The sequence below is a fragment of the Hemitrygon akajei genome, chromosome 9 (genome assembly GCF_048418815.1).
Source record: "Hemitrygon akajei chromosome 9, sHemAka1.3, whole genome shotgun sequence".
In the NCBI taxonomy this organism is placed as follows: Eukaryota; Metazoa; Chordata; class Chondrichthyes; order Myliobatiformes; family Dasyatidae; genus Hemitrygon; species Hemitrygon akajei.
Genome location: NC_133132.1, coordinates 21,548,164 through 21,796,838, shown reverse-complemented (window position 1 = coordinate 21,796,838; position 248,675 = coordinate 21,548,164). Strand labels below are relative to the sequence as shown.

The 248,675-nt window shown below is 43.6% G+C and overlaps 2 protein-coding genes across 9 annotated transcripts; one reads left to right on the top strand and one right to left on the bottom strand.

Moving 5' to 3' along the window:
- The first annotated feature begins 27,926 nt into the window (after positions 1 to 27,926).
- Positions 27,927 to 103,940, top strand: crkl (v-crk avian sarcoma virus CT10 oncogene homolog-like). The gene is made up of 2 exons (XM_073055604.1): positions 27,927 to 28,980; positions 100,938 to 103,940. Exons 1-2 carry the CDS (start codon positions 28,189 to 28,191, stop codon positions 101,070 to 101,072), a joined length of 927 nt encoding a protein of 308 aa, XP_072911705.1. The 5' UTR covers positions 27,927 to 28,188; the 3' UTR covers positions 101,073 to 103,940.
- Positions 103,941 to 121,139: 17,199 nt separating this feature from the next.
- Positions 121,140 to 242,190, bottom strand: klhl22 (kelch-like family member 22). 8 transcript variants are annotated; one of them, XM_073055596.1, is made up of 10 exons: positions 242,064 to 242,189; positions 240,756 to 240,848; positions 238,783 to 238,957; positions 224,263 to 224,453; positions 216,346 to 216,618; positions 208,058 to 208,223; positions 190,180 to 190,898; positions 183,128 to 183,320; positions 126,204 to 126,437; positions 121,140 to 124,789 (listed from the first exon to the last, which is right to left on the bottom strand). In XM_073055596.1, exons 5-10 carry the CDS (start codon positions 216,546 to 216,548, stop codon positions 124,412 to 124,414), a joined length of 1,893 nt encoding a protein of 630 aa, XP_072911697.1. In that variant the 5' UTR covers positions 216,549 to 216,618; positions 224,263 to 224,453; positions 238,783 to 238,957; positions 240,756 to 240,848; positions 242,064 to 242,189; the 3' UTR covers positions 121,140 to 124,411. The 8 variants fall into 8 exon arrangements, with proteins under 8 accessions (XP_072911697.1, XP_072911701.1, XP_072911699.1 ...); XM_073055600.1 differs by lacking the exon at positions 224,263 to 224,453; XM_073055598.1 differs by lacking the exon at positions 238,783 to 238,957.
- Positions 242,191 to 248,675: the final 6,485 nt, after the last annotated feature.

The window sequence follows — 248,675 nt, the reverse complement described above, 5'->3', positions numbered from 1 at the left end:
TTGCCCCAATATCCCTGAGAGACAAGTCAATGTGTTCTGACCCTCCAGCTTACTCAGAGATAGAACCAAGATGTACATTCCAAACTCAAACAACCAGGGCATCAAAGGGTATGGGGAGAAGGCAGGAGAGTTGGGTTGACTGGAAGAATTGGATCAGCCATGATTGAATGGTGGAGCAGACACAATGGGCTGAATGGCCTACTTCTGCTCCTATATCTAATGGTCTAACTTTGAAGAACCTTGATCCATGCCCCAGAGACAGAGAATTTTGTTGTCCTAGGCATTTTTGGGGTCAGAAAAGTCCCAATCCTTAGGCAAAGTAATGACTGTCTTTAATGTGCACATCCTTGACCCCATTCCACATCAAGCCTTCTGACCTGGGTTCACTACCATCCTGACAAATCAACAAGGCTTCATAACAAACAAAAAAATAAACAATTCCTATTATCCCTTGATGAAGTTCAGAAACTCATTTGGCAACTACTTCAGTCTTGAATTTACAACTACCTCCCACGCCTGGAATGAAGAAGTTCTGCCAGGAGATCTCAGAGAGGTCATAATTTTACCTTTCTTGAAGAAAGGACAAAAATTGAATGACTAACTGGCGTAGTCTTTGTGTTGTCTCAAACAGGTAAAGTCCATGTCAAGGTTGTCCTCATCTGCTGATTGGATGACTCCATAAATTTCTTTCTGTAAGTACAGTAGACATGATCTTCACAGCAGGATAAATGTATGGAGTGGCACTAACTGTATGATATTTTCTGATCTCATTTTAACCCTTGCTTTTATCAATCAAAAGGGATTGCAGAGAACCATTCTCAAACGTGACTGCCACAGGATCTTGTATTACTGCAAAATGCCGGGACGGAGAGTCCTTTGGTTGAGGGAAACCCATGTAATACAATTGTTTATTACCCAACTAGAATTATACAAAGCTAGGTGGCAGTGTAGGCTTAAAGTCTCAATCCTTCTTCCCATTTAGATAATAGTCCACACTATTGTTCCTTTCACCAAAATGCTTTATCGTACATTTCCCAGCACTGTAATCCATCGGCCACTTTTTTGTCCATTCTTTCAATTTGTCTGAATCCTGTTGTAATCACATTGCTTCCTCAGCACTACTGATTCTTCCACGTCTTTGTATTATCGGCAGACTTTGCCGCAAGGCCATCAATTCCATTATCTAAATCATTGACAATGAGAAAAGCAGCGGTCCCAATACTGACCCCTGAGGAACACCACTAGTCACTGGCAGCCAACCAGAAAAGGCCCCTTTATTCCCTCTCACTGCCTCCTGCCTGTCAGCCATTCCACTATCCACGCCAGTATCTTTCCTGCAACGCCATCAGATTTTATCTTGTTAAGCAGCCTCATGTGTGGCACATTATCAAGTAAATGACATCTGCTGCCTCTCCTTTGTTACCCTGCTTGTTACTTCCTCGAAGAACTCTTAACAGATCTGTCAGGCAAGATTTCCCTTTACAGAAACCATGCTGGCTTTGACTTATTTTATCATTAGTCTCTAAGTACCCCCAAAACCTCATCCTTAATAATAGACTCCAACACTTTCCCAACCAGTGAGGTTAGGCTACCTGGCCTACAATTTCCTCTTTTTTGCCTTCCTCCCTTCTTGAAGAGTGGAATGACATTTGCAACCTTCCAGTCCTCTGGGACCACGCCAGGATCAAGTGATTCTTGAAAGATCATGACCAATGCGTCCGTTATCTCTTCAGCAACCTCTCCCAGGACTCTGGGATGTCGTCCGTCCGGCCCAGGTGACTTATCCACCTTAAGATCTGTAACCTACCACTTTTTCCTTTGTAATAGCAACGTCACTCCCTGACACTCACAGACCTCTGGCACACTGCTAGTGTCTTCCACAGTGAAGGCTGTGTACCCATTAAATTCATCTGCCATTTCTTTGTCCCCCATTACTACTTCACCAGCATCATTCTCTAGTGATATCAACTCTTAACTCCCTTTTACTCTTTATATAACTTTAAAAAAACTTATGGTATCCTGCTTTATATCATTGACTAGTATGGCCCTTATAGCTTATTTAGTAGCCTTTTGTTGGATTTTAAAAGCTTCTCAATGATCATACAGGTATCCCCCGCTTTTCGAAAGTTTGCTTTACACCACTTCACTTTTACAAAAGACCTACATTAGTACCTGTTTTCGCTAACTGAAAGAAATCCGGAGGATTTTCACTTTTACAGAAAAAGGTGAAATGCGAAAAGTCTTTGTTTTGCAGCGAGCCCTCATAGAGGCAGCACGCACCCTGAGCGGCGAAGGTGGCGCCACCAAGCACCTTCCCCGGGAACTACAGTCAGCATCAAGCCGCCATAGCTTTGAACTGTGTCTGTGAGCATCTGTGCTTTATCTCGATTTATTTTGTGCATCCATTAGCAAGATGTGTCCTAAGGTATCAGAAAAGCCAAAGAGAGCTCGTAAGGGTGTTACACTTAGTGTAAAACTGGACGTAATTAAGCGTTTCGATTGTGGTGAACGAAATAAAGACATTGTGCGTGCAATGAACTTGCCTGCGTCCACCATCGTACTATTTACATGCAGAGAGAAAGAATCTTGAAAGCTGCCAATGTTACTATTGGTTCTGCTAGGAGCAAAGTGGTCACTTTTAATCGGCATCCAGTAATGGATAAAATGGAAAGTCTAATGCTTGATTGGTGTACAAAGCGTGGTGTTACTATATGTTAGTGTTATTTTAGGTCTTATGTGTTATTTGGTAGGTTATTTTTTGGGTCTGGGAAGACCTAAACATTTTTCCCATATAAATTAATGGTAATTGCTTCTTCGCTTTACGACATTTCGGATTACAAACGGTTTCATAGGAACGCTCTACCTTCGGATAGTGGGGGAAACCTGTACTTCCCAGTTACTTTTGCTTCCTTACATGCCCTTTCCTTGGCTTTTATGCAATCCTTATTTCCCTTGTGCCTACTTCTGCTATTTGAGATCAAATACTTCTGTGAGACAAATCTATCCTGCGCCTTGTGAACTATTCCCAGAAACTCTGCTGCCATCCCTGCCAATATCCTCCTCCAGTCCCACCTGGGCAAGCTCCTCTCTCATGCCTCTGTAATTCCATTGTGATACTGATATACATGAGTTAATGCTTCTCCCTCTGAAATTGCAGTATGAATTCAATCATATTATGATCACTATCTCCTAAGGTCTCCTTTCCATTAATCCCCCCAATAAGATCTGGGTTATTACACAACATGCAATCTAAGAGTCTTTCCCCGAGTAGGCTCAAGCACAAGCTGCTCCAAAAAGCCATCTCGTAGGCATTCAACAAATTCACCCTCTTGTGATCCAACACCAACCTGATTTTCCCAATCCCCTTGCATACTGAAGTCCCCCATCACAATTGTGTCATTACCCTTATTACATGCCGTTTCCAGCTCCCTTTGCAATCTCAACCCCATATCTTGGCTGCTATTTGGAGGCCTATATGTCGCAGTAGTTATGGGGGATTTCAACATGCAGGTGAACTGGGAGAATCAGGTTGGTGTTGGACCCCAGGATAGGGAGTTTGTAGAGTGCCTACGGGATGCATTCTTGGAACAGCTTGTACGAGAGCCGACCAGGGACAAGACTATTCTGGATTTAATGTTATGTAATGAACAGGATTTGATAAGCGATCTTGCAGTAAAGGAGCCATTAGGAGGTAGTGATCACAATATGATAAGCTTTTATCTGCAATTTGAGAAGGATAAGGGCAGCTCGGAGGTGTCAGTGTTGCAGTTGAACAGGGGAAACTATGGAGCCATGAGGGAGGAGCTGGCCAAAGTTGACTGGACAGATAGCCTAGCAGAAAAGACAGTGGAACAGCAATGGCAGGTATTCTTGGGAATAATGCACAAGGTGCAAAATCAGTTCATCCCCCAGAGAAGGAAGGATTCAAAGGGGGGAAAGGGGCCACAGTGGTTGACAAAGGAAGTCAGAGATTGCATAGCATTAAAAAAAAGGAAATATGACAGAGCTAAGATGAGTGGGAGGACAGATGATTGGGAAGTGTTTAAGGAACAACAGAACTTAACTAAAAAGACAATACGGGGAGAAAAAATTAGGTACAAACGCAAGCTAGCCAGGAATATAAAGGAAGATAGCAAAAGCTTTTTTAGGTATGTGAAGAGAAAGAAGTTAGTTAAGAACAACGTTGGGCCCTTGAAGAATGAATTGGGTGAAATTGTTATGGGAAACAGAGAAATGGCAGAAAAATTTAATGAATACTTTAGATCTGTTTTCACTAAGGAAGACACAAGCAATCTCCCAGATGTATGGATGGGCCAAGGACATAGGGTAACAGAGGAAATGAAACAGATTGACATTCGGAAGGAAACGGTGATGAAAAGACTGATGGCTGACAAATCCCCAGGTCCAGATGGTCTGCACCCTAGGGTACTAAAGGAGGTGGCCCTGGAAATTGCAGATGCATTGGTAATCATTTTCCAATGTTCCTTAGATTCAGGATCAGTCCCTGAGGATTGGAGAATGGCTAATGTTATCCCACTTTTTAAGAAAGGAGGGAGGGAGAAAACAGAGAACTATCGACCTGTCAGCCTGACATCGGTGGTGGGAAAGATGCTAGAGTCCATTATTAAGGATGAAATAGTGGCATATCTAGATAGCAGTGATAGGATTGGGCCGAGCCAGCATGGATTTACCAAGGGTAAATCATGCTTGACTAATCTGTTGGAGTTTTTCGAGGATGTAACCAGGAAGTTAGACGGGGGAGATCCAGTGGATGTAGTGTACCTCGATTTTCAGAAGGCATTTGATAAGGTCCCACATAGAAGATTGGTGGGTAAAATCAAAGCTCAGGGCATCGGGGGGAAGGCATTGACATGGATAGAAAACTGGTTGGCAGATAGAAAGCAAAGGGTAGCGGTGAATGGGTGTTTCTCAGAATGGCAGGTGGTGACTAGTGGGGTGCCACAGGGCTCGGTATTGGGACCACAGCTGTTTACCATTTACATTAACGATTTGGATGAAGGCATAGAAAATAACATCAGCAAATTTGCTGATGATACTAAGCTGGGTGGCAGTGTGACATGTGATGAGGATGTTAGGAGAATTCAGGGTGACTTGGATAGGCTGGGTGAGTGGGCAGATACTTGGCAGATGGCGTTTAATGTGAATAAGTGTGAGGTTATCCACTTTGGGAGTAAGAACAGGAAGGCAGATTATTATCTGAACGGTGTAGAGTTAGGTAAGGGAGAAATGCAAAGAGATCTCGGAGTCCTTGTTCATCAGTCACTGAAGATGAATGAGCAAGTGCAGCAGACAGTGAAGAAGGCTAATGGAATGTTGGCCTTTATTACAAAGGGAATTGAGTACAAGAGCAAGGAAATCCTCTTGCATTTGTACAGAGCCCTGGTGAGACCACACCTGGAATATTGTGTACAGTTTTGGTCTCCAGGGTTAAGGAAGGACATCCTGGCTGTAGAGGAAATGCAGCGTAGATTCACGAGGTTAATTCCTGGGATGTCTGGACTGTCTTACGCAGAGAGGTTAGAGAGACTGGGCTTGTACACGCTGGAATTAAGGAGATTGAGAGGGGATCTGATTGAAACATATAAGATTATTAAGGGATTGGACAAGATAGAGGCAGGAAATATGTTCCAGATGCTAGGAGAGTCCAGTACCAGAGGGCATGGTTTGAGAATAAGGGGTAGGTCATTTAGGACAGAGTTAAGGAAAAACTTCTTCTCCCAGAGAGTTGTGGGGGTCTGGAATGCACTGCCTCGGAAGGTAGTGGAGGCCAATTCTCTGGATGCTTTCAAGAAGGAGCTAGATAGGTATCTTATGGATAGGGGAATCAAGGGATATGGGGACAAGGCAGGAACTGGGTATTGATAGTAGATGATCAGCCATGATCTCAAAATGGCGGTGCAGGCTCAAAAGGCCGAATGGTCTACTTCTGCACCTATTGTCTATTGTCTATATATGAATCCCATAATGTTTTTTTTCATCCTTGTAGTTTCTTAACCTCACCTACAAAGATTCAATATTCTCTCACTCTATGCCACCTCGTTCGAAAGGTGTAATTCCATCTCTTACCAATAGAGCCATACCTCTGCCTGTCCTTTCGATACAAAATATGTCCTTTGATGTTAAGCTCCCACTATGACCTTCTTTCAGCCACAACTCAGCGATGCCCACAACATCATACCAACTGATCTCTAATTGTACCACGAGTTCGTCCACCTTATTCTAAACACTACGCACGTTTAAACACAGCACCTTCAGTCCAGCATTCTTCGCCCTTTTGAACTTTGCCCATCATCTACTTGTAAACCTGTTGGCTCATCTTCAGCTCCCATCCTCTAGTAAACCTGCCTGCAAGAATTTTGGCACTCCACAGATTCAAGTGCAACCTGACCCTTTTGTACAGGTCCCTGCTCCAATTCTTCACCCATGCATCTACCTGCCTTCTCATTCTATTCCTATCCTCATTGTTGCGTGGCACAGGCAACAATCCCGAGTTCACTACCCTTCAGGTCCTGCTTCTCAGCTGCCTTCCTAACTCCCTGTATTGTTTTCAGGACCTCCTCCCTTTTTCTACCTATGTCGTTGGTACCAAGATGTACCACAAATTATGGCTGCTCACCCTCCCTTTTCAGGATATCGTGGACGCATTCAGAAACATCGCAGACCCTGCACCTATTATAGAAAGGGTGTGAAAGCTTTAAAGAGGGTGCAGAGGAGATTTGCCAGGGAAGTGCCAGGATTAGAGAGGTTGTCTTATGAAGAAAGATTGAGCATGCTAGGGCATTTCTCTGGAGTGAAGGAGGTTGGGTTGGTGGTGAGGAAGGCAAATGCAAAGATAGAGGTGCAATCCTTTCAGAGTTACATGTTCACTTTTCCTGCTGAGCTCTGGGAAGAAAAAACTTAAATGTAGGCAAGATCTCTTTGAACAAAAAGCATTGGAGTATACACCGGAAATTACATCTGACTAATTTCATGGAAGCATGTTAAACGCTTACACATAATACATATTGAACCATAAACATTCAGTTACCCTATAGAAGTTAAAATAACAACATTACACAGCATTTCAGTTCAAATCCATGCACCATTGAACCGTATATCTGCAGCTTCTGTTGTGTCAAACTGTTGGTTAAGTCAGTCTCCGCTGCAAAAATAGTTTCTGAAGCCACGTTTCAGTCGGGCTGCTAAAAGGTCCACTAAGAATGTAATTTTTGCAGTAAGGCATCTTCCTTTAATTGGAACAGTGCCAAAATCACCAATTGGTCAAAAACTACAGATGATAAACTCCAAACCATGCTTGTTACATAAATTCTGTTCAAATCCAGGTATCTACAATAGACAGAGTGCAATGCATTAATCAAACACCTGCATTCTGGGTTGAATTTCATAATTCCTCAGTCAAACCTTCCTCTTGTGCATTAACAATTTCCAAACGTTGATTTACAGACAGAACAAGCAAGAGAATGTTAGAAGTTCAATTAAATCATTGGTCAATTTCATTTTTGGAGTATGTGCAGGGAAAATTAAATCAACTCTATATTTCTCTTCTGACATTACAAAAAGATAGAATTCCATACGGTTGTTGTAAAAATGATCTATAGAATTGGCTGGTTGCTTTTCCTACAAGTTGTCATTTTGCAGATTCAGCTCAGTTGACTGATATTCCACTTTTACAAAGTACTCAGAAAACTTATCAAGCGTCCTCGTGTTGTACAGAACTCTCCACTGCAGTTTCTACACAGGGAGAAATGGGTGTTTTCCACACTGATAACATGCCAGAAGAGTGCAGAAAATAGCTCAAAGACCTTGAAGCATAACAAAGTGCAGGTTGTGACTTCAAAATCCACTGTCGCATAAGCCCTTTACTTCTTCTGATTCCTGCCTTGGTGGTATTCAGCTGAATAAGGACCAAATAATAGAGAAGTATGGCTGTGTGGGAACCAGGACTCTTCGAACAGGGCCTGAAGACCTCTCTGCCAACCTGTTCATTCATTCTCACTGATGTCTAACACTTGATGTTTGTGACACAATGTCCTTTTTTAAGGGACAATGCTATGGTTACCGTTGCTGTTAGCAAATGTGTATAGAGTATGAACACATCTGAAAAGCCCTTTGAAAAATTGCAAAGTCCTTTAAAGTGTCTGCAATGTGTGCAAACAGTACTGAGCTCTTCTATCTGAACTATAAACCAGATATCTGACTGGATTGCGCTACAAAGAGGCAACTAGTCTCAAAGAACTTCCTTCTGCGTCGAATGACTCCTAATGGTTTGAAATGTTTGACCTGCTGCATATTTCGGGTACTCTCAGGAATTTCACAGTCCCATTGCTTCTAACTTGTTGTTTCCTCACAGGAAGATCATAGGGCAGGGTGATGGAGGAGGCTCAAGGGTTATCACATAATATCTGCAACGGTAATTCAACCTGATCTTCCTTACTTTAACAGTGGCTAAACCAGATAATTTTGGCAGTTTCCCCAAACCATTCAGAATTAAGGGAGGATTGGTGGGGTTGTTGGTGTGAGGAAGCAGGTGCAAGAGTGAGAAAACTGACAACAAATATTGTTCTGTGGTTTAGTGATGAGTGCCTACAGTAAGAATTGAATAAGGAAATATGTAACTCTACGTTTAACAAGAGAGCAATCATTCTTTATGCAACTAAATGTGGAAGTGTAAAGGAGGTGAAGCAACCAGACCCATTGTGAAACGATAACGGCATCTGAATAGAGCTGGGTTCGTAATTGAGGGGTAGGTAGAGGGGAGGAACGAATGATGAAAGGCAAGTGGAAAAGATGACAGAGAAAGGAAAGGAGGAGTTAAGTAGGGGATGAAGAAGATAAAAGTAACGAAGGTAGGAGAGGGTTGGAAAGAGTGGAAATAGGAGAGTAGTTACATGAAATGGAGAGCAAGTGGAAGAGTAAGGTATTGAGTAGGGAGGAGGAAGTCAGCATGGGAGAACAAAGTGCAACAAAAGAGTTGCATTGCAAGTTGATAGGGCTGTTAGAAGGTGTACGGTGAGTTGGATTTTATTGGTCAGGAGATTGAGTTGAAGAGCCGTGAGGTAATGTTGCAGCTCTATAAAGCCCTGATTAGACTATATTTGGATTATTGCCTTCAATTCTGTTTGCCACATTATAGGAGGAGGTGGAAGAGAAGGTGCAAAGGAAACTTACGAGGATATTGCCTGGATTAGAGAGCACATCTTATATAGATAGGCTGAGTGAACTAAGACTTTTCTCTTTGGAGTGAGAAGGATGGGGGTAACTTGATAGAGGTGTACAAGATAAGAGGCATAGGTAGAGTAGACAGCCAGTGAGTTTTTCCCAGGGTGGAACTGGCTAATACAACAGGGCATAATTTTAAGGTTGGAGGAAAGTAGAGGGGATTGTCCGAGGTAAGTGTTTTACACAGAGTTGTGGGTGTGTGTGAAACGCCCTGCCAGGGGTGGTGGTAGAGGCAGATACCTTAGGAGCACAAGGATGATAGTAAAATGGAGGACTGTGTAGGATGGAAGGGTTAGTCTGATCTTAGAGTAAATAGGTTAAAGATCATCACAACCATATGGCCTAAGGGGTTGCACAGTGCTGTCATGTCCTAATTTCTAAGGAAGCTGAAGCAGAGTGGAGGATGGAGCTTTGGGTGGGAGAAAGTGACCTGAGAAAGACATTAAGTTGCAATCGTCTGCAGCCATTTCCTTAACAGCCACACACATCCAGCAGCTCAGTAACATGAATATTTCAGCTACTCTCAATGGAGGTTCAGTAAGTTGTTTTTTGTGAGTTCAGAGTATCTCAATAACAAAAGAAAAGCATGGGGTTGTCTATGAGGGTGACTTGCTATTTCAGAACATGTTTCATCAAAACTTGTGATATTTAGGACACTAAGCTCACTTGTCTTCAATTTAGGTGCTTTTTTGTTAAACTCTCTTCCTTTGTAGCATATTGTTATTGTATGCTTAATCTTGCACTGTATTAATGCTCCTCATTGGGATTTGGGGTTTTTAATTTTGTAAAATGTTTTGAAAAACTAATAAATTTTTTTTTAAAAAAACAAAAAAAAACTTGTGTTATTTTATGATCCTCATGAAATTGGAACTTTGCCCAAGTTCCTAACAGAAGCTGTCACTCAGTCAATGGGATGTAGCCTTTCTGGCCCAGCAACCAGCAGTCCTCTAATACAGGACTGGCCCCACATGCAACTAAGTGAGAAAACTTAAAGCCTTGTCTGCTGAAAGACAATACTGAATCATGTTGGAAACGGGTTGGACTAAGTGCTTTCTTAGTACTTCGCCCTACCTGTTCATGGTCCTTTGCAGCTTCAGAATCCATCATACAATTTACAGAGTCAGAGTACTACAGTGTGGAAATAGGCCCTTTGGCCCATCTAGTCTATGCCTGGTCCCATCAACCTGCCCCTCAACCACAGCTCTCCATACCCCTCCCATCCATGTACTTATCCAAACTTCTCTTAAATATTGCAATAGAATCCAATTCCACTGGCAGCTCGTTCCAGACTCTCTCAACATTCTGTGTGAAGAAGTTCCCTCTCAGATACCCCTAACCCATGACTTTTATTTCTAGTCTCGCCTAACCTCAATAGGAAAAGCCTGCTTGCTTATCTATACCCCTCATAATTTTGTATACCTCTTTCAAATCTCTCCTCATTCTCCTACACTCCAGAGAATAAAGTCCAAACCTATTCAACCTTCCGCTACAGATCAGGTCCACAAGTTGCATGCTTGTAATTTTTCTCTGTACTCTATTAATCTTATCAGTATCTTAGCTGAACATAGATGACCAGATCTGCATACAGTACACTATTTGGGTAGGTGGTAGCCGAGCTTTCAGCTTCTCACTATACCCTCTGTGCTTCAGCAGGACATTGGAACCATTCCAGAGGAAACATTGTACAGCCTCTGCCTCTTACTTGCCACCTTCTCTCACTATATTCTATAACTCTGATGACATCATAAAAAGAGCAGTGTTACATACCAGCAGCAATAGATATGAAAATTGAGTCAGGTTTTTATAAATAAACAACGAAATTTATTAAGCTCTACTCAGAAACATAGAAAAGTAAACGACTAACTTAAACGCAAGTAAACAGTGTTATGCGTCTATAGTTATCAAACAGTTGAACTTAGAGACGATTCTTAACAGATCTTACCGAAGCACAGTCTTAAAGTGGTAGTTGAAGAAGTCCATATGATTCATAAAGTAATGGGAGAGGAGAGACTTCCTGAACCAGCGATGAGTGATTCTTGAAGAAAAGACGAAACTGTTGACGCAGATCCCAGCCGAGAAATGCCTTTTCCAAAGAGATCATGAAGAATAAGATTTCTCAGAGTAACTGACCTTTCACCCAATTCTTCGGGTTCGTACAAAGCTGGTAATTCTTCTCTCTCTCTCGACTCCCTCTCTCTCCTTCTATGAGTTTTTTCCAAAAATATACTTTATTCAGAAATATTATAAAATAAAATGATTTACAAAAACCATCCGTTGACTCTGAGTCCTTATTCACTAAAGTCATTTACAATAAATCATGCATTGACTCTCATTCTTTACACATCTCCAGCCACCCCTGTGGCACTACGTTTATTCATCTATCCACACTGCTGATGAAGGGTATACTCCACCCCACCCGACCCCTCCCACTCCCGTCGGTGACGGACCCTAAACTGTTGTCCTTCCCCAAAGGGCCTTCGCGGTGTCTGCACCAAGTTTGAGTGCATGTAACCACCGACTATGACTCCCCAAAAAAACAACTATGCAACAAACTACAGTTTCCACTTTTATACCGGCTGGAACATGCCATCACAACACCCTCTATCATGAGACAATTACATCATGCTCTTCAGAAACTCATGGGACAGGTAACAGCCGAGATGGTAATGAAACAACAAACTAACCCACCCACTGACTGGCTCACATGGGTACTGCCTACTCAAGCTTACTTGGGTGCTGCCTACTCAAGCACACTTGGGTACTGCCTACTCAAGCTCACTTGGGTATTGCCTACTCAAGCTCACTTGGGTACTGCCTACTCAAGCTCACTTGGGTACCGCCTACTCAAGCTCACTTGGGTACCGCCTACTCAAGCCTACTTGGGTACCGCCTACTCAAGCCTAATTGGGTACCGCCTACTCAAGCTCACTTGGGTACCGCCTACTCAAGCTCACTTGGGTACCGCCTACTCAAGCTCACTTGGGTACCGCCTACTCAAGCTCACTTGGGTACTGCCTACTCAAGCTCACTTGGGTATTGCCTACTCAAGCTCACTTGGGTACTGCCTACTCAAGCTCACTTGGGTACTGCCTACTCAAGGACACTTGGGTACTGCCTACTCAAGCTCACTTGGGTGCCGCCTACTCAAGCTCACTTGGGTACCGCCTACTCAAGCCTAATTGGGTACTGCCTACTCAAGCTCACTTGGTTACTGCCTACTCAAGCTCACTTGGGTACCGCCTACCAAGCTCACTTGGGTACTGCCTACTCAAGCTCACTTGGGTACTGCCTACTCAAGCACACTTGGGTGCTGCCTACTCAAGCTCACTTGGGTGCTGCCTACTCAAGCTCACTTGGGTACTGTCTACTCAAGCTCACTTGGGTGCTGCCTACTCAAGCTCACATGGGTACTGCCTACTCAAGCTCACTTGGGTGCTGCCTACTCAAGCTCACATGGGTACTGCCTACTCAAGCTCACTTGGGTACTGCCTACTCAAGGACACTTGGGTACTGCCTACTCAAGCTCACTTGGGTACTGCCTACTCAAGGATACTTGGGTACTGCCTACTCAAGCTCACTTGGGTACTGCCTACTCAAGGACACTTGGGTACTGCCTACTCAAGGACACTTGGGTACTGCCTACTCAAGCTCACTTGGGTGCTGCCTACTCAAGGACACTTGGGTACTGCCTACTCAAGGACACTTGGGTACTGCCTACTCAAGCTCACTTGGGTACTGCCTACTCAAGGATACTTGGGTACTGCCTACTCAAGCTCACTTGGGTACTGCCTACTCAAGCTCACTTGGGTACTGCCTACTCAAGGATACTTGGGTACTGCCTACTCAAGGACACTTGGGTACTGCCTACTCAAGGACACTTGGGTACTGCCTACTCAAGCTCACTTGGGTGCTGCCTACTCAAGCTCACTTGGGTACCGCCTACTCAAGGACACTTGGGTACTGCCCACTCAAGCTCACTTGGGTACTGCCTACTCAAGCTCACTTGGGTACTGCCTACTCAAGCTCACTTGGGTGCCGCCTACTCAAGCTCACTTGGGTACCGCCTACTCAAGCTCACTTGGGTACCGCCTACTCAAGGACACTTGGGTACCGCCTACTCAAGCACACTTGGGTACTGCCTACTCAATCACACGGGAGCTGCCTACTCAAGCTCACTTAGGTGCTGCCTACTCAAGCTCACTTGGGTACCGCCTACTCAAGCTCACTTGGGTACTGCCTACTCAAGCTCACTTGGGTACTGCCTACTTAAGCACACTTGGGTACTGCCTACTCAAGCTCACTTGGGTACTGCCTACTCAAGGACACGGTGCTGCCTACTCAAGCTCACTTGGGTGCTGCCTACTCAAGCTCACTTGGGTACTGCCTACTCAAGGACACTTGGGTACTGCCTACTCAAGCTCACTTGGGTACTGCCTACTCAAGGATACTTGGGTACTGCCTACTCAAGCTCACTTGGGTACTGCCTACTCAAGCTCACTTGGGTACTGCCTACTCAAGCTCACTTGGGTACTGCCTACTCAAGGACACTTGGGTACTGCCTACTCAAGGACACTTGGGTACTGCCTACTCAAGCTCACTTGGGTACTGCCTACTCAAGGACACTTGGGTACTGCCTACTCAAGCTCACTTAGGTGCTGCCTACTCAAGCTCACTTGGGTACCGCCTACTCAAGGACACTTGGGTACTGCCTACTCAAGCTCACTTGGGTACTGCCTACTCAAGGACACTTGGGTACCGCCTACTCAAGCTCACTGGGGTGCTGCCTACTCAAGCTCACTTGGGTACTGCCTACTCAAGGATACTTGGGTACTGCCTACTCAAGCTCACTTGGGTGCTGCCTACTCAAGCTCACTTGGGTACTGCCTACTCAACCTCACTTGGGTACTGCCTACTCAAGCTCACTTGGGTGCAGCCTACTCAACCTCACTTGGGTACTGCCTACTCAAGCTCACTTGGGTGCTGCCTACTCAAGCTCACTTGGGTACTGCCTACTCAAGCTCACTGGGGTGCTGCCTACTCAAGCTCACTTGGGTACTGCCTACTCAACCTCACTTGGGTGCTGCCTACTCAAGCTCACTGGGGTGCTGCCTACTCAAGCTCACTTGGGTGCTGCCTACTCAAGCTCACTTGGGTACTGCCTACTCAAGCTCACTTGGGTACTGCCTACTCAAGGACACTTGGGTACTGCCTACTCAAGCTCACTGGGGTGCTGCCTACTCAAGCTCACTTGGGTACTGCCTACTCAAGCTCACTTGGGTGCTGCCTACTCAAGCTCACTTGGGTACCGCCTACTCAAGCTCACTTGGGTACTGCCTACTCAAGCTCACTTGGGTACTGCCTACTCAAGGACACTTGGGTGCTGCCTACTCAAGCTCACTTGGGTACTGCCGACTCAAGCACACTTGTGTACTGCCTACTCAAGCACATTTTGGGCCATGCAGATAGTAACTTACCATTCACTCTGTTCAAACAATATTCCTCAGACGACACAAGGCCAACTTCTTTCTACTTCAAAAATGTATCAAATTTGTACAATGTTTGATATGGGATATCTTTGTGCTTTCAAAACAGTCATGAGGAACTCGGCTCGTAATACTAAGTGGGGTCAGAATCTAGAGTTTAAAGGAGATAAGGAGAATTTGGTAGTCTAAAGACTCATTCATTCTGCTTGTCCATTGTGGTAACAGATTCCTTCAACTCAGCGCTACTGAAGTAACCCATACCCATTCTGCTCCCAGCTTCACAATTAACATTTTTGACATGTTAGTTGTGAAAATACAGCACAACTACAATAATAATTAGGGTCATGGGTGGAGATACACAATGTCTCTACCAAAGGAGGTGTAAAGTGCTCCTCCCCTCCCCGCGCAGGTCCCCTTTCAGCAAGGTGTAGTACCTGCTTAGCCCCCCAGTCAGGGTCACATGAAGCCATGGGAGCAGCTGGTGGATGGTTGTATGAGCAGCTGATGCATAACACAAGGTGTAGTACCTGCTTAGCCCCCCAGTCAGGGTCACATGAAGCCATGGGAGCAGCTGGTGGATGGTTGTATGAGCAGCTGATGCATAACACAAGGTGTAGTACCTGCTTAGCCCCCGAATCAGGGTCACATGAAGCCATGGGAGCAGCTGGTGGATGGTTGTATGAGCAGCTGATGCATAACACAAGTCCTGGTTTGGCAACCACCGACGCAGACAATCTCTGAGGAGTATTCATAATGGCAGGGCTCACCCATCTCGTCAAGACACTGCCCAGAAGGCGGCAATGGCAAATTAGTTCTGTAGAAAAAATTGCTAAGCACTATCATGATCATGGAAAGACACGGCACATAATGACGAACAAACTATTAGGGTCAAATGCCCAGGTGAACATCAGGCTGAACTTCAAGAAACAATTTTGGTTATAAATTGAAGCCAAACAGGATTATCATCACTAGAGAAAGCCTCAGGGGAAGCACTAGTTAAAAGATAGCATTCTAAAACTGTTGTTGGAACAGCCCAATTGCTTGGTTAGACTTGGGGATTCAAACTATGAGAGGGTGTTCTTCAAATAACATATAAATGGAAGTTTATAATCACTGTGCATTTATTAAAGCATAAGGTTATTCCATTTCTCTCAATAGCCAAAATATTTAAACATTCATTTTGTAGTGCAAAGGGTTCTGTTAATGATCCATTCATCGCTCTTCCAGCAGTCCGTATAGTAATGTGTTCCCACATTGCTGTCGCTGATTCTAAGTCATTAAAGGAAAATGATATATTGACACTACTGGAGGCTCTGCTACTGCCCAGTTCAGTACAGGTCCACCTTGCTCACTCTCATTATATAGCACCCAAGCCTTTTCCATTGACCTTTATTCTCATAATCTTTTTCTTTGCTACTGAGATTCAGGTTTTCAACATCTTTGTTCTTCATGAATTTATCAACAATGACTCAAGTCCAAATATGTCATTCCTACTTATTCAGGTTGCACCACAAGAGGACTATTTTTGTCTACCTAATAAATCACTTCATCATCTCAATTACATCCTCAATTTCCAATACATAAGCCATTACTAATTTAATCCTTTAGGAACCCAACAACATTGCATGAATATATGCCACCCTTCCTACCCTACTTAAATAGAATGCCCGGATATTAGCACTTTACTCTGAGTAGGATTCAACCGGAAGCTTGGTTGAACTGGGTTTGGTCTCAACACAGACTTGTATCTGGGAGCTGAGGGCTCCTTTTCATATCTGCTGTATCATGGGGTCAAAGTGACACTACGATTATAACCATTCCTTCAAATTGTCCAAATGGCTCTGTTATTTAAACTTAGTAATGAATTTCAGCAAGCTATCTGACTTCAGGGACATCCATTGAGACATAATAGTAGCTGGCCAGAAAAATTGAAGCCCAATTTTAGCATGATTCCAATACAACTGTGTCAGAAATGGCAAACAAGAGAACATCTGCAGATGCTGGAAATTCGAGCAATACACACAAGATGCTGGAGGAGCTCAGCAGGTCAGGCAGCCAGAAACAATTTTGGTTATAAATTGGAATTGGGCCAAAACAACAATTGTGCTTTCTTGCCATAGATGTTGCCTGGCCTGCTAAGTTCATCCAGCATTTTGTGTGTGTTCTGTCAGTAATTGACTTTTTCCCACGTTAGGGAATCAAGGCACAAAGTGAGAGGGGAAAGATTTAAATAGGAATTTAAAAGACAACTTTTTCACCCAGATGATAGTACATACACTTAGTAGCCACTTTATTAGGTACACCTGTACATCTGCTCTTTAACGCAAGTCTCTAATCAACCAATCATGTGGCAGTAACTCAATATGTAAACGTATGCAGAGATGGTCAAGAGGCTCCGTTGTTCTTCAGAGCAAACATCAGAATGGGGAATTTGACCCTAGTGACTTTGACCATGGAATCATTGCTTGTGCCTGATGGGATGGTTTGATTACCTCGGAAACTGCTGATCTCCATGAACAACAGTCTCTAGATCGCACAGAAAATAGTGCAAGAAACAAACAACATCCGGTGAGCAGCGATGCCTTGTTAATGAAAGAGGCCGGGGAGAATAACAAGCTGACAGGAAGGCAATTTTATTTCAAATAACCATGCATCATAACTGTGGTGTGCAGAAGAGCATCTCTGAAAATACAACTTTGAAGTGGATAGGCTACAGCAGCAGAAGACCACGAACCTACAGTGGCCACTTGATTAGATACACAAGATTTATGGAACCGAGTGTATATAGAAGCAGCTGCCACAGGAAGCAAATGTGCATTCACAGCAACAACACTGAGAAGACATTTGGACAGATCTATGGGTAGGAGAGGTTTAGAAAGATATGTTGACAAGCTTATATGGACGAGAGGGCCATAGGGCTTCTTTCAATGCTGTATGGCTCTATGACTAATGCATTATTAACCAGGAATTAAACTTCTGACTTTATGTGGTGATATATCTGTTCTATACCTGTTGAGGCTGGAAATTAAAGTACAATTTATGTATCAGGACTCAAAAAGAAGTTCTGATGAACAATCCCAAACCCAAAGTATTAACTGTTCCTCCTTCCATAGCTGTTGACTAAACTGCTATTTCCAGCATTTCATTTTTGCCTTAGAATACCAGCATCAAATTTTCATTTCCTCTTAAATTCATTGCACTGCTCTTCTGGAGAAGCTAACATAGAAAATACCTTGAAGAAGTTCTCCTCTAGTGGAACTTCCATCTGTCTTTTTGCTCAGTTCATTCTCACTGATGTCCTTTCTTTCTCATCTTCAATAAGATGCCCCAGTTCTAATAAAGGGTTGCAGGCCTAGAACATTAACCATTTCACTTTCTACCAATGCTGACCTGCAGGGTATTTCCAGCACTTTTTGTTCAAAAGAAGTGAGCTTAGTGACATCTGGGGACTCTAGATCCTTCCAATCCCAACCAAAACTCTCAAAACTATGAGCGCTGCTCATAGGGGTTTCCCTTCTTGGCCTTTAACTAGAGCTAACAACCTTTCCCGTTCCTATGTAAGTATAATGCATGGGAACATACCATCTAGGCTGAATAAGGAAGGAACTCCCTCCATTTTAAAATACCACAGGGTTTCAGTTGTTGAATTTTCAAAGTGCAAAACAAACAAAGGTGACTGTGAGATAATATACAATTTGTATTTTTTTTCTTGAGTGAGAATAAACTATTCTAATTGGAGAGCCGGTAACTTCAGTCTTTAACAAACATTAGTGCTGTAGTTCCTATTCCTCGCCAGGAACTCCTAGACTTACTGATCACAAGAAGAATAATGGTATGTTGTCATATTATATTGTACCCTTTGTCAGTTGAAATAAATTACTTCAGAAAATATTTGATAATTGAAGAAATATTTTCTTCAAAAAATTCATCTGAAAACATAAGTGCTAAATAAAGAACTGGAGGGAGGGGTTGTTATTGAGTCGTTATCTTAGAGGAAGAAACCAAATGAAGTGTGAATAGGGGAGAAAAAGAGGTAGTTTGAAAGCTGAGGGTTGTAGCCAAATCAGTCTAATCATTACTTTGCTTGTAACTGGGTTCCATCTATCATATGAAGCAACCTCAGTGTTCCAGGTTGAGAAGTTGAAAGTAATGGAGGATGAATTATACCAATCAGTATGAATTACACTATCAAAAAGCCTGTGAAAGCTGCCAGATTATTAAAAGCCCACCTGATTCACGTAAGGAGACCTGAACATAATATTTTGTAGCATTCAAAAATGCACACATTTGTACAAAAGCATAAGACATGGGAGCAGAATTACACACACAAAATGCTGCTGGAACACAGCAGGCCAGGCAGCATCTATAAGGAGAAGTACTGTCGACGTTTCGGGCCGAGACAGTTAGTCCTGACGAAGGGTCTCGGCCCGAAACGTCGACAGTGCTTCTCCTTATAGATGCTGCCTGGCCTGCTGTGTTCCACCAGCATTTTGTGTGTGTTGTTTGAATTTCCAGCATCTGCAGATTTCCTCGTGTTTGCTCCTGGGAGCAGAATTAGCCCAGTTAGCCCACTAAACAAAAAAAAAACCATCCAGAACAAGATCAGGGCCTAGAAACATAGAAAATAGGTGCAGGAGTAAGCCATTCGGCCCTTCAAGCCTGCACCGCCATTCAGTATGATCATGCCTGATCATCCAACTCAGAACCCTGTACCTGCTTTCTCTCCATACCCCCTGATCCTTTTAGCCACAAGGGCCATATCTAATTCCCTCTTAAATATAGCCAATATGGCCTCAACTGTTTCCTGTGGCAGAGAATTCCACAGATTCACCACTCTGTGTGAAGAAGTTTTTCCTCATCTCGGTCCTAAAAGCTTCCCCTTTATCCTTAAGCTGTGACCCCTCATTCTGGACTTCCCCAACATTGGGAACAATCTTCCTGCAACTAGCCTGTCCAATCCCTTTAGAATTTTATACGTTTCAATAAGACCCCCCCTCAATCTTCTAAATTCCAGCGAGTATAAGCCTAGTCGATCCAGTCTTTCTTCATATGAAAGTCCTGCCATCCCAGGAATCAATCTGGTGAACCTTCTTTGTACTCCCTCTATGGCAAAAATGTCTTTCCTCAGATTAGGGGACCAAAACTGCACACAATACTCCAGGTGTGGTCTCACCAAGGCCTTGTACAACTGTAGTAGAACCTCCCTGCTCCTGTACTCAAATCCTTTTGCTATGAATGCCAACATACCATTTGCCTTTTTCACCGCCTGCTGTACCTGCATGCCCACCTTCAATGACTGGTGTACAATGACACCCAGGTCTGGTTGCACCTCCCCTTTTCCTAATCGGCCACCATTTAGATAATCTGTTTTCCTGTTCTTGCCACCAAAGTGGATAACCTCACATTTATCCACATTAAATTGCATCTGCCATGAATTTGCCCACTCACCTAACCTATCCAAGTAACCCTGCATCCTCTTAGCATCCTCCTCACAGCTAAAACTGCCGCCCAGCTTCGTGTCATATGCAAACTTGGAGATGCTGCATTCAATTCCCTCGTCTAAATCATTAATATATATTGTAAACAACTGGGGTCCCAGCACTGAGCCTTGCAGTACTAGTCACTGCCTGTCATTCTGAAAAGGTCCCGTTTATTCCCACTCTTTCCTTCCTGTCTGCCAACCAATTCTCTACCCACATCAATACCATACCCCCAATACTGTGTGCTTTAAGTTTGCACACTAATCTCCTGTGTGGGACCTTGTCAAAAGCCTTTTGAAAATCCAAATATACCACATCCACTGGTTCTCCCCTATCCACTCTACTAGTTACATCCTCAAAAAATACTATAAGATTCGTCAGACATGATTTTCCTTTCACAAATCCATGCTGATTTTGTCTGATGAATTCACCGCTTTCCAAATGTGCTGTTATCACATCTTTGATAACTGACTCTAGCATTTTTCCCACCACCGATGTTAGGCTAACAGGTCTATAATTCCCCGGTTTCTCTCTCCCTCCTTTTTTAAAAAGTGGGGTTACATTAGCCACCCTCCAATCCTTGGAACTAATCCAGAATCCAAAGAGTTTTGAAAAATTTATCACTAATGCATCCACTATTTCTTGGACTACTTCCTTAAGCACTCTGGGATGCAGACCATCTGGCCCTGGGGATTTATCTGCCTTTAATCCCTTCAATTTACCTAACACCACTTCCCTACTAACATGTATTTCCCTCAGTTCCTCCATCTCACTAGACCCTCGGTCCCCTACTATTTCCCGAAGATTATTTACGTTCTCCTTAGTGAAGACAGAACCAAAGTTGTTATTCAATTAGTCTGCCATGTCCTTGTTCCCCATGATCAATTCACCTGTTTCTGACTGTAAGGGACCTACATTTGTCTTAACCAATCTTTTTCTTTTCACATATCTATAAGAGCTCTTACAGTCAATTTTTATGTTCCCTGCCAGCTTTCTCTCATAATCTTTTTTCCCTTTCCTAATTAAGCCCTTTGTTCTCCTCTGTTGGACTCTGAATTTCTCCCAGACCTCAGGTATGCCGCTTTTTCTAGCTAATTTGTATGTTTCTTCTTTGGACTTGATACTATCCCTAATTTCCCTTGTCAGCCACGGGTGCACTACCTTCCCTGGTTTATTCTTTTGCCAAACTGGGATGAACAATTATTGTAGTTCATCCATGCGATCTTTAAATGCTTGTCATTGTATATCTACTGTCAACCCTTTAAGTATCATTTGCCAGTCTATCTTAGCTAATTCATGTCTCATACCTTCAAAGTTACCCTTCTTTAAGTTCAGAACCTTTGTTTCTGAATTAACTATGTCACTCTCCATCTCAATGAAGAATTCCACCATATTATGATCACTCTTACTCAAGGGGCCTCGCACAACAAGATTGCTAATTAACCCTTCCTTGTTGTTCAATATCCAGTCTAGAATGGCCTGCTCTCTAGTTGGTTCCTCGACATGTTGGTTCAGAAAATCATCCCGCATACATTCCATGAAATCCTCTTCCTCAGCACCCTTACCAATTTGGTTCACCCAATCTATATGTAGATTGAAGTCACCCATTATAACTGTTGTTCCTTTATTGCACGCATTTCTAATTTCCTGTTTAATGCCATCCCCAACCTCACTACTACTGTTAGGTGGCCTGTACACAACTCCCACCAGCGTTTTCTGCCCCTTAGTGTTATGCAGCTCTACCCATATCGATTCCACATCCTCCAGGCTAATGTCCTTCCTTTCTATTGCGTCAATCTCTTCTCTAACCAGCAACGCTATCCCACCTTTTCTTTCCTGTCTATCTCTCCTGAATATTGAATATCCCTGGATTTGAGCTCCCATCCTTGGTCACCCTGGATCCATGTCTCTGTGATCCCAACTTATCATATTCATTAATAACCATCTGCACATTCAATTCATCCACCTTGTTACGAATGCTCTTTGCATTGACAAACAAAGCCTTCAGGCTTGTTTTTACAACACTCTTAACCCTTATACAATTATGTTGAAAAGTGGCCCTTTTTGATTTTTGCCCTGGATTTGCCTGCCTGCCACTTTTACTTTTCACCTTACTACTTTTTGCTTCTACCCTCATTTTACACCCCTCTGTCTCTCTGCACTTGTTCCCATCCCCCTGCCACATTAGTTTAAATCCTCCTGAACAGCAGTAGCAAACGCTCCCCCAGGACATTGGTTCCAGTCCAGCCCAGGTGCAGACCGTCCTGTTTATACCGGTCCCACCTCCCCCAGAACTGGTTCCAATGCCCCAGAAATTTGAATCCCTCCCCCTTGCACCATTTTTCAAGCCACGTATTCATCTGAAATATCCTCCTATTTCTACTCTGACTAGCACTAGATTATTACCTTTGTGGTCCTACTTTTTAGTTTATCTCCTAACTCCCTAAATTCACCTTGTAGGACCGCATCCCGTTTTTTTACTATATCGTTGCACCTATGTGCACCACGACCACTGGCTGTTCACCCTCCCACTCCAGAATGTCCTACAGCCGCTCAGACATCCTTGACCCTTGCACCAGGGAGGCAACATACCCACCTGGAGTCTCGTTTGCGGCCGCAGAAACGCCTATCTATTCCCCTTACAATTGAATCCCCAATCACTATAGCTCTCCCACTCCTTTTCCTTCCCTCCTGTGCCGCAGAGCCACCCATGGTACCATGAACTCGGCTGCTGCTGCCTTCCCCTGATGGGACATCTCCCCCAACAGTATCCAAAACAGTATATCTGTTTAGGAGGGAGATGACCTCAGGGGACTCCTGCACTGTTTGCTACGCTGTCTAGTGGCCACCCATTCCCTTTCTGCCTGTGTAGACTTTACCTGCGGTGTGGCCAACTCACTGAACGTGCTATTCACGACTTTCTCAGCATCGCGGATGCTCCAGTATGAATCCAATCGCAGCTCCAGACGCTCAATGCTGTCTGCCAGAAGCTGCAGCTGGACACACTTCCTGCACACATAGTCGTCAGGGACACTGGAAGTATCCCTGATTTCCCACATACTGCAGGATGAGGACGTCAAAGCCAGGATCACAAGGCCAGAGTAGCTTTCAATGTCTTGAACACAGTATGGTCATCCAGAGGCATAGCAAGGAAAACCAAAATCAGAGCCTTCAACTTGTACGTTAAGCAGTGCTGCTATCTGGCTCTGAAACTTGGAGACAACAAAGAAGACACTACAAAAGCCGCAGGCTTTCATCAGCCAGGGCCTGAGAAACATCAGATGGACTGACAAAGTAAACAACCAGGTACCTGGATGAGAGGGGTATGGAGGGATATGGTCCAGGTGCAGGTCAGTGGGACCAGGCAGAAAAATGGTTCGGTAGAGCCAAGAAGGGCCAAAGGGCCTGTTTCTGTGCTGTAATGTTCTGTGGTTCTAACCAGACACTATGGGAAAACCACCAGCCAGGAATCCATAGAGATACAAATGAGAAATTAGAAAAGGAGGTGGAATAGCCACACCTTGAGGAAGCCAATCAGCAACACCACCAGGCAGGCATTAAAATCTTTCCCCAAGGAAAGATGAAAAGAGGACATCCAATAAACACATGGAGGAGAGACGTTGAGGCCAAAATTAGATGATGAAGACAAGTCAGGTAGGGCAAGGGGGGTGGGGTAGCTCTGTTAGTGAAAACTTAAATCAAATCCATAGAAAGAAGTGACATAGGATCAGAAGATGTAGAATCCTTGTGGGTAGCATTAAGAATTGCAAGGGTAATAAGACCCCAATGGAGTAGCCAGGATGTGGGATACAAGTTACAAGATACAATAGGAAAGTCACGTCAGAAGGGCAATGTTACGATAGTCATGCGGTAGTTCGAATTGTAGATAGAGAGTGAAAATCAGGTTGGTGCTGGATCCCAAGGTAAGGAATTTGTAGAATGCCTGTGAGATGGCTTTATAAAACAGCATGCAGTTGAGCCCACCTCGGAAAAAGCAAGACTGATGGGGTGTTGTGTAATGACCCAGATTTGATTAGGGAGCTTAAGATAAAGGAACCCTTAGGAAGCAATTATCATATGATAGAATTCACCCTGCAATTTGAAAGGAAGAAGCTAAAATCACATGTATCAGGAAAGGGAACTACACAGGCACGAGAGAGGAGTTGGTCAAAGTTGATTGGAAGGAGACACTAGCAGGGACGACGGCTTTACTTGGATTTCCAGAAGGCTTTTGACAAGGTGCCATGCTGCTAAACAAGATAAGACTTCGTGATGTTATAGGAAAGATACTAGCATAGATAAAAGATTAGTTGATTGGCAGGAAGGAAAAGATGGGAATAAAGGGGATCTTTTTTTGTTGGCTGCCATTGACTTGTTTCGTCCTACAGACACTGGTGGTAGGAACACTTCTTTTCATGTTATATTTCAATGATTTGGATGATGGCCATTATTTGCAGACGATACAAAGGAAGGTGGAGGGGCACATACTGTTGAAGAAACCGGAAGGCTGTAGGAGGACTTAGACAGATTAGGAGAATATGTGCAGGGAAGGGTATGATCATGCATTTTTGTACATAGACTATTTTCTAAATGGGGAGAAAATACAAAAATCAGAGGTGCAAAGGAACTTGGGAGTCCTTATGTAAGATTCCCTAAACATTAACTTACAGGCTGATTCAGAGGTGAGGAAGGCAAATGCAATGTCATCATTCACTTCAAGATGACGAGAACATAAAAGCAAGAATGTAATGCTGAGGCTTTATAATTCACTGGCCAGAATACATTTGGAGTATTGTGAATAGTTTTGAGACCCTTATCTAAGAAAGGATGTGCTGGCATTGATCAGGTTCATGAGAATGATCCAGCGAATGAAAGGGTTAACATGAGAGGAGTGTTTGATGGCTCTGGACCTGTATTTGTTGATCTCACTGAAACCTGTCTAATATTGGAAGGCCTAGATTGAGTGAATGTGGAGAGCATGATCCCTATAGTTGTTTATAGGACCGGAAGGCACAGCCTCAGAACAGAAGGACGTCCATTTAGAACAGAGGTGAGGAGTAATTTCTTTAGCTAGAGGGTAGTGAATGTGCGGAATTCATTGTCACAGACAGTTGTGGAGGCCATTGAATATATTTAAAGTGGAGGCTGATAGTTTCTTACTTAGTAAGGGCACCAAAGATTACAGTAAAAGGCAGGAGAATGCGGTTGAGAGGGACAACAAATCAGCCAGGATGGAATATCAGAGCATACTCAATTGGCTGAATGGCCTAATTCAGCTCCTATGTTTTATGGTCCTTTAGTCTTATTTAAGGGGAATATGAGGGGGACCATTTCAGAGAGTGGTTAAGAACGTGGAACAAAATGCCAACAGAAGTGATGAATGCTGGTTCAATTCCAACAAGTTTGGATAGCTACATGAAGGTATATGGGCTGCTTTTCAGCTGCAGGTCAGTGGGACTAGGAAGTATCGTTTGGCAGGGACTAGATGAGCCAAAGGGCCTGCAGTGCTCTATGACTCTGTGCTGGTGACTACAGACATACTTTGATGTCTTTGGTGTGAAATGGAGACTTAAAGCATGTGGTAAAGGCAAGCTCAGGGTCAGAAATATTTCGTAACCATCATTCAATCTGTGTTTCATTTCTGTCATTAGCGGGGACATTACAAAGGTAGGGCAGAAGCAGTGCAAGCTGGGCGATGCATCTTTCACAATGCATAGCTCCAAGCAATAGTTAACTCTTAAATATGTAATACATTGTTTACTGCAAATAAATATTGCATCAACGATAAATCTCATGAAAAAGGTAGAATAGGTGTGAAAAATATTGAATTAAAAGAAATGGTGCGTCTTACTATAAATGCCATAAAGCAGCAAACCCCATGACTTGTGAATTTATCAGAGCACCAATTAATTGACAGAGAAAAAGAACAAGGGTATTCAAGAGATAAATAGACTATAATGTCCTGCTGGTACGTAAAATGGAAAAGATTAAAAGCAAAAGTTAATATTTTCCTTTACAGACTAAAGTAGCAGATAACGTTGCATTTAATAAAATACTGGTAGAAAAATTAAATAAGTATCCTGTCTATCTCACAGAAGACAGAGAAAATTTGGAGAACTACAGTAGTGAGAGGAAAGAAAGTAGCATTTGTGAAACAAATTAAAGCAGTATTCGACATTAAAGGAACTGAAAGTACATAAATCCCTGAGAACTGAATCCTCAAGTATCAAAGATGATACTGGATGTAGTAAAAGGAATGTCAGTGGTACTTATGAAGAAAGTGTCTTCATTAGATCATATATATAATTAAGAATGAAAAGAGGCAGGGGGTGAGGAAGAATAGTTAAGATACAACTTTTAATCTGTGGACAATAAGTCGGTTTATTATTGTTGCATGTGCCAATGTACAATAAACACCCTTGTTTTGCATGCCGTCCGTTCAGATCATTTCATTACATCAGTGCAATGGAAAACAACAACAGAACGCAGAATAAAGTTGTACCATTAGAGGAAGTGCAGGGTAGCAAAGAGGTGCAAAGCCATACGAAGTAGATTTGAGGTGGAGACCAAATTATGACACAAGGGGACCATTCAATAATATCATATTTGTCACAAGCTTAATCCTTTAAAAGGAGACAGGGAGATCTGGAATGGCAAGGAAAGAGTCAGAGATGGCCATGTTAGTGTGGGAGCATGGTGAAATTTGACCACAGAAGTATTAACATTTTCAAGTTCTACATAAATGCAGAAACTAGCAACAATTGTCAATGCACCAGGAAAAGTAGAGGGTATCAGCCTGAGAAAGACTGAAACAAAAACAAATCCCACAAAAAAGTCATACCCTGCACTCATTCAAGTTCCTCTGAACCTTTAATCTGGAGAAAGCGAGTGAATTTGAGGCAAATGGCTTTATTCACATTGCTGTAAATGAGAACACGCAGACAAAAGAGGGTCATTCCTCTGAAAGAAATAGACCCATACACTACAGATGGGTCAAGGTCAGACAGGGTCAACAAGGCCAACTACATAGTGTGGTAAGGTGCATCAACTATTAACAACAGCTTTATGACTGCACTGACATGTGTGAAGATGCTCTCCTGGGATATATCCCGAAAGGCTTAGCCCTGACTTGATGATTAACAAGTCAGTGAGAAAAAGAGCTTTTCAGTAAAAAGACTGCTAATTTTGTCCACCAATGCCATTCATGGTGATATTGACTGGCCATTGTAAATTGACCTGTGGTTAGGCTCGGATTACATAGGTGGGTTACTGGGCAGTGCAGCCCATTGGGCCAGTCTGCACTCTCTCTCTCTCTCTCTCTCTCTAATTAACCTGTAATATATATACACACACCACCACCCATAATGATGCAGGATGTCAACACCATTAATCTTCAAATCACTTTCCCCAGCGGATGTTGCTTGAACGGCTGCGCTCCCCCAGACCTTCAGTCTCTTGTGTCTTCTGCTGCGGTGTAACCAACTCCCCCGTTCCGAAACCCTTGGTCTGAGGAAGGGCTCCAATGGGTGAACCAAAACCACCCGGCTCGTTCCTACAGCACAACATTCTCCGTTTCCTAACGAGGGTGGAGGGTGGAGGATGGACACGGCCGCTCTCGGAGTCCCAACACCATCGACGGACGGTCAATCTTCCCGCCGGAAAGCGGGCGAGGTGACGTGCATTGACGTCACGGCGTCGGCTCGCCCCCCCCCCCCCCGGACGAAGCGCCGCGCAGCCGCCATTTTAGGCAGCGGGCGGGGAGTAAGCGGGAGCCGGGAGGCCGCGCCGGACGGACGGACGGACGGAGGGAGCGAGCGCCGCGGATGCCGGCCTGGCGAGGGGCGAGTGAGGAACGGGGCAGCGAGCGGGGAGCAGCGGCGGCGGCAGCAGCAGCAGGAGGTGGTGCGAGCGAAGCGCGGCCCTCCCTCGCCGCCGTGTGCTTGTGAAGCGAGGAGTCGGGGGGAGGGGAGGGGAGCCTGGTCGCCATGGCGGCCGCCAAGTTCGAATCGCAGGACCGGGCGAGCTGGTACTTCGGGCCGCTGAGCCGGCAGGAGGCGCAGGCCAAGCTGCAGGGCCAGCGGCACGGGACCTTCCTGGTGCGGGACAGCACCACCTGTCCGGGCGACTACGTGCTGTCGGTGTCGGAGAACTCCAAGGTGTCGCACTACATCATCAACAGCCTGCCCGGCAAGTTCAAGATCGGCGACCAGGAGTTCGAGCATCTGCCCGGGCTGCTCGAGTTCTACAAGATCCACTACCTGGACACCACCACCCTCATCGAGCCGGCCGCACGGGTGGCGGGCAAGGCCGCGGGCCCGGCTCAGGGCCACGTCCTGCTCGGGCCCGGCCCGGCCTCGGGCGGCGGCGAGGATAGCGCCGAGTACGTGCGGACGCTGTACGACTTCCCTGGCAACGATGTGGAGGACCTGCCCTTCAAGAAGGGCGAGTTGCTGGTGATCGTGGAAAAGCCCGAGGAGCAGTGGTGGAGCGCCCGCAACAAGGACGGCCGCCTCGGCATGATCCCGGTGCCGTACGTCGAGGTGGTGGTCAAGTCGGCGCCGCAGCAGCAGCAGCAGCAGCAGCAGGCGCCGGGCTACCGCAACTCCAGCAGCTACGGCATCCCGGAGCCCGCACACGCCTACGCCCAGCCCCAGACCAGCAGCCCCCTGCCCGCCGGCGCCAACCCGCTGCCCACCACGCAGAACGGGCCCGTCTACGCCAGGGCCATCCAGAAGAGAGTGCCCTGCGCCTACGACAAAACTGCCTTGGCGTTGGAGGTAGGTGCTGTGTCGGTAGGCCCTCTCGGGCACTCTTCTTTCACTTGGGTTGCATACCCGGGAAGAGGAACTGCGATTGCTCACTGCGACAGCCTGAATGGGAAGTAATGGAGGGCTCTTGCAGTTGGGGCGGAATTCATTTCCAATGTGCGGCTGCTTGATCGTCAATGTCTTCAGAACAGGCTGCGGTAGATGTTTTTCTCTATAGTGAGGAGTTTTGAAAACCTCTCTGAGTAGGAAGTTCTGAAAAGCAATTTAGGATGGTGGATTGACGTCTGTTGTAAAGCCAGGTTTTCTAATGGATAACCTCTGCTTGCGATCATTAAGATCGTGTTTCAGTTCTAAATATGAAACTGGGAGAAGTCATTAAGGGGATCTCTTCAAATTCAAAAGGTACAGAAAGAGATGGAGAGCAGACCCCAATTATTAATCAGGCAGGGAAGGAGAGAGCAAGTCTAGAACTCATTTTCAAGATGCCATTTCAGTGGAGCGAGGTATTCATTTAGAATTTCATTTTTTCCTATTCTGGGACAGTTTGAGATTGGGAGTGTTGCTTTTGATTTCATGAAAAATGTTCAAAGGTAGATATCTGAATGAGGAATTAAGCAATACTACATTGATGAAGGAAAGGTTTTGAAGGGCAAAGCATACTATTTATGTTTGTGTTGAATTGGATCAAATTATATAAGGGACTTGAGAACTATCTTCATGTTAGTAGAAAGGGGTCAATAAATGTAAGAAAATCTGGCATGGACTTGGTGAGGGGCGTTGTAAGAATCATTGAACCAAGTTGTTTTTTTTTGTTATTTATGGTTCTGTTTGGGGTTATTTTCATTTTAATTCTATTAATTTCATGAAGTATTGTGAAGCACTTTAAAAATTATTCAGTTGACGAATAAATCCAACATTTTCTGTGTTTTCCCATCCATATGGTGATTGTCCATCTGCATATTGAAATCAAATACAGGTTTTCAGAGGATAATCCTCTGGAGATTGGTATAATTCTGTGTCTTGGAAGTTCAGTTGTTTAGTTAACTCATTGTGTTTATTACAGTTCAGTGGGTGGGGGATTCATTGTAGTAGCAATGTTTTTCTGCTACAAGTGCCTAAAGAGTATTAGAGTATTATTTTACAACCACACAGCTAGAGTCCTGTAGTAAGTACATACTGGCCATGGTCAGTCATTCCATTTTCCTCTCACAACCCAAACATAGATGGGTTGATAGGTCATTTGGCCACTGTAAAATTGCCCTTTGTGAGTGGTATAATCTGGCAGGGGTCAATGGGTATGAGTGCTTGATAGTTGGCATTTACCTGGTGGTCCATAGGGTCTGTGTCCTCTGTACAGTGTGTCTCCGACTACTTTTTGTGGCTTGGCTTTTTCAGTCAAATTTATTTGGAGTCAGGAACTCTTTTCAGATTTTGTAATGTTTTGGCAGACAAGATGTGGGAGCAAAGTTTTTGTTCCACTTACAGAATCAGTGATGTGACAGCCCTTACAAATCATTCTCTGGCCTCTGATAGAAGTAAAAATGTGTTCCAAACTAAATGTGTGAAGTGGTTATTAGAATTATGAGGGCAGTGTAGAATCTGATTTGAAGATTTCGTGAACAAGGAGCTGGCTACCCAGCTATCGGCAGACTTTAACTCGATAATGAAGACTTTCCACTGGAAATTGCATCGACATAAATTGCCATACGTGTTTACCTTGCAGGAGGAACAGGAGTTACCCTGAATGTAATTAATAATATATAATGAAATGTAAAGCTATGATCTTTATACCCACAATGCTGTCCATGCTGTATCATTGCCAGCTAAATTTCATTCGCAGTGTTCTTTGCCTGATAGTTATCAAGTTATCTCACAGCTTTCTATAATTCTTCACTGCTGATTTGCTCATTGTTAAACTATGGATCTGATGTGTGAAAGGGAGAGGACCTAGAAGTCAGCCAATGATTATTAGGAAATTCTGATTTTGTGTGCATTGATTGGTTGGAAGGCAAAGTAATAGACTGAAGTTGAACTAAATATTCTGGCTTGTCTGCTCAATTTTTATTAGGAAATAGGAATTGTAGATTTGGAAAATGCTCTTCTAAATTGCTATTTTTGGCAATTATTGACACAGGTTGGTGACTTTTACATAGGAGCTGAATCATTAACAGGAATTTCTTGTTTTGATTCCTATGTGCTCAGATCAGCTTTCAGCCCCTTGCTCAACCAAAAGTAGAAATAAGTTAAGGCTAATCTGATTTGTTGATTAGCTTGCTTACTTGTTTTGAGATTGAGTCTTGTGAGTTCTTCAAAGCTATGGGAAGTTGAGTTTAGTTGTCATGAAATCATTTGAATTGGTTTTGTTCCATTGATGCAAGCTATCCAAATTGTACCTTTTGGTTGTTGCCAGTTTCTGTGCATCTCCATCTGTGTATTCAGTGTTTGGACAGTTCAGTTTAATGTTTTCAAAGTTTACTTATGTCACCATTTGTGCCACAGATTTATTTTCATGTGGGCCTACAGTAAATACAAATTACACAATAGCCCCAACAGGACAGACAATCAGCTGCTAAAATTAAGAATAATTAATAAATATTGAGAACATGAGTTGAAGAGTCCTTGGGTTGTGCAGTTATCCTCTCTGGTTCATGAGCCTAATGGTTGAAGGGTGCTGTGGTCTATAGGGTCTCTTTCCTGTGTACAGTGTGACTCGGACTATTTGTGGCTGGCTTTTTTCTCCTTTTGGGTGGCAGCAGTGAAAAGAAAGCATTGCCAGGATGGTGGGGGTCCCTGATGATGGAGACTGCTTTCCTGTGACAGTGCTCCATGTAGATGGGCTGGGCCATACCTACTGCTTTTTGTAGGCTTTTCTGATAAGTTTTATTTATCACACATACACCAAAATATCATTTGCATCAAATCAGTGAGGGTTGTGCTGACACGAGGAAATCTGTAGATGCTGGAAATTCAAACAACACACACAAAATGCTGGTGGAATACAGCAGGCGAGGCAGCATCTATAAGGAGAAGCACTGTCAACGTTTCGGGCCGAGACCCTTCGTCAGGACTAACTAAAAGGAAAGATAGTAAGAGATTTGAAAGTAGTGGGGGGACGGGGAAATGTGAAATGATAGAAGACCGGAGGGGGTGGGATGAAGCTAAGAGCTGGAAAGGTGATTGGCGAAAGTGATACAGAGCTGGAGAAGGGAAAGGATCATGGGACAGGAGGCCTCAGGAGAAAGAAAGGGGGAGGGGAGCACCAGAGGGAGATAGGCAGAGAGAGGAAAAAAAACAAATGTGTCAGGCATGGGGTAAGAAGGGGAGGAGGGGCATTAACGGAAGTTAAAGAAGTCAATGTTCATGCCATCAGGTTGGAGGCTACCCAGACAGTATATAAGGTGTTGTTCCTCCAACCTGAGTGTGGATTCATTTTGACAATAGCGGAGGCCATGGATAGACATATCAGAATGGGAATGGGACGTGGAATTAAAATGTGTGGCCACTGGGAGATCCTGCTTTCTCTGGCGGACCGAGCGTAGGTGTTCAGCGAAACGGTCTCTCAGTCTGTGTCGGGTCTCACCAATATATAAAAGGCCACATCAGGAGCACTGGACACAGTATACCACACCAGCTGACTCACAGGTGAAGTGTCGCCTCACCTGGAAGGACTGTCTGGGGCCCTGAATGGTGGTGAGGGAGGAAGTGTAAGGGCAGGTGTAGCACTTGTTCCGCTTACAAGGATAAGTGCCAGGAGGGAGATCGGTGGGAAGGGATTGGGGGGACGGGACGAGTGGACAAGGAAGTCGCGTAGGGAGCGATCCCTGCGGAAAGCTGAAAGGGGAGGAGGGAAAGATGTGCTTGGTAGTGGGATCCCATTGGAGGTGGCAGAAGTTATGGAGAATTATACGTTGGACCCTGAGGCTGGTGGGGTGGTAGGTGAGGACAAGGGGAACCCTATCCTGAGTGGGGTGATGGCAGATAAGTAAGAAATGGGAGAGATGCGTTTGTGAGCAGAGTTGATGGTGGAAGAAGGGAAGCCCTTTTCTTTAAAAAAGGAAGACATCTCCTTCATCCTGGAATGAAAAGCCTCATCCTGAGAGCAGATGCGGTGGAGACGGAGGAATTGTGAGAAGGGGATAACATTTTTGCAAGAGACGGTGGGAGGAGGAATAGTCCAGGTAGCTGTGAGAGTCTGTAGGCTTATGGTAGATATCAGTAGATAGGCCGTCTCCAGAGATGGAGACAGAAAGATCAAGAAAGGGGAGGGAGGTGTCGGAAATGGACCAGGTAAATTTGAGGGCAGGGTGAAAGTTGGAGGCAAAGTTAATGAAGTCGACGAGCTCAGCATGCGTGCAGGAGGCAGCGCCAATGCAGTCGTCGATGTAGCGAAGGAAAAGAGGGGGATGGATACCCGTATAGAGTTGGAACATAGACTGTTCCACAAAGCCAACAAAAAGGAGGTATATAGGGACTGGACGTCCATGGTGAAAATAAGGCGGTGGGGGCCAGGGAACTTAAAATCATTGAAAAAATTCAAAGCGTGAGAAGTGTCACGAACATAGGTGGGAAGAGATTGAACAAGTGGGGGGGGGATAAGAGTGTCAAGGTATGCAGAAATGAGTTCAGTGGGACAGGAGCAAGCTGAGACAATAGGTCTATCTGGACAGGCAGGTTTGTGGATCTTGGGTAGGAGGTAGAAACGGGAAGTGCGGGGTGTGGGAACTGAGGTTGGTGGCAGTGGATGGGAGATTCCCAGAGCTAATAAGCTTGATAAATAAGGTGTGTGTTGGGCAGCCTACAAGTGTCACTGCACCAACTCTAAACCATAAATGTCATTTAAGGCCCCTATGGGACAACCAGTATTCAGTAAGAAAGGTTGCTATGAAGTGATAATTCTGTGCTGCTGGCGGAGAGAGTGTGATTGCAATTTGGGGGCTAGGCAAACGGGTCCATTAAATTATGGTTGAAAGGGTTGGTATCAGGCTGTTGGTTGTAGCATTGAAACAGACAGTGTTTTGTTTTGGCACATTGTCCATTGGTGGGACAGCAGCCTTGTTTCCTTGTTGACTTGGAGATTTGTTGGTCATCGTTCAACACAGAAGTGGGCTCTTTGGCGCTTGACCCTGTACAATCATTGGGAATCTATTTTACATTCCTGCACCATTCCACTTTATTCTTCTTGCATTGACAGCAATTCTCCCCTACACACTAATGACAATTATAGTGGTCAATTAATGCCCTAACCATCTTTGAAGAAGCTGACGGAAACCTATACGATCACTGGGACAACATGCAAAGTCCACACAGACAATACCAAGATGGTGTACTTTTAAAGGAGTTCCTTGCACATGTGCTTAATTTGAAGGGCAGCATGAATACCACCTCAAGACATTCATGGTTTTGCTGAAGTACAGAGCCTAGACTTGTTATTGAATCAACTCTTTTCACCATTTCAATACAGCTACACAAAATGCACAGCTGCTTGGCCTAGCAGCAGTGACAAAATGATAAATAATGTCCTGTGGACAGCATACACCAGAGCTCTTAGTGACATGTTGGGAGTGAATCGCTGTGGCAAGAATATCTTCCCATGAAAATTACATCACTCCAAATGAAGGGTTTGTCATTGGAAGTGCATCCTTAACTGTTTGAGGTAGGCAGTGAAGCAATTCCAACTCATTGCTCGGGTTACTGTTCTGTTTGAACATGAATTTTGGCGTTTAATTTAATGGATGGTATAGGATGGTATTTAGTTTAATGGATGTTACTAAGGTTGGAGTCGGTGTGTATGTGGACATATACCAATAAGGAGACTTTGAAGCAGGTGGGAGATGAGCACAGTGAGTGTAGAGCATGAAGATCTGAGTGAATGATGGAAAGGATCCTGGTTCAGTCACAGTAGATAAGAGTTCTACCAAATCAACAGGTAGTTAGATGTGTCTTTAAAAAGAGGCGGGCTGATGGTCTTGGTGGCGGAGACTGTTGGAGCAAAATCTACAATACTTAAAAAGAAACTTGGAAGCAGAGCAGGGAAGATAATTTGGTAAAAACACAAAAATACAACTGCAGATGCTGTGGATCAAAGAATACGTACACAACGCTGAAAGAACTCAGCAGGTCAGGCAGCATCCGTGAAAAAAGAGTAGCCAGCGTTTCATGCCGAGACGTTGGCTACTCTTTTCTCACGGATGCTGCCTGACCTGCTGAGTTCTTCCAGTGTTGTGTACGTATAATTTGGTAAACTTGCCTCATTTGCTCATGGAAGGAGCAAATACAAAGTGCTGGAGAAACTCAGCAGGTCAGACATTGACTCGGGGGAAATGACAGTCAATGTTTTAGGTTGAGACCCTTCATGTGGACTGAAAGATGTTGGGGGCACGGGATAACAGTTATAAAAAGTGGATGCTATCACAGATTTGCTGCACAAATCACTCTCTCACCTAGAGGGGGTCAGTTGTGCTGTGAGGATTACATTCCTTGACTTCTCTAGTGCCTTTAACACCATCCAGCCCAAGATCTTAAGGCACAAACTAACGGAGATGGGAGTAGACTCTCACATGGTGGATTGGATAGTGGACTACTTGACAGATAGACCTCAGTATGTGCGGTTGGGAGACTGTAGGTCTGACACGGTGGTCAGCAGCACAGGGGCGCCGCAGGGAACCGTACTCTCTCCGGTCCTGTTCACCCTGTACACATCAGACTTCCAATATAACTCGGAGTCCTGCCATGTGCAGAAGTTCGCTGATGACACGGCCATAGTGGGGTGTGTCAGGAATGGACAGGAGGAGGAGTATAGGAAACTGATACAGGACTTTGTGATATGGTGCAACTCAAACTACCTGCGTCTCAATATCACCAAGACCAAGGAGATGGTGGTGGACTTTAGGAGATCTAGGCCTCATATGGAGCCAGTGATCATTAATGGAGAATGTGTGGAGCAGGTTAAGACCTACAAGTATCTGGGAGTACAGTTAGACGAGAAGCTAGACTGGACTGCCAACACAGATGCCTTGTGCAGGAAGGCACAGAGTCGACTGTACTTCCTAAGAAGGTTGGCGTCATTCAATGTCTGTAGTGAGATGCTGAAGATGTTCTATAGGTCAGTTGTGGAGAGCACCCTCTTCTTTGTGGTGGCGTGTTGGGGAGGAAGCATTAAGAAGAGGGACGCCTCACGTCTTAATAAGCTGGTAAGGAAGGCGGGCTCTGTCGTGGGCAAAGTACTGGAGAGTTTAACATAGGTAGCTGAGCGAAGGGCGCTGAGTAGGCTACGGTCAATTATGGATAACTCTGAACATCCTCTACATAGCACCATCCAGAGACAGAGAAGCAGTTTCAGCGACAGGTTACTATCGATGCAATGCTCCTCAGACAGGATGAAGAGGTCAATACTCCCCAATGCCATTAGGCTTTACAATTCAACCGCCAGGACTTAAGAACTTTTTAAAAGCTATTAGTAATGCTTTTTGAGATAGTGATTTAGATGCATATCATATTTTTTACTGAGTTAAGTATTGTATGTAATTAGTTTTGCTACAACAAGTGTATGGGACATTGGAAAAAAAGTTGAATTTCCCCATGGGGATGAATAAAGTATCTATCTATCTATCTATGTAAGTGCAGAGTAAGAGCTGTGGAGAGAAAGGTGGATTCCATCCTTATACCTAGTTAAGGAAAGGACAGCATGCAAACACAAGCAAAGTGTAGATGCTTTCAGACGCAATGAAAGGAAGAGATTTTAAATACCAAAATTGCTATAAAGAACAAGACAAGTAAACAGCGACAAGATTGTATCAATGTGTTGTGACCACCTTGTGACGACTTAGGTCCTCTGTCATGCAGTTTTGAGAAAATTGGTTGGTGGGTTGTTCTAAGCATCTTGGGGAACTTGCTGCAGTTATTTTGCAAACTTTGGCTGTCTTGCTTGCTTCTGCCTCTTCACGTAATCCTAGTCAGCCTCAATGATGTTGAGATCAGGTCTCTGTGGAGGCCATACTGTCTGTTGCAGAACTCCTTGCTCCTTTTACTGAAGACAGTTATTTATGATCTTGGCCATTTGTTTGAATCTTTGTTCTGCTGCTGAATGACTTTGGATCGAGCAGAATGGTATTGCATGATGGATGAGAATCTACTTAGCACTGAGGATTTCATGAATTCTGACCAAATCACCAACTCCATTTGCAGAAGTGCAGACCCAAACAATCTTCACTGTTGGCTACTGATTCTCATCCTTGCAGTACTGCCTCCTGTTTGAGATGAAATTTTCAAATTTTGACTCATCAGTCCAGAGCTCTTGCTGCCATTGTTTGACACCCCAACCCTTGTGTTTTTGTGCTCAGGTGAGTCTCTTGGCTTTGTTTCTACTTCATAGGAATTGCTTTTGCCAGCAATTCTTTCATGAAGACCACTTCTGACAAGACTTCTGTAGAGGGGTGTACTTAGGTTCCAGTAATTTCTGTGAGTTCAGAGCCAAGAACAGTGCTGGACTTCTTCCAAGTTAGGAGGGATATCAGCTTAATGTATCTCTCATCTGCTGCACTGTTTCTGTGGCTGACCACTGCATTTCTGGACCTCAGCCTTGCCCGTTTCTTTGTACAGAAGAAATTGGGCAGTACATCTTGAAAATGGTCTGTTGCATATATTTTGTTTCAGAGAGATCTTGCCTATGCAGTACAACCACTCTGTGTCTTGTTGCTTAGCTCACTCTTGCCATGGTGTAAGAATTAATGGAGGTTAAACAATCACATCTGCCACACACTCACCTTTTAGTTTGGTGATCCTTCACCCAGTTTGATTCCTTCTAGGCCTATTTCTGTTTCAGTCAGTTTAGTTCATTCAACTAATCATATCATCATTAAAATCCAGTTACCTTTGTTAATCATGCACTGGGTTGCATTCATACAAAGTAATTATTTGAAAAGTGATCTATTTTACTTTTTTAACAAAATACTAGTTTTTCTCTAACATTTAATTTTTTGGAGAATTAATGTTTGGAAATCAAAAACTTGCTCTTCTGCTGACATACTAATGCAGAAAGCAAAAAATAAACATCTAAAAGAAAACTTATATTTATTTAAAAAAACCACACAAAGACATGGGGAAGTGTACTGTTCCAATAATTTAGCCGTAAATTGTCCTAAGCTGGTTTGGAGGATGAATTCCTGGACTGTGAAGTGTTTTAGACCAGAGACTTGAGGAACCAACTGGTCACCAGCTTCACTAGATTGGAAACTGCAACATGATTATCATCATTGTGATGGTACTCCTTTATGATGGAAAGTGAAATGAGTCAATCCAAGCAAAATTACAGAGACATGAAGTTAGTGTGCCAATGAGAGCTTTCTGTAAAGCCATGACAATGAGTAGATGGTGGTTAAGAAGGATTCAGAAATGCAGCAGTTGCCCCATTCTTGGGCAAAAGCACAACAGGAAAAGTAACCCAACAATGGCTTTCAAAAGAAGCTAAGGTAGAAGAAATGTGAAGTTCCTGGAAGTACAGCAAAGCTATAATACAGTGTAACCAAGTAAGTTTATATTGAGTTGGGCTCAAAAGATGGAGCAAGAATTGCCCATTGAGTCAGGATTAGGAGAATGGATATAGCGTCCCCGCTGTCTGTACGGAGCTTTTGTGATATCTCCTTGACTCTGGATGCTCTGGAGTTCAAAGGTGTACCAGTTGGTAGGTTGGTCGTTGTTTGATCACAATTATCCTGTGATTAATCTGGGCGTTGCGGTGCGAAAGGGCCAATTCCAGACTGCATCAGTGTCCAGCTGGTGTTTGATTAAGTCCCATGTAAGGGATTAGTTTCTAAAGTTACATGGCTTGGTACATAAAATACAGGTGACCCCTGCTTTAAGACAGGTTAGGTAATGAAAGATCACCCTTCCCAGAAATACAACTCGCTGCATAAAATTCTGATAGTGGAATAAATATTCTCTCCAAATTTGTGTAGCATGCAGATGGCTCAACTTCAGGATGTGGAAAAGTGATTCTTCCCACCCCCACCCCCCCAGAATGCAGTACCCTACTCCTGCACCCAAAATTTGGGTCATGAATTATAGATTGAAAGCTTGGCATTGTAGGAGGCAGAATGGGAATAAATGGAAATCCCTAAGAGCACCAGTCCTTGGGGTGGTACTCAGTGATTGGGGCCCTAACTATTCACAGGAAATAATCAGTGGTTTGGGGTGAGGAAACAGTGTAAAATTAAGATTGCCATAGTGTGGTTAGAAAGTGGAGGCTAACAGTGCAATCAGACAGCTGTATGAGTATATACATGGCTCATGGAATTCCCTTTAGTATGAAAGAAAGGGCATTTTAAATGTTGATCATTTGGACTGGAGAAAAAAAGATGGAGTAAGAAAGTGGGGGCAGGGGAGGAAGAAACAAGGTGGTGAGGGGAAGGGGTGAAGTAAAGAGCTGGGAAGTTGACTGGTGAAAGAGATACAGGGCTGGAGAAGGGGAAATCTGATTGGAGAAGACAGAAGGCCACGGAAGAAAGAAAAGAGGGAGGAACATAAGTTGATAAATTGAAAGAGGGGAATGGTGAAGGGGGTGGCGGGCATTACAGTAAGTTAGAGAAACCAATGTTCATGCTATCAGGTTGGAGGCTACCCAGGTGGTATAAACCAACCTGCGTGTGGCCTCATTGTGTCAGTAGAGGAGGCCATTGACTGACATGCTGGAATGGAATGGGAAGTGGAATTAACATGGGTAGCCACTGGGAGATCCTGCTTAATGTGGGTGGAGTGTAGGTGCTCGGTGAATTGGTCTCCCAATTTATGTCAGGTCTCACCAATATGCTGGGAGCATCGGATAGAGTAGATGACTCCAACAGACTCGCATGTGAAGTGTCGCCTGAGAGTAGATGTATCACTCCCAACTTTTCTTACACTACATTGACAACTGATTTGGAGCTGCTTCCTGCACTCATGCAGGGCAACTTTGCCTCCAACTTCCACCCTGCCCTCAAATTTACATGGTTCATTTCTGACACCTCCCTCCCCTTTCTCTCTCTCTATCTGCAGAGACAGCTTATCTACTGATGTCTATTATAAACTCACTGACTCTCATGGTTACTGGACTATATTTCATCCCACCCTGTTACTTGTAAATATGCCATCCCCTTCTTTCAATTCCTCAGTCTCTGCTGCATCTGCTCTTAGGGTGAGGTGTTTCATTCAAGATCTAAGGAAATGGTCTCTTCAAAGAAAGGGCTTCTCTTCCTTCACCATCAGTGCTGCCATCAACTGCATCAATTCCATTTTGCACACGCCTGCCCTCACCCTATCCTCATGCCAATCTCTATGTCTGGCATATAATTCTCCATAACTTCCACCACCCCCAGCGGGATCCCAGCACAGAGTTTCCTTCTTGGTGGGGTGATTCACCTGTGAGTCTGTTGGGGTTCATCTCAATCTTCTGGTAATGTTCCCCTCCCCCCACCCGCTCTTTTCCATAGATGCCTGGCCTTCTGATTTCCTCCAGCATTCTGTGTGGATTCCAATTATCTTGGTCACATCAGGGCCAGTATATTTGGCTGTCCTAATTTGCTGAAGTTTCATGAAAACGTGTAAGAAGATAGCCTACTGCTTAACTGAGTAACAAGTTATGTATTGAAATGAAATGAATGACATTCCTACCAGTGGTTGTCGTCTTGGAAGTGAGTAGTCATCACAACTGGGGTCTTCCTTGGTTGCAATGATAGGGACTTTTGTGCCTCATTGTGCCCTTCGCTCTCCAAGGACAGTTACAGAGCCACCTTCCTGGCCATTGGATCTCACTATAAATTTAATCCAGCAGGATTGACTGCATGCTATCTCATGCTATCAGCAGGTATGAGACCTGCTGGCTACCCTCACCTGGTTTAGTCTGCCTGTCGAAGCGGTGTATTGGGGTTTAGCTCCTGTTGCAAGCAAACTGGTACTTGGAGCGACAGGTGAGAACTGTGTGTGGAGGGTCAAAGGTAAAATTCAAGATGATTCATATTTTTTTGTCCTTGTTGAAGTAGTCACTCCTGGCGGTTTCTGGCCTTGAATGCTTGAAACCACAGTGAGCAAACCACCTCTGAATTGTCTACTACTTATTTCTCATAAACTATCACTGACAAAAATCTACACAACTACACGTGACTGTTGCAATTTAAAACTGTTTGGTCTTAGCACAATGTAGTGTTTAATGTCCACACAAGTGCATGTGACTGACGCTAGTTAGAAGCAATATAGGATGAGATATTTAGGACTGAGAGGAATTCCTCTGTTCAAAGTGCTGGAGGGGCTGGGGAAGTGAGGCTCTTTTTGCTAACTATAGGGAGTGAATCTTTATAGGCAGAGACTTTCAGGCACAAGTAGCAAGAGTTGTGGGAACGTGGTATTGAAATAAAGGATTGTCCTTTTCACATTGACCATCAATGCAACCTTGGTACTCCTAAATACTTTCTGATCTTTGACGAGCATTGTATTTATTAAATTTCCATGCAAGCTTACTGCCCCTTTGAAAACCCCGGTCAACCCTGTTCTTTTTAATTTATTTTATTTGCTGATACTGATTTGTTTATGGGCAGCTTCATGACCCTGCTGATCCTTTCTGTCCTCAAAGTTTTGGGCTGAAGGTCTATGCATGTACATTGCTGGCCCAAAAGTGTTAAAATCAGTTATTAACTCTATCCCAATTTAAAAAAAAATTGAAGTAACAATTCTACAGTCCTCATGGCCAATATCATTTTATAAAAGCTTTTTTTTACCTGCTGTCTCCCCTAGGGCTCCTTTCTCTTTGACCAATACACACTTAGAAAGTAATTGGTATATTAAAAAGTAATGTTTGTATATTCTTCCTGTGACCAATTGGAATTCCCCAAGTTTTCCAAATTATCTCCCAGGTTAACTGTATGCTGAAAATTGCTTTTTGTATGTAGGTCACTGAAAGTAGGAGGAATTGGTGAATATGGGAAGAACAAAATGGGTGAGGCAGGGATTAGTGGAAATATGGGTGCATAATCTAGTAATCTGAAAGTATGATTGTGGGCTGTGGATTTTGGTGATGGGTTTGTTATTAATATGTGCAGAGATAGATTTTTCCATATACAAGTGCATTGAGATAATACAAAGGAGAATGTTGCAGTTACAGAGAAAGTGCAGTGCAAGTGAGTGGAAAAAATCAAGGTTCTCCAGAGAACAGGATGCCTGTTCAAGTGTCTTGTAACAGCAGGGTAGAAAGTATCTCCTCAACAGGAGGGCAATGTCCAGACGGGAGGGATGTTGCTTTCATCCGATGGACCGAGCTGTATTCTCAGCTGTTTGCTGTTCGTTGTGGTCTTGTGCAGAGCAGTTATAATGCATCTAGATAAGATGCTTTCTGTGGTGCATCTGCACAAAGTAGGTGAGAGCCATTTTGTGTGTGTGTGTGTGGAATAGATGGACATTAAGCTGTTCCTTGGTGTCCAGCTTTTCTTCAAAAAATATGCATGTTGAGTAAGGACAAAGTCAGTTTTGGCTGTGGAGCTTCCTTAATTTGTAAAGAATAAGGCCCATTGGGCTAATTATGTCTCTGAGTAATGAGAAAAATTCAATGTGTTTTAAAGGTATCCTTTTCCCTGTGTTTACTTTGGTTTTGTCTACTTTTAAGTGAAAGATCTGTTATTGATTATTTCTGTCTAGGTAGCAAATAAATAGTATTCAGTAATAAATCAGGGGCCCCCTGAGCTGGAAAAGGATCATTCTTTAATTGATATTTGGCCTGTAATCAAGACCTATTTGAACCCTTGTTCTAGTTTAAATGTTTCAGCATGTACTAGATGGGCCAAATAGCCAGTTCTCTGCTATATTTTTCCATGACTGATTATTTTTTTTTAACTAAATGGGTAGGAGAACTAACAAATTTGTTCTTAAACTGGTCAATTTTCAATTCATGGTGTATAGCAAAATAAATGTAATTATTTTGTGCTTGGCATCCAGGCTTGCAGTGAACCACAAATATATGAAGACTAATCGTTGGCAACTAAGCCTGTATCTGCTTGTTTTGTGGCATCCTTTGTTTCCAGGAGGTTGCACTGCACAACCAAGCACTGTGCTCAATAAGTTTCTTATTTGGGGTGCATGTACTGATTAGCAAGCTTGTTCAAAATTCAGCCAAGCAGACCTCCCTTTTGTTGCTAGTTCCTCTTTGGTTAGAGTGCTGATTGAGAAATCACTCAACTTGTGTGGATGAATGAATTTGAAAATTTTCTAGAGGTGTAAAGTTAACCCACCATTTTCACTGCCTTCCAAGTTAGTCTGGATGCTTTGTCCCAGATTTAGCCAACTCTTAAGTATGAGTAGAGCACAGATATGTGACATTGCAGACTGATTCCCTTTGGTAACCTATTGGTTATTTGAATTCATTCATTTAGTTTAGCCAGGGTGAAACATCTCTATACTAATGCATTTTGGGAGTTCCCAAGTTTGTTTTTTGCACGTAAATGATACGAGGCTGCAGCTTGAACCAGGAAAGTGTAAATGTAATACAAACCCTATTTAATGGTTGATTCCAGAATGGACAGATTATGCAGACTGCACCTGTTCTAGAACTTGGAATGAGAGGTGATCTTGAAGCATATACAACTTTCTTGTGGAGTTTGACGCAGTAGGTTTCGGGCTGATGTTTCCTCTGAAAATATTTGGATCAAGGGGTTAGCTATTCAAGATAACTAAAAAGGGATTCCTTTTTGCAGTAGGCAGTAAGGCATTACGAGAGGTTTGTTACCAAGTATTTTGAGACATAGTTGTTGCATATCCTTAACACATTAATCATTCTGGTCCACCAAATATTTGCTAGCTGTGAGGGTGTAGCAAAAATTTTTAAAAATCTATTCCTTGTTCGTTCTTGATTCAGCAATGAACATTATTCTCAAAGGAGGCACTGTTATTGCAATAGAATCAGGTTTAGTATCACTAGTATATGTTGTGAAATTAGTTTTCCAGCTGCAGTGCATAAAACAAAAGCATAAATTACAAGAGATATTAGTGGTACAGAAAGAGCAGGAAAAAAAATTCAGAAATTGCTTACATTTTGGTAAGTGCAATTCCACTGGCTTCTTGAACCTTGGATTGTTTCTGTTAAAAGTTATACTAGAGTGTAAGAACAAGTCCTGGAGCTCTCCATAAAGATGCTGGGAAAGATAAATTGTGATAGAAAGGAAAGAATTCTACAGATTTGTGCCATTAGAATAGCTTTTTAATAGAGCGTGGAACTGGGCCCTTCAGCTCAACACAGTGTCCTCCTCGCCAGTCCCAGTTGCACATGCCTGCCTCACTAATTCCTCTGTCCTCTTAATCCAGCTCATTCCCCCTCTAAAGAAGTTGGCACTCAAGTTTCTTGAGTCTCTCCTCTCTTCTTGCATTAGTGCTTCTAGTTTTGGACTCTCCAACCCTAGAATAGACAATGACATCCACCTTATCCATACTGCTCCTGATTTTGAGGCTTCTCCTCATTCTTCTGAATTTGAAGGAATAAAGGTCCAACAAGGTCAGCAATTCCCTACATCTCATACCCTCTAGAGCAGGCTGCAACTTCATCTTGTCCAAAAATACACAAAATACTCCAAATGTTGTTGCTTCAGTGACTTGTAGTGTAATGTTCCTATGTGCTAAATGCCTTCATCAACTTGTGTATTTGTGTGGCTGCTTTCAGTTAAATCCCATCCCTCTTCCCAAACACTTGTCCATGCCCTGCCATTCACTCTATAGCTCCTACACTGGATGTGCAAATGCATCAAATCAATTTGCCATTCCTCAGCCCACCTCTGTAACTGGTCAAGACCGGTAATTCATTGTAACCTGCTTCACCATCAGCAAGATCCTCTAGTTTAATATTGTCACCAAGCTTGCTGTTGTGTCATTTACACTCATATTCAAATCATAACAGGTCTGGCAGTGAGTGGGGTGCCTCACTAGTTACAGGCCTGCAGTCCTTCAGCCTTCCTATCATGATCTGATTCTGATTCCACCTGTTAACTCCCCCGAATCTGATTTGGCCAAACCTTCCAGAACAGTCTGCCGTTCAGGCCTTCTTGATTCTGTGTAGATAGCTTTCACTGGCTAGCATCAACTATCCCTTTAGTTTCCTCTTTGGAAAAGATTTGTAGGACTCAAAAACCATTCTGCCCATTCCTGATCAGGCCTTTGCTATCCAAGTGATGGCAGATGTTACTCCTCAGAACTCCCCCCAGAAACTTCCCTACAACTGGAGTCAGGCTTACCAGCCTGTAGTTCTTTAGCTTGGCCTATCCTTGCAACCCTTTTGAACAATGGAACATCAGCCACTGTCCAAACTTTACTGCCAAAGAAGCTAGGAGTCAAGCTGGGAGTCAGCAAGCTAGGAACTACATAGAATTTGATGGTATCAACAAATATCTTGAATGTTAACATGCAAATGAGTCAGAGGATGCGATTGTTGATAGCTTTCGAAGTTGACAGTCCATTTTCTGCACTAGGTGTCTAATAATTTTGTTCTGTGTGTATCCTGGATGAATTCATCTGTCAATTAACTATCAGGAACTAAAACAGTTTTGTAATACTGTAGTACCCTTTTTATACCTTTTAACTATTTTCATGGAAGTTAATGGGGAGTGGTGCTCTGCAACTTTAAATTCCTCAGTGTTATTTCAGAAGACCTATACTGGGCCCAACGTGTAAGTGCAATTACAAAGAAATCACATCAGCTTCTCTACTTCCGCAGGCAAAGACGACTTGCTAAATCTAAAGTTGTTACAAACTTTTGTAGATGTATGGTGGAGAGTATATTAACTAGCTGCGTCAAGGCTTGGTATGGAAACACCAATGCAGTGGAGGCTACCTCAGTAAATGTATTTAAGACAACATTGGATAGATTTTTGCATAGTAGGGGAATTGAGGGTTATGGGAAAAACCATGATCTTATTGAATGGTGGAGCAGGTTCGACTAGATGGCCTACTCCTATTTCTAATATTCATATTCCCTTGAACATAAAAGTAGTGATTATGGCCCAGTCCATCACTGGTAAACCCTTCTCCACCGTTGAGCACATCTAGATGAAGCATTGTTGCATCCATCATCAGGGTACCCCACCACCCAGGTCATGATCACTTGCTGTTGCCATCAGGAAGAAGGTACAAGAACTCAGGACTCACCAGCAGGTTCAGGAACAGTTGTTACTTCTGAACCATTAGGTTCTTGAACCAGAGTGTATAACTTCATTTGCCCAACACTGAAATGTTCCCACAATTTATGGACTCACTTTTAAGGATTCTTCATCTCATTCTCCATTTCTTATTTCTTTGTTGTTATTATGACTTCAATTTTTTTCTTAACTCTGGCTAGTAAAACCTGGAGTATGGGTGTTGTCAAGGACTTGCATTCCTCAATTGCCAGAAAGGTTTGGATGACTCTAGTGGTGTTTTCATAAAATATGATTTCATAAATATTGCTGTGTAGTCCTAATTGCTTAACGCTGTTGTGTAGTGTCTTTAATTATTATTTCATTTTTCTTTCTAGTTTCTTTTGCACACTGTTGATAGGATCTTTCATTGATTCTTATGGTTATTGGATTTGTCTGCAAGAGAATGAATCTTGGGGTTGTATATGGTGCCACATACTTCAGCTTCAGCTAATTGGGACAGCCTCTTAACTGGGCATAATGTATTGGTCCTGATGTGAGCCAATGAACTGGTTCTTGCATTTGACTGCTCTTTTACCTCCAGTTAAATCTCGTCTCCCTATATACTTTAAGTGAACCCAGATTATTTATCTTTAATCAAAAATAGTTCCTCAGTGTTTTCATGCAGCATACTACTTCTGAACAGACTGGGAATCTGTTCTCCCCTTAAAAAGAAACTTAAGAGCAGTAAATAAATCAAAAGAACCAGACTAAGCATTCCACTCCCTGGACCTGTAAATGGCTATTTTTGCTTGAAGACAGAACACCCTAACAAATGGCATAATTGGCCACTTCTATCCCATACCAGATTTTGTAGGATTGGAACATGGTGAACTAGAATGCAGGGTTCTGCAACTGCTCATCCAAGCCACAGGTACTACAGGCCTGGTCTGGTCACTGAACCTGCCTTTATAAAGTGCACACTTTCATAAGACTTCTAAGTATGAAATTTCAAAGTATAAATCCTCAGATTTGTCCTCCCATCAGGCAGCTATGAAACAAAGAAACACCATGGAACACATTTAAAGAAAACCTAAAACAACCAACATGTGAATAAAAGAACAAATCGCACAAACAGCAAAAGTGAGCAAATAACATATAGGATATTAAGCATCAAACCTCAGTGTCCCCGAAACTTTTCAATAGCCACATCCACAAAGTTACCGTAGATTCCGGATTTTAAGCCGCTACTTTTTTCCCACATTTTGAACAGCTTTGAACTTTGCGGCCTATAATCCAGAGCGGCTAATACATGGTTTTTTTTCATGCCGCCTCGTAAACATTTTGCCTCATAACAGTAGACCAATAAAATTGATGAGTAGTTCACAGAGGTCCAATGAAATTGTACGATAAATCAAGCGCACTTTCACAATTAAATTATTGTAAATCAGTCATTTGTACTCACCCTCATCAACATGGAAAACACTCGAAGCATTGTGCTGCCTTATGGCAGTTACTTAGTTTATAATATTTTCGCTTAGTAATTCATTTTCTAGTTAAAGTTAGAAGAGTTTTAACTATATTTGTTTTCTGTACTACATCACGGGATGCTATGACGTCACACCCGGTTTCGCGGTGTCTTGTGGGAAAATGCCGGTTTGCGATGAAACGGGACGGAGGGAGGGAGCGCATTACGCGAGCGGCTTTGGATCTGAGCGAACGCTGCTTTTAAGTGAAAGGTGATCAATAACTTTTCCTGGTAGGGTGCAGTATATATATTTTTTACCAGTCGTTAGGAGATATTGGAATGTTGTTCAGTAAAGAAGTATACGCAACGTATATTTAAAAGTAGCCGCGTTACGGGCACGGTTCGAAAAAAAGCATTTGCAATATGTATTTGTTTTTGTTACCATATGGATTTAATTAAAAGTTTAAAAAAAATCCTCACGTGTAATATCTTTCTGTGTAAATATCTCATATTACAACGTGGGACACCTGCGGCCGAAAATCCGGTGCGGCCTTTACAATTAAAAAATTGATTTTATTTCTAAAATTAGAGCCAGCGGCTTTTAATCAGGTGCGCTCTGTAGTCCGGAATCTACGGTAGTTCAGTTTACTATCACTGTGCCGCAGAGCCAGTACTGTGCTGAGGCGCCTTGATCAAATCACACACAGCAAAAAAAAAGAGTAACCAGAACACCTGGAACATAAACTAGAGAGTTCCACAGCCACGTGCTGTGTTGAGGCAATCAAACCTGTAACAACTTCTGTGAGCAGCAAGAGGGAAGCAGGTCAAATGCAATTGGATGGTACCGAGCACCCACTCGTCTTCTGCTCTCGTCCTCATCGATTTCAGTCAGCGAGGAGTAATGGGTTTGCATTCTGCCATTAGGAAATGATGGTTGGACACTCCACTCTCGATCTTGCCAGCTTCCCCAGGGGATAGCAGTCGACCCAAAACTCCAAATATAGTTTGCCTTCTGGTCACTGGCGCTACCTTGTTCCATCAACACTGCATCCCAGCTCCTTGTAGTGAAAGGGCGAAGGCTTTTGTACCCAAGGACCTCAGTGCAGAATTCCCTCAATGGGGGCTTCTCTCACTGCTAGATTTTAATCGTACAATGATGTATGGGTGAGGAAGTAGAGTCTGAAGGACAATCTTTTACGGGACACCTACTGTACTAAACCAGTCTTGGGCACTCTGTATTTTTATATACTTTTTGTTTTAGATTTTTTTTATCTTTTGCATTAGTATGTCAGAAGAAAAGAACAAAGTTTTCCAAAGTTAAATATTACATTAATCTTTTTTATATTTTCTATAAAGGTAGTAAAATTAAGTAATAGACCACTTTATAAATAAAAAGTTGATTACTTTGTAAGTATATAGTCCAGTGCATGATTGAACAAAGGTACTATTGATCAGTGATATAATGAGTTGAATGTGCTAGACTGACTGAAACAGAAATGGATGTAGAAGGAATCAAACTGGGTGACGAGTGGGCATAACAAGACATAAAGTGGTCATCCTGTATCAGCAAAGTCTCTCCCAAGCAGAAGTTTTGTGGTAGAGTGGAGTTTCAAGATGTGCTGTTCCAGCTTTACTGAAGAAGCACAAAAAAAACTGGCAAGACTGCGGTCCAGAAATGCAGTCAGCCATGGAGTAGACAAAAGATACATTAAACTGATGTCCCTTCTAACTCAGAAGTCCAGCACTGCTTTAGAGTCTGAACTCTCAGAAATTACTGGAACCCAGGTACCCCTCTATAGTCCAGAGAAGTCTTGTCAGAAGTGGTCTTCATGGAAGAGTTGCTGCCAGAACTAATGAAGTGGATACAAAGCCAGGAGATACACTCCGGCATAAAACTGCAAGGCATAGGCTGCTGAACAAAGGCAGTAAGTGCGCTGGACTGACGAGGCAGTTTGTCTGTAGGTGAGCTGGAGTGTGTCTGTAGCCATCAGTGATGTATGGTGGAGGTTCCCTGCAGGTTTGGGGCTGCACTTCTACAAATAGATTTGGCGATCTGGTCAGAGTTCATGAAGTGCTCAGTGCTGATGAGTACAAGCAGATTCTCATCTATCATGCAATATATCAGGAAGGTGTCTGACCGCTCCCAACTTCATATGCCATCTTTATTGGAGACTTTTTATTACATTACTTTTAAACTACCTTGATTTTACAGAATTTTTTGTGCCTGACTTTTGCACAGTACTGTATGTGTAAAGTAAAATGACAGGAAAGAATGACAAAGTTGCTCAGTAAATACTCAAAACTTTATTTTTATTTTTGATAACTGCTCAAAAATATCCTAGGGTAAATGAGCACTATTTGACTCATAACTGAATTGCCTGTAACATTCCAGTGATGACATTAATGCTTTTAATCACCTGTGGATGCTTATTCCATATTTCTTTATTGGCATTTAGTTATCCAGATGCTCCTGCCATTCTGGATCTTTACCTTGATCCCCCTTGTCTGTCTCTCTCCCCACCCTCCCAGTACATTTAAACTTGTATTGCTTCATAATCTTTGCCAGGATCTATCAAGCTGGTTGTTCTGATTTATTACAGTCGGTGTTTTGTTAATTTCTGATCATTTTAATGCTTTCCTGAGCCATATCCTTGGGCACCTGTCCTATTTAATTCGAATGTGTTACTCATTCAGTTAGACTGTAGGCCTTTTTACTTTGTTTTTCGTTGAATATTAATTCTAAATCTGCATACTATTATGAATTACAATGTTATTTTGCATTTGTAATCCTTTATAAGTGTCTTTAATGCCTCCATTCCCCCCCGCCAAGTAGGAAGCTTCATTTCAATAAGTGTGTTGCTCTTTCCTTGAACAGATGGTTCTGCCTTCTATCCTGGTAGGCCATATCTTTCAGTTCTGTCAGTCATGCAGTAGCCTGGTGGTACTTGGTTGCTCAGGGTTCTAGGGTGGAACATGATTTGTCATTACAACCAGACTTGCATGTTCTTGGTTTAGCTACCTCGTTTGTGCAGATGGTAGTGTTGTTTTATTCATTGCTTTTACTTTTGCCTTCACTGAGTGTCATTTGGTTTTGCTTACTGCGTATGACAAGATGTGCTAGAAATCAGCCTAGGCTGGATCCAGTGAAGTTTGTTTACTCTTGGATGATGAGTATTTTTTTGATCTTGAAAGGCATTCAATTCACAAACATTTCAGAATGGCTAAAAATGCTCACTTTGTGAGTAATGTTCATATCCTGAAAAATAATTATTAAAACTAATGATTAAATAGCCAATTTTGCTATAATAATAAATTATAATTTGTGCCCGAAGATGAAAAATATAATTTGACAAATAAGCAATTTTATGTTGGAGCTCGTACTACAGTTAAGAATAAAGTACTTTTTCAACATATCAATTTCCCATAGTTCTATGTGTGCATTTTGGTGAAAGTGAGGGTCCTCGAGCTCCTTTTGTTGTGGCTAATTTGATATTGGTCTTCTGACTCAGATTGCCAGTTGACCACCCACTCTGGAAACCATCAGAATTGTGTTAAATTTTTAAACTGTACTGTGTAAACTTAGATATAAACACATTTTCTATATTAAACACGGTTGAACTTCAGAATTTTGAAGTTCCTGTGATAATCAAAAGGCAATATAGATGGAGATTTGTCTTGTAAGCAGCATTCAAATGCTACCCTTAGCTTAAAATAACAGGGCAGATATAATGCAAATATGTAAATTAGTGTTAAAATCACTATCACAAATTAATAAGTTTCCCTTCTGGGTGAGGGTAGGGCAGTTTTGTAATGAGCCTGGTTCATTTCTTCGCACCCAGTGTTTTAGGCTAAAGCATATTTCATTGATATTGGCCATGATGCCAATATAATCCTTTAGTTTTATGATTGAGTTCCTCATTTCTTCTTTTGTCATGTGGAAGTACTAAGTAGAGGTTAGATATGACTAACAAAGGAACATTTGTGTTAGTTTCGCACATACCCTATCCTTGATAACGAAAAGTTTTTAATTGTTTTTTCATGGACATCCAAGAGCCAGCTTTTTACGCGTCAGAAAATACATTAAAGTTATGATATGGTGGCTGTATTTCCACAGTATCGTAATGAATGGCACAGATTTATTTGGAAGAAAATTGCTAAAAGAGAGGAGGAATGATTTTGTTGTCGGGGGGGGGGAAGTTCTGCCGTTTGAATTTAATATCATGGGAACTCATTCATATGTAAAGGTGTCCATAGTCAGGCCTTCATAATTCATGGGTAGCCTGTCCAATGATCTCCAATTAGCTAAAAGACATTAGCAAGGCTCTGAGAGTATAAAGCGTGTTTATAAATTCTTTGAAACTTTCAAACCTCAGAATCATATTGCTACAAAGAAATCATCAAGAAGGAAACTAAATCTGGCCATTATGGTTTAATAAAGGTATTGACTATTATCAATTTAACACATTGGAGAGTAGATATTTTAAGTAACCCCAGTCCACTTACTCTAATTCAAAGTATTAGCATCCAATTTATATTAAATAGATTCAACTAATTTTGGAAAGAAATTACAATAATTCTAACAATTAGAGCTAAGCTATTAATCTCTTTTGCTCCATATAAAATACTGAACTGACCTTTCCTACCATACGAACATTTTTAGTCCATGTGGTAGTTCAAATCCCCACGCACTCTTTTATAATTGTTTTTAAAAAGCCATAATTTCATGGTATTCTGACTGAGAAATAGGATACCAGTATTCATTCTTGATTGCTTGGGGAATTATATCTTTTGACTTGATTGCCTTTAAGACCTTGTTATTGGAAGATATAAGATTAAACCAAATTGTACTATTTTGTGTCAGGTACGCAAATTTTTCTTTCCATTCTTTGGAATCATCAGTGGTCATTGTGGGCTGGGCACAATTTGCATGCCATTTTGCCCTTTGAATAAAGATGGGGTTCATTTAAGTTTTTTTTCTGTGAAATTTCCTTGATTAGTGTCTAATTTTTCTGCTGCTGCATTCCCCCTAAACCTTATCGGCACAGTTCCTGTGTCCATGAGTAAGTCAGTATTATTGGTTAAGATAGTAGACTTTAGCTAGTCCCGTTGCTACCTTATTTGACGTGAAGTTGAAGAAGAGTGGCTACACCATATTTCTTGCTTTCCATTTCCTCTTCCCTTCCAAATATCCTAGGTTCTGAGTCCAATTCAGTGAAAATGGAGAGGGCAGTCACTGCTGTAGAATCCTCTGCCTTGTAAATTAGCGGTCCAGTCAGTGGTAAGTTTCAGTCAGTTGTACTGAATCAATCTGGGGATAGGTGACATTATGTTAAAATACCTTGACTGTCTGAGCATGAGTACATCTGGACACAAGCCATACAAGAGGTTTCAAAAAAAAATCAAGAAAATATTGTAGGAGGTTCTTCACTGATTCCCTAAAGTGACTGAGCAAAGTTCTAGGAAACTCTTCTCCACAAATTTTCTGCAGGTTATTAGGGTTATATAAATCTACAGTGCTTCAAAAATCTACAGTGGGTGGTTGTGAGGGATCAGTTTAATAACACAAAAATCCAGCATTTCCAAAATTTCTTCCCCAGTGTAGTTCTCCCTTCTCTATGCTTCCTTTGCTGTGACATCAATTGAATGTGTATCACAGTCTAGTGCACCAATTTCTTGCTCTTAAATTGCCCTTTGGAAAAACTATTACAATATGCAAGATGAAGTGCTGCTACTGTACTGTTAGGGAATTGCAGGGCGATCAAAGAGCAGTAATGGGTTTCCTAGTCAGAATGAAGTGCAACTTGTAGGGGAATCTGTGTGTGGTAACATAGATTGGGAGACCGCTTCACCAAGCATCCACCAAAACAAGCAGGATCTCCCAGTGGCCATCCATTTTAATTCCACTTCCTAGTCCCATTCCGATATGTCCATCCATCGACATCTCCACTGTCAGGATGTCAGGATAAGACCACACTTGGGTTGGAGGAACACCTTGTATTCCATTTGGGTAGCCTCCAACCCTTGATGGCATGAACGTCGATTTCTCAAATTTCCAGTAGTGCCTACCCCACCCCTTACCATTTCCCATCCCCAGTCCCCCTCTCATGTTATTTCCTTGTCTACCCATCACCTCCCTCTGGTGCTTCTCCTCCCCCTTACCCTTTTTTTCTTCCATGGCCTTCTGTGTCGTTTACCAACTTCCTAGCTCTCTGCTTGTCCCTCCCCCTCCTAGTTTTTGCCTAACGCCAGGTGTTTCTCCATCTCCCCCCTCCCCCATGGTTCAAATTTACTTCTCAGCCTTGTTGTCCAGCCCTGCTAAGGGTTTCAGGCGGAAACATCAACTGTAATTTTTTTTCATAGATGCTGTTTGGCCTGCTGAGTTCCTCAAGCATTTTGTGTGTGTGAAAGTGCCTTTGACCTATTTTATCAAAGATATGCAATTGAGTTGACTTTATTTCTTACATCCTTCTCATACATGAGGACTAAAAATCTTTGCATTACATCTTCATCTAAATGTGCAATTTATAGAAATTTCTCAAATAATATGTACAACAGCACAGTCAATATAGCATAGAAATATAATTGTATCAGCGTGAATTAATCAGTCTGATGTCCTGGTGGTAGAAGCTGTCTTGGAGCCTGTTGGTCCTGGCTTTAATGCTGCAGTATGGTTTCCCAGATGGTAGCAGCTGGAACAGTTTGTGGTTGGGGTGACTCGTGTCCCCAATGATCCTTTGGGCTCTTTTTACATATCTGCCTCTGTAAATGTCTTGATTAGTGAGAAGTTCACATCCACAGATGCGCTGGGCTGTCCACACCACTCTCTGCAGAGTCCTGTGATTGAGGGAAGTACAGTTCCCGTACCAGGCAGTGATACAGCCAGTCAGGATGCTCTCAATTGTGCCCCTGTAGAAATAGTCTTTCGGATTTGGGGGCCAATACCAAACTTCCTCAACCGAGTGAGGTGAAAGAGACGCTTTTGTGCTTTTCTCACCACACAGCCGGTACGTACAGACCACGTGAGATCCTCGGTGATGTGTATGCCAAGGAACTTAAAGCTGTTCACCCTCTCAACCCCAGATCCATTGATGTCAATAGGGGTTAGCCTGTCTCCATTCCTCCTGTAGTCCACAACCAGCTCCTTCAGAGTTGTTAAGGTTCTGATCAGTGTAAATAGTTGGAAATATTATTTGGAGCTGCACAAAGCAAGGAACTTGATACCACATTTTACATCTGGCCTCTGTTGGTAATCTTTGAGGACGTTAATACGATTAGCACAGGTGAACTAAAGTAGCATCTGCTTTAAGCAAAAATATGTCTTGCATGGACATTGTAGTCTTCTGATTGGCCATTTTGGGGGATAAAATGAATGAATACAATTTCCCTGGCTTAGCCAATGGAGATAAGTTCTACTGGTTATCAGTCAGTTTCTTCATGTATAAACTTCACTCAGTAATGTATCTGCCACAGTGGTATGCAAAAATCAAAATTTCTGTTACTGTGAATAGCTAAGTGAGTAGAAAACGACCTGTTTTCCATAAAGTTAAAGATGACATATTTCCTTAATATTTTAAGCAAGATTACTTTTTTATTTCCATCTTTTACAGTTTCAAAATAACAAAAAAGGAAAAGGGCCCGAAGCAAAAGTTTGGGCACCCTGCATGGTCAGTACTTAGTAACACCCCCTTTGGCAAGTATCACAGCTTGTAAACGCTTTCTGTAGCCAGCTAAGAGTCTTTCAATTCTTGGGGGATTTTCACCCATTCTTCCTTGCAAAAGGCTTCTAGTTCTGTAAGATTCTTGGGCCATCTTGCATATACTGCTCTTTTGAGGTCTATCCACAGATTTTTGATGATGTTGGGGACTGTGAGGGCCACAGCAAAACCTTCAGCTTGTGCCTCTTGAGGTAGTCCATTGTGGATTTTGAGGTGTGTTAGGACCAATATCCTGTTGTAGAAGCCATCCTCTTTTCATCTTCAGCTTTTTTACAGATGGTGTGATGTTTGCTTCCAGAATTTACCGAATTTACTAATTGAATTCATTCTTCCCTCCACCAGTGAAATGTTCCCTGTGCCACTGGCTGCAATACCAGCCCAAAGCATGATCGATCCACCCCCGTGCTTAACAGTTGGAGAGGTGTTCTTTTCATCAAATTCTGCACCCTTTTTTCTCCAAACATACCTTTGCTCATTGGAGCCAAAAAGTTCTATTTTAACTTCATCATTCCACAGGACTTGTTTCCAAAATGCATCAGGCTTGTTTAGATGTTCCTTTGCAAACTTCTGTCGCTGAATTTTGTGGTGAGGATGCAGGACAGGTTTTCTTCTGATGACTCTTCCATGAAGGTAATATTTGTGCAGGTGTCACTGCACGGTAAAACAGTGCACCACCACTTCAGAGTCTGCTAAATCATCCTGAAGGTCTTTTGCAGTGAAACGGGGGTTTTGATTTCCCTTTCTAGCAATCCTACGAGCAGTTCTCTCGGAAAGTTTTCTTGGTCTTCCAGACCTTAACTTGGCCTCCACTGTTCCTGTTAACTGCCATTTCTTAAATACATTACGAACTGAGGAAACGGCTACCTGAAAACGCTTTGCTATCTTCTTATAGCTTTCTCCTGCTTTGTGGGCATCATTTATTTTAATTTTCAGAGTGCTAGGCAGCTGCTTAGCAGAGCCCATGGCTGCTGATTGTTGGGACGTGGTTTGAGGAGTCAGGGTATTTATAAAGCTTTGAAATTTGTATCACCTGGCCTTTCCTAACGATTACTGTGAACAAACCATAGACCTAACAAGCTAATTAAGGTCTGAGACCTTGGTAAAAGTTATCTGAGAGCTCAAATCTCTTGGGGTGCCCAAACTTTTGTATGGTGCTCCTTTCCTTTTTTTCACTTTAAAATTGTACAAAACAAAAATAATACAAGTGTTGAAAAGAATATTTAATCTTTGACTTTTGGAGATCAGTTCATCTTCTACTCAACTATTCACAGTAACAGAAATTTTGATCAGGGGTGTCCAAACTTTTGCATGCCACTGTATGTCAAAGATTGAATTGTCAAAGTCATGTAGTTGCAGTAATGGGAGGTTCTGCATTCAGAGATGTGTATTTCCAATAAGACATTAAATGGACACACTTACAGGCCTTGGCTTTGTGAAGTTCCTGTTGCTTTATTGCTAGAGTTAGTGTGTCGTAACCTGGTTGGTGGATCAGCTTTTAAAGCCAATTAGTTTGAGTCTTTTCTGCATACAAATTGACACATTTTGCAAATTTTTTTGTAATAATTGAAGAAAGCAATTTATTGGTTGTCATATGACTATCTTTGAATTTTGTAAATGAGAGAATCTGCAGATGCTGGAAATCCGAGCAAAATCCAAAAAGTAATAGAGGAGCTCAGCAGGAAAAGGGAAAAGGGCACAATTGATGTTTTGGCACAATTGATGTTTTGGCACAATTGATGTTTTGGCCCAAAACACTGACTCTGCTCTTTTCCATAGATGCTGCCTAGCCTGCTGAGTTTCTCCACTATTCTGTTTGAATTTTGTACTTGTTCTCCTTATTCTGTCCCTGCCCCACAATATAATCAGATGGTTGGTGTATTATATGGAAATTAAATGGCATAGGATCATCAGTGATGCGAATTAGTGTCAGTTCACCCTTTCAAATTCTTGTCATTGCCATTAGCTCCTATTCCCATGATATATTTTATTCCAGTGGGGAGGCAGCTAAAGCTGTTGGCTAACAGGACCCATTGCTCTTGTAAGAATTGCTGCGGAACTCTTGGTAAGACTTTTACTTCTGGTCCATGTTATCCCCCCCCCCCCCCCAGATACATGTGGTCTCCACAGCTGGCTGTGGCAATGAATTCCACAAATTCACCAGTTTATTTTGGCTAAAGAAGTTCCTCATCACTGTTCTAAATGTACATCCCTCTGGTCTTAGACCCCCCCCCCCCTTACCATAGAAAACATCCTCCCCACATCCACTCTATATAGGCCTTTCAATATTTGATGGGTTTCAATGAGATTCCCCCTCTTCCCCCCCCCTTCTAAATTCCAGCAAGTAAAGGCCTAGAGCCTTCAATCGCTTCTCACACAATATGCCTTTCATTCTCAGAATCATTCTAGTGAACCTTCTGTGAACCCTCTCAAATGGCAGTTCATCCTTTCTTAGATTAGAGGGGCAAAACTGTTCATAGTACTGAGTGAAGCCTCACCAATGAAGGGTGAATTCTATCATGATCGCCACATCTTGAGAGTTTTTTTACCTTAAACTCCCTAATCAAATCCAGTTCATTACACAACACCCAATCCATTCAACCCTCTGCCTATCTTCCTGTCCTTTCAATACAATGTGTATCCTCGTTTCAGCCGACTCAGTGATGTCCATGTCATAATCTGTGAATCTACAAGATCTACCTTATTCCATATACTGCATGCATTCAAATTAACATCTTCAGTCCTGTATCTGTCACCCTTTCTGATTTTTGCCCTCTCCCTTTACATTGCAAACTCATCCCACTGACTGCAATTTTGCCTTATCTGCTTGTTATCCATCAGCCCTATCACCCTCATTCCTATCTCCCTGCCAGATTTGTTTAAACCCTCCCCAACAGCTCTATCAAGCCTGCCTGCAAGGATATTGTTTTCCCCCCTCAGGTTTGGGTACCTTCATCAGAAGAGACCCCAATGATCCAGAAATCTTAAACCTTGCCCCCAGCAGCAGCTTCTCAGCCATGCATTCATCTGCCAAATTATCCTGTTCTTGCCCTCACTGGCACATGACAGAGGCAGAAAACCAGAGATTGCTACCCTGGAAAGCTTGTCCACTTTCTCCCTCGGTCCCTAAATTCTCTCTTCAGGGTGACCTCACTTTCCCTACCTATGTTATTAATGCCGATATGTGCCATGTCTGGCTATTCATCCTCTCTTCTCCCCCCCATTAGAATGTCATGGACAAATCCGATGTGTCCCTGATCTTGGCACTGGGAAGCAACATATCATCCAGGTGTCTATCACATCCACAGAATCTCGTGTCTATGAAATTCCCTTCATACTGCAGTCCTCTTCTACCCCCTTCCCTTGTGAGCCACAGCACCAGACTCAGTGCTGGTTGCTGCAGCAAAATAGGAAAAGTAATTCTGTTATACCTGTGGACACCTTGAGAGCTATTCTAAAGTGACAATTTGCACACAGATCAGTTAGCAGTGTACATAAGCCTTTTTGTTCGCAAATGTATAAATTAGAAGTTGGCCATTTAGCTTATGTTTACTTCACTGTTTAATGAGATCATGGCTCTTTTGGTTGTAATTTTAATTTAAGATAACTTTTGCTGTGTTCCTTCTCTCCCTCCCCCCCCCCCCTCGCACCCCCAATCTGCCACTGCTTTCAACACATGAAGTATCTAACATTTGCTGAAAAAGGCTATGTTTCCATGCCTTTTGAGGATGAGAGATTGAAAGACGACATGTTGCAGAGAAAACATTGCCTCATCTGTCTTGGGTGGCTAAGTCTTAAATATTTTGATTTTGTTTTAAAGTTATGGTGCCATGGATTAAAATTCCACTAAGGAAATGTCTTATGAATATCCATTCTGTGAAACCTCTCAGAATCTTGCATGTTTCAATCAGGTATTCATCACAAAGTGATTCTCTGAACTGTTAACACTTGCATCAATATTTTAGAAAATATAACATTACAGCATGAAGGATATTGTTCTCATAGATTCCTATGTATAATATCCTGAAAACAGGATCCCTCAGTTAATGGTAAGACTCCATGGTTGCGAACCCCCGCCTTAAAGTTGAAGGTTAGCTACTCCACTGCACTCCCAGCCTAGGGCAGCTAGCAGTGCTATCCTTTAAGTTCTTGTGATCACATTGGTTTCTTGTGGGTGCTCTGCTTTTCCCCCATGTTCCAAAATCATGTGGGTTTGTAGGTTAATTGGCCCTAGTGTTTGGTAAAATCTAGATTAATGTGTGGAGAGAATAAAATGGGTTACAGTAGGATAACTGTAAAGATGGAATCTTGATGGCTGTCTTTGTGTGCCAGAGCATGTGTTTTCTTGCTGTATTTCTCTATAACTGGCTCATTATACCTGCATACTAGACTTCAGTAAATCATGCACCTGGACAATCAATATTCTGCATATCAGAAATCTGTAATCTCTCATCCCCTAGGTGTTTTTGCCAAAGTGGACAGTTGACCATTTTCCCATATTGTACTCCTGTTGCTGGAAATCCAAACAACAGACCGAAAATGGTCAGGCAGCATCCATGGAAAAGAGTACAGTTGATGTTTCTGGCCGAGACCCTTCAGAGGGATTTCAACAGTACATCATCCTGACCTGAAATGTTGAACCTGCTGAGTTCCTCCAGCATTTTGTGTGAATCAATATAGACTGAATAAATAGTCCATGCTGACTCACTTGTACGAGGCTCACCTTCCCTTATGGAAACTGCTCGTAGCATATTGTCATCTTCTTAAAAGGCTGTTAACAACCATATTTTTGTTTTCTCACCCAACACAAACTGCAGGTTCCTAGTGGCAATGTAGTCAGTTCCAAGTGGTCCCGAGCTCTCATCCTGCAACCAGAAGAAAATGCTGGAGAGGGATGCCAACCTGTATAGTAGGATCTCCTTCATATCCAAAGCCAGAACTGAAAGGTTTTCATGCACATAGGTTTTAAATATAGGACAAAAGGACCTGCTGATAACCTAAGATTTACTTTAAGTACTGACAACCAAGGCAGACTTATTTCAAAGCCACAAATAAGGTTTTGGTTTTGGTTACTGGGGTTTCTATTGGCAGCTTAGGTGTTGGAGTAATGACATCTTTCAGAATCAAATCAGAAATGGATAGCATATGTAATATTCCTGAGGAAAAGAACTAACACTCCAAAGATATTACCACATAAATGTACATTTAATTTATCAACAAGCTTGAGTGCATTGCCTACAAATCAATCAATAAGTTAGATATTTATTGTTAGAGGTTATTAGTAGGTGAGTTGGAGAATTAAATTTCAGGTCAACATAAAATCAAAAAGAGAAACCACAAGATTTTCCTGAACATGCAACTTTAGAACAAAAAGTTAATGCTTAAATCACTCAGCAGATCAGACAGCATCTGTGGAAAGACAACCGGGTGATGTCTTGAGGCCCAAATCTCTTCATTGGATCTAGAGAAACCTTAGTTTCAGTTAGAAAGAATGTTTTCCAGTGATGGAGTGAGTGGCTAGAAGAAAGGGAATATCACTGGTACTGTGAGGTGAAATTAAGAAAAGTGGCAAAAACAGACTCTTTGCAGTTCCAAGTGTACTGTCTTCCATAGTTGCTGCCTGATCTGCTGAGTTTCTCCAGCATTTTGTGTGTGTTGCTTGGATTTCCAGCATATGCAGATTTTCTGTTGTTTGTGATTGGCTTATATTTCTTACTGTTTTAGATGTTGCTTATAGGACATACAACATGGCCAGCAGTTCAGGTGTACTAGAAGGTAGGAAAAACTAAGTTAAAGTCACAAATAGTAAGATAGAAATGGAAGTTCGGATGAAGGCAAGTTACCTGAAGTAGGAAGATTCTCTGTCAAGTTCAGAAAACTCCAATTTCCCAGGAGGAAAATGAGCTTTTACTAAGGCTTGCATTAGGACCAAGTTGCAACAGTTTAGGAGGTTACTGAAAGACACACCAGGGTCATTCACCCTGCAAAATGCTCACCCTGCATTTTGTTTCTCCACTGCTGAGAAGATCACTTTGGATGGAGAGAAGGGAGGAAGTGAAAGGTAATGTGCTGCACCTCTTGTGACTGTATGGGGGTGCAGTGTAAGGCAGAGTGGTTTGCAAGGATGGAACAACAGACTGTAGAGACAACAGAGCAATCTATTTGAAACACTTAAAAAAGGAAAGGATGTGGGAGTGGATCTTACACTTGACAGAAGTGACAAAGCATAATGTGGCAATTGGGGTGGAAGGCAAGGACTGTGTGAAATGCAGCCCACTGCTGTATGTAATGACCTGGGAAAGGTTTCAAAGAAAACTTGCAGCACAATACAGGCTCTTCGGCCCACAAAGTTGTGCCGAACATGTCCCTACTGTAGAAATTACTAGGCTTGCCCATAACTCTCTATTTTACGAAGCACCATGTACCTATCCAAAAATCTCTTAAAAGATGCTATTGTATCTGCCACCACCACCGTTGCCGGCAGCCCATTCCACACACTCACCATTCTGAGTTTTAAAAAAAACTTGCCCCTGATATCTCCTCTGTACCTACTCCCCAGCACATTAAACCTATGTCCTCTTGTGGCAACCATTTCAGCCTGGGAAAAAGCCTCTGACTATCCACACGATCAATGCCTCTCATCATCTTAGGCACCTCCATCAGGTCACCTCTCATCCTCCGTCACTCCAAGGAGAAAGGACAGTGTTCACTCAACCTATTCTCGTAAGGCGTGCTCCCCAATCCAGGCAACATCCTTCTAAAGCTCCTCTGCACCATTTCTATGGCTTCCACATCCTTCCTGTAGTGAGGCGACCAGAAATGAGCACAGTACTCCAAGTAGGGTCTGACCAGGGTCCTATATAGCCTCAACATTACCTGTCGGCTCCTAAATTCAGTTTCACGATTGATGAAGGCCAATATACCGTACACCTTCTTAACCACAGAGTCAACTTGCGCAGCTGCTTTGAGTGTCCTGTGGACTCAGACCCCAAGATCCCTCTGATCCTCCACTCTGCCAGTGGGCACCACATTATATCTCCAAGTACTGATCCACACTCTAAGCTCATCCGCTTTGTTCACAACACTCCTTGTGTTAAAATAGACACATCTCAAGCCAAAGAACCATAGAACATTACAGCACAGAAACAGGCCTTTTGGCCCTTTTTGGTTGTGCCGAACCATTTTTCTGCCTAGTTCCACTGACCTGCACCTGGACCATATCCCTCCATACACCTCTCATCCATGTACCTGTCCACGTTTTCCTTAAATGTTAAAAGTGAGCCTGCATTTACCACTTCATCTGGCAGCTCATTCCACATTCCCACCACTCTGGGGAAGCAGCCCCCCCCCCCACCCCCCAATGTTCCCTTTAAACTTTTCCCCCTTCACCCTAACCCATGTCCTCTGGGGTTTTTATCTCCCCTGTGGAAAAAGCCTGCTTGCATTGGCTCTATCTATACCCATCATAATTTTATATACCTCTATCAAATCTCCCCTTAATTCTTCTACGCTGCAGGGAATAAAGTCCTAATCTATTCAACCTTTCTCTGTAATTCAGTTTCTCAAGTACCGGCAACATTCTTGTAAACCTTCTCTGCACTCTTTCAACCTTATTAACATCCTTCCTGTAATTAGGTGACCAAAATTGCTCACAATACTCCAAATTCGGCCTCACCAATGCCTCATACAACCTCACCATAACATTCCAACTCTTATGCTCAATACTTTGATTTATAAAGGCCAATGTACCAAAAGCTGTCTTTACTACCCTATCTACCTGTGACACCACTTTTAGGGAATTTTGTATCTGTATTCCCAGATCCCTCTTTTCTACTGCACTCCTCAGTACCCTACCATTTACCTTGTATGTTCTACCTTGGTTTGTCCTTCCAAAATGCAATACCTCACACTTGTCTGTATTAAACTCCATCTGCTGTTTTTCACCCCATTTGTCCAGCTGGTCCAAATACCTCTGCAAGCTTTGAAAACCTTCCTCACTGTCCACTACACCTCCAGTCTTTGTATCATCAGCAAATTTGCTGATCCAATTTACCACATTATCATCCAGATCATTGATATAGATGACAAATAACAATGGACCCAGCACTGAACCCTGTGGCACACCACTAGTCACAGGCCTCCACTCAGAGAAGCAATCCTCCACTACCACTCTCTGACTTCTCCCATTGAGCCAATGTCTAATCCAATTTACTACCTTACCATGTATACCTAGCGACTGAATCTTCCTAACTATCCTCCCATGCGGGACCTTGTCAAAGTCCTTACTGAAGTCCATGTATACAACATCCACTGCCTTCCCTTCATCCACTTTCCTGGTAACCACCTGGAAAAACTGTATTAGATTAGTTAAACATGACCTACCACGCACAAAGCCGTATTGACTGTCCCTAATAAGTCCCTGTCTGTCTAAATATTTGTAGATCCTATCTCTTAGTACTCCTTCCATTAATTTACCCACTACCAATGTCAAATTTACCGACCTATAATTTCCCGGATTACTTTTAGAGCCTTATTTAAACAACGGAACAACATGAGCTATCTTCCAATCGTCCTGCACCTCACCTGTAGATACCGACATTTTAAATATATCTGCCAGGGCCCCAGAAATTTCAATACTAGTCTCCCTCAGGGTCTAGGGAATACCCTGTCAGGACCTGGGGATTTCTCTACTCTGATTTGCTTCAAGATAGCAAGCACCTCCTCCTCTTCAATCTGTAAAGGTTCCATGACCTCACTAATTGTTTGCCTTATTTCCATTGACTCCATACCAGTTTTCTTAGTAAATACAGATGCAAAAAACCTATTTAAGATCTCCCCCATTTCTTTTGGTTCCATACATAGCTGACCACTCTGATCTTCAAGGGGACCAATTTTATCCCTTTCAATCCTTTTGCTCTTAATATACCTGTAACTCTTTGGATTATCCTTCACTTTGACTCCCAAAGCTAGCTCGTGTCTTTTAGCCCTCCTGATTTCTTTCTTAAGTATTTTTTGCACTTCTGATACTCCTCAAGTACCTTATTTGCTCCCTGTTTCTTATACATGTCATACATCTCTTTTCTTTATTAGAGTTCCAATATGCCTTGAGAACCAAGGTTCCTTATTCTTATTCACTTTGCCTTTAATCCTGACAGGAACATACAAACTCTGCACTCTCAAAATTTCTCCTTTGAAGGCCTCCCACTTACCAACGACATCCTTGCCAGTGAACAACCCGTCCCAATCCTTGCTTTTTAGATCCTTTCTCATTTCTCCAGATTTGGCCTTTTTCCAGTTAGAACCTCAACCCAAGGACCAGATCTATCTTTATCCATGATCAAGTTGAAACTAATGGTGTTATGATCACTGGAACCAAAGTGTTCCCCTACACACACTTCCATCACCTGTCCTAACTCGTTTCCTAAAGGGAGATCTAATATTGCATCCTCTCTAGTCGGTACCTCTATATATTGATTTAGAAAACTTTCCTGAACACATTTTAGAAACTCTAACCTGTCTAGACCTTTAACAGTATGGGAGTTCCAATCAATATGCGGAAAATTAAAATCCCCTACATTCACAACTTTCTGTGTCCTGCAGTTGTCTGCTATCTCTCTGCAGATTTGCTCCTCTAATTCTTGCTGACTATTGGGTGGTCTATAATACAACCCTATTAATGTGGTCATACCTTTCCTGTTTCTCAGCTCCACCCATATGGCCTCGGTAGCCAAGTCCTCTAATCTGTCCTGCTGAAGCACTGTTGTAACATTTTCCCTGACTAGCAAAGCCACCCCCCCACCCTTCATCCCTCTGTCTTTATCATATCTGAAACATCGGAACCCTGGAACATTAAGCTGCCAGTCCTGCCCCTCCTGTAGCCAAGTTTCACTAATGGCTATGATGTCATAATTCCATGCATCAATCTACGCCCTCAGCTTGTCTACCTTTCCCACAATACTCCTCGCATTGAAATATACACACTTCAGAAGATTATTACCACCACACACAATCCTTCTATTTGTGACTTTGCATGAAACTTATTAATTTTTTATTAGTTTCTACCATGCGACAAAACAAAAAGAACAACTTGAAGCCAACCTTACGTTATATAAAAAAGTTAATCAGAATTTTTATCACCACAGAGCTGTATTTATAAAAAGATATATTGCCTGCTACCTGAGCTATAATATGTTTACACATTAAAAAAAAACGTAAATCTTACCCGAAAGTAGCTGGAAGTAAGGGATTTAAATGCAAAAGAAAAAAGGAGGGATGCACCCATAATCTAAAGGGGAATTATGAAAATATTCAAGGAAAGGTCCCTACACCTTTTGGAACTTTAAGAAGTGAATAATGAATCTTTTCAGGGTCTAAGAAGGACTGCACGTCTGGCCAAAAGAGAGGCGAAAGACAATGTACGATGTTTAGTTGGAGTCAGATGCATGTCAACTTCTCCCAAGGTGCTGAAAAGAGCAATCAGAGGGTTAGGTTCCAAGTAGCAATTAAGTATATGAGATAAAGTTTTAAAAAAACTCTCCAGAATTTCTCTAAGCTAGGACAAGCCCAATACATATGAATAAGAGAAGCCTTGCCCCCTTACACTTATTGCACCAGGGACTAATATCAGGATAGAAGTGCGATAATTTAGTTTTAGACATATGAGCCCTGTGTAGCACCTTGATCTGTAAAAGGCCATGGCGAGCACATAGAAGTTGAATTAGCTGACTTGAGAATTGAATCCCAAACCTCAACGAACAAAGAAACATTTAAATCATGCTCCCAGGCAGTTTTAATTTTGTCAAAGGGGGCTCTCCTCAACATTGTTAACATATCTTGAATAGTAGAAATTAAACCTTTAGCCAATAGATTCATACAAAGAAATAAATCCACAACATTTTTATTGGGTGCCTCAGGAAAGTTTGGTATTAGGGGGTTGATAAAATGTCTAATTTGGAGATATCTAAAGAAATGAGTGTTAGATAGGCCAAACTTTACAGACAGTTGTTTAAAAGTTGCAGAGTGCTTGTCTGTGAAAAGATCTTCAAAGCACCTGATGCCCTTTCTGTGCCAGTTTAGAAATGTTAAATCCTGCATAAAAGGCTGAAAAAGATGATTATGTAGAATTGGACTAGAGAGAGAGAAACCGTGAAGCCCATTATATTTTCTGAACTGAACCTATATTCTCAGTGTGTCTGATAACCGGATTAACAATTGATTTCGGCAAATGGCAAGGAAGTGCGGAGATGGAGAAATGCTTATTGGAGTTCAACTCCATTGCCACCCATATTGGGCAATATAAAATATTGGACTGATTATAAAAGTAAGACCAAAAGATAAGACAATGTATGTTGGCTGCCCGGTAATATAAGCAGAAATTGGGCAAGGCCATACTACCTACCCTTTTAGGATTTTGAAGGTGAGCTTTAGTCTGGGATGTTTGCCCTTCCATAGATAGGATGAAATAATAGAATCTAACGAGTTTTTTAAAAAAAAAAGCTTTAGAAATAAAAATTGGTAAAGATTGAAATAAGTATAAAACTTTAGGAAGGATATACATGTTAACAACATTAATTCAACTTATCAGAGACATGGACAAGGGTGAACACTGTGCTAAACTGTTTTGTATGATTTAAAAGATTAGTGAAATTTTCTCCAAAAAGACACTTATAATTCCTTGCTACTGTAATGTCAAGGTAAGTAAAATGATTATTTACTACTTTAGAATTTCATAACCTCCCTTTTAATGTTTGTGCTTCTGTTTATTGGAAGGAGTTCGCTCTTACGTAAATTAAGTTTGTATCTGGGAAGCTGGCTAAATTTGTTAAGGAGTGAAAACATTGGGGATAAGGAGGTAGTCGGGTTTGATATATAAAAAAAAGATCATCAGCATAAAGGGAGACTTTGTGCTCATAACCCCCCCCCCCCCCAAAACCCCATCAATTCAGCACAACTACGAAACGCAATCACCAATGGCTCTATGGCCAGGTCAAAAAGTAAGGGACATAAAAGGGCACCCTTGCCGGGTGCCACGTTTAAGGTTGAAAGGTTGGGATTGCTGAGCTTTCATCAAGACAAAAGCAGTGGGGTGTGAATATAATAATTTAATCCACGTAACAAAACTTTGTCCAAAATCAAATTTTTCTAAAACTGCAAAAAGATAATTCCACTCCACATGATCAAACGCTTTCTCCACATCTAGAGAAATAACACATTTAGGTGAGTGTAAGATATTTAACAGAAGGGAGACGATTTTTAATAAAACCAGTTTGGTCTTCAAAAATAATCAAGGATAGAATGTTCTCCAATCTATGGGTCAAAACTTTAGCCAAAATTTTAACATCAACATTTAGCAAAGAAATCGGCCTGTATGAGGAACACTATTGGATATTTGCCTTTTTTCGGTAAAAGAATGATACATGCCTCATTTAAAGATGCTGGCAACTTACCATGTTAAAATGAGTTGGTTAAAACTAACATTAGTTGAGGTGAAAGCAGTGAGGAAAATGATTTATAGAATTCTGCAGGGAACACATCAAGTCCAGGAGATTTACCAGACTGCAGTACAGAAATAGCTGAGGATATTTCCTCTGGTGATAATGGTTCATTCAATTTTGCTTTAAGATCAGGAGAAAGCGTAAACTATTTAAGAAATGCTGGACATACATATTATCGTTTCGAGATTCAGAAGTATAGAGTCGAGAATAGTAATTCTGGAATGTGTCATTAATTTCAGAATGATTCAAAGTAATGTTCCCATTTCCCATTCAAATTTTTGTAATATGTTGTTCAGCTTTAGAGCATCTTAGTTGGTTGACTAAAAGTTTACTGGATTTATCACCATTGATATAAAACCAGCTCTTACTTTCCAAAAGTTGGCGTTCAATTGGGTGAGTGAAAATATGGTCAAACTTAGTTTGAAGTTCCACTCACTTCTTATACAGTTCTGGATTTTTAGCCTGGGCATATAGTTGGTCTGTTTCTTTAATTTGATTGACCAGATCTAATCACTCTATGGGTCTTTCTATTCAAATTCACACTATATAAAATTATTTGATCCCTTAAGTATGCTTTCATAGCGTCCCAAACAATCTGATTTGAGGTTTCAGGTGACGTGTTAGTATTTTAAAAAAGCTATCTTCCTCCATAAATTTTACAAGATAATTATCCAACAACAAGGTCACATTAAAACTCCAATGTTTATTCATTTGGGGGAACCAGGAAGAATTATAGACAGGGTGACTGGGGCGTGATCTGAAATCAATATACTCTGATAGTCACGAGCGAACAGATGGAATCAGCTGATTATCAATAAAAAAAAAATCAATTCTAGTAAAAGTTTGATGGACATGTGGGGGGAAAAATAATCTCTCACATTTGGATGGAGAAAAGTCATACATTGAAGATACCATAATTAGAAAGGAAAGACTGAATTGATAAAGCAGGTTTACTTGGTAGTCTAGAAATAGAGGATGATCGATCCAAAACTGGATCTAATCAACAATTAAAATCATCACCCAATATGAACTCAGGCAATAAAGAGAAGAAACGATCAAAAAACTCTATCATCTGAATTGGGTGCATATCAGTTGGCTAAGACTACCAGTGTGTTGTATAATTTCTCCAAGACAATAATAAAACTACCATTTGTATCAGATACTTTGTTATGAAGCTCTAAGGGAACATTTTGATTTATAAGAATTGAAACCCCCTGGCTTTAGCCTGAAAAGTTGAATGAAAGTGCTGCCCCACCCATCTTGACATGAGGCAGGAGTTATCAAGAACTACAAATGTGTGTTTCTTGCCTGTGCTCCGGCATAGGCCCTAAGGTACGATGAGCTCTGTCTTTCTTGGGCGGAGTCGAAAGTATACCAGAAGTCTCAACAATTCTAGTTTAAACTCTTCCCCAGTAGCCTTAGCAAACCTCCCTGCCAGAATATTGGTTTCCCTGCTGATGTACTGGTTTCTCTGTAGCACGGTGCTTGGGTTATGACAAGAGTTAGTGGGGACTTTGGAATGTGTGCTGGCCAATGAGGGAAAACGTTTTTCTTTCTTGTGGGCCTGAGAGAAGGTTTTGCAGTCTTTTGTTCAGCGGAAAATGAAGAGAGAAGATACCAGAATGGGGAAGACGTCGTCTGGACGGAGTGGACTTGAAATGTGTTCGGGAGTCGACACCTGGGGGGAAAATCGATGGAGAATGAACAGATGGGGAAACTAAGTGCCAACGTTGTGTATTAGACTGTTTCATTATAATAGGCCCTTCTGTCTTCCCCTAGATTGAGCCGCTAGCCAAATTTAGGCTCACATGTAGGAGGGAAGCTGTGGGACATGAAAAAGGATGAGTTGTTCAGAATGCTTCTCATTGGGATAAATGAGATGAGGAAAGTGGGAGAATGAAGTAAAGGCAATCAGAAATCTAATAGGTAGTGATTATAGTCTCTGTTTATAATGGGTATTTGTGGCAAGCTTCCCCCTGAAATGGAGGTGGAGAATTCCAGAGAGGGAAACAATGAGTCAGATGGACTGTGTGAAAAAAGTAAAAGCAAGGAGATGAAATCTTCCAGTTCTGCCCGAGTGTTGGAAGCCCTGAGAAGAGCTGAGGGAGTGGATGTGATTGTGACTGGAATGACTATTGTTGCACATACCTACAAGGAGAGTGGGTAGAGCTTGGGATCGTGGGCCCACTGCTCTGCAGGTAATGAGTAGGGTTGGAGGAGGGCAGCAGGCCGGGCCTGTGTCAGAGTGACCACATTTAGTGATTCCCACCTGTTCACCTGTCTATTCAGACGAGCTGCCCCAGACTCAGTTTGGTATAATGACAGCACAATTGTTTTTGCAGTGTCACTGGAAATATCTAGCAAGCAGGATAAAGAGAGAATCGGGATTTAAATGTTTTATTTTCTCCCTCCCTTTCCCCCAAAAGGATAAGGTCGAAATTTGACATCTGTGTCACGTCATAGTTCATGTAATTGATCGTGGAGCATTGTCTGTATTTAGTTGACTAGTGCAGTTTTCCCCCAGGCTTGCCTATCACATCATTTCTTTTCCCACTTACATTTTTTTTGTTTGCCTACAGTGTCATTGAAACTCAGCAGGAGCACAAAGAGCAGCATAACCAGGGCATTTGGGAGTTCATCAATTTCAGATAATGTTTTCTTCCCATTCCTAGCATCTTTGTAGCAGATTTCCCTCAACCACTGTAGTCTTAATGTCATTTCAGATGAAGATTGTTTTCATTTATTCCCATTTAAGGTTGGCCCTGTCTTTCCTTTGTGTTATCTTGTTTTTTTAAAAATCTATTCTGCGTTTGATTCTGTCAGAAACCCACCCTTCAGTTCTTTGATCGCCTTTCCTGACTTGTCCTAACCACCACGACTCCAGTGACCTGTTGTTGACCTGCAGTTTCTGACAGTGCCCGCTCATTGTGGGCAGATTGCAGATCTAAAGGGGCTGAGGGAGAGCCTGTAGGGATCTTGGACAGTAAGTATTAAACCTGTAAACTGACATTGTAGGTCTGGTAGTGAAAGCAAGTCATGCACTGGAATAATGATGAAAGGCTTCAGAATCCGGTTTATTATCACTGGCATGTGACGTGAAATTTGTTAACCTAGCAGCAGCAGTTCAATGCAAAACATAATCCAGAAGAGGGAAAAAAAATAAAATAAAAGTAATAATACTAATAATAAATAAACAAGTCAATTAGAGTATACGTATATTGAATAGATTTTTTAAAATGTGCTAAAACAGAAATACTGTATATTAAAAAAGTGAGGTAGTGTCCAAGGATTCAATGTCCCTTCGGGAATTGGATGGCAGAGGGGAAGAAGCTGTTCCTGAATTGCTGAGTGTGTACCTTCAGGCTTCTGTACCTCCTACCTGATGGTAACAGTAAGAAAAGGGCATGCCCTGGGTGCTGGAGGTCCTTAGTAAAGGATGCTGACTTTCTGAGACACTGCTCCCTAAAGATATCCTGGGTACTTTGTAGGCTAGTACCCAAGATGGAGCAGACTAGATTTACAACCCTCTGCAGCTTTCAGTCCTGTGCCGTAGCCCCTCCATACCAGACAGTGATGCAGCCTGTCAGAATGCTCTCCACGGTACATCCATAGAAGTTTTTGAGTGCATTTGTTGACATACCAAATCTCTTCAAACTCCTAATGAAGTATAGCTGCTGTCTTGCTTTCTTTATAGCTACGATGATATGTTGGTACCAGGTTAGATCCCTAGACAGCTTGACACCCAGGAACTTGAAGCTGCTCACTCTCTCCGCTTCTGATCCCTCTATGAGGATTGGTATGTGTTCCTTTGTCTTACCCTTCCAGAAGTCCACAATCAGCTCTTTTGTCTTACTGAAGTTGAGTGCCAGGCTGTTGCTGTGGCACCACTCCACTAGTTGGCATATTTCACTCCTGTATGCCCTCTCGTCACACCTGAGATTCTGCCAACAATGGTTGTATCATCAGCAAATTTACAGATGGTACTTCAGCTAAGCTTAGCCACACAGTCATGTGTATAGAAAGGGTAGAGCAGTGGGCTAATAAGCTCCTAGTCAGCGAGGAGGATACGTTATCACCAATTCACACAGATTGTGGTCTTCCAGTTAGGAAGCTGAGGATCCAATTGCAGAGGGAGGTACAGAGGCCCAGGTTCTGCAACTTCTCAATCAGGATTGTGGGAGTGATGGTATTAAATGCTGAGCTATAGTCGATGAACAGCATTCTGACGTAGGTGTTTATGTTGTTCAGGTTGTCCAAAGCCGTGTGGAGAGTCATTGAGATTGCGTCTGCCATTGGCATATTGTGGTGATAGGCAAATTTCAGTGAGTCCAGGTCCTTGCTGAGGCAGGAGTTCAGTCTAGTCATGACCAACCTCTCAGTATTTCATCACTGTCGGTGTGAGTGCTACTGGGCGATGGTCATTAAAGCAGCTCACATTATTCTTCTTAAGCACTGGTTTAATTGTTGCCTTTTTGAAGCAAGTGGGAACTACGCCCGTAGCAGTGAGAGGTTGAAAATGTCCTTGAATACTCCCGCTAGTTGGTCAGCACAGGTTTTCAGACAGACAGACATACTTTATTGATCCCGAGGGAAATTGGGTTTCATTACAGCCGCACCAAGAATAGCGAAGAAATATAGCAACATAAAACCATAAATAATTAAATAATAATAAGTTACTCATGCCAAGTGGAATTAAGTCCAGGACCAACCTATTGGCTCAGGGTGTCTGACACTCTGAGGGAGGAGTTGTAAAGTTTGATGGCCACAGGTAGGAATGACTTCCTGTGCCGCTCAGTGTTGCATCTCAGTGGAATGAGTCTCTGAATGTACTCCTGTGCCTAACCAGTACATTATGGAGTGGATGGGAGTCATTGTCCAAGATGGCATGCAACTTGGACAGCATCCTCTTTTCAGACACCACCGTCAGAGAGTCCAGTTCCACCCCAACATCATCACTGGCCTTACGAATGAGTTTGTTGATTCTGTTGGTGTCTGCTACCCTCAGCCTGCTGCCCCAGCACACAACAGCAAACATGATAGCACTGGCCACCACAGACTCGTAGAACATCCTCAGCATCGACCGACAGATGTTAAAGGACCTCAGTCTCCTCAGGAAATAGAGACGGCTCTGTCCCTTCTTGTAGACAGCCTCAGTGTTCTTTGACCAGTCCAGTTTATTGTCAATTCATATCCCCAGGTATTTGTAATCCTCCACCATGTCCACACTGACCCCTTGGATGGAAACAGGGTCACTGGTACCTTAGCCCTCCTCAGGTCCACCACCAGCTCCTTAGTCTTTTTCACATTAAGCTGCAGATGATTCTGCTCACACCATGTGACAAAGTTTCCCATCGTAGCCCTGTACTCAGCCTCATCTCCCTTGCTGATGCATCCAACTATGGCAGAGTCATCAGAACACTTTTGAAGATGGCAAGACTCTGTGCAGTAGTTGAAGGTGTAGATGGTGAAGAAAAAGGGAGACAGGACAGTGCCCTGTGGAGCCCCAGTGCTGCTGACTGTCTGACACACAGTGTTGCAAGCGCACGTACTGTGGTCTGCCAGTCAGGTAATCAATAATCCATGACACCAGGGAAGCATCCACCTGCATCACTGTCAGCTTCTCACCCAGCAGAGCAGGGCGGATGGTGTTGAACGCACTGGAGAAGTCAAAAAACATGACCCTCACAGTGCTCGCCGGCTTGTCCAGGTGGGCGTAGACACAGTTCAGCAGGTAGAAGATGTCATCCTCAACTCCTAGTCGGGGCTGATAGGCGAACTGGAGGGGGTCTAAGTGTGGCCTAACCATAGGCTGGAGCTTCTCTAGAACAAGTCTCTCCAGGGTCTTTATGATGTAGGAGGTCAATGCCACCAGTCTGTAGTCACTGGAGCCACTGGGGCACGGCGTCTTCTGTACAGGGACGAGGCAGGACGTCTTCCACAGCACGGGAACCCTCTGGAGACTCAGGCTCATGGTGAAGTACTCCACATAGCTGGGGGGGGGGCACAGGCTCTCAGCACCCTGGGGCTGACACCATCCGGGCCTGCAGCCTTGTTTGGGTGGAGACGTTTCAGCTGTCTTCTCACCTGTTCAGCTGTGAAGCCCACCGTGGTGGTTTCATGTGGGGGAGGGGTGTCGTCACGAGAGCAGGGTGGGAGGCTGTGAGGAGGGGTAGGAGGGGAGAGTGGAGTATGTGCTGGTTGGGGGCTGACAACAGATGAATCATGTGGGGGATGGGCAGGGGCCACAGTGTCAAATCTGTTGAAGAACAGGTTAAGTTCAGAGTCCGGTTAAGGTCAGAGCCTTACTAGGTACTCCATCGGGACCTTCTGCCTTGTGAAGGTTCATTCTCTTTAAAGACAGCGAAACATTAGCCTCTGAGACAGATCGTCACAGCTGTAGTTGTGTTCTCCTTTTCAAAGCATGAATGGAAGGTGTTCAGTTCAGTTCTTCTGGTAGTGAAGCATTGCTGCCATTCATGCTTTGCAGACCCTGCCAGAGTTGCTGTGCATCCGATGTCACCTCCAACTTCTTTTGAAATCGTGTGATAGGTTAGGATGAGGGTGGCAGAGTTTTAGACTAGTTATAGTTCATGTTTGATTTCTCTTGGAAGTACTATTACTCTGTGCTGGAATAGTTAACGACTGGACAAAATTGGCACTGAACAATAAACATATGGCGCAGCTGATACTGCGTAGCTGTGCAAAATTATGCCTATCCTCTGTCTTCGGTTGTGCTTGATCAACACTATATTCTGGTCGTTTGTATTAAGTGTTTAAAGTTTCAGAGGAAGCTTTTCAAAAGGAAGCACTGAACTGTGGTGCCATTCTCAGAATTGCTAGCCCTTCATTTCTGTAGTAAGGCAGCGTGTCTTCAGGAGGAAGTGTGTTTTAGATTAATTGTGCTGCTTCATTGCAAAGGTAGGTTATTGCTTGTTATGTTGTTTTAAACATTAACCCATGCAATGTAATAATCCCAGTTTGCTCCAAACTGAGTGCAGCCTGTATGTGGCATCGCTGAAACTAGGGTAACTTTCAATGCATTGGTTATGCATTGAAAGCCTCAGTGGCTTCGTTTGCAATAGCCTCCTTTCAAATTACATTTATTGTCAAATAATATAAATTATACTGACCTGTTGCTTACAGGCAGCTACAAAGCAAGAAACATGAAAGAACGCATTTAAATAAAGTTAAAAGACCAACATCTTCAGTGATGCAGTCATGCAAACAATAGGAGTGAGCAATACCAGTCTGAACCAAAATGAGCCCTTAGATTTGAACCCTGGAGTAGGCCTAAGCCTCTATCAGACCATATTAGCAGGCACAGAGCATAACAGCCCCGGGGTGGGTTGGCAGTCTTCATAGCCTCAGTGTCATGGATAGAGAGCGAGTGACATCGATCCCAGCGCACTGTCTTTCCAGTATATTGCTTAAATTGTCCAGGCAGTGTATTTTACCTTGCACTAGGACTCCTTTTTGAGGCTTTTAATACAAAAATTAACTGGCAATCTATTGGTACTAAATTGGAGTGTTATTTGTGTGTAGTATCTGAGATTTCAAATTAAGTCTCAAACACATGGCAAAGTTTTGAAGAGATATTCTGAGACCCAGTTCATCTATCTCTCATTTAGAATTTCTCCCTACCTGTTTATGGGAGCCTTGCATTTCCTCCACTGCAGTGGCAAAATCCTAAGCTACAGGATGATTGGATGGAATCTTTCCCACCATTACTTTTAAGTGTGGAGCTCAGAATCAGAATCAGGTTTATTATCACCGGCATGTGATGTGAAATTTGTTAACTTAGCAGCAGTAGTTCAATACAATACATAATCTCGCAGAGAGAAAAAATAAAAAATAAAATAAAACATAATAAACAAGTAAATCAATTTTGTATATTGAATAGATTTTTTAAAATGTGCAAAAACAGAAATACTGTATATTAAAAAAAGTGAGGTAGTGTCCAAAGCTTCAAAGTCCATTTAGGAAATGGATGGTGGAGGGGAAGAAGCTGTTCCTGAATTGCTGAGTGTGTGCCTTCAGGCTTCTGACCTCCTACCTGTTGGTAACAGTGAGAAAAGGGCATGCCCTGGGTGCTGGAGGTCTTTAATAATGGACGCTTCCTTTCTGAGACACTGCTCCCTGAAGATGTCCTGGGTACTTTGTAGGCTAGTACCCAAGATGGAGCTGACTAGATTTACAAACTTCTGCAGCTTCTTTCGGTCCTGTGCAGTAGCCCCTCCATACCAGACAGTGATGCAGCCTGTCAGAATGCTCTCCACGGTACAACTATAGAAGTTTTTGAGTGTATTTGTTGACATGCCAAATCTCTTCAAACTCCTAATGAAGTATAGCCGCTGTCTTGCCTTCTTTATAACTACATCAATATGTTGGGACCAGGTTAGATCCTCAGAGATCTTGAAACCTAGGAACTTGAAGCTGCTCACTCTCTACTTCTGATCCCTCTATGAGGATTGGGATGTGTTCCTTCATCTTACCCTTCCAGAAGTCCACAATCAGCTCTTTGATCTTACTGACGTAGAGAGCCAGGTTGTTGCTGCAGCACCACTCCACTAGTTGGCATATCTCAGGATATCAGTGTTTATAAACACTCATCCTGAGATTCATAATGAAGAACCTCAGTGTAAGCTGATCTGATTTCTTACTGTATTCTCCATGCCCTGCGATTCTTTCTGTTAATTCATACTTGCAAGCAACCTTGAAACAAGCTGTATTCAGTGTGCCTACTTCCTCAGTTCTTTGATGTTCTGCATTATTTTATGAATAGTAGGGATGCTGGTGTATTGCCAGCATGAAACAATAAATATTTAAGTCACAGTGCTTTCTTTGTATGTTGGATCCCATTGTCGGCCACATCAGTTCTAAAGTCTGTAATTCTGTAAGAATTGAAAGCTGTTGGCTAATCGACACAACTACAGATTGTTAAGCACTGCTATTATGTTAATATGTTGCTCAGTTTTCTCAGGATTCAGGTTTATGTATCATGTACATTGAAACATACAGTGAAATGACATTTGCATTAATAACATTAAAAGCAACTTTAAAGACATCCTTGTTTTGTAAGATGTTGAGGTGGAAGAGAGAAGAGATTCTGTTGTATTGCTTTTAGTTAGGAGGAGCAATGGTGCTAGTTTCATGGGTGATTTTGTCTTTGCTCCAGTTAACATGGCAACAAAGTTCTGTCCTTGCTCCTTTGATAGTCCCAGAGAAGGTACATTCTGGGCTAAGGGGTGGGGGGAGAAAGCTCTTAAGCTGTGGAAGATCCTCTTTCTCTGTAATCTTAAAACATTAACTGGTTATTTTCCCACAGGTGCTGATGGGCTGAGCCTTGTCCACCAATATTCCAGTTTTTGTCTTAGCATAAGTCACTTACGGGAGTTTTCATTAGGCCTCTAAGCAGTCAGGCGTGTGTCTAGAGATGGCCAGAGCAGGAGTGGGGTAAAGAAAGGAATTAACCCATGCCCTCTGGAATTTATTGGTTGCTTTGAAAATCTTTGATTCTGCCAGCTTGTGTTCAAATTCGATTTTGGTATTGGTAATGGGATGTGAATTCTGATGTTTGTTGTGAAGCCATTCAACCCATCGCATCATTGCAGACTCTCAGAATTCCTCTAGTTCTCCCTTATTTTCATATCAACAACATTCCATTCAATTAACAAAAAGCCAGTTCACCTTGGGATGTGGGGTGAGGAAGCTGGGGAAACACAATCGCAGATTGCACAAGAAGTGGTCAAACCCAAAGCACAGAAGCATCAGACCAGTGTGCTGTGATTTTTTTTTTAGTACTACGTAGTTTATGGGAGCAGTGTGGTTCCTATGCCAGTGGCCAACTTTGTCATGGCTACTTTCATAGCTCAGGATTTTGCATCTTACTGCATTTGTTCTATTGAGTTCTTTCAGGTCATTTTGTGGCCTCTCTGTCTCCATCTTCTCATCCCTGTATAATATTTATGTAAAATATGCAGCTTTCTCTAATTCTGGCCTCTGCTATCACCAAGTAATCATTTTGTTCTCTCCCTAAATCTTTGCCTCTTCACCTTTTTCTTAAGACATTCCTTTAAACCTACCTCAACATCTGCTTTTGGATGTGGTACATGAGGTACAACAGAACACCCCCCCCACCCACCACAGGAACTAACGTGCACCAGTTACCACAAACTAAGCAACCTTTCACTTCGTATTTCTGGCTGTTGAAACAGTCGACACTTGGTTCTAAATCTTTCTGCAAATTGTTTTCTCTAAAGTTGCAATAATTTTGGCTTAACAATTCCTTGTGCCGAAGCAGAATTCCACAAGGTTTTGGGAGTGAGGTCAAAAGGAAATAGCAGATTCAAGGTAAAGATGCAAAACCCTTAGGTGCTTTTGGTCTTTGTATGGAAACTTGGCCCACTTGACTGTGATGCCAACCTAAACAAATCTCATCTGCCTGCATTGGGTCATTATCCCTCTACCTGCCTCTGTGAATGTCTCTATATTGCTGTTTTATTTGCTTTCACAAGAGTAGAGCCAGCAATCCACCAATTTGATCATAAGCTAATTGAGCAGTTAACCTACCAACCGGTACATCTTTGGACTGTGGGATAAAACCCACATGGTCCTTACAGGCAGTAGCAGGAATCAAACCCAGATCACTGTACTGTAAAACATTGTGCTAACCACAGTGCTATTGTGTAATCCTGTCTCTCAAATCTTTAAATGTTGCCTCACTCTACTTAAACCTGTGCCCTCTAGTGTTTCCTCCCTGGGGGGAGAAAGGCTCTATTCATGCCTGTCATAATTTTATATACTTCTATCTGGCCTTCAACACTGCAGCCAAATTCAATCCAAGTTTGTCCAACTTTTCCTTATAGTTACACTCCAGTCCAGTATCCTGGTATACTTTAAGCCACCACATCATTCCTAAAGTGTAGCGGTCAGAACTGTATGCAGTACTAAACCTAAGCCAGGTTTTATACTGCTACAGCATGACTCCCTGACTTGACACCCCAAATGTGCTGTGCTCATTGTGTTGCTACTTACAGGGAGCTGTAAACTTGTGCCCCAAAATCCCTCTGTACCTCAGTGCTGCGTAGGGCCCTGCCATTTACCGTGTACTTCCCACTTGCATTTGATCTTCAAGGTGCACATCTCAGCCTTGATCAAACTCTAATCTGAATCCTTTGGCAGCCACCTCACTATCCAAAGCTCCAGTTTCTGTTACCTGCAAACTTGCTAATCAGTGTGCTTTTCTCTGTCATTAGCATCAGGTTCACAGACATAGCATTGGTCCATGGCATAAAAAAGGTTGGGAACCCCTGATTTAGATAGACACTCAGTGGCTACATTATTAGGTATGCTTGTATACTATGTTAATGCAAATATCTCGGCAGCCAATCATGTGGCAGCAGCTCAAAGCATAAAAGCATTCAGCCATGGTCAAGAGGTTCAGACTAAACATCAGAATAGGGGAAGAAATATGATCTGAGTGATTGTTGGTGCCAAATGAGTTGGTTTGAGTATCTCAGAAACTACTGATCTGGGATTTTCTCACACACAACAGTCTTTAGGGTTTACAGAGAATGGTGTGGGACAACAAAAATGAATGGCAGTGCTGTGGAAAATGGCCAGACTGGTTCACACTGATGGAAAGGTGACAATAACCACATGTTACAACAGTAGTATGCAGAAGCGTATCTTTGAACGCCAGCACATCTGACCTTGAAGTGGGTGGCTTCAGCAGCAGACCTCACTAAGTGGCCACAGAGTGACATGGTCCCATCACTGTTCTCTCCAGTCAAGCTAATTTTGAACCAATCTACCAAGTCTTCATGTGCCGTGATCTTTTGCATCAGCCTGACATGAACTTTCTCCAATGCTTTACTGAAGTGAAGTCCATGTAGACAGCATGCACTGGCCTATCTTCATCTGTTCTGTTTTGCAGTTTGGGATGGTTGCTTGCAGTGTTTATAGTTTTTTAAAAAACTGCAATACTTTCTCAGTCAACCTTCACAGCCAAACTGGCTGGGAAAGTTTGATATGCCCTGAGGTTTCAGAAAGGTGCACTTGTTTCCTTTTATTACTCATTCGTGTGCAATATACATTTGGTTTTAAAGCGGAAGGAATTTCTTTGGTGCTGACACTGACGTTCGTTCCCACTGACGTGGGTGAAGGCTTTCTCACCTGAAATATTGTACCTCTTCTGACAGATGTGCTTTGCCAGAATTGTATTTCAATTTTCCAGCAACTGCATTTTGTAGTTTACTTGAGTAAAAAAAATCCTGAATGTAATTTTGAGATTTATAGAGCAACTAAAGCTCTTTTGTGTTTTTTGTCAGTGCAGATAATTTTGTTCTGCACACCCAATCTTTCAAGCATTTTTACCTGAAGACCATAAATTCAGACTGACTTCTTCCATCAATTCCAATTAAAGGAAGTCTTTCTTTATACAGGAGACATTGACGAACCATTCAGCTGATGTTTCAAGCATGTACTCATGATGTTTCAAGCATGATACTACCTTGGGTAGGCATCATAGAAACATGAAGCCACACTTGGCTTCAGGCCACCTAGCTAGCAAAAAGGAACAATATGTTTCCAAATTGCTGGGTTATCACCAGCCTTGTAGCATCTGTGGTCCAAATGTACTTCACTGAAATGTCATCAAACTAAATTGGGCATTGAGCCACTACAGATAACTCAGTGCAAGGAGTAGCTTTTAAAGAGCTAGAGGTCAAAGTCCACCGAATAAATGCAAGTTCATGAAAAAGCTGCGAAAAAAGGGGCAAAAATGAAGGAAATTCGGACGACTGAGCCAGAATTGGAACGTATAGATCTCAGTGAACAAGAGCTGAGTGTGGTAAGAGAGCTGAGCTGTAGAAACTGGTTTATTTACCACCCTTTCCTGGAAACTGGAATTTGTTGCTATTTTAGCTATAGATTTTCAAAGCTATTTTAGTATTTTAGCAACCTGCATCCTGGAAGGAGGAAGCAAAAGGAGAACCTAGGCCCTAGAAATCTACAGCATATTACAGGACCTCTGATCCACAATGTTGTGCCGACCATGTAACCTACTCTAGAAACTGCCTAGAATTTCCCTAGCGCATAGCCCTCTTATTTTTTCTGAACCCCATGTACCTATCAAAGAGTCTCTTAAAAGAACCTATTGTATCCGCCTATTGCTGGCAGTGCATTCCATGCACCCACCACTCTCCTCCCTGTACCTACTTCCAAGCACCTTAAAACTATGCCCCATTGTGTTAGTTAATCCCACAGCTGTGAACTCAGTCCTATGGTTGATGAAGTGCCAACACACCATATGCCTTCTTAACAACACTGTCAAACTGCGCAGCAGCTGTGAGTGTTCTATGGACTTGGACCCCAAGGTGTCTCTGATCTTCACACTGCCAAGAGTCTTGCCATTAATATATTAGTCTTCAAATTTGACCTACCAAAATGAACCACTTCACACTTACCTGGATTGAACTCCATCTGCCACTTCTCAGCCCAGTTCTGCATCCTATTGATGTCACACTGTAACCTCTGACAATCCTCCAGGCTACCCACACCACCCCCAACTTTTGGGTCATCAGCAACCTTGCTGGCCCACCATTCTACTTCCTAGTCCTGGTCATTTATAGAAATCATAAAGAGGAGGGGTTCCAGAGCAATCCCTTTAGAACACCACTGGTCTCCGACCTCCATGCAGAAAATGAGCCATCTATAACCACTCTGCCTTCTGCGGGCAAGCCAATTCTAGATTCATAAAGCAAGGTCCCCATGGATCCCATGCCTCATTACTTCCTGAAGGAGCCTTGTATGGGGTACCTTATCAAATGCCTTACTGAAATCCATACACACTACATCCACCGCTCTACCTTCATCAATGTGTGTTGTTACATCCCCAAAGAATTGCCAAAGGGCATGACCTGCCCTTGACAAAGCCATGCTGATTATCCCTAATCAGATTATTTCTCTCCAAATGCTCAAATCTCAGGATCTTCAACAACTTGTCCACCACTGAAGTAAGACTCACTGGTCTATAATTTACTGGGTTATCTCTACTCCCTTTCTTGAACAAGGGAACAAGGTTTGCAACCTTCTAATCCTCTGGTATTTCTCCCATCCCTATTGATGATGCATAGATCATCACTAGAGGCTCAGTCCAGACCTGGCAACTTAATACTTTTCAAAAGCTCCAGCACATCCTCTTTCAAGGCACAACTGCACAGGCACATGGATGTCAACGAGTTACACCAGCAAGAAGCATTTTTTCTTAAGCAATTTGATCGAAGCACGACTGAGCAGGTGCATGGACGTCCGCAAGTTAGACTGGCGGGAAGAATTTATAAATAAGATAGTTTTATAGAGCAGGCGTCAGAGTAAAGTGAGTCAGAATAGGACGGCTTTGGCTCAGTGGGGCTTCAGTGATAGTGGGTCGAAGCCAGGTAAGTTACATGTGAAGAATATGTCAGCGAGGCTGATGTTGTGTACTGGGTGTCGGATGTGGGAGGTCCAGGAGACTCCCACCCTCCCGGACAGCCACATCTGCACCAAAAGCATCGAGTTGCAGCTCCTTAGGGACTGCGTTAGGGAACTGGAAATGCAGCCTATTGATGTTTATCTGGTCTGGGAAAGTGAGGATGTGTTAGAGAAGAGCCATAGGCAAGTATTCAGACCGGGCCTCGAGAGACAGATAAGTGGGTAGCAGTCAGGAGAGGGAAGGGCAAGAATCAGATACTAGAGAGTACCTCTTAACAATAAGTGCTGCTGCTTGAGTACTGTTGGGGAGGGAGGGTCCTACCTGAGGGAGGTAACTGTGCCTCTGGCACAGTGTGTGGCCCTGTGGCTCAGAAGGGTACGGAAAGGAAGAGGATGGCAGCAGTGATGGGGGACTCTATAGTTAGGGGGTCAGACAGGCTATTCTGTGGACGCAGGACAGAAATACGGATGGCAGTTTGCCTCCTAGGTGCCAGAGTCTGGGATGTTCCTGATCGCATCTGTGATATCCTGAATTGGGAAGGTGAGCAGCCAGAAATCATGGTATATATTGGTATCAACTACATGGGTAGGAAAAGGGAGAAGATCTTGAAAACAAACTGCAGGAAGGAAGCTGAGAAGCCTGACCACAAGGGTACTAATCTCAGAATTACCACCTGTACCACGCGACAGTGAGTATAGGAGTAGAGTGAGGTGGAGGATAAATGTGTGGCTGAGAGATTGGGGCAGGGATTCAGATTTCTGGATCATTGGGACCTCTTTTGGGGCAGGTGTGACCTGTACAAAAAGGACATAATGCACTTGAATCTGAGGGGACCAATATCTTGGCGGGTTTGCTAAGGCTATTGGGGAGAGTTTAAAATAGAATTGCTGGGGTGTGGGAACCAAACTGAAGAGACAGAGGAAGAGGCGGCTGGCTCACAAATAGAGAAAGCTTGTAGGCAGTGTGAGAGGGAGGATAGGCAGGTGATAAAGGATGTGCTCATACTGATGGTTTGAGATGTGTCTATTTTAATGCAAGGAGAATTATGAACAAAGCGGATAAGCTTTGTGCGTGGATCAGTTCTTGGAGCTATGATATAGTGGCCATTACAGAGACTTGGATGGCTCAGGGGCAGGAATGGCTACTAGAGTCCCAGGCTTTAGATGTTTCAGGAAGGACAGTGAGGGTGGCAAAAGAGGTGGGGGCTTGACATGGCTGCAGAAAAGGAGGAAGTTATGGAGGAATTGTCTACTGAGTCTCTGTGGATGGAAGTTAGAAACAAGAAGGGATCAATAACTCTACCGGGTGTTTATTTAATGGACCACCCAATAGTAATAGGGACATCGAGGAACAGTTAGGGAGACAGATAGTAATAGGGGCATTGAGGAGCAGATAGGGTGCAATAATATCAAGGTTCTCATGATGGGAGATCTGAATTTCCTCAATATTGATCAGCATTTCCCTAGAACAAAGTGTTTGGATGGGGTGGAGTTTGTTAGGGTGTGTTCAGGAAGGTTTCCTGACACAATATATAGATAAGCCTTCAAGAGGAGAGGCTGTTCTTGATCTGGTATTGAGAAATGAACCTGTTCAGGTGTCAGGTCTCTCAGTGGGAGAGCATTTTAGAGACAGATCACTATCTCCTTTACCATGGTGTTGGAGAGGGATAGGAGAAGACAAGTTAGGAAAGTGTTTAATTGGAGTAAGGGGAAATGTGAATCTATCAGGCAGGAACTTGGAAGCATAAATTGGGAGCAAATGTTCTCGGGGAAATGTACAGTAGAAATGTGGGAAATGTTCAGGGGATATTTGCGTGGAGTTCTGCGTAGGTATGTTCCATTGAGACATGGAAAGGATGGTAGGGTACAGGAACCATGGTGTACAAAAGCTGTTGAAAATTTAGTCAAGAAGAAAAGAAAAGCTTATGAAAGGTTAAAACAAAACTAGGTAATGATAAAGATCTAGAAAATTATAAGGCTAGCAGGAAGGAGGTTAAGAATGAAAATAGGAGAGCCAGAAAGCCTTGGCAAGCAGGATTGAGGAAAACCCCAAGGCATTCTACAAGTATGTGAAGACCAAGAGGATAAGATGTGAGAGAATAGGACCAGTCAGCTGTGACAGTGGAAAAGTGTGCGTGGAAGTGTGGTAGCTGAGGTATTTAATGAATACTTTGCTTCAGTGTTCACAATGAAAAAGGACCTTGGCGATTGTAGGGATGACTTGCAGTGGACTGAAATGCTTGAGCATATAGACATTAAGAAAAAGAATGTGCTGGAGCTATTGGAAAGCAGCAAGTTGATAAGTCACTGGGACCAGATGAGATGTACCCCAGGCTACAGTGGGAAGCAAAGCAGAAGATTGCGGATCCTCTGGCAATGATCTTTGCATCATCAACGAGAGTGGGAGAGGTGCTGGAGGACTGGAGGGTTGCAGATGTTGTTCCCTTATTCAAGAAAGGGAGTAGAGATAGCCCTGGAAATTATAGAGCAGTAAGTCTTACTTCTGTGGTTTGTAAGTTGATGGAGAAGATACTGAGAGGCAGGATTTATGAACATTTGGAGAGGCATAATATGATTAGGAATAGCCAGCATGGCTTTGTCAAAGGCAGGTCGTGCCTTACGAGCCTGATTGAGTTTTTTGAGGATGTGACTAAACACATTGATGAAGGTAGAACGGTAGATGTAGTGTATATGGATTTTAGCAAGGCATTTGATAAGGTGCCCCATGTAAAGCTTATTGAGAAAGTAAGGATGCATGGGATCCAAGGGGACATTGCTTTGTGGATCGAGAACTGGCTTGCCCACAAAAGGCAAAGAGTGGTTGTAGACGGATCATATTATGCATGGAGGTCAGTGACCAGTGGTGTGCCTCAGGGATCTGTTCTGGGACCCCTACTCATCATGATTTTTATAAATGACCTGGATGAGGAAGTGGAAGGATGGGTTAGTAAATTTGCTGATGACACAAAGGTTGGGGATGTTGTGGATAGTGTGGAGGGCTATCAAAGGTTACAGTGGGACATTGATAGGATGCAAAACTTGGCTGAGAAGTGGCAAATGGAGTTCAACCCTGAAAAATGAGGTGGTTCATTTTGGAAGGTCAAATATAATGGCAGAATATGGTGTTAATCACCATTAATACCAGAGTTTCCACTCTGATCAGTGTGGAGGATCAGAGGGATCTTGGGGTCCGAGTCCATAGGTCACTTAAAGCTGCCATGCAGGTTGACTCTGTGGTTCAGAAGGGCTTCATCAACCGTGGGATTGAGTTTAAGAGCCAAGAGGTAATGTTACAGCTATATAGGACCCTGGTCAGACCCATGAAGTACTTTGCTTAGTTCTGGTCACCTCACTACAGGAAGGATGTGGAAACCATGGAAAGGGTGCAGAGAAGATTTACAATGATGTCGCCTGGATTGGGGCGCATGCCTTACGAAAGTAGGTTGAGTGAACTTGGTCTTTTCTCCTTGGAGTGACAGAGGATGAGAGGCATTGATCATGTGGATAGTCAGAGGCTTTTTCCCAGGGCTGAAATGGCTAGCATGAGAGGGCACAGTTTGAAGATGCTTGGGAGTAGCTACAGAGGAGATGTCAGGGTATGCTTTTTACGCAGAGGGTGGTGAGTGTGTGGAATGAGCTGCCGGCGACGAAGTTGGAGGCGGATACGACAGGGTCTTTTAAGAGACTCCTGGATAAGTACACAGTGCTTAGAAAAATAGAGGGCTATGAGTAACCCTAGGCAATTTCTAAAGAAGTGTGTTCAGCCCAGCATCATGGGCCGAAAGGCCTGTATTGTGCTGTAGACTTTCTATGTTTCTAGTTCTTAATGTCTATTAAGTAATAAAGCTTTTCCTAATTGAGAATCCCAGGTGTTCCTGGAAGGCAATTAGAAAAGTTGTCAATTTGATTTAACTTCCAAAGGTGAAGATAGCATGATACTATGTAACATGATTTCAAACTGTTCACTGTGCTATTATTTCAATGGGTTTCTGTATCTGCATTAATATTAGTTCATGCTGCTTAAAGGCTGCATAGAATCATATAGAACACTACAGCACAGAAACAGGCCTTTTGGCCCTTGACTGTGCGGAACCATTTTTCTGCCTAGTCCCATTGACTTGCATCTGGGCCCATATCCCTCCAAACCCCTCTCATCCGTGTACCTGTCCAAGTTTTTCTTAAATGTCAAAAGTGGGCCCGCATTCACCACTTCATCTGGCAGCTCATTCCACACTCCCACCACTCTCTGCGTGAAGAAGCCCTCCCTAATGTTCCCTTTAAACATTTCCCCCTTCACCCTTAATCCATGACCTCTTTTTTTTCTCCCCAGGCCTCAGTGGAAAAAGCCTGCTTGCATTCACTCTATCTATACCCATCATAATTTTATACACCTCTATCAAATCACCCCTCATTCTACGCTCCAGGGAATAAAGTCCTAACCTATTCAACCTTTCTCTGTAACTCAGTTTCTCAAGTCCCGGCAACATCCTTGTAAACATTCTCTGCACTCTTTCAACCTTATTAATATTCTTCCTGTAATTAGGTGACCAAAACAGCTCACAATACTCCAAATTCGGTCTCACCAATGCCTTGTACAACCTCACCATTACATTCAAACTCTTATACTCAGTACTTTGATTTATAAAGGCCAATGTACCAAAAGCTCTCTTTACAACCCTATCTACTTGTGACGCCACTTTTAGGGAATTATGTGTCTGTACTCCCAGATCCCTCTGTTCTACTGCACTCTTCAGTGTCCTACCATTTACCTTGTATGTTCTACCTTGGTTTGACCTTTCGAAGTGCAATACCTCACACTTGTTTTATCCGCCAGCACATTTGTTTTGGCCTTTTCATAATTTTCTTCCAGATCTACTCTACTATCATTGTCATACTGCACAGAGATGGGTTTTACCACCTGGAGTCCTCAACTAATCCCTGCACTCTGTCTGCAGGGCTTTTCACATGCTCATCTAACTGGTTCTGTGTGTAGAAGCTGGCTTTACCATCTCGGGCAGTGAATTCCAGATTTTTAGCACTCTGGGCATAACATTTCTTCCTCTATCTTAATATCCTATCTCTTCTGCTTGTAAGAGAAAGTTCCCTATTCCATCTGTGCCTATGCCTCTAATTTTTTTGAAAAACCTTTTGTGTCCTGCACTGCTCCAAGGAAAATAAACCTGGTTGGTGATACCTTGTAACTCTCGGCAATTTTCTGGTTGTTCCGAGTACCCTTACCAATGTATTCCTGATGTTCTTGTGTGGTAGGCAGAACTACAGAGAAGATTCCATCTCTGGTCTAATTATTTATGAAATTGTACCATAACCTGCCTGTTCTTGTACTCAGTATCCCTGCTAATGAAATCCTGTATGCTTCATTAATTCTGCTGTTTTCAGCTATCTTCCATTTGTACAGCAAATTCCTCTGTTCCTTAGATTCCCCAGGGCCTTATCATTCATTGTTAATATCCAAGTCTTGTTTATCCTGCCAGAATATATGTCCTTTTGTCTTTCAGGATTAAATTCTATCTACCATTTGCCTATTACTTTTACCCAAATTACCAATTTAACTTAAATGTTGTACCCAAATTAATATAATTTTGCTATCACACTACCAATTTTCATGCCATGTACATATGATATTCCTACCAAAGTTGAGTTTTCTCACAGGAGAATGTCAGCCTGGAGTACATGGGATTTGTATTACTGCTGTGTGATCTGTACATGCAAGTCTGGGCCACATTCATTCATTTACTGGAGGTTTGTTTGAACCCCAAGTTCAGAGTTCTTTTTCAGTATATCGTGACCGTGACCATGACCAAGGGCATTGACATTGGCTATAAAGGGAATGATGCAGACTATACTTGGCAGGGTCCGCAGGAAGTTTTTCACACGTGAAAGCAAATGCAGCTTTTCGTTTCCGGAAGAGCCAAAGGAAATTGGACCATTATTATGTTCCTGAGAATCCTACGGTTTAAGGAAGAGATTTCTATTGAGGGATCCTTTTGTCTTTCAAAGGAAATATGCAAAGGAATGAAACATCTGCTTTGCACCTGGTCATATCAGCTGTGATACAGTGCGGCTAGCTCAATAAGCTAAAAGGGCTGTTTCATCACAGCAAAACTTAACACTCTGCTCCTTGTATGATAGGAATTGCTGCACTTCCTAAAGACCACAAATCTTTGGGAACTTCAGGGCTACAAAAAATATTTATATATTGTCTTTTGCATCACTGCTGTCTTTGTAATGCAGAATGTGTGGCACTTATTCAGTGTTCAGTCAGTTGTTTTAAATACAGTTTTCTGATGTAAATGGTTTATCAGGTGAGTTACTGTCCCAGTCATATGGCAAAGAACCTTTTGCTTTTGCAAGGGATTAAAATAGCTTTGTTAAGGTGCAATGGAAACTAAAACCCATTGTTTAGATGGACGTAGCATCAGTTGTGTTTGCCCTATTATCAACAAACAGTGGCTCACGGTTCTTGTGACTGTCCAAGCCTAGCCATGCATAGATTAATGGGCAGCAAGAATTGTCCTCGGCTTCAATCTCACCTTTTCAGTTAATATTGTATCTCTGAACTCAATCATTCACATTGCTGGTGGACAAGCTGCTTATTCAGTTCAGTTCAGTTGTGTCATTTAAGGTAAAATTGGATAGGTATATGGACAGGAAAGGAATGGAGGGCTATGGGCTGAGTGCGGGTAGGTGGGACTAGGTGAGATTAAGAGTTCGGCACGGACTAGGGGGGCCGAGATGGCCTGTTTCCGTGCTGTGATTGTTATATATATATATATATATATGTTATATATATGTTTATCAACCATGTGCTCTAACAACTAAGGTTTTCATCAATTCAAGTGTATTCAATCGGCCGTTTGGACCAGCTCTTCCATGCTGGGCTGAAGATGTTATCAACAGTAATTCCGCTTTGAACATGTTTGGCCTGCATCCCTCTGGACTTTTCCCATCCAAGTTCCATGTGTCATTTCAGTGCCATTATTGTACCTGCAGTTCATTCTATACATCTGCCTCTCAGAGGCCTCTTTGAAATATTTTTAAAATAAAATATGAAAAATAACATTAAATAATCTTGTATCTTGAAACCCTGCCTCACTGTTTAAAAACAGTCCCAATAGCCCTGGTGTCTGTATATCTTTTTGCCTGAGTAAAGTTCCCAAAATGCATCACCTCGTACTTGTCTGCATTGAATTCCATCTGCCATTGCATTGCCTACATTCCCAGTTGATCTTGATCCTAGATCTTCCTTTGTCATCTCCAGACTATTCATGCCACCACAAGTAGAAATGGGACTGGTTGAGATGGGCATCGTGTTGGCAGGGACAAGTTGGACTGAAGGGTGGGCCTGTCCCTGTGCTGTAAATGATTCTATGACCTGCGTTTTCATTCAAACGGTCAGCAATAACAGACCTGGCACCAACCAGTCCCTGCATTACCTTGCTGACAGTGTTTTATCAACGTTCCCTTTTCGAAATGCGAATGCATACTGAGCTGATCACCCACCCTCCTCTTCTCTCTCTTCCCCCCACCCCGGTTTGCCTTTGCAGTGTTCCTTAAATAAAGACACATTACGTTAGCTGCACTCCAGTCTTTGGATACCTTGCCCATGGCGAACAAGTATCTCTGCCAGGGGAGCACATGAACAGGCCTCGGGGGTTTATCCACCTTCATTATATTGATATGATTCATAGGATCACTTCCCTCAACACTGGTTTCTTTGGCCGCCTCCATCGTAAATACAGACTAGAAGTGTTCATTTATGTATTTGCTCATCTTTCGTATGTTCATACAAGGGTTGCCACTGATTCTTAAGGGGGCTTGTTACCTTTTTTGCTATTAATAGTATTTTTCAAATGCTTTAAAGATAAAGATCAAGCTTCAGGAATCTACAATTCTTTGAAAGTTGCTATTTCCCCAAAAGCCTCTATCCAAATTGGATGTCCAAGAGACTACAGTTGCTGGAACGTGTGGCAGCAAACAATCTGCTGGAGGAACCTGGTTGAGCAGCATTGTAGAGGGACATAGACATAATGACCATTTTGGGTTGAAACCCTGCTAGGGTGGCAAAGGGAGAGGGGCGTTGGCCAGTATGAAGAGAGGAAGTGGTGAAACGAGCCAGTAGTATCAGTATAAAGCAGTGGAGTGATGAAACAGTATCACCAATCTGGTTGCATACACGGAGTTCTTTGCTTTGCCAGTGGGGTTCAGTTTGGATTTTGCCAAATAATTCTACAAAAATGATTTGTCTTTCAGAGGTTACATCGGGGTGACTCTAGAAATCAGCATTAGCAGTCTAGTATCAAAGCTCTGGTAAAGATGAAATTCACTCCAATTTGGTTCTGATGCAAGTTTCTCTTAACATATAGAGCATTTCTAATTCCCCTGTACACAGCTGTAGCTCAAACCATCAGTCACTGCCATATTAGAGCAGCTGCCTCATCGTTGTATTACTGTACTTGAGAGTGTCTCTGGTGAGCAGAGTGGAACCAGTCAGACTGAAATATTAAATTTGTATGTTATTCAAGGGTTGGGTAAAGATGTAGATCTTCCTCTTGCTTTTCTGCATATGTGAAAAGCAAGAGGTTAAGACAATGGGACTGTGGTGAACTACATATACCTGTCTGGACTGCTCCTGTGGCTCCTCCCACAGACCCCTGTATAAAGGCGATTGAGGCCTGGGTCCGGCCTCATTTCTCCAGGATGTAGTGTTGTTCATTCTTCCAGTCAATAAAAGCCGATATCTCGCTTCTTACGTCTCAGAGTGAGTTATTGATGGTGCATCAGGGACCAATCAAGTGTGACAGTGGAAAGGTGTGTATGGAATCGGAGGAGATAGCAGAGATACTTAAATGAATACTTTGCTTCAGTATTCACTATTGAAAAGGATCTTGATGATTATAGGGATGATTTGCAATGCATTGAAAAGCTTGAGTATATAGACATTAAGAAAGAGAATGTGCTGAAGCTTTTGGAAAGCATTGTTGGATAAGTCTCCGGGACCGGATGAGATGCTCCTAGGCTACTAGTGAGTCTTACTTCTGTGGTTTGTAAGTTGATGGAGAAGATCCTGAGAGGCAGGATTTATGAACATTTGGAGAAGCATAATATGATTAGGAATAGTCAGCATGGCTTTGTCAAAGGCAGGTTGTGCCCGACGAGCCTGATTAAATTTTTTGAGGATGTGACTAAACACATTGATGAAGGTAGAGCAGTAGATGTAGTGTATATGGATTTCAGCAAGGCATTTGATAAGGTACCCCATGCAAAGCTTCTTGAGAAAGTCAGGAGGCATGGGATCCAAGGGGACATTTCTTTGTGGATCCAGAACTGGCTTGCTCACAGAAAGCAAAGAGCGGGTGTAGATGGGTCATACTCTGCATGAAGGTCAGTGACCAGTGGGGTGCCTCAGGGATCTGTTCTGGGACCCTTACTCTTTGTGATTTTTGTAAATGACCTGGATGAGGAAGTGGAAGGATGGGTTAGTAAATTTGCTGATGACACAAAGGTTGTGGGTCATGTGGAAGGCTGTCAACTTACAACAGGACATTGATAGGATGCAAAACTGGGCTGACGAAGGGTCTCGGCCTGAAACATCGACAGCACTTCTCCCTATAGATGCTGCCTGGCCTGCTGTGTTCCACCAGCATTTTGTGTGTGTTGTTTGAATTTCCAGCATCTGCAGATTTCCTCGTGTTTGCTGAGAAGTGGCAGATGGAGTTCAACCCAGATAAATGTGAGGTGGTTCATTTTGGTAGGTTAAATATGATGGCAGAATATAGTATTAATGGTAAGACTCTTGGTAGTGTGGAGGATCAGAGGGATCTTGGGGTCCGAGTCCATAGGACACTCAAAGCAGCTGTGCAGTTTAACTCTGGTTAAGAAAGCATACAGTTCATTGGCCTTCATCAACAGTGGGATTGAGTTTTAAGAGCTTAGAGGTAATGTTACAGCTTTATAGGACCCTGGTCAGACCCCACTTGTAGTACCATGCTCAGTTCTGGTCACCTCACTACAGGAAGGATGTGGAAACTATAAAAAGGGTGCAGAGGAGATTTACAAGAATGTTCTCTGGATTGGGGAGCATGCCTTACGAAAATAGGTTGAGTGAACTCGGCCATTTCTCCTTGGAGTGACAGAGGATGAGAGGTGACCTGATAAAGGTGTATAAGATGATGAGAGGCATTGATCATGTGGATAATCAAAAGCTTTTTCCCAGGGTTGAAATGGGTAGCATGAGAGGACACAGTTTTAAGGTGCTTGGAATTAGGGACGGAGGAGATGTCAGGGTAAGTTTTTTTTAGGTCGCGAGTGATGAGTGTGTGGAATGGGTGTCGGCTATGGTGGTGGAGGCAGATATAATAGAGTCTTTTAAGAGCCTCCTGGATAGGTACATTGAGCTTAGAAAAATAGAGGGCTATGAGTAAACCTAGGCAATTTCTAAAGAAGTACGTGTTCAGCACAGCATCGTGGGCCAAAGGCCCTGTATTGTGCTGTAGGTTTTTATATGTTTCTAGATACTATCCTGTTCTGAATGCTTTCCTCAGTCACTGCTACTTGAGCCAAGCTCTTTAGCTTGCACTGCCACCTGGTGTTTCCTCACTGTGCAGTCTTTCACTGGTGTGTATGTGCTGTGACCAGCATCAAGTCCCAAGGACACGCTGATCCAGCTTCATTGGTATGTCTCGGTTGTGGCTGGGTGAAGAACACCTGTACAGCATGAAACAGCTTTCAGCACCTCCCACAATCTGATTCACTGCTTATTTATGCTAATACTGTGTATGTCAAAGCAGCTTGCTCTGGTATTGAGTATTGAAGAGCACAGTGTAGAAACAGGCCCTTCAATGCATGATGCTAGTCAGAAAGAATTCTTTATCTGTCCATGGCCCTTCCATTTGCTATCTGTTCATGTGCCTACTAAATGCCTCAACATCATTAATGAATCTGAGTACCTACCATGTTAAGCTTTTCCTTCTAGCTGTGCTTCTCATGATTTTCTATACTATTAGATCACCCCTCATCCTTTGACACGTTTGTCTAATACACTCTAATCCAGGAGACATGATGTGATCAGAACTACAAACGTACTCCAAATGTGGCTTTACAGCTGTAGATAATCAGCACCCTGGCTAATGATGTTCATCACCATATACTTGTGCTGCCACCAGAGAGCGATGTACTTGTACCCCAACATCCATCTACATCAATACTCCTTATGGTCTTATTTACTGTTGGTGAGTGTCTGGATATCGCTAACATCCTTGTGGCTACTGGTAATGTCTAAATCCAGTTTGAAATCCGATTTGATTAGGACTTGAAATTCAAATGGAATCTTGCAAGCTGTGTGCTGGAATGATGACTAGGCTTTCTCAAACCAGGTCACTGCCTCAAACTAAGGTCAGACATGAAGAAAAATCAAGATGAGTCACTTTCATTGTAGAATCATGGAAATCTACAACACTTTACAGGCCCTTTGGCCCACAATGTTGTGCTGACCATGTAACCTACTCTAGAAACTGCCTGGAATTTCTCTACCGCACAGCCTTCTATTTTTCTAAGCTCCATGTAGACCATAAGACAAAAGAGCAGAAGTCAGCCATTCAGCCCATCAAGTCTGCTCTGCCATTTTATCATGAGCTGATCCATTCTCCCATTTAGTCCCACTCCCTCGCCTTCTCACCATAACCTTTGATGCCCTGGCTACTCAGATACCTATCAATCTCTGCCTTAAATACACCCAATGACTTGGCCTCCACTGCTGCCCATGGCAACAACTTCCACAGATTGACCACCCTCTGACTAAAACAATTTCTTTGCATCTGTTCTGAATGGGCGCCCTTCAATCCTTAAGTCATATCCTCTCATACTAGACTCCCCCACCATGGGGAAACAACTTTGCTACATCCACTCTGTCCATGCCTTTCAACATTTGAAATGTTTCTGTGAGGTTCCCCCCTCATTCTTCTAAACTCCAAGGAGTACAGTCCAAGAGCAGTCAAACATTCCTCATATGTTAACCCTCTCATTCCCAGAATCATTCTAGTGAATCTTCTCTGAACCCTCTCCAATATCAGCACATCCTTTCTTAAATAAGGAGTCCAAAGCTGCACACAGTACTCCAAGTGAGGTCTTACCAGTGCCTTATAGAGCCTCAACATCACATCCCTGCTCCTATACTCTATTCCTCTAGAAATGAATGCCAACATTGCATTCGCCATCTTCACCACTGACTCAACCTGGAGGTTAACCGTAAGGGTATCCTGCACGAGGACTCCCAAGTCCCGTTGCATCTCAGAACTTTGAATTCTCTCCCCATTTAAATAATAGTCTGCCTGTATATTCCTTCTACCAAAGTACATGACCATACACTTTCCAACATTATATTTCATTTGCCACTTCTTTGCCCACTCTCCTAATCTATCCAAGTCTCTCTGCAGACTCTCTGTTTCCTCAGCACTACCGACCCCTCCACTTATCTTTGTATCATCAGCAAACTTAGCCACAAAGCCATCTATTCCATAATCCAAATCATTGATATACAACATAAAAAAGCGGCCCCAGCAAGGACCCTTGTGGAACACCATTGGTAACCGGCAGCGAACCAGAATGGGATCCCTTTATTCCCACTCTGTTTCCTGCCAATCAGCCAATGCCCTATCCATGTATGTAACTTTCCCGTAATTCCATGGGCACTTGTTTAGCAGCCTTATGTGCGGCATCTTGTCAGAAGCTTTCTGAAAATCAAAATACACAACATCCACTGCATCTCCCTTGTCTAACCTACTTGTAATTTCCTATCTTGTCATATACATCCAGGTACTCCGCAACCTCATCCTTGACAATCGACTCCCAACTACTTCCCAATCACCGATGTCAAGCTAACAGGCCTATAATTTCCGTTTTGCTTCCTTGCCCGCTTCTTAAATAGGGAGTGACATTTGCAATCTTCCAGTCCTCCGGAACCATGCAGGAATCTATTGACTTTTGAAAGATCATTGCTAATGCCTCCGCAATCTCCATAGCTACTTCCTTCAGAATACGAGGGTGCATTCCATCTGGTCGGGGAGATTTATCTGCCCTTAGACTATTCAGCTTCCTGAGTACTTTCTCTGTCGTAATTGTGACTGCACACAGTTCTCTTCCCTGACACCCTTGAGTGTCTGGTATACTGCTGATGTCTTCCTCAGTGAAGACTGATGCAAAATACTCATTCAGTTCCTCTGCCATCTCCTTACCTCCCTTTACAATTTCTCCAGCATCATTTTCTATCGGTCCTATATCTACTCTCACCTGTCTTTTACACTTTATATACTTGAAAAAGTTTTTAGTATCCTCTTTGATATTATTTGCTAGCTTCCTTTCATAGTTCATCTTTTCCCTCTTAATGACCTTCTTAGTTTCCTTTTGTAAGCTTTTAAAACTTCCCAGTCCTCTGTCTTCCCACTAATTTTTGCTTACTTGTATGCCCTCTCCTTTGCTTTTACTTTGGCTTTGACTTGTCAGCCACTGTTGCATCCTTCTTCCATTTGAAAATTTCTTATTTTTTGGAATATAGCTGTCTTGCACCTTCCTCACTTCTCGCATAAACTGCTGCTCTGCTGTTGTTTCTGCTAGTGTCCCTTTCCAGTCAACTTTGGCCAGCTCCTCTCTCATGCCACTGTGATTTCCTTTACTCCACTGAAATACCGACACATCGGATTTCGGCTTCTCTTTCTCAAATTTCACAGTGAACTCAATCATTTGTGATCACTGCCTCCTAAGGGTTCCTTCACCTCAATCTCTCTCATCACCTCTGGTTCATTACACAATACCCAATCCAGTACAGCCGATCCCCTAGTGGGCTCAACAACAAGCTGTTCTAAAAAGCCACCTTGTAGACATTCTACAAATTCTCTCTCTTGAGATCCAGTGCTGACTTGATTTATCAAACCACTCGCATGTTAGAATCACCCACAATTATCATAACACTGCCCATCTGGCAAGCCTTTTCTATATCCTGTTGTAATTTGTAGTTCACATCACAGCAGCTGTTAGGAGGCCTGTATATAACTGCCATCAGGGTCCTTTTACCCCTGCAATTTCTTAGCTCAACCCATAAAGATCCTGCACCTTCTGATCCTATGTCACCTCTTTCTAATGATTTAATATAATTTCTTACCATTAAAGCCATGCCACCCCCTCTGCCTACCTGACTATTCTTCCGATACACCTTGTATCTTTGGACGTTCAGCTCCCAGAGACATGCATCCTTTAGCCACGTCTCAGTGATGGCCTCAACATCATACCTGCCAATCTGTAGCTGTACAACAAGATCATCCACCTTATTCCTTATGCTGTGTGCATTTAAGTATAACACCTTAAGTCCAATATGTAGTACTTTTTGCTTTTATTGTACTGCAACTCATCCCAATGGCTGCAAATTTGCCCCATCATCTGCCTGTCCTTCCTGACATCTTTACTGCTCACTATCTTAGATTTATTTCTGTTTTTCCCCCTCCTCCGCTCTGTCATTCCGGTTCCCATCCCCCTGCCAAATTAGTTTAAACCCTCCCTAACAGCTCTATTAAACCTTCCCGCAAGGATATTGGCCCCCTTCAGGTTCAGGTGTAACCCGTTCTTTTTGAACAGGTCATACTTCCCCCAGAAGAAATCCCAATGATCCAAGAATCTGAAGCCCTGTCCCCCTCCACCAGTCATTCAGCCACGCATTCGTCTGCCTGTTTCTTCTATTCTTGCCCTCGCATTCTTGCCCTTTCCCCATTTACCCCTCACTGAATTCAACCCCCCCCCCCCCCATCTTATCTCACCACCCCCGGGATTAATCACTTTCCTCTGGGGTGGTCACTATCTAACACCAGTGGACGAAGGAGACCCCTCGGGCGTGGGGTCTCTGATTTCGACAGTCCCGCGGGGGGACCACAGAAGGGTCCCCGAAGAGGAAGCTGCCCCACAACTGAGATTACTACACTGGAGGTCCTGCTTCTCAGCTTCCTTCCTAACTCCCAGAAATCTCTCTTCAGGACATCCTCCCTTTTCCTATCTATGTCATTGGTACCAACATGTACCAAGACAGCTGCCTGCTCGCCCTCTCCCTTCAGAATATTCTGGACCCGATATGAGACATCACGTACCCTGGCACCTGGGAGGCAACACACCATGCGCATATCTCTATCAGGCTCTCAGAATCTCCTGTCTGTTCCCCTGACTATGGAATTCCTCTTCTCCCTCCTTCTCTCCTTCCCTCCTGCACAACAGCGCCAGGCTCAGTGCCAGAGACCCAGTCACCATGGCTGTCCCGTCAGGTCATCCCCCTCAACAGCATCCAAAACAATATACTTGTTGCTGAGGGGGGCAGCCACAGGGGTGCTCTCCACTATCTGGGCATTTCCCTTCCCACTCCTGACAGTCACCCAGTTTTCTGACCCCTGTAGCCTAGGGATGATTACCTCCCTGTAACTCCTGTCTATCACCTCTTCATTTTCTCTAATAAGCAATTGGTCATCAAGCTGCAGCTCCAGATCCCTAACACGGTCTCTGAGGAGCTGCATCTCGGTGACCTGGTGCAGATGTGGCCATCAGGGAGGCTGGAGGTCTCCCAGCATTCCCACATCTGACACCCTGAACAAACTAACCCTGCAGACATGCTACCTAATTCTACAGGAATGAAACAAGGAAAAATAAGTCTACTCACCAATTTACCTCGCCAAACACACCAACTTTTTAAACCATTAGCTCGTACCGTTAGCTGTGTGAGCCCTGCTGTTCCTACGTCTGTCCGGGCTGATTCGCCAAGGGGACAAAAAGAGTTGGTGCCTCGCTCTCACCACTTCCCATTACCACCTAAGCCCGTTGAGCCAAAGCCCTACACTCTGGTGCCCACTCCAACCGCTGCCTGCTGTATAGGGTGGTCTTTTTGAACTCTCTGCGCTGTCCTGTCTACGTCACGCACCTGCGCAGTCTCGTCCTTATACTTGAAGTTTTTAAAAAAAACTGCCTTCCTTCAGAATTTAGCTCCCACATCGTCCTTCTTGTCCCGATCCAAAAAAACCTATCTACGAATCTCTTAAAAGGCCCAATTGTATCCACCTTCGCTGGCAGTGTATTCCACGCACCCACCACTTAGCCCTGACATCCCCTCACTACCTACCATATATTCTGGAGTATAAGCCGACCCCCCATTTTCAAGGTTAAAAAAGTGACTTTTTCATGTACCTTTGTATAAGCTGACCCCTTTTTGTTTTCCGATCAGAGGTTTCTGATTTAACCAGAAAAGATCACAAGATTTCACATGCTGGTACTCAGCTTTGCCGGATCTGCAACCGGGAAATTTTGTGAACCAGTACCTGCTAAGAAAACAGGTCTACACATTGTAGAGGTTAATAAACAAATCAGGGAGGGAAATTTTAGATTAGTTCTCCAATGGTAAAGGGATCCTCTGAAATGTAACCCCCGTGAAATCATTTAGCGTCCATCGTAATCTCGTTAAAACATAACACGGGGTGGCAGTATTGAGTTTGCAACTGCCATGTACAAAAGGTTAAAACAAATGCGATGTGATGCTGGCTTCAAGCTGAAGGTTGTTGATTTTGCTAAAGGAACGAATAATTCTGCAGCTGCTAAGAAGTTTGGTGTAAATGAGAAACAAGTGAGAGAGTGGAGAAAGGCAGAGGACGCACTGAGGGATATGCCAAAGACGTAACGTGAAAACTGCAGGAAAACATGCCAGTGGCCAGAACTGGAAGAAAAAGTTTTAGAGTGGATGAATCACTAGCGATCGTCTGGATACATTGTTACCAGAGAAATGATTCGAGTTCAAGCGCAGAAATGGGACGAAAAACACCGTGAGGTCAGCGAAACTTTCAAAGCTATGCAAAGTTGGCGCACCTGATTTATGAATAGACGTGATCTTGTGTTGAGACAAAAAACAAAGATTGCTCAGAAAATTCTCGCGGGGGTGTTGTTTACATTCAAGAACCCTGCTGGATGGACGAAGCGGGTTGCTTGGTGGGTTAAAGAGGTGTGGCGTCGACGTCCTGAAGGTTTCGGGAAGGAAAAGTCGCTACTTGTCTGGGACGTGTTCAAAGCGCACTTGTCAGGTGAGACAAAAGCAGCATTGAAAGCTGAAAATACGGACATTGCAGTCATCCTCAGTAGATTGATCACCGTGCTCCAGCCACTAGATGTGAGTTTATAAACAAATCATCCAAAGAATTCATGCAACGACAGTGGAACGAATTTGACTCAAAAACAGCCAATAAATACGACCTGTCTTCCGTGTGTTTGTTTTTTCAAAGTTGGCACCCTCTGTATAAGCCGACCCCCTAATTTTAGGACCAAAATTTAGGGCCAAATTCTCGGCTTATACACCGGAATTTATGGTACTTCCAAGCACCTTAAAACTATGGCCCCTCGTATTAGCCATTTCAGCCTGGGTGGAAAAGCCTCTACTATCCATACAATCAATGTCTTTCATCATCTTATACAGTATACCCTCTTGATATATACTTCAGGTTTTGTGACCTGAGTGACTTGGCTGCTCTAAGGATTAGTATTATAGACTGGGAACGGAGCAGTACAACATAAGAACAAGCTCTTGACCGTGTTTGTGCCTAACCCTAACCCTAAGGTATGCTCTTATATGTGATCCATATCCTTGATTCCCAGTATAAACCACTGTCTATCTAAAAGCCTCTTAAGCACCACTATTGTATCTACATCCAGCAGATCTTTCCAGGCACATTCCACTGAGTACAATGAAGTTGCGCTGTGCCAAGTATTTGATATTGGCCACAAGGCCATAAGATGTAACAGAAATAGGCCATTCGGCCCATTGAGTCTACACCACCATTCCTGATGCATTGTTCGCTCTCAGCCCCATTCTTTTCCCTTCTCCCTGTAACCTTTAACTCTCTTACCAGTCAAGAATTTATCACACACTACCTTAAATTGCCAGTGACATCCTCCAGAACCATCTATAGCACTGAATTCCACAAATTCACCACCCTCTGACTGAGGAATTTTCCCCTTGTCTCACTCAGTCTGGACATTTGCTGTGTTATTAAAACTTTAAAATTACTAGCAAATGTATTTTGTTTTCTGTTTCCCTGGTTTCTTTCTGTATTTTGACTAATCAGAAGCTGATTCTGTTTGACTAATTTGGAGTTTGTTTCTGGTTTTGGTGTGCAGATAAAGGAGAGAGTAGAGGTAGATGAGCACTGTAGTTTGCTGATGCCCACCACACATTGCCAAAACTTTCGTCCGCTTCAAATTGGTATGGGGTTAAGGGATGGGAATGTGTTTTTGTTTTACCCCTTTAAGCTGTACTGTGGTATAGCAGCGCCTAGAATGCAAGCCTGTTCGCTGCTTGGTCTCTGGTAAACCTTGACAGTGCAATAATCTATTCAGAATGAGATGCAACAAATCATTTTGTTTTCAGTTAAAAATCTTATTCATGAAAGTACTACTTCTCCAGCATTAAGCAATGGTTTGATTGTAAATCAGTTGACAGTAGGAATTTGTACACCAGTTTGGGGGCAGAGTAGACTATACATGGAGGCTTCATGCCATTCAAACCATCTCCTTGTTAACCTTTGTTCTTTACCGATTGTCTGTTCTTGGCGTTGAAATGGATGAGACTAACAAACAGACTGAAATTTGCTAGTGAACTGAAATCTGGTGTCTTCTTCTCCAACAGGTTGGTGATGTCGTCAAAGTGACCAGGATGAACATCAGTGGTCAGTGGGAGGGTGAAGTGAATGGTCGGCAAGGACTCTTCCCCTTCACTCATGTCCAGATCATCGACCCCCAGAATCCTGAGGAGAATGAGTGACCTGAAGGTCTGGACATTTGGTCACCTCCATCTGCCTGTTCATCACACAGTCAGCATCAACATTTGGTGCATTGCTTCCAGATTAAAGGGGGACACATCATTTTGCAATGGAAAAGCGATTGGTTTTTTGAGTATCTGCTTAGCTGCTGGAATTTAACGTTTCTGTCTGAGCTGTTCCCATTTCCCATTAAAACAACACCATTACTAACCAGTGGAAATACAGGAGAGGAGCAGCATCAGTCCCAGTGCCTCAGATTGGAACTTGTAGTCAACTGGGATACGTGTGTAGTTGGCCAAGCCCCGAAAACTTGGAACACTCAAGTGGATATTCCTCGTTCCTATCTTTATCAATAGTGGCATGCAGTGATGTGACTGAGACTAAATACTGCATTATCCTGAACAATGTCACAGCTGAATGAATGAGGATCTGGACTCATCAGAATGTTTTTCAATCGTTTTCAATACAACGTACATATATATATTAGCCTGTTGTGCTACAAGCAACATGTAGAGGAGTCACCAATGTTTTTGGATGCAATCAGATAGATAGCTGTAGATAACAATCATGGATGTCTGTTATACAATTCTGTCACACCTGTAAATCAAGCTTTTAAAGGGGAAACACTCTGAATAGACAGCAACAGAATTAATCTCATCCAGAAAAGTTGCCAGCAGGAGTGAGTATGCCAACATAATTTATCAGTATCAACCAAGACATATTGGGTTTGGAAGTGGGTATTCTGCAGACTTGCCTGGGCACTCACATTTCACTCAATGAGGAGCTTCCACTTTTAACAATTATCCTTGTCTGTTCAGGAGATTTAGAAACCTACGTAGCAGGCAGAAACTATTCCCATGGAAATATGTGCCTTTTTGTTTTGGAAATAGTTTCCAAAGTGTAAGTTTCTTAGTCTACCACCTTGATGGCTGATGTTCTGTGTCAGGCAAGTGTAAGTGCATTATTAACCACGTGCATCCCACTGCCCTATCGGTAGTGCTGATCTAGTGCAGGTGATGATGGCAGGAGTTGAGTTTGTTGTGTGTGTAGAATTTTTGTCCATTAACACACTTCCTCACGGACAAATGCACAGCCTGACTCTTGCTCTCAAAAAAAGCTATCCTTTGACAGAACAATCCAATCTCAAACTGAGCTTTCTTTGACTCCTGTCCTCAGTTTTAGTTGATTTTATTTTTAATATTCGAAGTTCAAGACTGCATTAATACAAGTGCACTGAATTAATGAGCTGTGTGAGAATATTGTTAACTACAGTGCAACACTAAAATCTGAGGCTTGTCACCCTGCCATTACCTATTAATGGCCACCCATTTGCTCATGTGTAAATGGGCTTTATCAGTAATACTGATGCAAATAAGTATTTATACAGAAATTGTCCACCAAGGCCACAGGACTCAGGGGAAAGGTTCTTCTCTAAGAGGGTCAGTTGATCATTGGTTTCCAATATCTCAGCAGTGGTGGGTGAATAAATGGTAGCTGCCATGCATGGGCAGGTGAGAAATTGTTGCTAACTGGATTTTATTCAGATAGGATGGTTCTTTTAATCTGTTTTGTGACCCCTTGAATAGTCTGATAAGTGGGCATGATTGTTGATTAGGTTCATATTTCACAGAGCATTAAACAAATGCCTTGGTAGTTCTGCTGCAGGGGGACGGGGAAATGTCACCATCAAACCAAAGTATGTACCTAGTGCCTAAAAATCTCAAGCTGTGAAAGGAACCAGGTTAAGTAGATTAGGTATCACGGTCCTGTCTCTTTAGAAGTGGGTTCTTAGAACTTGAGCAAATATAAGAATCAATAGAAAGATGTTTTGAATATCTGTTTCATATTCCTCCTGCTGTGATTCTGGACTTGCTGTGTGAACAGATCTTGGGTCATAATGAAACAGCAATGTTCACCCAGTGCACTGTTCAACACAATCATTCAATGTCTTGATGTCTCTATATATCTGCTGATAGTAATGTTTTCGGCCTAGTTTGTTTTCTTTCCTTCGTCAAACCACTATGGATCCCTTGGCTTGCCTGCCAAGTTATTACACTGGACTCCTGTAATTCTGTCTAGTTGCCTGGAATACATTGAGGATGGGTAATGTTCTTACAGCTCTCTGAATGGGTTCCAGTTGGTGAGTGTTTCCCCTTTACAAGTTCATAGCACATGGCCCGCTTCTGTTCCTGCTTAGTTCATGTCCGTTCACAATATTTTAATTAGGCTTGTGCCATGGGAAGGAAATAAAGCTGTTGTTTGGTTCTGGAAGATGTCAAGCAGAGTGCAGCCTGAAACTGTGCAGGGCAGACATACCCACCTTCACTTGCTTGCCTTCCCACTACATCTGTTGCCAATAAAACTTGTTTACAACACTTCAAACTTGCAGAAGTTTTTTAATGCTTAGATGATCACAAAATACCTCTGGTCTATGTGCATGTTAGTGACACTTATTTTTGTAGAGCTTTTGATGTGTGTTCCAGAAGAGCCATTAAATGCCTTTTGTTTAACATTCTGGGAATGGAGAGCATTTGCCTGAGGAACAGTTCATGTCGTGTCTAACCATTGACTGAATAAATCTTGTATTTTAAATGCAAGTGCCAAGAACTAAGCTTTGCTTGCAACCCTAGTAAATCCATAAAATAACCTTAACTGGGCAGTTTTGAATCTTTTGATCTGTTTCAGAAGTTAACAGTATTACAGAATTGGCCTTTTTTTCAGGGGACATTGAGAGTATGTTTTACTTTTTGTTCACAATGTAGTGTCTTAGTAGTTTTCTTCACTGAATTCAAATGTGATTCAGAAGTATCCCAGCAGATGAGTGTGTCGCTGGTTTGTATATAGCAAATAAACTTTACATTAATCTACAATTTCCCTTTACTATTCTGTACCTGCATTATTAATACAGCTATTGTTGATATCAGACTGGAGAGATATAAAACAATAAAGGGAAGTTGTTATAAACTCCACACACTAGAGCATTGCAGTCTTGGGAATTGGAGTCCTGGTCAATTATAAACTCCACACACTAGAGCATTGCAGTCTTGGGAATTGGAGTCCTGGTCAATTATTAAGAAATTTTAATGGTGAAATGGTAGGTAATCAGTGAACACAGTTCATCCAATTCAAATACTGGGCCTAGATTTATAGTCCACCTTACCCCAAGTTTATTGGTGTGATCAAAGCATTTGATCAATATTGTGGCTTTGATGTCAGGAGTTGCTATTTGAATACTGCTTGAAGCCGCAGGCTGCTGTTTCTCCCAGTAACATACCATGGCAGAAGCAGCTTGCAGTTTTGACGTGTTAACATTTCCACCACTGACAGTTTGGCAATGAGTCGGTTACCGGCTAATTTTAGCTTATTTGTTTCTTGTCTGTAGAGCTGTGGTGGATGCATATTTGCCACAAAGCTATGGGTTCAGCTTCTTGTTTTTGAAGTGACATGTCCCGATTAATTTGCCTCATTCTCCAGCCCAGCTTTGGGCAAGCCCCACAAGATCCCCAAACAGCAGCATAATGAATCCTTTAGGTCTAGTTACATTTACTGTGTGGAAGGCTGCATTACATTATGTGTGCATTAAGGGAGACCCTGAGCAATGTAAAGGGCAGTAAAAGATCTAGTAGAATAGTATGGGGCTCAAGTGCTTAATATATTCCTGACTGGAAAGCAGCTACTTCTGTTCATTACCCTTGTGACTAGTTAATTTGATAGCTGGCTGCTGTCTGATCTTGAGTAGGGGGTTACTTGTATCTCCCATTTTAATCTCTTGCAATCTTTTGTTTCAATTATGGTTTGCGACTTCTATTTCACCACAACCACTAGTACCCCAAACCACCCAGGTCTCCTACTCACTGACCATTTTAGTCACACTTAAATATTAAATGTTAGGGTGTGTATTCGACACTGAAATGGAAATAGTACAAATGGTCTGAAATGATATTGGGGCTGTTACCTTAAAACACAATAAAATGATTAACACTTGTAACTGTATAATTGTTTTACTGACTGATCCAGACTTGTTTCGATGCAACCTCTGCCAAACTCCATTAGCATTGTGCAGGTTTTGAAAAGATGGCCCCGTGGTATGAACTTCAGGTAACCTTATGTTCCTCATCCATTCCCACCAGTCCACCCAGGTTCCCCATTCACCTATACCATTCCTACCCCTTGTTTTCCCCCATCTGCCCATCATACTTTCCCCTCATCTGCTTCCACCCATCACCTTCCAGTCTCTGTCTCCCCCTCTTGCCTCTAGGTACTGGATATCTTCCCTGCACACTCAGTCCTGTTGCAGATCCCTGAGCCAAAACATCAACCATCTTCCGCAGCTGCTGCCTGACAGTTCTTCCGGCTGTTCGTTGCTTCATTTTCCAGCGTGGAGGTAGGGGATCATCAGCTCAAACTGGGGAGCAGATGGACTATCTGGCTGGATGAGGCAGGCAGGCAGGCACAATGGAATGGAAGTTTATGCACAATGGTTTATGGAAGTTTTTTGCCTATATTAGGCAGGACGGTCATACCCGAGAATGCAGGTATGAACCTGGCGTGAACTAGCACAGCCTCATTTGCTTAGACTGAGGGAGGCAGTTGTGGGGTTATTGGGTGGGTCACGGAGCACTGCCCCACTAAGTGGTGGGGGACTGGTGTCGGGGAGCTATGGGAAAAGTTGCTTGGAAAGACAGGCCTGTACAGCCATGGAGATGGAAGTTGGAACGAGAGTACCAGTGGCCTGGACAGCAGCAGAGCTAGAGGGAGGCGTAGGATCAGTGCTGCACTGAGAGTAATCAATGTCGTTAGCCTGACCTTGGATCCAGGTAAGCTTTGGGTAAAAATTCATCTGCTGAACAAGGTCCCAGTGAGTGGCTAACATATGTTTCATTTTCAGCTTGTTACAGTAGTTAGGGTTGTGACCTAGCCAGTGACCTAGATTCAGTTCTAACTTCCAGTGCTCCCTGTGGAATTTGCATCTTCTCTCTGTGATCATGTGAATTTTGTCTCTGGTCCATTCCCATGTCCCATAAATGGATTTGGAGATCACCCACTAAATTGCCCCCGGTGCGGAGGAGAGTTGTAGAATCTTGAATTGTAACGTGAGAGCAACATGGGATTAATATAAATGGATAGTTGATGGTTCGTTCAGACTTGGTGGACTGAAGGGCCTGTTTAGGCCCAGTTCTTTTATTGGCTCCTGCGTATGAAACACTTGTTGAGTTTTGCCTAGCTGTGCCCGTTGACTGACTTGCTAGGTTTTGGTACAGTGGCACATTAATCCACCAGCATGCTGTTTACATCGAGTCTTTAACTTTCACTTGCTAGCTTTTGAACTGTATTGATTGGGCTAGGCACACTCTGATCTGTCATGATCACAGGCTGAGCAGTTGCCGTACCAAGCCGTGATGCATCTTGATGGTTCATCAATTTTTTAAAAAAAATTAAGGGTCAATGGCGACGTGCCAATTTTATTCAGCATCCTGAAAAGTAGAGGTATTGATGAGCTTTCTTGGTTGTGGCGTCAATGTGGTTGGACTAAGATGGGTTACTGGTGGCTCACTCCTGGAACATGAAGCTTTCAACCTCAGCACTGTTGATAAAGACAGGAGCATACGAGTCTTGTCTTCCTACAGCTTGTTCTTTGAACTTGATCCCACCACTCCCCTGCCTTATCAATCTGCCTTCTACTTCACTGGTGACCTTGGGTCCAACTGTTTCTTGATTTTTGTGAAGTTGGTGATGAAACATCTGAAAGCTAATTGCTGAGCTCACAAACACTGCAACATCAAGATAATCTTTTGATGGTGGGGGTGACTTGTGCTTTGTGCTGGAGCAAATGGGGGAGGGTTAATACTTTGTTGCTGCTTGTGCATGGGGGGGGGAAGGCTCTGGTTCTAATATTTTTCTGTCATTTATTCTTTGCAGACATTCACAAAACAGAAAAACCCCAAAGAGTAAGGATTTCATGTATACATTCTCTGTCATTCAAATAGTGTTTTAATGGTCGGCAGCCTTTGGCAATTCACTTCTCTGCCTCCTCCACCACCTCTCACGAGAAACATCCCCTCTTAACCTCTTACTCCTTTCCCTACACACCTTTATCATGGGGTAATGTTTCTTTCTTTCTACCTTGTCTATGCCCCTTACAACGTTGTATACCTTGGTCAGGATCACGTTAAGCCTCCTAGCAAAACAAGCCCAGTCTGTCCAGTCTCTCCTTGTAACTGAAACACTCCACCCTGCACACTATGTTAGTGAATGTATATTGGAGTCTTCAGTGTATTAAGTGTGTCCAACATCACCCCCCCCCCACGTAACTTCCAGAAATCTGCATTTCCACAACTTCATTAATGAACCAGTACTTTCTGACTTTAGCATCAGAAACAGGTTTATTGTCATGTCTTGAAATTTGTGTTCTAAGTAAATTACCCAAAGTACATATATGTCACCATATACAACCCTGAGATTTATTTTACACAATAAATCTTAAGAAGCAATAGAATCAATGAAAGACTGCACTCAGCAGGATGGACTGACAAACTCTGCAAATACAGAAGAAATTAATAAGTAATTGCTTATTTATTAAGATGGAGGGTCCTTGAAAGTGAGTCCATCGGTTGTGGGAACAGTGAGTGGCATTATTGCCTCCGGTTCAAGAGGCCAATGGTTCAGGGGGAATAACTAACTGTTCCTGATGGCAGCAGCAAGAAGAGAGCCGGGTTTGGATGGTGGGGGTTCTTGATGCGTGCAGCTTTCCTGTGACAGTGTAGGTATAGCAAATTACTAGTCATAGAACACTACAGCAAAACAAATCTATCATTCTATCTAGTCCATGCTGATCTAGTGTAATCTACCCACACCTCCATACCCCTCTCATTTGTATATTTACCTAAATTTCTCTCAAATGTTGCAGTTGAACTTGCGTCCATCTCTGCTGGCAATTCACTCTACACTTGCACAACCCTCTGAGTGAAGTCCCTTTCAGGTTCTCTTTAAATATTTTGCTTTCACCCTTAAACTACAGCCTCTAGTGGGAAAAGCCTGCTTGCATTTACCCTATCTATACCCCTCATAATTTTGTGTAATCTGTTACAATAAATCAGTGCAAGAGAGGAATAGTGAGGCAGTTGGTGTCCATTAACTACTCAGAAATCTGAGGGGAAGGAACTTGAATGTGGGTCTTCAGGCTCAAATACTACCTCTCTGATGGTAGTAATGACAACAGTGCATGTCCCAGATGGTGATGCTGCCTTTAGATGTTCTCGATGGTAGAGAAGCTCGTATCCATAATAGAGCTGGCAGAGTTTACATCTCTCTGAAGCTTTTTCCAATCCTGTGCATTGATCCCTCCATACCAGATGGTGATGCGACCAGTCAGAATGTCTCCACAGTACGTCTGTAGGAATTTGCTGGAGTCTTTGGTGACGGATAAAAACTCCCAATGAAGTATAGCTGCTAGTGTGCCTTTGTTGTAATTAAATCAATATGTTGGATCCAGAATAGATCCTTTGAGACATTGACATTCAGAAAGTTGAAACTGCTGCCCCTTCAATAGAAATCAGTGTGCTCTCCCAACTTCCCCTTCATAAAGTCTACAATCAATTCTTTGGTCTTGCTGATGTTGAGTGCAAGATTGTTATTGTGACACCACTTGACCAGCTGATCTATTTTGTTCCTAAACATCTCCTCATTGCTATCCGAGTTTCTACTGATAGTGCTTTATTAGCGAACTTGTAAGTGGGTTTTGAAGTGTGCCTAGCCATGCAGTCATCAGCATTGAGGGAGTGATATTCCAAAAGGTTAAACCTTAACAAGCAGTAGTAAACAGAAGTCAGAAGCTCCCAGCCTGGGCCACGCTGTCATTTCCACAGCACATCGAACGTCGATATTCCTGACTCATCACCCCACCCAACCTGATAATTTCCCATTGATGCAGAAGGATGTTAGCTGGACTACACCAGATTTGGCCCAGTGCCACACTAACCTAATCCAGATACAGAAGACTGGCCAAACTGACCCTTCACATCCCAAAGCCAATGGATGAGGCAGTGGCCCACCTGGCCTAGAGTGGCTTCAGATGATAAAAAGACCATGAACCCATCCTGAGAAACCTCTCATCATTAGCAGCTGATGTTGCTAATCTTTCTGTACTCTGGCCAAAACCTGGCAGAGCATAGCTGACAACACCTATCTTCAAATTGCAAGCTGTTTTGAGTTTATCTGTGGTAGTGATCGGGTTGATGGGGGGAGGGGGTCAATATACTCACTAGATGAGAACTGCATCTGGGAAAGCTGATCTTCCTTCAAGGTGCACTATCTTACTCACTGCAGAATCAGGAAGTGGTCAGTGAGCTTACAGAAAGCTGATTGCCCTCTCTGCTAACCCATCGTGAAGGCAGAACAGGTTTAGTTTCACGTTAGCACAGAGTTTAGATCAAAACAGTGATACCTAACCACATTGAGTAGATGCACAGCATCAAGGCAGAGAACAGATATGTTAAAGCCCTTCCTTCGATCATCACCTTTAACTTTTTAACTGATCTATGAACAGGCCATCCTCACAAGAGCAAGTATGCAGACCATCACTGCTTAGAAAGACCTACATTTCTATTGCACTTACTGAATCCAGGACATTCCAGCTTCTTCACAGCTAATGGAATTTATTATAACTGGAATATGGAGCAACAGACTTGCCACTGCAGGGATACAGTGGGCCCCGTGGCTGGTTGGGGGGGGGGGTAGAATTGTCAACATATTGGATTGACACCCTGCATCAGAAATTTTGCAAATGTCTCTGATGTTCATAAAGTCTGTTCTTTCTTAGCATGATTGTCCCACCCTTTGGCTAATTTCTTGTTTGCTTCAGGGGCTGTATATATTTGGATAGACAGGGCCTGATTAGGGATAGTCAATGGGGTTTTGTGTGTGATAGGTCACATCAAACCAGTCCTGAAGAGTTTTCCCAAAGATGTTAGCAGGAAACTTAATGAAGGCAATGGATTATGTCTACATGGACTTTAGCAAGGCCCTTGACAAGGTCGGATTTGATACTGGCTTTGCAGGAGGCTGAGACTGGTGGTGTGCTGTGGGAATAGCAGCTGAGCCTGTAGTTGTCATTATCAGCAATCTGGATAATAATGTGGTAAACTGGATCATCAGGTTTTCAGATGACATTGAGATTGGGGGTGTAATAGGCAATGAGGAAGGCTGTAAAAGCTTGCAGTGAGATCTGGAAAAGTGGCAGATGGAATTTGATACATACAAGTGTGAGGTGTTGTACTTTGGGAGGACAAACCAAGGTAGGGTACTGAGGAGTGCAGTGCAACTAAGGGATCTGGGTACACAGATCCATAATTTCTTGGAAGTGGCATCACAAGTAAATAGGATTTGAGACCTTTTCGCACATTGACCTTCATAAATCTAAGTATTGAGTACATGAATGTTGAAGTTGTACAAGATGTTGGTGAGGCCTAATTTGGAGTAGTTCTGGTCACTACTGACAGGAAAGATGTCACTAAGATTGAAAGAATACAAAGAAAATGTATAGCAACATGCACAAAATGCTGGAGGAGAGGCCTGGAGACATACACAAAATGCTGGAGGAGAGGCCTGGAGACATACACAAAATGCTGGAGGAGAGGCCTGGAGACATACACAAAATGCTGGAGGAGAGGCCTGGAGACATACACAAAATGCTGGAGGAGAGGCCTGGAGACATACACAAAATGCTGGAGGAGAGGCCTGGAGACATACACAAAATGCTGGAGGAGAGGCCTGGAGACATACACAAAATGCTGGAGGAGAGGCCTGGAGACACACACAAAATGCTGGAGGAGAGGCCTGGAGACATACACAAAATGCTGGAGGAGAGGCCTGGAGACATACACAAAATGCTGGAGGAGAGGCCTGGAGACATACACAAAATGCTGGAGGAGAGGCCTGGAGACATACACAAAATGCTGGAGGAGAGGCCAGGCTATGGAAAAAATACAGTCAACAATTTGGCCCGAAGCCCTAAGCATGTTGCTCGGGTTTCCAGCATCTGCAGATTTTCTCTTGTTTGTGAAAGAAAATAAATAAAAGCATTCAAAATCCTGAAGGAAATCAGCAGGCCAGGCAGCATGATGAGTTCCTCCAGTAGTGTGTGTGTGTTTCTGGATTTCCAGCATCTGGAAATTTTCTCTTGTCTGTTATAAATATGTTGCTGGGACTTAAGTTATAGGGCAAGGTTGAACAGTTCAGGACTTCATTCCCTGGTGTGTAGGACAATGAGGGAAGATTTTATAAAGATACACAAAATGCAGATAGGGTAAATGCAAGAAGGGTTTTTCCACTAGACTAGGATGAGAGGTCATAGGTTTAGGGTGAAAAATGGAATATTTAAGGGGAAACTTGAGGTGGAACGTAGAACAGTACAGCCCAGGAACAGGCCCTTCGGTCCACAATGTTGTGCTGAATCAGCCAAAAAGTAAATCGAAACTCCCCAAAAGCTAATCCCTCCTGCATACACACTGTCCATATTTCTCTATCTTCCACACTCATGTGCCTATCTAAATATTTCTTAAGCATTTGATGTATTTGCCTCTACCATCAAACCAGGCTGCACATTCCAGGCATCCACCACTGAGTAAAAAAACTTGCCTCTCACATCCTTTTTGAACCTACCCCCTCTTACCTTCAAAGCATGCCCTCTCTTGTATTAAGACATTTCAACCTAGGAAAGGTACCTCTCATAATCTTGTAAACTATCAGATCTCCCCTCAACCATCACCGCTCCAAAGAATACAACCCAAGTTTGTACAGCTTCTCATGGTAGCACACGCCCCCAAAACCAGGCAGCATCCTCTTCTGCACACTCTCCTCAACATTCTTTCTATAGTGAAGCAGTTAGAAATGTATGCAGTACTCCAGATAACGGCCGGATCAGAGTTTTATAAAGTTGTGACATAACCCCTGACTTTTGAACTCAAAACCTCAACTAAAAGCAAGCATTCCATAAGCCTTAACCACCCTATTGACTTGTGTAGCCACTTTGAAGGAGCTATGAACCTGGACCCCAAGGATCTCTCTGCTCAGCAACACTGTTAAGGGTCTTGCCCTTCACAGTGTACTGTCTCCTTGCAACACCTCACATTTATTTGGATTACACTCCATCTGCCATTTCTCTGCCCAGATCTGCAATTGATCTATATTGCACTGTACTCTTTGCCAGTCTTCATCCACAACTCCACCAGTCTTGGTATCATCGCAAACTTACTAATCCACCCATCTACATTTTCATCCAGGTCATTTATATACATCATTAACAGCAGAGCTCCCAACACAGATCTGTGCAAAACACTACTAATTACGGACCTCCAGCTCAAATATGTCCCTTCAACCACTATTTTCTGTCTTCTATGTGCCATTCTGAATCCAAGGAGCCAATTCGTTGAGAACCCCATGCATCTTAATCTTCTTAATTTGACTCCGAGGGACTTTGTCAAACGCCTTACTAAAATCCATGCAGACAACATCCACTACCCTACCCTCATCAAGCTCTCTTGTCACTTTGTCAAAAACTCAATCAAGTTGGTAAGACATGACCTGTCTGCACAAAACCATGCGCTGTCTCCCTAATTAGGACACGGGTTTCCAAATGCTCAAATATCCTATCTCAAAAAATTTTCTCCAGCTATTTCCCTACAACTGATGTGAGACTTGCCAATCTTTAGTTCCCAGGATTTTCCCTTCTTTAAATAGAGGTACATTAGACACTCACCAGTCCTCCAGGACACAAAGGTACTGGTCAAGGCCCCAGCAATCTCATCTCTTGCCTCCTTTAATAACCTGTGGTAAATCCCATCAAACCATGGGGACTTATCCACCTTAATACTTAATAGGAAACCCAGCACTTCCTCCACCCTAACCTCTAAATACCCTAATATAAGAACATAAGAAATAGGAGCAGGAGTAGGCCATCCGGCCCATCCGACCCACTATTCAATAAGATCATGGCTGATCTGTTCATAAACTCAGCTCCATCTACCTGCCTTTCCCCCATAACCCTTAATTCCCCTACTATGTAACAATCTATCTAACTATATCTTAAATAAATTTAGTGAAGAAGCCTCAACTGCTTCCCTGGGCAGAGAATTCCACAGATTCACCACTCCCTGGGAAAAAGTTTCTCCTCATCTCCCTCCTAAATCTTGTCCTCTGAATCTTGAGGTAATGTCCCCTAGTTCTAGTCTCGCCTACCAATGGAAACAACTTTCCTACTTCTATCTTATCAATACCTTTCAAAATTTTCTGTGTTTCTCCAAGATCCCCTCTCATTCTTCTGAATTCCAGAGAGTATAGTCCCAGGCAACTCAATCGCTCCTCATAGGTTAACCCCTTCATCTCTGGAATCAACCTGGTGAACCTCCTCTGCACTGCCTCCAAAGCCAGTATATCCTCCCTCAAGTGCGGAGACCAGAAATGCACACAGTACTCCAGGTGCAGCCTCACCAGTTCCCTGTATAGTTGCAGCATGACCTCCCTGCTCTTGAATTCAATCCCTTTAGCAATGAAGGCCAACATTCCGTTTGTCTTCTTAATAACCTGTTGCACCTGCAAACCAACCTTTTGTGATTCATGAACAAGCACCCTCAAATCCTTCTGCACAACAGCATGTTGCAATCTTTCACCATTTAAGTAATAATCTGTTCTTCTATTATTCCTTCCAAAGTAGATGATCTTGCATTTACCAATGTTGTATTCCTTGCCAGACCTTGGCCCACTCACTTAACCTATCTATATTCCTCTGCAGACTCTCCACATCCTCTGTACAATTTGCTTTTCCACTGTTTAGTGTCATCAGCAAATTTTGCTATGCTACGTTCAGTCCCCTCTTCCAAATCATCAATGTAAATGGTAAACAGCTGTGGGCCCAGCACCGACCCCTGCGGCACCCCACTCACCACTGACTGCCAACCGGAGAAACACCCATTTATACCAACTCTCTGCCTTCTATTGGTTAACCAATCCACTATCCATGCCAATACACTTCCTCCAACTCCATGCATCCGTATCTTATTTATAAGTCTCTTGTGCAGCACCTTATCGAACGCCTTCTGGAAATCCAAGTATACGACATCCACCTGTTCCTCTCTATCCACTGCACTCGTTATATCCTCAAAGAACTCCAGTAAGTTTGTCTAACAGGTCCTGCCCTTTCTGAATCCATGCTGCATCTGTCTAATGGAACCACTCTTTTCTAAATGTTTCACTATTTCTTCCTTAATGACAGCTTCAAGCATTTCCCGACTACAGATGTTAAGCTAACTGGCCTATAGTTGCCCGTCTTTTGCCTACATCCTTTTTTAAGAAGTGGCGTGACATTTGCTGTCTTCCAATCTGCAGGGACCTGCCCAGAGTCTATAGAATTTTGGTAAATGATTACCAGTGCATGTACTATAACCTCCGCCAATTCCTTCAGCACCCTGGGATGCATCCCATCAGGACCAGGGGACTTATCTACCTTCAGGTCCCCTAGTTTGCTCATCACTATCTCTTTAGTGATAGTGATTTTATGGAGGTCCTCACCTCCCATTTTGTCCATAGCATCACACTTTGGCATATTAGATGGGTCCTCCACCGTGAAGATCGACACAAAACAGTCGTTCAATGCCTCAGCCATTTCCTTATCATCCAATATCAATTTCCCCTTCTCATCTTCCAAGGGACCTATATTGACTTTAGCCACCCTCTTCCGCTTTATATAAATACTTTTGCTGTTTTTATATTTTGTGCTTATTTACTTTCATACTCTATCTTCCCTTTTACTTATTTGTTCTTTTTAAAGTTTTCCCAATCCTCCAGACTTCCACTACTCTGTGACTTTGTACACGACCTTTTACGGTAATTTGATACTATTTTTCCTTTCCTTAGTTATCCAAGACTGGCTTTCCCCACACTTACTAACCTTATTTTTCACTGGAATATACTTTTGTTGAGCACTGTGAAACCAAATAACCTGTGCTCCCAATCCACATTAGCCAACTCCGCCCTCATCCTGTTGTAGTCTCCCTTGTTGAAGCATAATACACTAGTTTTAGATCTATTTCATCCTCCATCTGTATGCGAAATTCAATCATACTATGATCACTCTTTCCAAGAGGATCCCTGACTACAAGATCATTAATCTCACCTGTCTCATTGCACAGGACTAGATCTAAGATAGCATTTTCCCTTGTAGGTTCACTAACATGCTGCTCAAGAAAGCCATCATGGATTCATTCTGTGAAGTCCTCCTCAAGACTTCCTTGACCAACCTGATGCACCCAATCTGTGGAAATTAAAATCCCCCATGACAACTGCCATTCCGTTCTTACAAGCCTCAGTAATTTCTAGGTTTCTAATCGCCTCTGCCACTGCAATATTTTTATTAGCTGGCCTATAGACAACACCCACCAGTGATTTTTCCCCCTTTACTATTCTTAATCTCTACCCAGGTGGACTCAACATTCTGCTCCATAGATCTTATATCGTCTCTCACAATCGCCTGGATCTCATCCTTAATCGAGAGCACCACCCCACCTCCTTTGCCTTCCTGCCCATCTTTCCTTTATTTATATACTCGGCACTGAACTCCTAGTCCTCCATATCCTTTTCCTTAGTAAATACAGAAGCAAAGTACTTATTAAGTACCTCACTCGCACTCTTTGCATCCCAGAAAATGTTCACTTCTTTATCCTTGTGTGATCCTACCCGCTCCCTAATCCTGATTGCCAAGGACTTTTCATGGCCCCTCCTGGTTTTCCTAATTCCCTTCTGGCTTCTTTATACTCCTCGTGCTCCGTTTGATCTGAATTTCCAAAGCTTTACATAGTTTGCACTTTCCTTCTTGACCTCTCTGGACATCCAAGGTTCTCTTATCTTTCCATCCCTTTCCTTCCTTCTTTACACACCTTTCCTGTGCTCTATCCAATGAACTTTAAACACCCTCCACATGTCTGATGTGGACTTGCCAGAAAAAAGTGTTCCCAATTACTGTAACTCCTTGGTTCCTGCCTAATGCCCTTATAATTTGCCTGACTCCAATTTAAAATTCTCCTGCAAGGACCATACCAATCCCTTTCTCTAGCTATCCTAAAGACGCGGTCTCCCACTGAAAGGTCAGTCACCTGGCCAGGTTCATTACCCACCAGCAGGTCCGGACCTTCCTCTTGTTGGACCATCTACACCTTGATTCAATAAACCCTTCTGGATTCTGTTAAATTCTGCCTCATCATATTGCCTCACCCCTTGCACAAAGAAAAGGTACCAGTTTATATTAGGGAAGTTGAAATTGCCCCATGACAATAACCCTATTATTTTTACACATCTTAATCCATTTTCATATCTGTTCAATGTCCCATTTGGGGGGGGGGGGGTCTGTAGTACAATCCCATCAACTTTACTATTCCTGAGTTCCACCCAAATGAACTCGCTGTGTGACCTGTCCATGTCTTCACTGCCTGCAACTGTGATTAGTAGTGCAACTCCACCCCCCTTTTTTTTAAAACCACCTCCTCTTTTCTAAAACTTTGTAAACCTGGTAAATCACAGCTTTCTGCCCCTCTCTCAGCCGAGTTTCTGTAATGGCCATAATATCCATGTACTGATCCACTTTCTCAGTTCATTATCTTTACTCATAATACTATAGCAAATAAACACACTTTGAACTGTCCAATCCATCATACCTGTTACTTCAGTTTTGCCTTTCAATACTTTCCTTCATCTACCTTCCTGTCCAATCCTTCCTTACTGACCTGGAGCTCCGTTTCCCAGCTCCCTGCAAAACCAGTTTAAACCCTCCTAGCAAACATTCGCTAACTTCTTCACTCAGAGGGTGGTGCGAGTGTGGAACAAGTGGATGTTTGTTTGATTTCAACATTAATGGGAAATTTGGATAGGTGGGGTATGGATGGCTAAGGTTCAATAGGACCAGGCAGAGTAAGTTCAGCATGGACTAGATGAGCTGAATGACCTGTTTCTGTGCTGTAGTGCCCTATGACTCTGAAAAGCCCGCAAATTAAAGCATAGCAAAATCTCTCAAACTGTAATAAGAAAAATGACTAGAACTGGGGCAGGAATAAGCACTGGTCTGGGCACTTGGGCAAAAGCTGCTAACCTTTAAAATGCAGCAGGACATTTGTCCTTCGCCTGTTGTAGGAGGCATGTTTCAGCTTAAGGGGTCCCCTTTCATGGAGCTCCTAGGGTATTCCCCAGCACTGCTGTTGGATGGGTTCCCATTCCCACTTCTGTTTGAAGCTGAAGCAGCTGGGAAACACACAGCTTTCCTAAATCAGCTTAAAGATCACAAATTATGAGCCAGATTTAAAATCCATGCAAACGTACAAAGTTTTGTTATTTGTATTTCATGCAGCAGAAAATTGACATTGAGAGAATAATGAGTGCAGGTTTTAATTACACAAAACTTCAATGCTCTGGAGGACAAGTGTAAACTCCAGAAAAAGTTCCACGATTTGATGATTTCCATCGAATGTTATTCCAGTTATCTTCAGTGCCTTATTGCCAGGTAAACTATAACAAGCTCTTTCCAAGGAAACAACCTACACTATTTCAAACATACACAGAAGTGGCAGTGTTCCTAGGTTCATAAAACCTTTCTCACTGATATTGTTCTTTCCCTAGACTGGTGGACCATTTAGCATCATAGCCAGCACTGCAGGGAGTCTCTGTCTGACGGTCTGCATATTGGGTTGTCACTCTGCATCAGAAATTTTGGAAAATGTCCTGATGTTCATAAAGTCAATTCTTTCTTGGCATGATTGCCCAGACTTTGGCTAACAATTTCTTGGTTGCTTCACAGGTTTGCAACATGATTAAGTGAGGTAAACATTAAATTCATACCAGCCACGGAGGATCCAGCAAAACTGCTCTGTTTATAAAGAAATGCTGAAGATTTTTAGCAGTGGATCTCCTCTACGGTCACTCTTGGACATTAGGAATCTTGAAGTGAGCGTGATTGGTGCACTTGGTGATTAGATGCAGTTTACTATCAATACAACACATCTTGGTACATGCATTTCTATGGCACCTTGGCTGGAAGCACATTCCAAGGCACCTCGCAGATATAAGGCAAACACACAGTGAGCCACAGGACGAGTCACAAGGAGACTGAGAGACTGTAACTCTGTATCAACACTCAAACTTTAAAAGTGAGCATCGAGGTTAGTTACTGATTCTTCTTTCATGTTTAGGGGCAATGGCAGGGCATCTGGGTCAAATACAACCAAGTACAGGTCACCAATCTCACCACTGCTGATGTACTGGAAAACCAGACGATGGCTGATTGGGTAAAGTGCAGTCTTCAGTGGAGTGAAGTATAAAAAATAAACTGAATTAAATTTTTTAAAAACCTGCAATTCTATCGTGTAATAAAACCTCCAAACCACTGTACAGCCAGGGCAATACATTGTAGGGAAATGGTGAAATGCAGCAAACGCCTATCAGCTGCAATCACTGCCTAGAGCTTGGAGTCAAGCATGTTCGTTTACACTCAGACATAATGATGATCACTCCCCACCCACACACTCCCCACACACACACTCCCTCCCACACACTCCCTCCCACCCACACACTCCCACCCACACACTCCCCACACACACACACACACTCCCTCCCACACACACACTCCCCACCCACACACTCCCCACACACACACTCCCTCCCACACACTCCCTCCCACCCACACACACACTCCCCACACACACTCCCACCCACACACTCCCCACCCACACACTCCCACCCACACTCCCACCCACACACACTCCCACCCACACACACTCCCACCCACACACTCCCTCCCACACACACACTCCCCACCCACACACTCCCACACACACACTCCCCACACACACACCCCACCCACACACACTCCCACACACACTCCCACCCACACACACTCCCACCCACACACACTCCCACCCACACACTCCCTCCCACACACACACTCCCCACCCACACACTCCACACACACACTCCCCACACACACACCCCACCCACACACTCCCTCCCACACACTCCCACCCACACACTCCCACCCACACACTCCACCCACACACTCCACCCACACACTCCCACCCACTCACACACTCCCACACACTCACACGCCCTCCCTCACACACACTCCCACACACTCCCTCCACACACTCACTCACACTCACCACCACACTCCACAAACTCCCACCCTACACTCCCACCCACACACTCCCACCCTCACTCCCTCCACACACACACTCCCCACACACACACTCCCTCCCACCCACACACTCCCTCACACACACTCCCCACCCACACACTCCCACCCACACACTCCCCACCCACACACTCCCCACCCACACACTCCCACACACACACTCCCACACACACACTCCCCACCCACACTCCCACCCACACACTCCCCACCCACACACTCCCACACACACTCCCCACCCACACACTCCCACCCACACACTCCCCACCCACACACACACTCCCCACCCACACTCCCACCCACACACTCCCTCCCACACACTCCCACACACACACTCCCCACCCACACACTCCCACCCACACACTCCCCACCCACACACTCCCACACACACACTCCCACCCACACACTCCCACACACACACTCCCACCCACACACTCCCCACCCACACACTCCCACCCACACACTCCCCACCCACACACTCCCACACACACACTCCCACCCACACACTCCCTCCCACACACACACTCCCACACACACACTCCCCACCCACACACTCCCACCCACACACTCCCCACCCACACACTCCCACACACACACTCCCCACACACACTCCCACCCACACACTCCCACCCACACACTTCCTCCCACACACACACTCCCCACCCACACACTCCCACACACACTCCCTCCCATACACACACACTCCCCACCCACACACTCCCACACACACTCCCCACACACACTCCCACACTCCCACACACACACTCCCACACACACACACTCCCCACCCACACACTCCCACACACACTCACACCCACACACTCCCCACCCACACACTCCCCACACATACTCACACACACACACTCCCCACCCACACACTCCCACCCACACACTTCCTCCCACACACACACTCCCCACCCACACACTCCCACACACACTCCCCACCCACACACACACTCCCTCCCACACACTCCCACACACACACACTCCCCCACCCACACACTCCCACACACTCACACACTCCCCACCCACACACTCCCCACCCATACACTCCCACACACACACACACTCCCCACCCACACACTCCCACACACACACTCCTCACACACACACTCCCCACCCACACACTCCCACACACACACTCCCACACACTCACACACTCCCCACCCACACACTCCCCACCCATACACTCCCACACACACACACACTCCCCACCCACACACTCCCACACACACACTCCTCACACACACACTCCCCACCCACACACTCCCACACACTCACACACTCCCCACCCACACACTCCCCACCCATACACTCCCACACACACACACACTCCCCACCCACACACTCCCACACACACACTCCTCACACACACACTCCCCACCCACACACTCCCCACCCACACACTCCCCACCCATACACTCCCACACACACACACACACTCCCCACCCACACACTCCCACACACACACTCCTCACACACACACTCCCCACCCACACACTCCCACACACACACTCCTCACACACACACTCCCCACCCACACACTCCCACACACTCACACACTCCCCACCCACACACTCCCCACCCATACACTCCCACACACACACACACTCCCCACCCACACACTCCCACACACACACTCCTCACACACACACTCCCCACCCACACACTCCCCACCCACACACTCCCCACCCATACACTCCCACACACACACACACACTCCCCACCCACACACTCCCACACACACACTCCTCACACACACACTCCCCACCCACACACTCCCACACACACACTCCCACACACTCACTCACTCCCCACCCACACACTCCCCACCCATACACTCCCACACACACACACACTCCCCACCCACACACTCCCACACACACACTCTCCCCACCCACACACTCATGTCACAGCAGCTGATGTCATAATGAATATTACTGCTGTACCTAGTACAACCATATGAACTTCAGGTACAAGCAAGAATGTGGGCCACAGTATTGGGAGCAGTTCCCCTGCTCTTGGAAGCAGCTATGGATCATTCCCATCCAGCTGTTAGGTAAATGGTATTCTCTTTCCTGAGACAAACTGAGCCTTAATCCAAATGGTAAATGGCCCCTCTGGCTACAACAGACAGATCAGCCTGTACACCTCCATCTGTAAAATTTCTTGGGAGTGAGTCTTCACTCAGGAGCAAAAGTGCTCGTGCTGTGCCATAATCAGCATGGAGATACCTCACCTGGAAAACTGAAGAGAGGAACTCCACAGTTTGGATAGGAGGGAAGACAAAGAACATGGAATGAGTTCTAGCTCCCGTACAGTGAAACTGCAAAGAGATACTTCAGAGAAGAATCACCTAGAGCAGAATGAACCAAGTGGGAAGGAAGTGCAAGGGAGAGGCTAAGATGCAGGGAGAAATGACGAAATGTTAGTCTGCAGTGAGTCTCCTCAATGATGAACTGGCAGTGTGCACACAGTCCCATGAGTATTCCTAGTGATGTACTGAGAATGTCAAGCTTTGAAACTGATGATTAGTCTCCACAGTTTTGCTGGGATGAAAGATACAAGATTCCTGACTGAGGGAATATTTGTTCACCAGCACAATGACTGAATCAGATTTTGACGTAATGATCTTCCTGCACTGTCAAAATTGGCTGCTCAGCAACAGTCAGTTCAACAGGATAACAGTGCAGGTGAGGCAGGAGAGGCAGGAGAGGCAGGTGAGGCAGGTGAGGCAGGTGAGGCAGGAGAGGCAGGAGAGGCAGGTGAGGCAGGTGAGGCAGGTGAGGCAGGAGAGGCAGGTGAGGCAGGAGAGGCAGGTGAGGCAGGTGAGGCAGGTGAGGCAGGAGAGGCAGGTGAGGCAGGTGAGGCAGGAGAGGCAGGTGAGGCAGGAGAGGCAGGTGAGGCAGGAGAGGCAGGAGAGGCAGGAGAGGCAGGTGAGGCAGGAGAGGCAGGTGAGGCAGGTGAGGAGAATACAGAAGCTTGGGCACCCTTGGTCAAAATTTCTGTTGCTGTGAATAGTTAAGTGAGTAGAAGATGAACTGATTTCCAAAAGTCATAAAGTTAAAGATGAAACATTTTTTTCAACATTTTAAGCAAGATAGTGATTTAATTTTGTTCTGTACAAATTTAGAGTGGGAAAAAAAGGAGCACCATGCAAAAGTTTGGGCACCCCAAGAGATTTGAGCTCTCAAATAACTTTTACCAAGGTCTCAGACCCTAATTAGCTTGTTAGGGCTATGGCTTGTTCACGGTCATTGTTAGGAAAGGCCAGGTGATGTAAATTTCAAAGCTTTATAAATACCCTGACTCCTCAAACCTTGTCCCAACAACCAGCAGCCATGGGCTCTGCTAAGCAGCTGCCAAGCACTCTGAAAATTAAAATAAATGATGCCCACAAAGCAGGAGAAAGCTATAAGAAGATAGCAAAGCGTTTTCAGGTAGCCGTTTCCTCAGTTTGTAACGTATTTAAGAAATGGCAGTTAATAGGAACGGTGGAGGCCAAGTTAAGGTCTGGAAGACCAAGAAAACTTTCCGAGAGAACTGCTTGTAGGATTGCTAGAAAGGGAAATCAAAACCCCCGTTTCACTGCAAAAGACCTTCAGGAAGATTTAGCAGACTCTGGAGTGGTGGTGCACTGTTCCACTGTGCAACGACACCTGCACAAGTATGAGCTTCTTGGAAGAGTCATCAGAAACCTTTCCTGTGTCCTCAATGCAAAGGAACATCTAAACAAGCCTGATGCATTTTGGAAACAAGTCCTGTGGACTGATGAAGTTAAAATAGAACTTTTTGGCCACAATGAACAAAGGTATGTTTGGAGAAAAAAGGGTGCAGGATTTCATGAAAAGAACACCTCTCCGACTGTTAAGCACAGGGGTGCATCAATCATGCTTTGGGCTTGTGTTGCAGCTAGTGGCACGGGGAACATTTCACTGGTAGAGGGAGGGAAGAATGAATTCAATTAAATACCAGCAAATTCTGGAAGCAAACCACACCGTTTGTAAAAAGGCTGAAGGTGAAAAGAGGATGGCTTCTACAACAGGATAATGATCCTAAATACACCTCAAAGGACTACCTCAAGAGGCGCAAGCTGAAGGTTTTGCCATGGCCCTCACAGTCCCCTGACATAAACATCATAGAAAATCTGTGGATAGACCTTAAAAGAGCAGTGCATACAAGACGGCCCAAGAATCTTGGCTTGTACACACTGGAATTAAGGAAATTGAGAGGGGATCTGATTGTAACATATAAGATTATTAAGGGATTGGACAAGATAGGGGCAGGAAATATGTTCCAGATGCTGGGAGAGTCCAGTACCAGAGGGCATGGTTTGAGAATAAGGGGTAGGTCATTTAGGACAGAGTTAAGGAAAAACTTCTTCTCCCAGAGAGTTGTGGGGGTCTGGAATGCACTGCCTCGGAAGGCAGTGGAGACCAATTCTCTGGATGCTTTCAAGAAGGAGCTAGATAGGTATCTTGTGGATAGGGGAATCAAGGGATATGGGGACAAGGCAGGAACTGGGTATTGATAGGAATTGATCAGCCATGATCTCAAAATGGCGGTGCAGGCTCAAAGGGCCGAATGGTCTACTTCTGCACCTATTGTCTATTCTCACAGAACTAGAAGCCTTTTGCAAGGAAGAATGGGTGAAGCTCCCCCAAACAAGAATTTAAAGACTCTTAGCTGGCTACAAAAAGCGTTTACAAGCTTGATACTTGCCAAAGGGGGTGTTACTAAGTACTGACCATGCAGGGTGCCCAAACTTTTGCTGTGGGCCCTTTTCCTTTTTTGTTTTTTTGGAACTGTAAAAGATGGAAACAAAAAAGTAATCTTGCTTAAAATATTAAGGAAATATGTCATCTTTAACTTTACGCCTTTTGGAAATCAGGTCATCTTTTACTCGCTTAGCTATTCACAGTAACAGCAACTTTGACCAGGGATGCATGCCACTGTATGAGGTTCCTGTACAGGAACCTCCCTCATCAGGCAAGGTCTACTCAGTGTTTTGACAACCCAGATTCTTCAACAGCAGTTAAGAACATGAGGAGGAGAAACAAGGGAGAGGGTGAATATCCACAGGATCAGAGTATTTGATAGTTCTGGCACCTTAACCTGACTTCAGTCTTCGCTGGAACTGAGCTCCTCAAAGTCAGAAAGCCCAACCACTTCAGGAAGCATGAAGGCACGGCGGCGGCAAACTGGCTGGGCTGGCTTTAGTGGTGTGGGGTTTGCCCGGTCCTCCACCAGCCTCCTTGGAAGAGTAAGGACACAGCAGGACATGCCCGAATTGGCACATTCAATGTCAGGGGCTTCCTCCCAGCAGTGATCTGCCACATTGTATATGTGCACATAGTCTGTGCGTGTGTAGCGGTCATGTGACCTCCCACCCAGGACGTATATTTTGTTGTCCAGGATGGCAATGCCTGGCTCCCCATGGCCAAAGGGCATTTCGGATACTGTTGACCACTGGTCCCGCTCAATGTTGTAACAGGAAACCTGCATAATAAGAACCAAGAGAAACATAATAAAAGATTAAGCCAATGAGCACAGAGCAAAAGGGTGCAAAAGAGATGGGCAGAGAGAGAAAGAAAAAAAAAGGGGGAGAACAGAAACAAAAAAAACTAAATATGTCAGGGATGGGGTAAGAAGGGGAGGAGGGGCATTAGCGGAAGTTAGAGAAGTCAATGTTCATGCCATCAGGTTGGAGGCTACCCAGCCAGTATATAAGGACAGCTGCCAATGGTGAACCAACTGAAGACTTTTATAAATGACTTGGATGTGGCAGTGGAAGGGTGGGTTAGTAAGTCTGCAGAGACACAAATGACAGTGTTGTGGATAGTGTCGTAGGTTATTATGGAAGACTGAGAGGATGCAGAGCTGGGCTGAGAAGCAGTAGATGGAGTGAGAAGTGTGAAGTTATACACTTTGCAAGGTGAAACCTGAGAACAGAGTACAGGATAATGTGAGCTCCACGTTCACAGATCCCTCAAAGTTGCTGTGCAATTTTATAAGGTGTATCGCCTTCGATAGTGAGGGGATTAAGTTTAAGGGCCACAAGATAATGTTGCAGTTCTAAAAACCATGGTTAGACCACACTTAGAATATTGTGTTCAGTTCTGGTTGCCTCATTATAGGGCGGTTGTGGAAGTTTTAGTGAGGGTGCAGAGAAGCTTTACTAGCATGCTTCTTGGATTAGAGAGAATATCTTTTGAAGATAGATTAAACGAGCTAGGGCATTTCTGTTTGGAACAAAGAATGAAAGGTGACTTAATGGAGATATACAAGATGATAAGAAGCATAGATAGGGAATCCAGCCAGTGCCTCTTTTCAGGGCGGCAATGACTAATATGAGAGGACATAATTTTAAGGTGATTGGAGGGAAGTCAGAGGCAGGCTTTTATATTCAAAGTGGTAAGTGTGTGGATCATATTGCAACATACTCTCTGATGTGGTATAAGAGGGAGACAAATTAGAACATTTAAGACATTCTTAGATAAGCAGATGGATGATAAGATTAGTGGAGGGCTATGTGAGAAGGAAGGATGAGATAGTTGTTACAGTAGGTTTAAAGGTCAACACAATATCTGTACTGTTCTATGCAGTAGAAAGCAAAACCATCCTCAAAGAGGGTTGTCGTGGTGGGAGATTTGAATTTTCCCAATATTGATCGGCTTATCTCCAGAGCAAGGGGTTTAGCTGGGGTAGAGTTTTTGTCAGGTGTGTTCAGGAAGATTTCCTGACTATGTAGTTAAGCCTACAAGAGGAGAGGCTGTACTTGATCTGGTATTGGGAAATGAACCTGGTCATGGATTTAAATTGTATTTACACCCAAGGCTAGTGACAGATATCAAATTCTTACCACTGGCCGCCCCAAGATGGAAGGAATTTCTCAGCTGTCTCAAGAGCTCACCTGCATCACATCCTGCCTGTACCCATTGGCATTGTTACTGCCGCCCAGAAGGTAAAGGTGGCCCTGGACTGCAGCCATTCCATGCCAGGCTCGTTCTACTGGGGCATCAGCCCTTGCTTCCCACTGGTTTGACTCTGGGTGGTAACAGTGCAGCTCCTTCAAATAATTTCTGCCACTTCTCCCACAGGCTGTGTATATCTTTCCTGCATGTGCTGCTCCAGCATGTGCGTATACCTAACAGAAGAGGGAAAGATGTCAGATTTTCTGAATGTGAAGCAAGTCAAACAAGACAATTTTGTTCGCTGCGCTTATGTCTAGATCACTCATTCTTCAGCCCCAACTGCATATCTCACAGGATACAGGCTTACAGCACATGTACTGGTTGCTAACCCAGGTAACAGCATACCACTCCCACCCACCCTGAGGGAGATCAGTATCTCGTCCCAGACTACAGTCAAGCCCATAGTTTAAACATAAGTCTCTTTAACACTAACCTCAGATCTTCCTCATTCAGCACCTTGTCAAGCCCTGTTGAGCAAGCATTAGTGAAAATTGGCACTGTATCAGACACTCAACACTGCAGACACTGAGCAGACAGCAGGAGGATAGAGCAGCTGGGCGCTGCTTCCTGCAGAATTAACTTCACACAATCTATGAGAATTCAACTGTGGACTACAGTAGTTGAATACACACAAAAACTGAAGCTCATGTACAGTACACAAAAATACTTGTGACTTGAGAATACAGAGTTTATACAGAAACACAGAAAACCTACAGCACAATACAGGCCCTTCGGCCCACAATGCTGTGCCGAACATGTACTTACTTAGAAATTACCCAGGGTTACCCATTGCCCTCTATTTTTCTAAGCTCCATGTACCTATCCAGGAGTCTCTTAAAATACCCTATCGCGTCCGCCTCCACCACTGTCACCAGCAGCCCATTCCACGCACTCACCACCCTCTGCGTAAAAAACTTACTCCTGACATCTCCTCTGTACCTATTTCCAAGCACCTTACAACTATGCCCTCTCGTGTTAGCCATTTCAGCCCTGGGAAAAAGCCTCTGACTATCCACACGATCAATGCCTCTCATCATCTTATACACCTCTATCAGGTCACCTCTCATGCTTCTTCGCTCCAAGGAGAAAAGGTTGCGTTCACTCAACCTATTCTCATAAGGCATGCTCCCCAATCCAGGCAACATCCTTGTAAATCTCCTCTGCACCCTTTCTATGGCTTCCACATCCTTCCTGTAGTGAGGCGACCAGAACTGAGCACAGTACTCCAAGTGGGGTCTGACCAGGGTCCTATATAGCTGCAACATTACCTCTCGGCTCTTAAACTCAATCCCACAATTGATTAAGGCCAATGCTCCGTATGCCTTCTTAACTACAGAGTCGACCTGCGTAGCAGCTTTGAGTGTCCTATGGACTTGGACCCCAAGATCCTTCTGATCTTCCACACTGCCAAACGTCTTACGATTAATACTATATTCTGCCATCATATTTAACCTACCGAAATGAACCACCTCACACTTATCTGGGTTGAACTCCATCTGCCACTTCTCAGCCAAGTTTTGCATCCTATCAATGTCCCACTGTAACCCGACAGCCCTCCACACTATCCACAACACCCCAACCTTTGTGTCATCAGCAAATTTACTAACCCATCCTTCCACTTCCTCTTTCAGGTCATTTATAAAAATCAAAAAGAGTAGGGGTCCCAGAACAGATCCCTGAGGCACCCCACTGGTGACCGACCTCGATGCAGAATATGACCCGTCAACAGCCGCTCTTTGCCTTCTGTGGGCAAGCCAGTTCTGGATCAACAAAGCAGTGTCCCCTTGGATCCCATGCCTCCTTACTTTCTCAGTAAGCCTTGCATGGGGTACCTTACCAAATGACTTGCTAAAATCCATATACACTACATCTACTGCTCTACCTTCATCAAAGTGTTTAGTCACATCCTCAAAAAATTCAGTCAGGCTCGTAAGGCACGAACTGCTTTTGACAAAGCCATGCTGACTATTCATAATCAAATTATGCCTCTCCAAATGTTCATAAATCCTGCCTCTCAGGATCTTCTCCATCCACTTACCAACCACTGAAGTAAGACTCACTGGTCTATAATTTTCTGGGCTATCTCTACTCCCTTTCTTGAATAAAGGAACAACATCTGCAACCCTCCAATCCTCCGGAACCTCTCCCGTCCTCATTGATGATGCAAAGGTCACTGCCAGAGGCTCAGCAATCTCCTCCCTCTCTTCCCACAGTAGCCTGGGGTATATCCCGTCCGTTCCGTTGACTTGATGTTTTCCAAAAGCTCCAGCACATCCTCTTCCTTAATATCTACATGCTCAAGCTTTTCAGTCCACTGCAAGTCATCCCTACAATCACTAAGATCCTTTTCCATAGTGAATACTGAAGCATATTCCTGTCAGAATAAAAGACAAGGCTAATAGCTTTAGGGAACCTTGGTTTTTGAGGGATTTTGAGGCCTTGGTGCATAGCAGATATAGGCAGTACTTGAAGAGTACAAGAAATGTAAATGAATACTTAAGAAGGACGTCAGCCTTCAGAACAGCGAGAAAAGTTTCAAAGACAGTTACTTCTTCTGCGACACACACAAAATGCTGGTGGAACGCAGCAGGCCAGGCAGCATTTATAGGAAGAAGTACAGTCGAAGTTTCAAGTCGAGACCCTTCGTCAGCACTAACTGTAAGAAGAGATAGTAAGAGATTTCAGAGGGGGTGGGGAGACCCAAAATGATAGGAGAAGACAGGAGGGGGAGGGATGAAGCTAAGAGCTGGGAAGTTGATTGGCAAAAGGGATATAAGGCTGGAGAAGGGAAAGGATCATAGGACGGAATGCCTTGGAAGAAAGAAAGCGGGAGGGGAGTGCCAGAGGAAGATGGAGAACAGGCAAGGAGTTAATGTGAGAGGGAAGGAGAGAGTTAAAAAAGGTGAAAGAAAGAAAATAAATAAATAGGGATGGGGTAAGAAGGGGAGGAGGGGCATTAACAGAAGTTAGAGAAATCAGTGTTCATGCCATCAGGTTGGAGGCTACCCAGACGGTATATAAGGTGGTGTTCCTCCCACCTGAGTGTGGCTTCATCTTGACAGTAGAGGAGGCCATGGATAGACATATCAGAATGGGAATGGGACGTGGAATTAAAATGTGTGGCCACTGGGAGATCCTGCTTCCTCTGGCGGACAGAATGTAGGTGTTCAGCGAAATGGTCTCCCAGTCTGTGTTGGGTCTCAACAATTTATAGATGGCAACACCGGGAGCACCAAGATGCAGTATATCACACAAGCCAACTCACAGGTGAAGTGTCGCCTCACCTGGAAGGACTGTCTGGGGCCCTGAATGGTGGTGAGGGAGGAAGTGTAAGGGCAGGTGTAGCACTTGTTCCGCTTACAACGACAAGTGCCAGGAGGGAGATCAGTGGGAAAGGATGGGGGGGGGGGGGGGAACAAATGGACAAGGGAGTTGTGTAGGGAGCGATCCCCACGGAAAACAAAGTGGGGGGGAGGGAAAGATGTGCTTGGTAGTGGGATTCCGTTGGAGGTGGCAGAAGTTACGGTGAATTATATGTTGGACACAGAGGCTGGTGGGGTGGTAGGTGAGGACGAGAGGAACCCTATTCCTAGTGGGGTGGTGGGCGGATGGGGTGAGAGCAGATGTGTGTGAAATGGGAGAGACGCGTTTGAGGGCAGAGTTGATGGTGGAGGAAGGGAAGCCCCTTTCTTTAAAAAAGGAAGACATCTCCTTCCTCCTGAAATGAAAAGCCTCATTCTGAAAGCAGATGTTGTGGAGATGGAGGAATTGAGAGGATGGAGGCATTTTTACAAGTAACAGGGTGGGAAGAGGAATAGTCCAAGTAGCTGTGAGAGTCCGTGGGCTTATAGTAGACATCAGTAGATAAGCTGTCTCCAGAAACGGAGACAGATCAAGGAAGGGAAGGGAGGTGTCGGAAATGGACCAGGTAAATTTGAGGGCAGGGTGGAAGTTGGAGGCAAAGTTGATGAAGTCAACGAGGTCAACATGCATTCAGGAAGCAGCACCAATGCAGTTGTCAATGTAGCGAAGGAAAAGTGGGGGACGAATACCCGTATAGGCTTGGAACATGGACTGTTCCACAATGCCAACAAAAAGGCAGGCATAACTGGGACCCATACGGGTGCCCATGGCTACACCTTTAGTTTGAAGGAGCTGAAGGAGAAATTATTAAGAGTAAGGACCAATTCTGTTAGACGGAGGGGAGTGGTGGTAGAGTCTGGAATCCAAAAAGAAACAGAGAGCTTTGAGATCTTCCTGGTGAGAGATGGAGATACGTAGGGACTGGACGTCCATGGTGAAAATAAGACGATGGGGGCCAGGGAACTTGAAATCACTGAAAAAGTCCAAAGCATGAGAACTGTCACGAACATGCTCAGCGGTTTGATTGAGGCATGACTGCGCAAATGCGTGGACATCAGCCAGTTAAAACAGCAAGAAGAGTTTAAAAAGAAGACAGCTTTATAGAACAGGGAACAGAGTAGAGGGAGAAAGAGTAGGAAGGTTTTGGCTCAACAAGGCCTCAGCGATAACAGGTCGAGGTGAGGTAGGTTGCCTGTGTAGAACAGAGACAGGAAGTATATGTGGGTGAGGCTGGTTTTCTCTGCTCAGTGTCAGATATGGGAGGTCCGGGAGACTCCTAGCCTCCAGGACAGCCACATTTGCGCCAGGTGCGTTGAGCTGCAGCTCCTTGGGACCGCATTAGGGAACTGGAGATGCAGATCGATGACCTTCGTCTGGTCAGGGAGAGTGAGGAGGTGATAGAAAGAAGCTATAAGCAAGTAGTCACACCGGGGCCTCGGGAGATAGATAAGTCAGGAGAGGGAAGGGCAAGAGTCAGATACTAGAGAGTACCCCTGTGGCTGTCCCCTTAACAATAAGTACTCCTGGGGGAAGCAACAGTAGCCGTGCCTCTGGCACAGAGACTGGCCCTGTGGCTCAGAAGAGTAGGGAAAGGAAGAGGAAGGCAGCAGTGATAGGGGACTCTATAGTTAGGGGGTCAGACAGGCAATTCTGCGGATGCAGGAAAGAAACTCGGATGGTAGCTTGCATCCCAGGTGCCAGAGTCTGGAATGTTTCTGATCACGTCCACGATATCCTGAAGTGGGAAGGTGAACAGCCAGAGGTCGAGGTACATATTGGTACCAATGACATAGGTAGGAAAAAGGAGTCCTGAAAACAGACTGCAGGGAGTTAAGAAAGAATCTGAGAAGCAGGACCACAAGGGTAGTAATCGCAGGATTACTGCCTGTACCACACGACAGTGAGTATAGGAATAGAGTGAGGTGGAAGATAAATATGCGGCTGAGGGATTGGAGCAGGGGGCAGGGATTCAGATTTCTGGATCACTGGGACCTCTTTAGGAGCAGGTGTGACCCGTACAAAAAGGACGGGTCGCACTTGAATCCCAGGGGGACCGATATCCTGGCGGGAAGGTTTGTTAAGGCTACTGGGGAGAGTTTAAACTAGAACTGCTGGGTTCAGTTTAAACCAAACTGAAGAGATAGAGGAAGGGGCAGTTGCCTCACAAACTGAGAAAGCTTGTAGACAGTGCAAGAGGGAGGATAGGCAGGTGATAGACAATAGGTGCAGAAGTAGACCATTCGGCCCTTCGAGCCTGCACCGCCATTTTGAGATCATGGCTGATCATCTACTATCAATACCCAGTTCCTGCCTTGTCCCCATATCCCTTGATTCCCCTATCCATAAGATACCTATCTAGCTCCTTCTTGAAAGCATCCAGAGAATTGGCCTCCACTGCCTTCCGAGGCAGTGCATTCCAGACCCCCACAACTCTCTGGGAGAAGAAGTTTTTCCTTAACTCTGTCCTAAATGACCTACCCCTTATTCTCAAACCATGCCCTCTGGTACTGGACTCTCCCAGCATCTGGAACATATTTCCTGCCTCTATCTTGTCTTAATAATCTTATATGTTAATAATATAAGCCTTAATAATCTTAATAATATTAAGATTAAGGGTTAATATATAACCCTTAATAATCTTATATGTTGCAATCAGATCCCCTATCAATCTCCTTAATTCCAGCGTGTACAAGCCCAGTCTCTCTAACCTCTCTGCATAAGACAGTCCTGACATCCCAGGAATTAACCTTGTGAATCTACGCTGCACTTCCTCTACAGCCAGGATGTCCTTCCTTAACCCTGGAGACCAAAACTGTACACAATACTCCAGGTGTGGTCTCACCAGGGCCCTGTACAAATGCAAGAGGATTTCCTTGCTCTTGTACTCAATTCCCTTTGTTATAAAGGCCAACATTCCATTAGCCTTCTTCACTGCCTGCTGCACTTGCTCATTCACCTTCAGTGACTGATGAACAAGGACTCCTAGATCTCTTTGTATTTCTCCCTTACCTAACTTTACACCGTTCAGATAATAATCTGCCTTCCTGTTCTTACTCCCAAAGTGGATAACCTCACACTTATTCACATTAAACGTCATCTGCCAAGTATCTGCCCACTCACTCAGCCTATCCAAGTCACCCTGAATTCTCCTAACATCCTCATCACATGTCACACTGCCACCCAGCTTAGTATCATTAGCAAACCTGCTGATGTTATTCTCAATGCCTTCATCCAAATCGTTGATGTAAATCGTAAACAGCTGTGGCACCCCACTAGTCACCACCTGCCATTCCGAGAAACACCCATTCACCGCTACCCTTTGCTTTCTATCTGCCAACCAGTTTTCTATCCATGTCAATGTCTTCCCCCCAATGCCATGAGCTCTGATTTTACCCACCAATCTCCTATGTGGGACCTTATCAAATGCCTTCTGAAAATCGAGGTACACTACATCCATTGGATCTCCCTTGTCTAACTTCCTGGTTACATCCTTGAAAAACTCCAATAGATTAGTCAAGCATGATTTACCCTTGGTAAGTCCATGCTGGCTCGGCCCAATCCTATCACTGCTTTCTAGATATGCCACTACTTCATCTTCCCCACTACTGATGTTAGGCTGACAGGTTGATAGTTCTCTGTTTTCTCCCTCCCTCCTTTCTTAAAAAGTGGGATAACATTATCCATTCTCCAATCCTCAGGGACTGATCCTGAATCTAAGGAACATTGGAAAATGATTACCAATGCATCCGCAATTTCCAGGGCCACCTCCTTTAGTACCCTAGGATGCAGACCATCTGGACCTGGGGATTTGTCAGCCTTCAGTCCCATCAGTCTTCTCATCACCGTTTCCTTCCGAATGTCAATCTGTTTCATTTCCTCTGTTACCCTATGTCCTTGGCCCATCCATACATCTGGGAGATTGATTGTGTCTTCCTTAGTGAAGACATATCTAAAGTACTTATTAAATTCTTCTGCCATTTCTCTGTTTCCCATAACAATTTCATCCAATTCATTCTTCAAGGGTCCAACGTTGTTCTTAACTATCTTCTTTCTCTTCACATATCTAAAAAAGCTTTTGCTATCTTCCTTTATATTCCTGGCTAGCTTGCGTTTGTACCTCATTTTTTCTCCCCGTATTGCCTTTTTAGTTAAGTTCTGTTGTTCCTTAAAAATTTCCCAATCATCTGTCCTCCCACTCACCTTAGCTCTGTCATACTTCCTTTTTTTTAATGCTATGCAATCTCTGACTTCCTTTGTCAACCACTGTGGCCCCTTTCCCCCCTTTGAATCCTTCCTTCTCCGGGGAATGAACTGATTTTGCACCTTGTGCATTATTCCCAAGAATACCTGCCATTGCTGTTCCACTGTCTTTTCTGCTAGGATATCCGTCCAGTTAATTTTGGCCAGCTCCTCCCTCATGGCTCCATAGTCTCCTTTGTTCACTGCAACACTGACACCTCCGAGCTGCCCTTATCCTTCTCAAATTGCAGATAAAAACTTATCATATTATGATCACTACCTCCTAATGGCTCCTTTACTTCAAGATCGCTTATCAAATCCTGTTCATTACATAACACTAAATCCATAATAGCCTTGTCCCTGGTCGGCTCTCGTACAAGCTGTTCCAAGAATGCATCCCGTAGGCACTCTACAAACTCCCTATCCTGGGGTCCAGCACCAACCTGATTCTCCCAGTTCACCTGCATGTTGAAATCCCCCATAACTACTGCGACATTACCTTTGCCACATGCCAATGTTAACTCCCTATTCAACTTGCACCCAATATCCATGCTACTGTTTGGTGGCCTGTAGACAACACCCACCAGGGTCCTTTTGCCGTTACTGTTCCTCAGTTCTATCCACACAGACTCTACTTCTCCTGATCCTATGTCCCCCCTTGCAAAGGACTGAATCTCATTCCTCACTAACAGGGCCACCCCACCCCCTCTGCCCACATTTCTGTCCCTACGATAGCACGTATGCCCTTGTACATTTATTTCCCTGGTCTGATCTCCCTGCAGCCATGTCTCCGCTATTCCAACAACATCATAGTTACCCATTCGCACCTGAGCTTCAAGCTCATCCGCCTTATTTCTGACACTTCATGCATTCAGATATAGAATTTTTAGCCCATTTCTCCTCTCTCTGTTTGAATCACTGCCTATTGTGCTTAACCCAGCTCCCCGAACTCACATCGGGCTATACGCCCCTAGAATTCTGTTGTCCTTCCTAAATTTACTTATTCTTTCTGCACATTTAACTCCAAGGGATGCTCTCAGACCGATGGTTTGAGATGTGTCTAATTTAATGCAAGAAGTATGAGCAAAGGGAATGAGCTTAGAGCGTGGATCAATACTTGGAGCTATGATATTGTGGCCATTACAGAGACTTGGATGAACGAGCGGCAGGAATGGTTACTTAGAGTGCTAGGCTTTAGATGTTTCAGAAAGGACAGGGAGGGAGACCAAAGAGGTGGGGCCTGGCACTGCTGATCAGAGATAGTGTTACAGCTGCAGAAAAGGAGGAAGTCATGGAGGGATTGTCTACTGAGTCTCTGAGTGGAGGTGGGAAGTGGTCAATAACTCTCTGGATGTTTTTTATAGACCACTCGATAGTAATAGGGACATCGAGGAGCAGATAGAGAGATAGATTCTGGAAAGGTGTAATAATAACAGGGTTGTTGTGGCGGGAGATTTTAATTTCCCAAATATTGACTGGCATCTCCCTACAGTGAGGGGTTTAGATGGGGTGGAGTTCGTTAGGTGTGTTCAGGAAGGTTTCTTGACACAATATGTAGATAAACCTACAAGAGGAGAGGCTGTACTTGATTTGTTATTGGGAAATGAACCTGGTCAGGTGACAGATCTCTCAGTGGGACAGCTTTTTGGAGATAGTGATCACAATTCTATCTCCTTTACCATAGCATTGGAGAGGGACAGGAACAAACTAGTTTGGAAAGTGTTTTAAATGCAGTAAGGAGAAATATGAGGCTATCAGGCAGGAACTTGGAAGCATAAATTGGGAACAGATGTTCTCAGGGTAATGAAAGGAAGAAATGTGGCAAATGTTCAGGGGATATTTGCATGACGTTCTACATAGGTACGTTCCAATGATACGGGGAAAGGATGGTAGGGTACAGGAACCACAGTGTACAAAAGCTGTTGAAAATCTAGTCAAGAAGAAAAGCTCATTAAAGGTTCAAAAACCTAGGTAATGATAGAGATCTAGAAGATTATAAGGCTAGCAAGAAGGAGATTAAGAATGAAATTAGGAGAGCCAGAAGGAGCCATGAGAAGGCCTTGGCGGGCAGGATTAAGGAAAACCCCAAGGCATTCTACAAGTATGTGAAGAGCAAGAGGATTAGATGTGAGAGAATAGGACCAATCAAGTGTGACAGTGGAGAAGTGTGTATGGAACAGGAGGAGATAGCAGAGGTACTTAATGAAGTACCTCTTCAGTACTGAAGTACCAGCTTCAGTATTCACTATGGAAAAGGATCTTGGCGATTGTAGGGATGCCTTACAGCAGACTGAAAAGCTTGAGCATATAGATTTTAAGAAAGAGGACATGCTGGAGCTCTTGGAAAGCATCGTTGGATAAGTCACCGGGACCGGACAAGATGTACCCAAGGCTACTGTGGGAGGCAAGGGAGGAGATTGCTGAGCCTCTGGCAATGATCTTTGTATCATCAATGGGGACGGGAGAGGTTCCGGAGGATTGGAGGGTTGCAGATGTTGTTCCCTTATTCCAGAAAGGGAGTAGAGAGATTTCTTGATGGTGGCTGATGGAGTCGCAGCAATTTCCCGTTGCTCCAACTCTAATTATCTTACTATATCCAACCTGTCTTGAAACTTCCTTTTTAAGTGTGATATTTTTTCATTATGGCTACATCAAGAGGTGGCAGAGGTACTAAAAAGGATGATCCCCCTGCTTCTTTGGATTCTATTATGGATTGCTGCAAAGTCAGACACGTGAAGCCTCTGAGAAGTTTCAACAATTCAGCTCTGAATTTAAACAAATAGATGGTAAATTGGATTCTATTCAGCAAACTCTTAATGAACACGATAAACGTATAAAAAATAATGAAGCAATGTTGTCGTCTCTGGAAACGGAAGTGGATGAACTGCAAAAGCTCTGTGAAAAGCAATCGAAGTCCAACGAAAAGTTAAGACAAAAGATTATCAACATAGAAAATAAAAGTAGAAGGAACAACCTAAGGGTTCTCGGTTTTGAAGAATTAATCAAAGGTAATCATCCTATGGAATTCTTTGCAAACTTCCTGCAAGAATTATTTCTGGAAATTTTGGCATCTTCGCCTATGATTGATTGAGCTCACAGGTTTAGACCTAACAAAGATAGACCAAGATCGTTTTTTTTCTCTCAGAAGCTGTTTTTGAATTTTTTTCAGCCAACTTGTTGCTTTGTTACCATTTCTCAAGGTTTATGGATTGGTTTTAACTTACATTTTAACCCTTACTTTAAATAATTCTAAAAATGGATCAAACTATTAATTTACTCAGTTTTAACGTGAAAAAGTTAAATCACTGTCAAACGTAGTAAGATATTTGCTTATATTAGGAAATTTAAGGTCTATTTTTTTTTACAATAAAGTCACATACGCAAATGTTATAATCTATGTTTTTTTAGCCGCTGGAACGGACTTTGTTTTCATTTGTCTTTTCAGGCCAAATCTAGAGGAGTTTTGATTCTTATAGATAATACACTTTCCTTTGTCCAACATAGTGTCTGATACTAATGGACGTTTGTTATAGTTTCAGAAAAACTAGATAATAAATTAATAGTATTTGCCAATGTGTATGCCCCAAATGTAGATGATCCAGGATTCTTTGAGCATTTTTTGTCATTTCTACCAGATCTAAGTCTTTATTCTTTGATGATGGGAGATTTTAGCTGCTGGCTAGACCCAATTTTAGACCGATCATCTTCTAAACCAGCATTTTTTAATAAATCAGCATTGTTTATTCAATCTTTCTTATTGAAATGTGGTATTGTGGATATCTGGCGTTTCTTACATCCTTTAGATAGGGGGTACTCGTTTTTCTCCAATGTTCATCATACATATTCCAGGATTGATTATTTTTTTATTGATAGTCAAATGATTTCATCAGTTTGTTCCTGTGAATATAAAGAGATTGCTGTTTCAGATCATGCTCCTGTATTTCTATATTTAAATCTCCCTGGTCTTCCTCAAACAAAGAGAATTTGGCATTTTAATACAACTTCATTATCTGATAAGAAATTTTTAAAATTTCTAGAGAGGCTTATTATTTTGTTTTTTAAAGAGAATAAAAAGGAAGAGACTTCTAATCTTATTGTATGGGATACTTTCAAGGCCTATATTAGAGGACAAATTATTTCTTATACTGCAAGTGTTAAGAATAAAGCTTATAAAGAAAGAATTGAATTAGCCAATCAATTGAAACAATTAGATCAAAAATATGCTATCGCTCCAGATCCTGTTTTATATAAAAGACATGTTGAAGTTAAAACTAAATATGATCTTCTGTTAACATATCCAACTGAAACTCAACTTCTTAAAGATAAAACTCAATTTTACATTCACAGAGATAAATCAGGCAAAGTATTGGCCAACCAATTAAAAACTTCTGTAGTTAAATGACAACTTAAAAGAAAATTGCAAAACTAATGGTGATAAGACAACTGATCACCTTTACAGAATTCTATTCTAAACTTTATAGTTCTGATTCCCCTAAAGATAATACTGTAATGAATTATTTTCTAGATCAATTAAATATTCCTGCACTTTCTGCAGATAATTGTAAACAGATGGATCAACCCATTTCTTATGAGAAAATTGCCGAGGCTATACGTTCATTACACTCGGGGAAGGCTCCGGGTCCAGATGGATTTTCTGGAGAATCTTAAAAGGCTTTTCCTTCATTAATTATACCGCAGTTACACTTAGTCTTTTTGGATTCTTTCAAATTGGGTAGCTTGCTTCAATCTTTGTATGAAGCCTCTATTTCACTTATCCTAAAGAAGAGCAAGGACCCAACTGAATGCTCTTCATATAGGCCAATTTCATCACTCAATGTTGATACTAAAATTCTTTCTAAAGTTCTGGCTCATAGGATTGAAAATATTCTATCTTCTATTATTTCTGATGATCAGTCTGGATTTATTAAAACCAAACATTCCCATTTTAATATATGCTGTGTATTAAATGTTATTTACTCTCCCTCCTAGGAGATATTGGAATGTGTGATGTCCTTAGATGCTGAGAAGGCCTTTGATCGGGTTGAATGGAATTATTTATTTAAAACTTAGAAAAATTTAATTTTGGACTGTGGCGACCCACTTACTAGCACACTCGAACCGGCTCACAATTAGCCAGCGTACAGGCACAAAGGCCAGGTCCGCAACAAAGGGAAAAGCCTGCAGGGGTTTGTGAGTACGTGTCTCTTGGACCATCCGTGCCCGAGGAGGGCAGGATGAGGGAGGCTTTAAAAGCAAGGCTGTGAAATTTGAATAAAACATTCTTTGATTGCAGTTTACCGACTCCGTGTCGTTATTTTAGCACTGCGTGTAGCACACCGCTACAATTGGTGACCCCGACGGTCCAAATGACCGGAGATGACCGACGCCGCATTTGTTCATGTGGTTTCGTTGAAACTGCCAAGCTTCTGGACGCTACGACCTCACCTATGGTTCCAGCAAGCAGAAGCCCAATTCCACGTTCAGCAGATAACCTCAGAGGACACCCGTTACTACTACGTGGTGAGCTCCCTCGACCAGGACACAGCAGCCCAGGTTGCGGAGTTCGTACAGTCTCCCCCGGCGGACGGGAAGTACACGGAATTCAAAGCCCTGCTCCTAAGGACTTTCGGACTCTCACGCCGTGAGCGGGCTACCCGTTTACTGCACCTGGATGGCTTGGGAGACAGACCTCCATCAGCTTTAATGAATGAGATGTTGTCTCTGGCCGACGGACACACACCCTGCCTCATGTTTGAGCAGGCATTCCTAGAGCAGCTGCCCGAGGACATTCGCCTGCTGCTGTCCGACGTGGATTTCAGCGACCCCCAGAAGGTGGCAGTCCGGGCGGACTTGCTGTGGAACACCAAGAAGGTAAGTGGGGCGTCCATCGCACAGATCACCCGGCCACGCTCCCAGCAGCAAACCAGTCCAGGCCCGGCCGCAGAGCCCGCTAGCCCCAGAGGCAGGGATGGGGAGCCCAATGAACAATGGTGTTTCTACCACCAGCGGTGGGGCGCAGAGGCTCGCCGTTGTCGCCTGCCCTGCAAGTTCCCGGGAAACGCCAGGGCCAGCCACCGCTGATGGCTATGGCGGCTGGCCTTCGGGATAGCCTCCTGTATGTGTGGGACCAGCGGTCGGGACGCCATTTTTTGGTCGACACCGGTGCCGAGATCAGCGTCTTACCTCCGACGAGTTACGACACCCGCAGCAGGGCACCAGGTCCCCCCCGAGGGCAGTGAACGGCAGCACAGTAAGGACCTATGGCACCCGTCAGGTGCAGCTACAGTTCGGCTCCAGCCAGTTCACGTGGGACTTCACACTGGCTGCCGTAGCCCAACCGCTTCTGGGTGCAAATTTTTTGCGGTCTCACAGCCTACTGGTCAACCTGCCCAGGAAGAGACTGGTCCACGCCGAGACCTTTCAGACGTTCTCCCTGGGTGCAGCCCAGTTGCCAGCCCCTCACCTCGGCTCCATCACGCTGTCCGACAATGACTTCACCAGGGTCCTGGCGGATTTCCCATCGGTTCTGGCACCGCAGTTCACGGCAGCCATGCCCCGACACGGCGTACAGCACCACATCCCGACCCAGGGACCACCCCTCCACGCCTGTGCTCGGCGGCTTCCCCCGGACAAGCTCTGACTGGCGAAGGAGGAGTTCAAGAGGATGGAGGAATTGGGGATCATCCGGCGGTCCGACAGCCCCCCTGCACATGGTGCTCAAAGCAACAGGGGGCTGGAGACCATGCGGCGACTACCGCAGGCTGAACGAGGCTACAACACCGGACCGCTACCCTGTGCCGCACATTCAGGACTTTGCAGCAAACCTGCACGGCGCACGGATCTTCTCCAAGGTAGACCTCGTCCGAGGATACCATCAAATCTTGATGCATCCAGACGACATCCCTAAAACGGCTCTCATCACCCCGTTTGGCCTTTTCGAGTTCCTCCTCATGCCATTCGGCCTGAAGAATGCGGCACAGACGTTCCAGCGGTTAATGGATGCGGTGGGACGCGACCTGGACTTCGCATTCATCTATTTGGACGACATCCTCATAGCCAGCAGCAGTCGTTAGGAGCATCTGTCCCACCTCCGTCAACTCTATGCCCGGCTGAGTGACTACGGTCTAACAATCAACCCGGCCAAATGCCAGTTCGGGCTCGACACCATTGACTTCCTGGGCCACAGGATTACTAAAGACAGGGCAACCCCTCTGCCCGCTAAGGTAGATGCGGTCCGCCATTTCCCCCGACCCACCACGGTCAAAGGCCTTCAGGAATTCGTAGGTATGGTCAATTTCTACCACCGCTTCCTCCCTTCAGCTGCCCGGAACATGCACCCCCTGTTCGCTTTGCTGTCCGGTCCGGGCAAGGACATTACCTGGGACGAGGAGTCCGCCGCCGCTTTCATTCAAACGAAGGAAGCCTTGGCGAACGCCGCGATGTTAGTGCACCCCAGAATGGACATCCCTACTGCCCTCACAGTGGACGCATCTAACACGGCAGTCGGTGGGGTACTGGAGCAGCTCATCGAGGGCCGCTGGCAACCCCTGGCGTTTTTCAGCGAACACCTGCGGCCACCCGAGCTCAAATACAGTGCTTTCGACCGGGAACTGTTGGCGCTATACCTGGCAATCCGGCATTTCAGGTACTTCTTAGAAGGTAAGCCCTTCACCGCGTTCACGGACCACAAACCACTTACCTTTACGTCCACGAAGGTGTCCGATCCCTGGTCGTCCCGCCAGCAGCGCCATCTGTCCTACGTCTCTGAATACACGACGGATGTCCGGCACGTCTCGGATAAGGATAATGTTGTGGCGAATGCGCTCTCTCGCCCTAACATTCACGCCCTTTCCCCAGGGGTAGACTTTGAGGCACTGGCAGAGGCACAGCAGGCAGACGAGGAGATCCCGAGTTACAGAACCGCAGTCTCCGGTTTGCAGCTCCAGGACCTCCCCGTAGGCCCAGGTGAGAGGACCCTACTCTGTGACGTCGCCACCGGCCAACCCCGTCCCGTCGTCCCGGCACCTTGGCGGCAACGTGTTTTCGACTCCATTCATAACTTGGTGCACCTCTCCATCCGGACTACCGTCCGGATGGTCTCCAGCAGGTTCGTTTGGCACGGACTCCGCAAGCAGGTCAGTGAATGGGCCAGAACATGCATGCACTGCCAGACGGCCAAGGTGCAGCGGCACACCAAAGCTCTGCCGCAGCAGTTCCACCCCACCCACCGGCGTTTCGACCACATTCATGTGGATATCGTGGGCCCCCTGCCAGTGCCACTATCGTAGACCGGTTCACAAGATGGCCAGAGGCGATCCCGCTCACCGACACCACCTCCGAATCTTGCGCCTGGGCACTGATCGCCACCTGGGTGTCCCGCTTTGGTAGCACACTCGAACCGGCTCACAATTAGCCAGCGTGCAGGCACAAAGGCCAGGTCCGCAACAAAGGGAAAAGCCTGTGGGGGTTTGTGAGTACGTGTCTCTTGGACCATCCGTGCCCGGGGAGGGCAGGATGAGGGAGGCTTTAAAAGCAAGGCTGTGAAGTTTGAATAAAACATTCTTTGATTGCAGTTTACCGACTCCGTGTCTTTATTTTAGCACTGCGTGTAGCACACCGCTACAGGACCATATTTATTCAATGGATTAAATTACTTTATCTATCTCCTTCTGCCTGGATTGTTACTAATTTTCAAAATTCCAAATCATTTAAACTTCATTGTGGAACTAAGCAAGGCTGTCAGTTGAGTCCTTTGCTCTTTGATCTAGCTTTAGAACTGCTTTCTATTGCTTTTCCAGTATCTAATGATATCTGTGGTACTTTAAGGGAAGGTATTACTCACAAAATTTCACTTTATGCTGATGATATATTGCTGTTTATCTCTAATGTTGAGACCTCGTTACCTTGCGTATTTTCTTTACTCTCCTGTTTTAGCCAGTTTTCAGGATATAAATTGAACCTACATTAGAGTGAATTATTTCCTTTGAATAATTTGGTATCAATTAATACTAATCTCCCTTTTAAAGTTGTAAGGAATCAATTTACTTATTTGGGTGTAACAGTCACTAAGAATTACTAACACCTGTTTAAAGAAAACCTTACTTTTGTAGCGGTGTGCTACACGCAGCGCTGAAATAACGACACGTAATCAGTGAGCTGCAGTTGCAAAGAGGTTTATTCAAACTTCGCGGCCTCGCTTTAAAGCCTTCCTGATCCCGCCCTCCCCGGGTGGGAATGCTGTATTCACAGCCCCGTCCCGCGCGCGGGCTTTTCCCCTTGCTGGTGAAGCAGGCTTGACGCCCTCTTTGGGACCGGCCTCAATGCCGGCGCGCGCCACTTTGTGAGCTGGTTCGAGTGTGCTGGAAGTGGGTCACCCCAGAACCAGCAATACACCCCCCAATGTCCTCAGTCTGGGTCGGACTCTGTTTGGGAGGTCTGCCTCTGTGCCGCGGTGCCTGAATCTCGACCGGCTGCGCCAAGTCTACATGGGCTGGTTTGAGTCGGTCCACTGTGAAAACCTCCTCTTTCCCCCCAATGTCCAGCACGAATGTGGACCCGTTGTTTCTGATCACCGTAAATGGCCCCTCGTAGGGCCGCTGTAGCAGTGCCCGATGTCTGCCCCGTCGTACAAAAATGAACTTACAGTTTTGCAGGTCTTTGGGTACGCAGGTCGGGCTCTGTCCATGCTGTGAAGTGGGCATGGGGGCCAGGTTACCGAGCCTCTCGCGTAGTCTGCCCAGGACTGCTGCGGGTTCTTCCTCTTGCCCCCTTGGGGCTGGTATGAACTCCCCTGGGACGACCAGGGGTGCGCCATACACCAACTCGGCCGACAAGGTGTACAGATCTTCTTTGGGTGCCGTGCGGATTCCGAGCAGGACCCAGGGAAGCTCGTCCACCCAGTTAGGCCCCTTGAGGTGGGCCATGAGAGCCGACTTCAAGTGACGGTGGAAACGCTCCACTAGTCCGTTCGACTGTGGGTGGTAGGCAGCTGTGTGGTGCAGCTGTGTCCCCAAAAGGCTGGCCATAGCTGACCACAGGCTGGAGGTGAACTGGGCGCCTCTGTCGGAGGTATGTGGGCCGGTACACCAAAGTGAGATACCCAGGTTGCAATCAGCGCTCGGGCGCAAGATTCAGAGGTGGTGTCGGTGAGCGGGACCGCCTCTGGCCATCTTGTGAACTGGTCCACGATAGTCAGGAGGTGCGACGCTCCTCTCGACACTGGCAGGGGGCCCACGATATCCACATGAATGTAGTCGAAACGCCGGTGGGTGGGGTGGAACTGCTCTGGCAGGGCTTTGGTGTGCCGCTGCACCTTGGCTGTTTGGCAGTGCATGCACGTTCTGGCCCATTCACTGACCTGCTTGCGGAGTCCGTGCCAAACGAACCTGTTGGAGACCATCCGGACGGTTGTCCTGATGGAGGGATGCGCTAAATTGTGAATGGAGTTGAAAATGCCCCGCCGCCAGGCTGCCGGGACGACGGGGTGGGGTTGGCCGGTGGTGACGTCACAGAGTAGGGTCCTCTCACCTGGGCCTACGGGGAGGTCCTGGAGCTGCAAACCGGAGACTGCGGTTCTGTAACTAGGGATCTCCTCGTCTGCCTGCTGCACCTCCGCCAGCGCTTCATAGTCTACCCCCTGGGACAGGGCTTGGATGTTAGGGCGGGAGTGGGCGTCCGCCACGATATTGTCCATTCCCGAGACATGCCAGACATCCGTCATGTATTCGGAGATGTAGGACAGATGTCGCTGCTGGCGGGACGACCAGGGGTCGGATGCTTTCGTGAATGCAAAGGTAAGAGGTTTGTGGTCCGTGAACGCGGTGAAGGGCCTACCTTCTAAGAAGTACCTGAAATGCCAGATTGCCAGGTATAGCACCAACAGTTCCCGGTCGAAAGCACTGTATTTGAGCTTGGGTGATCGTAGGTGTTTGCTGAAAAACGCCAGGGGTTGCCAGCGACCCTCGATGAGTTGTTCCAGCACTCCACCGACTGCCGTGTTAGATGCGTCCACTGTGAGGGCGGTAGGGACATCCGTTCTGGGGTGCACTAGCATCGCGGCGTTTGCCAAGGCTTCTTTGGTTTTAATGAAAGTGGCGGTGGACTCCTCATCCCAGGTAATGTACTTGCCCTTATCCAACATCAGGGCGAACAGGGGGCGCATGATTCGGGCAGCTGAAGGGAGGAAGCGGTGGTAGAAATTCACCATACCCACGAATTCCTGAAGGCCTTTGATTGTGTTGGGTTGGGGGAAATGGCGGACTGCGTCTACCTTGGCGGGCAGAGGGGTTGCCCCGTCTTTAGTAATCCTGTGGCCCAGGAAGTCAATGGTGTCAAGCCCGAACTGGCATTTGGCCAGGTTGATCGTTAGACCGTAGTCACTCAGTCAGGCATACAGTTGACGGAGGTGGGACAGATGCTCCTGACAACTGCTGCTGGCTATGAGGATGTCGTCCAAATAGATGAAAGCGAAGTCCAGGTCGCGTCCCACCGCATCCATTAACCGCTGAAACGTCTGTGCGGCATTCTTTAGGCCGAACGGCATGCGGAGGAACTCGGAAAGGCCGAACGGGGTGATGAGTGCCGTTTTGGGGACATCGTCCGGATGCATCGGGATTTGATGGTATCCCCGGACGAGGTCTACCTTGGAGAAGATCTGTGCGCCGTGCAGGTTTGCTGCAAAGTCCTGAATGTGCGGCACAGGGTAGTGCTCTGGCGTTGTAGCCTCATTCAGCCTGCGGTAGTTGCCGAATGGCTTCCAACCCCCGGCTGCTTTGGGCACCATGTGCAGGGGGGAGGCCCATGGGCTGTCAGACCTCCGTATGATCCCCAATTCCTCAATCCTCTTGAACTCCTCCTTCGCCAGGCGGAGCTTTTACGGGGGGAGCCTACGTGCGCGGGCGTGGAGAGGTGGTTGCTTGGTCGGGATGTGGTGTTGAACCCCATGTCTGGGCATGGCTGCCGTGAACTGTGGTGCCAGAATCGATGGAAAGTCCGCCAGGATTCTGGTGGATTTGTTGTCCGACAGCGTGATGGAGTCCAGGTGTGGGGCCGGCAACTTGGCTTCACCCAGGGAGAACGTCTGGAAAGTCTCGGCATGTACCAGTCTTTTCCCTTGCAAGTCGACCAGCAGGCTGTGAACTCGCAAGAAGTCCACCCCCAGGAGTGGTTGGGCCACGGTGGCCAGTGTGAAGTCCCACGTGAACCGGCTGGCGCCAAACTGCAGCTGCACTGTGCGGGTGCCGTAGGTCTGTATCGTGCTGCCGTTTGCGGCCTTCAGGGTGGGTCCTGGCTTCCTGTTGCCCGTACCCTGTCGGGGGCAAGACGCTGATTTCCGCTCCGGTGTCAACCAAGAAGCGGCGTCCCGACTGTTTGTCCCAGACATACAAGAGGCTGTCCTGGTGGCCAGCCGCTATAGTCATCAGCGGCAGCTGGCCCTGGCCCTGCCCCTTGCAGGGCGGGCGACAACGGCGGGCTTTTGTGCCCCACCGCTGGTGGTAGGAACACCACTGTTCACTGGCCTCCTCACTCCTGCCTCTGTGTTGTGTGCGCCCCCCTGCTGGGCCCGGTCTGGTCTGCTGTTGGGCGCGTGGTCTGGTAATCTGACCGACGGACGCCACGCTCTCCCTCTTGGCTTTCCACAGCACGTCTGCCCGGGCCGCCACTTTCCGGGGGTCGCTGAAATCTGCGTCGGCCAGCAGCAGATGTATGTCCTCGGGCAGTTGCTCTAGGAACGCTTGCTCGAACATGAGGCAGGGCTTGTGTCCGTCAGCCAGGGCCAGCATCTCGTTCATCAATGCTGACGGCAGTCTGCCTCCCAAACTGTCCAGGTGAAGCAGGCAGGCACCCCGCTCATGCCGTGAGAGGCCAAAGGTCCCAATGAGCAGCGCTTTGAATGCTTCATATTTGCCTTCTTCCGGGGGCGACTGTATGAAATCCTCAACCTGGGCGGCCGTCTCCTGGTCAAGGGCACTCACCATGTGGTAGTAACGTGTAGAATCAGAGGATATCTGCCGAATCTGGAACTGGGCTTCTGCTTGGCTAAACCACACGTGTGGTCGCAGCGTCCAGAAAGCCATCAGTTTTAGCGAAACTGCGTGAATAGATGAAGAGTCGGTCCTCTTTGGTCCAAATCCCGTTTGGACCGTTGGGGTCACCAATGTAGCGATATGCTACACACAGCACTGAAATAATGACACGCAGTCAGTAAGTCGTTTCGAGACTAGTTTATTCAAACTTCGCGGCGCGGGCATTTAATCCCTAGCGCCTGCCCTCTCCGGGCGGAAATGATGTCAGAGGTGCATTACCAAAGTCTCCCCCCGCGCGCTGGCTATTTGTGAGCCCGTTCGCCTGCGCAGAAAGTGGGTCGCCACAGTACACAGAGTTCATATGACAAAGGATAAGCTACTCATTTTAATTTGGATATATCTTCCTACTGTGACAGATGTAATAATGGAGAAGCTTCATTAATTCATATGTTTTGGACATGTCCGAATCTTGAAAAATATTGGAAGGAAGTTTTTCAAACTTTTTCCTTACTTCTTAAGGTCAATTTTAAGCCTAACCCTCTGACAGCCCTATTCGGTTTTGTTGCAGGACAAGATATTAAGCTGAAGGCATCTGATTTACATATTTTGTCCTTTAGCTCTCTTATAGCTAGGAGGACGCTTTTGTTTAAATGGAAAGATGTTTTTCCTCCTACTCATGCTCAATGGTTATGTGACGTTATGTCATGTTTAGATTTAGAGAAGATTCGTTGTTCAATTTCTGAATCTCGTCAAGACTTTCAAACATTGTGGGAACCTTTTCTGAATTACTTTCAAAACCTTCAATTTGTTGGTTTAAACTCAGATGTTGGCTATTATTAATTTTTATTATATGAGAAGGTATTTTATCTTCTTTTCTCCTTAATGAACAACTTTAGTCTTGGTAGGGGTTAGATTCTTATTTTTTTGTAATAAATTAGTATAGTTCAATATAACTATTGATTAACTTATATGAATACAGGGCAATGTGACTTTTATAAACAAATATAATGTAACTGGTAGTTTTTTAAAATCTTTTTTGACCTTTTATATACACTTTCTTGTATTCTGTATTCTTCTATGTAGAAACTAATAAAGATATTGGAAAAGAAAGGGAGTAGAGATAGCCCAGGAAGTTATAGACCAGTGAGTCTTACTTCAATGGTTGTTAAGTTGGCGGAAGAGATCCCAAAAGGCAGGATTTATGAACATTTGGAGAGGCAAAATGTGATTACGAATAGTCAGCATGGCTTTGTCAAATGCAGGTCGTGCCTTACAAGCCTGACTGAATTTTTTGAGGATGTGACTAAACACGTGGAGCTGTAGATGTAGTGTATATGGATTTAGCAAGGCATTTGATAAGGTACCCCATGTAAGGCTTATTGAGAAAGTAAGGAGGCATGGGATCCAAGGGGACCTTGCTTTGTGGGTCCAGGACTAGCTTACCCACAGAAGGCAAAGAGTGGCTGTAGACGGGTCATATTCTGCATGGAGGTCGGTGACCAGTGGTGTGCCTCAGGGATCTGTTCTGGGACCCCTCCCCTATGTGATTTTTATAAATGACTTGGATGAGGAAGTGGAGGGATGGGTTAGTGGGTTAGTAAATCTGCTGATGACACAAAGGTTGGGGGTGTTGTGGATAGTGTGGAGGGCTGTCAGAGGTTACAGCGGGACATCGATAGAATGCAAAACTGGGCTGAGATGTGTCAGATGGAGATCAACCCAGATAAGTGTGAGGTAGTTCATTTTGGTAGGTCAAATATGATGGCAGAATATAGTATTAATGGTAAGACTCTTGACAGTGTGGAGGATCAGAGGGATCTTGGGGTTCGAGTCCATAGAACACTCAAAGCTGCTACGCAGGTTGACTCTGTGGTTAAGAAGACATACATTGCATTGGCCTTCATCAACCATGGAACTGAGTTTAGGAGCCAAGAGGTAATGTTGCAGCTATATAGGACCCTATTCAGATCCCACTTGGAGTGCTGTGCTCAGTTCTGGTCGCCTCACTACAGAAAGCATGTGGAAACTATCGAAAAGGTGCAGAAGAGATTTACAAGGATGTTGCCTGGATTGGGGAGCGTGCCTTATGAGAATAGGTTGAGTGAACTTGGCCTTTTCTCTTTGGAGCGACGGAGGATGAGAGGTGACCTGATAGAGATGTATAAGATGATGAGAGACACTGATCGTGTGGATAGCCAGAGGCTTTTTCCCAGGGCTGAAATGGCTATCATGCGAGGGCATAATTTTAAGGTGCTTCGAAGTAGGTTTACAGGAGATGTCAGGGTTAAGTTTTTTTATGCAGAGAGTGGTTAGTACGTGGAATGGGCTGACGGCGACAGTGGTGGTGGCGTTTACAATTGGGTCTTTTAAGAGACTCCTGGATAGGCACATGGAGTTTACAAATATACAGGACTATGGGTAACCCAAGGTAATTTTTAAAGTAAGTACATGTTTGGCACAGCATTGTGTGCCGAAGGGCCTGTATTGTGCTGTAGGTTTTCTTTGATTTCTAAGAAAATCAGGAGGGCTAAAGAAATTGAGGTTGCTCTAGCATACAAGGTAATGGAGAATCTCAGGGGTATCCACAGATATTTGAGAGCAAAAGAGCAGCAAGAGACAAACCTGGACCTCTTGAAGGGCAGCACGGTAGTGTAGCAGTAAGCACAATACTATTAAGCTCAGTTTGCCAGAGCTCAGAGTTCAGTTCCAGTGCTGTCTATAAGGAATTTGTACGTTCTCCCTGGTGACCGGGTGCTCTGGTTTCCTCCATTTCAAAGATGTACTGGTTAATAGGTTAATTCGTCATTGCGATTAGGTTAGGGTTGCTGGATAGCACAGCTTGCTGGGCCAGAGCCTGTTCTGCACTGTATCTCTAAACAAAAATACATTTTAAAGACCATCAGCATGGTCATGTATGCATTGCACTGAAAAAGATGGGGCAGATGGATACAGAGCCATCGAACTGAGGGGAACAGTAGTGAGGTCATGGAACATATATGGACTACATAGGATAATGTCTTGAGGCAGATTAAGGTGGATAAATCACGGGAGCTCGACAAGGTGTTCCCTTGGACGTTAAGGGAGGCTATTGCAGAAATTGCAGGCACCCTCACAGGGGTGCTTAAAGTGTCCTTAGCCATGGATGAGGGGCGGAGGAATGAATATAGCTAACATTCCTTTTTGTAACAAAGGTTCTAAGAATAAGCCGTGAAATTATAAGGTGGTGATCAGTAGTAGGTAGGTTACTGGAAGGTATTCTGAGGGACTGGATATAAAAGTATTAGGATAGACAGGGTGTTGTGCTGGGTAGGTCATGTCACACAATATTACTGAGTTTTACGAGGAGGTTAACAGGAAGATTGATGAAGGAAAAGCAACTGGATATTGAATACAAGTCCCAGCATAAGAGGTGTGGTCAATAAGGTTCAGCTGCTTGGTATTCAGGATGAGGTAAGTGAATTGGATTCAACATTGGCTTCATGGGAGGTAACATAATAAACTGGATCAGCAAATGTGCAAATGACCCAAGATTGGGGACATAGTGGGCAGCGAGGACATTATCCAGCTTGAGTAGATGTTTATATGAGATGTGTATAAGCACTGGACAGTACACCTTTAAAGATGCATCAGCCTTGAACAGAAACTTTCTGGCATGGAAGTGGTTGACAATAGCATTGGTAAAACATGCAACATTGTAGAATACCACAGGAACAGGTCTGTCAGTATCAGAGCATCGTGCCTTTGCCAGCCATGATGCCAATCCAAATTAAACCCTTCTGCATGCACATGGTCATCCTGCATTCCCTGCTGGTTCATATGCCTATCTAAACCCCCTTAAATGGTGCTATTGCATTGGCTTCCAGCCCTTGCCCCAGCAACCTAAAATAATACCATATAAGTCCACTTAACATACTCCACTTTCCAGTGCTGGAAAATTTCCACCATCGGAAAATCACCTCCGACAGTCTATCTATGCCTATTATAATTTTAAATATTTCCAGCAGATCTTCACTCAGCCTCCAATGCTCCAGAGAAAACATCCAACCTTATGCAAGCTTTTCTCATAGCTCATACTGTCTAATCCAGTCATGATGCAGTGTCAAAAGACAGAGGTCCTACCCTGCACTGACGTGCAAAGAGAAAGTCGAACTCGTGATGTTGCAATCATGTCTTTGGTTTCGCATCTGCCAGGGCAACAAGAAAACAATGACAGCCAACAATCTGTTCTCTAATGGACTGCTGAAAGTGCCAGTGACCCAACTCTGAGCAGTGGCAGCATCTCTATGGAGTTCAGGGTGACAAGCTCCAACCACAGGCACATCAGTCAAGACAAGTATTCACAGTAAGACACTGCCATCTACAGGTACACTGATAAATCCCAAATTTGTGCTGCTCACCCTGCCCAGTGATCAACCATCACCTCCTCCACTGTAAATAAGCTAGTGACTACTGGAACAACAGCCCAAACCCCCAGCCCCTCACAGAAAAGCACATCGCAATCATCAACAGCCCAAACACCCTCCCCTCACAATAAAGCACATCGCAATCATCAACAGCACAAACACCCTCCCCTCACAAGAAAGCCCATCGCAATCATCAACAGTACAAACACCCTCCCCTCACAATAAAGCACATCACAATCATCAACAGTCCAAACCCTCTCCCCCTCACAATAAAGCACATCGCAATCATCAACAATCCAAACCATCTCCCCTCACAATAAAGCACATCACAATCATCAACAGTCCAAACCCTCTCCCCCTCACAATAAAGCACATCGCAATCATCAACAGCCCAAACACCCTCCCCTCACAATAAAGCACATCGCAGTCATCAACAGTCCAAACCCTCTCCCCCTCACAATAAAGCACATCACAATCATCAACAGTCCAAACCCTCTCCCCCTCACAATAAAGCACATCACAATCATCAACAGTCCAAACCCTCTCCCCCTCACAATAAAGCACATCGCAATCATCAACAGTCCAAACACCCTCCCCTCACAATAAAGCACATCGCAATCATCAACAGCCCAAACACCCTCCCCTCACAATAAAGCACATCGCAATCATCAACAGTCCAAACCCTCTCCCCCTCACAATAAAGCACATCGCAATCATCAACAGCCCAAACACCCTCCCCTCACAATAAAGCACATCGCAATCATCAACAGTCCAAACACCCTCCCCTCACAATAAAGCACATCACAATCATCAACAGTCCAAACCCTCTCCCCCTCACAATAAAGCACATCGCAATCATCAACAGCCCAAACCCTCTCCCCCTCACAATAAAGCACATCGCAATCATCAACAATCCAAACCATCTCCCCTCACAATAAAGCACATCACAATCATCAACAGTCCAAACCCTCTCCCCCTCACAATAAAGCACATCACAATCATCAACAGTCCAAACCCTCTCCCCCTCACAATAAAGCACATCGCAATCATCAACAGCCCAAACACCCTCCCCTCACAATAAAGCACATCGCAGTCATCAACACTCCAAACACCCTCCCCTCACAATAAAGCACATCGCAATCATCAACAGCCCAAACACCCTCCCCTCACAATAAAGCACATCGCAATCATCAACAGTCCAAACCCTCTCCCCCTCACAATAAAGCACATCGCAATCATCAACAGCCCAAACACCCTCCCCTCACAATAAAGCACATCACAATCATCAACAGTCCAAACCCTCTCCCCCTCACAATAAAGCACATCGCAATCATCAACAGTCCAAACCCTCTCCCCCTCACAATAAAGCACATCGCAATCATCAACAGTCCAAACCCTCTCCCCCTCACAATAAAGCACATCGCAATCATCAACAGTCCAAACCCTCTCCCCCTCACAATAAAGCACATCGCAATCTTCAACAGCCCAAACCCTCTCCCCCTCACAATAAAGCACATCGCAATCATCAACAGTCCAAACCCTCTCCCCCTCACAATAAAGCACATCGCAATCATCAACAGTCCAAACCCTCTCCCCCTCACAATAAAGCACATCGCAATCATCAACAGTCCAAACCCTCTCCCCCTCACAATAAAGCACATCGCAATCATCAACAGTCCAAACCCTCTCCCCCTCACAATAAAGCACATCGCAATCATCAACAGACCAAACACCCTCCCCTCACAATAAAGCACATCACAATCATCAACAGCCCAAACCCTCTCCCCCTCACAATAAAGCACATCGCAATCATCAACAGTCCAAACCCTCTCCCCCTCACAATAAAGCACATCGCAATCATCAACAGTCCAAACCCTCTCCCCCTCACAATAAAGCACATCACAATCATCAACAGCCCAAACACCCTCCCCTCACAATAAAGCACATCGCAATCATCACCAGTCCAAACCCTCTCCCCCTCACAATAAAGCACATCGCAATCATCAACAGTCCAAACCCTCTCCCCCTCACAATAAAGCACATCGCAATCATCACCAGTCCAAACCCTCTCCCCCTCACAATAAAGCACATCGCAATCATCAACAGTCCAAACACCCTCCCCTCACAATAAAGCACATCGCAATCATCAACAGTCCAAACACTCTCCCCCTCACAATAAAGCACATCGCAATCATCAACAGTCCAAACACCCTCCCCCTCACAATAAAGCACATAGCAATCATCAACAGTCCAAACCCTCTCCCCCTCACAATAAAGCACATCGCAATCATCAACAGTCCAAACACCCTCCCCCTCACAATAAAGCACATCGCAATCATCAACAGTCCAAACACCCTCCCCCTCACAATAAAGCACATCGCAATCATCAACAGCCCAAACCCTCTCCCTCACAATAAAGCACATCGCAATCATCAACAGTCCAAACACCCTCCCCCTCACAATAAAGCACATCGCAATCATCAACAGTCCAAACACCCTCCCCTCACAATAAAGCACATCGCAATCATCAACAGTCCAAACCCTCTCCCCCTCACAATAAAGCACATCGCAATCATCAACAGTCCAAACACCCTCCCTCTCACAATAAAGCACATAGCAATCATCAACAGTCCAAACCCTCTCCCCCTCACAATAAAGCACATCGCAATCATCAACAGTCCAAACACCCTCCCCCTCACAATAAAGCACATCGCAATCATCAACAGCCCAAACCCTCTCCCTCACAATAAAGCACATCGCAATCATCAACAGTCCAAACACCCTCCCCCTCACAATAAAGCACATCGCAATCATCAACAGTCCAAACACCCTCCCCCTCACAATAAAGCACATCGCAATCATCAACAGTCCAAACCCTCTCCCTCACAATAAAGCACATCGCAATCATCAACAGCCCAAACCCTCTCCCCTCACAATAAAGCACATCGCAATCATCAACAGCACAAACACCCTCTCCCTCACAATAAAGCACATCGCTATCATCAACAGTCCAAACACCCTCCCCTCACAATAAAGCACATCGCAATCATCAACAGCCCAAACCCTCTCCCCTCACAATAAAGCACATCGCAATCATCAACAGTCCAAACCCTCTCCCCCTCACAATAAAGCACATCGCAATCATCAACAGCCCAAACCCTCTCCCCTCACAATAAAGCACATCGCAATCATCAACAGCACAAACACCCTCTCCCTCACAATAAAGCACATCGCAATCATCAACAGTCCAAACCCTCTCCCCTCACAATAAAGCACATCGCAATCATCAACAGTCCAAACCCTCTCCCCCTCACAATAAAGCACATCGCAATCATCAACAGCACAAACACCCTCTCCCTCACAATAAAGCACATCGCAATCATCAACAGTCCAAACACCCTCCCCCTCACAATAAAGCACATCGCTATCATCAACAGTCCAAACACCCTCCCCTCACAATAAAGCACATCGCAATCATCAACAGTCCAAACCCTCTCCCCTCACAATAAAGCACATCGCAATCATCAACAGCACAAACACCCTCCCCCTCACAATAAAGCACATCGCAATCTTCAACAGCCCAAACCCTCTCCCCCTCACAATAAAGCACATCGCAATCATCAACAGTCCAAACCCTCTCCCCCTCACAATAAAGCACATCGCAATCATCAACAGTCCAAACCCTCTCCCCCTCACAATAAAGCACATCGCAATCATCAACAGTCCAAACCCTCTCCCCCTCACAATAAAGCACATCGCAATCATCAACAGCCCAAACCCTCTCCCCTCACAATAAAGCACATCGCAATCATCAACAGTCCAAACCCTCTCCCCCTCACAATAAAGCACATCGCAATCATCAACAGTCCAAACCCTCTCCCCCTCACAATAAAGCACATCGCAATCATCAACAGACCAAACACCCTCCCCTCACAATAAAGCACATCACAATCATCAACAGCCCAAACCCTCTCCCCCTCACAATAAAGCACATCGCAATCATCAACAGTCCAAACCCTCTCCCCCTCACAATAAAGCACATCGCAATCATCAACAGTCCAAACCCTCTCCCCCTCACAATAAAGCACATCACAATCATCAACAGCCCAAACACCCTCCCCTCACAATAAAGCACATCGCAATCATCACCAGTCCAAACCCTCTCCCCCTCACAATAAAGCACATCGCAATCATCAACAGTCCAAACCCTCTCCCCCTCACAATAAACCACATCGCAATCATCACCAGTCCAAACCCTCTCCCCCTCACAATAAAGCACATCGCAATCATCAACAGTCCAAACACCCTCCCCTCACAATAAAGCACATCGCAATCATCAACAGTCCAAACACTCTCCCCCTCACAATAAAGCACATCGCAATCATCAACAGTCCAAACCCTCTCCCCCTCACAATAAAGCACATCGCAATCATCAACAGTCCAAACACCCTCCCCCTCACAATAAAGCACATCGCAATCATCAACAGCCCAAACCCTCTCCCTCACAATAAAGCACATCGCAATCATCAACAGTCCAAACACCCTCCCCCTCACAATAAAGCACATCGCAATCATCAACAGTCCAAACACCCTCCCCCTCACAATAAAGCACATCGCAATCATCAACAGTCCAAACCCTCTCCCTCACAATAAAGCACATCGCAATCATCAACAGCCCAAACCCTCTCCCCTCACAATAAAGCACATCGCAATCATCAACAGCACAAACACCCTCTCCCTCACAATAAAGCACATCGCTATCATCAACAGTCCAAACACCCTCCCCTCACAATAAAGCACATCGCAATCATCAACAGCCCAAACCCTCTCCCCTCACAATAAAGCACATCGCAATCATCAACAGTCCAAACCCTCTCCCCCTCACAATAAAGCACATCGCAATCATCAACAGCCCAAACCCTCTCCCCTCACAATAAAGCACATCGCAATCATCAACAGCACAAACACCCTCTCCCTCACAATAAAGCACATCGCAATCATCAACAGTCCAAACCCTCTCCCCTCACAATAAAGCACATCGCAATCATCAACAGTCCAAACCCTCTCCCCCTCACAATAAAGCACATCGCAATCATCAACAGCACAAACACCCTCTCCCTCACAATAAAGCACATCGCAATCATCAACAGTCCAAACACCCTCCCCCTCACAATAAAGCACATCGCTATCATCAACAGTCCAAACACCCTCCCCTCACAATAAAGCACATCGCAATCATCAACAGTCCAAACCCTCTCCCCTCACAATAAAGCACATCGCAATCATCAACAGCACAAACACCCTCCCCCTCACAATAAAGCACATCGCAATCTTCAACAGCCCAAACCCTCTCCCCCTCACAATAAAGCACATCGCAATCATCAACAGTCCAAACCCTCTCCCCCTCACAATAAAGCACATCGCAATCATCAACAGTCCAAACCCTCTCCCCCTCACAATAAAGCACATCGCAATCATCAACAGTCCAAACCCTCTCCCCCTCACAATAAAGCACATCGCAATCATCAACAGTCCAAACCCTCTCCCCCTCACAATAAAGCACATCGCAATCATCAACAGACCAAACACCCTCCCCTCACAATAAAGCACATCACAATCATCAACAGCCCAAACCCTCTCCCCCTCACAATAAAGCACATCGCAATCATCAACAGTCCAAACCCTCTCCCCCTCACAATAAAGCACATCGCAATCATCAACAGTCCAAACCCTCTCCCCCTCACAATAAAGCACATCACAATCATCAACAGCCCAAACACCCTCCCCTCACAATAAAGCACATCGCAATCATCACCAGTCCAAACCCTCTCCCCCTCACAATAAAGCACATCGCAATCATCAACAGTCCAAACCCTCTCCCCCTCACAATAAAGCACATCGCAATCATCACCAGTCCAAACCCTCTCCCCCTCACAATAAAGCACATCGCAATCATCAACAGTCCAGACACCCTCCCCTCACAATAAAGCACATCGCAATCATCAACAGTCCAAACACTCTCCCCCTCACAATAAAGCACATCGCAATCATCAACAGTCCAAACCCTCTCCCCCTCACAATAAAGCACATCGCAATCATCAACAGCCCAAACACCCTCCCCCTCACAATAAAGCACATAGCAATCATCAACAGTCCAAACCCTCTCACCCTCACAATAAAGCACATCGCAATCATCAACAGTCCAAACCCTCTCCCCCTCACAATAAAGCACATCGCAATCATCAACAGTCCAAACCCTCTCCCCCTCACAATAAAGCACATCGCAATCATCAACAGTCCAAACCCTCTCCCTCACAATAAAGCACATCGCAATCATCAACAGTCCAAACCCTCTCCCCCTCACAATAAAGCACATCGCAATCATCAACAGTCCAAACCCTCTCCCCCTCACAATAAAGCACATCGCAATCATCAACAGTCCAAACACCCTCCCCCTCACAATAAAGCACATCGCAATCATCAACAGCCCAAACACTCTCCCCCTCACAATAAAGCACATAGCAATCATCAACAGTCCAAACCCTCTCCCCCTCACAATAAAGCACATCGCAATCATCAACAGTCCAAACACCCTCCCCCTCACAATAAAGCACATCGCAATCATCAACAGTCCAAACACCCTCCCCCTCACAATAAAGCACATCGCAATCATCAACAGCCCAAACCCTCTCCCTCACAATAAAGCACATCGCAATCATCAACAGTCCAAACACCCTCCCCCTCACAATAAAGCACATCGCAATCATCAACAGTCCAAACACCCTCCCCTCACAATAAAGCACATCGCAATCATCAACAGTCCAAACCCTCTCCCCCTCACAATAAAGCACATCGCAATCATCAACAGTCCAAACACCCTCCCTCTCACAATAAAGCACATAGCAATCATCAACAGTCCAAACCCTCTCCCCCTCACAATAAAGCACATCGCAATCATCAACAGTCCAAACACCCTCCCCCTCACAATAAAGCACATCGCAATCATCAACAGCCCAAACCCTCTCCCTCACAATAAAGCACATCGCAATCATCAACAGTCCAAACACCCTCCCCCTCACAATAAAGCACATCGCAATCATCAACAGTCCAAACCCTCTCCCTCACAATAAAGCACATCGCAATCATCAACAGCCCAAACCCTCTCCCACTCACAATAAAGCACATCGCAATCATCAACAGCCCAAACCCTCTCCCCTCACAATAAAGCACATCGCAATCATCAACAGCACAAACACCCTCTCCCTCACAATAAAGCACATCGCTATCATCAACAGTCCAAACACCCTCCCCTCACAATAAAGCACATCGCAATCATCAACAGCCCAAACCCTCTCCCCTCACAATAAAGCACATCGCAATCATCAACAGTCCAAACCCTCTCCCCCTCACAATAAAGCACATCGCAATCATCAACAGCCCAAACCCTCTCCCCTCACAATAAAGCACATCGCAATCATCAACAGCACAAACACCCTCTCCCTCACAATAAAGCACATCGCAATCATCAACAGTCCAAACCCTCTCCCCTCACAATAAAGCACATCGCAATCATCAACAGCCCAAACCCTCTCCCCTCACAATAAAGCACATCGCAATCATCAACAGCACAAACCCTCTCCCCTCACAATAAAGCACATCGCAATCATCAACAGCACAAACACCCTCTCCCTCACAATAAAGCACATCGCAATCATCAACAGTCCAAACCCTCTCCCCTCACAATAAAGCACATCGCAATCATCAACAGTCCAAACCCTCTCCCCCTCACAATAAAGCACATCGCAATCATCAACAGCACAAACACCCTCTCCCTCACAATAAAGCACATCGCAATCATCAACAGTCCAAACCCTCTCCCCTCACAATAAAGCGCATCGCAATCATCAACAGCACAAACACCCTCTCCCTCACAATAAAGCACATCGCAATCATCAACAGCCCAAACCCTCTCCCCTCACAATAAAGCACATCGCAATCATCAACAGCACAAACACCCTCTCCCTCACAATAAAGCACATCGCAATCATCAACAGTCCAAACCCTCTCCCCCTCACAATAAAGCACATCGCAATCATCAACAGTCCAAACCCTCTCCCCCTCACAATAAAGCACATCGCAAACATCAACAGCCCAAACACCCTCTCCCTCACAATAAAGCACATCGCAATCATCAACAGTCCAAACCCTCTCCCCCTCACAATAAAGCACATCGCAATCATCAACAGTCCAAACACCCTCTCCCTCACAATAAAGCACATCGCAATCATCAACAGTCCAAACCCTCTCCCCCTCACAATAAAGCACATCGCAATCATCAACAGTCCAAACACCCTCTCCCCTCACAATAAAGCACATCGCAATCATCAACAGCACAAACACCCTCCCCCTCACAATAAAGCACATCGCAATCATCAACAGCCCAAACCCTCTCCCCTCACAATAAAGCACATCGCAATCATCAACAGTCCAAACCCTCTCCCCCTCACAATAAAGCACATCGCAATCATCAACAGTCCAAACCCTCTCCCCCTCACAATAAAGCACATCGCAATCATCAACAGCCCAAACCCTCTCTCCCTCACAATAAAGCACATCGCAATCATCAACAGCCCAAACACCCTCCCCTCACAATAAAGCACATCGCAATCATCAACAGTCCAAACCCTCTCCCCTCACAATAAAGCACATCGCAATCATCAACAGTCCAAACACCCTCCCCCTCACAATAAAGCACATCGCAATCATAAACAGTCCAAACCCTCTCCCCCTCACAATAAAGCACATCACAATCATCAACAGTCCAAACACCCTCCCCCTCACAATAAAGCACATCGCAATCAACAGTCCAAACCCTCTCCCCCTCACAATAAAGCACATCGCAATCATCACCAGTCCAAACCCTCTCCCCCTCACAATAAAGCACATCGCAATCATCAACAGTCCAAACACCCTCCCCTCACAATAAAGCACATCGCAATCATCAACAGTCCAAACCCTCTCCCCCTCACAATAAAGCACATCGCAATCATCAACAGTCCAAACCCTCTCCCCCTCACAATAAAGCACATCGCAATCATCAACAGTCCAAACCCTCTCCCCCTCACAATAAAGCACATCGCAATCATCAACAGCCCAAACCATCTCCCCCTCACAATAAAGCACATCGCAATCATCAACAGCCCAAACCATCTCCCCCTCACAATAAAGCACATCGCTATCATCAACAGCCCAAACACCCTCTCCCTCACAATAAAGCACATCGCAATCATCAACAGTCCAAACCCTCTCCCCCTCACAATAAAGCACATCGCAATCATCAACAGCCCAAACCCTCTCCCCTCACAATAAAGCACATCGCAATCATCAACAGCCCAAACACCCTCTCCCTCACAATAAAGCACATCGCAATCATCAACAGTCCAAACACCCTCCCCCTCACAATAAAGCACATCGCAATCATCAACAGTCCAAACCCTCTCCCCCTCACAATAAAGCACATCACAATCATCAACAGTCCAAACCCTCTCCCTCACAATAAAGCACATCGCAATCATCAACAGCCCAAACCCTCTCCCCTAACAATAAAGCACATCGGAATCATCAACAGTCCAAACACCCTCCCCTCACAATAAAGCACATCGCAATCATCAACAGCCCAAACCCTCTCCCCTCACAATAAAGCACATCGCAATCATCAACAGCCCAAACACCCTCCCCCTCACAATAAAGCACATCGCAATCATCAACAGTCCAAACACCCTCCCCTCACAATAAAGCACATCGTAATCATCAACAACCCAAACACCCTCCCCTCACAATAAAGCACATCGTAATCATCAACAGCCCAAACACCCTCCCCCTCACAATAAAGCACATCGCTATCATCAACAGCCCAAACACCCTCCCCTCACAATAAAGCACATCGCAATCATCAACAGCACAAACACCCTCCCCTCACAATAAAGCACATCGTAATCATCAACAGCCCAAACACCCTCCCCTCACAATAAAGCACATCACAATCATCAACAGCCCAAACACCCTCCCCTCACAATAAAGCACATCGTAATCATCAACAGCCCAAACACCCTCCCCCTCACAATAAAGCACATCGCTATCATCAACAGCCCAAACACCCTCCCCTCACAATAAAGCACATCACAATCATCAACAGTCCAAACACCCTCCCCTCACAATAAAGCACATCGCAATCATCAACAGCCCAAACACCCTCCCCTCACAATAAAGCACATCGCAATCATCAACAGTCCAAACACCCACCCCCACACAATAAAGCACATAACAATCATCAACAGCCCAAACACCCTCCCCTCACAATAAAGCACATCGCAATCATCAACAGTCCAAACCCTCTCCCCCTCACAATAAAGCACATCGCAATCATCAACAGTCCAAACCCTCTCCCCCTCACAATAAAGCACATCGCAATCATCAACAGTCCAAACACCCTCCCCCTCACAATAAAGCACATCGCAATCATCAACAGCCCAAACCCTCTCCCTCACAATAAAGCACATCGCAATCATCAACAGTCCAAACACCCTCCCCCTCACAATAAAGCACATCGCAATCATCAACAGTCCAAACCCTCTCCCTCACAATAAAGCACATCGCAATCATCAACAGTCCAAACACCCTCCCCCTCACAATAAAGCACATCGCAATCATCAACAGCCCAAACCCTCTCCCTCACAATAAAGCACATCGCAATCATCAACAGTCCAAACACCCTCCCCCTCACAATAAAGCACATCGCAATCATCAACAGTCCAAACCCTCTCCCTCACAATAAAGCACATCGCAATCATGAACAGTCCAAACACCCTCCCCCTCACAATAAAGCACATCGCAATCATCAACAGTCCAAACCCTCTCCCTCACAATAAAGCACATCGCAATCATCAACAGCCCAAACCCTCTCCCTTCACAATAAAGCACATCGCAATCATCAACAGCCCAAACACCCTCTCCCTCACAATAAAGCACATCGCAATCATCAACAGTCCAAACACCCTCCCCCTCACAATAAAGCACATCGCAATCATCAACAGTCCAAACCCTCTCCCCCTCACAATAAAGCACATCACAATCATCAACAGTCCAAACCCTCTCCCTCACAATAAAGCACATCGCAATCATCAACAGCCCAAACCCTCTCCCCTAACAATAAAGCACATCGGAATCATCAACAGTCCAAACACCCTCCCCTCACAATAAAGCACATCGCAATCATCAACAGCCCAAACCCTCTCCCCTCACAATAAAGCACATCGCAATCATCAACAGCCCAAACACCCTCCCCCTCACAATAAAGCACATCGCAATCATCAACAGTCCAAACACCCTCCCCTCACAATAAAGCACATCGTAATCATCAACAACCCAAACACCCTCCCCTCACAATAAAGCACATCGTAATCATCAACAGCCCAAACACCCTCCCCCTCACAATAAAGCACATCGCTATCATCAACAGCCCAAACACCCTCCCCTCACAATAAAGCACATCGTAATCATCAACAGCCCAAACACCCTCCCCTCACAATAAAGCACATCACAATCATCAACAGCCCAAACACCCTCCCCTCACAATAAAGCACATCGTAATCATCAACAGCCCAAACACCCTCCCCCTCACAATAAAGCACATCGCTATCATCAACAGCCCAAACACCCTCCCCTCACAATAAAGCACATCACAATCATCAACAGTCCAAACACCCTCCCCTCACAATAAAGCACATCGCAATCAACAACAGCCCAAACACCCTCCCCTCACAATAAAGCACATCGCAATCATCAACAGTCCAAACACCCACCCCCACACAATAAAGCACATCACAATCATCAACAGCCCAAACACCCTCCCCTCACAATAAAGCACATCGCAATCATCAACAGTCCAAACCCTCTCCCCCTCACAATAAAGCACATCGCAATCATCAACAGTCCAAACCCTCTCCCCCTCACAATAAAGCACATCGCAATCATCAACAGTCCAAACACCCTCCCCCTCACAATAAAGCACATCGCAATCTTCAACAGCCCAAACCCTCTCCCCCTCACAATAAAGCACATCGCAATCATCAACAGTCCAAACCCTCTCCCCCTCACAATAAAGCACATCGCAATCATCAACAGTCCAAACCCTCTCCCCCTCACAATAAAGCACATCGCAATCATCAACAGTCCAAACCCTCTCCCCCTCACAATAAAGCACATCGCAATCATCAACAGCCCAAACACCCTCTCCCTCACAATAAAGCACATCGCAATCATCAACAGTCCAAACACCCTCCCCCTCACAATAAAGCACATCGCAATCATCAACAGTCCAAACCCTCTCCCCCTCACAATAAAGCACATCACAATCATCAACAGTCCAAACCCTCTCCCTCACAATAAAGCACATCGCAATCATCAACAGCCCAAACCCTCTCCCCTCACAATAAAGCACATCGCAATCATCAACAGTCCAAACACCCTCCCCCTCACAATAAAGCACATCGCAATCATCAACAGTCCAAACACCCTCTCCCTCACAATAAAGCACATCGCAATCATCAACAGTCCAAACCCTCTCCCCCTCACAATAAAGCACATCGCAATCATCAACAGTCCAAACCCTCTCCCCCTCACAATAAAGCACATCGCAATCATCAACAGTCCAAACACCCTCCCCCTCACAATAAAGCACATCGCAATCATCAACAGCCCAAACCCTCTCCCTCACAATAAAGCACATCGCAATCATCAACAGTCCAAACCCTCTCCCCTCACAATAAAGCGCATCGCAATCATCAACAGCACAAACCCTCTCCCTCACAATAAAGCACATCACAATCATCAACAGCCCAAACACCCTCCCCTCACAATAAAGCACATCGTAATCATCAACAACCCAAACACCCTCCCCTCACAATAAAGCACATCGCAGTCATCAACACTCCAAACACCCTCCCCCTCACAATAAAGCACATCACAATCATCAACAGTCCAAACACCCTCCCCCTCACAATAAAGCACATCACAATCATCAACAGCCCAAACACCCTCCCCCTCACAATAAAGCACATCGCTATCATCAACAGCCCAAACACCCTCCCCTCACAATAAAGCACATCGTAATCATCAACAGCCCAAACCCTCTCCCCCTCACAATAAAGCACATCGCTATCATCAACAGCCCAAACACCCTCTCCCTCACAATAAAGCACATCGCAATCATCAACAGTCCAAACACCCTCCCCTCACAATAAAGCACATCGCAATCATCAACAGCCCAAACACCCTCCCCTCACAATAAAGCACATCGCAATCATCAACAGTCCAAACACCCTCCCCCTCACAATAAAGCACATCGCAATCATCAACAGTCCAAACACCCTCCCCTCACAATAAAGCACATCGCAATCATCAACAGCCCAAACACCCTCCCCTCACAATAAAGCACATCACAATCATCAACAGCCCAAACACCCTCCCCTCACAATAAAGCACATCACAATCATCAACAGTCCAAACCCTCTCCCCCTCACAATAAAGCACATCACAATCATCAACAGTCCAAACCCTCTCCCCCTCACAATAAAGCACATCGCAATCATCAACAGCCCAAACACCCTCCCCTCACCATTACATTCATTATTCTGCCCCCCATTCTATTTTTATAAGAATAGACTATTTCATAACATTTGGAAAAGATAAAGACAAAATAAACACCTGTGGAATTGGGACAATAGATGTAAGTGACCGTGCACCTATATATTTATCTGTCAATTTTGACCTACAACCAAAGAATACTATGTGGAAAATAAAGTCAGGTCTACTCGATGATCCCTATTTTAAGGAACAAATTAAAAAAGAAATTGGACTTTACTTAGAATTCAATGATAAAGGAGAGGTTTCAACTCCGATTCTATGGGATACTCTGAAGACTGTTTTAAGAGTGAAAATTATAGCGATATCTTCATATAAGAAAAAAATAAGGAATAAAACATTAGAGGAATTACAAAATAGGCAAAATAACTAGAAAAAAACACAAATTGAATTTGGCACAGGATACATTAGAGGAAATTTTAAAAATTAGGAATGAAATTAATAGTTTGGCTACTCAAGAAATCAAGAAAAATTTAATGTTTCTGAAACAGAGACATTATGAAAGTGGATCTAAGTCTATGAAAATACTGGTGTAGAAACTGAAAAAAAAAGATAGCAGAAAATACAATTCATAGAATTAGGGATCCAAGAACAAAAATGATTTAAAAAAAGCTAAGTGAAATTCAAGAAGCTTTTGAAGTGTTTTACAAAACTCTATATTCCAAAGTTCCAGGGGGAAGCATAACCCAAATTGACACCTTCCTGAATTCTCTAGAGTTACCCACTTTAAGCGAAGAACAAAATAGAACGATGACTGCTGACATAACTGAAGTTGAACTAAAAACTGCAATTAGTAGGCTTAAATTAAACAAGTCACCAGAATCAGACAGATATACGGCAGAGTGGTACAAAGAATTTAAAAATGAGTTCATTCCTGTCTTACTCCCCACACTGAACTGGGCTCTAAAAAAGGCTCAAATGCCACCCAGTTGGAAGGAAGTGATAATCTCAGCTATACCGAAAGAAGGCAAGGATAAAATGGAATGTTGGTCATTTAGACCAATGTCCGTTCTTAATGTAGATTATAGGTTATTTACCTCCATCATAGCCAAACGATTAGAAGAGTTTCTACCCATACTGTTACATTATGATCAGACAGGTTTTATACGACAACGCCAAACACAAGACAATATACGAAGGACACTTCACATTATGGATCATATACAAAAAAATAAAATCGAAGCAACAGTGATAAGCATGGACACTGAAAAGGCATTCGATTCCATTAATTGGAATTTTCTTTACAGAGTTTTACATAGATTTGTTTTCCATGACACAATTATTAAAACTATACAGACACTATATGACAACCCTACTGCTAGGATTAAAATCAATAGATATTTATCAAATAGTTTTACCCTAGAAAGGGGCACAAGACAGGGTTGTGCATGGTCACCGCTACTCTTCGCATTATATCTGGAACCATTAGCTCAATACATCAGACAAAATGAAGATATCAGGGGAATTACTATTAAAGGGACAGAGCATAAATTGGCTTGTTACGCGGATGACATTTTGATCGATCTAGGGCAACCAACATACTACCTACCTAAATTGATGCAATCCTTTGAACAATATGGTCAATTATCAGGATACAAGATCAACATACATAAAACCCAATTACTTTCATATAACTATAGCCCACCAAGAGAAATTGAAAGTAGATATCCCTGGGCACGGCAAACTTTTCAGAATGCGATTATCAGCCTATATATTGTTACATACCCGTGGGTATCTTGTGCCTGTCACATGACCATGATGTAATTGAGGCTGTGCTGGGCATGATGTAATGGTCTTGTGATGGTGGAGTGACGTAATTTTCACGCCAGTGAGAGGTCATGTGATAGTTTTTTCAACAGGGTATTAGAGGAGAACCCCTCCCTGCGACGCGGGGCAGTTCGTGGTTGAATTCGTTCAGTGACTCCATTCTGCTGCGTATTTGATGTTATGACGCAGTTTTGTTTTAAAGTGGAGTTTTACTTTCTGCCCTAAGTCTCAAAGGTTATTGCCGGCAGTTTTGCTACAGTACTGCCAGTCCAGTCCAGTCGGAGAGTGAAGACTTATCGAGGTTCGGGAAGGTGGAGGATCGAGGAAAGTTGATGTCGGCGGTAGACAGGTTCGACCTTATTTGATCTTCGTACAAGGAAACAGTAACTTGTATCCAAGATAGCTCCTGCATTTCTGAAAGCAGAAAGAGCTGGACGCAGAGTTTCGCCATGGAAAGGTAAGTGCTTTTAAGCCATTTAATTTCCTTCAATCGTAAATCCCTCGGCAAAGCATACTTCGGCTGAGATCAGCAGTGACGTCGTGAAAGAGGATTTTATTACTTCAAGGAAAGTCTCTCCTAACTGACTGTAAATCATTTTGGACTTTTTGCAATACTAGTTTAATGGACTGTGTTCGCATTATCGCTTTAAGAACTGTTCGAGCTGCCATATCGCAGCTGACTTCCGGTTAAGTTAGTCGTTTGTTTACTTTTGGGGTTTTTTTTAGCAGTGTTTAATAAATGTTTTCTTTGTTATAAAAAACCTATCCCAATTGTATATTCATTGTTGCTGAATCATAACAATATAAAAAAATTAAGGAAAATATAACAAGATGGAAACTCTTGTCCTCATCTACCACCCCACCAGCCTCCAGGTCCAACATATAATTCTCCATAACTTCCGCCACCTCCAACGAGATCCCACTACCAAGCACGTCTTTCCCTCCCTCCCTCTTTCTGCTTTCTGCAGGGATTGCTCCCTACGCAACTCCCTTGTCCATTCATCCCCTCCCCATCCCTTCCCTCCAATCTCCCTCCTGGCACTTATCCTTGTAAACGGAACAAGTGCTACACCTGCCCTTACACTTCCTCCCTCACCACCATTCAGGGCCCCAGACAGTCCTTCCAGGTGAGGCGACACTTCACCTGTGAGTCGGCTGGTGTGGTATACTGCGTCCGGTGCTCCCGGTGTGGCCTTTTATATATTGGTGAGACCCGACGCAGACTGGGAGACCATTTCGCTGAACACCTATGCTCTGTCCGCCAGAAAAAGCAGGATCTCCCAGTGGCCACACATTTTAATTCCACATCCCATTCCCATTCTGATATGTCTATCCATGGCCTCCACTACTGTCAAGATGAAGCCAAACTCAGGTTGGAGGAACAACACCTGATATTCCGTCTGGGTAGCCTCCAACCTGATGGCATGAACAATGATTTCTCTAACTTCCGTTAATGCCCCTCCTCCCCTTCTTGCCCCATCCCTTATTTATTTATTATTTATCTCTCCTCCTCCTCCTCCCCCCTTTTTTCTCCCATTTTTTCTCTCTCTCTGTCCCTCTCACAATCACTCCTTGCTTGTTCTCCATCTCCCTCTCGTGTTCCCCTCCTCCTTTCTTTCTCCCTAGGCCTCCCATCCCATGATCCTTTCCCTTCTCCAGCTCTCTATTCCTCTTGCTAATCAACTTTCCGGCTCTTAGCTTTATCCCTCCCCCACCTGTCTTCTCCTATCATTTCAGATATCCCCCTCCCCTCCCACTTTCAAATCTCTTACCATCTTTTCCTTCAGTTAGTTCTGATGAAGGGTCTCAGCCCAAAACATCGACTGTACTTCTTTCTATACATGCTGCCTGGCCTGCTGCATTCCACCAGCATTTTGTGTGTGTTGCTATAACAAGATGGAACCTAATTCTTTTTTTTAGTCTCAGTTCAAGGATTGAATCTATTAAAATGAATATACTGCCCAGACTGTTATATCTTTTTCAGACCCTACCAATAGAGATTAACCAAAATCAATTCAATGAATGGAACAAAATGTAATCAAGACATATTTGGCAGGGTAAAAGGCCTAGAGTTTGTCTCAAAACTTTGCAATTAGCAAAGGAAAAGGGGAGATGGGGCCTACCTTCTCTTAGAGATTATTATTTTGCAGCACAGTTGAAAGCTATGATATGTTGTTGGTGCAACCCATCATATGACGCTCAATGGAAAAACATTGAGGAGGGGATACTTCCCATCCCCATACAGGCAATTTTGGCTGATAACAACCTACAAAGGTGCATAAATACTATTGATAACTCATGGGTGAAATGGACTCTTAAAATATGGAAAACTATTATAAAAACTAGGGGGAGATTTTATGCCGAATAAATTGGATGCTAGATTTAAGGACTGGACAGCTAAAGGAGTAACAGTTCTTTGCAATATAATGAAAGAAGGAACACTGTTCAGTTTTGAAGTGCTTAAAGAGAAACACTTATTAGAAGAACATGACTTTTATTGGTATTTACAGATGCGACAATATGTTAATAAGACGCTTAAAAATGTAACCAAGGCAAGTACATGCTTGATAGAGCTCTTTAGAAAAGCATATAATTGAGATAATGATAGTAGATTCATTTCAAGAACATGTTTGATAGAAAGCATATAATTCAGATAACGGTAGTAGTATAAGGGTTTGTCAAATCTTAAAACACATTCGACTTCATACATTAAAACAAAATGGGAGAAGGAAGGAGGGATAATTATATCTGAGGAAGAATGCACAATAATATGGAAGTATCAATGGAAGTGTACCAGTTCACAGAAATAGAGGGAGTTTGGATGGAAAAACTTGTTAAGATATTTTATTACACCCTCTCAGAAATCCCATTATGATAGTAACCTCCCTGTTTACTGGAGAAATTGTGGAAATCAAAATGCAAACCATTATCATATTTTCTGGGAATGCCCTGTCATCAAAGACTATTGGAGTGGGATACAAAATGCCCTACAAGACACCTTTAAATGTGAAATACCCTTAGAAAATAAGACCATATATTTTGGGTATGTACCTCAAGAATGGTTGAAAAGAGATAAATATTTAATGAATATACTGCTGGTAGCTGGTAAAAAGACTCTTACCAGGAAATGGTTATCACAGGAGAGCCAAACTTTAAACGCATGGATGGAAATTACAATGGATATTTACAAAATGGAGAAGATAACAGCATCTGTTAATCATAAGATGGAACAATTTGATTCATACTGGGAAAAATGGTTTAACTACATAACACCTCATAGGCCTGATTTTATTCTCACAAATCAATGAATATTGTGTTGCCTTTAAGGCATTTGTTTAGTTGATTATATTTTCGCTTTAGTAATTCGTTTGTTATTGTTTTCTAGTTAAAGTTAAGGTTGTTTAAAGTAAATTTGTTGTCTGTGATATATTGCGGCATGCGATGACGTCACACCTGGTTTCACCGCGTCTTGTGGGAAAATACCGGTTTGGAGAAACGGGAAGGAGGGGGCTTAAGTGTGTGCAGGATCAGCGCGAGAGAAGTTTTCTTTCTACGCACTAGAAACATTAGAGAAGCAATGCCGTAAGTTCATGAGATAATCGATATGTTGAATTAAAAATGTTAACGCTGATTCTGTTAAAAGTAATGACGGTTGATAAGTTTATGTTTTTTGTTATTTAAAGAGTTGCGGATAGCTTGTGTTGATGTATTTAAAGCCAGTTGATGACGTAGGTAGATTCTGACTGTATGTTGCACTTTAATGTAATATAGTTGTTGTAGTTTTACTTTTGCAAGTATTTATGATGTAAATGTGATGTCAAGAAGGAAACAAATACTGTATATATTTTGTATTGTTTTATCAACAGTTTTCACCATACGTTAATGTGGAAGAGTGAACCGTAAATGGTTAATCTTACTGAGACCGCCTCATTGACTGGTTTATGCTTGGTGTTTAGTTCAGAGTTCTTTTACACCTGTGCAAGAACACTACAAATATGTTGTAAAAAAAAAGATCACTCCTTACTTGTAGATAGTTTTCTCCTTTTGCTTGTTCTTCCTCTCTTTTCTATAAGTGTATACCTCAGATAAGTATTATGTGGAGATTTGAGGCATATATATGATATATATGTACAATATCCAAAATACATCTTATACACGTTTGTTTGATGATGAACTTCAATAAAAAAAAACTAAAAATCCATTTTATTTTGGTTTGCAACAAATTGGTAATTTGGCTTGTTAGCACTACATTATTACAGCTCAGCGCATGAGAATTTGGAATTCAATCCCAATGTCCTCTTGAAGGAGTTTCTACCCGTGTAATATGGTATGTCCAGAGACATACCAACTAGTCAGTTAATTTGTCATTGTAAATTGTCCTGTTGTATACAGGTCTCCAAATAGCAGCCAGGATGTGGATTACTAATTACAGCAGGAGTTAGAAAAGGCGTATCAGAAAGACAATGTCACGATAATCACTGGGAATTTTAACATGAAAGCGGATTGGGAAAACTAGGTCAGTACTGACCTCAAGAGAGAGAATTTGTAGAATGTCTAAGGGATGGCTTTTTAGAACAGCTTGTTGTTGAGCCCACTAGGGATCAGCTGTGCTGGATTGGGTGTTGTGCAATGATCCGGAGGCGATAAGAGAGCTGAAGGTTAAGGAACCCTTAGGGAACAGTGATCACAATATGGTCAAGTTCACTTTGAAATCTGAGAGGGAAAAAATAAAATCCAATGTGTCGGTTATTTCAGTGAAATAAAGGAAGTTACAATGGCATGGGGAGGGAACTGGCTGAAGTTGACTGGAAAGGGACATTTGCAGGAAGGACAGCAGAGCAGCAATGGCTGGAGTTTCTGCAAAAAATTAGGGAAGTGCAAGATAGATATATTCCAAACAAGAAGAAATTTTCAAAGGGAAGAAGGACATTACAGTGGATGACAAGTGAAGTCAGAGCCAAAGTAAAAGCAAAAGAGAGGACATACAAGGAAGCCAGAGCTAGTGAGAAGATCGAGGATTGGGAAGCTTTTAAAAACTTGCAGAAGGAAACTAAGAAGGTCATCAGGAAGGAAAAGATGAATTATAAAAGGAAGCTGGTGACTAATATCAAAGATACTAAAAGCTTTTTTAAGTATATAAAGGGTAAAAGAGAGTTGAGGGTAGATATAGGATCAATACAAAATGATGCTGGAGATATTGTAATGAGAGGTGCAGAGATGGCAGAGGAACTGAATGCGTATTTTGCATCAGTCTTCACAGTGGAAGACGTCTGCAGTATACTGGACATTCAAGAGTGTCAGGGAAGTGAAGTTTGTGCAGTGAAAATTATGACTGAGGAGGTAGGTGGTCAGGAAGCTTAATGGTCCGAGGGTGGTTAAATCGCTTGGACCTGAAGGAAGTAGCTGGAGAGATTACAGAGGCATTAACGATGATCTTTCAAGAATCAATAGATTCTGGCATCATACCGATGACTGGAAAATTGTAAATGTTACTCCGCTATTTAAGAAGGGTGGGAGGCAGCAGAAAGGAAACTATAGACCTGTTAGCCTGACATCAGTGTGGTTGGGAAGTTGTTGGAATCAACTGTTAGGGATGAGATTACAGAATACTTGGAGGCACATGACAAGGTTGGCCAAAGCCAGCATGGCTTCCTGAAAGGAAAATCCTGCCTGACAAATCTACTGCAATTCTTTGAGGAAATTACAAGTAGGGAAGACAAAGAAGATGCAGCAGATGTGGTGTATTTGGATTTTCAGAAGGCCTTTGACAAGGTGCCGCACATGAGGCTGCTTATAAGAGCCCATGGAATTATAGGGAAGTTACTAGCTTGGGTGGAGCATTGGCTGGTTGACAGAAAACAGAGAGTGGGAATAAAGGGATTGGGAGAAGGAACTCAATTTGACTTTTATATGGGAGGATTGGACACGGATTCTGAAGCTGGTTAACTCTTCTTCGATCTGTGCTAGTCATTCACTGATTCAATTTAAAATTGTACATAGTTACCATTTGACGAAGGAGACTTCCTAAAATATTTCCCAATGTTGACAAGTATTGTGATAGATGTAAAACTGAGATAGCTACACTGACACATATGTTCTGGTCATGTTCTGTATTAAAACAGTTTTGGAAGTCAGTCTTTTCGACAATTTCTAAAGCACTCAGGATCAATTTACAACCCAATAAATTGTTGGAATAATTCCTCAAACTATTTCTGTGTCTGACCAACATGTTATTGCATTTATTACATTGATAGCTAGGAGGGCTATCTTGTTGAAATGGAAGGATATATCAGCTCCTACTTTGTCACAATGGTTCTCTCAAGTGATGCTGTGTCTTAGCTTGGAGAAAATTAGAAGTCGAACCTTTGAACCTTTATTTGATTTTGAGAAGAGATGGGGCTCATTAGCTCTTTATTATCATTTCAGTTAATTGATAGATTTCCTCCACGATCTAAGTGTAAATTTTTTTTGATATATCTTTTTTTCTTGTTGGCGGTTTGATGTTTATTTTTAGAAGCTTTTTGTATGACGCATGGCTCTGGGGTTGTACCTCCAATGGGTTTCTTTTTTTTCCTCACTTTTCTTGCTTAGTAGGGTTTTTTAAATTCATAGGATTTTCAATTCTTAAGATAATTTCCTCTTTATGAGGCATTGTAAGTGTTGTTACTTCGATGTACTTGTGCTATTTTTTAATAATAACAATAATAATTTTAAAAAATTTGAAAAGAACAAGAAAGGGATCCTATTCTGACTGACTGCTGGTTACCAGTGGAGTTCCACACGGGTTGGTGTTGGGACCACTGTTTTTTACGATGTGTGTCAATGATTTGGACTACAGGATTAATGGATTTGTGGCTAAATTTGCCGATGATACAAAGATAGGTGGAGGAGCGGGTAGTGTTGAGGAAACAGACAGCCTGCAGAGAAACTTAGATAGTTTAGGGGAACGGGCAAAGAAGAGGCAAATGAAAATACAATGTTGGGAAGTGTAGACTAATGTTCATGCACATTAGTGGAAGAAATAAACAGGTAGACTATTATTTAGATGGGGAGAGAATTCAAAATGCAGAGATGCAAAGAGACTTGGGAGTCCTCGTGCAAGAAAACCTCCAGGTTGTGTTGGTTGTGAAGAAGGTGAATGTTGGCATTCATTTCTAGAGATATAGAATGCAAGATCAGGGATGTGATGTTGAGGCTCTATAGGGCACACGTGAGACCACACTTAAGAGTATTGTGTGCAGTTTTGGGCTCCTTATTTTAGAAAGGGTATACTGACATTGGAAAGGGTTCAGAGAAGATTCACAGGAATGATTCCAGGACTAAAAGGGTTACCGTATGAGGAATGTCTGGCAGCTCTTGGGCTGTATTCCCTGGAGTTCAGGAGAATGAGGGGGATCTTATTGAAATATTCCAAATGTTAAAAGGCCTGAACGGATCAGATATGGCAAAGTTATTTCCCATGGTAGGGGAGTCTAGGACAAGAGGGCACGACTTCAGGATTGAAGGACTTCCATTTCAAACTGAGATGCAGAGAAATTACTTTAGTCAGAGGAGTAGTAAATCTGTGGAATGTGTTGCCACAAGCGGCTGTGGAGGACAAGTCACTGGGTGTACTTAAGGCAGAGATAGATAGGTTCTAGATTAGCCAAGGCATCAAAGGGTATGGGGAGAAGGCAGGGGAATGGGGATGACTGCATGAATTGGATCAGCCCATGGCTGAATGGCCTACTTCTGCTCCTATATCTTATGGTCTTATTAGACTAGAGTTAAATTGGGGGTTGTTGAGGGTGCAGCTCAAAGGGCCGATTCCGCATTGTACCGATAGATAGATATAGACATAGATATAAATAAATAAATGTGCCGATATATTTAAGTGAACTAGTCCATTCTAGTTTAATTATTATAAATCAACTATTAGGTTATTAGCACAGTAACTCAGAATGAAATACTCACACATGACCCTGCACGGCAAAATATGTAAGAACGATGTGATATCACAGGAAATAATTACAATCCCTGCAGTGGGGGTAAAGCTGTAGGTTTCACTTACTGGAAAGTGACTTCTTATGGGAACTGGCTCTTCATCAGAAGGGCAGCATTCACCAAACCTCCTTAACTGGCCTCAAGAAGGTGGTAGTGAGCCACCTTCTCAAAATACACAGTCCTAGTGAAGGCACTTTTCATCTACTTCCCTATTGGAGACCACAATGGAGTCTGCTTCTGCATCTGCAGTCACACTGTGCCAGATTTCAACCTCACACCACATAAATATATTTTTCCTTAGTGTTCTTCCCCTTTACTTCATACTTGTGACCTTGAGCAGAGGGAACAATCTCCTGCTGTCCATGCAGCACACACAAAGTGTAGTGAGTGGAGGGCAGGAACATGGGAAGTGGTGAGCAGGTGCCAAGCACACAGGTTGCTTTGTCCTATACGGCTCGGGGTGCTGGAGAATTGCTGGCACTGCACTAACCTGTGTAAGTGGGCAGTTTTCCATCTTACATGCAACATGGATGGTGGAAAGGCTATGGAGTGTCAGGCAGGATACCCAATCTGTGACCTGCTTGGTGGACAAAATATAAATATGGCTGGTCCAGCTGCAGTTCTAACCCCTAGAATGTTAATTTATTCCATTGCATGAAAATGGTAAGTGGCTGTATTCCCTTCTTGAGGATGGCCATTGATGAGAACTTAAATAGCTAGATCTCTCGAGCCATTTATTAGCCCATGCCTGAACACTACTGACAAAACAAAGGTTGCTCTATCTGTTGAGGAGTTAGTTAGCAATTACTATATAATCACCAGAAAGAATTCCCTTATGATGGTCTGGAGCTAACAGGTCCTGGGAAAACCCAAAACTAACATTAGTAAGCAGGTTATTTATGTGTAACTATAAGATGGTGGCATTTTCGGACACACTAGCCTCTCATGGGCCAACCAAACAACACACACAAAATGCTGGAGGAACTCAGCAGGCCAGGCAGCATCTATGGAAAAGAGCAGAGTCAACGTTTTGGGCTGAAACACTTTAGCAGGACTGGAAAAATGGGATGAGAAGAGCAAGGAGATGGGGGAGGGGAGGAAGTACAAGGTGGTAGGTGATAGGTGATACCAGGAGAGGGGGAGGGTGAAGTGAAGAGCTGGGAAGCTAATAGGGTGAACAAGTGGCTGGAGAAGTGGGAATCTGATAGGTGAGGGTAGAAGACCATGGAAGAAAGGGAAGGGGGAAGGCCACCAGAGGGTGGTGATGGGCAAGTACGGAGATGAGGTGAGACTGTGAAATGAAAATGGGAATGAAGGGGAGGTAATTATCGTAAGTTTGAGAAATTGATGTTCATGCCATCAGATTGGAAGCTACCCAGACGGAATACAAGGCATTACTCCTCTAGCCTGAGTGTGGTCTCATTGTAGCAGAAAAGGAGGCCGTGGACTGACATGTTGGAATGGGAATGGGAAGTAGAATTAAAGTGGGTGGCTTTTGGGAGATCCCACTTTCTTGGCCAAGAAAAAACAGGTGTTTGGTGAAACAGTCTCCCAATCTATGTTGGGTCTCACCAATATACAGGAGACCACTACCAGATTCAGTAGATGACCTAAACAGACTCGCAGGTGAAGTGTCACCTCACCTGGAAGGATTGTTTGGGGCCCTGAATGTTAGTGTGGGCGGAAGTGCCCCTGCAACCTTAGTCTCTCCTTCCTCCACCACCACTGTGTCTCTCAGGTCCCACCATCAGCTCTTAGGTACCTAGGGATTCCATCTTCCTCCCAGCCCCACCTTCCCTGAGCACCCCAGCCCTCCTGTTCTCAGACACTGCTTATCCATTTCCCCTCTGATCTGTGCCAGGTCTTCACTATTCCCTCTGACTTTCCCTTCTCTGAGGCAGAACACTCTCTCCTCAGTAAGGGCCTCACTTTTGTACTCTGCGCCCAAATCTCCCTGAGTTCTGCACCTCAGACACAGAGCTCTTCTTCTGCCACCTCACCTCCAAGCTTACTTCTTTGGCAAGGACTCTCCAGCCCACACGGATGACCTCTTCTCTTGTCTTCAACTCTCCTCTTCCTGGACACTCTGCTCTGGGCTTCTGCCTGCTCTGGATCTTTTCATTGCTAACTGGCAACGAGATACCAACTGTCTCGACTTTACCACTCCTCTCTCCAATTCTAACCTCACTCCTTCTGAACTGCTCTCCTCTAGCTCCACACTAATCCTAACCCGCAGATAAGAGAGATGCTGTAGTAGTCTGGCAGACTGACCGTTATCTTGCTGAGGCCCAGCGACAACTCTCAGACACCTTACTTGCCCCTCAAACATGACCCCACTAAGGAGCACCAGGCCATTGTCACCCGCTCCATCAATGATCTGGGGATCTCCTATCCACTGCCAGCAACCCCACCTCCCCATTCTGCTTCCTACCCAAGATCCACAGACCTGCCTCTCCAGGTAGGCCCATTGTTTCTGGTTGTTCCTGCGTCACCAAGCTTCTATCTGCGTATCTCGACTCTGTTTTATCCCCCCCCCCCCCCCCCACCCTGGTTCAGTCCCTTCCTGCCTTCACATGCCTTGGATCTTTTCAATGACTTTGAGTTCCCTGGCTTCGATCACCTCATTTTCACTCGGATGTCCATTGCTTATAAACCCCCATCCCCCATCGGGAGGGCCTCAAAGTTCTCTGCTTCTTTCCAGATAATAGAAACCTATCGGTTCTCACTCTCAATAATTTCTCCTTTGGCTCCTCTCACTTCCACCAAATCAAAGATGTAGCTATGGGCACTTGCATGGGTCCTAGCTAAGCCTGCCTTTTTGTTGGCTACATGGTATCACTGTTACACTGCCTGCACTGGTATCACTCCCCAACTTTTCTTACACTACACTGACAACTGCATTGGGGCTGCATGCTGAACTCGTTGACTTCATCAACTTTGCCTCCAACTTCCACCCTGCCCTCAAATTTACCTGGTCCATTTCTGTCACCTCCCTCCCCTTTCTCGATCTCTCTGTTTCTATCTCTGGAGACAGTTTATCTACTGATATTTTTTACAAAGCTACTGATTCTCACAGCTACCCGGACTCAACCTCTTCCCATTCTGTCACTTCTAAAAATGTAATCCCCATCTCCCAGTTCCTCTGTCTTCACTGCATTTGCTCTCAGGATGAGACTTTTCATTCCAGAACTGCCTGGTCTGCTGAGTTCCTCCAACATTTTGTGTGTTGCTTGGATTTCCAGCATCTGCAGATTTTCTCATATCTGTGGGCCAACCAAAGGTGATTTTGCCTTTTATAAACACCTTTTTTTATGATCACAAAACAATGCTGGGTATTAAGAACAGCCAGTACTGCAGGTTCTCCCTATCAGCAAGCTGTTTTTTCCTTGATGGAGAAACTGGACATGATTCGGACCGTGTTAGAGCCTGCTACAGAGAGACACTGCAATGGTGAAAGTGGTGGGTAGTCTAACAGCGAGTGTTTGTCTTGGACGTTTCTCTTGTGATCATTGTTAATGTGACATACAGCAAGTCCGTTTCCCTAGGAGCTGCATGGCCTCTGTTGTAGTGAGGACTAGGCTTCAAGCCACAGGCTTGCCTTTTACAGATCCAGGAGAGCAAGGCACGGAGCTGGTCCCTCCTGTTGGTGTTGTCATCCAGTGTTTGCCCGGTGGAAGACTATCTGGATTTCATGTGTGTGCCTGTATATTTGTCTGCAGACTGCTAAGAACTGCTTAATCTTGCTGTTAACACCCATGCATCATCAATTTAAAGAACATGGGATATATATATACATATATATATTGTTATGATACCAGCCCCCTCCTTTGTGAGAATTGCAAGAGCCCTAGTGAAAGGGGGGTCAATGACCCGAGAGAGAGAGCAAGAGAGAGAGAGAGACAGGCTGAATGGACACAGGAAATGGAAAGACAGCGACGTGCTGGATACCACATTCCACTGGGACAAAAGCTGGCGACTGTGGCATTGTTCTCAGGAGACACCTGGGAACTGCAGACGTGCCAACTCGCAGGGACATTGTAAAGCCCTCGGGCAAAGTGGGCTGGTTGAGAGAGAGATTGTATCACCTGCAACCTGATTGACACCTGAGATCCCGTGAGGCAGTATAAAGAAGGGTCTGAAAGAGGACGACCCTCAGACGCACCAAGGAGACACCAAGAAGCATGATAACGCTTCCCGTGGGAACGGGAAGCCATTTTGAAATAAGCCACGTGCGTTAAATTCCGAATGCGGGGTTTGTGGCTGGAACCAACGGAAGATCGCTTTTAACTAACAACGGGGAAGATCGCTCCCCTGATTCCATGGATGTTTTGGGCAAGTTTTTCCGTTTATCTCTCTCTCTCTCCAACACGTGAAACCAAAAGGGAAAAGCCTGCAGACTTCAGAGTGACTCTTTATATTTCCAATTGGACTCAGTATTATACCCTAGACAACGAAAGAGCTTATTTCTGAGTGATTATTAATGTGCCTGCGTTTTAGATTGAGTATTGACGCATGTTATCTGAATGTTTGTATTAACCTTAATTTTTGTGCCCCTTTATTAATAAAACTTTTGAAAATAGTAGCATTGGACTTCAACTGACATATCTATCTTTGCTGGTAAGTGAAACCAGTTACTGGTTTCATAACAAGATATATATAAAATTTGTGTGTGTGACCACCTGTTTACTTGCTATCCTATATGTGCTATATATGCCTTGTGCTGTGTATGACTGTTGGCACTGTGCTTTGTACTTTGGCCCTAGAAGAACGCTCTTTTGTTTGGCTGTATTCATAGGTCCTCATGTGTGGTTGAATAATAATTATACTTAAACTTGTAATGTCCCTCAGACATCTTCCATGATCTTGCTGATGACTGACAATAGACTGATGAGGATTGGATACATACTGCTTTTTGTGTAGGGGACACACCTAATCAGAAACAAGACAAATGTTTAGAAGCAACACACACAAAATGCTGGTGGAATACAGCAGGCCAGGCAGCATCTATAAAGAGAAGCACTGTCGACATTTTGGGCCGAGACCCTTCGTCAGGACTAACTGAAAGGGAAGTTTCTCCTTATAGAAGCTGCCTGGACTGCTGTGTTCCGCCAGCATTTTATGTGTGTTGCTTGAATTTCCAGCATCTGCAGATTTCCTCGTGTTTGCTTTTGAAATGTTTTAGAAGTTTGAAGATAACACATTAAACCTAGAAAGGTTGAAGGATTCTTTATCCAACATTCTATTTGATGATTTTCCATTTGAGTGTGTCAGCCCCACAGGAGGAACTGAAAGCTCACAACCAGAGAATGTGCTATTCTAGACCCTGCCTCGCAAAGTGACCGATGTACCAGCATGTTGGGAATATAGTTACGGATATAAGGTGTGTTGGTAGGGGTTTGAAGAACATCGACAGAGATCTTTAGCTACAAGGACCCAGAAATTATATTTTTCCTGTTTAAAAAGAGTAGTTGAGACAAACCAAGAAATTAGATCAATGATAGGAAATTACTGGAGAAGAATTTTGCATCTATATGTTACCCTATATGTGCTATATATGGCTGTGTAGATGCTGGCCATGTCTTACAAACTTGACTGAGTTTTTCTGAGGAGCTGAGGAAGATGACTGATGAGGGTCAGGCAATGAACTTTGTATTCATAAATATTAGTAAAATTTTCAACATCATCCCTTCATGGTAGGCTAATCCAGAAGGTTAAGGCACATAGTAGTAGATTAAATTCAAAATTGTCTTGGCCATTAAAGGAAGAAGGTATTGGTAGAGGGACATTATTCTGATTGGATATGTATGACAAGGGGTTTGAGTGGTATTATTCCACACAATCAGTGCCCGGGCCCCTGTTTGTGTTATAAGTAAATTATTTCCATGAAAATGTAGATAGGCTGATTGGTAAGTTTGCAACTGACAGATCATCAGCAGAGATGTGGATGGTAAGGAAGGATATAAGGTTGTAAGTGTGAAGTGTTGTACACAGTGCAGACAACACTTCACTCTTGCAAGGGGACATTAAACAGTAAATGTTAAGACATTTGGGAACATTGATGTTGGATAGAGGGATCTTGGGACGCAAGCCATAGCTCCTTGAAAGCTGCAACTGAAGTAAATAGAGTGGTAATAAAGACATATGGCATGCTTCTCTTCATCGATCACAGCACTGACGGTAAGAGTTGGGAAGTCATGCTGCAGCTTATAAAGCTTTGGTTATCTACAGCATTATATGCAGTTGTAGTCACTACATTATAGGAATGACATGGAGGCTTAGGAAAGGGGGCAGAAGAGGATGTTGACTTGATCATACAGTATCAGCTCTATGGAGAGGTTGGGTTATTTTCTCTGGAGCATCAGGCCTGAGGGGAGGCCTCTTAGATCCTGTAAGAGATATGGATAGGGTAGACAAATAATAAAGAGCACAAGTTTAAGATGACAGGGAACTTTAAAGAAGCTTAGGAGGCAAATTAAAATTTATTTTTAGACAAAGTGGTAGGTGCCTGGAATGTGCTGCCTGGGGAGGTGATAGAAACAGATACAATAGCATCTTAAGAGGCACTTGGAGAGAAATGTGAACAGGCAGGGATTGGACAGATACAAAACATGTGTAGGAAGGTGAGATTAATTTGAATCGGCATTATGCTTCACACAGATATCATGAGCCACTGTAGGGTAGCGGTTACAGCTCGGAGCACTCCAGGGTTCAGAGTTCTACTCGGACGCCATTCTATAAGGAGTCTCTGTACGTCCTCCCCATGAGTTTTCCATGGGTGCTCCTATTCCTTTCCACAGTCCGGGCAGGATAATAGGTCATTGTAAATTGTCCCATGATTAGGTTAGGGTTAATCGAGGTTGTCAGGGGTTGCTGGGGCAGTGTGGCTCTAAAATAAATAAGGAAAGGGCCCATTTCCTATGCTTTGCTGTTCTATGAAGATGAGCATTTTCACAAGATAATAGGACAAAGTAGCTTGAAAATAAAGATTGTTTAAAACATTCCGTTTCCTGAAACGTAACAAACTTGATCCTCACTCAGAATAGGAGAACTTTCCATTTATACCTTAAGGTAAGAACTGAATACTTCCTACAAATCCCCTTCCACAAGGACTAGAAATTTCAGTGCTGAATGACCATAAGGAATACATTCTGCCCTGCTCGCCACAAGGTTTTGCTCCCAGGTGAGCTCAGTGACTCTCATGGAGGCAGCTTCACGAAGTCCCACAGGCCACAGTGACCCTGTGATTTCAGTCTCTGAGGCCAACATGACAGCATCCTTCAGGAGGGTATACCCACAGAAAGCATCTGGTCCAGAAGGGGTACCTGGCCAAGTACTGAAGACCTGTGCTAATCAATTGGCTAGTGTTTATAGATATCCTCAGCCCCATGCTACAGTAGTCTGAGATACAAACTTGCCTCAAACAGGCTTCAATGTACTGGTACCAAAAAAGAACATGGAAACCTGCCTCAATGGCTATTGTCCAGTAGCACTTACATCCACAGTGACGAAGTGCTTTGAGAGGTTGGTGAATAACATCAACTCCTGCCTGAGAAGCAACTTGGATCCACTCTAATTTGCCTACCGTCACAACAGGTCAACAGCAGATGCCATTTTATTGGCTCCTCACTCAACGCTGAAACATCTAGACAGTGAAGATGCATCTTCATTGAAGCTCTAATGCTATTCTTAAGTTTGCTGACAACACCGCTGTTGTTGGCTGAATCAGCATATCGGAGGAGCCCATTATCGACTGCAGGAGGAGAAAACTGGAGATCGATGAGCCAGTCCTCACTGGGATATCAGAGGTGGAGAGGGTCAGCAACTTTAAATTACTTGGCACCATCATTGCAGAGGATCTGCCCTGGGTGTAGCACTTAAGCGCCATTACAAAGAAGGCATCAGGAAGAAGGTAAGCAGCTGAAGGTCCCACACCTCCAGGTTCAGGAACAGTTATTACCTCTCAACCATCAGGCTCTTGAACCAGAAGGGATAACTTCACTCACCCCAACACTGAACTAATTCCACAACCTATGGACTAATTTTCAAGGACTCTTCACCTCATGTTCTCAATATTTATTGTTTATTTTTTATTGTTATAAGTTTGGTTTTTTTTTTGTATTTGCAGAGTTTGTTGTCCTTTGCACATTGGTTATTTGGTCTGCCTTTGCTATGTGCAGTTTTCATTGATTTTTCGTGTTTCTTTGTATTTACTGTGAATGCCCATCAGAAGATGAATCTCATGGATGTACGTGGTGACATTTATGTACTTTCATAACAAATTTAACTTGGACTTTTGACCTTTAAGCACAAATCACAATAACAAATGGGAATAATATACCTATATGAAGCTACAAATTTTTGACAATATTTATCTGTACATACCTCCTTTTTCAGCGGTGCCATATATTCCCAAGAATTTAACCGGGGGTCATAACGTTCCACCACATTTAATTCCTGGTGGTAGTCTCGGCCTCCGATTGCATACAGATACTCGCCCACTACACACACACAATGGTCAGCATGTGGCTGCTGCAACGACTGGATTCTAATCCACTTGTTGTGCCGGGGATCGTACCTTAAAATTAGAATCACACTGCCTGAGATGTTTTACTGGAGTACTCAGTTCACAACACATCAAATCAACAACAGGAAAGCAAGGTAAACACTCCTTAAACACTCCAAGGTAAACATCACAAGCTTGTTCAAGGTTGAAAGCAAGAATTTAAATTGAAAGGTCAGAGTACAGGAAAAGAAGTAGGCCCTTTGGCCCATCTAGTCAGTGTCAACAATTGAAACTACCTAGTCCCATCAACCCGCACCCAGACCATACCTCTCTACCTTCTCCTAAACACCGAAACTGAAATTCCACCCGCCACTTGCCCTGGCTGCTCATTCCACACTCTCACCACCCTCTGCGTGAAGAAGTTTACCCTCATGTTTCCCTTAAATATTTCACCTTTCACCCTGAACCCATGACCTCTAGTTGCAGTCTCACCAAATCTCAGTGAAAAAAGCCTGCTTGTAATTACCCGATCTACACCCCTCATAGTTTTGCATATCTCTATTTGTCTTCCCTCAATCTTCTACTTTCTACAGCGTTAAGTTCTAACCTATTCAATCTTTCCTTACAACTCAGGTCGCGGCACCATCCTTGTAAATGTTCTCTGTTCTCTTTCAAATTTATGCACATTGTTGTTGTAGGTAGGTGACTAAAGCTGCACACAATAGTCCAAATTAGTCCTCACCAACCTTTCATACACCTTCAACATAACATCCCATCTCCTGTATTCAATATTTTCATCTATGAAGGCCAATGTGGCAAAAGCTTTCCTTATACCTGTGACGCCACTTTCAATGAATTATGGACCTGTATTCCCAGATCCCAGTGCCCTACTGAGTAAATCTTATGTAAGACCCACCCAAAGTGCAACACCTCACACTTCTCTGCATTAAATTCTTTAAACAAGAAATGAAGCCATTTCAATTCAGGAATAATAAAAATAAAGCAAATGCATTAATGGAGATATTTAACAGTTTATCCTCACCTTACTAACCACAAACCTTCTTATTACAGGACTGCATTCAAACTCATTATATTCAGAATAACAATGCCAGATCCACCTATGTAAGAGCTGATATTGTTATGAGTGATGGACAGACCTGATGGAAATGGGGTGCAGAGTTAACCATTCCCAACCCCCCCCCCCCGAGAACTACAAACTATTGCTGTTGTTATGCTGCCACTGAGAGAGAGAGATAAAGCCCAGGTAAGAACATCTGCTACAGATAAGAGGGAGAGACAGACTGTTGATTTATTGTATTTTGACTTTTCCTGGATTATTTACCCTTCACTACAAGGACTTTACTTTGCTCGTTAACATTCCTCAGGAGATAGCAGGAGTGGCCTGATTTGATGGACACAGTCATTCAGAGTTGATGGATAGCTGAGACCCCGTTAGTAGGGATAAAAGACAGGTCTGGGGAGACACCCTTCAGACACACCAGTGGACACTGACTGAGTGTTGTGAACCCACAGAAAGGTGGGGGCTTCGGAGACCGAACCAGGAGATCGGTCAGTAAAGCTCACAGTGTTACAGCAGGGCCGGTGGGGACTTGTGTGTGTGTCCACTCATGCCAGAGTGATGAGTCCACCACAGAAGAACGGTCTAGCTGAAGAACAGATGGGTCATAGCTGAATGGCCACAACGATACGACAGAATAAGAAAGCAATAGGTTTGCCTGCTGCAGCTGTTACATCTTGCTCGCTCTCTCTCTCCAACGATTACAACACAACAACCATAACCACCTCAGCACGCATGTATGAACTGAACTGAATCTTATACTTTTCTATGACAATTCATTTACCCCTAGACATTGATAGAGTTTGTTTATTATTGCTTTTATTATTCCTACACTTTTAGGTTTATTACTGCTAACTTGTTTTATATGTATATTTGCATTTTTGATACTGTATTGTGTAGTTTACTAATAAACATCTTTAGTTTTGGTACCACCAGACTCCAACGGATTCTTCTTTCTCTGCTGGTCTGACACCCAGTTACGGGGTATGTAACAATATAAATTCTGGATGAAATTCTGTTAACAAATGAAGACACGTGCTTATGAACGAGAAAAAACACAGCATGTCATTCTGGTGATACCACACAAACATTACAAATGACAAAACTGTGAAAAGGACCACTATAGGCAGACTGAGGTATTGCAGAACTGGAAAAGTTGTACTTCCCATGGGTAATACAACAAGACCAGCATAAGACTAAAAGACATTAAGAATTAGGCCATTCAGTCCATCTAGTCTGCTCTGATGTTCCATTGCATCATGGTTGATTTTTTTTTTTCTCAACCCCATTCTCTTCCCTTTTCCCCATAACCGTTTATAGGTTCTAATCAAGAACCCAACAAGCTCGATTTTAAATATACCCTATTACTTGACCTCCACAGCTGTCTGTGGCAATGCATTTCACAGCTTCACCACTCTGTGGCTGAAGAAATTCCTCCCCATCTCTGTTCTAAATGGACGTCCCTCTACGTTGAGGCTCTGCTCTCTGGTCCTAGACTCCCCCACAATAAAAAACATCAACTCCACTACATCTAGGCCTTTCAATACTCAGTAAGTTTCAACAAAATTACCTCCATACATTAACCCTTTAATTCCCAGAATCATTCTCTTGAACCTTCTGTGGACCTCTCTTATGTCAGCACATCTTCTCTTAAATAGACAATAGACAATAGGTGCAGAAGTAGACCATTCGGCCCTTCAAGCCTGCACCGCCATTTTGAGATCATGGCTGATCATCTACTATCAATACCCGGTTCCTGCCTTGTCCCCATATCCCTTGATTCCCCTATCCATAAGATACCTATCTAGCTCCTTCTTGAAAGCATCCAGAGAATTGGCCTCCACTACCTTCCGAGGCAGTGCATTCCAGACCCCCACAACTCTCTGGGAGAAGAAGTTTTTCCTTAACTCTGTCCTAAATGACCTACCCCTTATTCTCAAACCATGCCCTCTGGTACTGGACTCTCCCAGCATCTGGAACATATTTCCTGCCTCTATCTTGTCCAATCCCTTAATAATCTTATATGTTTCAATCAGATCCCCTCTCAATCTCCTTAATTCCAGCGTGTACAAGCCCAGTCTCTCTAACCTCTCTGCGTAAGACAGTCCAGACATTCCAGGAATTAACCTCGTGAATCTACGCTGCACTTCCTCTACAGCCAGGATGTCCTTCCTTAACCCTGGAGACCAAAACTGTACACAATACTCCAGGTGTGGTCTCACCAGGGCTCTGTACAAATGCAAGAGGATTTCCTTGCTCTTATACTCAATTCCCTTTGTAATAAAGGCCAACATTCCATTAGCCTTCTTCACTGCCTGCTGCACTTGCTCATTCATCTTCAGTGACTGATGAACAAGGACTCCTAGATCTCTTTGTATTTCTCCCTTACCTAACTCCACACCGTTCAGATAATAATCTGCCTTCCTGTTCTTAGGGGTGCAAAACTGCTCACAATACTCCACAAGTGTGGTCTGACCAATGCCTTATAAATCCACGTTACATCCTTGCTTTTATATTGTAGTCCTCTTGAAATGAATGCTAACGTCGCCACCGATTCAACTTGTAAGTCAACTTTTAGGGAAACATGCATGAGGACTCCCATGTCTCTTTGCACCATTGATTCATTAATTTTCTCCCAATTTAGACAATATCTATGCCTTTATTCCTTCTACCAAGATGCATGACCATATGTCTCCCTACACTATATTCCATTTGCCACTTCTTTACCCATTCTCCCAATATGTCCAAGTCCTTCTGCAGACTTCCTGCTTCCTCAACACTATCCATACCTCAACCTATATTTATAACATCTGCAAGCTTGACCACAAAACCATCAATTCTATCATCCAAATCACCGACATATGACTTGAAGAGTTCTCAACACTGACTCCTGCAGAACACCACTAGTCACCGGCAGCCAACCAGAAAGGCCACCTTTATTCCCACTTTTTGCTTCCTGCCATTCAGCCAATCCTCTATCCAGGCTAGTATCTATCCAGTAATACCATCAGTTCCACAATCTCTTCAGTGACCTCTTTCAGAACCCTGGGGTCCATCAGGTCCAGGTGACTTATCTACACGCAGCCCTTAGTAACATTCACTTCCTCACCCGACACTCTTGAATTTCTGGCATACTGCAGTGTCTTCTACAGTGAAGATTGATGCAAAATACTTAGTAAGTTCAGCCGCCATTTCTTTGTCCCCATTACTACCTCTCCAGTGGTCCAATATTCACTCTTGCCTCTATTTCACTCTTTATATATTTGAAAAAAATCTTTTGATATCCTTTTTATTTTATTAGCTAGCTTAACTTTGTATTTCATTTTTTCTCTCCTTATAGCTTTTTTAATTGCTTTCTGTTGGTTTTCAAAAGATTCCCAATCCTCTAACTTCCCATGAATCTCTGGATAGATTGTCTGCCCTCCGGTTTGCTTTAATTCTGTTTTTAACTTCCTTGTCAGACATGGTTACGTCACCCTCCCTTTAGAACACTTTTTCCATCATTATCCTGCACCTTCCAAACTGCTTCCAGAAACTCCAGCCATGCTGCTCTGTCATCATTCCTGCTGGTGACCTTTCCAATCTTACTTCAGTGGTTGGTAAGTTGATGAGAGAAGATCCCGAGAGGCAGGATTTATGAAATTTGGAGAGACATAATATGATTAGGAATAGTCAGCATGGCTTTGTCAAGGGCAGGTCGTGCCTTACGAGCCTGATTGAATTTTTTGAGGATGTGACTAAACATATTGATGAAGGTAGAGCCGTAGATGTAGTGTATATTTCAATTTTAGCAAGGCATTTGATAAGATACCCCATGTAAGGCTTATTGAGAAAGTAAGGAGGCATGGGATCCAAGATGGCAAAGAGTGGTTGTAGACGGGTCATATTCTGCATGGAGGCCGGTGACCAGTGGTGTGCCTCAGGGATGTGTTCTGGGACCCTTACTCCTTGTGATTTTTATAAATGACCTGATGAGGAAGTGGAGGGATAAGTTAGTAAATCTGCTGATGACACAAAGGTTGGGGGTGTTGTGGATAGTGTGGAGGGCTGTCAGAGGTTACAATGAGGCATTGATAGGATGCAAAACTAGGTTGAGAAGTGCAGATGAAGTTCAAATCACATTAAGTGTGAGGTGGTTCATTTTGGTAGGTCAAATATGATGGCAGAATATAGTATTAATGGTACGACTCTTGGCAGTGTGGAGGATCAGAGGGATCTTGGGGTCCGAGTCCATAGGACACTCAAAGCTGCTACACAGGTTGACTCCGTGGTTAAGAAGGCAAACAGTTCATTGGCTTTCATCAATTGTGGGATTGAGTTTAAGGGCCAAGAGGTAATGTTTTAGTTATATAGAACCCTGGTCAGACCCCACTTGGAGTACTGTGCTCAATTCTGGTCGCCTCACTACAGGAAGGATGTGGAAGCTATAGAAAGGGTGCAGAGGAGATTTACAAGGATGTTGCCTGGATTAGGGAGCATGCCTTATGAGAATAGGTTGAGTGAACTTGGCCTTTTCTCCTTGGAGTGACAGAGAATGAGAGGTGATCTGATAGAGGTGTACAAGATGATGAGAAGTATTGATCGTGTGGATAGTCACAGGCTTTTCCCCAGGATTGAAATGGCTAGCACTAGAGGGCACAGTTTTAAGGTGCTTGGAAGTAGGTACAGAGGAGATTACAGGGGTAAGTTTTTTATGGAGAGTGGTGAGTGCATGGAGTGGGCTACCGGCAGTGGAGGCAGAAACAATAGGGCCTTTTAAGAGGGCTACACGGAGCTTAGAAAATAGAGGGCTATGAGTAAAGCCTAGGTAGTTCTAAGGCAGGGACATGGTCGGCACAGCCATGTGGACCGAAGGGCCTGTATTGTGCTGTATGTTTTCCACGTTTCTATGTTTGCAGAACAGTTTCACTGCTCCACCCTTGTAATACTGGAAACTGGAAGAATTAAGGGCAGGTTCACACAATTCCATTCACTGTATCACACACAAAATGCTGGAGGAACTCAGCAGGCCAGGCAACATCTATGGAAAACAGCACAGTCAATGATTCGGACCGAAATACTTCAGCAGGACACTGAAAGGTCTCGGCCTGAAACATCAACTGTACTCTTTTCCATAGATACTGCCTGACCTACTGAGTTCCTCCAGCATTTTGTGTGTGATACTTGGATTTCCAGCATCTACAGATTTCCTCTTGTCTATTCGCTGTATTACAGCAGGACCGGCTGTTCAGGGGAGGGGATCACTGTACTCCACCACAGTAATACTAGAAGCTGGAAGATCACAGAGCAGTATCACTGAACTGACAGAAGTGATCACTTTCTGACCATTTTTTAAACAAGGAAACATTTAAGAAAATAACAAGAGGAAAATATGATGAAAAACAGCCTATTTTGGACTTCTCAGTTCCTGTCCCAGCGCTGAAGCTTGTATAAACCTACACTAGAAATCACATTGGAATGCCTTTAAAAGGAGGCTATTCCCAATTGACTTAATAGCTATCCACAATAGCTGCCTTGTTTTGTAACTCCTGCTCTCAGAACAAAAATGAATGTTTATCATCCTGGTTCCTGCCCTTATATATACCCCGGTACTTATTCTATGAACATTGTAAGTCAAATGGAAACACAATAGGAATGAGATGTGATGTTTCTCACTCAAAAACTAAGCTCACAAGAGTTCTTAGAAAGCTGCTTAACTGCTGAAACCACTTGTGCTTTCGAAAGGAGGAGGCAGAATGGAGAAGCAAGAGCGTGAACATTCTTGTAACAACTACTGTATTAGTTGGAATTGCAAACTATTCTTCACTAAAATGTATTCCCTCATGCAAAATAGAGAAAATAATGATGCCATACCTCCAGCAGCTCACCTCTGCTCTGTACCCTGCAGTGTTGTTGTCTCCACCCACAAGGTAAGCAAAGTTGTTTAAAACAGCAATGCCCTGGTTTGACATTTTTGGCATCTGTGCCTGGGTTAAAGTTTGCCATTCCTGGCTCAGTGGGTTCAGAAACTTGACCTCATCACTTAAATCATCATCTTGGGATGAATACATCCCTCCAAATCCCACCACACATTGGAATCCGGATCTCAACTGTGTCTGTGGGGTCTGAAGCACAGGCTGGAGGATCTCATTCTGGTGGTAAGCCAGGGCATCTGCTAGGACCTCCTTGAGAGGACAAGGACTCAGGCGATTGTACAGTTTCTGAAACGTCTGCTGCTCAATCAGTGCAAAACGGACCATCTCCAGTAGCTTTGGGGGGTCATGTAAGGAGACCTGGTCTCTTTCAATTTCCTCCTGGGTGTAGTGGTAAAGCAGGGCAGCCTCATACACATCGTTCTCAGAGCTTGCTTGCAGCTTGTCACTGCTCAGCAGGCGCTGTACCTTGGCCAGGGGCAATTGGCGGTAGGTCTCTGTCCTGCTGAAACTCAGGAAATTTTCCAGGATATACAAGTCGATTCTGTCACTCAGCTGAGCTAGACTGTAGTGCTCAGCCAGTCTGTACAGCTCAAGTATGTTATCATCATCAATCCAGGAAATGAGGAAGTCAGTGCAGAAATCGATCACCTCTGGAATCTGGATCAAGCAAATAGAAAGCATTCAAAAATCTCACACAAACCCTTCTCCACAGTGCTGCTTCAAAAGCTGTGAAGAGTCCGCACATAAGCAGGGTCTTCAGCCCACTGAGTCTGTACTATCAAACACTCATTTACAAATTCTGCAATAACCCCATTTTATATTCTCCTCACATTCCCATCAACTCTCTCCCTCACCCCCACCTCCACCAGTACCTTAGATTCTACCACTCATCAAACATTTCTATGTCAAACATGTAGAGTAATTTATTGTGGCCAATTAATCTACCAACATGTATGTCCTTTGGATGTGGGTGGAGAACGTACCAGCTCCAGACAGTGTCCAAGGTGATTGTTAAAGCAGCTCTACTAGCTGTGCCTTTCAAAAGCACTGTAGAGTTGGACTACATTATCCTTCTATGGCAAGAATAGCCATAAGATGGGGAGAACTGGAATGTGATTTTATGATCACATACACTTGCACTGAATGATCTTACTTCTTCAGAATAAGAATATGTGGTTTATGATGATTGGCAGGGATTCGAATCAGCTGATTAGCACCTTTCTTCACTGGGTAGTTCCTTGAGGTTTTGTGTAGTGTTCAAGTAGCCAGAACAATGTATTTCTTTCTGAAACAGCCACTGCCTCTCATACTCAAACTTAGATCCCACCATACCGTAATGGTTATTGGGAATATACATATTTCTACCCATGGGAATCAGATATTCATGGACCAGGGCTGTGTTCGATAAGCGCTTGAGTGAGAGCAAATAAACAGTTAACAGCACCCTGTCTTTAGCCCTGAAAGTAGCCATGTATACACATTTCTTTCTTTCTTTTGCTAATGGTCAAATTGAAAATTTAAATGTTGAATAAAACTAAGCCATTTACAACATGTTGCTCAGTATTCACTAAAGGGCCTGGGGTTACTTTTTTGTCACTGAATAGATACAGAATTTAATTTGACACAAAATCCAATTGCCATAAGCTAACCAAAGGTAATGTCTAACTGTAGGAAATTTTTTAATATGTCTACAAGATTTGAAAAAAGCATTACCCCAAGAATAAGTAAACTTTTCAGAGGTCATACAGCTCAGTGTGCCTTCTAAAAATTCATTCAATGGAGATGGGTAGTATTGTCAAGGCAGCGTGCCATCCCCAAACTGTCTCATGAACTGAGAAGCTAAAGGGCCTGAAGTCTTTCTACTCTTAAAGGACACCAATGAATGAAAGTCTGGTAGTTTCATGGTCACTGCTTCTGATGCTAGGTTAGCTGAATCCGACCATCCCAACTACTATGGTGGAAGAATTAACTCATCTCACCAGATGTCTCCAGGCTTCTGGTCTGCTTTTCCAATTATTTACCCCACCATATCCTGATCCTATGTCACTGCTGGCAACTGCATTGAACAAGAGCAAGATCATTTGGTTAATTAACTTATCCACTGTGTTTCTCTCACAACAGAAAGGACACATATAAGAGATTCTGAAGGTGACACCTCTGTGGGACTATGGATTCTGCAGGAGTCATTGCCTCTAGATGGATGAGGTATGAAATGAAAAGTGTGGAAATAACAAAATCTGGTTCCTGTAAATTTTATAAACATTTTCCTGGCTTAAACAGTAACTTAAAGTAAACTGAATTACTAACAGTTATATTATTTTGATACTTGTTGCAAAGACTTACACATGTGCCATGTGGAGTAGAAAGTAACCAGTTTTAATTTGTAGATGAATGAAAGGTGTATTTGCATAAAGCACAGAATGTGATTACAAAGTAAGGTGCTTCAAAGAAACATCAGTTAAAATATGTCAGCCCCAGTCAAAAGAGGAGGGTGCCATGAGGCCAAATACACAAAGAGGTTTAAAGGACAAATAAAAATCAAAGAAATTCGAAGAAGCATTTACGGAGCTCAGTGCCAAGTAAACTGCAGATACCATTGCTAAGGATGTAAGGCAGGAAGAACAGGTGCACTAGACTTACAGGAACGGAGAGATTTGACATATCAAGTTCAAAGACTGTTATAGAGAGAAAGGAGACTACAGAAGGATACAAGGAGATTCATTGCAGGTAAATTCCTAGAAAATCGAGTACAGTGTGGGAAAATGGTTGTTCTGTCAGGAATAAAGGAAGAACATTATCTAAATGGTGAGAGATTGGAATGCTTTGGAACTTTCTTCCTCAAAGGGAAACCACTGCATTTGATTAATTTTAAGACAGAGGGAAACAGATTCTTGATGAGCAAAACAGTGAAAGGTACCACGATACACAGGAATATGCAGATGAAAGTAACTGGGACAGACAGGAATATGGAGCTGACAAGTACCAGGATAGACAGGAATCTGAAGCTGACTGTTACCGGGATAGACAGGAATATGGAGCTGAAAATAACTGGGATAGAAAGGAATATTGAGCTGAAAGTAACCGGGATAGACAGGAATATTTAGCTGAAAGTAACCGGGGCAGACAGGAATATGGTGCTGACAAGTACCAGGATAGACAGGAATCTGAAGCTGACTGTTACCGGGATAGACAGGAATATTGAGCTGAAAATAACCGGGATAGACAGGAATATTGAGCTGAAAATAACCGGGATAGAAAGGAATATGGAGCTGAAAGTAACTGGGACAGACAGGAATCTGCAACTGACAGGTACGGGTTAGATAGGAATATGGAGCTGAAAATAACTAGGACAGATAGCAATATGGAGCTGAAAGGTACCAGGACAGACAGGAAAGTGGAGATGAAAGTAACCAGGACAGACAGAAATATGGAGTCGAAAGTAATAGGGATAGACAGGAAAATGGAGCTAACAGGAATGGGATAGAGAGGAATATAGAGCTGAAAGTAACCGGGATAGACAGGAATATGTAGCTGACACTGTCGGAATAGTCAGAAATATGAAGTTAATCGGAATAGACAGGAAAATGGACCTGACAAGAACGGGATAGAGAGGAATATGGAGCTGAAAGTAACCAGGATAGACAGGAATATGGAGCTGAAAGTAACCGGGATAGACAGGAATATGGAGCTGAAAGTAACCGGGATAGACAGGAATATGGAGCTGAAAGTAACCGGGATAGACAGGAATATGGAGGTACCAGGATAGATGGGAATATGGAGCTAACATCAGCGATGATACAGAATCCTACAATGCAGAAACAGGCACTTCAGCCCATTTCTACAGCTATATCTCTGAATGATGAAGCAGCCTCAAGAAGCTGAGTGATATCTCTTTACAGCACGGAAGGATGTAAACACTGTACACAATGTTCAAAAATGTTAGACGTAAACCATGATGGACTTGTGGGACTTGGTTGGGATAGCAGGTATGGTTGAGTCAGATTTACAGAAGTTGGACTATTCAAAGCAGGGATTAGATTTTCAATGTAAACAGCAGGGAGTAATAGGAATGGATAATATATCATGGGACAATATAAAATATTCTTGGGGATTACTCAGGAGTGAGAATAACCCCACTCCGGTTCCCTGGGTTCTAAAGTGGCCAATGAGGCTAAAATGTCATAATATCCAAATTCTTGAGCTAAGATTTAATGCAAATGACAACAACAGGAAAGTGTCCACCACTGTCAGTTAATCACATCTCTATCTCTGGGTTTATGTTTGTAAATTTAAGACCCTCTCCAGAGCCTTATTCTTCATAGTTGGATGTGTCAATGTTTCAGCTGAGGCCTAAAACTGAGCAACCCCTTTTCCTCCCAGATGGATATAATGGATTCAAAGGGACTATTTCAACAAGGGCAAAAGAGCTATCTTAGAGTTCAGGCCAATATTTAAATTTCAAATGAATTATGGTTATTATCATATTGGTGTTTGAAGGAGCTTGCCTCACATACAGATACATTTTAAAAGTTTTCCATTATCTACACTTGAATGACTATATCAAATTGTCTGTAATCCACTTTGATGTGGCTTGAAACAGTACTAATAAATACATTGTTTCCTTCTTTCTAATTTCCCCAAGATGCAAAATCAAACAAAAATTTAGCAACAAATGTCACAATTCTGCACAAATGAGAGCTCTGGTGCTACAAAATATGGATACAATTGGATGGATGGATGGATATATTGAATGGATATAATTGCCACATGATTAGACTGGGTAAATATCACCAAAAGTGAGGTCAGTTCAAGTGAAGAGACATCAACAATCCACTGATGCTGCCTGACCCACTGAGACCCCCCAAGGGCAGTTCACTCTGTATTGCTCTGAGAGCACAGTGTCGTTCCAACACAACCATCTTTGGAGTGCACAGCTGAAAGAGAGCAGGTCTTGGAGAATAAAGGAATGAGTTTATTTTAAACTGATTACAGAAATGCTGCAATGGAAGATTGGAAAACCTTGACAACAGGTTATTGAAGGTTTGACCAAGGAAAAGAAAAGTAAGTGTATGACAGCTATTGACCAATACATTCAAGCATGTCCCTTGAGGAATACAGAAGAGGATTTAGTAATAAACTAGAGCAATAAACTAGGGAAATAAATTAGGAGGGCAAAAAGAGGCCTTGAAAGTAATGAAGAATGTCAAGCAGACCAGGTCAGATATAACAACAGTGATAGGGATTTCAATCACTGGAGAAGCAGACAGGTGTCTCTCTAACCAAGGATGTGTAACTCCAGGATAGCATATTGGCTCTGTTACTAAGAGCAGGAAAATCACTGAATAGTTGCAGAGCATCTTGGATGGGGAGGTTGAAGTATTAGCAGTGGTTCAAGCTGGTAGGAAAAGGGAATGAGCATATTTGAAAGAGGTTATAAAGGATTCTTGAAGGTAGTTAACAACACCTTGTGCTAATGAATACAACAACATGAGGAGATGAACGCACAACTGCAGGGGTGGTGCAAGAGGAAAGATGTTTGAGGGGCAGATGAGCAACAGCATAGCAGGACCAGGAACACTGACCTCCTGAGCGTAGGCTCCAGCTGTTGGAGAAGCCAAGAGCACATGAACCTTACAGAGAATTCAGGAAGGAGCAGAATAAGGAAAAAAATTGGAAAAGTACTAAATGAAATAAACAGACAACAGAAATAAAAGCAGCAAAAAAAAAGCAGAGTGAAAGTACAGAGAAATGTTAAATGGTAAAATTCAATATGCTACAACAGAATGCTAATAATCTGCTATTCTACTTTCTGGAACCTGCATATATTCAACATCTAGCTCACCGTGCTCTGTTTCTCAGGCTTCCTTTGAGAGCACTGTTGCCCTACACCCATGCTCCTTTCAATCTCTGTTTGCTGCACTCACCTTAAGCTTACCGAGTTTATTATAAAACATTTAAATAAAAGCAAACTAAAGGTGTGTCTGTGTTTTATTAGGGGAAATATCTGATAATCAGGAACATCTATCTGCCTGTTCAGCCCCTAGTGTACTTGATTATCAGGTTTTTACTCAATACTGAAATGCATGCAAACAGGATGGATGAATTAATACTTCAAACAGGAATAAATGGGTACAAGGAAGATGCCTATACAGAAATGTGGCTGCAGGTTAACTGGAGCTGGGAGTTTAACATTCAAGATACTTGAGCATAAAATGGTACAGTAAAAAAAACAGAACCTTCAGCCCATAATGTCTATACAAACCATGATGCCAATTTAAACCATACCTCTGCCTGCACATGGCCTATTATCCCTTAATTCCCTGCTTGTTCACCTGTTTAAATGTTATCCGTTCTGCTTCCATCACCCAAGACCTCGGCCTTCACCCTGCCTTGTGCAGCTAGATCCTGGACTTACTGTCAGATTGCCGGCAGGTGGTATGTGACGAGATCTGAAGGATTATTCTAAGTGGACTGTTCCTTTAAAAAGAGAGAGAGGGAGCAAACAGCGTGTGTGCTATTTCAGCAATGAAGAGAGAGAGATAGTCTGTGAGTTGCCTCAGAAACTGAAAGGCAGACCTATATGATGGGCAGCTCATGTTCAGTGCTTGTGGAATATATACAAGGTCAGTTGGCTTTGTAATCAGACACGCCAGACACCAAGGAAGACCGACACTGGTTGAGCTTTGTGTGCCCACGACAAGGGTGGGATTTTTGCTCACAGTGTGGACAAAGGGGTAACCAGTGGAACGCTATCGGTGTGTTTAACCCTTGCCAGGGTTGACAGCAGTACCATGTGAAGATGGCACCCTCTTTTTGTGGTCACAGTGGGTGACTATAAGTTTCGGGAGCAGGAGGACAATGTGGAAGATCGAGGGCATCGGCACTGGGAAGACAAAACATCTCTCTCTCTCTCTCTCTCTCTCTCTCACTCTACTCAATTCAAATTCTAGAAATGAACTGACTACTTACCATACCACCGTAAGACTGTATAATCTAATCACCTGAGCTGGGAGAAGCTTGGGAACTTTATTTACTCACTTATATATGCATATACTCTGCTAACCTGTTTACCTTATCTGGTTTTATATTACTATATCACGTAGTTATTAATAAAATCGAGTTTATAACGGAAGACTCAGACTCCAGGTGTGTCCATTTCTGCTGGTCCTTTTTAACCCATTACGGGGTACGTAACAGGTAAAAGTGGGCTCCTTCACCTCTGTCCCTCTGACTCTCAACACAGGAGCCCCTCAGGGTTGTGTCCTAAGCCCGCTCCTTTACTCTCTGTATACCCATGACAGTGTCACCACCCACAGCCCCAATCTACTAATTACATTTGCTGACAATACTACACTGATAGGCCTAATCTCAAATGATAACGAGCCTGCCTACAGAGAAGAAGTCATCACCCAGACACAATAGTGTCAAGAAAACAACCTCTCCCTCAGTGCTGCAAAAACAAAGGAGCTGGTTGTGGATACAGGAGGAATGGAGACTGGCTATCCCCTATTGATATCAATGGATCTGGGGTTGAAAGGGTATGCCTTAAGTTCCTCAGCATACACATCACCGAGGATCTCACGTGGTCTGTGCATACCGGCTGCGTGGTGAAAAAAAGCACAACAGTGCTTCCTTCACCTCAGACGGTTGAAGAAGTTTAGCATGAGTCCCAAATCCGAGGTACTTTCTACAGGGGCACAACTGAAAGCATCCTGACTGGCTGCATTACTGCCTGGTATGGGAACTGTACCTCATTCAATCACAGGACTCTGCAGAGAGTGGTGCGGACAGCCCAGTGCATCTGTAAATGTGATCTTCCCACTATTTAGGACATTTACAGAGACAAGTGCATTAAAAAGGGTCTGAAGGATCATTGGGGACCGGAGTCACCCCAACCACAAACTGTTCCAGCTGCTACTATCCGGGAAACGGTACGACAGCATTAAAGTCAGGACCAACAGCTCCAGAACAGCTTCTTCCACCAGGCCATGAGACTTATTAATTCACACCGATATAATTATATTTCTATGCTATATTGACTGTGGTGTTGTATATACTATTTATTACAAATGACTATAAATTGCAAATTGCACACTTAGAGACGTAACATAAAAATTTTTACTCCTTAGGTACATGAAGGATGTAAGAAATAAAGTCAATTGAATTCAATCTGGCAGCATCTGTGTGAATACTTGCCTTGTAAATCTTTAAACTTTCCACCTCTCACCTTAAATCTATACCTTCTAGTCTATCGTAATTCCATCCTGAAAAAAAAGACTATTTATCCTACCTATGCCTCTCATAATTTTATATATTTCTATCAGATTGCTTTCCAAATTCCAGAGAAAACAATCCACATTTGCCCAGTCACTCCTTCTAGCTACTCTCCAAACCAGGCAATATCCTGGTAAATCTCTCTACAACCACTCCAAATTCTCACGTCTTCCCTGTAATGAGGCAACCAGAACTGTACAATGCTCCAAATGTGGCCTAAGAAAAGCTTTATGTAACTGCATCAGGACATGCCAACTTTTACACTTACACGTTGATCGATGAAGGCAAGTACACCAAAGTCCTTCTTTACCACCTCGCAACTTGTGTTGCCACTTTTAGGGAACACAAGATCCCTCTGGATATCATGCTCCTAAGGGTCCTGCCATAATAGTAAGGAAGAAAATGGCAAAATATTTAAACAGCTACTTGGTATGTTCTTCCATGAAGACGGGCACAAATAGTAGAAAAATTTCTAGAATGCTAATTAGTAACAGTTGTAGATAATGGGATTAATCAGGATCAGCATGAATTTATGAATGGAGGGCTATATCTGACTAATATGCTGAGGTTCTTTAAGGATCTGACTAATCAAATAGATAAGGATAAAGTCAATACAGTACGTTTGGTCACAAGACCTTTCAATGTCGCACACTAGAGGCTGTTAAGAAAGTCAAAGTACATGGGTTGGGGGGTGAAATATCCTGACATGGACTGAGATTAGGTTATTGGACAGAAAGCAAAACATCAGAATAAACAGGTCACTTTCAGGTTGTCAGGCTGTGACTGGTGAGGTAATATAGGAGTCACCCTTGGTCTATTCACAACCATTATCAACAAGTGTCAAATGTATAAATTTACTGATGATACAAAACTAAACAGGATTGTGAGGAGGAAGAAGGAAAGCAGCTTGAAGGAAATGTACACAGTAACATAGGAGACAATATGGAAGAAGTGAAGCTATCCACCTTGGAACACAACACAGAACACCAGAATATTTTTAAATGGTGAAAGACTGGAGATACCACAGTAACAGCATGGAGGTGAGAAAAAATCCACTGGCTTCCATGGGACAGACAGGAATAGCAAACAAGAGTGATGTCACTCAGCTGGATGACCGCACAGACGCAGTGGAGTTGGATAATACATACATTGAAACAAAGGCTATTTAGGAGGAAGCCATGTAAGATTATGTTTGTCACCTTCAAAAAGTTGCAATGCTGTAAATTTAGGATCAAACCCAAGTTAAATCTTAAGTTGAACAATGTTAAACCACAGGATAATTTCAGTTATGATTTACCCAGTCAGCCAGATAGCATATGATGGTTGGCTCGGACTTAATAGGCCGAAAGGTCTGTTTCTGGACTAAATGACTGTAACACTGCACAAAGATAGAGTTCTTTAATTTTATCTGTATGCTATGACACATGGTTTCAATAACATACACATAAAATACATACACTCTCACTATAATCTGTTCCTAATAAATCTTACAGTAAAGAATTTAAGCTATTCAGTTATTAAATTACTACTATCAGTAAACTGGAATTATCTATTGCTGCATTTACAAACTGGCTTTGTGCCACCTGGTGACTGGAAATGGATATTGCAGAAAAAAATCAGTTCTCTTAAACCTCTAAACAGCTGATTACAAAGATTACAAGTCCAATGACATTTTGCTCGTATGCTTTAGAAGCTTAATTTTTTTCCTCAGGCCTATATCAACAATACCCAATGTTCTCTATCTATGTACTCCCCTCCTATGCCTAATTCTCTCTTCATTCTTCAAACCTTCCCACTTCATCCCTCCAGCACTCCCATGCTTCCATCAAAGCCCCCCTCCCCAGTTTTTCAGTAACTGAATTCTCCCTCAAAATCCATTCCTCCTGTAGCCCAACTCTCCAGTGATGTACTGTCACTCACCAAAGCCTGAATTTCTAGTACTTTAACATACACAACTAAACCCATCTCTCTGGTGCTTTAAGGCTCCATGATTATCATGTCCTCTGCTGGCTATAAATTTTTCAGACTATTTGTCAAATATCCAGCAGTTAAAGAGCAAAATTTTCTCCAAATGAATCCTGAGAAGAAATAAAACAAAGCGCTGTAAAACTCAATGGACTGAGACATGAAGTTGATGCAGGATCTCAGTCCAAAATGTCAATTTACTTTACATATGCAGCTTGGCCTGCTGAATTCTCCCAGCACTTTGACTTGTTCCTGATTCTAGTCTGCTTTGTCTGAATATTGGGAAAACCGAATAGTATACTGATCCACTTTAACAAGTAGGTGTCTTGGGCACTGACTTCCTTTGGCATCCTGCCTGAGCCTGAGCTAGATGCTTTGCAACTTTGGTATCAATCTTTATAACAGGAACAGCTCACCTCTATAGAAACTTTTTCCTCCATGCAAGTGCATTTCTGGCTGGCTTCCTATATTCTCCCATGTAAATTTGAATTCTTCCAAAAGTTTACTGCTTGAATCCCTACACAAATCCCACTCCATCCCACTCACAAATATCCCTATCCTCCCTGATGTATATCAGTATCTAGTTAAGCTCGACAACAATTTAAAAATGTTTTCAAATTGCTCCGTGGCCTCATCCCTCCCAACTCACACAACTATAACTCTGAAAAATATGTAGGCTCTGCCAGTTCAAACCTGCAGTTAATACTTAAATAAATCTGCTGTTAGCAGCTGATGACATGGCTACCGAAGCCCTAACATCTGGAATTCTTACTCTCCCTCTCTACCCTTCTTTAAAATCTTCCTTACAACCCAGTTTTTCATCAAACTGGTTCATCATCCTCGACTAACTCAGTACCAATTGCTAACAGCTGTTCCACAGCCAAAGAAATCAGCCTTGTTCTGGGTACTGCAAGACTTAAATCCCTAAGTGCACCACCAGGGTCAAATCACATGTGCCATTACATCAATGATCAAGGACATTTTTGGCTGAGTGTGTATTTTGATTCATGCTACAGCACCAGATATGACACAACCATCATTTGATGTATAGAAGGATCTTGGTGACCAAGTCAGTGCTCCCTGGAAATGCTACACAAGTTTATTGGGTTGTCATCAAAACATATGGCATGCTTGCTTTTATTACTGACTTCAAGAGTCTGGAATTCATTTTGCAGATTTATTAAACTACACTTGGGCCGCATCTGGAGTATTGCATTCAATTCTGCTCACCCCATTACAGGAAGCATGCAGACGGACTTTAACCAGGATGCTGTCTGGATTAGAAGGTATGTTATGGAGAGAGGTAGGATAGACTTAGATTGTTTGCTCTGGAGCAGTGAGGTTAAGAGACTTCCTATTTGAGTACTGATGGGAGAGACGGCCTACCTGGGGGAAGCAACAGCAGCCGTGCCTCTGGCACAGAGTCCGGCCTTGTGGCTCAGAAGGGTAGAGAAAGAAAGAGAAAGGCAGTAGTGATGGGGGACTCTATAGTTAGGGTTTCAGATAGACAATTCTGTGGACGCAGGAAAGAAACTCAGATGGTAGTTTTCCTCCCAGGTGCCAGGGTCCTGGATGTTTCAGATTCTGTCCATGATATCCTGCAGTGGGAGGGAGAACAGCCAGAGGTCATGGTACATCTTGGTACCAACGACACAGGTAGGAAAAGGGAAGAGGTCCTGAAAACAGGATACAGGGAGTTAGGAAGGAAGTTGAGAAGCAGAACCACAAAGGTCGGAATCTCAGGATTACTGCCTGTGCCTCATGACAGTGAGTGTAGGAATAGAGTGAGGTGGAGGATAAATGCGTGGCTGAGGGATTAGAGCAGGGGGCAGAGATTCAGATTTCTGGATCATTGGGACCTCTTTTGGGGCAGGAGTCACCTGTACAAAAAGGACGGGTTGCACTTGAATCCCAGGGGGACCAATTTCCTGGTGGGGAGGTTTACTAAGGCTACAGGGGAGAGTTTAAACTAGAATTGCTGGGGGGTGGGAACCAAACTGAAGAGACTGGGGAAGAGGCTGCTGGCTCACAAATAGAGAAAGCTTGTAGACAGTGTGTGAGGGAGGATAGGCAGGTGATAGAGAAGGGACGCGCTCAGACCGACAGTTTGAGATGTGTCTATTTTAACGCAATGAGTATTGTGAACAAAGTGGATGAGCTTAGAGCATGAATCAGTACTTGGAGATATGATGTGGTGGCCATTACAGAGACTTGGATAGTTCAGGGACAGGAATGGTTACTTCAAGTGCCGGGTTTTAAATGTTTCAGAAAGGACAGGGAGGGAGGCAAAAGAGGTGGGGGCATGGCACTGTTGATCAGAGATAGTGTCACAGCTGCAGAAAAGGTGGACGCCATAGAGGGATTGACTATGGAGTCTCTGTGGGTGGAGGTTAGGAACAGGAAGAGGTCAATAATTCTACTGGGTGTTTTTTTATAGACCGCCCAATAGTAACAGGGATATTGAGCAGCAGATAGGGAAACAGATCCTGGAAAGGTGTAATAACAGAGCTGTTGTGGTGGGAGATTTTAATTTCCCAAATATCGATTGGCATCTCCGTAGAGCAAGGGGTTTAGATGGGGTGGAGTCTGTTAGGTGTGTTCACGAAGGTTTCTTGACACAATAAGTCCAAGTCTAAAAGAGGAGAGACTGTGCTTGATTTGTTATTGGGAAATGAACCTGGTCAGGTGTCAGATCTCTCAGTGAGGGAGCATTTACAATAGCATTGGAGAGAGACAGAAACAGACAAGCTAGAAAAACGTTTAATTGGAGTAAGGAGAATTATGAGGCTATCAGGCAGGAACTTGGAAGCTTAAATTGGGAACAGATGTTCTCAGGAAAAGGTAGGGAAGAAATGTGGCAAATGCTCAGGGGATATTTGTGTGGAGTTCTGCATAGGTACATTCCAATGAGACAGGGAAGTAATGGTAGGGTACAGGAACCATGATGTACAAAGGCTGTAATAAGTCTAGTCAAAAAGAAAAGAAAAGCTTACAAAAAGTTCAGAGAGCTAGGTAATTTAGAGATCTAGAAGATTATAAGGTGAACAGGAAGGAGCTTAAGAAGGAAATTAGGAGAGCCAGAAAGGGTCAAGAGAAGGCCTTGGCGGGCAGAATTAAGGAAAACCCCAAGGCATTCTACAAGTATGTGAAGAGCAAGAGGGTAAGTTGTGAAAGAATAGGACCTATCAAGTGTGACAATGGGAAAATGTGTATGGAATCGGAGGAAATAGCAGAGGTACTTAATGAATACTTTACTTCAGTATTCACTATGGAAAAGGATCTTGGTGATTGTAGTGATGACTTGCAGCAGACTGAAAAGCTTGAGCATGTAGATATTAAGAAAGAAGATGTGCTGGAGCTTTTGGAAAGCATCAAGTTGGATAAATCGCCGGGACCAGATGAGATGTACCCCAGCCTACTGTGGAAGGTGAGAGAGGAGATTGCTGAACCTCTGGCGATGATCTTTGCATCATCAACGTGGACAGCAGAGTTTCCAGAGGATTGGAGGGTTGCGGCTGTTGTTCCCTTATTCAAGAAAGGGAATAGAGATAGCCCAGGAAATTATAGACCATTGAGTCTTACTTCAGTGGTTGGTAAGTTTATGGAGAAGATCCCGAGAGGCAGGATTTATGAACATTTGGAGAGGTATAATATGATTAGGAATAGTCAGCATGGCTTTGTCAAGGGCAGGTCTTGCCTTACAGGCCTGATTGAATTTTTTGAGAATGTGACTAAACACATTAATGAAGGAAGAGCAGTAGATGTAGTGTATATGGAATTTAGCAAGGCATTTGATAAGGTATCCCATGTAAGGCTTAATGAGAAAGTAAGGAGGCATGGGATCCAAGGAGACATTGCTTTGTGGATCCAGAACTGGCTTGCCCACTGAAGGCAAAGAGTGATTGTGGACGGGTCATATTCTGCATGGAGGTCGGTCACCAGTGGGGTGCCTCAGGGATCTGTTCTGGGACCCTTACTGTTCGTGATTTTCATAAATGACCTGGATGAGGAAGTCGAGGGATGGATTATTAAGTTTGCTGATGACACAAAGGTTGGAGGTGTTGTGGATAGTGTGGAGGGCTGTCAGAGGTTACAGTTGGGCATTGATTGGATGCAAAACTGGGCTGAGAAGTGGCAGATGGAGTTCAACCCAGATAAGTGTGAGGTGGTTCATTTTGGTAGGTCAAATATGATGGCAGAATATAGTATTAATGGTAAGACTCTTGGTAGTGTGGAGGATCAGAGGGATTTTGGGGTCCGAGTCCATAGGACACTCAAAGCAGCTGTGCAGGTTGACTCTGTGGTTAAGAAGGCTTATGGTGTATTGGCCTTCATCATCGTGGAATTAAATTTAGGAGCCGAGAGGTAATGTTGCAGCTATATAGGACCCTGGTCAGACCCCACTTGGAGTACTGTGCTCAGTTCTGGTCACCTCAGTACAGGAAGTATGTGGAAACCATAGAAAGGGTGCAGAGGAGGTTGACAAGGATGTTGCCTGGATTGGGGAGCACGCCTTATGAAGACAGGTTGAGTGAACTTGGCCTCTTCTCCTTGGAGTGACAGAGGATGAGAGGTGACCTGATAGAGGTGTATATGATGATGAGAGGCATTGATTGCGTGGATAGTCAGAGGCTTTTTCCCAGGGCTGAAATGGCTGCCATAAGAGGGCACAGGTTTAAGGTGCTTGGGAGCAGGTACAGAAGAGATGTCAGGGGTAAGTTTTTTACACAGAGAGTGGTGAGTGCGTGGAATGGAGTGCGTGGAATGGTGGAGGCGGATACGACAGGGTCTTTTAAGAGTCTTTTGGATAGGTACATGGAGCTTAGAAAAATAGAGGGCTATGGGGAACCCTAGTAATTTCTAAGGTAGGGACATGTTCAGCACAACTTTGTGGGCGGAAGGGCCTGTATCTATATTTTTCTATATATAGAGTTTTCTATATTTCTATGAAATTTTATGAGATTATGAGAGGTATAGATAATCTTTTTCCCCAGAGTTGAAAAGTCCAATACTGGAGGACATGCAGTAAAGGTGGGTGGTATAGTCAAAGGAATTCAAAGGAGATGTGTGAGGAATTCAAAGGAGATGTGTGAGGAATTCAAAGGAGATGTGTGAGGAATTCAAAGGAGATGTGTGAGGAATTCAAAGGAGATGTGTGAGGAATTCAAAGGAGATGTGTGAGGCAAGTACTTTTTTTTTACAGATAGGCTACAGGTCACCTGGAATACACTACCAGGGGCTGCTAGTGGAGGCAAATAGGATACAGGCATTTAAGAGGCTCTGAGATAGGTACATGAATGTTCAATGAATAGAGAAATATGGACATTGTGTAGGCATGTGATTAATTTAGTTAGGCATTTAATTACTAGGTAAATCAGCGGGCTAAAGAGCCTGCTGTATACTGTACTCTTCATAAAGAATTTGAGGCACATTGGTACGTCACTCTTACAAACTTCTACAGCTATATAATGGACAGTATTCTGACTGGATGACTGGAGGCACCAATGCACGTGATCACAAGAGGCTGCAGAGCTTACAGACTCACCCAGCTCCATCACAGGCAAAGCACACTCTACCACCAAGGACATCTTTGAGAGGTGGTGCCTCAAGGAAGCAGCATCCATCATTAAGAACCCTCACAATGCCCTCTCTTTGTTACTACCATTAAGGAGGAGGTACAGGAGCCTAAAGACCCACACTCAACTTTTTAGGAGAAGCGTCTTTCTATCTACCAGACCAGATCTGAACAGACCATAAACCCATGAGCACTAACTCATCATTCCTTTTTCCTGCAGTATTTAAGTTTTCTAATTCATAAATGTTTGTGTCTTTTTAGTATAGTGCTACCACAAACCAAAAAATTTCACGTCATATGTCCAGGATAATAAACCTGATTCTGATTTTATGTTCTACACAACCAAAAACGGATTCAGTTAAAGGGATGGAGAGATGAGAACTAGAGTGCCAAGGTAGAAAGTGGAGTGATCGTGGGGAAAGATTGTTAAGCCTGCATACAAAGGTACGAATTGAATGGTGGAAATAATTTTCTAAGTTGCATCTATTTCAATACAACGGATATTGCAGGAAAGACAGTTGAGCTCAGAGGATGCATCAGCACATGGAATTATGACATTGTGAGACTTGGTTGCAGGAGGGGCAGAACTGGCAGCTCATTGCTCTGGGTTTCTGTTGTTGTAGACATGATAGAGCAGGGGGTTAAAGGGGGAGGGTTGGCAATACTAAAAATGTCATAGCAGTGTTCAGATAGAACAGACTGCAGGGCTCATCTACTGAGGCTATATGGGTGGAACAGAGAATTAAGAAAGGGATAATCACGTTAATGGAATCATATTATAGACCACACAATATAGAGTAACAAATCTGTAGACAGATAGTAGAAAGTTGCAAGAAAAAACACAACGTGGCAGACTTTAGCACCGTAAATCAGCTAGTTTGTTAGCGTCTCCCCTCTCTCTGTGAAAGAACGACACCTCTTTTTCCCTTTCTAGGGAGAAAGAGAGCATGTAGTATGTCAAATTGTCAGGTGAGTGATTAGTTTTCGATGTACTGCAGATCATGGTCTTTCTTGGGGGCTTTGCTATTGGTTGCTTGATGGGTGGAGGGTGCTGATGCTGTTTTTTTGCTGAAATAAGTGGGGGAGGGGAGGATCGTTGTTCTGCTGCTTGTGTGTGGGGAGGGGGCGTAGGGGGCTTCAGGGTTCTAACATTTTTACTGTCACTCATTCTTTGGGGCACTCTTGTTTTTGTTGATATTGTATACATTCTCTGATATTAAATGGAAATATTGAAAAAATAAAGTTGTGTGGTAATAGGTGATTTGAACTTTCCACATATCAACATGGTCACTTTGGCCTACTTTATGATGTTCCTCCAGGTACCCCAAAACCTCATTCTTAATAATTGACCTCATGAGAGTAGTGATGTCCAAATGACCAGCCCCTTATTTTCTAGCTGAGTTCTATGGTTCATTACTCTGCACTTCTGAGACATCCCTGATCACCAACAACCATTGAGGACCTTGAGTGGTTGACCAGGATATCATATTCTGACAGGTGTCAGATGTTTTTAAAGATGGTCCTCAATCAAATTTGCCATGACCCTAAATAGAAACTGATGAGTATAAGTGTGCCTTTTTAGATTAACTTATAGCCCACATTGAAACATGAAGGCTAGGGTAAAGCCACATTAAAGGAGACTGTCTTGTTGGCTATGTGTCTTAGGAATGTGCAATGATACAAACAACCAACAAGATAATGGCTGTAAATCAGCCATTTCTACAAGTATGTGAGCTTTCATGCAGGTGGTTATAGCTTTTACTCCACTGACTGCCCCTTCCATTTGTAGGACATAAGTAGATCCAGCAGGTCTGAGATCCAGGGAATTTCTCTTACCCTGCTTATGGGTTTGGTGATAATATATTGTGATTTGTCTCAATTCTGGTGTAAAATCCATAGGCTTTGGTCTCATGTATCTAATATATTCTATTCCTAACTGGCAGACTTCTTTCTGGATTAAGGTAGGTCATTAAGCCTCTGGGGAAAATTAATAGTCCATTACCTGTATCTGACAAGCGGCCACCAGCACATCCTGCACATTGTCCAGGTTCAGCTCTATCTTAGAAGTGTAAATAAAGTCCAAAATTTTGCACATGACCATGTAGGATATGTCATGTAAAAATATCTCCTTCTCCTGCATCTCCCGCAGCCCACCAGCAAACATCCCCCTGCAAACAAGAAAACGCTGATCAAATTTCACTCTCATATGAAATTATTGGCCAGAAATTTACTGAAGACTGTCCCAAAAAAATCCATAGTACAAGAGTCTCACATATAACTTAAGTGACACTGATTATAATAATATATCACTCTGCCCTGGTCCACAGCAGTTTTGAGTTGATAGTCTAAAAGGTTAAGCAGGATTAGACATTCCAAGGAAGAAACATTATAATTCAGCATTCCTGTGCATCACTACCCATTCACCCAAAAAGAACAGCAGTCATAATATCAAAACCAGCCATAAGAGCATCCACAATCTCTGTTAGGTTAGAAAGCACTGGTTTCTAATCCTCAAACATAGCACAAAAGACATTAACTACAGCACAAACAAACATCAGTCACAACATCCAGAACTTCATTTTCAAAATGCTGCACCTCAGAGTAACTTAGTCACAGTATCACTATAGGCTTGATCTGAGGATCTAATTCAGGGGTGTCAAACTCATTTTAGGTCACAGGCCGGATTGAGCAAAATGCAGCTTCATGCGGGCCGGATCAGTCGGACGCAAGGCGAACGCAGCTTTCGTTGCCTCCGTTTTTTCAGCCTGCTCTCATGTGTCTCAGTCTCTGCTATAACTACAAAGTGTTTCACTTTACAAATTCCGTTTCTTATGAAGAAAACTGCCGAATAAACACTAAAACCCCTGAAAACCTGGTACCTGAATAAACTCAGCATTAGCCATATCATACTCCATAGGCGCTTCGATTACTGGGGCCAGCTTTAATAGCAATTAGATATTATCTCGCGGGCCAAAGATAATTCCAGCGCGGGCCGGATTTGGCCCGCGGGCCTTGAGTTTGACATATATGATCTAATTAATGAATCAGTGGAAGCAGGATTTAAAGAACTATCAGCATAACAAGGGTTAAACTAACATGTAGGAAATACATTCCTGACCTAGCCCTCATCAATTTACTCACTGGTCTACATATTTTGATAGGAGTGACCATAAAATCTTTAAAAAGTCTTCATATTAAGGATACTTTCAGTAGGGTCATAAGACATGAGAACTGTTGTGAATCTAAAAAGATCCAGGAGCTCATTTTGACCATCTATGCCTTCTACAACTGCAGAAATAGAGTCTATCTTAACCTTGAATCTCATAGTCTGTCTATCCCCCACCCTGATTACTTTCACGATTAACCTTGATTCGGTGTCGAGAGAACTCAAAACCCACAGCTCAAAAGGAAGACTCAAACTACCATGGCTACAAGATGGAACTACATTTATGCCACAGTAGAAGCAGTATACTATGAACACAATTAAGCAACTCCACAACCAACGAATTGGAACAAAACTCATTAGCCTTGATCACATCTGGTCATGAATAACAAAATGGCTGATATTAGGGCGGCATCTCCATTAAAAATAACATTTGGAGTCCAACTGAGCAATAAATAAGGCTGAATAATTTGCAATCACCTTAAATTGTAAGCACCTGGGTCCCTACCTTCATGTCATTCTTCAGCCAATTTTGATTCACTCTATGCCACATCACAAAACAACAGAGTAAACAAAATACAGTAAAAATTGTGGGCCAAATTACAGTTCTGAAGCTTTGTGGTCTAGCATTTGCAACACTTTTACCCAAGCTATTTCTGAGCAAGCACACAGTGACATCTCCCTGACTATGTAGAAAATAGACCAACTTGCAGGACAAATAGTTTCAACGTAAGCTATACGATGAAAGATGTTGCCAATAATAAAACATAACCTAAATCTGTAAGTAATACAAAAAGTGGCATCAAAGGGTTCTATTAAAGTTAATGGGAATTCTGGAAGAACAAAGAAAAATAGTTATGGTTGTTGGGGGGAAGGGGCAATTATCCCAAGGACATTCAATGACCTTCTTCCCTCAAAGGTCCAAGGAGTGGGAGAGTGTTTACGTTTAGACAGTTTATTCACAACTCCTCAGATAATGAAGCAAGTACATCATTTAGGCATAGGGCAGAAGTTTCAAGCAACACTTGAGTCATAAAGTGACAGGCAATGATTATTTTCAGCCAAGAACCTTAAACACATTTCCCTTCAAATGCCCCACTATTATTAACTATAAACTCACTGAAGTCACATAAATAGTCTGGAAACAAGAACAGGTTGGAGGCTGAATATCCTGTGACGAAAGTCCTCTAAAGGGTTCGCCATCTACTAAAGTAGCCGGAAGTTGATAAAATACATGCCTGGATGAGAACAGCTCCAACAAAATTCAAGAAGATTGATGTTATATGGCAGACTGCTTGATCAGAATTATATTCACCATCTTTAAGTTCAAAAGCTGTGCGGTAATGTTGCAGTTCTATAAAACCCTGGTTAGACCACATTTGGGACTATTCTGTTCAGTTCTGGTCACCTCATTATAGGAAGGATGTGGAAGCTTTAGCAAGAATACAGAGGAGATTTACTAGGATGTTGTCTGGATTAGAGAACAGGTCTTATCAAGATAGGTTGAGCAAGCTGGGCTTTTCTCTTTGGAGCGAAGGAGGATAAGAGACAACTTGACAAAAATGTACAGGATGTTAAGAAGCATCAAGTGCAGAGCCAGAGACTTTCTCCCATGGAGGAATACAAGGAAGCATAATTTTAACTGATTGAAAGAAGTATAGAGTGGGTATCAGAGCTCTGCTTTTTTTTTACACTGAGTGGTGAATGCATGGAACACCCTGCCAGGGGTAGTGGTGAAGGCAGATAAATTAGGGACATTTAAGAAAATCTTAGACACATGGATGATAGAAAGATGGCAGGCTATGTACGATAAAAATGTTAGATTAATCTTAGAGTAGGTTAAAAGGTTGGCACAATATCGTGAACTGAAGGGCCTGTACAGGGCTGTAGTCCTCTATGTTCTACTTATTTCCTTTATTAGTATATTCCACGTTTTTTTTTAAAGCTTTCTAGGAATTGTCAGTTGGCAAAAAGCTGGCTGTAATTTTCTGTTGTGTAACTTAGTGGTGAATCGCTATTGCGTTTTTCTAGACAGTGCACAGGACTCAAAATGTGAGGGAAATTGCAGTGATGGGGTGAGATAGCTACACAAACTGAAGGCATACTGTTCCCAAACTGAATGGGTTTCCTTTACTTCAGTAAGTAGCTACCATTGGGAATTGTGAAATAGCACCTTAGCATAGAAATTACAAGAGGAGTATGAGAAAGATAAAAAGTGTAAAATACTGTGAAGGATAAATATCTCTCCAGTAACATTTCATGGAAACATAGAAAACCTACAGCCCACAATGCTGTGCCAAACATGTACTTACTTTAGAAATTACCAAGGGTTACCCATAGCCCTCTATTTTTCTAAGCTCCATGTACCTACTTAAGAGTCTCTTAAAAAACCCTACTGTGTCTGCCGCCACCACCGTTGCCACCAGCCCATTCCACGCACTCACCATCCTCTACATAAAAAAACTTACCCTGACATCTCCTCTGTACCAATTTTAAAAAACTGGAGCACAGTACTCCAAGTGAGGTCTGATCAGGGTTCTAGATAGATGCAACATTACCTCTCGGCTCCTAAATTCAATTCCACAGTTAATGAAGACAAATGCACTGTATGCCTTCTTAACCACAGAGTCAACATGCACAGCAGCTCTGAGTGTCCTATGGACTCGGACCCCAAGATCTCCGATTATCCACACTGCCAAGAGTCTTACCATTAATACTATATTCTGCCATCATATTTGACCTATCAAAATAAATATCCTCACAATTATCTGGGTTGAACTCCAGCTGCCACTTCTCAGCCCAGTTTTGCATCCTATTGATGTCCCACTGTAACCTCTGATAGCCCACCACACTATCCACAACACACCCAACCATTGTGTCATCAGCAAATTTACCAACCCATCCCTCCACTTCCTCATCCAGGTCATTTATAAAAGTCATGAAGAGAAGGAGACCCAGAACAGATCTTTGAGGAACACCATTGGTGACCAACTTCCATGCAGAATATGATCATCTACAACCATTCTTTGCCTTCTGCAGGCAAGCCAGTTCTGGATTCACAAAGCAAGGTTGCCTTGGATCCCATGCCTCCTTACTTTCTCAATAAACCTTGCATGGGGTACCTTATCAAATGCCTTGATGAAATCCATATACATCTACTGCTCTACCTTCATCAATGTCATCCTCAAAAAATTCAATCAGGCTCATAAGGCATGACCTGCTTTTGACGAAGCCATTCTGACTATTCCTAATCATATTATGCCTCACCAAATGTTCATAAATCCTGCCTCTCAGGATCTTCTCCATCAACTTACCAACCACTGAAGTAAGTCTCACTGGTCCTTAATTTCCTGGGCTATCTCTACTCCCTTTCTTGAATAAGGGAACGACATCTGCAATCCTCCAATCCTACGGAACCTCTCCTGTCCCCATTAATGATGCAAAGATCATTGCCAGAGGCTCAGCAATCTCCTCCACCGCCTCCCACAGTAGCCTGGGGTACATCTTATCTGGTCCCGGAGATTTATTCAACTTGATGCTTTCCAAAAGCTCCAGCACATCCTCTTTCTTAATATATACATGCTCAAGCTTTTCAATCTGCTCTAAGTCATCCCTGCAATTGCCAAGATCCTTTTCTGTAGCAAAGTACTCATTCAGTACCTCTGCTATCTCCTCTGGTTCCATACAGACTTTTCCACTGTCACATTTGATTGGTCCTATTCTTTCACGTCTTATCCTCCTGCTCTTCACATACTTGTAGAATGCCTTGGGGTTTTCCTTAATCCTGCTCGCCAAGGCCTTCTCATGGCCCCTTCTGGCCCTCCTAATTTCATTCTTAAACTCCTTCCAGCTAGCCTTATAATCTGCTAGATCTCTATCATTACCTAGTTTTTTGAACCTTTTGTAAGCTTTCCTTTTGTTCTTGACCAGATTTACAACAGCCTTTGTACACCATTGTTCCTGTACCCTACCATCCTTTCCCTGTCTCATTGGAACGTACCTATGCAGAACTCCACGCAAATATCCCCTGAACATTTGCCACATTTCTGCCATACATTTCTCTGAGAACATCTGTTTCCAATTTATGCTTCCAATTTCTTGCTTGATAGCGTCAAATTTTCCCTTCCTCCAATTAAACGCTTTCCTACCTTTTCTGTTCCTATCCTCTCCAGTGCTATGGTAAAGGAGATAGAATTGTGATCACTATCTCCAAAATGCTCTCCCACTGAGAGACCTGATACCAGACCAGGTTCATTTCCCAATACCAGATCAAGTACAGCCTCTCCCCTTGTAGTCTTATCTACATATTGTGTCAAGAAACCTTCCTGAACACACCTAACAAACTCCATCCCATTCAAACCCCTCACTCTAGGAAGATGCCAAACAATGTTTGGGAAATTAAAATCTCCCAACACAACAACCCTGATATTATTACACCTTTTCAGAATCTGTTATTGACCCCTTCCCGTTTCTAACTTCCACCCACAGAGACTCTGTAGACAATTCCTCCGTGACTTCCTCCTTTTCTGCAGCTGTGACACTATCTTGATCAGCAGTGCCACGCCCCCACCTCTTTTGCCTCCCTCCCTGTCCTTTCTGAAACATCTAAAGCCTGGCATTCTAAGTAACCATCCCTGTCCCTGAGCCATCCAAGTCTCTGTAATGGCCACAACATCATAGCTCCAAGTACTGATCCACGCTCCAAGCTCATCCACTTTGTTCATGATGCTTCTTGTATTAAAATACACATCTCAAACCCTCGGTCCAAACATATCCCTTCTCTGTCGCCTGCCTGTCCCCCCCTCACACTGCCCCCAAGCTTTCTCTATTTGGGAGCCAACAGCCCGTTCCTCCGTCTCTTCAGTTCGGTTCCCACCCCCCAGCAATTCTAGTTTAAACTCTCCCCAATAGCCTCCCTGCCAGGATATTGGACCCCTCGGATTCAAGTGTAACCCGTCCTTTTTGTACACGTCATGCCTGCCCCAAAAGAGGCCCCAATGATCCAGAAATCCGAATCCCTGCCCCCTGCTCCAATCCCTCAGTCACACATTTATCCTCCACCTCACTCTATTCCTATACTTACTGTCACGTAGCACAGAGCAATAATCCCAAGATTACTACCTTTGAGGTCCTGCTTCTCAGCTTCCTTCCTAACTCCCTGTAGTCTGGTTTCAGGACCTCTTCCCTTTCCCTACAGAGCCAGACTCTGTGCCAAAGGCGCGGCCACAGTTGGGTCCCCTAGGTTGGCTCTCTTCCCCAATAGTACTCAAACAGGAATACTTATTGTTAAGGGTGACAGCCATTGGGGTACTCTCCAGTATCTGATCCTTGCCCTTCCCTCTCCTGACTGTTACCTAGCTATCTGTGTCCCGAGTCCCTGGTGTGACTACTTGCCTATGGCTCCTCTCTATCACCTCCTCACTTTCCCTGACCAGACGAAAGTCATCAAGCTGCAGCTCCAGTTCTCCAATGTGGTCCCTAACGAACTGCAGCTCGACATACCTGACGCAGGTGTGGCCCTCCGCGAGGCTGTGAGTCTCCAGGACTTCTCACATCTGATACCCACTACAGAACACCGGCCTCACAGACATACTTCCCGTTTCTATTCTTCACAGGTAACCTATCTCACCTCGACCCGTTATTGCCGAAGCCCCATTCAGCCAATGCTCTTCCTGCCAGTCTAACTTGCTATTTCATTTAGGTACTTGGTACTTCTGATTTAAGATGGTGCCTCTGGTCGGGCGACAGTTTCCTGGCAGATCAAAAGGCAAGAAATTTGACTAAGAGATTACTAATAACACTTTTTCTGAGGTACGTTGTGGTAAACTATCGCCGCAAACAATTCAGAGGTGGGCAAAGGTGAAGTTGACTCAAGGGATGAGCTGTTCTGGTGTGTTACAAAGTCAGAGTGTAATATGTTCAGGACAATTTCTGAGATGGAGATGGTGTCGGAGTTGGGGATGGATTGCAGCGAGTGACTCAGAGAGGAGTCAAGTCAGAGGAGGTTCGGTACCTGTCCACCTAAACCAGGAGCTATGCTGGCTCAGCGCTGAACCAATTTGGAAAGGTCAAGAACAGCTCTCAGCTGGGCAGCGAGGTCTAGGCCCAGAGCAGGACATTCAATGAGGGACAGGACCCAGTATTTGGATGAGACTGGAAAGGCAAGACGTTGGGACCAGAGGTGAGGGGCTGGCTGATTCCATTCCCTCTTCTGCGATTTTCGCTCCCCTGTCTACGGCGCTGAGGCTATGAGACTGCTCTGGCTGCTATGAACTTTCTGTCTGCGAGCTTCATGACAATTTGCCCTGCCTTAAAATGAGGCTTTGGACCTATTCTAGCTGCTCCAGGATTCGTGTCTATGGGCTCAACTTGGTTCGGAATGCTGTTGCTTGCTTTTATTGTTTGCATGATTTTTGTTTTTTCCCTCTTTCTTTGTGCATTAGGTGTTGGTCTTTTTTGTTAAATTGGTTCTTCTGGGTTTCTTGCTTTGTGGTTATTTTGATTATAAATATACATTGAAAATGCTGAGTTAGATCAGAGGTTCCCAACCTATTTTATACCATGGACCAATACCATTAAACAAAGAGTCCATGGAAACCAGACTGGGGACCCCTGAGCTAGATAAACTAACATTTCTAAGCTATTAAGAGAAGCAAGTGAGGAAATAACAGAGCCTTTGGTGCTTTGGTGGTACCTTTTCCAATATCCCTGGCTACAAGTTCAGGACCACCACAGTGAATCACTGTTTAAAAGGAAGAAAGGTTTAGACCAATTAATTAATCAATCAGCCCATCTTGTGTGGAGGATCGATTACTGGAAAATAATTATGAGAATTATTATTAACAATTTAGAAAGGCAAAGAAAGGCAGAAGATTTTAGAAAAATCAGGATTTCCACATATTTTCAGACACGTAGACCCAAACAGTTGTCTGCTCTTTGATATATCACAAGGAAGAGGAAGAACATACAAATAAATGGAAATGTTTTAATGCTGCAATATTCAATTAGTTAGCTAAGTAAATTAAATTATTCGTCATCCACTGAAACACATGGGCATACAACTATTCTGACAAAAATCTGAAGACACACAGAGACCCACACTCACACACAATAGAGTGGTGTAGTACCTAAAATAGTCACACGATGCTGCTAGAAGTATGCGGTGAGCTTGAATGGACTTGCCCTCTACGATGAGAGTAACATCAAACAGACTTGCACTGCTCCGGAGTGCAGCCAGTCCATCCAGCAGAATCTGGGAATGTGCTGAACTCTGATAGACCTGGCTCACTTTTTTCTGACTTTGCTGTTTTCCCTTACGGTCCTCTGCCATGTCAATGTTGTTGTTGACACTCAGCTTTCAGGAAAATCTGGATAACAGATGGCTTTCCAGACTGACTGTTCTGAAAAATATTAAAATGTACCAAAAGCATTCAGCTTAAATATTACAAATAAAGTTCAGAATTGCTTCTGATTTGATAGAAACATAGAAAACCTACAGCACAATACAGGCTCTTCGGCCCACAATGCTGTGCCGAACATGTACCTACTTTAAAAATTACCCAGGGTTTCCCATAGCCCTCTATTTTTCTGAACTCCATGTACCTATCCAGGAGTCTCTTAAAAGACTCTATCGTTTCTGCCTCCTCCACCAATATTTTATGTTTATTCAGCTTATTTAGAAGGTTAGGATATTAGGAGAAACTAAGAGGGTGGAGAGGATCCACACAGACTGGTTTGGGAGGATGCATGGTCTTAAAAACACAAGACATTGTGCAGATGCTGGAAATCCAGAGCAATACACACAAAATGCTGGAGAAACTCAGCAGGTCATGAGCATGTATGGAAATGAATAATCAGTCCATGACCTTCATCAGAACTAGAAAGGAAGAGGGTAGAAGCCAGAATAAGATGGTGGAGGAATCAAAGAGCAGCAGAGATCACAGAGTGGAAAGAGTGAGAGAGGGTCTAAATGGACTTCCATGGCAGAGAAGATTTAAACTTCTTCAGCATAGGCATACGGAGAAGACACCGCAGTGGAGCAGCAAATCACAAACACAAGTTGCTTACGTATCAAAGTTCTTTAAATGTCCCCAATCTATCTGCTTCTACCATCATTCGGTCTCATTTGGTGAAAACCTCATGAAATTAGAATTATCATTATCACATGTACCGAGGTAAAGTGACAAGCCAGCAGGCAGCAATGTTAATAACCAGCTAGCATTCTGGATTGATTTATGGCAATTAAGTTGTTACCATACATATTTTAGTAATCTAATTTTCAATCCAGAATGGCAGAGAAATGTTTGCACTGAATTAAGGTACAACAGGGTATTTTAAGAGGCTCCTGTACAGGTACATTGAGCTTAAAAAAAAACAGAGGGCTATGGGAAACCCTGGGTAATTTCTGAAGTAAGTACGTGGTCGGCACAGCATTGTGGGCCAAAGGGCCTGTATTGTGCTGTAGGTTTTCTATGTTTCTAATTTTTCAAATGCAGACTTTTAACAAAAAACTGATTTTTTAAAGTTTTTCAGCATAGCAGGCAGTCCCACCTGCTATTTTTTTAATATCCCCAATTCCTCACTATGGAGATCATGCAATTTCATTCTAAACAATTATTTATTTAATTCAACTTTAGTGTTATACTGTGGCGACCCACTTCCCAGCGCACTCGAACCGGCTCACAAATTGGCGCGCACCGGCATTGAGGCCAGTCCCAAAAAGGGCTTCACCAGCAAGGGGAAAAGCCTGCGCGCGGGACGGGTCTGTGAATACCCGCCCCCTACAGCATTCCCACCAGGGGAGGGCGGGATCAGGAAGGCTTTAAAGCGAGGCCGCGAAGTTTGAATAAATCTCTTTTGCAACTGCAGCTCATCAACTACGTGTCGTTATTTCAGCGCTGCATGCAGCACACCGCTACAATACTGTATTTTCTTAAACTTTTTCATTTTGCAGAAATATAAAGGTGTTTCATGTTATAAACAAGTTGGCTGTCAGTGTCACGGTTAATCAGATACCCCAAAATTATTGATTCACCAAAATTATTGTCATCTTGACTCTGAATTCACAGGATCTGGGATCACAAGGTCAAAAGTAATAAAGTTTGTTGATCAAACATGAGGAAATCTGCAGATGCTGGAAATTCAAACAACAACACACACAAAATGCTGGTGGAACACAGCAGGCCAGGCAGCATCTATAGGGAGAAGTGCTGTCGACGTTTCGGGCCGAGACCCTTCATCAGGACTAACCAAAAGGAAAGATAGTAAGAGATTTGAAAGTAGTGGGGGGAGGGGGAAATGCAAAATGATAGGAGAAGTTTGTTGATGATTACACAACTGTTCAAACTTACTCACAATCTCTCAGCGAATGAAGCTGTCCACAAACATAAGTAGCAAGATTTGGGCAATAATTTAGTGCTGGGCAGAACAATGGAACCTGAGGATATAAAGTCCATAAGACTGTAAGATATATCAGCAGAAGTAGGCCATTCGGCCCATTGACTCTGCTTTGCCATCCTATCATGGCTGATCCAATTCTTCCAGTCATTCCCACTCCCCTGCCTTCTCCCTATACCCTCTGATGCCCCGGCTAATCTAGAACCTATCTATCTCTGCCTTAAATACACCCAATGATTTGTCCTCCACAGCCACTTGTGACAACAAATTCCACAGATTCACTACCCTCTGACTAAAGTAATTTGTCCGTATCTCAGTTCTAAATGGACGTCCTTCAATCCTGAAGTCTTGTCCTAGACTCCCCTACCATGGGAAATAACATTGCCATATCTCATTTGTTCAGGCCTTTTTACATTCAGAATGTTCCTATGAGATCCCCTCTCATTCTCCTGAACTCCAGGGAATACAGCCCAAGAACTGCCAAATGTTCCTCATACAGTAACTCTTTCATTCCTGGAATCATTCTCGTGAATCTTCTTTGAACCCTCTCCAACGTCAGTATATCCTTTCTAAACTAAGGAGCCCAAAACTGCACACAATACTCCAAGTGTGGTCTCACGATAGCCACATAGAGCCTCAACATCACATCCCTGCTCTTACATTCTATACCTTTGGAATTAAAGCCAACATTGCATTCACCTTCTTCACCATGAACTCAACCTAGAAGTTAACCTTTAGGGTATCCTTCACAAGGACTCTCACAAGTCCCTTTGCATCTGTGTTTTGAATTCTCTCTCCATATAAATGTTAGTCTACCCATCAAATATTTCTTCCACCAAAGTGCATGACCATACACTTTCCAACATTGTATTTCATTTGCCCATTCCCCTAAACTATCTAAGTCTCTCTGCAGGCTCTCTGTTTCCTTAACACTACCCGCTTCTTTGTATCATCGGCAAATTTAGCCAGAAATCCGTTAATCCCATAGTCAAAATCATTGACATACATCGTAAAAAACAGCAGTCCCAACACCAACCCATGTGGAACTCCACTGGTAACCGGCAGCCTGCCAGAATAGGATCCCTTTATTCCCACTCTCTGTTTTCTGCCAACCAGCCAATGTTCCACCAATGCTAGTAACTTCCCTGTAATTCCATGGGCTCTTATCTTGCTAAGCAGCCTCCTGAACGGCACCTTGTCAAAGGCCTTCTGAAAATCCAAGTACACCATGCCTTCTGCATCTCCTTTGTCTACCCTGCTTGCAATTTCCTCAAAAAGTTGCAGTAGATTAGTCAGGTAGGATTTTCCTTTCAGGAAACCATGCTTTGGCCTATCTTGTCATGTGCCTCCTAGTAATGTCATCCCTAACTTTCAATTCCAACAACTTTCCAACACTGATGTCAGGCTAACAGGTCTATAGTTTCCTTTCTGCTGCCTCCCACCCTTCTTAAATAGCAGAGTAATTTTCCAGTCATGCAATACGACACCAGAATCTATCAAGGTCATGGTTCTACTGAGCACAGTGTGCAGTGCTTAAAGAATGTGGGCTTACTGAGACAAGTAGAAAGATGTGAATTTATACTTGAAGAATATCATTGGACTAAACTACAGTTTAATTGTGATTCACTGACTAATCTGATGGTGGCAGGTGGACGGTAGAACTTTGATGCAGAGTAGGGAAGTGAAAACACAGAACATAATAATGATGGGGATAGCATAGTTAAGTGAAGAGTTACTGTTCTTTGAAGCTATGTACAGTCGGCCCTCCTTATCCGCGGGTTCCGCATGCGTGGATTCAACCAACTGCGGATCGGGAAAACCCGGAAGTTCTCGCTCCAGCACCTGTTCTTTGAGCATGTACAGACTATTTTTTCTTGTAATTATTCCTTAAACAATACAGTATACCAACTATTTACATAGCATTTACATTGTATTAGGTATTATAAGTAATCTAGAGATGATTTAAAAGTACAGGCAGTCCCCGGGTTATGAAGGAATTCCGTTCCTGAGTCCATCTTTAAAACAGATTTGAAGTCGGAACAGGTACATCCGGTATTATTTAGCCTCAGTTAGTAAAACATTTTTCTTCGTATATAGTATATATTTTACCCTTCTATGCATATAAAACACTTAAGAAACGTATGTATTTCAATAATCAAACCATTGCATTGCTTAGTAATAATTGTAGCTTTCATCCAGGCAGGACCTTTCACATTATCCATAAAATTGTTCCGATCGTTGACCGACTGTAGCCTAACGCTTTTCCAATGACCGATGGCGTTTCACCTCTTTCCGATAGCTTTATTACTTCCACTTTATTTTCAATTGTGACCGTGATTATTTTCGTGAACAGAAACACTGCGGATTCAGAGCTGCGCCGCAGGTTAAATAAGGGACTTGAGCATCCACGCTTTTTTGGTATCCGTGGGGGGTCCCGGAACCAATCCCTCGCAGATAAGGAGGGAATCACTGTATGTGATTCCCACAGACTGCAATGCTGCCTGGTGCCATAGTTGAGAAAACTCTGCAGAGCTGGAATAGAAGGCTTGCATCTACATGATAAAGAGACTTCTGGATAGGTACATGGAGCTTAGAAAAGTAGAGGGCTATGGGTAACCCTAGTAATTTCTAAGGTAGGGACATGCTCAGCACAACTTTGTGGGCCAAAGGGCCTGTATTGTGTTGTAGGTTTTCTATGTTTCTAAAGCAAAGGTAATAATAACTAGATTACTACTTGAGCAACATCTAAACAGGCATCAAAATAAGATCAAAATTGTATTTCTGGGTCAAAGACTGGGAATGGAAAAATGTGTCAATTCTTGGCACAACAGCACCATATATGGGGGGGGGAAGGGATGGGTTTGGCTGGAATGGTAATAAACTAGGGCACATTATTTGATTATCTAAGGATGCAGATGAGGCTTTAAGAGAATGATAAAGAATATAGAAATCTACAGCACACTACAGGCCCTTTGGCCCACAATGTTGTGCCAGCCATGTAACCTACTCTAAAAACTGCCTAGAATTTCCCTAGCACATAGCCCTCTATTTTTCTAAGATCCAAGTACCTTCCTAAGAGGCTGTTAAAAGACCCTATTGTATCCACTTCCACCAGCGTGCCAGTAGCCCATTCCACTCACCCACCACTCTCTGAGAAAAATTTACCCCGACATCCCCTCTGTACCTATTTCCAAGCACCTTAAAACTATGCCCCCTCGTGTTAGCCATTTTAGCCCTGGGAAAAAGCCTCTGGCTATCCACACGATCAGTGCCTCATCATCTTATACACCTCTATCAGGTCACCTCTCATCTTTCGTCACTCCAAGGAGAAAAGGCCAAACTCACTCAACCTATTCTCATAAGGCACAGCCTCCAATCCAGGCAACATCCTTGTACATCTCCTCTGCACTCTCTCTATAGTATCCACATCCTTCCTGTAATGAGGTGACCAGAACTGAACACAGTACTCCAAGGTCTTATATAGCTATAGCATTACCTCACAGCTCTTGAACTCAACCCCACGGCTGATGAATACTAACACACTATACACCTTCTTAACAACACTGTCAACCTTGCAGCAGTTTTGAATGTCCTATCCACACAGACCTCAAGATCTCTCAGATCCTCCATACTACCAAGAGTTTATATTATATTCTTTCTTCAAATTGGACCTACCAAAATGAACCACTCCACACTTAACTGGGTTGAAGTCCATCTGCCACTTCTCAGCCCAGTTCTACATCCTATCGATGTCCCACTGTAACCTCTGACAACCCTCCAGACCATCCACAACACCCCCAACCTTGGTGTCATCAGCAAACTTACTAACCCACCCTTCTACTTCTTCATCCAGGTCATTTATAAAAATCACAAAGAGGAGGGGTCCCAGAGCAAATCCCTGTGGAACGCCACTGGTCACCAACCTCCATGCAGAATACGAACCATCTACAACCACCCTTTTCCCTTCTGTGGGCAAGCCAATTCTGGATCCACAAAGCAAGGTCTCCTTGGATCCCATACCTCCTTACGTCCTGAAGGAGCCTTGCATGGGGAACCTTATCAAATGCCGTACTGAAATTTATATACATGACATCCACTGCTCTATCTTCATTAATGTGTTTTGTTGCATCCTCAAAGAATTCAATCAGGCTTGTAAGGCACCACCTGCCCTTGTCAAAGCCATGCTGACTATCCCTAATCAGATTATATCTCTCCAAATACTCATTAATCCTGGCTCTCAGGATTTTCTCCAACAACTGGCAGAATATAGTATTAATGGTAAGACTCCTAGCAGTGTGGAGGATCAGAGGGATCTTGGAGTCTGAGTCCATAGTATCGGTTAGTTTTCTTGAGATTCTTACACACTTGATACAAATACAATATGCTAACTCCTGTGGATAGTCACAATTTTTTATGTAAGCAAGTACAAGCTTTTTTGGAGGATCGCTTAACAAACTTCGCAGTGCTTGCAGAGTCCTGTCAAGCGATGCTCCCCAAACAAGGGAACAGCCCCCCCTTTTTATAGGGTCTTACCCAGTCAGTCACATATGCAAGAGACAATTATTAGCTACCCCCACAGTCACATGCCTGACAACAGTGATAGATAGATACTTTATTCATCCCCATGGGGAAATTCAACATTTTTTCCAATGTCCCATACACTTATTGTAGCAAAACTAATTACATACAATACTCAACTCAGTAAAAATATGATATGCATCTAAAATCACCCTCTCAAAAAGCATTATTAATAGCTTTTAAAAAGTTCTTAAGTAGTTTACTTAAATACATTGAGTCCTAACCCCGGCACTTTAACATATCTTACTCCTGGCGGTTGAATTGTAAAGCCTAATGGCATTGGGGAGTATTGATCTCTTCATCCTGTCTGAGGAGCATTGCATTGATAGCAACCTTTCGCTGAAACTGCTTCTCTGTCTCTGGATGGTGCTATGTAGAGGATGTTCAGGGTTTTCCATAATTGACCGTAGCCTACTCAGTGCCCTTCGCTCTGCTACCGATGTTATACTCTCCAGTACTTTGCCCACGACAGAGCCCGCCTTCCTTACCAGCTTATTAAGACGTGAGGCGTCCCTCTTCTTAATACTGCCTCCCCAACATGCCACCACAAAGAAGAGGCGCTCTCCACAACTGACCTATAGAACATCTTCAGCATCTCACTACAAACATTGAATGACGCCAACCTTCTAAGGAAGTACAGTCGACTCTGTGCCTTCCTGCACAAGGCATCTGTGTTGGCAGTCCAGTCTAGCTTCTTGTCTAACTGTACTCCCAGATACTTGTAGGTCTTAACCTGCTCCACACATTCTCCATTAATGATCACTGGCTCCATATGAGGCCTAGATCTCCTAAAGTCTATCACCATCTCCTTGGTCTTGGTGATATTGATAGTGATGGTGATAGTACGAGACAAAGAATACTGAAGCAGAAGCAAAGGTTGTCCACCCAAGATCAATGTGTGTGATTAGTATTTAAATTCCTGCATGTCATCGGACAAATTATCCTTTAACATCTCAATAGTACTTGACAGAGACCACTTAATCATCTAAAAGCATCTAATTTCCTGCAAGTCAACAGGACAAATTATCCTTTAACATTTCAACAATACTTGACAAAGACCACTTACTCACCTAAAGGCAAAAGTAACAGCCAGCCACTCGAGAGCAATTAGCTAGTCCACACTAGACCGGATAATTTTGAAAATGCCGGTTTCGCATAAAAACGATAGGCGTCCACACCAAGCGTTTTTGAAAATATCTCTGTCCACATTGAAATGGTGATTTCAGCGAATCTCCTCCTCCTGCGCATGTGTAGGACACATCTACCGAAAACAAGCGACATGTTTGGTGTCAAATCTCGCTGTGAAAGACGGTGCGTGTTTGTTCAGTTACAGACTAGAAAAACTTAAATGACGGACAGCTGTTGGCTCTCGCGCAGGACTTAAAACTAAAAAAAACAAATACTGGAGCGTATGGCGGTAACCGACAGGGAGTTCATGGACAGTATGACCCAGCTGACGACGAACATTGAAAAACCGACTAACTCTGTTGCATTAATAAAGCCCCTTGTTAAATGTATAAAACATGTCTGTATCAGTGTTATATTGTATTTCCATACAATGTTACATTAGGCTGTTACACATCCATTGTCAGAGAAGTACTTGCATAAATAGGTAAACCACCTTCATACGAGCAAGGACAGAAAACAGGGCGAAGTGAGTATACTTATTTACTCAGCAAGTTATGGGTCAAAGTATTTGGTGAGTACATTTCTAACTCTTCTGGCTTCAGTCTCGTTGCCGTCTGTTCTGAAATTGTTAGGTTGCGTTGAAGAAAACAATGAAATGGCGCGCTGCCGCCAGCATCTGTTCCAGCACGTCATGACAGTGTTTTTAGATTTCTCCGGCTACCCCGTCCACACTGCTCCGGCCAATCTAGCATTTTCAAAATTACACACCCTGGAGAGCGTTTTAGAAAAGCTCTTTTTTCGGTGGACTAAAACAGCACTTTAGTGTGGATGGAGGGTCAAAACGAAGAGAAAAAACTTTGGTTACGGATTTAACCGGTGTAGTATGGATGTAGCCTTAGTTCAGCATTTCCAGAGACAGAGTATAATTAGATTGCCACACCCTGCATGCAAGACAAGGAAGCCTGCAGCGTAGCTTAGCTTCCAATGTCCTGAATGGCAGCAGAACAAATTAATCTTTTAACATCTCAACAGGGCGCTCAAAGCATCTGTACAGTTTGACTCTGTGGTTAAGAAGGCTTATTGGCCTTCATCAATCAAGAAATTGAATTTAGAAGCAAATTTTTTTACTTAAGTGGTTTGCCATTGCTTTCTTCTGGTCAATGTCTTTACAAGACGAGTGACCCCACCCGTGATACTCTTCAGAAATTGTCTGCCTGGTGTCAGTGGTCGCATAACCTGGACGTGGTGAGCATCAGCTGCTCACACGACCATCCACTCACTATCTGCCCCCTTGGATCCATGTAACCTTGATTGGAGGGGCTAAGCAGGTGCTGCACCTTGCCAAGGGTAACCTGCTGATGAGCAGAGAGGAGGAGCACCTACAGCTCCTTTGATGGAGATATATCTTCACCCCGCCACCCAGCTACCAGGATGATGGCAGAAATTTCTGTCGGCAGATAAAATGGATGACACTTGAACTGCCACGTCTGTGCACCATGATGACTTAATCATAAAGCATGCTCCACCTTACTACCTTTAAAAGCTTAGTGTTGTCTTTGCAGAGAACGGTGAAGTCATGGGGCTGCAACGATGTGTTTGAAATGACAGAGGATAGCCGTGACACTAAGTACCAAAGGGTCTCGGCCCGAAACGTCGACTGTACTTTTTTCCATAGATGCTGCCTGACTTGCTGAGTTCTTCCAGCATATTTTGTGTGTGTTGCTTGGATTTCCAGCATCTGCAGATTTTCTCTTGTTAGTAGTTTCTGATGTTCCTCTGGTACTGCAATCTTGCCCTGACTTCTTCAATTTTATTTTCCAGAGACTGCACATTCGTCAGTATGATAGTCGGCAGTGGGCGTCTAGCCTCTGTGTTTCAATTGTACCTGCAGACTGGCTCGTCTTCTGCGTTTCCATTTTCCTAAAGGGGACACGCGTGTAACCTGAGTCTGCCGTCTGGGGTCTGCCAATCTTGCTAGATTTGAGTATTGATAGATATTTTAAATGTCTTAAAATGATGTTGCTTACTGAAGTACACTTGGTTGTGTTTGTGGATTTCAGCTGCAGTAGTCCTAAACAGGAATATTTGATGATTCCCATTGGAGCTGCACAAAGTAACCACTTATCGGTGCTATCTTAAGGCCAGTGACTTACTCCTGCTCCTATGTTCCCATGTGCATGTCAAAATACCAGCCATTCTTGACATGTTGACGATTATCCAGTGTAGATTAGTATCATTGTTTTTAGTTGAAATTTTCTATCACCCCAAACCCCTTTTTCTTTCACCTCCCGGGATTGGTACCTCTGCCACATGACAATGAGTATAGGAATAGAACGAGGTGGAGGATAAATGTGTGGCTGAAGGATTGGAGCAGGGGGCAGGGATTCAGATTTTTGATCATTGGGACCTCTTTTGTCCTGTACAAAAAGGAAAGGTTGTACTTGAATCTGAGGGGGACCAGTATCCTGGCGGGGAGGTTTGCTAATGCTATTGGGGAGGGTTTAAACTAGATTTGCACGGGGTGGGAAGTGAAGTGAAGAGGCAGAGGATGGGGAGGTTGGAGCACATGTAGAGACAGCTTGTAGGGAGTTTGTGAGGGAGGACAGGCAGATGTTTTTGAGATGAGTATTTTAATGCAAGGAGTATTATAAACAAGGTGGATGAACTTAAAGCATGGATCAGTATGTGGAACTATGATGTTGTGGCCATCCTCAGGAATAGGAATGGCTGCTGAGTGTGCCAGGCTTTAGATGTTTCAAAAAGAACAGAGAGGGAGGCAAAAGATGTGGGGGTGTGGCATTGCTAATTAGGGATAACGTCACAGCTGCAGAAAAGGAGGAAGTCATGGAGGGATGGTCTGTGTGAGTGGAAGTCAGAAACAGAAAAGGGGCAATATCTCTATTGGGTGTTTTTATAGTCCACCCCCCCAATAGTAACAGGGATATCAAGGAGCAGATAGGGAGGCAGGTTCTGGAACAGTGCAATAATAATAGGGTTGTTGTGATGGGAAATTTTAATTTTTCTAATATTGATTGGCATTTCCTTAGCGCAAGGGGTTTAGATGGGGTGGAGTTTGTTAGGTGTGTTCAGGAAGGTTTCCTGACACAATATGTCGATATCTAGAGGAGAGTCTGTACTTGATCTAGTATTGGAAAATGAACCTGGTCAGCTGTCAGCTCTCTCGATGGGAGAGCATTTTAGAGGTAGTGACCACAATATCTCCTTTACCATAGAGCTGGAGAGGGATGGAGGTGACAATTTGAGAAAACATTTAATTGGGGTAGGGGGAAATATGATACTATTAGGCAGGAATTTGACAGCATAAATTGGGAGCAAACGTTCTCAGGGAAATGCATGGCAGAAATGTGGCAAATGTTTAGGGAACATTTGCATGGAGTTCTGCATAGGTATGTTCCATTGACGCAGGAAAAGGATAGCAGAGTTAAAGAACCATGGTGTACAAAGTATGTAGAAAATCTAGTTAAGAAGAAAAGCTTATGAAAGGCTTAAGAAACTGGGTACTGTTAGAGCTCTAGAAAATTACAAAGTTGCTAGGAAGAAGCTTAAGAATGGAATTAGGAGAGCAAGAAGGGGCCATGAGAAGGTCTTGCTGAGCAGGAGTAAGGAAAACCCCAAGGCATTCTACAAGTGTGTGAAGAGCAAGAGGATGTATGTGAGAATAGAACCAATCAGGTGCGATAGAGGAAACTTGTGCATAGAATCGGAGGAGGTAGTGCAGGTACTTAATGAATACTTTGCTTTAGTACTCACCAGGGAAAAAGACCTTAGCAATTGTGGGGATGACTTACAGCGCACTGAAAAGCTTGAACATATAGACATTAAGAAAGAGGATGTGCTGGAGCTTTTGAAAAGTATCAAGTTAGTTAAGTCACCAAGACCAGATGAGATATACCCCAGGCTACAGTGGGAAGCAAGGGAGGAGATTGCAGAGCCTCTAGAGATGATCTTTGTGTCATCAATAAGGATGAGAGAAGTACCGGAGGATTGGAGGGTTGTTCAAGAAAGGGAGTAGAGATAACCCTAAAGTTGTCACAGATTATTTTACTTATTTGGGTATTAAAATTACCAAAAAACATAAAGATTTATTTAAAGTTAATTTCTTACCTTTAATTGACCAAATTAAGCAACTTGTTACCAGGTGGTCTCCATTATCTTTGTCATTGGTTGGTCGAATTAATGCTATTAAGATGATGGTATTACCCAAATTCTTATATTTATTTCAAGCATTACCAATTTTTATTCCTAAATTTTTTTTGATATCATTGACTCCAAAATATCTTCCTATCTGTGGCAGAATAAAAATCCTAGACTAAGCAAAAAATATTTACAGAAGCCTAAGAAGGAGGGCGGTTTGGCTTTGCCAAACTTGAGATTTTACTATTGGGCAATTAATATACGATATTTAATATTTTGGACACAAGAATCAACTATAGCAGCTTGCCCACAATAGGTAAATTTGGAATGTAAATCCATACAAGACTTTTCATTGTTTTCAATTTTAGGATTTTCACGTCCTTTTTCTTTATTTAAATTGAATAAACAAATAACTAATCCTATAGTTAAACATACATTGCGAATTTGGTTTCAATTTCGTAAATTTTTTGGCTTGAATAAGTTATCTTATCAAGCCCTATAATATCTAACTTTCTTTTTCGGCCCTCTTTTATGGATCAAGCCTTCGTTTTATGGAAAACAAAAGGTATAACATGTTTTCGTGATCTATTTTTAGATGATAGCTTTATGTCCTTTGAACAGCTATCTAATAAATATAATTTACCTAAAACTCATTTTTTTAGATATTTGCAAGTTAGAAATTTTTTGAATAATGAGTTACAGTCTTTTCCAAAACTATGTCCATTGGACATTACGGAAATTTTTTTAGCTTTGAATCCTTGTCAGAAGGGTTTAGTAGCCATCATTTATAATATGATCATGAAAATACATCCAGAAGTATCAGAAAATATTAAGAAGGAATGGGAAAAAGAACTTCATTGTCTTATACCCACTGAGCAATGGGAGAAAACTTTACAATTAGTCAATTCTTCTTCTATTTGTGCTAAACCTGCCCTAATACAATTTAAGGTTGTACATAGAGCTCACATGTCTAAGGATAAACTTGCTCGATTTTATTCTTATGTTAATCCAACCTGTGATAGATGTCTTTCTGATGTTGCTTCATTGACCCACATGTTTTGGTCTTGCCCTTGTTTGCAAAATTACTGGAAAGATATTTTCAGTATTATTTCAACAGTTCTGAATATCAATTTCCAACCGCATCCTATTACTGCAATTTTTGGTTTACCAATGGCAGATAATAGTCGTTTATCCCCCTCATCTCGACGGATGATTACATTTGTTACATTAATGGCTAGAAGATCTATTTTATTGAATTGGAGAGAAATTAATCCTCCAACTATATTTCAGTGGTTTTCTCAAACTATCTCTTGTTTGAGCTTAGAAAAAATTAGAAGTGTTGTCTTTGATCCTTCAGTTAAATTTGAAGAAACTTGGAGACCATTTATTCAACATTTTCATATGAGTTAAATTGTCTTTTCCTAAACCTCACTTTTATTATCCTTAATTATTTGGATGGAGGTTCGGAGTTATTGGCACTACTGTATATATTTGACATTATGCAATGGCCCATGTTGGTTAGTGTTTTTTTCCTCTCTTTTATTTGGGTTTTTTTTTACTTCTTTTGTTCATAAATACCATGAGTTTGGGAGGTTATTATATATTGATTATCATCTATTTGAATGTCTATTTAAACTATTAACTATGTACTCTCAAACTCTCTGTATTCATGTTTCATTTATGTTTGCTTAAAAATTAATAAAAAGAGAAAGAAAGAAAGAAAGAAAGAAAGAAAGAAAGAAAGAAAGAAAGAAAGAAAGAAGAAAGAAAGAAAGAAAGAAGAAAGAAAGAAAGAAAGAAAGAAAGAAAGAAAGAAAGAAAGAAAGAAAGAAAGAAAGAAAGAAAGAAAGAAAGAAAGAAAGAAAGAAAGAAAGAAAGAAAGAAAGAAAGAAAGAAAGAAAGAAAGAAAGAAAGAAAGAAAGAAAGAAAGAAAGAAAGAAAGAAAGAAAGAAAGAAAGAAAGAAAGAAAGAAAGAAAGAAAGAAAGAAAGAAAGAAAGAAAGAAAGAAAGAAAGAAAGAAAGAAAGAAAGAAAGAAAGAAAGAAAGAAAGAAAGAAAGAAAGAAAGAAAGAAAGAAAGAAAGAAAGAAAGAAAGAAAGAAAGAGATAACCCAGGAATATATAGACCACTGGTGAGCAAGTTAGAACATAGAAAACCTACGGCACAAACCAGGCCCTTCGGCCCACGAAGTTGTGCCAAACATGTCCCTACCTTAGAAATGACTAAGCTTCCCCATAGCCCTCTATTTTACTAAGCTCTATGTACCTAACCAAAAGTCTCTTAAAAGCCCCTATCGTATCCGCCTCCACCACCGTTGCCGGCAGCCCATTCCACACATTCCCCACTCTCTGCGCAATAAACTTACCCCTGACATCTCCTCTGTACCTACTCCCCAGCACTTTAAACCTGTGCCCTCTTATGGCAGCCATTTCAGCCCTGGGAAAAAGTCTCTGACTATCCACATGATCAATGCCTCTCATCATCTTATACACCTCTATCAGGTCACCTCTCATCCTCTGTCGCTCCAAGGAGAATAGGCTCAGTTCACTCAACCAATTCTCATAAGGCATGTTCCCCAATCCAGGCAACATCCTTGTAAATCTCCCTTGCACCCTTTCTATGGCTTCCGCATCCCTCCTATAGTGAGGCGCCCAGAACTGAGCACAGTACTCCAAGTGGGGTCTGACCAGGGTCCTATATAGCTGCAACATTACCTCTCGGCTTCGAAATTCAATTCCATGATTGATGAAGGCCAATACACCATAAGCCTTCGTAACCACAGAGTCAACCTGCGCAGCTGCTTTGAGCGTCCTATGGATTCGGACCCCAAAATCCCTCTGATCCTCCACACTGCCAAGAGTCTTACCATTAATACTATATTCTGTCATCATATTTGACCTACCAAAATGAACCACCTCACACTTACCTGAGTTGAATCCCAACTGCCACTTCTCAGCCCAGTTTTGCATCCAATCAATGTCCCGCTGTAACCTCTGACAGCCCTCCACACTATCCACAACACCTCCAACCTTTGTGTCATCAGCAAACTTAATAATCCATCCCTCGACTTCCTCATCCAGTCATTTATAAAAATCACGAAGAGTAAGGGTCCCAGAACAGATCCCTGAGGCACTCCACTGGTGAATGACCTCCATGCAGAATATGACCCATCTGCACCCACTCTTTGCCTTCCATGGGCAAGCCAGTTCTTGATCCACAAAGCAATGTCCCCTTGGATCCCATGCCTCCTTACTTTCTCAATAAGCCTTGCATGGAATACCTTATCAAGTGCCTTGATGAAATCCATATAGGCTACATCTACTACTCTTCCTTCATTAATGTGTTTAGTCACATCCTCAAAAAATTCAATCAGATTCGTAAGGCACGACCTACCCTTGACAAAGCCATGCTGACTATTCCTAATCATATTATACCTCTCCAAATGTTCATAAATCCTGCCTCTCAGGATCTTCTCCATCAACTTACCAACCACTGAACTAAGACTCATGGTGTATAATTTCTTGGGCTATCTCCACGCCCTTTCTTGAATAAAGGAACAACATTCGCAATGCTCCAGTCCTCCGGAAACTCTCCCGTCCCCATTGATGATGCAAAGATCATCGCCAGAGGTTCAGCAATCTCCTCTCTCATCTCCCACAGTAGCCCGGGGTACATCTATGGACCCCATGCACCCCTCATACAATCTCTTCTCCCTCCTACCATCTGGGAAAAGGCTCCGAAGCATTCGGGCTCTCACGGCCAGACTATGTAACAGTTTCTTCCCCCAAGCTATCAGACTCCTCAATACCCGAAGCCTGGACCGACACCTTGCCCTATTGTCCCGTTTATTATTTATTGAAATGCCTGCACTGTTTTTGTGCACTTTATCTAGTCCTGTGTAGGTCTGTAGTCTAGTGTAGCTTCCTCTGTGTTGTTTTTTTTTACGTAGTTCAGTCTAGTTTTTGTACTGTGTCATGTAACACCATGGTCCTGAAAAAAGTTGTCTCATTTTTACTATGTACTGTACCAGCAGTTATGGTCAAAATGACAATAAAAGTGACCTGACTTGACTTGATCTCATCCGGTCCCAATGACTTATCTAACTTGATGCTTTCCAAAAGCTCCAGTAGATCCTCTTTCTCAATATCTACATGCTCAAGCTTTTCAGTCTGCTGCAAGTCATCACTACAATCACCAAGATCCTTTTCCATAGTGAATACTAAAGTATTCTTTAAGTACCTCTGCTATTTCCTCTGGTTCCATACATATTTTCCCACTGTCAAACTTGATAGGTCCTATTCTTTCATGTCTTATCCTCCTGCTCTTTACATACATGTAGAATGCCTTGGAGTTTTCCTTAATCCTGCCTGCCAAGACCTTCTCATGGCCCCTTCTGGCTCTCCTAATTTCATTCTTAAACTTCTTCCTGTTAGCCTTATAATCTTCTTGATTTCTAACATTACCTAGCTCTCTGAACCTTTTGTAAGCTTTTCTTTTCTTCTTGACTAGATTTATTACAGCCTTTGTACACCAGGTTCCTGTACCCTACCATAACTTCCCTGTCTCATTGGAACGTACCTGTGCGGAACTCCACACAAATATTCCCTGAACATTTGCCACATTTCTTCTGTACTTTCCCCTGAGAACATCTGTTTCCAATTTCCTCCCTGATAGCCTCATAATTCCCCTTACTCCAATTAAACGTTTTTCTAACTTGTCTGTTCCTATCTCTCTCCAATGCTATTGTAAAGGAGATAGAATTATGATCACTATCTCCAAAATACTCTCCCACTGAGAGATCTGACACCTGACCAGGTTCATTTCACAATAACAAATCAAGCACAGCCTCTCCTCTTATAGGCTTATCTACATATTGTGTCAAGAAACCTTCCTGAACACACCTAAAAAACTCCACCCCATCTAAACCCCTTACTCTAGGGAGATGCCAATCGGTATTTGGGAAATTAAAATCTCCCATCATGACAACTCTTGTTATTATTACACCTTTCCAGGATCTGTTTCCTTATCTGCTCCTCGATATCCCTGTTACTATTGGGCGGCCTATAAAAAATACCCAGTAAAGTTATTGACCTCTTCCTGTTCCTAACCTCCACGCACAGAGACTCCGTAGACAATCCCTCTATGGCGTCCACCTTTTCTGCAGCTGTGACACTATCTCTTATCAACAATGCCACGCCTCCACCTCTTTTGCCTCCCTCCCTGTCCTTTCTGAAACATCTAAAACCCGGCACTTGAAGTAACCATTCCTGTCCCTGAGCCATCCAAGTCTCTGTAATAGCCACCACATAATATCTCCAAGTACTGATCCATGCTCTCAGTTCACGTAAGGGTGTTACACAGCGTAAAACTATACATAATTAAGCATTTCAATTGTGGTGAACAAAGTAAGGACATAGTGAGTTTGGCTAAGGGTTTGTGGAAGTTGACTAAGATAATGTTGAAAAGGTTTTGGCATCCCATGACCAAGAACTGAGAGATGAAGAGCTGATGAACAGAAAAGGATAACAATTGAAGCCGAACGCAGAAGCGAACGGCCTGAAAGTGAAGACGTCCAGAAACTGAACGGGAAGGAATTGCGTGAGATTTTCACTGCGATTGACAATGCTGCAATGATTGCAGAAAAGTACGACTTCAATTTTGAAAGGGTACGTAGGTTTAGGGCATATTTGCAGGATGGTTTGAGTGCTTACAGAGAACTGTATGATAGAAAGATGCACGAGGCTAAGCAGTCAAGCATACTGTTGTTCTTCAAGCCTTCCACATCATCCACAGCAGGCGACGAAACTTGACCTTCAACATTGAGGCAGGCAGACATAGAAGGTGACCTGCCTGCCCTGATGGAAACAGACGACGATGAGATGATACCCCAGTCTCCTCTACCTCCCACCACCCCAACCTCCGACAACTCAGCCTAACACATCATCAACAGTGTGCTCGCTCTCTCCTCGATTCCAGTAAGTGAAACTACACTGTACATACATTATTTCTACTTCATATAGGCTGTGTATTTTTATGTGTTATTTGGTAGCTTCACAGCTTAAAGGTTACTGGAAAGAGTGTTTCTGCCGAGAGCGCCTGCACCATGTGTTTCTGCCAGGAGTGCCTTGCGTCGTGTGTTTTTGCCGCGAGTGCTGCCGAAAGCACTTGCGTGAGATTTTCGCTGCGGCAGACAGTGCTGCAATACTTGCAGAAAAATATTCCTACATTATATAGGCTGTGTATTTATCAGATCATTCCTGGTTTTACTATATGTTACTGTTATTTTAGGTTTTATGTGTTATTTGGCATGATTTGGTAGGTTATTTTTTGGGTCTACGAATGCTCACAAATTTTTCCAAATATAAATAAATGGCAATTGCTCCTTCACTTTACAACATTCCGGCTTACGAACCGTTTCATAGGAACGCTCTACCTTCGACTAGCGGGGGAAATCTGTAGAGTATGTCAGGGTTAAGTTTTTTTGCGCAGAGGGAGATGAGTGCATGGAATGGGCTCCCGGCAACAGTGGTGGAGGCGAATACTATAGAGTCTTTTAAGAGACTCTTACATACGTACATGGAGCTTAGAAAAATAGAGGGCTATGGGTAACGCTGGGTTAATTTCTAAAGTAAGTACATGTTGGGCACAGCATTGTGGGCCAAAGAGCCTGTATTGTGTTGTAGGTTTTCTATGAAATTTGACAGAGAGAAGCTAAAGTCAGATATTTCAGTATTACAGTGGAGTAAAGGGAATTACAGAGGCATGAGAGAGGAGCTGGCCAAAACTGATTGGAAAGGGATACCATCAGGGATGATGACAGAGCAGCAATGGCTGGCATTACTGGGAACAATTTGGAAGGCACAGGATAGATACATCCCAAAGAAGTAGCAGGATAAACAACTGTGGCTGACAAGGAAAGTCAAAGCCAACATAAAAGCAAAAGACAGGGCATATAATAGAGCAAATTGATACCAGAATCTTTCACAGATATATAAAGAGTAAAAGCGAGGCGAGAGTAGATATTGAATCACTGGAAAATGATGTTGGAGAGATAGTAACAGGTGACAAGGAAATGGCAGTTGAACTGAAAAAGTATTTTGCATCAGTCTTCACTCATCCAGAAAGTCATGAGGCATGGGATCAGTGGAACTTTGGCTGTTTGGATAAAAAAAATTGGCTTACAGCAGAGGGTAGTAGTGGAGGAAAGTATTTTGCCTGGAGGTTGGTGCCGCAAGGATCTGTCCTGGGACCCCTGCTCTTTGTGATTTTTATAAATTACCTGGATGAAGAGGCAAAAGGATGGGTGAGTAAGTTTGCGGATGACACGAAAATTGGAGGAGTTGTGGATGGAGCTGTAGGTTGTCGAAGGTTACAAGAGGATATAGACAGGCTGCAGAGCTGGGCAGAAAGCGGCAGATGGAGTTCAAACTGGATAAGTGTGAGGTGATGCATTTTGGAAGGACAAACCAGAAGGCAGGGTTAATGGTCGGTTACTTAAGAGTGTGGACGAACAGAGGGACCTTACATCCCTCAAGGTCGCTGCGCAGGTTGATAGGATAGTTAAGAAGGCCTATGGGATGCTAGGCTTCATTAATAGGGAGATTGAGTTCAAGAGTAGAGAGGTCATGTTGCAACTCTACAAATCTCTGGTGAGACTGCACTTAAAGAGTATTGTGTTCAGTTCTGGTCGCCTCATTATAGGAAGGATGGAGAAGCTATGGAGAAGGTGTAGAGGAGATTTACCAGGATAATTCTGACATCGCCTCTAAAATTTCCTTCAATCTCCTTATTAGTACTAGGATTTTCCACCCTGGGAAAAAGTCACTCATCATCCACTCTGTCAATGTCTCCTATCATCCTTACACCACTATCAGTCACATAACATTCTCCTTCACTCAAGCTTCTGTATGTTTCCAGATCCATTTTTTCAAACTTCATAGCCACTGCTTTTGTTTTAAGTCTTAAAACTACAATTTTCAGTGGAGTGAACCCATTAACAAAATCACTTGCTTCACCAAGTATAAATGCTCACCATCTATCCGCTGCTAGCTTTTTTAAATAGTTTGCTACCCAACACAGTAAATTATTGAAGTATGAGGAAGTATTAATGCATGACTTCCGGTCACAATACTCCCAAACGCAATAGCTATTGCTGCCTGGTTGGAAATATTTGGCTCTCTGAAACTGAATGCAGCAGTCCAGTAGTCATAGCCAAAGCTACAGAAAACAAAACTACACATAAGAGCCAAGTAAAAGTAAAAATCAGAATTAAAGTAATTAAATAACTCTGTTCACAAAAGGTCCATTTAGCCCAATTGTTCTAAGCATATACCTATTACTGCATAACACCGTAAGACACAGGAGCAGAATTACACCGCGTGACCCATCGAGTCTGCTCTGCCATTCCTTCATGGCAGTGCCAGGTTTATTATCCTTCACAACCCCATTCTCCTGCCATTGCCCTGTAACTATTGATGCCTTGCCTAACCAAAAACCTATCAAACTCTGTTTTGGATATACTCACGGGCTTGGCATCTACAGCCACCTGTGGCAATGAATACCACAGATTCACCACACTTTGGCTAAAAAAAAATCCTCATCTCTGTTCAAAATGGACATCCCTCTAATCTGAGGCTGTGCCATACACCTCCTCATAATACTTCAAAAATTTACTAATCAACGTTCACCAATCTGAAGTGTCGTCAGAAATCACACTCAGTAATCTGTAGTGTCGTCCTGTAGTGTTGGCAGGAATCACACTCAGTAATCTGTAGCCTCGTCAGAAATCACACTCAGTAATCTGTAGTGTCGTCCTGTAGTGTTGGCAGGAATCACACTCAGTAATCAGTAGCCTCGTCAGAAATCACACTCAGTAATCTGTAGTGTCGTCCTGTAGTGTTGGCAGGAATCACACTCAGTAATCTGTAGCCTCATCAGAAATCACACTCAGTAATCTGTAGTCTTGTCAGAAATCACACTCAGTAATCTGTAGTCTGATCAGAAATCACACAGTAATCTGTAGTGTCGTCAGAAATTACACTCAGTAATCTGTAGTCTGATCAGAAATCACACTCAGTAATCTGTAGTGTCGTCCTGTAGTGTTGGCAGGAATCACACTCAGTAATCTGTAGCCTCATCAGAAATCACACTCAGTAATCTGTAGTCTCATCAGAAATCACACAGTAATCTGTAGTCTCGTCAGAAATCACACTCAGTAATCTGTAGTCTCGTCAGAAATCACATTCAGTAGTCTGTAGTCTCGTCAGAAATTACACTCAGTAATCTGTAGTCTGATCAGAAATCACACAGTAATCTGTAGTGTCGTCCTGTAGTGTTGGCAGGAATCACACTCAGTAATCTGTAGTGTCGTCAGAAATCACACTCAGTAATCTGTAGTGTTGTCAGGAATCACACTCAGTAATCTGTAGAGTCGTCCTATAGTGTTGGCAGGAATCACACTCAGTAATCTGTAGCCTCGTCAGGAATCACACTCAGTAATCTGTAGTCTTGTCAAAAATCACACTCAGTAATCTGTAGTGTTGTCAGGAATCACACTCAGTAATCTGTAGAGTCGTCCTATAGTGTTGGCAGGAATCACACTCAGTAATCTGTAGCCTCGTCAGGAATCACACTCAGTAATCTGTAGTCTTGTCAAAAATCACACTCAGTAATCTGTAGTGTTGTCAGGAATCACACTCAGTAATCTGTAGTGTTGTCAGGAATCACACTCAGTAATCTGTAGTGTCGTCCTATAGTGTTGGCAGGAATCACACTCAGTAATCTGTAGTGTTGTCAGAAATCACACTCAGTAATCTGTAGTGTCGTCAGAAATCACACTCAGTAATCTGTAGTGTCGTCCTGTAGTGTTGGCAGGAATCACACTCAGTAATCTGTAGCCTCATCAGAAATCACACTCAGTAATCTGTAGTGTTGTCAGGAATCACACTCAGTAATCTGTAGTGTCGTCAGAAATCACACTCAGTAATCTGTAGTGTCGTCCTGTAGTGTTGGCAGGAATCACACTCAGTAATCTGTAGTGTCGTCAGAAATCACACTCAGTAATCTGTAGTGTTGTCCTGTAGTGTTGGCAGGAATCACACTCAGTAATCTGTAGTGTCGTCAGAAATCACACTCAGTAATCTGTAGTGTCGTCCTGTAGTGTTGGCAGGAATCACACTCAGTAATCTGTAGCCTCATCAGAAATCACACTCAGTAATCTGTAGTGTCGTCAGAAATCACACTCAGTAATCTGTAGTCTGATCAGAAATCACACTCAGTAATCTGCAGTGTCACAGATTATTCACTAACCTGTAATCTTCACTCATCCATTAAGTCACGAGAGGTCATATTCGCTAATCCTGAAGTAAACATTAAATCGACAAAGCACCAACCCAAGCGGGGCTACAGAGTTTACTCCATTTAACCCAGTAGTTTCTATTCTGAGCCGTGTGTTCAAGAAGATAACACAGAATTGTGAGTATTGCTGAAAAAGAGAACACTAGATTTCCACCAGCAATTTAGAAAAACTTCACACATGCCCTTGTAAAAACTATCCTTAAAGGTACTTTATTTAATATTGTAATTCTTTTGACTGAAGGAAATTATCAGGTATTGATCTTTAAAAATGTTTCACATTACAGATCAAATAAACTAACAGACTAATGTAATTTAATTGGGTTCAGATTCCAGGTATAAAACTTGTGATTAAACTAGATATGGAATCTTAACAGAGAAAGGAAGTGGCTGTCAGAAAGATCAATGGGGAGAAGAGGGCTCAGTATTATTAGAAAGGCAGTGAGAATAGTGTGAGGTGGATAATTGGAGAAGCTAAGAGATAGGAGACAGTTGCACAATTGGAAGGATTGTGGGACAAGATGGAGTGGGATAACAATAGGTGCTACAGGAAGAGGAGGGAGCAGTTAGTTGGAGGGATTATAAAAAGAGGGAGTGGGATAATCAGTGGACTGTGGATGTAGAAACGAATGGTGAAACTAGAAGGCGTAAGAATAAAATGAAGTGGGATAGTCTACAGGAAGAGCTTTGGCAAGAGTAGGGAATAAGATAAATTGTACAGGCAGTGGTGATATCAGGCTCCAAGATAATTGAAAGCTGCAGGAACAGCAGGAAGAAATATGGTTGGGGAGTAGAACAGGAGAAATATCAGAGTGGGGTGATAATGACCCTTATAATTGCAGGAAGTCTGGAAATTGGATGCACTATGGGAATGCAAAAGGCTGTGAGAATATAAGGACATTGGAAGGGCTGGGAGAATAAAGCGATATAGGATACTTGCAGGATGTGAAAGTAGCAAGAAGTGGGATACAGTACCTTGAAGAAGTATTCAGCCCCCAACCCTTTGTTCACATAAATGAGTATTACAAGGGATTTCAATCAACTTAACTGAGAATTTATATTTGTGAATCACATGCTCCTTTTATTCACAATAGAGCCCAAAATGCATACCTTTGCTCATAAAGACTTTGCAATGCGTCACTTGGAAGATACCGAAAAGATACAGGAAGGATGTGGAAGCCATAGAAAGGGTGCAGAGAAGATTTACAAGGGTGTTGCCTGGATTGGGGAGCATGCCTTATGAGAATAGGTTGAGTGATCTCAGCCTTTTCTCCTTAGAGCGAAGAAGCATGAGAGGTGACCTGATAGAGGTGTATAAGATGATGAGTGGCATTAATCGTGTGGATGGTCAGAGGCTTTTTCCTAGGGCTGAAATGGTTGCCACAAGATGACACGGGTTTAAGGTGCTGAGGAGAAGGCGCTGGGGAGTAGGTACAGAGGAGATGTCAGGGGTAAGTTTTTTTTACTCAGAGTGGTGAGTGCGTGGAATGGGCTGCCAGCAACGGTGGTGGAGGCAGATACGATAGGGTCTTTTAAGAGACTTTTGGATAGCACATGGAGCTTAGAAAAATAGAGGGCTATGGGTAAACCTAGTAATTTCTAAAGTAGGGAAATGTTTGGCACAACTTTGTGGGCCGAAGGGCCTGTATTGTGCTGTAGGTTTTCTATGTTTCTGTGTGGAAGAAGGTCTTGTGGTCAGATGAGACTATATTTGAACTTTTTGGCCTCAACGCTAAGCAGTATGTGTGACATAAATCTAATACTGTGCATCATCCAGGGTACACCATCCCTAATCTCTCTGCAAATACGTGCGTGTTTGGTTCATACCTGAACCACAAACTGGGCGATGAAATAATGGCTGTAAATATTCTTTAAACAAATAGAAAGGAGTTACGAGCAAGTGGCTGGTCAGATCAGGTAGCTCCTACCTTTGCCCTATCACGGGCCGGCTCACACCGCCCTAGTTCGTTTTCGACAGCAGACTGGAAGCCTGGTCAGAACTGATGGGAAGATGAATGCTGCTAAATAAAGAGAGATTCTACATTAAAAACCTGCTAGCCTCTGCCAAAAAAGCTTAAAATGGGGAGGAAGTCTGTCTTTCAGCAGGACAACGATCAAAAGCACACATGCCAGAGCAACCATGGAATGGGTTTCAAAAGAAGAAAGTTGATGTCTTTGAGTGGCCCAGTCAGAGTCCTGACCATAACCTGATCCAACATTTCTGGCTGTCCATCGCTGCTCCTCAACTAACCTTGCACCCCTGGAGCAATTTTGTACGGCAGAATGGGCAAATCTTGCTCCATCACGTTGCACAAAGTTAATAGCGACTTATCCAAAAGGACTACTGGCTGTAAAAGCTGCAAGAGGTGCAAAGGGGATGAATACTTTTAAACTGTCGACATTTCCAATTTTGAGTTTTTAGTTTTTCAGGCTTTACCATTTTCCCTGTTTTTGGGCTCTACTGTGAAAAAGGAGTATGCAATTCACAAATAAAAATTCAGTTAAATTGCTCATAGATTGTAAGTCATTTATGTGAGTGAAAGGTGTAGACTGAATACTTTTACAAAGCACTGTAAAATTATGATTAGCCGTATGATTAGCACCAAGCAGGGCAATGGGGAGTTGTGAGGCACTTGATGGGAAGAGGGTAATGGGAATGTTGGGGCATTTGATAAGAGCAGGGGCAATAGGGGGTAGAGAGGCATATGATGGGAACACGGTAGTGGGTCATTTGATTGGAACAGGGCAATGGGGTAGTAGGGCATTTAATTAGAACAGGGCAAAGGGGGTAGTAGGGCATTTGATAGGGATAGGGTAAGAGGGGTGGTGAGGCATATGATGGGAGAGGGGCAATGGAGCTGAGACACGGTAGGAGCAGGGCAATAGGAGTTAGTGGGTATTTGATGGGAACACGGCAATGAGGGCTGTTGTACTTGTAGAGATGGGAGCGGGACGGGGGGGGGGGGGGGCTGGGGCATGTGGGGGGAGCGGGACAGGGAGGGTGGATCAGGACTCGGGACGAGTTTGGAATGACCGGTGGGAGAACTGACGGGAAGGAGAGGATTGGTCTCACTGAAGAGCAGGGAGGGTGCCAGCTCGCCCCTCTCTGCAAATACGTGCGTGTTTGGTTCATACCTGAACCACAAACTGGGCGATGAAATAATGGCTGTAAATATTCTTTAAACAAATAGAAAGGAGTTACGAGCAAGTGGCTGGTCAGATCAGGTAGCTCCTACCTTTGCCCTATCACGGGCCGGCTCACACCGCCCTAGTTCGGCCCGAAAGCCGCACCGCACCGCCTCCCGCGCCCGCCGCCATTTCGCTCGCTCCTGCCTGCCCGCCCGGCCGCCCGCCCGGTGCACAAAATGGCGGCGGCGGCGGCGATGGCGATGCATCGGACGGCGTGCGGCAGGGACTGGATCCGCGCTGCCCCCGACCCCGAGCCGGCGCCAACACCCTCCCCGGGACTGCCGAGGGGCTGATGGAGGCAGGGCGTTCCAGATGTATCTGGTTGAGCGCTTGGTTCACCAGGGCAGAGGGGATTACGGGCCAAAGTTCATCACAACGACGTTCCCCTAAATGTCAGTAAAAACAAAACAGTTGTTTATTGACTCCTGGAAGAGGGCTAATGCACTCATCCTTCTGTCTACATCAACAGTGCTGAGGTTCACAGCTTCAAGTTCCTTGGAATGAGCATCACTGTAATGATCCGGCCACGATGACACCAAGGTTAAGAATGTTGAGCCAGTGCCTCTGCTTTGTCAAGATGCTAGAGAAATTCAGCATGCACCCCTTGACCTTTGCCATTTGTAATAGCTGCTTAGTTGCTTGATATGGCAACAGCTCTGTCCAAGAAGACCACAAGAAACTGCAGGCACAGTTCAGCATTTCATTTAAACCATCTGGCTCCCATGGACACTTTTTGCTTCCTCAGTTCAGCAGCCAGTGTAATCAGTCATCCCACCTACCCTAGATGTTCTGTCTCCAACACCAGTGGGCAGAAGATGCAAAAGCCTGAAAGCATGCACCACCAGACTAAGGAATATTTTCTATCCTTTGAATGGTTCCCTAGTACAATAAGATGGATCACAAACAAGAGAAAATCTGCAGATGCTGGAAATCAAAGTAATACCAGACATCCCACCCTGTAAAAACTCGTTTCAGGGAGGTAGCACCCCTGCGAACCCCTCCAGTCAACCGCCAAGGATGTATGTAATACTTACTTTACTGATTTTGTCTAATCTGTAAACCAAGTTGGGTATATGCAGAAAATGTGACATTAAAATATGTACTTATATTATCATGGAGTCATTTTTTTAATCTATTACAACTTCAAGCAAGTCTACAGGGAGTTTGGCCTCATCACGTAGGACATTAATAGAGTAGCTCCTTAGCAGCTAGCCAGCTAGTTTAAATAACATTAGCTTTGCTAACGAACGAATGACACCTGTTAAACTCACCCCACAGTGACTTAACCCACCACGGGCAATAGAAAAGTCACCGTTGCAAACAGTGCAGCGAGCAACACTGTCATTATTTTTGACCCCTACTAGGCAGGAGTACACTTTAGTGTAGTCTGGGGTGAAGTACCTTTTATATTTTCTTTTTTTGGAACACTCTGCCATGGCGCAGCAGGACATAAACTTTCTTTTTCAATATTTTTATTAATTTCTACATAGAAGACTGCAGAGTTCAAGAAGCTACAAATTATAAAACGAAAGAAAGATATAATAATACCGAATACATTATATTTGAATCACATTAACAAATTACTTACCCTATATTCATTTAGAATAGATTAATTCGTATGTTGAGATATGAATTATATATATATCTAACCCCACTACCAAAGCCAAAGCTGTTTGGTAAAGAAAAAAGGAAAACAAAAACCTTATCAGATAGTGAAATATGCTATTAACCAGCATCTGTACTTTAATGGGAAATCAAAGGTTTTGAAAATAATTCAAAAACGGTACCCACAAATTTTGAAAATCTTGGTTAGATTCAGAAATTGAACAACAAATCTTTTCTAAATTTAAGCATGCCGTAATGTCCCGTAACCACTGAATGTGATTAGGCGGAGCAGCATCCTTCCATTTAAGCGAGAACACCCTCCTAGCTATTAGTGAGATAAAAGCCAGAATGTGCAGGTCAGATGTCTTCAAAATGATATCCACCCCTCCAACAATACCAAATAAGGCAGTCAAAGGGTTAGGCTTAAAATTTACTTTAAAAACTACAGAAAAAGTTTGGAATACTTCCAATATTTTTCAAAACTTGGTCATGTCCAAAACATATGAATGAATGAATGAAGCTTCTCCATTGTTACACCTATCACAATAGGGAGATACATCCATTAAAAAATTAGATAGCTTATCCTTGGTCATATAAACCCTATGGGCCACTTTAAATTGTAGGAGGGAATGACAGCCACATAACAATGAAGTATTAACCAGTTTAAAAATTTCACTCCAAGTTTCTTCAGAAATTGAAGTCTGTAAATCTTGTTCCCAAAGATTTTTGATTTTGTATAAAGAATCATTTCTCATTCCCATCAACATATCATAGATATTGGATATTGAACCATTATAGGAAGGTTTCAAACTGAAAATTTCATCTAATAAGTTCTTATCAGGACTTTTAGGAAATGTATATAATTGAGATTGCAGAAAATCTCTAATTTGTGAATATCGACAAAAGTGTGTTTTTGGTAAACTATATTTAGTTGACAGTTGGTCGAAGGAAGAAAGACTTCCTCCAACAAACAAATACTGGAAACATTTAATACCCAATCTATCCCATTGTTTAAAAACTACATCAGTCATAGAGGGCTTAAAAAATAATTAAGAAAAATGGGACTAGAAAGGGAAAATCTCAATAAACCGAAGTGTTTTCTAAATTGTATCCAGATCCTCAAGGTATGTTTAACTACTGTTACGACTGTGCCCCAACTCTGAGGAGCCGAAGGGTGCAAAGTAGCCCCCTCCTTTTTGAGAATCGCAAGATCGCTATTAATTCAGGTCAGGAGACCCAGGAAATGAGAGAGAGACGTTTGGAATGTGTCCCGGCCCCTCAGCGATACAAAGCCACGGAAAACGGCCATTGTCTCTTGGAGACAGAATTGTGCATTGAGCACTGTATTATTTATTTGAAGCCCTCAGGGAATGACCAAAAGTGGGCTGGTTGAAGGGTGGCATCATTCCAGCCTGATTGACATCTGAGACCCCGTGAGTAAGGATAAAAGAGGGTCTGGGGAACAACCCCTTTAGACGCACCAGGAGAAACGCTGGAAATCCCGTGTCAGCGTTTAATAGTGACAGCCGGTGGAAGGCCCACGTATGTCCTTTCCCGTTGCCCGGGATTGAGGCCTTACCACGGAAGACGGCTTAGCTAAGGAAGAGATCACCACCGACGACATTTCGAAGGATCGACATCATAAAAAGGAAAACGGGCAAGTTCTAAAAACATTGTCTCTCTCTCCAACCAAAAGCTGCAGCCTGAATGAACTTGAGTGACTTTTATATTTCCATCGGGCAATACATTATCCCCTGGACGACGATAGAGCTATTTCTTATTGATTATTATTATACCCGCGCTTTTAGATTTAGTATTGACGACGTATATTATCTGTATGTTTGCATTGATATTATTTTTGTGTGTTTTTATCAATAAATACTGTTAAAAGTAGTACCATCAGACTTCAACGGACCTCTCTATCTTTGCTGGTAAGTGACTCAGTTACAGGGTACGTAACAACTTGGGGTTCTCGTCTCGGGATTTGACACCAAATTGGGGAGCCAGTGAATCGGGCTTGTAAGTCCAAACTTGGATCTGGTACATGGGTAGCCAGACAGGAAACCAGCAAAGATGGACGTGGATGAATTTATAGGAAACCCGACTCTGGAGGCGCTAGAGGCGGCCACCAAATCGGACTTGATAAATATGGCGAAGGGACTAAACCTCGCAGAGGTGAGGTTGTCAATGAAAAAGCGGGAGGTGCGAAGGGCCATAACTCAGTATTATATTGGGAAGAATGTGTTTGCAACTGAGGTATTGGAAAATATCCCTGAAAGGGTACCAGCTAGTGGGACTGCTCAGTTAGAGTTGGAGAAATTAAGGTTGGAACATGAAATTAAGTTAAAGCAGCTGAGAAGGAGAAAGAAAGGGCTGAGAAAGAAAAGGAAAGAGCCGAGAGAGAGAAAGAAAGGGCCGAGAGAGAGAAAGAAAGGGCCGACAAGCAAAGGGAGCATGCACTCCAGCTAAAGGAGTTAGAGGTGAAAAGGGAGCATGAGCTCCAACTAAAGGAGTTGGAGGTGAAAAGGGAGCAGGAAAGAGCTGAGAAAGAGCAGGACAGGGCTGAGAAACAAAGAGAGCATGAAATTCAGTTAAAACAGCTGGAAGCAGCTGAGAAAGAGAGGGAGAGAGAGTATGAAGAGGCAGAGAAACAGAGGCAACATGACTTGGATATGGAGAAGTTAAGGCAAGAGCGAAGAGCCCAAGGGTCAGACCGAGAGGAGCGGTTTAATGTTAGTCGGGAGTTGAGGTTAGTACCTCCATTCGAGGAGACGGATGTTGATAGTTATTTCTTGCTTTTTGAAAAGGTGGCTGTGAATCAGAAGTGGCCCAGAGAGCAATGGGTGGCGTTGTTACAAAGTATGTTAAAAGGGAAGGCACAACGGGCATATGCGGCGTTGTCCATGGAGGAGGAAGAGGCGGAGCATTATGACAAAGTAAAAGCGGCCATTCTCCGGACCTACGAATTGGTACCTGAAGCGTATAGACAAAAGTTCAGAAATTTAAAGAAAGGGTGGAATCAGACGTATACCGAGTTTGCCTATGAGAAGGGTGTGCTCTTGGATCGTTGGTGTACAGCAGAAACAGTGGAAGAGGATTTTTGGCGTCTCAGGGAGTTAATTCTGATTGAGGAATTTAAAGGTTGTGTTTCGGAGGATATCCGGATGTATTTGAATGAGAAGCCGAATAAGTCCATCTCCGAATTTGCTAGGTTCACAGATGAATATGCCCTAACCCACAAGACAAAGTTTTCCTCGAATAAAAGTTCCCAGAGAGACCGTGGGAACGATTGAGAAAGCCCGCCAGCTGAGGCAGAGGTCCCGTCGGGAGCTAGTGGTAAGATTGGGGAGGAGAGGCAAGACGGCCAGAGATTTCCGGGCTTGACCTGTTTTAATTGTGGAAAGGGGGGGCATATTGCATCTAGGTGCTTTGCTCCAAGGAAAGAGACAGGAAAAGGGAAAGCAGCCGTCCCTATAGGATGTGCCGTGGTAATCAGTAAATCGACAAGAGAGCCCCGGGTGGACAGAGTACGAGAAGGGTCTGAGACTTGTATGTCAAACGGAACCGTGTCTGTGAGAGAGGGAGACCCACCAGTTCCCGTGCGGATCTGGAGAGACACGGGCGCTGAACTGTCATTGATTAGCAGTAAGGTACTGGATTTTGGTCGCAAGACGGGAATGGTAGCTGTAAAAGGAATAGGAAAAGGGACGGAAACGGTGCCCTTGCATAGGATCATTATGGATTGTGAGCTGGTATCTGGACCAGTTGAAATGGGGGTGCAATCAGAATTCCCGAGAACTGACGCGGACGTCCTTCTGGGTAATGATTTAGCCGGTGGTAAGGTTTGGTCAGCAATGACACTGATGAAACAGCCGGTGGAGGTCCCACCCCTAGATTCCAAGATCTATCCCGCATGCGCGATCACTCGCAGCATGTTGAGAAAGGCAGCTGAGAAAGGGAGCAGTTTAAATCCGGCCAGTATCGATTTGGTCGAGACGTTTTTACTGACCCTGTACCACGAGGGTTTAGAGGGTGGTAAAACTAAGAGTAGTAAAGTGAAAGAGAGTAAGGGAGAGGAGATAGACCTGCCCTTAGCGAGGAGAAAAGTTCTAGAGGCACGAAATAAAGATGAGAAACAGATAGAGCTGTTAAAAGGTCCAGAGTTGGACATGGATGATCTGTCCGATTTGGCAGATCTGTTTGAAGAAGTTGAAAATTCTAAAGGTGTTCCCGATAATGAGATGAGGGCAGTCCAAGATGAAAGGGATGCCATTACCTTGAAGAAGTCTGCTGGGGTGGCAGATGAGGTTGTTTCAGTCCGCAGGGTTGAGTGTACTCCGGAAGGGAGTTGCCCAGAGAGTAGCTGGGAGGATCAGGGGAATTTAGAATTTGAACCGGGTACGGGTATTGAAAGCCTGGAAGAGGCAAATGTCCCGTTTGAGTGTGTCCAAGATGTGGATGCACGTGGTACTGAACCTAGTAATGGAGCTCAGAAAAAGTCTGAGGTATTTGATTCAGTTGAAAAGGAATGCAGTCCTTGTGGGTCAGATGGACTTGGTTCAGCGAAGAAAGGGTTAACCTTGGTAATAGTGGGAAGTGAGAGTTCCCAGGTATTTGTGCTCGAAGGTGTGTTAAAAGTTAGTGAGGAGATAACAGGTGGTGAGGTGAATATTATTATTGAAGGAAAAGGGAAATGTGTAGTTCCCAAATTGAATGAAGAAAATTTAAAGGCTGGACTGATATCAGAAGCAGCAACCAGGCTACAGAGACAATGGCTTGGTACCACAAAGCCTGTGAATCAATTACAGGTTGAGTTGGAAGGTAAAGGGGCCCCACACGATATTGTTATTCCAGAGTGTGGTGTGAAACCGCAGAATTCGAAATGCTGTTTGAACAAAGAGGGATCGCTGGCATTGAGAACTAATAGCCTGAAGGGTTCTGAAGAGAAAACTAACAACTTGCGTAAAATTAAAGAATTGTGTGGAAATTCGGAAAAGGGTCTAAGTTTGGAACACATTGTTGATAAAATAACTCCTATGAAAGGAGCGGGCGAA

Coding starts and splice junctions, on each gene's coding strand:
- crkl (XM_073055604.1), top strand. CDS start 28,189: ATGGCGGCCGCCAAGTTCGAATCGCAGGACCGGGCGAGCTGGTACTTC. Junction 28,981..100,937: donor AAACTGCCTTGGCGTTGGAG/GTAGGTGCTGTG, acceptor CTTCTCCAACAG/GTTGGTGATGTCGTCAAAGT.
- klhl22 (XM_073055599.1), bottom strand. CDS start 216,548: ATGGCAGAGGACCGTAAGGGAAAACAGCAAAGTCAGAAAAAAGTGAGC. Junction 190,899..208,057: donor TGGCCGCTTGTCAGATACAG/GTAATGGACTAT, acceptor TGCTTGATCCAG/ATTCCAGAGGTGATCGATTT. Junction 124,790..126,203: donor ACAGGCAGGATGTGATGCAG/GTGAGCTCTTGA, acceptor CTTATTATGCAG/GTTTCCTGTTACAACATTGA.